This window comes from Electrona antarctica, assembly GCF_951216825.1.
Source record: "Electrona antarctica genome assembly, chromosome: 18".
In the NCBI taxonomy this organism is placed as follows: Eukaryota; Metazoa; Chordata; class Actinopteri; order Myctophiformes; family Myctophidae; genus Electrona; species Electrona antarctica.
The window spans coordinates 41306476-41520910 of record NC_136799.1 but is presented as its reverse complement, the minus strand read 5'-3'; the positions used below and the strand labels follow the sequence as shown (position 1 = coordinate 41520910).

The window sequence follows — 214435 nt, the reverse complement described above, 5'->3', positions numbered from 1 at the left end:
TTAAGGGTCCGCGTGATGGATGGATGTCGTTGAGGAGCCTGACAACTGATTAATGCCTTAATTATCTGCAGCGAGGACCTGACACTCCTCCAAGTGCTGACAGAGTGAGCTGTGTGTGGCCTGACGAGTACGGCGCGCTGTTCGGGTCTCGCCCACCGCTATCTGCTCCAGCAGGGTCACATTCGTTTTCCTCACTCCCTCCCTCCCCGAAGGGAAAAAAGCTTTTTTTTTTTGTCCCCGAGGAGAGGATGTGTGATGTGTGTGTGTGTGTGTGAGAGTCTGGTGAAACAGAAACGTGCTATAGGGGGCTCTGAGGGTGACTGAAAAGAAAAAAACGAAAGATTAAACGTGCATATACACTTTTTTTAAACACGAAGGAAGGACCTTTCACTCTACTGTACAATGGTCAAATCTTAACTCTACCACTTAAACCCTATATCGTCACTGTGGCGAGTGGATACCCCTTTAAGTACAAAACCGTTCCTGTTTTTATTTATTTATTTATTTATTATAACATTTGTGTGACACTGTTTTGTGATGAAGTAGGTCGTTCATTTACGAGAATTACATATAAAACAATGAAACTTGGAGAATGAACTACAAGGTTTCTGCCCGACAGCAATATTCTTTGACCGGGGTCCTCCAGTGAGTCGTCTATACTTTGGTCCCCTCTTTTTGAGGGCCTATATACAGGTTTAATGTTTGTTTTTAGTTCAATGTTTGTTTTAAAAAACGCCATTGACAATGAAGAGAGGTTTGGGAAAATGTACGTCATCTTGTCCCTGACACTGTTTGTTTTACATCATTACGTCACCTAATCATAGCAACATGAGTTAGACTTTAATATATTAGCGCCCCTCATGTCACACGGGTGTGATTTCTTTTTACCTCTACGCCAATTATCTTTGACGAATTACAAAAGGGACACTAGGGTTCATGTGGTTAATGTGTTAATTAAGCACTTAAGCCCTGTATGCTTCACCAAGTATAGACCTCGGTAGATTAAGTGTATAGAGGGTTTAAATGCTTAAGGAAACACGTTTAGCTATTACAGCGCTGCCTGCAGTGACCGTTGCGGTTTGTTAATAAAATGTGCTCCCTTGCTCCAATTAAATGTTGATTAACATTAAAGGACCACTTCACCCATTTCCAACCTATCTTCATATAATTGGTCCTCCTCCGTCCTCACTAATGCTCATTGGTGGCACCATTTTTGTCTACTGGGTCTGTGTCTGAGAGGAGGGCTGTGGAGTGTGGACAGTTCAGAAACTCATCATTGATGGGGGGGATCCAAGCTAATAGAATTACTTCAGGCTTTCTATTCCTGGAAAGTTAGCATGTTATAATGGATAATATAGAAATACATATATGTAAAACATTTGAAATCGGGGGGCGGGATTCTGAACTGTCGACAGCCCTCCTCTGAGACACTGACCGAGTAGACAAAAATGGCATGATATTACAATGAATCGAGACCAATTACATGGAGATATTTACAAAATGGGTCAAGTGGTCCATTAGCAAGTTTCTAAACAAAGACAACGCTACCTTAAGCTCACCACATGAACCCTATAGAGCGTCGCAGTCCCGCCCCTTACCATGGACCAGGAAATGATTCTCCGTTCATTTTCCTCATAGACATTTCAGAAAGTATTTATTTAAAGACGTTTACGCCGCGGACAAAGCCAACTCGAGTCGTGACAAATCATGACAACAAACACAATTTTTGGGGCCGAAAAAATAATTAGAAAGAAGAAAAAACGGCAGGTTACAACACTTTTTTTGTTGTTTTTCTTCTTTGTAATTATTTGTTTGGTCCAAAATATTGTTTGTGTTGTCATGAGTTGTCACGACTCGAGTTGGCTTTGTCCGCGGCGTAACCGTCTTTAAATAAAAAATTCTGTAATGTCTATGGGAAAAATGCATTGGGATTCATTTCCTGGTCCATGGTAGGGGGCGGGACTGCGACGCTCTATAGTGTCCCTATTCTGGCGTTATTTCCGGCAAAGAGGCTTGGTGGTGTACAGGGAAAACACTGGGGAATTGGGGAAGTATGTCACTTAAACCCCCTTGGGTTTTGGTGTAAATGCCTTGGGTTGAAGTGGTTAAGAGTGATGCTGTTCCATTGCCCATTTAACTAATTTAACACATTTCCTGTTCTCTACACACCTGTAGGTAATTTTAGAAAATGACCTTTTTTTTCCTCTCTTTCTAGGGTGCAATAGTTTTGTTGTGTTGTCGTGTCCAGGCGGTTTTGAGGCTGAGCATCTGCTTAATCCATTTTGGGCTTAGCTATTGAAAAATAGCAGATCTACAAGTTCATAGCGCGGCACCGAATGCCGCGCTATGCACTTGTAGGTCTGCTATTTTTGAAAAATCGTGAAAATGTGCCTCATATCTTTGAATATATATTATTACAGAGTGGACATTTTTACTCAAATCGTTGCTTCTGGTGAGGTTCCTGGAACAACATATTTTCAGATGGGGGGGCGGAGGCATATTACATATAATTTTTGGGGTCCTTGACATGAAATATTGAGCACCACTGATACAGAAACATAAGGTTTTTCAGAAAACTGTCAGGTCAAAATGCGTTAAAAGAAAACAGCTATAAAGCAACAGGCCTACTCAAGTGTTGTGGGTCGTTGTATCACTTACCGGAGCACTTCACATGTTTGTTCTTGGTCCTCACTAATAGCTAATGCAGGTAGACATGACATATGCCCCTAAAAATATTTTTTAAAATATATGCCACTATGGTGACTTGATTGGTTGACATCAAAAATTGCCTGTCAGGTCAAACACACAATGCAATACTTGTTTTCAACAGTGTTGCGCACAAATGTCGGTAGCATTACAAAGTTATATACAATAAAATAAAACCCTACAAATTCCATTTCCTCCCCTCTATATTTGTCTTATATGTAATGTAAAAAGATGTTTTTTGGGGTGGATTTTTGAGCTGGTCATTTTGAAAGTCAAGTATAGCTCGCAAGTGAACAAAGTGTGGGCACCCGTGGGCTATATCTACAGTAGTATTTTTACAAAAAAGTAAAAGAAAAGATTCTACCAGCAGATCTACAAGCTCATAGCTTGAAGATGTGGCGCAAATCTTCAGAGCGAAAGATTTTTACTCCAATCTTTGCTTCTGGGGGGGGGGGGGGGTCCCTGGCTGGAACAACATATTTTCAGATGGGGGTCCGCGCAGCCAAATACAGATAGGCCTTTATTCTGGGGCTCCTTGACATGAAAAAGGTTGAGCGCCACTGACATAGAACATAAGGTTTTTCAGAAAACTGGTCTAAATGGGTTAAGTTTGGCCATGGTGCCATGGTGTCACGTGTCGAGTTCTGCGTGCAACACCACTGGCACACAACCAAGTATAAATTGTCTCTGTCGGGTGGAAACTCCTGCCACTAATTTACGGGGGGGGAAAAATAAATGATTTGTGTATAACACTCCTCGTGTTCTCGTGTGTTCTCCAGGTGTGCGACTGGTGCAAGCACATTCGGCACACAAAGGAGTACTTGGACTTTGGCGCCGGGGAGCGCCGGCTGCAGTTCTGCAGCGCCAAATGCCTGAACCAATACAAGATGGACATCTTCTACAAGGAGACCCAGGCGGCCCTGCCGGGCGGGCTGGTGTGCAACCCGGGACACATGGGCGGTGTGCCCGGGGACGGGGGGCCGGCCGAGTGCGGTGGCGGTGGCGGAGGAGGAGGAGGGGTGCAACTCCTCACCCCGGAGTCCTGGGGGACGCCGATGATGGACCCCCGCCGCAAAGCCCCCTCGCCGGGGGGTCCCGCGGCCGCCACCACCTCGTCCGCCCCCTCGCCCTCGGACGCGGGCACCGTCTGCTCCCCGTCCTCCGCCGCCTCCTCGAAGATCCCCACGCCGCGGCCCCACGGGAGCCCCACCTCCCTCCCGCCCCCGCCGCCCTCCATGCTGCCCCACCAGCACCCCGGCCTGCACCCGGCGGGGGGGCCCATGGCCGGCAGCCCGCCCATGGTGATGACGCCGCGGGGGCCCATGCCCCTGCCGCTGTTCATGGAGCACCACCAGATGTACCAGCATATGCGCCCGCCGTACCTCCGCCACCCGCCCCACCACGCGGGCGGCGGCGGACCCAACAGCCCCCTGTCCAACCCCATGATCCCCGGGATCGGTCCGCCGCTGCCCCCGAGGAACCTGGGCCCCCCCTCCTCCAGCCCCATGCACAGCAGGGGGCCCATGATGTCTCCGCACGGCAACAACCCCAACCCCGGCGGGCTCCTGCCTCCGCACCCGGGTATGCCCCCCATGCCCGGCCTAATGCCCCCGTTCCCCCCCATCAACATGATGCCCAACGGACACCCCCACCCCCACCAGTTCCACATGCCGCCGCACATGATGAACTTCGGCATGCCGTCGCTCGCCCCGCTGGTGCCGCCTCCCACCCTCCTGGTGCCGTATCCCGTCATCGTGCCGCTGCCCATCCCCATCCCGATCCCCATCCCCATCCCCTTCCCCTACAGCCCCAAGACCTCCAGAGAGCGGCCGGACAGCAGCAGCCCCATTTCCAGCGCCCCCGAGCCCTCGGAACACTCACAGTCCCCCGGCTACTCAGACTCCGCCGACCGGAAGGTGGGACCAACCGGCTCCGGGGGGCCGGCCGCCGTCTCTCCCGGTTTCTCCGGGAGAGACGGCCAGCGGCGAACAGCGGTGGTGGTGGACCTGACGGTGAAGGCAGAGGACGGCGGCTTGGGGGGCCATCCGTGTCTGTCCGCCGGTCCTCCTCCCGATGGACCGACGGACGGGGTGATCGACCTCACCGTGGGCCAGCGCTCTTGCCAAGAGCTCATCCACAGGATGTTCCTCCCGGGGGTCCAGGTCAAGGAGGAGGATGAGGAGGAGGAGGAGGGGGCGGCGGAGGCGGAGGCACTGAATCGGGTTGCTTCCCTCCTGCTGCTGTCCTCTTGTGTTCCGGCGGCCGCGGCCAGGCTGTGGGGGGTGCGGGACGGCAGGGACGGGCGAGGAGGAGAAGGGGCCTTTTCGCGGAGCCTCTGCTCCTCCGCGGAGCCGGACAGGGGGGCCGCCCACACCGTCACGAACCCCGACACACCGGAGGCGTCCCGCTCCTCGCCCAACAGCAGCAACGACAGCTCGTCCTACAGCGTAGACCCTCCGGGGGGGGCGCGGACTGACCCATCATCCCCTGCACGGACACATCCCCCGCCCCAGTCCCTGCCCCAGTCCCTGCCCCAGCAGCACCCGCAATCCCTGCCAAAGCTCCCGACCGCCGCCGCCGCCCCGTGCAACGTCATAGTCAACGGCACGGGATGGCACGCACTCCCCGCCGCCGAGCCTCCTCCTCCTCCTCCTCCTCCTCCTACCACGGACCGAAGAGGAGACCGAGGAGGAGAGGAGGAGCACGTGGCTAACGGCGAGCTGGAGCGCGAGGCTCTGAAGGAGAACAGCTGCTCGGTGACAGAGTGGGACCCGGGGAAACGGCCCAGTGCGGGTGGGGAGGCGGCACTCGCAGGTGAGCGGCGGGCGGTGTACTCCAATGTATTTAGTTATCTTAAAAATAAAATCTGCTGTGAGTACAAATGTATTAGCACTTATATGCGGTACTTATTATGCAGAATGACGCATTTGCCTTTTCTTTTTTTCAAAATGTAAGAAATGTGTCCAAAATAGCGAATGTATTAAATGGCGTTTTCTTTTGTGATAATAATATAGCCTAAATCTACAAAGCAACTCGTAACTAAAGTTTTTTAAATAAATGCAGTGGAGCAAAAATAGATTTGCCTCTGGGATGTAGTGGAAAAAACAGAAATACTCGTACCTCAGAATTATACTTGAGCACAGTAGCCTACACGAGTAAATGTAGTGTAAATGTACTTTACACCACTGCACGCACAGGTGATGGTGATTACTATGACTATATCACTCTGTCGGGTGGAAACCTCATATGTCCAAAACTGTTACTTTTCAGGATTCAAAAGTAACAGATCTACAAGCTCAAAACGCGCCGCTTCGCGCCACGTTTCAAGCATGTAGATCTGCTACTTTTGATGCTTTTGTGTGACACTGTCGTAGGATCAAGCAGGGCCGTTAAAGGGATATTTAATTCACTTAAAAAAAAAAAAAAAAAATTAGAATCATAGAGTAAAAAATTTACTTTACAGTGCATGGTACGCAGTGCTGGAAGAAGTATTCACATTTTTTACTTAAGTAAAAGTATCAATACTGCCATGATGTACTCTGTTACAAGTAGAAGTCCCATATTCATACTTAAAAGTACAACAGGAATGACATAAAAATATACTTTAAGTATCAAAAGTAAAAGTACTCATTGTGCAGAATGTCCCATTTCAAGAGTTCAAAATGTATACATTTAGGGCTGAAGTGGTTATGTTTTGTAATTATAATCAAACTCTACCAAGTAACTAGTAACAAAAGTTTTCAAATAAATGTAGTGGAGTAAAAGTACATTTTCCTCAGATATGTACAGTAGTGGAGTAGAAGTAAAAGCACTGGAAATAGGAAATACTCAAGTACAAATACCTCAACATTGTACTTATTAAGTAGTAAGCAAATGTACTTAACTACTTTCCACCACTGCACATGGTGCGGCGCAGGTGCGGGCAAGGCGCTCCCCGACGATGGCGGCGGCGGCGGCGGCGGCCTGGAGGAGGAGGGCTACGTGCTGCCGCCGCTGCCCCCTGCTGGCGGCTGCGTGGTCATCCAGCCCGTGCCAAAGGCCGCCGGCGGCCAAGACGACAAGACGGCCATCCTGTCCTGCTCCATCAGCGCGCCGCTGTCGGCCACCGCCGGGAGGCGGAGCCCCGAGCTGGAGCCGCCGCTCAAGAGGAGGTGCCTGCGGATACGCAATCAGAACAAGTGAGGTGAGAGAGGTCAGAGGTCAGTGGCGTCAGAACAAGTGAGGTGAGAGAGGTCGGTCAGTGGCGTCAGAACAAGTGAGGTGAGAGAGGTCGGTCAGTGGCATCAGAACAAGTGAGGTGAGAGAGGTCGGTCAGTGGCATCAGTTCAGCATAACAACAATAGAACAATCAGAACAAGTGAGGTGAGAGAGGTCGGTCAGTGGCGTCAGAACAAGTGAGGTGAGAGAGGTCGGTCAGTGGCGTCAGAACAAGTGAGGTGAGAGAGGTCGGTCAGTGGCATCAGTTCAGCATAACAACAATAGAACAATCAGAACAAGTGAGGTGAGAGAGGTCGGTCAGTGGCATCAGTTCAGCATAAGAACAATAGAACAATCAGAACAAGTGAGGTGAGAGAGGTCGGTCAGTGGCATCAGTTCAGCATAAGAACAATCAGAACAAGTGAGGTGAGAGAGGTCGGTCAGTGGCATCAGAACAAGTGAGGTGAGAGAGGTCGGTCAGTGGCATCAGTTCAGCATGAGAACAATAGAACAATCAGAACAAGTGAGGTGAGAGAGGTCGGTCAGTGGCATCAGTTCAGCATAAGAACAATCAGAACAAGTGAGGTGAGAGAGGTCGGGCAGTGGCGTCAGTTCAGCATAAGAACAATCAGAACAAGTGAGGTGAGAGAGGTCGGGCAGTGGCGTCAGTTCAGCATAAGAACAATCAGAACAAGTGAGGTGAGAGAGGTCGGGCAGTGGCGTCAGTTCAGCATAAGAACAATCAGAACAAGTGAGGTGAGAGAGGTCGGGCAGTGGCGTCAGTTCAGCATAAGAACAATCAGAACAAGTGAGGTGAGAGAGGTCGGGCAGTGGCGTCAGTTCAGCATAAGAACAATCAGAACAAGTGAGGTGAGAGAGGTCGGTCAGTGGCATCAGTTCAGCATGAGAGAGGTCGGTCAGTGGCGTCAGTTCAGCATAAGAGAGGTCGGTCAGTGGCGTCAGTTCAGCATGAGAGAGGTCGGTCAGTGGCGTGCACAGACATTTAGAGGGGCAGGTGCTCAAGGTAAAAAAGGGCACCTTGTGCAGCGTGTGGAACCGGCCGGTTGCCTTAATCTATTTTGGGCGGGAACCCCTTTTGGTGTTAGCATTATGTTATGCTTTAGCTATTGAAAAATAGCAGATCTACAAGCTCATAGCGCGCCACCGAGTGGCGCGCTACGAGCTTGTAGGTCTGCTATTTTTCAATTTTTTTTTCAAAAGGGAACATTGCCAAAAGGGCAGGGGGTGCTCTAGCACCCCCTAGTGTCTATCTGTGCACACCACTGGAGGTCGGTCAGTGGCGTCAGTTCAGCATAAGCTAGCGGGTATGGCAAGTTCGCGCACGACACGTTTTCGGGTATGGCCCGGTTTATTTGCGTCTTTTTATGCCCTATTTTCCTCCATTTTTGCGGGTATGTGCGGGTATTTGCCGATTTTTTTTTAGGGCATATTTTTCTCCATTTCCGTTAACCCATTTTGGGCGGGAACCCCTTTTGGTGTTTTAAGCATTATGTTATACTTTAGCTGTTGAAAAATAGCAGATCTACAAGCTTTGTAGGTCGGCTATTTTTTTTAAATCGTGAAAATGTGGTGAAAATCTTTGAATATATATATACTATATATTTTTCTTTGCTTCTGGGGGGGGTCCCTGGAACAGCATATTTTCAGATGGGGGTCGGAAGCCAAATACAGATAATTCTGGGGGTCCTTGACATGACATAGTTTGAGAACCACTTATATAGAAACATAGGGTTTTTCAGAAAACTGTCGTACTGTTGTAGAATTGTCCTCAGGTCTAAATGGGTTAATATACCACCCGACGTAATATTAAGTCGGGTGGTATATCTTTGAAACTGACGGTAGTAGCATTGTTTACCTGTATGCTGCTGCTGCTGCTGCTGCTGCTGGTGTTATTATTATCCTGGGGCTCAATGATAATCACGTCGTCACTGTCTTCTGCTGCTGCTGCTGGGGCAGTCGCAGTCTTTTTCCCCAAAAAACGGATATAGTTGTAGGGCGGGTTGCTTCCTTTTCATTTTAGCCTACGGTACAAGCAGCACACAAGTGTAAACACAATATGTCTCTGTCTGCGCTCTCTCCGCCACACTGACAGAATCTTGAAATTGCGCCTTGCTAATTAATGTGTTGCACCTGCTGATGCTGAACCTCGCTCTTGGAATATGCATATCATTTTATGCTCAGTTGTGTGCGCGAGTCGCGTTTCCGAAAATACACAAGCTGGTAAATCGGTACATTACGACGACATCAAGGCCCGCCAAAATGAATTTCAGCCGACTAAATCAACTGTAGATTTAGTCAACTACAACTAGACTGAAACTAAAACATTTCAAATGACTAAAAGATGACTGAAACTAAATGGAATTTCCTTCAAAAGACTGTGCGTGTGTGCGTGCGTGCGTGCGTGCAGAAGGAGGGCTACATTATATGATAGAAGCAAGTGGAGAGGCTTTATTCATCAGGCTTGCCCTCAATCAAAATTAATGTATATGTTACTGAGTGAAGATGAGGAGTTTGGCAATGAGGAAGTGTGCATTCCAGAATATAGGGAACCTACAGTATGTGTTTAATGGAGAAGTGTCTATGAGTTCAAACTATTGAACCATGTCTACTATTACAATAGACCACATATGCACACGGCGGCCATCTAATTAATGGCCTGGTGGCAACTAGCTGCAATTTGCAATTGACAGCCCATACAGAAAGGTCCTATCTGATTGTATTAACACATTTTGGGTGGGAACCCCTTTTTGTGTTTTAAACATTATGCTATAATTTAGCTATTGAAAAATAGCAGATCTACAAGCTCATAGCGCGCCACCGAGTGGCGCGTTACGAGCTTGTAGGTCTGCTATTTTTGAAAAATTGAGCACCACTAATACAGAAACATGTCAGAAAACTGTCAGAATTTAGAAGTTTTTTTTTTATTTCGACGTCAGGCCTAAATGGGTTAAACAACTTCAAACTCGTCAAACACTTTGCAGATAGAAAGAGGATAATTCAAACTTTCCGTACAGTTGGCAATGTTGGTGAAAAAAAGTAGTTGTTTCTTGAACCCGGATGGATCCTTCAGGAGGTTCTCACCCCGTCTCATTCCTCTCCTCTCTGTTGTCTTGCAGATGGACGCTCTGAGGAACGCTGTGCCATCAAACAAAACGTCACCCCCGTGGGTGGCGCTCACCACCTTCGAGCTCAACCTCCCTCCCTCCCTCCCGCCAGCCCGCCCGCCCGCCACACCCCGTTGCCACACCCCGTTGCCACACGCTCCTCGCCACAGTCCAGTCCACCAGCACTCCGAAATCAGCCTATAAACATGACGCCCGCCGGGTGAGAGTCCAACCAAACTTGTTTGATGTGTAACATAGGAGAAACAAGAGAGGGAGGAGGGACTCCGTTGTCTGTTTGACAGACGTCCAAAACGTCCGCTCGTGATGTGAATTCCCATGCGCTCTCGACCACGGGGTTTGGGGGGGAAGAGGGGGGGTGGGGGGGCTGTCTGAGAAGCATCTTTGGACTAAAAAAAAGTACAATACAGGAGGATAGCAGGACTTTAAGCCTACCTTTCAAGTAATTTAAAGACTCCCAGCCCACACTGCCCCCTAGTGTCCTGTCCTGGACTTGTCCACCGCCCTCCCCTCCTCCAAGCAAAGCGAGTTGCTCTGTCATGTCTGTTCTTGTGTCCAGTACTCCACTGTGTCTCAACGTCCGGTCCGGGGGGGCCCGCCAGTGGTCCAAATGGACCCTTTTATGGGTCCGTAACTCTGAGAGTGTACGAATGGAACCCAATGGAGCCGTAAGGTTCCGTTGGGTTCCATTTGTACACTCTCAGGGTTCTATACAAACAAAAAAGATGTATCAAAGAGATGAAATCCATGAAACCCATCTTCACAGCAATTCAAGCCAGTGCCATTTTGTGTGTGTGTGTGTGAAGGGGGGGTGCAAAACAAGTTCTTTAGTACTTTTCGTTGTATGTTTTCTTATCGCGTATCAATTATAATATACATTCTTATTTGCACAACTTATAGCTACAGTGTAAACCAGAGCTCAAAAGCTTCAACTGTATCAATTGAAATATTACAGTAAGTCACAAAACAGCCATAAACCTGTCACAGGCTGTAAGGTAGGCACGGTAATTTTATTTATAAAGCGCCTTTCAAAACAGTTGTTACAAGGCGCTGTACAATAAAATAATAGGAATAAAACAATCTTGAACATCACAATCAGAGATAACCATGTACCACTGCTTGTCCATATAGAGCCAACCTCGTCTTGCCTAGTTGCCGGGCCATCGCAGAGCCACGTCTACGTTCAATGTAGACGCTAAAACCGCGTGGAAACACATTTTAAAAATAATTTGCATAATAGGACGACGATACGATTTGTTTTCAAAGCAGTAGGTGCAGGTTTATTATCAGCCATTAGGCTTGTCACTGTCACTGATGTTCTACCACAGTGTAGGTTCTCAAAAGGAATACGAGACTGCTCGCCCCTTTACCAACTCGCCCCGGGCGTACAGCCGGCGGAACAGCGCGGCCTGGTATTCCTAAAGTAATCTAAGTAAATGATGCTTAAACGGTTAAACCGAACCTTATTCCTAACCTCAACCTCAGTAAAACGATGCCTGAACCTAACCCTATTCCTAAACTTAACCCCAGTAAAACTATGCCTAAACCGAAACTTATTTCTAACCTTATTCTCAGTAAAAACAAAATAAAGAATACAAGAAACGCCGCACCGAGCTATCGGCGTGAGGTCGGCGGAAAACAGCTGGGGCGAGATGGAATTGGGGCGACCTGACCTGTTACCCTCAAAAGTGGGGTTCGTGGACCCTCAGGGTGCCTTGAGGGGGTTCCAAATGGATTTGTACAGGTCTGTAACTCTTGAGGGTTAAATCTCGCAACTTAAAAGGTTTGAGAACCGCCGTTCGAGCAACTACGTTTGAATGTACGTAGACCTCACCGGTTGTAGCGTGGGGGGTATTAGGTCTCAGATAGTCTGCCAATGCAAGACAGTCCTAACTTTGGGTAATAGTGATGGCACTGATGGATGGTATATGTCAAATAACCCATTTTGGGGCGGGAACCCCTTTTGGTGTTTCAAGCATTCTGCTATACTTTAGCTATTGAAAAATAGCAGATCTACAAGCTCATAGCGCGCCACCGAGTGGCGCGCTATGAACTTGTAGGTCTGCTATTTTTGAAAAATCGTAAAAATGCGGCACAAATCTTTGAATAGGTATATATTCTTTCAGAGCTAATTTTTTTTTTTCGACGTCAGGCCTAAACGGGATAAATAACGGTAGTGGGTCGCACACACCAAGACTGCAGTTCAAAACATTGATTTAATTTTGAACAGGGGACAAACGTTTTCGGCTATCCAGCCTTCATCATGCAGTTAACAGGTTATTTTTTTTCAAAATGACTCAGAGTGAGGAAGATTAAACCAAGAGCCGGGTGTCGCCAACCCAAGCTTCCCATTCTGGACACTGTAAAGCTACAGTCCGCAAGCTTTCTGTTCGTTGACTGACTCCCTCTCCCAGCAGGGAGAACACAGATCCATTGGAACTGTGTTCCAATGGATCCAATGTAGTTATTTAGTCACTTCATATTTTTTCATTTGGTTAAATACAGACGCACTCAACCACTTTAACCCATTTTGGGCGGGAACCCCATTTGGTGTTTTAAGCATTGTGTTATACTTTCGCTATTGAGAAATAGCAGATCTACAAGCTCGTAGCGTGGCACCGAGTGCCGCGCTACGAGCTTGCAGGTCTGCTATTTTTGAAAAATCGTATAAATGTGGCGCAAATCTTTGAATATATATTCTTTCAGAGTGAACAACATATTCTCAGATGAGGGTCGGGTCCACGGCCAAATACAGATCATTCTGGGGGTCCTTGACATGAAATGGTTTGAGAATCACTGATACAGGTTTTTCAGAAAACCGTCATGATTTACATTTTTCAGAATCGTTTTCAGGTCTAAACGGGTTAACAAAGTAGGGCATTCAATTACGAGAAAACATCATAAAAGCTTGATAGCAGATCTACAAGCTCGTAGCGCGCCACTCGGTGGCGCGCTATGAGCTTGTAGATCTGCTATCAACTATGGAGATGCGGGGTTTCTGCCTGACCGCGACAAAATAATAATGATACTGTATGTGCGTAGAGTCATGCGATGGTTACCATGGCGATCATGTTTGATTCGACGTGATCGCGAGTGTGTGTATGTGTGTGTGTGCGCGCGCGCTTGAACTGCAGACATGCTAGTGATGGAGAGACAGACCAGCCCCACCACTGAGAGAGAGACCCAAATATCCACCATTCATTTAACCCATTTTGACCTGAGATCAGATTCTAAAAATGTCTTCTACATCCTGACAGTTTTCTGAAAAAGCTATGTTTCTATGTCAGTCGTTCTTCGACTTTTCAAAAATAGCAGACCTACAAGCTCGTAGCGCGCCACTCGGTGGCGCGCTATGAGCTTGTAGATCTGCTATTTTTCAATAGCTAAAGCATAACATAATGCGAACACCAAAAGGGGTTCCCGCCCAAAATGGGCTAACCCAGTGGTCCTCGAAGTGGGGTCCGCTCCACCGGGGACCCCTAGGGGTCCTTGAGGGGGTCCCCAGCCAAATGAGTTACAACGTCAAGGTGGATTGAATCACTTTTAACACTAAACAGATCTTGCGTGAGGGTCCCTGGCACAAGTTATTTGCAGGATGGTGTGGGGTCTATCACATATTAATTTGAAGGGGTGGGTGGGTCCTTGACATGAAAAAGTTTGAGAGCCGTCCAGTGCTCTTACGTATGCATTTTTTGGAAGAGTTTTAGGTGGATGTTTAGCCATATTAGTGTCTCCTCTCCAGTTCCCTCTGATCTGGTTACAGAGGCCTGCGGGCTGAGATAGATGGCATAGAGTGCCCAAGTAAAAGTAGCCTACTGTATTAAAGGTTTTTTTCAAAATAGCTGAAAATAGCTGAACTGCAAGCTCACTATAAAATAGGGCTTTAATTTGTTAAGGGGTGTTTTGTAACAAGAATCAAAATCTTCTAACAAAAGTTACTAGATTTACATACTTTAAAAAACCGTTACCGTACAAGTACTTAAAACTCTGCACCAGTCGTTGAGAAATAACACTGTACCAAATGAAAGACAAAGTATTATTATCATGATGCCAAAGGCTTCTGGTGTGAGTTCAAGCCCAATCATCCCTTAAACGTGTCATGTAGTTTTCAAAAAGAAACTTGACCAAATTATATATTCTGTTGCCAAAAATAATAAGCTCTGATTTCATCCGGTAACGCGATTGGACACAGAGGAGAGCGCTGGAACGCAGATTTTTTTTTTTTATCCCCCCCTGACATTTCACTTGGTCATTGTTCATGTCGACACAGCGCTGCTGTACACATGTCCTCATCTGATGAAACGCAAACACTGAGTTTAAACAATAACACCAGACAAGTGAAGACGATACAGTGATACAGTTCCACATGCTTTGTCATCATGCTCCCACAATTGTTTTTGTTTTATTTAATTTTGTTACAACCACTGTGCATGCTTTGTCTTTTTTTTGTATTAAGTCCAAGTCAACCTCTCTCTCTCTCTCTCTCCCTCCACCCACCCCACCACACACACATGCGCGCCACACGCACCACCGACGAGCGTGACGCACACTTTCCAAATAATAGGTTTAACTTGGTGTGTGCCAGGCCAGGTGTAAGTAGAGAGCAGCTTGCACAGAGTGTTCAGTTACCTTCTCGGTATAGTGCAGGAGCAGACCCCGACGGGTCCATTCCTATACGGTCAGGGTTAAACTCACACCGAGTGTTTTCCTGTGGCGTCCTGAGATGAAAGAGTGTTGACTCAGAGAGTGAGCAGCGTGTCGTGCAACCCTATCTGTTGCCTGTTAGCCAGGCATTTAGACTTGAGCTCGTCCGGTGCCAAGGCCCGGCTTTAATGTCGTCTTTAATCATTGCCCTTCCACTGTGCGCTTCACTTTCCTCTTCTTCTTCTTTTTTTTTTTACCAATACGCCCTTTTTTCACTTTTAGAAATTCCGTTGCCCTCTTCAGTTTCTTGCCCGACTAGATACAGTTGGGTGCCACCGATGTTGTCCCTTATCATTTGACCCATTTAGGCCTGACCTCAAAACTTTTAAAAATCCTTCTAAATCCTGAAAAAATCCTTCTAAATTTTCACGATTTTTCAAAAATAGCAGACCTACAAGCTCGTAGCGCGCCACTCGGTGGCGCGCTATGAGCTTGTAGATCTGCTATTTTTCAATAGCTAAATTATAACATAATGTTTAAAACACCAAAAGGGGTTCCCGCCCAAAATGGGTTAACTGTCCTTTTGCGCAGATCACGCAAACCTCAGCAAAAAGAAAAGGACAATATCGATGGCCTCCAACTGTAGATATTTCTTCCCCCCTCCTTTTGGCTCAAGCATTAGCATGTGGATACAACAGGTCAATGAACTTTTTTTTAAAGGACAGTACAACACAATTGGGTCCATTGGACCCACACATTTTATTCTTTTCTTAAAAAAAGAAGAAGAAGAAGACAGAAACAAGTAAGATCACCAATGCACATATAGGAGGCTATACACAGGGACAGCTAGGACAGAAGAAAAATGTTTCTTGTAATGTTTATCTAAATTGAAACTCCCAAGAGTATACGAATGTAACCAAACGGGGCCCTTAAGATAGGACGTACCTGTGGATATCCTATACTGTAACTCAGAGCATGTACGGATGTAACCAAATGGACCCGTACCGTACGTGTCCATTTGGTTACATCCATATGCTCTCGGAGTTGAAATGAACCGTGCGGAGTCAGAACCCAGTTCCATGATCCTCTCTCTCTCTCTCCACACTTTCACTGGGCCTTATATCCCCTGTAACCCAATGCATTGACACCCAGGACCGATGGGAGTCTTGAAACTGGACACTACTAATTGTGTCTGTGTGCGTTTCTGTCGACAGATGTGTGAGTCATACAACACTCCCGCGACAACGAAACTGCTCTGTCCTTTGTCCGATAGTGGATAGGTCACAGTTTCCCTGTTTGTTTTGTGTCTGACCTGTTGTTGAAAGTTCCACCCAGTCCAGTTTTGTCAGAGTTTTGAGGGTTTTTTTCTTTGGGGGGGGGGGGGGGATAGGCGCACAGTACACATACTTGTGTACGATGCAGCTTACTCTTTGTTGGTAAATGGTATACATACATCCAGTGGTTCTCAAAGTGGGGGTCCGAGGATCCCTGGGGTCCTTGAGGGCGGGGGTCGCCAGAAAAATGACTTGACATAGCATCAGAATTCACTTTAGCCCCTATGTACAGCGACTATTGGAAAGATATCCACAACCCACAAGCTCCCGGCGTTGTGAGCTTGTGGATGTGCTATTTTCCCAAAAAAAAAACATCTTTGGGGAGAAGAATTTAATATTTCTAAAATAGTTTTACTACACCAATCCTGTATGGGGGGTCCCCGGCACAAAATATATTCAGATGGGAGTCCTTAAAGAAGGTGCCTGAAGAAGGTCAGTAGTAGCCTGGTTTCCAGCCCATAGACCCCATGCACCCACTCGACTGAGCGCACTGGTCTCAGAGTCTGACAATCAGGCTAGGTCAGTAGCCTAGACCGAAAGCTTGCAAAATAAATACTTTGATTGTGCACAGATCTATTCATTATCCCTTTGTGACACCTTTTCAGCGGATGAGCGGTGGTTCTTTTTTACTTTTTTGTCAGATGGGGGTGCTTGTCATGAAAACGTTTGAGAATCACTGGCGTGCTTGTATGATGCAGCTTATCTGTGTTGGACATGCAAATGTTCTGCGCACGGTAGTTTTTGGACCACAGACAGACTCATGCAAATCTCCAGCATTCCTGTTCGAGCTGTTAGGCCTTTTGGTCAACGGTTCGGAATTATGCAATGACTAACTATTTCAAACCCCCCCGATCGAGATGAGCGCTCCACAAGACGAAACGATGGCGTTAAATGACGTTGTGTTACTTTTGAAAAAAGGAAGAAGGAGAAAAAAAAAAGAATAACAACAGAGAAGTTGCCTTAACTCTTGCTTGTATAATCTCTACAGTTAAGACAATGATGCTTGCTTGTAAAGACTCTCTCCCCCACACTTTGTACAAAATGAAATATACAACACAAAAAAAACAACGACTTTGTTATCTTGCTAGTGTCAATGTATAGATGATGAGCTTTTTCTGTATCTTGTATGGACCGTCACAGTTTTTGCTAAGAAAAAAAAGAAAGAAAGAAGGAAATTCAGAAAACTCCCAGCTCCTTATTCCCTTAAACATCCAATCCGTTCTACGTTTTAACTTGTGGTGGACTGTCAACTTTTTTGTGTACATTTTATAGTATTATTTATTGTTGACAAGTTTTTTGCATTTGCAAATAATGAAAAAAAGAGAGCAAAAAAAAAAGAAGAAGATTGTTTGACCTGAACATTCAAGTGTAAATGCCTGGTGAAAAGTGAAAATGTTTTTTTTATAATTAAAAATGGAGAAATTATGATACGAGGAGATTATCCTTGTCTTTTTCTTATGACGTTGTAACATGTAGGCTACATGAAACGTGGCCAAAATTGCTTTGGCATTTATTTTTTTTGTGTTGTAACAGTATTTGTTTTATGCAGTGAATTGCTCATGAAGACAAATAAATATGAGGCGCACACTGCTCCGTTTCCCCTGGCTCATATCTGTGCAAATACACTGAACATAAACACACGTGGCCAAAATTGATACAATTACATCAATAATTGTAATTGTATCAAAAAAGTGAAAATAGTTACATGGGGTAGGTCGGGTAGGCCTATAGTATAGTATAGTATAGTATAGTATAGTATAGTATAGTATAGTATAGTTACACTTCATAACCCAATTTGTTAAATCATGAATGACATTCATGAAAAAACAACAAATCAAATGGCATTGTCATTTGCAAAGCATGTCAACTTTGTTGTGCTAATTACATTGCCTGTTCTAAAGTGTAACAGCCCACTATTCCTCAACAACAAAGGGATATTACTGTGATACTTAATGGACTTTATGAAGAAAATTAAGTAGGCTATTTTAATGTCATGGATGGAGAGGGGGAAATATTTTAAGCCTGTAGTCTCTCACGCCATCTTGTGGCTTCACAGCATATTACAGTTCTGAATATTGAAGGGAAGTACAGTAGCCTAGTACTGTAGGTAGGATATTTAATACATAGGAACACAGCATACTCCACCTAACTCCATTTTTTAGTTTATTTTGAAATTGTTTTTCATAAATCAATGCTGTTGAACACCCTTTATGTCGTGTGTGTTGGTTAAAAATATTGAACCAATGAAAAGTAGTGAAAAGCACTTCGACAAAAACCTCCTAACTTCACTTGGGCTGGATGTTTTTTAATTTCCTGAAAAATGAACATTTTGGAGTTATAGGTGGTTTCTTCCAGACAGCAAAGATATGTAGGCTAGATAATGAATAAAGAAATAAAGCAATGCGAATAAATCAATAAAGAGTGACATAACAAAAATGTGAACATTTGAAGTTAAACACCAACGTGTGTGTGTGTGTGTGTGTGTGTGTGTGTGTGTGTGTGTGTGTGTGTGTGTGTGTGTGTGTGTGTGTGTGTGTCAGTGTGTCAGTGTGCGTGTATGTGCGTGTGCATGTGCATGTCTAGTGAGTGTTTTCTTGAAAAAATGTTCAAGTGAAGGATATATTCTCATTTTATTGTATTTTTTTTCATGATTGGTGAGGCTTCGTCAGGGCTTCGTACACACATATCAGACGAACATTGCTCTGTGCTGTCCGTGTTTCATGGCCGCTCCAATGCTTTTCCAATGGAAGTCACGTGGTTTGACCAAACACTTGTGTTTGATTGCCCCCCCTCCCCCATCACACAGGCAGAGCACAGCACAGTTGTTCTTTATGTGTGTACATACGAAGCCTGAGGAAACGTGTGTCCTCTCTATTTGAGACATATCCTCACGCCAGCGTAGGCCTACTGTACACCAGCGTAGGCCTACTACAAAACAGTATAGGCCTATACACCGGTTCATAGGCGAGTATTTGTTATACTGTACATAGGGGCGGTTTGAAAAATAAAGAGCCCCCTTTGGAAAAGATTATGCCCCCCTGCTGATTTGTGCCTGGAGCCGGCACTGACTATAGTAAAACTAAAGTTTTCAAATAAATTGGATTAAAAGTACAATATTTGCATCCGAGATGTATAGTGGAGTAGAAGTGTACTTTGTGTTGTGGCAGCGGTGGCCGAACGGTTTGCGGAAGGTCGCCAGTTCGAATCCCCGGACCGGCACGTTAAAATTATCACCGCTGAAGTGCCCTTGAGCAAGGCATTGAACCCCTACCATGAAATGTTCTATGAGCAGGGTGTGGCTGTAAACAAGCATCTCGAGCTTAGTCCACTTCCCTGGGTAAACAAAGAACTTTGCTTTGCTTTACTTAAGTTAAGTACACTACTAAATGTACTGCACCGCCAACATGTTTGTATACTGTTTTGGTGAGTGTAAAACAACTGACTCCACACAGAAAGGCTCCAGTCAGGTTTGGATCCAGGACCTTCTTTGCAGTGAGCCCACAGTGCTAACCACTGACACACTGAACCGCCATGCCTACCCCTGGAAACAAAGAAGCTCTCAGTTCCAACATAATAGGCGAGCATTTGCTTTCCAAATGTCTGATATGGGATTGCATCTGCCATGCGCACAAGCACGTTACACGCAACGATCGAAGGCGGTGATTGTCAACGTGGGGCCCGGGGACCCCGCCGGGGTTCTTGGGGAGGGGGGAGGTTCCCCTGGGGGTCCGCAGCTAAAGGAAAAAATGAATTGAGTACAAAGGACCCCGCAATGGAAACAAGCCGTAGGCTTTCTTGGGTTTTAAATCCTCGTAGCAGACCTTGTATTGAACTGCACTTTCCGGTGCTTTTTTCTGCAAACTGTTAAGTTTTCAATCACTCAATGAAGTCGTACAGTACAGTACAGTACAGTACAGTACAGTACAGTACAGTACAGTACAGTACAGTACAGTACAGTACAGTACAGTACAGTACAGTGCAGTACAGTACAGAAACCCTTGTACAGGGTTTCTTTGACTATGCATGCACCTCCTGGTACCACAGCACCTCTAAGGCCCTTAAAACCAGGCTCCAGACTTCCCAAAACAAACTGGTCAGGCTCCTACTTGACCTAGCCCCCCGAACCCACCTCACCCCTGCCCACTTCGACAGGCTGGAATGGCTTAGGGTCGACGACAGAGTACAGCATCTTGCAATGGGTCTGGTCCACAAGATTCGATACACCACCAAGATACCCATGTACCTGTCTAGATACTTCCTTAATGTTAACGAAGTCCACACCCACAACACCAGAGGGAGTGCAACGAACCATGTACAACCCAGATTCGGCACAAACAAGGGACTAAATTCTTTTCGCTCCTATGCCACCAAAATGTGGAACGCCCTACCAACTGTCATTAAGACATGCGAATCCCTTGACTCCTTCAAAACCGCTCTCAAAGGGCACCTACGGATGGCTGCAATTCGAAACTGGCCCCCGTAAAATCTGAATCCCCCCCCACCGCCCCCCCCTTTTTCCCCTCACTGTATATGTTTCTTTTCCCTTTTTACCTCCTTTATGATGAATTCCTGTTCTGTCTATAGAAGTGTCTATTTGTACGTCTCTAAATGTTTTGATGATTTGAACATGGTGGACCCTATTGGAAACAAGTGTAATGCTTAATTGGGTCGTCCACTCACAGTTAACAGCCTTTGTATTGAGTTTGTGCTTGAAATGTACTGTAATTCTGTCTATTCAATCAATAGACAGTAGGCAAGGCAAGGCCATTTTATTTCTATAGTATAGCACATTTCAACACCAAAACACAATTATACATTAGGTTGCATAAAACAAAAGAAGTAAAAAGAACAGATGTGGCCTAATGCAGTGGTTCTCAAAGTGGGGTCCAGGGACCCCCAGGGGTCCTTGAGGGGTCCCCAGCGAAATGATACATAGTACCAAAGGGACCCTTATGGGTCTCTAACTCAGAGAGTCAATGGAACGAAATTGACACTAACAGGTCCATTTGGTTCCATTTGTACACTCTCAGAGTTGAATTAATATTGATTTTACAATATAAATTGGATTTCCAGAGATATAAATGCCATTTGAATGGAAACAAGACCGCAAGGTCTTTCTTCGGTGCTGTCCTTTCAGACTGGATGCTTGACTATACTGAGTGTACTCTGTGCTGTTTGCATTTTTATTGTCTAATAAAATAATAAATCTAATTAAAATGGTTGAGCATCACTGCTAGAGCTGTAAAAATACAAAATAAATAAAACGAACTTCTCTTAACGGGGTCCCTGTTCTATTTTGGCATCTATTTTTTCGAATGGGGGTCCTTGGGGGATGAAACTGTTTGAGAACCATGTTTGGACGTATTATGCTCACACGTCCAAAAATGTTACTTTTAGATGCATTTTGAAAAATAACAAAAGTCGTAGATCTACAAGCTCAAACCATGGCGTTTCGAGCTTGTTGATCGAGCTTGTAGATTTGCTACTTTTGCTCATTTGCTGCTTTTGTGTGACACTAGTAGTAGGACATTAATAGATTAATTTACAACAACAACAAAAAAGATTTGCATAGAAAACTTGAAATGGAACATTCTGCATAATGAGTACTTTTACTTCTTAAATAGCTGATCTACAAGCTCATAATGAGTCGCATCACGACGCATTGTGAGCTTGTAGATCGGCTATTTTCAAATGGCTGAAATGTATAGGGCTGAGGTGATTACTATATGTTTTATTATAATCATACAAAGTAACTAGTAACTAAAGTTTTCAAAATAATTGTATTGTAATAAAAGTCAATATTTGATTCATGAGATGTAGTGGAGTAGTAAAAGTAGCCTAATGAAACGCAACCTGACTGGAGTCTTTCTGTGTGGAGTTGTTTCTCCCAGTGGTGGGAAAAGTACTCCGTTTTTACTTAAATAAAAGTATCAATACTGCAATGTAGAAATACTCTGTTACAAGTAAATGCCCGGAATTGAAAATGTACTTGAATTCAAGTACAAAGTACAAAGGTATTGATTGGTATAAAAATGCACTTAAAGTGCCAAAAGTAGAAAGTATGCATTATACAGAATGTCCCATTTCACAACTATTCAAATGTATACAATGTATACAAATCCTTTGGACATAGCAGATTTACAAGCTCACAATGTGTCACATCGCTTGGCAGATTTGCTATTTTCAAATGGCCAAAATGTATATAGGGCTTAATGTTTTGTAATAAAAATAAAAATCTACAAAGTAAAGTAGTAACTGTAACTAAAGGTTTCAAATAATTGTACTGGAAATTAGAAATACTCCAGTAAAGTCAAAAATATATATAATAAATACAAAATAAAAAAAATACTTGATGTACTTAAAAAAGTACTAAAAGTGACTGAAAATTGGGGGGGGAAAAACCTCAGAATTGTACTTAAGTAGTACAGTACTTAGGTTCATACCACTGCTAAGGTCACCAGGAACATAGGGCTCGGTACCCAGGCTTATATTTTCATTCGCGCCAGGCAGGAACGGGGAACAGCTACGGTGCAAACGTATCATACATGAACGGGGCACAGCTACGGTGCAAACGTAGCATACAGGAACGGGGCACAGCTACGGTGCAAACGTATCATACAGTGTGAGACAAATTGCAGGCAAGACAACTCATCAAACAACTCTTGTTTTGGAGTAGAGTAGAAGCTTAAGGGCAAAGTGTCTGTAAGGTGGTGGAACTGCCAGAGCAGAAGAGACGCACGCACGCACGCACGCACGCACGCACGCACGCACGCACGCACGCACGCACGCACACACACACACACACACACAGAGAGAGAGAGAGACTACCATTTCTCTTCAGGTTGGGTGTGAATTCCACAGGGGGGGGGGGTCAACAGGATAAGACCTGCCCACCAAACTTATGTTGACTTGTCTGGGGAAAGGTTATCAGAGGTCAAAGTGAGAGGCCATGGGCTGTTGTTGGAGGGGTCAGTCCCCCCCCCCCCCCTCCCCCACATAGACTCTATGGGGTCAGGGCTGATAGGAGGCCTGGAGCACTGTTTCCCAAACAGTGGGCTTTTTTTTACAAAAAAGATTTAAAAACATTTTAAAAAAGTACGCACGCACGCACGCACGCACACACATACACACACCACCACCATCGTCATCGTCATCATCATCAATTAAAAGCAATTCCAACATCTTTCAAAAGTAGGCTATTTAATTAATACAAATCTAAATATTAAATTTCCATAAATAAATAAGGGAAAAAATGTTTAACACATTTCTTTTTTTAAAAGTCAACTGCGATTGAAAATGTAATTATACAGTATACTAACATACATAGCCACTGCCTAGAGCCCATACCCTTGAGCTAAAACGTTAGGGAATCACTGAGGGCTTTCTGAAATAAATAAATGTTAGCTCAATACGCCCTCTGTTGGAGGAACATGGAAAAATATAGCAGCATTGCTGAATGATACAATAATATTATACCAACTAATTAACAATATAAATTACTATTTATGTGCAAATGGATGGACGCAGTCACGTATACTTTGCAAACAATGTTTTTCTTATCAGTAGCTGTTACTCTTTGCAGCACTTTAGCACACACTTATTTAAAAATAAAAAATCCTCTGGGAATTACAGGCATATCCCAAAATAACGGATTTTCTGTTCATAAGATGAGAGAGAGAGAGAGAGAGAGAGAGAGTGAGAGAGCAGAAGGCGTATGGGAAGAAAAAAGAAGAAGCTTGAAGCTTCCCACTCCGTTCACTTCAGCATGTTGATGTCAGACAGGGGGAGGAGAGAGTCTTCAAGCTCACACACACACAGACAGGGGGCGTGTGCGTGTTTAGCAGTGTGTGCGTGCGTGTGTTGTTAGCTAGTGTGCGAGTGTATGTGAGGAATTCGGAGGAGGAGGTTGGTGGAGTTTGAGAGAGAGAGAGAGAGAGAGAGAGAAGCCCCGACTCCCTCTCCCCGAGTCCGACCAAACAATTAGGTTTGTTGATGAGCCTTCAGGAACAAGAGCAGAGCAGCAGACCAGGAGGAGAGTGCTGTTGTTGTTGGAGAAAATGCGAGAGAGGAACAACTCCAGGAAGAAGAAGACGATAATGTTTTCTCATTAAAAATGCAGCGCGGGAGCCACAGTGCGGCGATCATCAGCGGACATTGTAGTTCTTTCCGCGGATGATGATGATGACCTGTTGGATCATGCGTTAATATCAACAAGGACTCCTCCCCCCCAACCCCCCCAAAAAACCCAACAACTACTTATTATTATTCTGATCTGAATGTGGGGGATTCGATAGACGGATCCAGAAACGACGGCGAGGTTTAGTGCCTGGTGGAGGATCACAGATCGGGTCGAGTTCAGTCAAAGTATTCGGGTGAAGCCCGAGAGAGGAGGGGAGGAAGGGGGGGCGGTGAAAACGCCCTATGCTGCTGCTGCCTGTTGCCTGTTGCTGTGCGTGGATCCTCCACAATTCAAACTTTCTGCATAATCCTTCCCCTCTCAGTCGGAACAGCGGATCGGTCCCTCCTCAGCCTGCACAGTGGGAGCAGAGTGGCTCGATCGCCACTTTCGGATCTAATAAAACTCGGATCACAAGAAACACAACTTCCCATCTCTTATTATCTCTGGGCGCTGGTGTTTATTGTTTGTGGAGAAGAGAAGGAAGGAAGGGATATATTATTTTTCTTTTCTTGTTCATTGTTGCACACACTCACTGCACGCACACACACAACGAAAAAAGGGCGATCTGGGTGGGCTGTGACCGTGAGTCCAGTCCACACATTTTAAGCAGCAGTCTATAGCTCTGCTGCTGCTAGGCCCACGGCCATTAAGCCCAGGAACAAAGAAGAGAAGAGAAGGATCTTTTTTTTGGTCCTCCCTCCACATGTAACGTCAAAACGGTTTAACATTTTCGAACGTTTACTAACGGTCGGGGGGGTGGGGGCTTCTGATCCCCCACACTGGCTGCAGAGATGTCGGGCGCCGAGAGGAGGATGGAAACTCGGCTGAAGCAACTGGAGGACATGATCAGGGACCCCAAATGTGCCATCAACCTGGAAAGTTTGGTGGTAAGTTTGACTAAAAGTTTCAGATCTTTGAGGGCGATCTTCTTTAAAATAAAAAGTATAAAACTATTGTAATAACTTCTGTATTTGTTCAGATGGATGTGTGTGCACGCCGCTGACACTGACACATCCATTCTGAGCAGCAAAGAAGTTGGACATATTGAAACACAACAATGTTTATAATGGGCAACTGGCGTGTTATTGTCCCACAATGTAGGAGTCTGGAGGGTTTGTTATCATTTTTAGAGTAGGCGGACTTCCTTCCACTATGGTGCTGCTGCTAGAAGAATTATTGGCGATTTTACTGACACTTAAGTATCCAACATCCTATAACAATGTAGCTAGCTATTCTGGTTTACGATAAAGTATACGAGGCTTGACCCTTTTTTTGCGCAATATTAGCAATACTATTTGAGGAGATCAAAAGGTGAAGTGGGGCCAAAATAAACGCACATGGATGACAGACAGACATAGACAGAAAGGCAGGCCCTGGCTAATAATTAAGCCAAAAGAAGGGCAGACACAGACAATCTGTTGGTTGGTGGCATGTTGTTGTCTCTGCAGATTAGGATTAGTGGACAAATGTGCCTCCCCTTCGCCCCCCACCCCATGGTAACTTCAGGGTTCTACTGTAGGCCAGTTAGGCCCCCAGTGCACTAGACATGGATAGTAGGCTACTGGACAGTAAGCTACTATCTGTATTTACTGTAGCATTCTACGCCCACCAGACCCGTGATTCTCAAAAAGTGGATTGTATGGACTCTCAGGGGGGGGTGGCGGGGTTACAAATGGAACCAAATGAACCATTCAGGTCCATTTGGTTCCATTTGTTGTATACTGTCAGAGTTAAGGGGAGACCTTGAAGTGTAAAAGTTTTTTGCACTGACTAGACAAGCATAATTGCCTGCTGGACAGTAAACGGAGTAAAGGCTGCTATCACTGTGTCCCGTGGTTACTTCAGGGCTCTACTAGGGTAGAGCCGCTGTTGGACAAGGATGGTAGCCTAGTAGTAGTACTGTCACAGTTTTGACCAAGCATATTGGCAGAGCAAATTGCCAAATTCATATGCATGCACACTATCGGTTCTTTACCCCCTTCAATGATGGATGGTTGAGCAGCTACTGTAGTGTTGTTGTTTTCTTTATAATTTTTATCCCACGCATTTTGTAACCCATTTTTCACCCCTGTGTCAATTATCTAATGTGATCCTGGGCTCTACACACCCTCCGCCAACCTAGTCCCTAGTCCCTGTTGTTGTTTTGACCTGATCAAACGTTTTGCATTATGAAATGCCCTGGATTGAGATCAGTTCTCTATACTTGTATTAAACACATGAAAAGCTACCTCCAAAATATTTTTTTATTTTAATTACACATGCAACTTTTATAGGGAAACGGCCCCTAATCTGGAAACATTCATAGTGGGGCCACAACAGGAGTTTACAGGACTATACTTAGAGGTTGAATAAACAGAGGATTCTAGGCCATTTCACGAGAATCCTTGAGTCAAATAACTCAAAAGTGATTTACGACCCTCTTATAAGTCTGGCGACTTCCAAGAGAATGGTTTCGAATATGAGAAATCAAGATGAAGCATCTGCTTCGACACGACTAGCATATTTCAAACAAGTGTCATACTGCACATTCTGGATGTAAACCTAGGTCACACATTAGGAATGATGACAGTGGCTATAGTCGGGATGTTAACATGCATCTATTTGACTTGCCGTCCAACATTAGATTCCCCTGTGTGGTCAAAGTTAGTCAGTGAGTTCAGATGTTACATGGAATGCCCATTGCCAATGTTGACATTTCCTACTACCATAAGCAGCTTGCTTTTTGAGGCATCTAGGGATCATTAATGCTACGGTTTGGGGGGCATTTGGGGGGTTTGTACCAGATAAATTATGATGTATGTTGTGTATATACTATTACCCATTTGGATGGGAACCCCTTTTGGGGTTTTCAGTTTTTACCTTTCAAGACAGGAACCCATTTTTAGATTGTTTTTCAGAAAACTGAGGTCAGGTTTTAGAATCAGCTTCAGGTTTTAATGGAATAAAGAGACATTTGAGAAACTGCAGCACTGCCATGTTGTGCCAACTGAATATCCCCTGTGGGATCAATGAAGCAGTGGTTCTCAAAGTGGGGTCTGGGGACCACCAAGGATTCTGGAAAAGGGTCCACAAGCACAATTGCTTTATATGAAGGCATCAGAATCAGTTTAGCCACTTTGAAACCTCTATACATTGGCGATTTGAATATAGCCAATCTACAAGACACAAAACCTTGAAACATTTCCACGTCAATTAGTCAAACAGAATACATATTAATGTGGGGGGTCCTTGACATTGCAGTGAGAACCACTGCAATAAAGGTCTATCTCTCCATTGGAGAAAGGTAAAGTAAGGGTACCGTATAGAGTTGATGTTGTGCAGTGAATCTTAATGAATCAGTGCGTAGGATAAAGTTAGTCTGGTGAATTAGTAACATCTGTGCATTCCTCAACACCGCGGGTCAGCATGACCACGATATCAGGCATCCATTCCTTGTTAAACCACCGGTTCTCCAACGTATTCATGTCAAGGACTCTCAAATTAACATGCAATTTGGTCTGCAGACCCCCATCTGAAGATATTGTGTGCCAGGAACCCCCCCCCCCCCCCCCATACAAGATTTGTGTTGTTAAATGTTTCTAAAATATTCCAAAGTTTTTGTATATCTGCTATATTTCTGTCGGGTGAAACGTCATAATGTCCAAAACGGTTACTTTTCAGGGTTCGAATTTAAAAATGGCAGATCGGTGAGCTCAAAATATGTGTTTTTTGAGCTTGTGGATCTTGATACTTTTGATGCTTTTATGTTATGCCGTAGTATGATCAAGCATGGCATTATTTTTTGAAAAAACACAAAAAGTTAAAATATGGAGAGGTCTTTGCCCGACGACGGCAACTATAAACCGTCGCAGTCCCGCCCCCTTTCATGATTACGACAGGCCCGGAAAATAATTCCCCATGCATTTATCCCCATAGACGTTTCAAAAAGTATTTATTTAACGATCTGTAAGCCTCGGACAAAGCCAACTCGGATCGTGACAAATCATGACAATAAACACAATATTTTGGGCCGAACAAATGATTACAAAGAAGGGAAAACAACACAAAAATTGTTTTACCCTGTAACCCTAACCCTTTTTTTATTCTTTCTAATCATTTGTTCGGCCCAAAAAATTGTGTTTGTTATGATTTGTCACGGTCCGAGTTGGCTTTGTCCGAGCCTTACATATCTTTAAATAAATACGTTTTGGAACGTCTATGAAAAATGCATGGGGAATTATTTTCCGGGCCTGTCGTTGTCGCCATGAAAGGGGGCGGGACTGCAACACTATGCTGTATATTATTAAAGTGGTTAAACGACGACTTCACCACTTTTCAATCTATCTTCATATAATTGGTCCTCATTAATGTTCATGATAAAAAATAGCAAAAATCTGTCTGTGTCTGACTCTGATAGGACGGCTGTGTTCAGAAACCCGTCTTCCAGTGACATATCATCGTTAGGCAGATTTGTTTTTTAAAACAAAAAATTATAATTTGGAATTTTATTATCGCGAGAACGATGTCTTCCATTATAGCATGGTAACTTTTCAGGAATGGAAAGCCTGCAGTTTCTATTTTACTTGGATGGATTCCCCATCGACGATGTCACTGGTGGACAGGTTTCTGAACTGCCCACAGCCCTCCCATGAGACACAGACCGAGTAGGAAAAAAAATGGTGCTATTTTATCCTGAACATTAGTGAGGACCAATTATGTGAAGATAGGTTGAAAAGTGGTGAAGAGGTCCTTTAAGTCTTTGCCCAGGACCTGGACCGGGGGGGGGGGGGGGGGTTCCCGGACCCCCTTTAAGAACCACTGCTGCACATACTGTAAACACTCAGCGCCACCGTGTCTGTTTACTTCCTGCGTTGAGTCGCCGTCGTCGGCGAGATACAAGAGCGACGACTGCGCTTCTAGACAAAAGTTGAGTGGGAAGAGCACGCGTAGGAGGAAACGGCCTGCAGGTTTCCATTTTTAGCCCCCGTTAGTTGCTTGCTGCTGTCACCGGGATGGAGAGAAAGAGAAGGTGGGGATTTATGACGCCGAGGCTTCCATCTCTCTCTCTCTCTCTCTCTCTCTCTCTCTCTCTGGGCTCATCCTCACTTTATTAAACCCATTTTGACATGAGATCAGATTCTAAAAATGTATTCTACATCCTGACAGTTTTCTGAAAAAGCTATGTTTCTATGTCGTTCTTCGATTTTTCAAAAATAGCAGACCTACAAGCTCGTAGCGCGCCACTCGGTGGCGCGCTATGAGCTTGTAGATCTGCTATTTTTCAATAGCTAAAGCATAACATAATGCTAACACCAAAAGGGTTTCCCGCCCCCAGAATGGGTTAAAAGAATGACTCACGAGTCACGACACTCCTGCTATTTTGCCATAGCAACAGCAATAAAACGCCACTCTTTGAAATGGGTAAAGCTGCCCAGCCAGGACCGTTGAGTTGTAATAGTATAAGTAACGGTTAAATCGGTAATGTGTACAGTCAGGTTCAGGCCAGAGAGAGAGAGAGAGAGAGGGAAAGAGGCACAAATATCGGTAATGGTTTCCTTCTATTGTGAGGTTGCAATTAAGGGCTTGGCAGAGGTATACTGTGGCTGACTGACTGACCTACTGTAGCCCCAAGGCTTACAGAACGCTGACTGTGCAAATCTGACTGACTGCTGGTATGAGACTGCATTCTGCCGCATCACATACCTGTCCCCCGACTCCTGTCCTGTCCTGGACGGCATTATTTTAGTGCTGTGGCTATTCGGCTCCCCTTCTGTATCGATTGCTTTGTTCGATTAACCAAGTTAAGTTGTGTGTCGACGAATTAATTAAGCACTTAAAGCTTATATTTTTGTAGCACCAACGCAAGCTGTTGCAAGCTTGTGGATCAGCTTTTTTTTTTTAAAATTATTATTATAATTTTTCGAAACTTTTCACCTATGATGACATTCCCAAAATAGGGATCCATTATTATGAATCGATCATTTTATTAAATGATTGATTATCAATTATGTTTTTTATAGTAATTAATTAAATTGTTTGATTAATTGTTGCACCACTGTGTCAACAACCTACTGCCCAAGTTTATGGTTTGAAATATTTCAGTTGATGGCGTTGATTAAAAAAAAATCACACCCGTGTGAACTGAGTGGTGTAAAGTCTTATATAGCCTGATCAGCTGTGGTCTGACGTAATGTCTGACGTAATGAGATCACACCCGTGTGAACTGGGTGACTGTAGCAACCATGCTCATTTTTTACGCAGAGACAGACAGACAGACTAACAAAGCCAGTTGTAGGAGTGGTTTACACCACTCAAAAAATAAAATAAAACAAAAGGTATTCACACAATCTTTGACTATAATGTATGTGCCATGGTGCTGTCGCTGTGGTATGCTTACACTCCTACCAGCAGAATTAAAAATGCAGTGTGACCTGTCCCTTTTGATAAGACACTCAGGGCCAGACTCGCAGGCATAGCAATGTCACAGTCTAGACGTGGAAAAAAAATAAACTATTTAGTCAAGGCCTGAAGTTAAACCATGTTTTTTTTAAAACAACACCCAAATAGCCATGAAAAAGTCCTCAGCAAGTCCACAGTCAGTCAGCCAGCCAGCACCCACCTACACTACTGTAAAAAATAGTCTACTGCCTCAATAAGCAGTAGAATGCAAGCAAAGGCAGGAACCCTTTTTTCCCCTGTGCAAGCTCGAATGATTTCTTTTATTTGGCAGCCGAACACTGTTGCTGACCGACGTACCGGACTCACTTGGCAGCTTGGGAGAATAGTGAGGGATTGGCGAGGGCAAGCATAAAGAAAGGGCATATCTCCTGATAAAGAAATATGGACACTTGATTGCACGGTCACATAACATAAGTTGCCTTTCTGCCGTGCTCAAGGAAATGACCTCACTGAGTAAATAGTTGGCGTCTATATATGGGGCTCAAAGTCCCTTCCAATGGCTGCACTTTCCCCTTTCGCTTGTGGCCTTATCTCTGTCTCTTGTTAAGCTTGATTTATGGTCCCGTCGTACGCGCGTGTCGCGCGCACGAAAATGGCAGACCTACAAGTTCACAGAGTGTCGCGTCCGTGACACTCTGTGAGCTTGTAGCTCTGCCATTTCCAGACCACAGTGCACACATACAACGAGGAAGTATATGTCCGTTTTCATGCTTCAATCTCTTAACCGCTGGGTCTCCCTGCCCCCAAGTATTTCTCCTAATTGTACCGCCAATTTGGGTATCCTGACCTAAAGTGGAGTTTAGTCAGCATATTTTTGGGGTGGTTAACCGCTTAAAAAGCCTTTATACTTATAGCCTAGAGGGTCTGTATTGGCCCCCTCTTATCACCGGAAATAACCCATCTTCAAGCTCAAAATACGGCTCGTCATGAGCTTGTAGATTGGCTACTTTTGGCAAAATGTTTGGGTATAATATGACATGCCCAGAGAGAACAGGGGTGCAGGTCAGGTATACAGTACAGTCATAGATGGATGGATACCTGTCATAATTATTACAGTATATAATCGCCTGATCGCAATTATTTGAGATTTATTTGACAACATTATTTATTTTGAGATTCTTTTGCATAATTGTCATAATCATTTCCATTTAGAAAAACGTTCATATATTTTCCGACATTTTTGAAATTTGTGGAAACGGCAGATATACACAAGCTCAAAATGCACCTCACGATGTGATGCGTTTTCAGCTCGTAGATCTGTATTTCGGCTATTCGTGTACCCGAGGGTTCAGGCTGTTGCCTAAGAGTCACACCACAGATCTATTGCTATTGCTTATTGCTTATTGCCTAAGTCACACCACAGATCCGGCCAATATCCCCACATCTCTGTGTACGTCAGCCATTGTACCCGTACAATGCCCGTATATGGAGATCGCTGATGTCATCAGTGTATGCCCATATATGCCCCACGTATGGAGCTGACTGATTTGTTTACGCCTGATGCCATGACAACACGTTGAGGTTCAACAACACACACTCCATAGTGGGGTGTAGCTGCAGGGAACTCCTAATATGGTCATGGCTGAGTCATAGTGAAATGAGCGCGATAACGTGGTCCGCTAGCTCTTAGGCCAATTTAAAAGTTATAAAAGTATAAAAGTTATTAACCCATTTTGACTTGGGAACAATTTTACAAATGTCTTCTAAATCATGACAGTTTCCAGTTTCAGTGGTTCTCATTCTCATTTTCACGTCAAGGAACCCCAAAATTATATGTAATTGGCCGCCGACCCCTGTCTGAAAATATGTTGTTCCAGAGACCCCCCAAGAAGCAAAGATTTGAGTTAAAAACTTTGGCTCTGAAAGAATATATATTCAAAGATTTGCGCCACATTTTCACGATTTTTCAGAAATAGCAGACCTACAAGCTTGTAGATCTGCTATTTTTCAATAGCTAAAATATAAATATGGGGCGACTGTGGCTCAAGAGGTAGAGCAGGTCGTCCAATGATCCATGGGTCGGCGGTTCGAATCCCGGCTCCTCCTGGCTACATGTCGAAGTGTCCTTGGGCAAGACACTGAACCCCAAATTGCTCCCGATGTGCTGGTTGGTACCTTGCATGGCTTCCGCCGCAATCGGTGTATGAATGTTTGTGTGAAATTTGTGAATGGGTGAATGTAATGCACAGTCTATGTAAAGCTATATAAATGCACCATTTACCATAACATAATGCTTAAAACACCAAAAGGGGTTCCCGCCCAAAATGGGTAAAATGATGTAAGTTTAAGTTGTCAGATAAAGTTATTCATTTATGTAAGTTATTTGTCATTATCCGCCCTTTGCACCTTTTTGTTTACGAAGCCTGAAAGCCAAGCAAGAAATTTATTTTGGTTTGTTCCAGTGTTCAATGACAAAAACACAATTGTTTTTATTTGTGACAGTTAATCGTCATGTAAAATGTCGTAATAGCATAAGACAGGTCTAATGTTGTCATGGGGACATCACATGGTCAACAAAGACCTGTCTGGGCTCTTTCAAGCACAATCTTCTGGTCACAAGTGTGGTGGTGGTGGAGCCAATCAATCAATCAATCAATCAATCAATCGGAGACACGTCATGATAAAAGTGGCTTTTAATGGCCAGGGTGGGAGAGGCTGGAGATCCCTTCTCGGTGATCCCCACACACTGCACGGCGCTGCCATAGGCAGAGTTGCACCGATAGGGAATGAGAGATTAATAACTTGTGATACTCGTAACACAATCATTCAATGAATCAAGTATGACTGGGCGAGAGAGAGAGCGAGAGAGAGCCTACAATCTATTGTCTAATCTGTTTCCTCTTTCTTTGTTCGTTTTGCTTTGTCACTGCCTGGTACATGATGAGCTGCCTGAACGAACGCCCAGACAAGTTGTATGCTATCCTTCTCGAGTTGCCAGTTTAACCACTTATTCACTCGTTTAAACCCCCTCCCTGGGTTTTGTCTTTGCCCCCCCCCCCCCTACATCAAATATCTACAATATCCACAAAGCTCACAAGCCTCACAGTGTGCGCGTGCAGATTGTCTGCTATTCTTGCCGAATGTTTGCCTATTATTTTTGACATTCCCAAAATGGGGATGGTGGAGTTCAAGTGGTTGCACTTTGTACACAGTATTACACACAGGCATTTTGACAAACATAGCCTTTTCTATGCATTTGGGGCCGTTCGTCCACACGCGAATAATGAGTTGCTGGGCCTTCACGTCTTTTTTTGCATGTTACGTCGTCGTCAACTCGCCTTTGTTTACATATCAGTATTACATAATAGCGGACATGGATAAAATACTAGTGTTGTTTCTGAGTCTGACATTATACATGTAAATAATGTTTATTACTATTCAGCCAATATTGAGGTCCAGACGTCAACTGGTTTTATATTGGTAGTGGACTGTCACAACTTACGGCTACGTAAAGAAGGAGAGAGCTAACGTTACGTGCCTTGAGGCGAACAAACCCTGATGGAATGCATTGAAATCAAAGAGAGCCTATAGGTGTACATAAGCATATGAACTATATTTGAATGATAGGGTAATGATAGGTAGGGGGCAATAAAAGAAGACATAATAGTTAATTTGTTATCTGATCTCTTGTTGTTTTGGTGTGTGCACATTGTATGATTGTTATTGAGGTATCTAAAAGGCACAGAACGGGCGGCATGGGCTGCCTGTCATCGCGATACTGCAGTTGTTGACAGACTGACAGCCCCCTGTTTACGTAACAGGTACAACTTGTACTTCATTTTGAGTACTCGCCGATACAGATATGTACTGTTCAATTACAGGGCTTGAAATGTACTTGTTTGTAAAAAATCACACCCGTGTGAACTGAGTGGTGCAACTACACATTTATTTTTGAGATCACACACACGGGTACTAACAAAGCCAGAAAGAAAGAAAAGGCTTTATACCCTATTTATACCCAATTTGATTTCTAAATGTTTTGCTTTTATTTATATTTTTTTATAGAGGGACAGACAGTAAGCTGACAGGAAATGGGGGACAGAGGTGGGGGAGTGACATGCAGTAAAGGCCGTCGGGATCGGGAGTCGAACCGAATCGATTTTTCATAGCCTACTCACTTAGAAGTTTATGCATTTTGTGTTGTCATATATTTAGCAATAGGCTACACATTGATTGAACAGTAGAACAGTAGCCGCTTTGGTCGCACCACAGTGTCAATAGGCCTATCTCACAGCCCCCTTTCCACGCCCACTTCCGGTAGATAGTGGTGTCAGTTAACATTAGGCATTTACACTTTTTTTCTCTGGATAATCTAAGTACATTTCCTAATGTTAAAATGTCAAAGACCGATAATAATATGAAGAAAACACAATGGTATAACAACTCAAATAAGTAGAATAAACCTTACCTTTACAAAACGGTAGTTTGTGGCTTGTGAAAATACCTCTTTTAACATGGAAGCCTATGGACCGCAAACAAAATAACACCACTAGCTCCAAAAGGGGGCGGGGAAATGCTGTGAGATAGGCCTATTGAATGTTTTGGTATGGGGTCAGAGTATCGGGACCTATTCCGAGATACGTACGAGTACATGGGTAGGGTTTCGGGCCCGTTACGGTACAACTCTATGCTACAGTACACTCTTTGAGTGGTGCTAGCCACTCCAATAGACGGCCATGTGTGTCCCTGGCTGGCTGGGTCTGTCCATCCGTCCGAGTACAGAAATTGTGTCTGTTGACCACCAAGTGTCACTGTTGCGCAGCCACACACACACACACACACACACACAGGCCAGGGAGGAGGGCCCGTGCAGTACAGTACAGTACTACAGCACGAGTACCACTCAGTTCAGATGGGTCTGATTTTTTTTTAAGACTACATTTTTATCCCACGATTTTTTGTAACCAATTTTATTTCACCCTGTGTCAATTATCTAATGTAACCCTGGGCGCAACTCTCCTTCTGCAAACCTGGGGAGAGCCCCGAACTGAGCTCATGCTTCCTTCAATGCATGAGGGGTGAGCAGGCCGCTTCTTTTCACCTGACAGGGGGGGGGAGTTTCCCCGGTTGGACGTAGAGGGCAGAAGGAACACGTTATTCCAACCAGATCCTTTCCCCTGCATCAGGTGCTCCTGCTGGCCAGGGGGAGGCAGTTTAGAGTCCAGGATTACTGCATGTTTTTTGTGAGGGTACCTACTACATACCCTAGTGGACACGGGGAGAACATGCTGCAAACTCCACAAAGAAAGGCCCTTTTGCCAACCCCACCTAGCGTAAGAGCACTGATGACGCGGAGGAGAGAACACGCGTCCAACGCTACACTTTAAAGATCCACCCACTTAAAACAATTTGTTGTTTGGCAGTTTCAGCCTCTAAGTAGTCCTACTCAGCGATGGCCCTTAATTAAGCTCAAAATAAGTACATACCTTTTTATGAGTCCAATTCTACACATTTAAATGAATACTCGTGGTGCGTGGGCTTCCCTCGTGTTTTATTTTTCCACGATAACTTTCCCCCACGTCTCCTCTTTATTGGATTTTAAGCCCCCTTTTTGCTTTTTAGCGTCCTGCGTTTGCATATTGTATGATGCCTCAACTAGACCTAGAGATGTTCCAAAGCGAGTAGCCTACAGCGTCTCTCACACAATGCACTGCATGCCTTCCTACAGTATGTTGTCGCCCCAAGGCCTGACCCCGCACTGTAACTCTGCCCCTCCCCTCTAAACCCTAAACTCTAGTTGACCGGAGTCCCCCAGGGGGTCTACACCCCCCCCCCCCCCCTTACCAGTGGTGGAAAGTAACTAAGTACATTTTATTAACCCATTTAGGCCTGACCTCAACATTTAAAAAAGAATCTTCTAAATCCTCCAGTTTTCTGAAATAAATATTTTCACGATTTTTCAAAAATAGCAGACCTACAAGCTCGTAGCGCGCCACTCGGTGGCACGCTATGAGCTTGTAGATCAGCTATTTTTCAATAGCTAAATTACAACATAATGTAATTATGTAAAAACACCAAAAGGGGTTAAGTACTGTATTTAACTGTTTCCGCACCGGGCCCGAGAAACCGAGATTAATTTACCTGTGCAATCGATGCCATGCCCGGCATCCCGAGATTAGTTTTATTCCCCATAATCCAGGGAATTGTTTTTAAATAAGTACGGTCCGTTAGCGTGACGTTTTACCCAAAATACTTGCATGCACGCTCGTGTACGGTCTTTATGTGCATTATGGATCATAATATGCTCATGCTGAAAATAGCCGATCTGCTATGTTCAAAAACTTGAAACATTTTGCACAATGAGTACTTTTACTCTTTGGTACTTTAAAGTACATTTTGATACCAATACTTTTGTAATTTTACTCAAGTATATTTTGAATTCCAGTCTTTTATTTGTAACGGAGTACACTGCTATATTGCAGTATTGATACTTTTACTTAAGTAAAACATTTGAGTACTTTTTCCACCACTGCCTCCTAAGGCCTCACTCACACCTTTAAAACAGTGATGCATGCTTGTTGTATGAATGTTGTAAGTGTCATGGCCACCCCAATGCATTTCCAATGGAAGTCACATGGTTTGATACAACATTTTGGACTACAAGCTGTTGTATGGCTTTCGGCTGTGTTTCGACTGCCCCCCTCCCCCTCATACAACACAAATGTTGTGTCAAACAATGTGACTCCCATTGGAAATGCATTGAGAGCTTACAACAAGCATACATCTCATACAACAAGCATACATCAATCTGATGCGACCGTGTGAGTCGCCCCTAATACACCAAATCTCTTTGTCGTCGAAAACAATCCAATCTACAAGCAAGCTCACAACGCGTCGCAGCACGTTTTGTGAGCTTGCAGATTGGTTTATTTTGGGCCAGGGTGAATGTTGTTCCCCCAGAATAGGGACTCCACTGGGTTCATAAATAACAGTTCTTTCCCCGTCCCATCTCGGCTGCGTGCGTTGCATTCAGCCATCTATCATTTATTTCAGAGCCATGTTTTCTCTCTAGCCTTCAGTCGCTTCTGTTCCCTGTCTGTCCCTATATATGTCCCCTATTGCCTCTCTGCTCTCCACAGTGGAGGTGTTTTATCTCTCCTATGTCTCTCTCTCTCTGTCTTTCTTTCTTCCTCTCTGTCTTTCTGTCTCCCCAACTCTCTTTCTCTCTCTCTCTCCCCCTCCCCCTCTCTTTTTCTCTCTCTTCCTCCTCACTCTTTCTCTCTCTCTCTCTCTCTCTCTCTCTCTCTCTCTCTCTCTCTCTCAGACTGAGTCAGTGTGTCCGGTTAGCCTCGGTGTATTCCATGCTGTTCTGTTCGCAGGCAGCAGCAGCAGCGTGTTCTGTTCGCTGGGAGAAACACTGCCTTATAAGGCACTGGGGGCTGGTGGCCTGGGCCCTTCTTTTTTTTTTTTTTTTCAAAACAAGCTAGTCTCTCTGCTCCACACCTCCTGTGGTGAGACGAATAGATCTGTCCACAGCTTCTTGCACGCCACTGAAGAAGACTGACGGTCTTCTTCCGGATGTGTGACCAGTGACCACCAGCAAACCATCAGCAGTTCCTGGGTGGGTTATGTCCACTTTGACCGTGATAGGGCAGTCCGTGTCTCTGCATGGATTATGAAGTTGTCAGACTTCGGCACGGCTGATTTCAGTCAGTTGGATTCCATAGAAGCCGGCATGTCCCCTCTCTATGGCAGCCGGCTCCCAAAACGTCCCCCAAATGATTAGCTTAATGTGCAAGTGTTTACAGGCTATCTGCACATTACTAAAGATCTTTATTCAAGGCCATTTTTAAGACATGTTTTTAATACTTCTGGAATGAAACATTGGCCAAATTTGTGAAATATTACCCAAGAAATAGGCAGCAGTTTTGAAAATAGCCGATTTACATGCCGCCTTGCAACGTTGTGAGCAAAGGGCTATTTTTATAGCAATATTTATCTGTGGAACTGAGTCAATCTAAATGTGCTTGTCAGGGTGGGTGTTCCCCAGTTCACAATATGATTATTTGGGGGGGGGTTGAGAAGTAAGTAGCCTTGCCGAGCCATGAGGCCCATAGGGCAGGAGCCTATCTCCTGTTTCTGTAGCGTGAGGCAGCTTGATGTACAAGTACACCCCCTGGACATGACGCTAGTATGTCGCAGGGACTTACCCCCAATCCAACCCTTGATGCTGAGTGTCAAGCAGGGAGGCACTGGGTCCCATTTTTAGAGTCTTTGGTATGACCCGGCCGGGGATCGAACCCCAACCTCCCAGTCTCAGGGCGGACACTCTAACCACAAGGCCACTGAGCTGGTGGGCTTGGGGGGGTTGAGAACCACTGCATTATTGTGCACAGCAGCAACAGTTTGGTAATAATTGCATAGTTAATTTATTCCGCACACAAAGGGAGAAGGTTACCCCAGCCTGCTGCAGATCAAACATCTCATCGCCCACACAAAGTATATTACACCAACAACACGCACGGCGACCTAGGCAGGCAGCGTCTTCCTTCCTCACACTGACTGAATATGGGAACATCGAAGCGTCTATAAGCTGACCGGTATGCACACATCTTTATCAAAGTTATCATATGCTTTATTAAGATCGTAAATCACGTTTATTAACCACCCTTGATCATTTATCCAACTTCTTGCGTCATAGTGAGGAGACGAGGGCAAGGTGTAACAATAACAGCTGCCAAATTAGAGATTCACAATTTAAGGCATGTAGCAGACGTTTTTATATCCAGAGCGACTTACGATAAGCATGGTAATCGTGCACGTGGAATGCGGAGAGGCGGTGTAGTGTAGTAGTGCCTCGAGGAACTAGGAGGATGCCTAGGCAAATCAATAACCTAGCATCGCTCTAAACGGATTACTGTTGAAAGAACAATCGGTACATTGATACACTTTCAAATTAAATTAGATACCAGGTAAACAATGAACATAGCATATATATCTAAAATAGAATTCTGGATTACAATCTTAACCCATTTAGACCTGAGGCCGATTCTGAAAAAAAAAGGCTTCTAAATCCTGACAGTTTTCTGAAAAACCTATGTTTTTTTATGTCAATGGTTGTCAAACTATTTCATGTCAAGAACACCAAAAATGTATTTGGCCGCCGACCCCCATCTGAAAATATGTTGTTCCAGGGGACTGCCCAGAAGCAAACATTTGAATTCAAAACGTGTGCTCTGAAAGAAAAGACTGTCAAGGTTTCAGCCTCCACTGCAAGAAACTGTGGGGGGTTTTTATATGCAAATATCATGACCAATGGCATTGCAAGACTAAACAATGAACATCAATGATGATGTTTAGGTGAAAAAATAATAGAAAAAAAAAAAGAAGATAATTAAGTGATGTTACCGAGAAGCATTGTTGGGTCTTACCGGGTTAAATACAAAGGGAAGACATCATTGCACTTAACAACCACACCACGGGGTCTAATGAAGTACTGTCACTTTATAAACACATGCAAAATACAAAAATCACGGCACTCCATCTTTAACTGGTACTGGTAGCCATATCTTGGTCAAAAGCATCAATCAAGGGCAGGCGGGCGGGTCTAGTGGTGAACCAATAGGGAGCCGGCATCGGTTTCCCGCGCTGGTTTGAATCCGCCCCTCTCTAGTCAGTGGAAAGGGCTCGTCCTCTCATGTCGCGTTCCCACGGGCAAACACAAAGATAGTCTACCATTCATTGTCAATGGAAGCCAGTGACATGACGATGCAAAGATACAGTCTACCATTCATTGTCAATGGAAGCCAGTGACATGACGATGCAAAGATACAGTCTACCATTCATTGTCAATGGAAGCCAGCGATGCACGCAGCTGCTCCACACTTATGGTCGTTGTGTCTGCCCGTGTGAACGCAGCGTCAGGCTAGGGTTCACGTGTCGCGATGACACAATCGTGAAATGGAAATTAACCATTTCTGAGTGCTTTCGATGGGGCGTCGCAGTCCCGCCGTCTTTGATGAATTTCCAATACATTTTTCCCATAGACGTTTCATGTATTTAAAGAGCTGTAAGCCTCGGACAAAGCCAACTCGGATGGTGACAAATCATAACAATAAACAAAAAAAATTGGGCCTAACAAATAATGAAGAAAAAGAACAAAAAAAACTGTTGTACTCTGCCTTTTTTTGTTCTTTCTAATTAAGTTTGTTCGTCCCAAAAGGACTGTGTTTATTGTCATGAGTTGTCACCATCCGAGATGGCTTTGTCCGAGGCTTACAGGTCTTTAAATAAATTACTTTATGAAACTAAAAAATTCTCTTCCGGGCCGCTCAATTGGGGGCGGGACTGCGACGCTCTATCGGCACCCTTACCCCGAGGACTAGGAGTCGCATCTTTATTTATTTTCGGCTGCCAGCGAGTGCACGAGTTCAGGGCTTAGGGAGTGAGGGTGGAGGAGGTGGTGTACACCTTGGGAGGTGAGAGAGGACAACTCCCACACATAACACAGTGGTGGGAAAAGTACTCAGATGTTTTACTTAACACATTTAGACCCAGTGGCGTGCACAGACATTTAGAGGGGCAGGTGCTCAAGTGGAAAAAAGGGCACTTTGTGCACGTGCCTTAATAGTGTGAGATTTATAGATTGTGTGGCCTAAATAATATATTAGAAGCTTTTTATCAAGAACTGATCAATGTTACCATGGTCCACATACTGTACAGTGTAACTGTACAAAATAAAAAATAAATATTTTTTTTCTCGAAAGGGCACATTGCCAAACGGGCAGGGGGTGCTCTAGCACCCCCTAGTGTCTATCTGTGCACGCCACTGTTTAGACCTGATGACGATTCTACAAATACCTTCTAAATCTTGGCAGTTTTCACAAAACCCCATGTTTATATGTCAGTTGTTCCCAAGCATTTTCATGTCAAAGACCCCCAAAACTATATGTAATTGGCCGCCGACCCCCATCTCAAAATATGTTGTTCCAGGGACCCCCCAGAAGCAAAGATTTGAGTTGGCTCTGAAAGAATATATATAAAGATTTGCGCCACATTTTCATGATTTTTCAAAAATAAGCAGACCTACAAGCTCACTATGAGCTTGTAGATCTGCTATTTTTCAATAGCTAAAGTATAACATAATGCTTAAAACACCAAAAGGGGTTCTTCCCGCCCAGAATGTGTCAATAATGTAAAGTAGAAAAGTACTAGTTGTGCAGCATGTCCCATTTCAAATGTTATTCTAATAATTTGAGAAAAAGCTCACTACAAGCTACAAGCTTGTAGATCTGCCATTTTCAAATGGCCGAAATCTATATAGGGCTGATGTGGTTAATGTATGTCAACATTTGGATCCGAGATGTATAGTGGAGTAGAAGTAAAAGTATTTGGAAATTGGGAAATACTCAAAGTAAAGCACAGTATAGTTCTACTGTATGTATCTCTAATGTACTAGTTACTTATGAAGTAAGTACTTTCCACCACTGCTGCCCACACAACATGATGCTGCTGTGTATCCATCTGGTGTCGGCAGCATCATCGGTGCTCCATCTTCAACCCGATGGCTGAAACACAATCCACCCACCCACTCTCTCTCTCTCTCTCTCTCTCTCTCTCCCTTTTCTCTCCTGCTCATAACACACACACACACACACACACACACACACACACACACACACACACGCAGGCACGCACATGTAATGCAGTGCACCGAAGCCCGGCGGTTCATAGCTTCAATTATCCTTGTCAAACTGTTGCTTTTCATGATTCAAATTAGAAAGCATCGAACTTGGATGCTTTTTGTGTGACGCTGGCTGTAATTAGTGGTATCAAGTGGGGAGTTAATTTACGATAAAACTTCCAAAAACGTTATAATATGGATATGTGGGGGTTCTGCCCGCCGGCGACGATAGGCATGCACATATAATATACTGTAGGGCTGCATTGCTGCAACTGTAAAATGATCTTCTCTGCGATTCATTGTATTGATTACTTTTATTTTGGATGAATCTAATAATGTTAGTTTTAAACAAAAACAGTGCCCCACGCACGCACACGCAAGCATGCAGGCACGCACGCACGCACACCGCCGCTGCAGCTATCATTCAACACCGAACTCAGGTGCACGTGCGCTTTCATAGGATAAACGATTACATGGGCGGCAGTGGCCGGATGGGAACCGGAAGGTACCTACCCAGTTCGATCCCTGTGGGCTCCCCCAGAGTTAGTGTCAAAGTGTCCTTGAGCAAGACCATCGACCCCTAATTGCTCCCGATGTGCAGGTTGGTGCCTTGCGTGGTTTACTCCGCCATCGGTGTGTGTGTGTGAATGAATGTGTGTGTGAATGTAATGCAGCACGATCTATGTAAAGCGCTTTGGATAAAAGCGGGGGAAATAAACTATGTGTACTTCACAATGACAAGATAATAAGCCGGGTCAGGCATGGCACCGCACAAATATAAAGTGTCAGTTTGACTCTGGAGAGTGCAGACATTGACCCGTGAAGGCTACGCTGCCTCTCGGTTAAATGGATGCTCGACATTTTTACAGGGTTAGACCGCAGCAATTACCTCCACCACCGTGACAGTAGGAGGCATGCCACTGTGTTTTGTGCTTTTTTTCCCCCCCTTTTTTCTTCATTCTTCATTCTTCCTCTTTCACGTTGACGTTGATGTTGATGTTTTTATTGTTGCATAAAGCAGTGGTTCTCAAACTTTTTTTTTTTTGCGTCATGGACCAATTGTGTATTTGCTGCGGACTGCGGAGCCCCCGTCCGAAAAGGTTTTTGTCCCAGAAGAGAAGATTTAAGACATTCAAAAATGATTCAAAAGTTTGGATATTTTTTCAACACAAATTATACGTTTTTTCACAAATATAGCAGATGCACAAGCATCACTTTGTGCCGCGCGGTGAGCTCGCAGATCTGCTATTTTTGAACAGCCCAGTACGCATACAACATGGATAAAGTGGCTAAAATGATTGTGATGCTACATTATAACTCCTTTAGCTGTGGACCCCAGCCCCACCCCCAAGGACCCCTGGGGGTCCCCGGGACCCCACTTTGACAACCAATGGCATGAAGCAAATCCAAGCCCTGCTCTGGTCTCAACTCTCAACCTGCTATTTTATCCTGTCACATTCCTCAGTAAACCTACTAATAAAGCTCGTACATCGCTGGCCAACAGCACATGGTGGGACAACAATCTGTCAAATGAAAAAATAAGACAACGGCCTCCCTCGAGGGGTCTTTGGCCGTGCTATTTTGCGAGTCTCTCCGTATCTCTCTCTCTCTCTCTCTCTCTCTCTCTCTCTCTCTCTCTCTCTCTCTCTGTTTATCTCTCTCTCTGTGGCCTCAGTTCAATTCAAACGGCCTTCATTGGCATGGGAAACTATGTTTACGTCGCCAAAGTGTGAAATACAATCTTAAGAAAAGTATGTGCAGTTAAAGACACATAGGTATACATAGGCTGGTATAGAACAATGTGCAAACGAAAGCTCTGTGTCACAGCTTTACTTTGCAGTCAAATATCATCCCTGTCGTTCGGGGGAACTGGAAACGTCCCAAAACGGTTACTTTTCAGGATTATAGCAGATCTACAAGCTCCGCACCGCGTTTCAAACGTGCAGATCCTGCTACTTTTGATGCTTTGAAGCTGTAGTCAAGTGTGATCAAGTAGGGCATTCATTTACGAAACAAAAACACAAAGTTAGAATGTGTGGAGGAGATAGGAGGTTTCTAGAGCGACACACAGCAACGCTACACTAGGTAGGTAGAACACTCCTCGCTGCCTTCTCTCTCTCTCTCTCTCTCTCTCGACAAGGATTCTTGTCGACTTTTCGTGAAGAGTTATGGGCCTCGCTTGGCATGGTCCTCCAGCTCTTGCCCGGGCCCTGGCCCTCTCTCTCTCTCTCTCTCTCTCTCTCTCTCTCTCTCTCTCTCTCTCCTCCGTTTATCCCCCCACAAACTATTTTTAAACGTCTGGAATTTGATCAAAACATTAGCTTTTCTTTTGCTCGAGTCCTTTTAAAGCCCAGAGCGCTTGCTCTTGTTTTCTGTTCCACATGGCTAGAGATGAGAATGGTTCGGAAAGGAGTGGGAGGAGGCGGAGATTTTGGGAAACGGGGTATAAAAAAGAGATGATTGGGGGGGGGGGGGGGGGGGGGGGTCTCTGGTGTGTGTGTGTGTGTGTGTGGGGGGGGGGGGGGTTGCTTTGAATACCTTTGGTGATTCCTCACTGTTTGTTTCTGCCGAATATATCTGGTCCTCCCTCCCCCGCCCCGATCCACGGTCCACTGGTCCAAAAATAGCCGATCTGCAAGCCCAAAATGACAGGTAGTTTTCGGCGCCCCCCCGCCCCCTTCCCCCCCAAACGAAGTAGCCCTATAAATCAAGGCTTTTTTTCCTTTTCTTTTTCATTTTACATCATCACATTCCTGCCTGCTACGTCCACGTGGCTTCCTTTATTGGGTGGTAAAGAGCCGAAACAGGCCCCGAAAAGTCAAAGAGAATGGAGAGCGCAGGAATGCTAAAACACAGAGAGAGTCATAAATAGAATGGAACACAATAACACTGTAAAATACAAGCGGTTGCCAATGATCGGGGCTGCAGCTTTGCTTTAAAACAACTAAAAGCAACCCTCTGCATGCTTTCACCTCTTTGTATTTTCCCAGGGGTTGCCAGGCAACAAAGCATAGGCCCCAACAGTCTTGATTACAGTACAGCGTAGAGTGGACACGTACGATAACAGAGCTTAAGTGCCCGGTGGAGCAGATATGCAAGAAGTCAGGCTGATTGGGTGAAGTGGAGACGCAATACTTCCACCTGGCAAGTTGTTCGGGAAGAGATTGGGCCGTTCAAGGCAAGGGAAGTGGGTTTGTTTTAGCCCAGGTTGTAGCGGGGTTCTCGACCTTTTCACCTCGATCATTCCCAGTTTGATATGGTTGCTGTCGGGCATAAATACATATACATACATACATGCATGCATACATACATACATACATACATACATACACACACACACACACACACACACACACACACACACACACACACACACACACACACACACACACACACACACACACACACACACACACACACACACATACATACATACATACATACATACATACATACATACAGTTTTAGAGGACCCACTTTTAGGCCAGTGCAACAGAGCATGCTTTTGCCTCTTTTTTTTTTAAACCTTACCCATTTTAACCAAATACATACATACATACATACATACATGCATACATGCATGCATGCATTTTGGGGGTCCTTGACACGAAGAAATTTAAGAATCACTGCCTTTAAGCCTCAATAAAAATTCGGAGCCAAACAGAAAACATCTTCAGCTTAAGATGTAAAAAGAACAGAGTTGCAGCAGCAGACCTGTGTTGTTTTTCCGGGTTTGAGTTTGTTCCAGATAACGTGGGAGTCGGTGTTTAAAAGGCATTTTGGTTCTGGGTCTAGCTTACGTTAATTATTCCTTTTGCCGTTTTGAACATACTGACTCATGTCACATGTCATTATTGTTTTGAGCAAAAGACAAATTGGGTTATTATCACAACCCAGCATGAGCTAATGTGAGTTTGTGGGTGTGTTTTGTTTCTTTGTATTTATTTTGTGGGGGGAAGGGCACAGTAGGTTGTTTGGAACACGTTCAAATCCGTCCAGTGGAGAGTAACTGTGTTTCGGTGTGATTGTACTGTTACTCCCCAAGGCACGTGGGTTCTTTAGTATTTATCTGCTGTCGGGAAGAAATTAAAAATATGCATTTTTCAAGAAATGAAGAAAATATAATTTTTAAAACAAAGCAATACTGCCTCGTCAAAGTTGGCGTTGTGACTTTATATATTGTCAATGACTTGCATGAGAGCAGGGGAGAGGTGGTGGAGTAGTTTTAGCAGACCGTTTGATGGTCCAATGGAGTTAAGTCTCCCCCTTCTCCGCTCCCTCCATTGGCTCCCGGTCGCTGCCCGCACAGAATACAAAACTCTGATGCTGGTATTCAAAGCAATCAAAGGTTGGCTCCCCCATATCTTGCAAGTATGGTCGAACCCTACAAACCCTCCCGTGCACTCAGATCAGCCAACGCAGGGAAGCTGGAAGTACCTTCACTAAAAACTCCGGGACAACGCTCCACACGTCCCAAACTCTTCTCCCTTCTGGCTCCAAAACGTTGGAATGCACTTCCCATTACAATCAGAACTGCAGCCTCACTCCCAATCTTCCGACGTAGTCTGAAAACCCACCTTTTCAGACTCCACCATGGCCCGTAGCACTTGCCCTAGCCCCTTAGATAGCACTTTATGTAGACTTGGATAGTATTTTATACAGACTTATAGCATGTTACGTAGACGGCACTAGAATTGCATTTTATGTAGTCATTAGATATATTCCACTGTTACCTTCTTAGCTTACGCATGTTTCATGATAACTACTTTTTATGTATGTGATGTATTGCCATGCTTTTTGTTCCTGCTTAATGTAAATCGCTCTGGATTAAGAGCGTCGGCTAAATTGTAAGAGGTTTTGTCCGAAGCGCTTTTTAATACTTTGGTTCAATACTTTTTTGAACACCACACAGACGTTAAGGGTGTTCAATAGCACTGATTTATGAATACAACTAATAATAAAATAAAATATAGTTGGGTGGTTTGCTTCAGACAGCAACGATTTATAAATGGGTGTGTGTGTGTGTGTGTGTGTGTGTGTGTGTGTGTGTGTGTGTGTGTGTGTGTGTGTGTGTGTGTGTGTGTGTGTGTGTGTGTGTGTGTGTGTGTGTGTGTGTGTGTGTGTGTGTGTGTGTGTGTGTGTGTGTGTGTGTGTGTGTGTGTGTGTGTGTGTGTGTGTGTGTGTGTTCACTCCGACTGACTCACTGCTGATTTGGACATCACACATTTAGAACTGTTGCTGGCTGGTGGTTTAAAAGATTTGTTTTGACTCGCAACGAGTGTGTTCGCATGTGGCACGCTTTGCTGGCATACATACATACGTGTATATACTATACATTACAGTACACATGTGGGGAAACCAGTACAAGTGAGATAAACGGAGAGGGGAGCGCCCGTTGCCGGCCCCCCGGGCCGCCCTGCTGGTACGGGAAGGAGCGAAGCCGGGGCACCGCGCTCGTGTCACGTGGCTCCGGCTGCACAAGAAAAGCTTGTAATGGCGGTGAACGAGGCCGTGTTTTGCCCCTGTGGCCTCTGGGGGGATGTTTAGTCGATTATTCTACTGGTTGTCAAACTTCTCAGGCCGCGACCCCCCCCCCCATAATATTCATAATGTAAACTGGGGACCCCCCCCACCCCACCCTGACAAGCAGTTGAAATTGTAGGGAGCTCACAGTGCCTGTGAGCTTATTGTAGATCGGCTATTGAGGCCGATTAAAAAAACAGTTTTTATGAAAAAGGTTGAGCAGTGGTGCTCAACCTTTTTCACGTCAAGGACGTATTTGGCTGCGGACCCCCATCTGAAAATATGTAGTTCCAGGGACTCCCCCCAGATAAGAAGCAAAGATTTGAGCTAAAAACATTGGCTCTGAAAGAATATATAGGCTATTCAAAAATTTGCGCCACACTTTCACGATTTTTCAAAAATAGCAGATCTACAAGCTCATAGCACGGCACAGAGTGCCGCGCTATGAGCTTGTAGATCTGCTATTTTTCAATAGCTTAAAACACCAAAGGGGTTCCCGTCCTGAATGGGCTAGGTAATATTTGACTATAATATTTTTGATTGTATTATAGTTCGTTGATTTACTTTTGTCACAATTTTATTTTAGGCCTTAAAAGTTCTCTTTTTCTTCCAAAAAATAATAATTATATAAATTTGGGCACCCCCACTGGATTATTGGATTAACCTACATGGGCGTGATGAAGCCGTTTTACTCGTCCTAAGATGTTGGTTTTGATGTTGGTTTTTTCGATATTATTTTCTGGGTGAGTGTGCCGTGGCCCACCAGCCCTGCGATGAGGTGGAGTGTGAAGAGGTGGGCTTAGTTTCAGACTGTCTGTAGTGTGGCGACGCATGCATGCACATATTCTGTCTCGGGTCTCGCGCACACACACACACACACACACACACACACATGCACGCGTGCGGTGCAATAGTAGTGGAGAATGCTGCCTCAGAGGAAATGACTTGCACACAGGGACTCGCTTCATGACAGTGAAATGATCCTCCAGCCCTCGGGCTGGGTGGATCATTTCCTGTATTGCTGCTGAGCTCATGGGGAGATCCGTGTGTTGCGCGTGTCCGTCACGAGTGTGTGTGACTGTGTGTGTGTGTGTGTGTGTGTGTGTGTGGGCGTGCGTGTGCTTTTTCTTCCCTTAAATAGTAGTTTTGTGTGAGGTCAGTCCTTTAATGGGGAAAGCGAAGATGTCTGAGATGATGAAACTGCTTGCTGCAGGGAGAGAGAGAGAGAGAGAGAGAGAGAGAGAGAGAGCTGGTGGTTCTCAAACAAACAGTGGAACAGTGCTTCTCCAACTTTTGAGATGTGAAGGCCCCCGAAATTGATATGAATTCGGCCCGCGGACCCACATCTGAAAATATGTTTGTGCCTAAGGACCTCCCCAGAAGAGAAGATTTATGTTTTTTATAATAAATCAACATTTTAGATATTTTTTCCAGACATAAAATAAACAAATAAATGAATAGCAGATACATCTGCTATTTTTTTTAAAAAAACGACCGTGATGCTATATTTACTACTTTTGGCTGGGTACCCCCTGGAACAACTTGACATAGTAAGATAATCATGAGTTGAACGAAAGCGAGACGGAGAGAGAGAGAGAGAGAGAAATGAGAGAGAGAGAGGGCAGGAGGGGGGGATAAAAAAAAATGCAGGAAATGACAGACTCAAGACCATGCCAGCCTACCAACCAACCAACCAACCAACCAACCAACCGCCCGACCAGAATAGACAATAGATAGTCGGGGGGGGGGAAACGGAAGAAAAGCAAATGGGAGCAAGACGAGCGGATTAAAGGGTGTTAAAGAAACAAATTGACACAATTGGAGGCGGGCCGGGGCGAGGGGTTACTTGTTGTTGTAGTGTTTGGGTTGGCTGCTGTCTTTTAAACACACCGAGCGCTGCGGCTTGACCGATGAGGAATGCACATGTTGATATATTACTTCCTCGGAATGCACATGTTGATATATTACTTCCTCGTTTGGTCGGCATGTGCTGCTGCTGCTGCTGCTGCTGCTGCTGCTGCTGCTGCTGCTGCTGCTGCTGCTGCTGCTGCTGCTGCTGCTGCTGCTGCTGCTGCTGCTGCTGCTGCTGCTGCTGCTGCTGCTGCTGCTGCTGCTGCTGCTGCTGCTGCTGCTGCTGCTGCTGCTGCTGCTGCTGCTGCTGCTGCTGCTGCTGCTGCTGCTGCTGCTGCTGCTGCTGCTGCTGCTGCTGCTGCTGCTGCTGCTGCTGCTGCTGCTGCTGCTGCTGCTGCTGCTGCTGCTGCTGCTGCTGCTGCTGCTGCTGCTGCTGCTGCTGCTGCTGCTGCTGCTGCTGCTGCTGCTGCTGCTGCTGCTGCTGCTGCTGCTGCTGCTGCTGCTGCTGCTGCTGCTGCTGCTGCTGCTGCTGCTGCTGCTGCTGCTGCTGCTGCTGCTGCTGCTGCTGCTGCTGCTGCTGCTGCTGCTGCTGCTGCTGCTGCTGCTGCTGCTGCTGCTGCTGCTGCTGCTGCTGCTGCTGCTGCTGCTGCTGCTGCTGCTGCTGCTGCTGCTGCTGCTGCTGCTGCTGCTGCTGCTGCTGCTGCTGCTGCTGCTGCTGCTGCTGCTGCTGCTGCTGCTGCTGCTGCTGCTGCTGCTGCTGCTGCTGCTGCTGCTGCTGCTGCTGCTGCTGCTGCTGCTGCTGCTGCTGCTGCTGCTGCTGCTGCTGCTGTGCCACAACCCTCCTTCTGCGAGTCGCAGGTCCCACGTTAGCCTTTTTTTGAGGGGCTATATTCAGCTATAGTGCATGTAGATTCTTGTCCTAATTAACACAAACCTTAAATGCCATTGACTATCTTGTTTTTGTTTTTGCAACTGAATGGTTGGAAAATGGATATTAAGAGTTTACATAGTACATGCATAAACTTTCCCTTTAATGATTATATCTAGTTTCAGTATTTATGTATTTTCTCTATTATTAAGGTTATTGTAGCGGTCAATTTGTATTGGTGGTGGGGAGGGGGGGGCGGGGCAGGGGGGCGGGCGAGACATGGCCAAAGCATTTCCGGGGGGTCCCCCAGCCCATAACGTTGAGAACGCCTGGACTAGAGGACAATATGGCCACCGGCACCATGTCCCCCGTGTAGAATGAATACATTTGTCAAATCTCTCAAATAAAGTGAATGCCCGGGATCTGCTGATCTTTATTATGCTTGACAGCAACCCTGTACTGTGAGTGAAAAAGACCCGAGTTTGGGGTTCGTTCCCAGCCCGGGGCACTAAAGACTCCACCGTATCCTAACGCTACCTTTTGCAATTTCTACTTTCTAATACTTGTATTGAATCGGTCAGACAGCAACCAGACAGCAACCAGACAGCTCCATACACCGCTTAAAGGAGCATTCAGTGATTTGGGGGATTTGGAAAACCACCCAGTCCGCCCCGGTAACAAAATGTGCACATGCACGCTCAGTGGGGGGAAGTGCAACAGGCCAACAGCATGTGCACCAAGGCCCGCCCCCACTCGATCATGATTGGAGGAAGGCCCCACTCATCCTTATTGGATGAAGGTTTTGCCACCCGCCACCAAAACTGAAACTAGGGTTTTTTGACCCCAGGGGCTCACTGGGGACAGGGAGGAACTCCTTATATGGTCAGCACACTCTATAGTAGGGAGGATTATAAAAATAAAATAAAAAAATAAGTGATATTTGAATGAAGTGAAATCACTGAATATACCTTTAACGGTTTGGGTGTTTTTCCTCCGCCCTATACCTGATTATACCACAGCGTTAAACGCAAAAGCATCAAAAGTAGCAGACGTTTTGAGCTTGTAGATCTGCTACTTTTGACATACGAGGTTTTTTCCCCACCCGACAGACGATATTTCTTCCTCGCTGTGTGACTCGCATACAACATTAATGTCCTGCAATGTGAACTTTGCTCAAGTTGATATTGAAATAGTGGGGAGAAAGTTATAGTTTACTTTGCAATGAGGCTCACGATGACAATGCGACACTGTAAACACTCCGCTTCTGTGATTTACGATCCACAAGTATTTACAATCACACAAATGCTTGTTATACTGCATTACGTAACATTATATAATATCATCAGATCCACTATGGCATTTAACGCTGCGGTTGCCAAAGGGTTTTCCATGTGGACTCGCCTCTCCTTCTGTCAAATGCATGGATTCAAGTTCCCTGTCGCCTTGATGACCGGTTTGATTTTAGCCATTTGGAAGCATGTCTCACAAGGAAAATAGACAATCTTCAAGGCCACGGAGCTAGTAAGAAGTAGGTGGGGAGTGGCTTATTGTCTGTATCGACCAGTAACACGCAGGAGTCTGTCCCCGTTACAATGCGCTAGACCCCTGGGAGATGGATTGCTGAGGTGGAGCGCCACACCTACCATCAGCTCCCAGTACTTCCCGCACGACTTGCTGCACCAAGCCGTGGTACTCATTCACTGAGTTGGCGGTGCCCGGGATCGAACCCATGAACCTGTGGTCCAAAGGCGACTGAGCTACCCGTATTATTGTTTTTAAGATTAAAGACATGAAGTGGCTGGTGACGATTTTAACCCATTTAGACCTGAGGCCGATTCTAAAAAAACGGTTTCTAAAACAGTTTTCTGAAGTGGCAGCGGTGGCCGAACGGATAGCGGCGCGGTCTTGATACCGGAAGGTTCCCAGTTCGAATCAGCCGTCCGACACGTTAAAATTACCACCGCCGAAGTGCCCTTGAACAAGGCATTGAACCACTACGATGAAATGTGTTCTATGAGCAGGGCCTGGCTGGAAACAAGTTCTTGAGCTTAGCCCAGATACCCTGGGTAAATATAGATTTCATTTCATTTCATTTCATTTCATTTCAAATACCTATGTTTCTGTATCAGTGGTGCTCAATATTTCATGTCAAGGACCCCTAGAATTATATGTATTTGGCCGCCGACCCCCATCTGGAAATATGTTGTTCCAGGAACCCCCCCAGAAGCAAAGATTTGAGTTAAAAACGTTCACTGAAAGAATATATATTCAATGATTTGAGGCACATTTTCACGATTTTTCATAAATAGCAGATCTACAAGCTCATAGCGCGGCACCGAGTGCCGCGCTATGAGCTTGTAGATCTGCTATTTTTCAATAGCTAAAGTATAACATAATCCTTAAAACACCAAAAGTGGTCAATTTAAACTAAGAATAGAAACATAATTGTGCTTCTGGAAATATTGTGAATTCACGTAGGCCTATATTCTGGATATTTCACAAGAGGTTAAAGGTTAAAGCAATCAAAAATGTTTCAGTCGTGGGATTTAATTTGGCTTTATTCCATGCAAATAGCACGCTACCGAAGCTCTCTGTCTAGTCAGATATAACGTTATAACGTCGCTGTTGGGCGGAAACCTTGTATGTCCAAAACGGTTTCTTTTCAGAAAAGGTGCAAAAAAAAAAAAAACTTCAGATCAAGTTATTATTTAGTCACCAGCCTTTGTTACTACTTTACATTGGTTCAATTTTTATAAAACCCACAGACACACTTCACCATTTCACTAAAGATGTTTTTAAATATTAGCTCACAGCGTGCCGCCATCACATAATGAGACGCATTTGTGAGCTTGTGAGCAGATTGGCGATTTCTCCTACTTTGGTGTGACACTGTAGTATGACAAATTCGGGCATTATTTACAAAAGAAGCACACAATAGTTATAATAAATATAGACACACGATAAGCAGCTGTGCAATAAATTATCTGTGGCTTTAGTTTGACTGACACTTCCCTTTTTTAATAAATATAGTATTGTATTCACAGGGAAGAAAAAAACAACATACTACTACTACTACTACTAGGTGTAAACGGGAAGTAATGTTACAGGGATTCAAAATATAATGTTTTTCCAAAATAGTAAAAAAGGCAAAGTAGTTTAGTGAAAAGGGGTAAGGCAGTGACGAAAATAGAGCCATGAGGGTCCCACTGAACTTGAACTGCCTGGTATATGCCTGCTCAATGTATTTAATATGCTCTAATGATTAAATATAAATTGTTGTTGTCAGGCAGAAACCTCATATTTGAACCTTTTTTATGTTTTGTCACACAAAAGCATCCAAAGTAGCAGATCCACAAGCAACACGTTTTGAGCTTGTAACGTTCCATTGAAGACGTAATGGTGGTCGAAGTGGCTGAAGTGGAACGATCCAGGAAGGGAGTTTCAGTATATGAGCGTTCAGTAAAGTCCACCCGTTGACCCACCCCCCAGCTCCGGTCCCAACCAATAGCATTCATTTCAGGTTCCATTTCTGACCGCCACGTCGGCGGATATACTGTAGAATAATTAAAAAAATATAATAGACTTAATTTAAAGTCTGTAGAGTCTATGGGCAGTTCTTTCCCTTCCTAGCTGTGCCCTGGTGGGTATAGCTCCGTGCAGAGCGTCAGTATGCTTGCCACTAGTTTCGGGGTGGCTGACGCAGTGCCTCATCCTTCTCTCTGTGACCCGTGGGAGGCCTCCGTAGAGGTCTGGCACGTTTTTCTGATGTGGTCTGCCCATGTGACATCAAGTGCCATTCGTAGCATTCTTGTGTCGACGCCATCCAGGGCCTTTTTCTGCCCTACTGTGAGAGAGTCCATGTCTCTGGCCCCCGTACAGCAGAGTCAGTACTGTAGCCTCCTTGAGGCCATCTCCCATGTCAGATATTGTGTCAAGTTTGTATGCTATGTTGATGAATTGAACACATAGGCCCACAATGGAAACAAGTCCCCCCCCATGTCTTCTTTTTGTCATCCTTTTTGAGTGGTGTAAACCACTCCTACAACTGGCTTTGTTAGTCTGTCTGTCTGTCTGTGCAGAAAAAATGAGCATGGTTGCTACGGTCACCCAGTTCACCCGGGTGTGATTTCATTACGTCAGACATTACGTCAGACCACAGCTGATCAGGCTATATAAGACCTTACACCACTCAGTTCACACGGGTGTGATTTTTGACTTAATGTCTGACTGTAGTACCTGTGCTGTTTACATTTATATGACTAATACAATATTCAATCAACCAAAAAGATGTGTCCACACTCCCAAAAAACCACTCCTTGCACTTACTTTTGAAACATCACAAAAGTGTCAGTGTTTAGTTATTTATTTTTCATTGAGGTTTAAAAGAAAACAGCTTTGTCAGATTTGTCAGGAAAAACCTGTCCTGTGTGAAGATGAGTGATTATTGTTTGCCTCTCCTTTCAGGACTCCATAAATGCCTTGGTGTTGGATCTGGACTACCCTGCACTACGGAAAAACAAAAACATTGAAACCTTTCTAAACCGATGTAAGTAGTGTGCGTGCGTGCGTGCGTGCGTGCGTGCGTGCGTGCGTGCGTGCGTGCGTGCGTGCGTGTGTGTGTGTGTGTGCGTGCGTACGTGTGTGTCTCTGTCTGACCGGTCTAACCGTAGACCTGCAGATGTTCTTGTTTCCATTTCGTAAATCTAAACTCTATTTTAATTATATATAAGGTAAAGTTTACAGTGCTACTGTTACTGTTGGAAGTAGTCAGTAAAATCCCATCTCAACCAAATGGACCCTTATGGAAATGTATAGCCAAATGTTGCATTAACGCTGAGGATTGTACACAGCGTACACCAGCTTTTGATCTCGATCCTTTGTATCGTTTGCACCCAACAACAAGTTGGGTGACAACCTCTTAACTCCGTATTTTAACTTTTTCTGCTTTCTGCTACTTTTGACGCTTTTGAACTTGAGCCCTGAAAAGTAACAGTTTTGGACATAATGAGGTTTACACCCGACATAGACCAGCCATTTGATCCTAACACAATCCTTCGCAGCCCTCTAGGCGGGATCGTGAGGCTACGTATAGTGCCAGTGAAATGCGCGGAATAAGCAAAGAAGAAGAGCCACATCCGCCCGACCCGGAAGTGATTGCCCTCCATGTCTGTAGTGTAGCCTCGCTCCAAGGACTGTCTAAAGAGGACGAGATGCGACGACCGTACGGGCGACGCCATGTTGCTTATGGTGCTCCATGGAAGGAAAGAAACATGCGCAGTTGAGACCAAGGAAGCTGAAAGCGGAAGTGTTGGCCGCATATAGCCCATTGCGCATGTTTCTTTCCTTCCATGGAGCACCATGGAGCAACAAGGCATCGCCAGTACGGTCTTCGCGTCTCGTCCTCTTTAGACAGTCCTTGCCTCGCTCCAGGCTGTGTACTAAGGCCTCACTCACACCTACGACACACTTGTGTCCTGTGTCTTCTGTGTGTCATGGCCGCCTCAATGCATTTTCAATTCAGTATTTAAGTCCGACGTCATTTTGTAGTGCTACGTTACGTCCGGGTCCAAGTGGCACCAGCTCCCGTCCGCATCTCATTGTAAATAGAATATCTAAACGTGTGAATCTTTTTACAATGACGTTATTTTTCAGAAAGGAAGCCATTGAGGGTTAAAATGGGTCTTAATGCTTCCAACTCGAGTAGAATTATTAATGTTTTGTACAAGTGTCAAAAAAAAATTATGTGGAGACAATAAAGACTATTATTATCATTATTATTGAAGGTGGTAACAGTCCATTTGCTCAGTAAAATATTTCGGGGGCATATTTAGAATGTTTGCAGGTATGTTGAATCTAGTTTGCATTAATGAGGATTTAGTTGACACAATGAAATAAAATGGCGATAGTATTCAGTGTGGGGCAGGCATTGGGCCTGTCACAGCCAGATTTGGGAGAGCAGCAGCTTTGTTGTTGCGAGGAAAGTGGTAAAATTAGACTTTCGTGGTTGTTTTTCGTCTCAGATTTAGTCCAACGGAGCGTCACAGTATAACTCTATGGGGACACAAAAGCGACACAAAAGTAGGACCCGGAAGTATCTCAGGAGGGGGCGCTCACGTCACAGCTAAAATACTGAATGGGAGTCACATGGTTTGATGACACAACCTTGTTGCATGGTGGGGGGGAGGGCAGACACACAGAAGACACGGGACACAAGTGTGTCTTAATTGCGTGTGTCTTAGGTGTGAGTGAGGCCTAACGCCCGGACGATTAATATTCTTAGCGCGACTTCTTAGGCTATACATGGTACTTTAGCCCATTCCGAGCACAAAAACCACTATTAACCGCGTGCATGGGCGCGTGCACCGACGAGCCTATTTCTACCATGGGAGTGAAAAAGGGTAACAAATATCATGACCCCTCGGGGGGTCGCCAAATTATTTTAGGGGGTCCCCAAATTATTAAAAAAAAAAAAAAAAAAGAAGTTATTTTTTACATTTTTATTTTCACGATTTTTCAAAAATAGCAGACCTACAAGCTCATAGCGCGCCACTCGGTGGCGCGCTATGAGCTTGTAGATCTGCTATTTTTCAATAGCTAAATTATAACAATGCTTAAAGCTGGATTAATGCTCTTTAATCAAATCTCGTAATCTCGAGGTTGGCACAGATGGATTAAAAAATAGCATTCACAAGATATTCTCGAGGTTGGCAACTAAACCGATTTGGATTAATGGCTGACACCTCTCTCCTGCTGCAGATGAGAAGATCATGGCCCACATCAGAGACCTCCAGATGAAGTCGGAGGACTTTGAGAGAGTCAAGGTCATCGGCCGAGGGGCGTTCGGGGAGGTTCAGCTGGTGAGTACCGCCTCTGTCTGAAAGGTAACCTTCCATTTTAACCCATTTCGACCGAGACCGATGACAGTTTTCAGTGGTGCTCAACCTTTTGTCAAGGACCCCCAGAATTATCTCTATTGGGCCACAGACCCCCCATCTCAAAATATGTAGTTCCAGCCAGGGACCCCACATGAAGCAAAGATTTGAGTTAAAAACCTAAATCTAAGAATATATATTCTTAGATTTGCGTCACATTTTCACGATTTTTCAAAAATGGCAGATCTACAAGCTCGTAGCTCTGCTATTTTTCAATAGCTAAAGTATAACATCATGCTTAAAACACCAACAGGGGTTCCCGCCCAGAATGGGTTAAGGACCATGTGAGACACAGACAGACAGTTGAAATGGGTGTTACGACAACGGGTATTATTAGGTTCCCAAGTTGCATCGTTCCCATGGAGGCCGGTGGCCAACGGGCACGTACAGATCTAGTTGACTACAAATCACAGATGTACTTCATGCTGTGAAGTTTACAGTACTGCTTGATAAGTGTAGAGTTGGTTCCTTTTTTTTTTGTTCTTTTTTCAAATGTGCCTTTCCTACCTTCCACTGGTTTCCGTTCAGCCCAGTACAGCAGTGGTTCTCAAACTATCTCATGTAAGGACCCCCGCCTGAACACGTTACGAGCCAGGGACCCCCAGAAAAGAAGATTTATTTGAATTATTTTCTAAAATGATTCACTATTTTTTTTTTTTAAGACAAAAAATCAGATGTACAAGCTTGTAGATCTGTTGTTTTTGAATAGCCAACATAAAATGGTTGACATGATTACTACAGTTGGAGGCCATCGATATTGTCCTTTTCTTTTTGCTGAAGTTTGCGTGATCTGCGCAAAAGGACAGTTAACCCATTTTGGGCGGGAACCCCTTTTGGTGTTTTAAACATTATGTTATAATTTAGCTATTGAAAAATAGCAGATCTACAAGCTCATAGCGTGCCACCGAGTGGCGCGCTACGAGCTTGTAGGTCTGCTATTTTTGAAAAATCATGAAAATATTTATTTCAGAAAACTGGAGGATTTAGAAGGATTTTTAAAAGTTTTGAGGTCAGGCCTAAATGGGTCAAATGATAAGGGACAATATCGGTGGCACCCGACTGTAGCTTTACTGTGGACCCCCCTGGAACCACCCCAACTTGAGAACCATTGCAGCACAGTATGAAAATCACATGACGTCACGCTGCGGTGATAAGCGACTCAGCGCTCACGTTCCAGCGGTCACCTTATCGCCGGCTAACACTGGAGTATGAATAGGCCTTCTAATGGGTCCTTTTGCGCAACTAGTGACTAGAAGAGATCCTGCCCACTGTCTTCAACTAGTGCGTGACTAGAAGAAAACAGAGATCCTGCCCACTGTCTTCAACTAGTGCGTGACTAGAAGAAAACATAGAGATCCTGCCCACTGTCTTCACTCACAGCTAAAAAAAGTATTTTATTGCGAGTACATTTCGGTCCAACTGAACGCCATCAGGTATCTAATAGGGATATACCTGATGAAGGTCAGATGGGCCGAAACGTTGTAGCCTAATAAAATAGTTTTTTGTGAAGTGAAGATAATGTGCAGGACCGTTTCTTTTCTTCCAGACTTACAGGGGAAACATTGCCAATATTGAACCAAAATCCCATTGCTCCTGGTCTCTAAAACTACCTCCCCCTGGCCAGCCAGGGCGCCTGATGGAGGGGAAAGGAACTGGTCGGAATAACGTGTTCCTTCCACGCGCTATGTCCGACCAGGGAAATTCCCCCCTGTCAGGTGAAAAGAAACAGCTTGGAGTCCTCATGCATAGAAGGAGGCATGAGGTCAGTCCGCTGCCCCCACAGGTTGGCAGAGGAAGTGTAGCGCCCAGGATTACATTAGATAATTGGCACTGGGTGAAAAAACTGGGTTGCAAAATCGTGGGATAAAAATGATTGAAGTAAATCCCATTGCTCATTCCGTACACCCGATGATACCACTAAACGACAAGCTTTGTTCGCATTTCCTAGAGAAATGCACAAGACCTAAATGATCTCCTCACATCAGAACAAAAGGATTTAGCTTCAGAATCAGCAAAGTTTCCCTTTTAAACCTCTCATGCATTCTATTCATATGATATCTTTAAATCATCTTGAGCATATAGTGAACGTTAAGTAATTATCGCTGCATGTTAATGATGTTAAAAAGTGTGAATTGATTTACAAGGTCAAGCCGAAATTGTTTAACAATAGTTTTGTATATACCGTGTGAAACTGAAATGTTAATGACGTCTTTATGGTTGATATGAGTGATGGTCCTGAATGTTTGAATTAAAAAACTATGAAATTGGGTAATTATTCCTCAATCAAAATAACTGTGCTGTGCTTTTGGGAAAACAGCGAGTAAAGTGCATGATTTGTAGTCAATGAGTTACATGCATTGTCCTTAAAGCACCCGTCTGTAAATGGTGTGCAGCAGGGCTGCCCAAAAGGTAGATTGTGATCACAAAGGCTGTGAAGGTAGATCACATGACATGTCCCTAAAACATGTCCACACACACACACACACACACACACACACACACACACACACACACACACACACACACACACACACACACACACAATGGCAGATGAACTGGACTGAGCACTGATAATGGACATACATGCATGCACACACACACACACACACACAAACAATCACATTATGAGTGTTTCATGGTGTGGAGAGATACTTTGCTTTCTTTTAAATAGCTTTAAAATGTTAGAATTATTTTACTAGTACTTTGCTGGGTGTTTTATTGTATTTGTATATTTATTGTATTGTCCTGAATGTATGCGTTGACCTGAGCAAAACAATTTTCCCTTTGTAGATAATAAAGACATCTAATCTAATCTAATCTATGAGACACAGACCGAGTGGAGAAAAATAGCACCATGTATTTATTTAGTGAGGACCAAAGTATAAGAAGATAAATTGAAAATGGGTGAGGTGAGGTCGTCCTTTAAGTCAAAGAAAGTGTACACACACACGCTTGATTTCTACTCGAGTCAAATCGGGACTCCTGGTGGCCGTAATGCACGTTTTATTATATCATTTTATCTGACCAAATAAAGCGTACACGTACCTTTTTTCATAGCGTGTTGTGCTGCTCATTTGTGTCTCAGGTGAGGCATAAAGCCTCTCAGAAGGTCTACGCCATGAAGCTACTGAGCAAGTTCGAGATGATCAAGCGGTCGGACTCGGCCTTCTTCTGGGAGGAGAGAGACATCATGGCCTTCGCCAACAGTCCCTGGGTCGTACAAGTGAGACTCACTCATTCATATGCTTTATCACTGTGCGTGTGCGTGCGTGCGTGCGCGTGTGTGCGTGTAGCCTCTCAGACCCAAAACTTGATGTGGTACCATAGGAGAGATAACAGGCAAGCGTTGATCAAAATAACATTCTTCTACATTCTCTAATTGTGTAGATCTCTGGTCAATTAAGTCATGCAGATGTTTAGCAATAATTGAACTCCTTGAGAGCGTAAACTGAAACCAAATGGATCTGCAAGGGTCCATTTGGTTTCATTTTATGCTCTCAAGAGATAAATTATTAAGGGTACATGTCACGGGCTGTTCACATGGTCATGAACACAACGCAGTGTCATGCAGCGCGTTGGAAGCTTGTGAGATATTTGAAAATGTACGAACGATTATGACGATCATGCAAAATCATTGTGATTATCAATCTATCTATAAATGCACCAAGTCTCTGTACGTCTGTCTGTGTGTATTGTGTAATCCACGTAACTCCAGAGTCGTTCGCCCCACCAACTTCAAATTCGACACACGCGTTCCACCCCACCACAGTTGTCCAGAACCGCCCCAAAAAGGGCATCTGCCTGGGCTCTGGACTGGGCCTGTTCTGACATCATTCTAACGTCTGCATATACTCCATATTTGGTCATGCCTGACAAAGAACAATACATGGGAAATCAACAAATTGACATAACGACTAAATTGACCAAATTTCCAGATGGATCCCTTGCAGTTCTGTAAGTCTGAGAGTGGACACATTTGTACACTCTGAGTTATGGCAGGTCTTTTCAAATGTGAAACGTATAATGCTGTGTTCACACTGTCAGATACAAAGATGCAACACTGCACAGCATAATGTTGCGTTCACACTGGCAGATACGAAGATACAACGCTGCACAGCATAATGTTGCGTTCACACTGGCAGATACAAAGATACAACGCTGCACACCATAATGTTGCGTTCACACTGGCAGATACAAAGATACAACGCTGCACAGCATAATGTTGCGTTCACACTGGCAGATACAAAGATACAACGCTACACAGTATATTATTTGTAGCTTTGTATCTGTTGTCGCTTTTATAGCAGCTACACACATCACATGTAACTTTATCTTCACGCACGCACGCACGCACGCACGCACGCACGCACGCACGCACGCACGCACGCACGCACGCACACCCATGGACGGACTGCAAAACATACCCCATGTCTTCGGCCTGGTGGAGACAAAAAAAGTTAACTGAACTAAATAAAAACTACAAAAAAAGAAATAATCGATAAGTAACTGATACTGTCATTGTGTGTTTACAAAACTAACTGAAATTATTGACATAATGCCCTTAGTTTTTGTTTATTTATAAGGTTTTTGGGATGATATGAATTTATTGATTTCGCTGTACCATATGCATAAATAAATGCTGTCTTTTGTTACGTTTTCATTGCACAATGTTCAATCGTGCACCTGACAAATAACCCGAAGTAAAAAAAATAAAACACCAAAACGAATATTCGCAATTTCAAAAATAAAAACGATACTAGCAAATCCGCTTAAAAACCGAATTAAAACTAACCTAATTAGAATTAGAAGAATGATCCAAAAGGAACTAAAAACAAAACCAAAACTAGAAAAAGTGCCCTTCTGGGCACAGGTCTCCACCAGGAGGATAGGACTGTGTGAGATGTTTGGCAAAATGTTTAGGATTAATATAAACATGTTTTTGAGGCATTTTGTTCCAAAAATGTGTTTTGCAAAAATCAACCTGTTGGTGGCGCTATAACAGGCCAATGTGAAAAGGGTGGGATATATTCCTCAGCCTAGTAAGAAAATGTGTGAAAGATTTCACGTAAATTGCATGCTGCGTTCATGATTTGAGGCTTTTGTTCAAAACGGGGCAATCTTGCAAACTGTGAAAGCTAATTATAGCCAATTAGGATGGAATATGAAATATCGGACAGATCCGACTTGAGCACATGACCATAGAGATAGTGTGTAACGATTTGTGAGATTTGTGGACAGAATCTGGAGGAGTAATATCAAAAAATGTGTTTTACAAAAGTCGGCCTCCTGGTGGCGCTATAAAAGGCAGATGTGGAAAATGCAGGTCAACGGTTTGTCCTTGGCCTCTAGGGAGTGTGCATGCAACGTTTCACGCAGATCGGTGCAGTTTTAGGTAAAACATGTGAAAAGCTGCCTCATGGTGGCGCTATAACAGGCCGTTCTGGAAAATGTGGGGCAGAGGTTCATCGTTGGCATCCAGGGAGTGTGTGCGCAAAGTTTGGCATCGACCGGGTTAACGGTGCCGGAGATTAGCTGGTAACAGACGGACGGAAGGAAGGACGCACGCACACACGCACACACACACGGACGGAGTGCAAAACATACTCTCTCCCCATGCCTTCGGCCTGGTGGAGACAAAAATCCCAAACTATTCTAACCGTGTGTGTGTGTGTGTGTGTGTGTGTGTGTGTGTGTGTGTGTGTTTGTTTGTTTGTTTGTTTGTGCGTGTGTGTGCGTGCGTGTGCGTGCGTGCGGGTGCGTGTCCACAGCTGTGCTGTGCCTTCCAGGACGAGCACTACCTGTACATGGTGATGGAGTACATGCCGGGAGGGGACCTGGTCAACCTGACCAGCACGTACGACGTGCCGGAGAAGTGGGCGCGCTTCTACACGGCGGAGGTGGTGCTGGCCCTGGACGCCATCCACAGCATGGGCTTCATCCACCGCGACGTCAAGCCCGACAACATGCTGCTGGACCGCCACGGGCACCTCAAGCTGGCCGACTTCGGCACCTGCATGAAGATGGACACCGTGAGTTACTGGGCCTTTCATTCCTCTTTTTAGCCCAGGGGGTTCCCAAACTTTTTCATGTCAAGGACTCCCCAAATTGACACTAATTAGCCCAAGGACCCCACATTTGAAACTATATTCCAGGGACCCCCATGAGAGAAGATTTTTCACGGCTCTATATCGATCATATTCGGCTATTCGGTTTACGGCCAACTGTTTCCTATATTTGGTATTCTGTTTTCGCTGAAGAATTTCCCATTCGGTGCATCCCTAAGTTAACTCTTTAATTGCCGAGGTTAAGTTCAAGGTTAGGTCTGTCACGGCAAGCTTGTCAGACGCGAGGTCTTATTTCCGGGTCAGCCGCTATAGTTACTTCTGTTTCGTCAGAAGCGCTAATAATAATATAGTACCGCGAGGTCAGGGGATTTTTTTTATTGAGCTAAAACATTGAGGTTCTGTAATGAATCACCTCAATCTGAGCCTCAATTCCGAGAAAAACGCAGCTGAAGATCGTCGCTAAAGATAGAGTGGAGGGACTGAAAATATTCAATATTCAACGACGTCACACTGCGGAAGCAAAGCTTTGCCAGGGCGACGGAGATGCCAAGAACCGCTAAATATAAGACTGGCAATTCTGGATGCATTATATATATCCTAATTAGTCGTCAAATGTCGTCCTTAGCAGACTGTGACTTTCCAGGTCTTAACCCATTCAGGACGGGAACCCCTTTTGGTGTTTTAAGCATTATGTTATACTTTAGCCATTGACAAATAGCAGATCTACAAGCTCATAGCGCGGCACCGAGTGCCGTGCTACGAGCTTGTAGATCTGCTATTTTTGAAAAGTAGTGAAAATGGGAAGCAAATCCTTCAATATTTATTCTTTCCGAGCGAACCTTTTTAATGAGACAGTTGGAGCACAACTGAAATGGAAACGGAGGTTTTTCAGAAAAACTGTCTGAAGACGTTTTTTAGAATCTTGGTTCTCAGGTCTCGGTGGGTTAAACAACGTGAGGGTCTTGGGTGTTTTTTTGTCTTGCAGCAGACGGGCATGGTGCACTGTGACACGGCGGTGGGCACGCCCGACTACATCTCCCCCGAGGTGCTGAAGTCCCAGGGCGGAGACGGCTACTACGGCAGAGAGTGTGACTGGTGGTCCGTGGGGGTGTTCATCTTCGAGATGCTCGTCGGTCAGTCCACGGTGTCTTCTTCGTGAATAATCCTTTTGGCCTGTTTAGCCTGTCTGCACGCACGCACGCACGCACGCACGCACGCACGCACGCACGCACAGCTACAGTGCACGTGCAGATGATTGCACATAGGATCATTCACTAGGCCTTTCTAGGCATGAGCCACAAAGTGCTGCACAGGAATAATAACAAGAAAATGTCACAATAGAAAAAGATTATATATAAAATAAATAAACCCACAACACAGCCTCAGGCGCCTGCCACTTTAAGGACCACTTCAACGCTTTTCAACCTGTCTTCATAAAATTGGTCCTCACTAATAATCATGATAAAATAGCAAAAAAAAAGATCTACTCGGTCTGTGTCTCATAGGAGGGCTTCGGGCTGTTCAGAAACCCGTCCACCAGTGACATCACCGATGGAGAATACATCAATGGTTCCTCATGATAACTTCTCTCTCTCTCTGTCAGGTGACACGCCGTTCTACGCTGACTCTCTGGTGGGAACCTACAGTAAGATCATGGACCACAAGAACTCTCTCAACTTCCCCGATGATGTGGAGATCTCCAAGGACGCCAAGAACATCATCTGTGCCTTCCTGACCGACAGGTGAGAACATCATCTGTGCCTTCCTGACCGTCAGGTAAGAACATCATAATGTGCCTTCCTGACCGACAGGTAAGAACATCATAATGTGCCTTCCTGACCGACAGGTAAGAACATCATAATGTGCCTTCCTGACCGTCAGGTAAGAACATCACATGTGCCTTCCTGACCGTCAGGTAAGAACATCACATGTGCCTTCCTGACCGTCAGGTAAGAACATCACATGTGCCTTCCTGACCGTCAGGTAAGAACATCATCTGTGCCTTCCTGACCGACAGGTGAGAACATCATAATGTGCCTTCCTGACCGTCAGGTAAGAACATCACATGTGCCTTCCTGACCGTCAGGTAAGAACATCATCTGTGCCTTCCTGACCGTCAGGTAAGAACATCATAATGTGCCTTCCTGACCGTCAGGTAAGAACATCACATGTGCCTTCCTGACCGTCGGGTAAGAACATCACATGTGCCTTCCTGACCGTCAGGTAAGAACATCACATGTGCCTTCCTGACCATCAGGTAAGAACATCATCTGTGCCTTCCTGACCGACAGGTGAGAACATCATAATGTGCCTTCCTGACCGTCAGGTAAGAACATCACATGTGCCTTCCTGACCGACAGGTAAGAACATCATCTGTGCCTTCCTGACCGTCAGGTAAGAACATCATCTGTTCCTTCCTGACTGTCAGGTAAGAACATCATCTGTTCCTTCCTGACCGTCAGGTAAGAACATCATCTGTGCCTTCCTGACCGTCAGGTAAGAACATCATCTGTTCCTTCCTGACTGTCAGGTAAGAACATCACATGTGCCTTCCTGACCGTCGGGTAAGAACATCACATGTGCCTTCCTGACCGTCGGGTAAGAACATCACATGTGCCTTCCTGACCGTCATGTAAGTCAGTGGTTCTCAAACTGTGGTGCGTGCACCCCTTGTGGTGCGCAAGCACCTTCTAGGGGGTGCGCGACATGAGTCTAATGGTGGTGCTATGGTTTTATTTTAAATCTATTAACATATTATGCCAATATATGGCAAGTAATGCAGCATATAGCCTATGCTGCATATATTATGCCATATTCAGGTTAATATATGTGCATATATGTGGATAAAAAGGAAATATATGTCACTAGATAGCTTATGCAATTTATATTTCCATGTGGGGGGGGGTCAGCTAGGTCGGGAGGTAACAGGGGGTGCATGGCCAAAAAGGTTTGGGAACCGCTGAGGTAAGTCATGGCTTTAAAAATAAAAATAACGTTCTCTACGGTAAATGGAACTCACAACCACTGTTTCCCTAACAGTGGGTCGGGATCTATTTGTGGGTCACGGGTAAATTTTTCAGGGTCACGACTCAAGTAAAAATCCCATTTTCTTTTCCTATATTTAAAAAAAAATAGCATTTATATATATATATATATAGCATTTTATACATTTCCGTGCATTAAAAAAGTAGTGAAATTAGCCGATCTACATGTGCACTTTCTGATGAGATTCTGGGCAAACGTCTAATCTCTCTTTTGGGCTTTTGGCTCTAGAGCAGGGGTCTTTTTCATGTCGAGGACCCCTGAAGGGACCCATGAGAGGGGTCCCTTCAGGTCTCTTCTTCATCTCTCTCAGAGAGAGATGAAGCAGGGACCCCCCCCCCCCACTACATATATAGTGTATACAATTGTGTTGCAGATGAAACTTTTCCATTAGATGTCATAGATGGCTTCATAGGCACTGCATAGTGCATAATAATAAGTCTGTGTTGCTCAGCAGAAGAGACACTGGATAATCAGAGAGGTTTGATGCTTTTTGTTTTTGAGGGAGGTGCGGTTGGGCCGGAACGGCATGGAGGAAATCAAGCGGCACCCCTTCTTTAAGAACGACCAGTGGACCTTCAGCACCATCAGAGACAGTACGTATACGTACGCCGTATACAACAACAACCTCAGTTGTCTGTGGCAAAATGTCATCGAAATCCGGGGAGTTTTCTGAAAAACCTTTGTTTCTATATCAGTGGTTATAGAAAATGAATCAAATCCGCACATCCAGTCGAGTAAGAGTCTTTGTTTAATGATCATAGTGATCCGCAGCAGCAGTCATACCAGACAGACAAACGCGTTTCGGCGCGCAGGCCTTCGTCAGTGTCAAAATTGGCAGTAGCAACGGAAATGACATAGCTATATAGAATTTTTATGTTCAATTAAAAGGGACTGTACAGCCGTGTCTCATTATTGAAGACATACATAGTAGTGAACATACATATTATTATAAGAAATCAATGTCTCATTACAGAATCCACATTACAAAAAAAGTTATTCATAGAAAACACCAATTCCTTGAAGTGATCTATATCAGTGGTTCTCACACTTTTTCATGTCAAGGAATGATGTGTATTTGGCCGCAGATCCCCCATCTCAAAATACGTTGTTCCAGGGACCCCCCCCCCCCCCCCCCCCCCCAAGAAGCAAATACAAATGTTGTGAAAGAGTATAATATCTTTCACAACATTTTTAACCCTAATATCTATTATATTCAAAGATTTGCTCCCATTTGCATGGTTTTTCAAAAATAGCGAAGCTCGTATCGTGGCACTCGGTGCCGCACTATGAGCTTGTTCCGTTCTTTCTTTCTTTTTTCCCGCCTAATTTTGAACCAATGAAATGGTTCAGATCCCTAATAGTTGGTTCGGAACTGGAACCAAAAAAGGAACATTTTCTTTGCCCTGTAGAAGGAACCAAAATGTCTAATTTCCCTTTTGGGTCACGGGCTAGAAATGTTTGGAAGCCACTGCTGTGCACGCTTCTGTGTGACGGCGACGATGTGCACATTGTTCGAGTGAGGTCGTAGGAGAGTCCATAGTTAATGAGGGGAGGACTGAAGACTGGATGAACTGGTCGGGTTAGTAGAGAAGGAAATAATTTAGATGGACACGCAAGTTCACTGGGTTTTCAAACCCGTTGTGTCCAAGGCATACCAATAGGCAAGTCAAAATCTCAAGGCACACGCATGTAGCTCTGTGAAAATAGCGACCTCCTCATGCAATGCATCACATCGTGTTGTGAGCTTGTATTTTAGAAAATGTACGAAGAAAAAAAAAGTCGACCGGTAATTTAAAATGAAAGATTTTTTTGCCCAAAACAAGGATGACTTGCCCAACTGCTCCTAATAGTTCGGATGAGTTCAATACAGAGCACGAATTTCACGCAAATGTACCGTGGCAATAAAAATAAAAATAGACCATATCCATATCCACCACTGTCGGGGGGGGGGGGGGGGGGGGCGGAAACTACTTATCTCCTTATTTTAACTTTGTGTTTTTTCCTTAAAAAAAAATTGTAAACTTTATTTTTACATTTCTTCACATGACAATACACATGTATGCAAGAAAACACACAAACATATACAACCCTTTTTCACATTGCAATCTGCATTCTTAAAGGAGCATTCAGTGATTTGGATGATTTGGAAAACCACCCAGTCCGTCCCGGTAACAAAATGTGCACATGCACGCTCTACAGTGGGGGGAAGTGCAACAGGCCAACAGCATGTGCACCAAGGCCCGCCCCCAGTCGATCATGATTGGAGGAAGGCCCCTCTCATCCTGATTGGATGAAGGCTTTGCCACCCGCCACCAAAACTGAAACTAGGGTTTTTTGACCCCAGGGGCTCACTGGGGACAGGGAGGAACTCCTTATATGGTCAGCACACTCTATAGTAGGGAGGATTATCCAGAAAAAAATAAAAAATAAGTGATATTTGAATTAAGTAAAATCACTGAATATACCTTTAACGTCTCTCTCTTCTCCTTCTCTGCCAGCGGTTGCGCCAGTGGTCCCAGAGCTCAGCAGTGACATCGACACCAGTAACTTTGATGAAATTGAAGAGATAAAGGGCGACGTGGAGTCTTTCCCAACACCTAAGGCCTTTGTTGGAAATCAGCTGCCCTTTGTTGGATTCACCTATTTCAAGGAGGACCAGTAAGGCTTCTGTTTTGCTGTCAGTTGCTGTTGATACAGGAACACTGTTTTCTCGTACGTTTTTTTTGGCCTATGTTTTTATTCCGGATGTAAATATGCGCACACTAGTATAACATTAATGTGTCTATAAACATAGGTGCGTTTAAGAGGGCATTGTGTTTACGTTTGAGGTTGAGCGTTTGTAACAAGCGTTTGTAACAAGTCGCGAATAGTAATGAGAAACATTCAAAGAAGTAACAAAAGTAAACTAGCTAGCACACATTTTCGTACACGTTCATAGTTACAACTTTCTACGTTTCTTTCTCCAGACTGCTCGCCTCAAATAATCGGTCTGATGCACATGAAAATTCGGAAACCATGAAAGAGGTGAGTACCACTGCACCACGCAATGTTTGCCAGGTGTTGTTTGGACTGCATGCAAATGATGTCGACGTGGAATGCGAGCTTCACAGCATAACTAGAGAGACATGACCGAACATCAGCACTAATAACGTCCTCATGATTATTTCAACCCATTTAGGCCTGATTCCAGATTCTACAAATTCTTCAAATCATGACAGTTTTCTGAAAAAACGTATGATTTGCGTCACATTTTCACGATTTTTCAAAAATAGCAGACCTAAGTGGCACGCTATGAGCTTGTAGATCTGCTATTTTTCAATAGCTAAATTATAACATAATGTCTAAAACACAAAGGGGTTCCCGCCCAAAATGGGTTAAATACACTTGACTCAAAGTGAACGTGAATTGAACCATAAAGAAAGATTTCTAGATTCAACCGCATGAACTCTTTAGAGTTCCTCTTCTGGACATGGCTTGTTTTACGACGCGTTGTATGCTTGTAGATTGGCTATTTAAAGAGATTTGGTGTAGAGTTAGTAGACTATAGAGGGAAGAAAGGAGGGGGGCCCAAGTATAGACCCCTGGGGCACCACGGTATAATTATGCGTTAGCCTCCTGACAACCTTCTGTCATGTCGTATTACGTATTGATTATTCATGTTCAGTAAAAGTACAATATCGCGCAGGCGCTATGGAGATTGTAACTGCATAAATGTGTCATGTAAATACAATATTTCGGTGGAGACATTTTGTGTATCTGTATGCCTGCTGAAGGTCTATGACAGGGGTTCTCAACCCGTGGGTCGCGACCCCTTGGGGGGTCGCCAAATTATTTTTATTTATAATAATAATAATAATACATTTATATATTTTTTTTTTAATGCAACTGGAAAATGGAAATTAAGAGTTTACATATAGTACATGCATACACCTTCCCTAATGATTATATCTGGTTTCAGTATTTATTTATGGTGTATTGTCTCTATTATTAAGGTTATTGTAGCAGTCAATGTATATTGGGGGTCGGGAGTGGGCGGGGTGGGGCTCCCGAGACGTTGCCAAAGCATTTTCAGGGGTCCCCGGCCAAAAACGTTGAGAACCCCTGGTCTATGACTTACTTAAACTATGCTGTACATTGCATTACATTTTGGAGGTTTCCACTCTCACTCCGGCGCGTCGTGGAACAACTCTTCACAATTTGTATTTGTGAAAAGATAGATTGCAGGAAACGGCTAGTACACTATATCCTCAAATTAAGTCCAGATCTGTTTCTTAAACTTTGAATTTCCAGTCATTTTTATCTTGGTTATCTTGGCATACTTGATACGAGTCCAAAGTATCTCTGGACCAAAAAGTGCAATGATAGATTATCTTCATTCGTGTCATTCTTAATATGTGTTATCTATTGCCTTTTATCTGCATATGAAAGCTGTGAGACGGTGTGTGTGATAGCGGAGTGTTCTCATGGAACATTATGAAAGCTGGGAGACGGTGTGTTATAGCGGTTCTCATGGAACATTATGAAAGCTGGGAGACGGTGTGTTATAGCGGTTCTCATGGAACATTATGAAAGCTGGGAGACGGTGTGTGTGATAGCGGAGCGTTCTCATGGAACATTATGAAAGCTGTGAGACGGTGTGTGTGATAGCGGAGCGTTCTCATGGAACATTATGAAAGCTGGGAGACGGTGTGTGTGATAGCGGAGCGTTCTCATGGAACATTATGAAAGCTGGGAGACGGTGTGTTATAGCGGTTCTCATGGAACATTGGGTGTGACTCGGATTGAAGTAATCACGAACATATGTGGTGGTGTGCACTCTTCGTTGGTTTGATGCTACACGTGTGATCCTTGAAAAGTGTGATGTAAAATAATAAGGCCTTTTAAAATGGCGTGCAAAGTCTAAAATGTAGAAATGCCCCTGGTAAAATTAGATGTAGATGATTTGTTTTCCTTGCGTTGTATTTGTGCTTGTTTTGTTATCGATACATTGATATTAACCACTATTTACCCTATATTCGTAGTTCAAAACGTGAATGCCAGTAGGGTTATTATTGTGAAAAGCCAATGTACAAGCTCACAGTGCGTCCGGCTATTTCCCCCCGAATGTCCTCCCCCAGAATAGGAACGCTAGTATTATTCACGTTGTTCATTCTGACTGGCATGAAAGTCTTAAATCTAAGTCGCCTAACTCTGCAGAAACCCTGTGTCACTCTTCCCTCTCCCTCTGCAGACGGCAGCGCTGCAGAAGAAACTCCAGCATCTGGAGGAGCACCTAAACAACGAGATGCAGTCCAAAGACGAACTAGAGCACAAATACAGGTAAACGTTTGGAACCATTCAAAAAGGGCGGCTGTGGCTCAGGAGGTAGAGCAGGTCGTCCAATGATCCCTGGGTCGGCGGTTCGAATCCCGGCTCCTCCTGTCCACATGTCGAAGTGTCCTTGGGCAAGACACTGAACCCTACATTGCCTCCAATGAGTCGGTCGGTGTGAGCTGGCCACCATTGGTGTGTGAATGTGGGAAGTGAGGACGCTGGCGTCGACTGTTCGCCAATTCACAATGTATGATAATGAACCATTGTAAAGCGCTTTGAGCACTTGGAAAAGCGCTATTAAAATGCAATTCACTAAAAATGCAATTCATTACAAATATCAGTCCTATGCGGTGAGAAAACAAATGAATATTCAACACTTTCTCGCATGACGGTGTCTTGCAAAAGTAGCAAAAAAATAGCCATCTGTACAAGCTTTCAACGCATTGTGCTTGTAGATCTTCTCTTTTTTTGGGAAAATGTTCGAAAAGGACATGCCCAAAAAAGGGAGGCCAGGTTTAATGGGGTTAAGTGTTTCTGTGGGTATTATAAATATTGAACCGATAAAAAGTATTAACAAGTAACAATATCTTGCGACTAAATAACTACACTATATCAAGGTTCTTTTTTTTCTTCTTCCATATCCTGGAAAAGTACCGGTTTTGGACATGCTGGTTTTCCACCCGATATGTTTTAAGACTTGGATGATCCTTTCACGTTCGCTCGTCACCGCAAAGCCTGATTTATGCTCGGTTGTGTGTGCCAGTGTGCGCGACGAAAATAGCCGATCGACAAGCTCACGGCGCGTCGCAGCACGGCAAGTTGTGAGCTTGTACTTCGGCTTATTTCTGGAGACACTGAAGCGAGACACTGGCGCGTAACCGCTATGTATAAATCAGGCTTATTGGCTTAATACCGGAGCTGTTTTTATCATTCTGCCATGTTTTCTTTGTGCAGGACGGCCACCGGTCGTCTAGAGAAGATCTCCAAAGAGCTGGAAGAAGAGGTAAGCTATTTATTTTTTTAGACGTAGAGTAAAATGCAGAGGGATCTTCTCTGACACCTGTTGCTGTTAATGTTTTTATTCATGGTGTACTGTTGCTGCCCTGTTTGACAAATCCTATTTTAGGCATGAAGGCCTTGCTCACTGTGTGTAGGCAGATCGCTCTTCTTCTGTTGTCGTTTGTCTGATTATACAGACTCAAATTGCTCTTTTGTTTTTCCCCATTCATCACAATATATAATGGAGCATTATTCCCCGGGTGACTAGCAGCAATCTATCTGTTCTGTACATCTAGTCTTCCAAACATTATCTTCCAGTGGCAATTTAGGGATCCAATTCTTACAGAACTGATTACAGGCATTGTAAATGAGTTTTGAGTAGCTCATCAAAACTATTTAAGGCAGCCTAATTTATGTTTCAGCAAAAAAGTGATTATTATTATTATTATTATTATTATTATTCATTTAATTAATTAATAGTTTTTTCTTCTTTTAAGTGTTGACAATTTCTTTGCAGAAAATAAGAAATATTTGTTCTCTGACGGGGATAGTATAATGCATAGGGGCCGGGCATTCAAATACAGTACAGTAATGTACAGTACAGTTAAGAATACAGCGTAAAATATACTAGTTATGTTCTTCTTTATTCCCTGACATGTGACATTAAAACACGATACCACAGACAGTAAGACAAAGTATGAGGTAAAAAAAGTTTAAAAAAAAAATACAACTTAAAAGAACAGATTTTTCAAACTTTTCCCGGGTTGCCGTTTGGCAGGTGACCGGCAGAAAGAACCTGGAGTCTACTCTGATGCAGCTGGAGAGGGAGAAGGCCTTGCTGCAGCACAAGAGCCTGGAGAGCAACCGCAAGGCGGAGAGCGAGGCCGACCGCAAGCGCTGCCTGGAGAACGAAGGTACACGCACGGCGGAATATATTATATTATTACATAGATGGGGATCTAGCCAGCGTTGTTTTTGGCAGCACGTTTTGGTTTTAGTCATAGTCTCTTGAATAGTTTTCATTTAGTTTTAGTGACAAGACAGGGCCTTGATGCCGTCGTAATTATAGCCGATCTTCTAGCCCACGTCGCGTTGTGGGCTTGTAGATCGATTTTCAGCATTACTAATTGTAAAATGACTTATAGTGGATCTCTTATCCACTAGTCCAGGGGTTCTTAACCCGTGGGTCGCGACCCCTCAGGGGGTCGCCAAATTATATTATATTATTTTTTTTTGCAACTGAATATGCAAAAAAAAAACTCCCCGGGGACCCCCACATGGTAACTCTGTCATTTCTCGACCGTTTCGGACGTGGGGCGGCTTGCCGGAACCGGGCCGGCAGCCTGTCTGCGTTCCTGTAGGTCTGGAACTTCCGGGGACCCCACGGGGACCCCCACACGGAGTTGCACCACTCACTTCACACGGGTGTGATTTTAGGATTACACACGCTTCAATTTGCCTTCAAGTTCAATACATTTAACAGTGCAACATGCTCGCACGGTAATTCCACAGCCCTACTTTTCCTTTCGTTCTGGAAAACCTTTTTTTTTTTTTCAACCATAATTATGTAAATGATACGTTATGGTCTCTGATGCATACACTTGTTATGGTGGACCGCAAGAAATACACACTTGCGATATACATGATCAGACTTAGATAATAACTTTAAACAGATCATAAGTTTAAACTTGAAACCATGTCTGATGACACACACACACACACACACACACACACACACACACACACACACACACACACACACACACACACACCCCAATAGAAATAATCTCAATTCTGCGTGTGTCATAACGTTTCCAACATATCCATGTTGTTTGTGGACATGCTGCAGTTTGGAGGGTATCATCATGTCCTGTGTGGTCAAATGGGACTGAACTTTAGTTTCGGTTAATAATGCTATGTAATGTATTTCATTACTTTGAGAAGATTCAAATCCTTTGGGGGGGTTACTTGTCACTTTGGGAGAAGAACAGCCACGTTGTATCGATCGAACTGAGAGATAATCCAACCCCCGGACGTGGTTGAGGTTTTGGCTCGCGTGTGTGCTCAGACAACAGTGGACAGTCACAGTGTGTGGTTGAGGTTTTTTAGATCATACAGTTTGTGTTGCTCTCTGCTCTTAACCCATTTTGGGCGGGAACCCCTTTTGGTGTTAGCATTATGTTATGCTTTAGCTATTGAAAAATAGCAGATCTACAAGCTCATAGCGCGCCACCGAGTGGCGCGCTATGAACTTGTAGGTCTGCTATTTTTGAAAAATCAAAGAACGACTGACATAGAAACATAGCTTTTTCAGAAAACTGTCAGGATGTAGAAGACATTTTTAGAATCTGATCTCAGGTCAGAATGGGTTAACACTTAACAGTGAACTGTGGTTGAGGTTTAAAGCTCAGCGTTGCTCTCGGGCAGAAACCTCTTATCTCCATATTCTAACTTTTTGTGTTTTCTTTTCTCTCCGTAAATGAACGCCCTACTTCAGTGGGTTTCAACCCTTTTCATATCAGGGTCCATTATTTCCCAGACCCAAGACTAAAGAATATTTTGTTATCGTTGGATAAGACATTGTCCACAATAGAGAGTATGCGCATGCTTAAAGTGAATGGCACATCGAGTGGCAAATCGAGTGGCAAAGCAACAGGCAAAGTGAGTTTAACATTGTTTAATGTTGTTTAATGCAATCAGATAAGACTTTTCTGTGTGGATGTATGGGCTGTCAAGGCCAGAAAGTAGTTTTTTGCCACTCAGTACAGTAGGTGTTCCTGCATAACTTCATGGTTTGATGATGATGTCACACGCATACCCTCTATTGTGTAGTTGTGTAGATTAACAATAATTTAACTCTTGAGAGTGTGAAATGACACCAAATGGACCCAGCTCGCAAGAGTTAAAGATCTAATGAGGGTCCATTTGGTTACCAACTCTCCCATCATTTAGCTGGGGACCACCTGGAACCCCCTCAAGGCCCACTGGTGGTCCCCGGACCACTAGTTGAGAACCACTGTACTACAGCGTCACACAAAAGCTATATTTTTGGACGTGAATCGTGAAAAGCAACGGTTTTGGACTTATAAGGCTTCCACCCGATAGAGACGTCATCCAGTCATGTGTTGCTCGTTAACAGTGAACAGCCTGCGAGACCAGCTGGACGACATGAAACGAAGGAACCAGAACTCACACATCTCCAACGAGAAGAACATCCACCTTCAGAAACAGGTGAGCCACCTAACGCCTCCTAGAATATATATTTTTTATATATATATATATAATATATATTTTTTAAATAAATTGTAATAATATAATTGATCTTTTTGGAAAAACAATGACATTTTATTGAGTTAACCTGGCATCAATATTTTGTATAGATATATATATATATATATATATAAAAATAAAAAAAATGGCAGATCTGATGGGTCAAAAATGAAGAGGACCAAGTGCAGATCCCTGGGGGACTCCGGTCTAAGGTTTAAAGGGTAAGACCACTTTTTTAGAGGTTTGGGTTGTTTTCTTACCTTATTATGGGCAAACTAGTCCATTCCATGAGTTATTTCGCTCCGTTGTGTTGTTTATTAGAAATTTGAGAAATAAAAAAAGTCGCTCATTGACTTCCATTGTAACAGGGAAACAGCTTTCAACGTCAGTCTTTTAGCACATGAACCAACGCAACAAAAGCTGATTCTGACAGTTTATGACACCAGGAAAACTCATACGGTTTTATTTTCGTCTTTTAAGATAGATTTATAAAGTTACTATTTTAGTTGGAGATAGACTGAAGCAGTGCTACGGCGTTCTCGCGGGTCGTCTTGCGAGGTTTCGTTTGTAAACAGAAGTCTCCACGCTGTTTGAGATGCATCCAGCTGCAGCCTCGCATATGAGCAGTCCCAGACACAGACACTTTACACACTTCTTCTAAAGTGTCTCCCTCAAACACGTCCATTGTGTATGTTTTTAGTGACAAGCGGACGAGATCAAATCCATGTGTTTACATCCCCGTCATTTCCAATAAGGAAGTGGTGTACAGTTTTGGTCCAATCAGATCGTTTTTCACAGCAGTGATTCGGTCGGTGTAGGCATACCTACCGGATCTTCTTTCTACACAAATTAGTCAAAACAAGACAAAGTTGACATTTTTTATTAAAAATAAAACCGTATGAGTTTTCCTGGTGTCATAAACTGTCAGAATCAGCTTTTGTTGCGTTGGTTCATGTGCTAAAAGACTGACTTTGAGAGCTGTTTCCCTGTTACAATGGAAGTCAATGAGCGACTTTTTTTTATTTCTCAAATTTCTAATAAACAACACAACGGAGCGAAATAACTCATGGAATGGACTAGTTTGCCCATAATAAGGTAAGAAAACAACCCAAACCTCTAAAAAAGTGGTCTTACCCTTTAAGTGTTTCGCTTTCTAAAAAATAGAAGACAAGCTCACAACGAAGGATGTGTGTAGATTTGTGAACATTTTTGAGCGACATTGTAAAATATAAACCAAGCTCAAGGCTTGCGAAAAAAATGCAGTCAATAAAGTTATGCTTAAAACTTAAAATTACACTTTTTTTTTTTTACGGCTTGAATCCCCAGAATCCCTATTCTGGCGCAAACGTTCACCTATAATAATATGCTATTTTTGGCGAATCAATTTGTATAGTGAAATAAAAGCGTACTTCTCTTCTCCAACGCTCTTTAAACTAGAGGGTTTTAAATACTGCATTTGCAGCTCAACAAAAGCGAATTCATCCTCCGTCAAGACAGTCCTTGACGGAGCACAATTACACGAATACTTTTTAAGTATCCGTGACGCAATTATAGTGAGCGGTATTCAGTGTTGTTTTTGGCAGCAAATATCTATTTTAGTTTAGTCATAGTCTTTGGGATGAAACTTCATTTAGTTTTAGTCATATTTTAATCACTTGGAATGTTTTAGTGTTAGTCTAGTTTTAGTCAACTAAATCTACGGCCTTGATGTCGTTGTAATAATTTTCAGCATGCAACCAAGTGTAAAATGACTTATACTGGATCTCCTGTCCACTAGTCACTTCCTAACATTTTAGTCTAGTTTTTATTTGTTGACAGAATTGTCAATATATTTAGTCTTAGTTTTAGTCATCATAGCTTAGTTTGTATTTAGTTTCCATTTAGTTTTCGTCAGTGAAAAAAGCTAGTCGACGGACATTTTCCGTCTTAGTTTTAGTCGACGAAATCAACACTGGGCGGTATTGTCATTATTATTTTTTTTGTATCGCGACAAACGATAATCCCCGCGGCCGCTTTCAGCTGGAGGAGGCCAACATGCTGCTGCGGGCCGAGTCGGAGGCGGCGGCCCGCCTGCGCAAGGCGCAGACGGACGGCAGCAAGCAGCTGCAGCAGATGGAGGCCAACGGGCGCGAGCAGCAGGACAAGTGCTGCATGCTGGAGCGCTCCAAGCTGAGCCTGGAGAAGGAGTGCATCGGCCTGCAGGCCGCCCTGGAGGCCGAGCGGAGGGAGCGCAGCCAGGGCTCCGAGACCATCACCGACCTGATGGGTGAGAGAGCGAGAGGGACGGATGCATGGCTAATACGGCTGTCACGATTACGATTTTACTTAAAGCTGCTATAAGCAATACTATGTCAAAATTTGAATGACCTTTTCCTAGAAGCTTTTTCATTGGTCGATTTGCCTGTCTGGTTCCTGATTGGTTAGTCATTGCGACCGTTTTTTTCGACCAATGACAAAGCTTCTAGGAACATTATGGCCCCTAGATGTGTCACAGAGACACATCTAGCATTCTACCCATTGCTGGCTGTCTGAATTCCAAAAAAGAAAAGAAAAAAAAAACATTTTTGACATATTATTGCTTATAGCAGCTTCAATAGGCTCTATGCACAATATATATATACCATTTCGTAAATAATTCTTCCTTCACAGGTGTAACCGATGATACTAATTATTAATTCTATGTTCCATTTACCGGTAGTGTACAAGTGGTTCTCAAGCCCTGTCGAGCCATGAGGCACATATATATTAGGGTAGGAGCCTATCTACTGTTTCTGTAGCGTGAGGCAGCTTGATGTACAAGTACACCCCCTACACTGCCAGTGTCTCCAGTGAGCCAACGTGCACAATAGCCTCACCCTGACTTTGTTTGAGCAGAATGGAACAGAGCCTTCATTAGTAACACCTGTGAAGGAAGTAGCGAAGGGGCACAAGTTCTTTCTAAAACTGTGCATAGAGCCTGTTGTCGCTCAAATGATTGCGATTTAACGATTCAATTGTTTCTGTCGTTGAACACTGGGAACATTATGAATAGAAATTACATTTCTGTTTGGCTTTTGGGCTTTGTGAACTAAAGTCGCACAGGAAATATGACTATACAAAACTTGCTTGAGAGTTGAGTATCCAGAATCTCAACAAAAAGACATTGGCGTGTGAAAGAGACGAAGGAAAACGGTGAAATGAACTGGGTCATCAGAGCAGAGAATCTTTTTTGAGTGGCAGAGAATCCAAACTGAGGGGCAGAATGAGTGAGCGAGCATGCATGTATATTTTCCTGAGAGACGGACTGTAGGAGAAAACTTTCGCACACCTAGAAATCAGGCGTATGCACAGGTGCGTAGGCCAGTGGACATCAACGAAAGCAATAGAATACACTCGCACACTGTATTTGCTCGGTACATGAGTATTTTCTTATTTAACCCATTTTGGGCGGGAACCCCTTTTGGTGTTAGCATTATGTTATGCTTTAGCTATTGAAAAATAGCAGACCTACAAGCTCATAGCGTGCCACTCGGTGGTTTTTCGTTGAAAAACGAAAGAACGACGGACATAGAAACATAGCTTTTTCAGAAAACTGTCAGGATGTAGAAGACATTTTTAGAATCTGATCTCAGGTCAGAATGGGTTAATGAAGCAACGTTTCGGTCCCTCCGGACCTTCCTCAGGCATCCTTCCTTGAAGATCCTGAGGGACCGAAACGTTGCTTCATTAAATAAGAAAATACTCAGTGTGCGGGTGTATTCTATTGCTTTCACTGAGAGACGGACAGAAGGACCCAAGACACTCACGCTGCACGTGCATGATGTGAACACATTTTCCAGACTCACTCGGTGACCACTCTGCCTTTCTCTCTCTCTCTCTCTCTCTCTCTCAACGCTGACCTGGGCTTTGTACAGGACGCATTTCTGGCCTAGAGGACGAGGTGCGGCAGGCGAGACAGGCTCTGTCCAAAGCGGACACGGAGAAGAGACAGCTCCAAGAGAAACTCACGGATCTGGAGAAGGTACTCCCACGTTGACGTTTGTCACATTTCTCAATTAAAGATTAGTTTTTGGCTTTTTGCCTTTTATTGATAGTAATTAGTGAAGACGGACAGGAAAGTGGGAAGGATAGAAGGGGAGAGACATGCGGCAAAGGTCGTCATGAACGGGACTCGAACACATGACGCGCTGTCAGGCTAGAGCCTATATGTGGCATGCGCCTGGACCACTAGGCCAGCGGGCGCCCACATTTCTCAATTGTTTCTTACCTGTCAGTCAGTTCTTAAAGCTGCACCAAGTCAGTGCTTCCCATACACATTTTTATAGGTCCCTTTTTTTTGCTTCCTACATTTTGTTTTTGTATTATTATTATTTGAATGAATCAATTAAAACACAATTCAATATTATTTCCCCCCCCAGTAATTTCATAAAGAAATCAAAGACAAATCTTAAGAAATTCCATAAATTAGCATTCCATAAAATGCATGCAGGTTACTGTTATTGTTACACTAGTGACTCTACCCCGTCTTCCACCGTGCAGGAGAAGAGCAACAAGGAGATCGATCTCACCTACAAGCTGAAGGTCCTGCAGCAAGGCCTGGAGCAGGAGGAGGCGTCCCACAAGGCCACCAAAGCTCGCCTGGCCGACAAGAGCAAGATCACCACCATCGACGGAGCCAAGTCCGAATCCATGAAGGGTGAGAGCTGTGGCCTCCAAGGGCCGGGGGGTTGGAACCGTATCAATTATTGGCAGTGGTGGAAAGGAACTAAGTACTTTTATTTAAGTACAATTTTGAGGTATTTGTACTTTACTTGAGTATTTCCAATTTCCAGGACTTCTACTCAACTACATCTCGGAGCCAAAATTTGTACTTTTACTTCACTACAATTATTTGAAAACTTTAGTTTCTGCGTTTCAGCGATAAAATAGCAACAACTAAAATAACACAGAGGTGTTCCCGGGCTTGGACGGCAGAACAACGTGTAGGTGTTAACAGGTCTAAATGGGTTAAGACTCAAGAGTAAACAATGTTGTGGAATGGACGACTGCCCGCCATTCAATAATCAGTGGTGGAAAAAGTACTCGATTGTTTTACTTAAGTAAAAGTACCAATACTGCAATTTAGAACTACTCCGTTACAAGTAAAAGTACAAAATCGGCATCAAAATGTACTTAAAGTACTAAAAGTAAAAGTACTCATATTACAGATTGTCCCACTTCACAAGTTCAAAATGTGTACAAAGTCTATTGAAAATAGCAGATCTACAAGCTCACAATGCGTCGTGTTGCCAAAATGTATAGGGTTGAAGTGGTTAATGTATGTTTTCTAATCAAAACAACTTTTGTACTTTTTACTCGAGTACATTTTTGAATTCCGGACTGTTTACTCGTAACGAAGTATAGTTCTACATTGCAGTATTGATACTTTTTTATTAAAAGTAAAATCTTTATGAGTACTTTTTCCACCACTGTTTATGATGCATCAACATGAGGAAACATAAGCCTGAGGGAAAACATGGGCTGAGGGAACAGAGGGCTGAGGGAACTAGAGGGCTGAGGGAACTAGAGGGCTGAGGGAACTAGAGGGCTGAGGGAACTAGAGGGCTGAGGGAACTAGAGGGCTGAGGGGACTAGAGGGCTGAGGGAACTAGAGGGCTGAGGGAACCAGAGGGCTGAGGGAACCAGAGGGCTGAGGGAACCAGAGGGCTGAGGGAACCAGAGGGCTGAGGGAACTAGAGGGCTGAGGGAACATAGGGCTGAGGGAACTAGAGGGCTGAGGGAACTAGAGGGCTGAGAGAACTAGAGGGCTGAGGGAACATAGGGCTGAGGGAACATAGGGCTGAGGGAACAGAGGGCTGAGGGAACTAGAGGGTTGAGGGAACATAGGATCTATTTTGGGCTGAGGGAACATAGGGCTGAGGGAACATAAAGCTGAGGGAACATAGAGCGGAGGGAACATAAAAGTAAAAGTACTTCTTTCCCCAACACTGCCCTGCCTGCAGAGCTGGAGCAGAAGCTGGCGGAGGAGCGCGCCGCCAAGCTGCGCCTGGAGCACCGCATGCTGGAGCTGGAGAAGCACAGCAGCATGACGGACTGCGACTACAAGCAGGCGCTGCAGAAACTGGACGAGCTGCGCAGCACCAAGGACAGGCTCACAGAGGAGGTGCGTGTGCGTGTGCGTGTGCGTGTGCGTGTGTGTGTGTGTGTGCGTGTGTGTGTGTGTGTGTGTGTGTGTGTATATTGTGTAGTGCGATTCGGAAGTCTTTGCACCGCTCCCGGTGGTTCGGTCAAGAACGACAAAAATACTTGGGGTTATGGGTTAATTTCCCCCCTGCCAGACAGCTGTTCTTAATTGAGGAGGTCAGCTTGACCTCAGGTCAGTAATTGAGTCAGTGATTGGGCTGGAGCCGGTGCGCGTGCGTGTGCGTGCGACACTATGTAGTGTAGTGTAGACTGACAGTAAATTGGATTCGAACGTGTGACACGCTGTCAGGCTGGATTAGCAGCCTAGGCGTCTACGCCAGCCGTCCGGGCCTCTAGACCTGAAACTTCTGACTTTATGTTATCAACGTTATTGATATATATATATTTTTTAACGTTAATCTCTCAACTTGTCAATTCAGCTACATTATTTCAGACTTGTATCAGGGATATAATGAACCTCATGAAACAGTGTGGTAAGTGTGACATCTAGTGGCTGAATGTTGTCTATTGCAGTCAGGTTTCCAAACTTTTTAGAGACTATGGGCTCCATTTTCGTCACCGCTAAACCCCTTATCCCTAAACTTCTTTGCCTTTTTTTTTTTTTACTATTTAGAAAAACATTTTTGAATAGTTAAACTAGCCAATCTACATTGACATGCTGTGAGCTTGTAGACTGGCCATTTTAACTATTCAAAAATGTTTTGCAAAATAGTAAAAAAAAAAGGCGAAGAAGTTTAGGGCTAAGGGGTTTAGTGGTGACGAAAATGGAGCACTAAATGTTTGCCCAGGACCCAAACTACTAGTGATTAGTGAAACTGAAAATAGAACATCTACAAGCGCACAGCGCATCGCAAGCTTGTAGAGCAGCTATTTTCACTACTTCTTAATTATTATTAGTTTTTAGTTTTGGAATTTCTTAAAGGCCCAAACCGCACCAATTTCAAGTTCTTGGTTTCATGGTTTCATGCATCTACATGCAACTACTCGCAACCGTTTGGTTGCAACTTAAGTTGCATGGTGAATCATTGGTGCAGTGGGCCTTAGATTTATTTGTTTGTTTATAAAATGTTTACAATTACAACAATTACTTAAGACAAATCTTTAAAAAATATATATATATTTTTTTAAATGTAGGAATAGAAAATGGGATTTTTACTGAAGTCGTGACGCATAAAAAATTGGTCCATAAGCCACAAATCCCGAGCCACTTTTTGGGAAACAGTGGTCTATTGCAGGGGTTCTCAACCCGTGGGTCGCGACCCCTCGGGGGGTCGCCAAATTATTTTAGGGGGTCCCCAAATTATTTTCAAAAAAATATATATATATATATTTTCACGATTTTTCAAAAATAGCAGACCTACAAGCTCGTAGCGCGCCACTCGGTGGCGCGCTATGAGCTTGTAGATCTGCTATTTTTCAATAGCTAAATTATAACAATGCTTAAAACACCAAAAGGGGTTCCCGCCCAAAATGGGTTAAGGTTATTGTAGCAGTCAATTTATATTGGGGGGCGGGGCGGGGGTCCCGAGACATTGCCAAAGCATTTCCGGGGGTCCCCGGCCAAAAACGTTGAGAACCCCTGGTCTATTGGACCTTTAGTTTAGCCACGCAGGTTGGTAACGGGAGCAAGTTTGAACTTGCAACGGACAACGGACGGCTTTGGGTTTCATTAGCATTGCCCACTTGCTTCTCCCATCTATCCCATCCAATCTCTCTCTCTCTCTCCCCCCACTCCCTCCCTCCAGGTCAAAAACCTGACCCTGAAGATCGAGCAGGAGACTCAGAAGCGCAGCCTGACGCAGAACGACCTGAAGGCCCAGAACCAGCAGCTGAACTCGCTGCGTACGTCGGAGAAGCAGCTGAAGCAGGAGACCAACCACCTGCTGGACATCAAGCGCAGCCTGGAGAAACAGACGCAGGAGCTCCGCAAGTCAGTCCTCGTTCCGTTTGCCACCCGTTTCGATTTTGACAGCACATTTTTTTATTGTAGTTTTGGTCATAGTCTCTTGAATGGTTTTCATTTAGTTCTAGTCACATTTTAGTCACCTGGAATGTTTTAGTGGACTAAATATCATACGATTTTAGTCGACTAAATCTACAGTTGATTTAGTCGACTAAAACGTATTTTGGCAGGCCTTGGTGCCGATCGGTTATTTTCAGCATGCAACCATGTGTAAAATGACTTGTACTGGATCTCTTGTCCACTAGTCCCTTCCTAGCATCTTGTTCTAGTTTTTATTTGTTGACGAAATTGTCAATATGTTTAGTCTTAGTTTTAGTCATCATAGCTTAGTTTTCATTTAGTATCCGTTTAGTCAGTGAAAAAAGGTAGTCGACGAAAAAATTTTTGTCATAGTTTCAGTCGGCGAAATCAACACTTGTCACTTTGTCACCGCATGTGGGCCTGTCACAATTATTACATAACAATCGCCTAATCGCAATTATTTGATATAATCGCAATTATTCTTTTTGCATAATCGTCAATCGTTTCCATGTTGAAAGATGTCCATACATTTTCACAACATTATTTTCAAAATCACACTGTGTGTGTGTGTGTGTGTGTGTGTGTGTGTGTGTGTGTGTGTGTGTGTGTGTGTGTGTGTGTGTGTGTGTGTGTGTGTGTGTGTGTGTGTGTGTGTGTGTGTGTGTGTGTGTGTGTGTGTGTGTGTGTGTGTGTGTGTGTGTGTGTGTGTGTGTCTGTCTGCTCAACAGTGACATTAAAGGTGGCCTTACACTAGCCGATTTCTTTCAATCTGAAATCTAATAGCACCACACACTACAGGATAAACGGAGCGGGGCAGAGCAAATATCAAACATTCTTGATGTTGATCGGGCCGATCCCGATCGCGCTTTGAGTGGTCGGGCACCCCCGAGCGTCAAAAATGCCCGATTATCGGCTAGTGTAAGGCCACCTTTAGGTCACCCAGTGCCAGTATTGCAACTGTTTTTACTCTAAACGGACAAAATTGGGACATACATAGACACACACGGCCAGTTATTGGAGCGGTGCCCACCGCTCAAAAATAGCAGACCTACAAGCTTACAACAGGTCACTTCGTGACATGTTGTAAGCGTGTAGATCAGGGGTGCCCAAAAGGTAGATTGTGATCTACCAGTAGATCGCACAGGCTGTGCAGGTAGACCACATGACATGCCCCTAAAATATATAATTTAAATAATAATAATAATTTTTGGAATCTGCCACTTGAATTAAGGTGACTCACTTGATTGATTTACATCAAAAAGGGCAGCTCGAAACCACAATGCAATATTGTTTTTCCAACGACAGTATTACAAACTTGTACAAAACCAAATTCTACCAATTCCATTTCCACCTCTATTTCCCATTCCAAATGCATTTTTCTAATATGTAACTATATTTTCAGCAATGAGATAATATATATTTTTGGTGCGTACTACTGGGTAGATCTGGTTGAGCTGGTCATTTTGAAAGTAGCTCTCAAGTATAAAAAGTGTGGGCACCCCTGGTGTAGATTATACTATTTCCGCTTTTTGGGAATTGTTTGGATATAAAAAACATAGAAGATATTAAAAACAGCCCAGTGTTTAGAAATGGAGAAGAACACTGATAGAAAGGCTGTAGAAATGCTGTAGAAATGAACTAAATATGTATTTTCCCCCCTCCACAGGGAACGACTAGACTCAGATGGCCAAATGAAGGAACTTCAAGAGCAGCTGGAAGCCGAGCAGTATTTTTCTGTGAGTGTTATTCGCTGCTGTGTTATTGAAACCGCTGTGGTTAAAGAAATGACTCCGTACTTCAAGGCTCATTATGTGCAGACGTTTGTGGGTGTTTGTAGGCCTCAACCAGACAGTATTTATGCTGTCAGTCCACTCTGCATCCGTTTGATGGCGCGCCTCCTTGTTCGCGGAACTCGAGTCGAATTTAAAGTTCATCTTTTTTTCCAATGCGTTTTCTTTTTTTTTTTCCTCCCTCTCGCAACACAATGGATTGCTTAATCCATTGAGACCTGGAACGCATCCATGTCACGTTAGCGTTTAACCACATTAACCATTAACCCATTTTGGGCGGGAACACCTTTTGGTGTTTTAAACATTGTTATAATTTAGCTATTGAAAAATAGCAGATCTACAAGCTCATAGCGCGCCACCGAGTGGCGCGCTATGAACTTGTAGGTCTGCTATTTTTGAAAAATCGTTAAAATGTGCCTCAAATCTTTCCGAAAATTGTCATGATTTAGAAAACTTTTTTTTTTTAAATTTCGACGTCAGGCTTGAATGGGTTAATGGATTGCTGAGTCCATTAAGGATGGACCACTTATATATACATACACCACAATAAAGACATTAGTTATTAATGTAATACATAATGTTTAATCCAGTGGTCTTTATCTGTAATGTCTCATTTAACCCATTTTGACCTGAGATCAGATTCCAAAAATGTCTTCTACATCCTGACAGTTTTCTGAAAAAGCTATGTTTCTATGTCAGTCGTTCTTCGATTTTTCAAAAATAGCAGACCTACAAGCTCGTAGCGCGCCACTCGGTGGCGCGCTATGAGCTTGTAGATCTGCTATTTTCCAATAGCTAAAGCATAACATAATGCGAACACCAAAAGGGGTTCCCGCCTAAAATGGGTTAAACTTCTCGTCTCTGTCGGGTGGAAACCTCACATGTCCAAAGACGAGCTTGGGAATCTGCTACTTTTGATGCTTTTGTGTGACGCTGTAGTATGATCAATTACGTTTTAAGCATTTAAGTTACTGAACGCAAGACATCAGTGAAGTCTATTCATGCTAGATGTTGAAGTTACGATTTGCAGGTGCTTTGCAGACATTGTACAAAACTCAGGTGATAACAGTTGCCAGAAGCCTCTTATTCGTTCTAACCTTTTTGTATTTGTTTGGTAAATGAACACCCTACTTGATCATACTACAGCGTCACACAAAAGTAGCAGATTCACACATGCTGCATTTTGATAGATATCATAATTGAGAATGACCGAAGGGACATGATTCATAAATTACAATCAAAGAGGGAACAAGATATAAGACGTACCAAGCCATCAATCTGTTCATCCACTCTATACCAGCAGCAGCAGTACACCTTATTACACCTTATTACATTGAGGACTATTTGAGGATAAAAAGAAATTCGGTTGTCCTCTCATAGACTGCGTCTGGAAATGGGAAGATGGAGACGCATACCGCCTGAACAGCGTATTTGTCGATGTGAGACTGTTATACAAAACAAACGGCACAAGCGTATACTGTTGTCTCCCCTCACACAAGACATCGGAGTGAAATATGGACATGAGTTTATTGATTTGAGCTCACTCTTTGTGGGCACTAACGGAGGAACTTTGCCTATGCTACCGCAAGGTTGCCGGTTCGATCCCGGGCTCCCCCAGAGTTAGTGTCGAAGTGTCCTTGAGCCCTAATTGCTCCTGATGTGCTGGTTGGTGCCTTGCATGGTTTCCGCCGCCATCGGTGTATTCGACAGGCTCACACCCATTCACGTGTGTGAATGGGTGAATGTAATGCACAATCTATGTAAAGCGCCTTGGATAAAGGCGCTATATAAATGCACCATTTCCCATTTATTTACCATTTTTGGAGCAATAGAGAGCTTCTGTTGTATAAGTAAAGGGATTTTGTGTTGTATTTGATTTGTTGAAGTTTTTATTCATGGGCTTTCGATTATTGTTTGGACCCAATGTTTTAGACATTTGTGCCAAAGTAACTAACTAACTAACTACGTGTGTTTTGCAGACATTGTATAAGACTCAGGTGCGTGAGCTGAAGGAGGAGTGTGATGAGAGGAACAAGCTCTACAAAGACATGCAGCAGTCACTGCAGGATCTGCAGGAGGAGAGGTGGGTTTACTGAGCTCTCAGTCTGCCTCTTTACCCCCATTAAGACTTTAGGTCGGTTAAAAAACAATCTTCTAAATCCTTAGTTTTCTGAGAAAAAAAAAACTATGTTTCTAAGTGGTGTTCAAACTTTTTCATGTCAAGGAACCCAGGATGATAATTATGTACTTGGCGGCCGACCCTTACCTCAAACTATTTTCTTCCAGGGACCCCCAGAAGCAAACATTTGAGTTAAAAAAACGTTTGCTGAGAAAGAATAATATATTCAAAGATTTGCACACATTTTCAAGATTTTTCAAAAAATTGCAGATCTACAAACTTGTAGCGTGGCACTCTGTGCCATGCTATGAGCTTGTTGATCTGCTATTTTTCAACAAAATAATGGTTAAAAGCTAAGCAGATGCGTTCTCAGGTCTTAATGGTTTAAGAGCTGAGGCCGATTCTTCAAATGGCTTCCAAGGCATATGTTTCTATCAGTGATGCTCAAACCTTTTTCATGTCAAGGACCCCCACATTTATAGGTATTTGGCCGCCGACCCCCATCTAAATACTGTGATTTAGTTCCAGGGACCCTCCAGAAGCAAAGAGTAAAAATATTCGCTTTAAAACATGTATATATACAAAGATTTGCACACTTTTTCACGATAAAAAAATGAATAAATGTCAGATCTACAACCTCGTAGCTCAGAATGTGTGTTCCTCAGAGGGTGACCGATAGTGTGACTTCATCAGAGCACTCGTAAATCCAGAAAGCCGTTGGCGTGTAGTACAACTTCGCCTTTACGCGTAGACGTGGCTAAAGGAGGATGCAGCTGGCTGCCACACACACACACACACACACACACACACACACACACTTGAGACAAAAATGTTGTCCTGGGTTTCTAGGGACTCCCTGGCCACCCAGCTGGAGATGACGGTGACCAAGGCGGACTCGGAGCAGCTGGCGCGCTCCATCGCCGAGGAGCAGTACTCGGACCTGGAGAAGGAGAAGATCATGAAGGAGCTGGAGCTCAAGGAGATGATGGCTCGCCACCGCCAGGAGCTTTCCGAGAAGGACATCACCATCAGCTCGGTGAGAGAGAGACAGAGAGAGAGAGGGAGAGAGACAGATAGATGGATAGATACCTTTTATTGATCTTTCACCTCCATGTTCTCCCCAGAATAAGGATGCTTGGGGTTCAAGTGGTTAACAAAAGTGGCATTTTCAGAGTTTTAACCCATCCAGGACTGAGGCCGTTTCTAAATCCTATGTTTTCTGAAAAACTTCAAATTCTAAAATTACAAAACTGTTATGCTGCAACTGTACATAGCCACAAGAACCCCACAAGGGGTTCCCGTTCTGTAGGTTAATACTAAAAACACAAAAAAGGGATCCTGTCCTGCATATTTTGATTATCGCAATAATATAGTTAATCACTTTGGCCACAATTATCATGACATGGAATTTCCCCATCATCCCATCCCCTAATGTCACGTCTTTATTTTCAGCAGGAAAAAGTGCCCTAGTCAGGGATTTTTCTTCATAACGAACATGCGCACACAGTGTGAACACAGCTTGTGGTATATAGTGAAAGGCCTCTCTGTAATATATACAAATAAAATAAAAACAGACGGAGGAAAAAGGCATTTAAAAAGGCACACAGCCTTTCTAATAAAATCTCCACAGACATTCGTGACGCAATTTGGCTCTTTTTGAGTGGCTGTTCGACATTAAATGTTGCATGCCTGTTTTGTGTCTTGTTTGTAATAAATGCTCATGTCACAAGGTTGAATTGAATGAAACGGGTGGATTTGAGCAGCAGTTTCATGACTCCAGGCAGATAAAAAAAAACAGCGCAAGCTGTGGTTTGTGTGGTCGGCGTGTGTGCTGTAGTCATTTCCAGCGTAGATTTATTTTGGTCACAACAGGATGGAGCAAACGCACTGCTCTCACCCTTTTAAAGGTTTTTTTCTTTTCTTTTTAGGTTTTCTGAGCTCAATTGCACACAAAAAACGTGAACTTTTAATGTTCTGTGGTCTGGGGTTTTCTGGCTCTGATTTTCCTGTGGACTGTGATGTAACAGTCCACAGATCCCATATATGACATAACACTTTTCCAGTGGATGTCACTGTTGAGGGATTTTGACTGTTTTCATTGCAGCTCAAAAGCCTTCAAAACACACAGAGAAAACCCCCCAGACCACAGAAAATCCACTAAATGTTCAAAGTTCAGGTTGTGTGAGGTCATGAAACCTAAAGGAAAAAATTTATTATTATTTTATGAAATCAATTCCTGTGTTCTCTAACCGACACACCAGGTTAGGAATTCATGAATTCAAAGTTCAAACTGATACCCAGCGAACAAAATGAAAAATAAAAATCAGCAAATAATGAGACAATCAGAGACAGACGTGTAAAAAAGAAAAGCAGCTAGAAACTAAAATATGTAAAAATGAAATGCTAAGTAGACTTAAAACGATTACAAACCCACATGGAGCAATGGAGAGTGGTCATGGATTTTAACTGCAAACGATGACACTGAAACTCAACTTTAAAATGTGCTGAAGGGCACTCTAGGCACGACAGGAAAAATAAACATCAGGTTTGACGCAGTCCTTTTGTTTAGCGCTCATTGACAGGATTTTCCTTGTTTTCCTGCCACAGCTAGAGGAAGCTAATCGCACCCTGACCAGTGACGTGGCCAACCTGGCCAATGAGAAGGAAGAGCTCAACAACAAACTGAAGGAGACCCTGGAAGGTAACCCCTGCTACACCCTTCTACACTTCAAACTAGGCCTGTCGCAATTAGCACATAATCGTCTAAGCGCAGTTATTTTAGATAATCACTTTTTTTTTTAATATTCGCTAATTGTCACAATTAGGGTTGTCCCAATCCGATCACGTGATTGGAAATCATGGCCGATCACGTCATTTTCAAAGTGTTCGCAATCGGATCGGGAGCAAAAAAACGTGATCGAGACATCCCTAGTATCAATATTATATCCATGTCATGATATTAGACTGGATATTGTCTGTGATTTTGGATATTGTACTATAGTGATATTCTATAAGAATATAAATATCGGATCGGGGAAAAATCGGTATCGGCACATACGTAGTAAGATACTCAAATCAAATCAAATGATCGGAATCGGATCGGAAGCAAAGAAACGTGATCGGGAGTCGGGACATCCCTATAGAAATGTGTAAAGAACGTGAACTGTATACATTTCTTTTTCTCCACTGCTGTGTTCATACTGACTGCCTGCACTAAAACACAGAAAGATCACACACTAAACAAAGCATTTCCACCTTTAAGTATTAAATATGGCCTATTTTGGCAATAGTACATCTTGGATATAAATGTCTTGAGTATCGGTCGTTGTGAGTCATGTCATCTAAGTTATTTGCCATTTCAGATCATGTGCCATTTCTGTTTACAAAGCCCTGAAAGCCAAACAGAAATGTATTTTTTTTTATGTCCCACTGTTCAATGGGCCTTCAAAATAAGGGTCTCTACTAAAAAAACACCCAGCAGTGGTGGAAGAATTGATATGTGCTGGCTAGTCAATGTGTTAATAATTAATATACCCTTTTGTAACTCCAACTGGACCCGTAAACGTATTTGCACACAGCAAGAGTTAAATGAACATAAGTGAAAACAACACAAATGTATAATGTGTGTGTTTGTGCAGACGTGGAGCGGTCCCAGGACTGGGAGCAACAGATCAGCCTCATGAAGGCTACGTTTGAGAAGCAGCTGCAGTCGGAGAGGACACTGAAGACCCAGGTAGGAGTTCAACACAAGGACTTAACCCATTTAGGCCTGACCTCGAAATTAAAAAAAGAATCTTCTAAATCCTCCAGTTTTCTGAAATAAATATTTTCACGATTTTTCAAAAATAGCAGACCTACAAGCTCGTAGCGCGCCGCTATGAGCTTGTAGATAGCAGATCTACCAAAAATGTCTTCTAAATCATGACACTTTTCTGAACAACCTGTGTTGCTATATCAGTGGTGCTCGCACTATTTCACGTCAATATATTTGGTTGCAGACCCCCATCTCAAAATATGTTGTTCCAGAGCCACCCCCCCCCCGCCACCCCCCCCCCCCCCCCCCCCCCCAGAAACAATGATTTGAATTAAAATGTTCGCTGGGGAAGATTTGCACTCGATTTTTCAGAAATAGCAGATCTACAAACTCGTAGTGCGGAGCTCAGTGCCACACTATGAGCTTGTAGATCTGCTATTTTTCAACAGCTAAAGTTAAAAACAATGTTTAAAGAAAGTGGTTAAAAGACATGTCTCTACAAAAGTGTTTTTGGGGTGTTTTCGGCACCACCTGGTGGGCAAAGTAGCAGGTAGGCTGACACATGCACACTAGACATCCTCAATGTTCTATATTTAAATGTAAGTGAAAGTAATGTTCTTTGGTGACATAAAATGTTCTTTGTGGCATGCGCCTGGACCACTAGGCCAGCAGGCGCCCCAGCTCTTTAATATTTTAACCAATCTGTAGCGAGTACCCATTTATCAGCTTCCATTTTATAGTGATATAGTTCCAATTTTGTCTGCTCATTTCTTAGTGCCATCTCTTCCCATTTATCTCTTCCCGTTTATCTTGTATCCTGTGTTATGGCGGTCCTTGAAATTAAAAGTTTGAGAACCACCGCTATTGTAAAGGTTTGCGCATACAGTTGTTAGGTGATAATAACGTCCTACTCACTGCGGTTTTGGGGAAAAACTACGACATGACGTCACTGAGCCGTGGTGATAAGCGACTCACCGCTCTCACCCCAGCACATCTCTCTGTTTTTACTAACCACTGCGGTGGTTGCAAACCAGCTCAGTGGCCTTGTGGTTAGAGTGTCCGCCCTGAGGTCGGGAGGTCGGGGGTTTGAACCCCCGGCCGGGTCATACCAAAGACTGAAAAATGGCACCCAGTGCCTCCCTGCATTCAGCACCAAGGGTTGGTTTGGAGTAAGTCCCTGCGACATACAGGGCGTACTTGTACATAATGTCCAGGGGGTGTACTTACAGAAACAGGAGATAGGCTCCTGCCCTATTAGTCCAGTAATAATGTAATTTGACTAATTGCAACAACAACAAAAACTCGGCTGATTTTGTATCTTCAATATATCCTGAATTACAGAAAAAAAGTTGCCTGGAATTGTCTTGAGGGGAAAGTGTTGAAAATGGCCTGTACAGTATGGCCACCATTGACATCCAATTTAAGGCAAATATTTTCTAAGTTTCCTTTTGCTTTAAGTAGCATGTGACATGTCAAACTAGGGGGTTTTCATGATGCTGAATCCATTCCAAGCATTAGTTTAGCATAAAAAACACTGGGCTAAATGTGGCCATATCCACAAATGTGATGACGGCTATGGCCGCTTTGGGCCTCGTGGCTCTGCAAGGCTTACTTACAACACTGGTTAAGTTATCGCCTAAGAACTGGAGTATGCGTCCCGCTTTATCGTTTAGCAGACGTATAGTCCACATACCAGCTCTGACGGTGTGACAAACCGGTTTCTCCCCTCCCCCGCAGGCCGTCAACAAGCTGGCGGAGATCATGAACCGGAAGGAGGTGCGCGCCGGCGGCAGTCGGCGCGGCAACGACACGGACATGAAGCGCAAGGACAAGGAGAACCGCAAGCTGCAGCTGGAGCTGCGCTCGGAGAAGGAGAAGCTCAACAGCACCATCATCAAGTACCAGCGGGAGATGAACGACGCACAGGCGGTCAGTATCAGTGTTTGTTTTTGGCAGCAAAATTTGATTTTTAGTTTTAGTTATAGTCTTTTGAACAGTTTTCATTTAATTTTAGTCACCCGGAATGTTTTATTGTTAGTCTAGTTTTAGTCGACTAAATGTCATGCGAATTTAGTCGACTAAATGTCAGTCGACTAAATGTCATGCGAATTTAGTCGACTAAATGTCATGCAACTAAATCCACGGTTTATTTAGTCGACTAAAATGTATTTCGGTGGGCCTTGATGCCGTCATAATTGCTGATTTTACACTTGCGCTGCGACGCGTTGTGAGCTTGTAGATCGGCTATTTTCAGCATGCAACCAAGTGTAAAATGACTTCTAGTGGATCTCTTGTCCACTTGTCCCTACTCCCTAACATTTTAGTCTAGTTTTTATTTCTTGACGAAATTGTCGATATATTTAGTCTTAGTTTTAGTCGTCATAGCTTAGTTTTCATTTAGTTTCTATTTAGTTATCGTCAGTGACAAAAGGTAGTCGGCGAACATTTTTCGTCATAGTTTTAGTCGACGAAAACACCACTGGTCAGTATGAACACCACCATCACCACGTTTTTGATTATTCTCATATTGTTTTTCACCACCTGTGCGCAACCTAACACACACAAACACACACGCACATATTAACTGTATATATGATGATTTTGGGTGTGCCAGTACAGTGACAGTACAGTACAGTACAGTACAGTAGAGGGGACCGGCACACGGTAACTCTGTCATTTCTCAACCGCTTCGGACGCGGGGCGGCACGCCGGAACCGTCCCGCCCCCCTCTGCATTATAATGGTGTGTAAAACTAACTAACTAAACTAAGACTCCTGATGCCAACCCTTTCCCGTTTCACAGCAATTGGCAGAAGAGAGCCAGATGCGTATTGAGCTGCAGATGGCCCTGGACAGTAAGGACAGTGAGATAGAGCAGCTCCGACATCTGATGCAGACCCTCAGTGTCCAGTCCATGGACTCCACCAGCATCAGCAGTGGACCCGAGTTCGATTCGGAGGACGCATACACAGTCGGTCAGTGGCGTTATGAAGGATTTGTGTTTGCGCAACTTTTAACCATTAATTAAACCCCATATGGGTTGACCGTTGTTTTCTGTTATCGGGGGCGGAATGTTTTCGCTGAAAATGGCAGGCGTCGTTGAGAGTTTATCGATCTGCTATTTTTTTAAGCTTCAATGAGTTCAATCTATGATTTCTACAACTGGTTGGCTCGCTGTATGCAGAGCAACTCAAAGTCACTTTACAGAGCAGAAAAATAAAAACAATTTTATTCGAAAAATAAACTAGTTAAAAGGTTAAACTAGAAACCAAAGGTAGACAAACAGAAAGTGTGTGTGGGGGGAGGGGGGGGGGATTTAGGTAGGGAAAGCAAGTCTGAAAAGGTGGGTTTTGAGTGTGCTTTTGTGCGTTTCGAAGGTGGGGTGCAGCTCTGATGTGAGTTGGGAGTGAGTTCCACAGGGAAGGGGCGGCCACTGCAAAGTCCCCGCCTCCCCAAGTTCGCTTGTTGGACTTGTGGGGTTCCAGTTGGTTGGCAGTGCTTTTGGTTTGTTTTAATTCCATGATGGCACCACCACTTGTTCTAATCCATCTCCTTTCTCTTCCAGAAACGCGGCTAGAAGGGTGGCTCTCGCTTCCTGTTAGGAATAACACCAAGAAGTTTGGATGGGAGAGAAAGGTGCAGAAGTAGAAATGATTTGACATGCTTTTTGAGCTTTTGTGTAACCCAAGGATTCCCAATCGTTTCAGGCCGTGACCCCCCAAAATCATCATATTTGTTTAAACTGGGGTCCACACCCAGACAATCCCTTGGAATTGTAGGCATTCTTTTCCACAGATAAACATTGTGAAAATGGCAACTACAAGCTCACAATGCCGTGCACTGCGAGGCGTTGTGAGCTTGTAGATCAGCTGTTGTCACACTGTTTGCCCCTTTCATACGTAATATTTGACAATTTGGCCAATTTGGTTTTAAAAAGGTCCTAAACGTCATTATTAGATTGTACCTTTAGAAATGTGCACATGCCCTGTATAGTATACACTTATACTGTATGTTGGCTTGTTTACTGTTGACTGAGAAAACAATGTTGTAATTAACCTAATCATCTGGGTACCCCCACCCCCCAAAATTATTTGATGACCCCAGGGGGGACCCCAGTGCCCACCCCCCAGTTTGGGAACCATGGGTGTAACCCGTGTATGACTGTGGAAACAACATGATTCCCTAACCTCGTCGTCTTCTGTTTTGCCGTGGTAGTACGTGGTCGTGAGCAGCAAGAAGATCCTCTTCTATAACAACGAGCAAGACAAAGAGCAGTCCATTCCCTACATGGTGCTGGACATAGAGTAAGTGCATTCCTCTGCTGCCGTGGGCTGTAGAAAGAACATTGTCATTGCTGTCGGCTGGAAACCGTCAGCAACGAAACCCAATGTTAACTCAGTTGATGCATGTTGATCAGCGTTGTTTTCGTCGACTAAAACTAAGACGAAAAATGACTACCCTGTTTCACTGAAAAACAAAATAACGATTCTATGATGACTAAAACTATGACTAAATATATTGACAATTTCATCAACAAATTAAAAACTAGACTAAAATGTTAGGGAGGGACTAGTGGACAAGAGATCCAGTTTTATGCTAAGTTGCATCCAAAGTGTAAAATCTGCCATTACGATATCAAGGCCTGTCAAAACACATTTTAGTCGACTAAATCAACTGTAGATTTAAGTCGACTAAAATCTTATGACATTTAGTCGACTAAAATTGGACTAACACTAGAACATTTCAGGTGACTAAAATGTGACTAAAACTAAAATCTAAATTTGCTGTCAAAAACAACACAACTGCATGTTGATGATACGCATTTCTTTTAAATGTTTTTTTTTTAATGTTTTTTTTTTTGTGGCTTTCGCCTTTATTTATTTTTTTTTATGGAGGGACAGACAGTAGGCTGACAGGAAATGGGGAGAGAGATGGGGGGGGAAGACATGCAGTAAAGGCTGTCGGGATCGGGAGTCGAACCCGCGGCACACTGCCAGGCTGGATTACCAGCCAAGGTGCCTGGACCACTGAGTCATGGCCCAGGCCACGCATTTCTTACTAAGGAACGTTTCCTTCTTTTCCAGCAAACTCTTCCACGTGAGGCCTGTCACTCAAGGGGATGTGTACCGTGCCGACTCCAAAGAGATTCCCAGGATATTCCAGGTGAATTCTGAACACAACTTCTGTCATTAATCACGATGATGTTTGGAATCTGTTGAGTTTTGAATTAGCACATGGCACAATGCACCTTTTGCCTTTTATGCACCAGCAAAATCGTTTTAAAGTATAAGGTGCCTAGTATGTGCACCAGAACTGCAGAATAATGCATACCGGTAACCTGACAATCTTGATAACTATTGAGGGAAGGATTTTCACCAACTCAGGCTACTGAGTCTGAGTCACGGAAGGGTCCATTTGGGTTTCATTTTACACTCTTGAGAGTTCAATTATTGTTAAATATCTGGCATTACTTAATTTACAAGAAGTCTACACATTTTGATCAACATTTACCTGTTGTCTCTCCTATGGTGCCAACATCAATACAGCATGAAATTGTGGAAAAACTTTATCCAACGATAACAAAATATCCCTTAGTTTTGGGTTTTTGCGAGGCTAAATCTCATCAAATGGTGGTCCGTGGCTCAAATACCGAATAAATAATGGGCCTCGATATGAAAAGGGTTGAAAGCCACCGTTGTTTTTTTCTAAATGTCCCCATTCCAATTCCAACTAGATTCTTTATGCCAACGAGGGCGAGAGTAAGAAGGAGGCCGAGCTGCCCGAGCCACTGCCCATCGGGGAGAAGTCCGGCTACATCTGCCACAAGGGCCATGAATTCATCCCCACCCTCTACCATTTCCCCACCAACTGCGAGGCCTGCACCAAGCCACTGTGGAACATGTTCAAGCCTCCGCCCGCCCTGGAGTGCCGGCGCTGCCACATCAAGTGCCACAAAGACCACATGGACAAGAAGGAGGAGATTGTTGCGCCCTGTCGAGGTACGTCCGTCTTGGTGATTCCGGCTTGCCACTTTCGCCCACAGAGAATTTGTGTTAAAGAATTCTAAATTATTCAACTTCTTTCAAACACCAAAAATAGCAAAACAAGCTCACAGCATGTGCCGCGCTGCGAGCTTGTATATCTGCTTGTATCTTCAAGCAGTATGATTAAAAATAATAATCATAATAATAATAATAATACAAAAAAAAAACATTAAGCAGCTTTCTTCAAAAAAAGATTTAATTCTGTACCAACATACAAAAAAAAATCTATAATAAATTAAAACATGGATTTTTGTGAACCGATTCATAACCGTCCGTGTCCGCCGCATGGCGATTTAACCTAACGTAAATGGATTTAATCTTCCCACCCACCCGTCCGTCCGTGCAGTGTACTACGACGTGTCGACGGCGAAGAACCTGCTGCTGCTGGCCATCTCGCAGGAGGAGCAGCAGAAGTGGGTGGGTCGGCTGGTCAAGAAGATCCCCAAGAAGCCGCCGGCGTCAGAGAACTTCGCCCGCTCCTCGCCGCGCGCCTCCATGAAGGTCCAGCCCAGCCAGTCCATGAGGAGACCCAGTCGACAGCTGCCCCCCAGCAAGAGCAGGTACGCGTACGCTACAGCGCCCTGAGCAGACCGGGTGGGATCCACTCCTTTTGGGGGGGATTTTCTGATACGGTCGTAGAGTGGGGGGATATCGTCAGTGGTGGAAAGTAACTAAGTACTATAATTTTGCTTAAAGTACTGTCGAATTTTGAGGTATTTGTACTTTTCCTTCTGCTCCACTAGAGCCAAAATTTGTACTTTTACTCCACTACAATTTTTAGTTACTAGTTACTTTGGAGATTTTAATTTTGAATAGGAAACATGTACATTAACCACTTCAGCCCTATTATATATATATATTATATATATAAAATGGCAGATCTACAAGCTCACAATGCGTCACGATTTTCAAAAGATTTGTACACATTTGAAAACTTGAAATGGAACATTCTGCATAATGAGGACTTTTACTTTTCGTACTTTAGTAGTTCTACACTGAAGTATTGATACTTTTACTAAAGTAAAACAATTGAGTACTTTTTCCACTGCTGTCGGGCAGAAACCGCCTATCTCCGTATTTTAACTGTTTTTTTTTTTGTTTGTTTTTAAATAAATGAATCGCTACTCTACTCTACTGCAAACTTTTAGTTTCAGTTCCTAGAATTTAAGGCATTCCTTGAGAAGATTTACAAAGACTAAAACTAAGTTTCCCACTATGTACACATTACGGTAAAATAAAATGCATGCGAGCCATCATTAAAATAGCGTTGCGCCAGTAAAAAAATATTGTTGTTCCAGGGACCCCCCCCCCCCCCCCAGAAGAAAAGAGTTGAGTTAAAAACGTTTGCTCTGGAAGAATATATATTCAAAGATTTGCGCCACATTTTCACGATTTTTCAAAAATAGCAGACCTACAAGCTCGTAGCGCGGCGAGCTTGTAGATCTGCCATTTTATCAACAGCTAAAGTATAACATAATGCTTACGACACCAAAAGGGGTTCCCCGTCCAGAATGCGTTAAACGCATCAGTTCAAGTTAGGTTCAGATGAAAGTGTTTCATTGTCACTCTGCTTGGCCATCTAAGATAATCTCCCTTTCCAGATTACTGGACTTTGGTCTTCAGGACTGGCACTGGGCACTGGATGATATCGATGACGATTGTTCCTCTATTCATTTCTGACCAGCCGACTGGGTAAAACTGTGTGCGGTGTGTGCGGTGCAGTGCAGTGAATTTCATATTTGAACTGCAAGCTCTGGACATGTTGAGGGTTTTGATCACAACGCAGGAATACCAAGTGCACTGATTTTTAAGGGGCGACAGCCCCTTTTCTATAAACAGCGTTTGTCCCTGTGTGAAAATGACCTGTGTTGTAACAGACGCTCGACTTTTCTTTCACCCGCAGAAGACATTTTGTGGCCACGATCGTCGGTTCTTTGGTTGTGGGCCATAATTGAATAAAGCTTGTTTTGACCAGGGGCGCGATGAAGATAATTTCATTTACAGTCATCAATTATTTAGTATTTTGAATGCTTCAGCTGATGTTGCACTACTGATTTGGAAAACACAGGACATTACTGTACTATGTATTGTATTATTACTAACTTGTAGCTGCACTTTAACAATTATTAATGGATTTATTTTTATTTTTTTTTATTCTTAGATCAGTGGTTCTCAAACCCCTCCCCCATAACACTGAGTGTACAAATGTGTCTCTCCATTTGGAACCCCCTCAAGGAACACTGAGGTCCCTGGACCCCACTTTGAGAACCACTGTCTTAGATTATATATTTTTTAAATTACACACTGGTATCGGATCGGTACTCGGTATCGACCGATACGCAAGTTATGGGTATCGGAATCGTTATCGGGGAGGAAAACGACGTATCGGTACCGCTCTATTTCTAAGTAAAGTACAACCATTGTGACCTTTCCCCCTGACCTCAGCCCCCGCAGGTCAAGCGGTACCAAGACGAGGCGAGAGGAGCCCAACAATGGATACTGGCACAAATCGTGACAGTTGTCACAGTTTGGGTGCTTTATACTTTTGCACCAGGCGTTTTCTCGATTCACGACTGAATTCATGAATGTATGTAGTGTTTTAGTGGCTCTTTAATGGCTCTTTTTTTCCCCCAATAACCTGATGAACACAATCCTGATTGGGTGGTTTGTGAAGGTGCTGCGGGTGTAATGAGGAGTCTGTAATGCTACAGGTGGTGTAATGAGGAGTCTGTAATGCTACAGGTGGTGTAATGAGGAGTCTGTAATGCTACAGGTGGTGTAATGAGGAGTCTGTAATGCTACAGGTGGTGTAATGAGGAGTCTGTAATGCTACAGGCGGTGTAATGAGGAGTCTGTAATGCTACAGGCGGTGTAATGAGGAGTCTGTAAAGCTACAGGTGGTGTAATGAGGAGTCTGTAATGCTACAGGTGGTGTAATGAGGAGTCTGTAATGCTACAGGCGGTGTAATGAGGAGTCTGTAATTCTACAGGTGGTGTAATGAGGAGTCTGTAATGCTACAGGTGGTGTAATGAGGAGTCTGTAATGCTACAGGTGGTGTAATGAGGAGGCTAATGCTACAGGTGGTGTAATGAGGAGTCTGTAATGCTACAGGCGGTGTAATGAGGAGTCTGTAATGCTACAGGTGGTGTAATGAGGAGTCTGTAAAGCTACAGGTGGTGTAATGAGGAGTCTGTAACGCTACAGGTGGTGTAATGAGGAGTCTGTAACGCTACAGGTGGTGTAATGAGGAGTCTGTAACGCTACAGGTGGTGTAATGAGGAGTCTGTAATGCTACAGGTGGTGTAATGAGGAGTCTGTAACGCTACAGGTGGTGTAATGAGGAGTCTGTAACGCTACAGGTGGTGTAATGAGGAGTCTGTAACGCTACAGGTGGTGTAATGAGGAGTCTGTAACGCTACAGGTGGTGTAATGAGGAGTCTGTAATGCTACAGGTGGTGTAATGAGGAGTCTGTAATGCTACAGGTGGTGTAATGAGGAGTCTGTAATGCTACAGGTGGTGTAATGAGGAGTTTGTAATGCTACAGGTGGTGTAATGAGGAGGCTAATGCTACAGGTGGTGTAATGAGGAGTCTGTAATGCTACAGGTGGTGTAATGAGGAGTCTGTAATGCTACAGGTGGTGTAATGAGGAGTCTGTAATGCTACAGGTGGTGTAATGAGGAGTCTGTAATGCTACAGGTGGTGTAATGAGGAGTCTGTAATGCTACAGGTGGTGTAATGAGGAGTCTGTAATGCTACAGGGTGGCTAGTGGCTACATGTGGCGTGTTGCCCCAATGTTTCCCAAACATTGGGCCAGGACCCATGAGGAAATATTCTTACATAAAAAACTTATAAGGATTTTCAAAAATGTTTTAAATAATAATACAATTAAGAATTTTCATACCGTATATGAAAAAAATCTAAACAAAAATTCAAAACAATGTCATAAATTAATTCAGAAATCAAAGAATATGAATAAAATAATAACACATGGGAAAACTTGGGTCTTGAGCTAAGATGTTTGGGAACCACTCCTAATGCATGCGCTGGTTGATTTATTGATTTATCTTTTTATTAAAGAAAAGTTATTATTCTATTATTCTCACAGTGCCCATATACTCTGCACCCTCCCACCGCATTATATGAATGGGTGTTTAGAAGGGAAGCTGATTTGAGGATCATTGTCTTTATTTGCATCCAGACCAGAAAGATCGTAATAGAATAATACATGTAATTTATTTGTGTGTGCATTTCATGCCTGATGCATTGTGCATAGAAAGTTGATTTTAAGCAAAAAATAATTAACTAAAATATTTGTTTCTGTGCAATGAAATGAAGACAATTCCAATAACTTCTCAACAACTAGTAATTGCCAATGATGTGAACAAATCTTATCAAATTACTTCTGAACAATAATGTCAATCGGTTAGATCAGTGGCTCTCAAAAGTGGGTTCCGGGGACTTTCAGGGTTCCTTGACCCTTACAAGTCTGTAACACTGACCGTATACAAATGTAAGCAAATGGCATACGTTTTGTATACTGTCCGAGTTAAGGGCAGGGGAGAGATTTAAAGATTTGAGAAACACTGCGTTAGATTGTAATTTTCATTTGTGATTGGCGGAAACTAACCTTTGTCTGTATATGTTTCCCCCCCCCCCCTACAGTTAACCTTGCTTTGGGTGTGGCTCAACGTCAGGGTGGTGGGGAGGTGTTTCCTCCTCAGTCAGAGATGGACCATTCAATGCTCCACTTGCACATCATCAGCGCACCAACACTTCACTCCTCCTCCTCCTCAAAAATAAATAAACGGTTCTGTGATGAAGGCTCCCCTCCCCCCACCACACCACACCAACCCCAACCTACTGCTTAACTACTGGACTGGTGGAGTTAAAAGACTGTTGGCTTCGTAAGCCCAGCTGGCGAGGTCCTCTCTGGGGGTCCTTAACCCGAGAAATGTTGTCGGCGTGGGGAGCGACGGTTGGGCAAGCTTGTTCGTAACACGAGAGCACTGTTGCTGAAAAGGCCGTCTGTAACCTGACAAGGTGATGCACTTACCTCAACTTCTCCACCAAGACACTGTTCAGAGAAGGAACCAAAAGACATAACGTCGTAGGCTACTGCTTAACCTACCACCTACGGGACTCCTTGTGGCCAAAAAGAAAAGACTTTTAAAACTTTTACATGATTGTAACCAATCTGAAGGGTCTCATATGACAGGCTATACTTACGGAATAGCAAGTACTCCCAACTTGGGTGGGTACAGCTGAAGGTCAAGTGTAGCCCCTGATAACCTGCAATGTTTCACTTCCAAGCTGTTGCCTTTTTATGCCATGCTGATCATAGATACTTGCCTCACATAACACTACCTTTTTTTTTTGTGAGCGCGCACGTTGTTGAGCCACAGGAACTTGAATAAGGTACTAAAAAAGCTAAGCGAGCTGCGACTTCCAGAAACAAAATCTGCTAGGTCTCCTGAACATCTTTTAAATGCATTCCTCGAGTGCCTCTAATTCTTGATTTCTCTGACTCAACCTTGCACTGCCTCGTTGATTCGAAGTACGATGTAATATTACAGTAGCCCGCTACAGAAGGCTTACCCGACAATTCTTTAATTTGATAATAGAAGCCAGGGCCAGATGTATAACGCCCGGACAACCCTGTAACCTTTACCAAAATTGCAAGATCATTTTATGAGGGAAATGTTTACTGAATGCAAGGGGCGCACCATTTGGTTTTGTTTTTGCTCCTTCTGATCCAAGCCTGGCTCCTTCGTTGTTTGAATGTACATCTGGAGTTGTTTTTTTTTTACCAGAGATGACACACTAGCATTGTATGAAGTGAAATTGTTTTTCTTTGATCCAAATCTACTTGACTGGGGGCTCCGTAAGTTAACTTGCATGTGCTGTTTACCCCCCCACCCGCCCCCATTTGGGCCTCACAGACTTAAGTGCTGTCCACTACTATTCCTGTGGGATATGGGGGTCAAATTTGTATGGGTTAAAAAAAAAGAAGACAAAATGGGGCAAGAAGACTTATGCAATCATGGCCCATAAAAGTGAAGTATTGAACAGCACCATGCGATGGAGGCTTTTGATAGAATGTGTTTGTCGTTATATTTTTGTATTAAAACCGAACTCCTAGTTTGGGCACGTTGTGGTGTGTGTGTGTGCGTGTGTGTGTGTGTGTGTGTGTTTGTGGCTCACATAGCAGGTGGAGAGGAACACTTTGTGTGCCGAGTGTGACCTCTCCATTAACCAAGAAGCATGTTTTATACATATATAAATATACACAGTATATATTTTACATGACATACAGTGCACATTGTATTATTTATACTGCCTTGTCCACTTTGTATTTAAGGGCGCTACATCCAAGATTGCATGTTTGCTACCAAACAGCTCTATGATAACTTTCTTCAATAAAGACATGGATGTGCCTTTTGGTTTGCATTGCTTTGTGAAACCCAAAATTGTTTTCAGGAAATGGAAAACGGGGCCTGTGTTCCAATGGATACAGAGTATATTATAATTTAGTCACAAGCTTTTAAGACTTTTCATTGGTTCAATTGATCTATAAAACCCACAAGACAAAAAAAAAGAAAGACATAGCTGATCTACAAGCTATTTTTTTGCTACTTTTGTATTGCCAAGTAGGGATACAAGACTTCTGCCAGACCGCAACAATATACTTGACTTGGGTGGGGACTATTTTTGTTTCTCCTTATACACCAAATCTATAAAAAAAAAAGCTTGTCGATCTGCCATTTCTGCTGAATGTTTGGTGTGCTCATTTGGTTAAATGTAAATACATAATCTATTTTAAATGTCTTGGAATCTCTTGTGCCACAGAAAATTAAACCCCTGTAGTCTTAGAACTGGACTTCAGTTACAACTGTACTTTCACTACTTTTTTCCCGTCTAAACCAATCTCTTCACCAAAAATAGTGAGTACATCTGCTATTTTTGGCTAATGTTCCCCCCAGAATATGGACGTTGGGGTGCAAGTGGTGAGGAAACCTTGCACAAGTGACAATTTAATTTCATAAATGTGCATATGACCTGGTACATACAGTGTGACACCAGGAATAGAGTAAAGACTTGAACATTTGTTTATTTAAAATGGTCCAGAAAATTACATTTATAAAAACCTTTTTTTTAAATACAGTACTTGTCCTGAGGAGGTGCAGTATATGGAGTCAATCTTGGTAAATTAATACTATATCTGCAACGTGGCGCTCCATAATGTCACATTTATCGACGTTTACTACACATCACATGTAGTTCCTTGTTAGTCATTGCAATGCTGTAACAAGAGCGTATTAGCATATATAAGTGTATAATACTGAGGTAAACAATGTGAAGTCATTTGTAAGTATTACAAAACATTAACCGTACAAATATCAGTGTCTGCCTTGGCCAAATGAGTCCAGTAAAAAAAGTGGCTCCAGACCTTTCTCACATTGGACAAAAATTGGACCACATCCTCGTACACATCTTTCTCTCATCTGACGAATAGCAAAAATAGTCAATAGATCTACACGGTCACAACCAATTGCACTGCAATGATTTGTGAGCTTGTAAATCAGCCATTTCTGGTATTCCTGCTTTTTTTTTTTTTATGATGACATTCCCAAAATAGGGATTAGTATATAAGGTACATGAAAGCAAGTTATAACTTTATGCAACATGTTTAAAAATGTGAACTCCCAGAGCAGTGGTTCCCAAATTTTTAAGCCTGTGAGTGACCCAAAACAGAAATTAGACATTCTCTCAGGATCCAAACTAGTGAAAATAGCAGATCTACTTGTAGATCTGCTATTTTCAGTACTTCTTCAATATTTGTTCCAATTCATGGAATTTCTTAGATTTGTATTTGTTCACAAAGTTACTGGAAAAAAAAAACATTGAATTGATTTTGTTTTTAATCCATGAAAAGTTTATCTTTTTTGGGAATGTTTTTTGGAAATGTTTTGAAATAATAATTAAAAACCAAATGTAGGAAACAAAAAGTATGGGTACCCATAACAATGTGTGTGGGCTGGGAACCAGTGCTCCAAAGGGACATGGCGTCCTCCCGCAACCCCCCTCCCCACTGTAAAAACAACAACAAACAAAATAACCAGATGACAGTTCACAGTTGACTTGACTCTTTCTTGAGCCTGGTCGTGGTGCTGAGCTCAGTCTTCTTTCTTGGGACTGCTGCTCCTACGGTAGTGGAGCACGGTAAGCAGCACCCACAGGTTCAACAGAGTCATGGCTATAAACCGCACCAACACTGGGGCAAAAAGAGAGCATTAAATGTGGTTTAGTGAACTAAAAAAATCACACCCGTGTGAACTGAGTGGCGCAACGCCCCCCCCCCCCCCCCCCCCCCCTCTCTCTCTGTCTGTCTCTCATTAGCAGGCAGCAGTGCAGCTCTCTCTGTTTCTGGCACAACAGCGCCACTTTTGGTAGTCATTGGTACTCGTGCTCATAGTGACATAGTTAGGTGAACACATAGGTGAACACACGTACACGGACATTGCTGTTCGTTGGAGTGGTTGCACCACTCAAAAACACAGCAGATACAGAGAGATACAACTAGAGACCCCCAGAGCACGTGAGGCAAACCATCACACGTCCGTCTCCCAACTGTCCCTCCTGGTAAAGGACATTACGTTTAGCAGGGCTTTTGCAATTTTCTGTACCTTCAAATGACTATCAGTAAATCTTAAGAGACAAAAATGAAAAATAATGAATCCCTTGTCGCCGTTTTAGAAACTAACACAGTAAATATGAATTAAATTCTTGCACAGAAAAAAATACATACCCTGCATGTCTCCAGTTGTCATGATGGTGGTGTAAATGCGTGCTGAAACAAACAGAAATCTTACATTTAATAACAACACATGTACATTTTGTTTACAGGAGATTTCAGGCTGTGAACATAATTATGTGTGACCCAGTGGATTGAGGATTGATTGAACCTGTTCTGACACTATTTCACCTGGGTTTACAGCCTCTGCAAGAGACTGTCATAAAAAATAAAAATGTTTACATTGCCATCATAAAAGGAAAACTCTTCTGTTGTTCAACTTCATTACTCTCCATCTGTTGTCATGGAAGTCATGAATATTATTATAATGATAAAGGATGAGACGTATTTCATCCCACGGGGGAAATTCAGTTTTCAGCTTCACCCAGCTGAGTGCTTCTCAAGTGGGAGGGAGCAGTTCGGAGTGTCTTGCTCAGGGACACCTGGATACAATACAATGCCCGGCCGGGAATCGAACATGGGAGCTTCTGCTTCCCAATTAAGCAGGCTCTCTCCACCAATTTAACTAGGGCCCCCTAAAGTAAGGTCCTAAAGCTAGAATTATGGTTATTGTAGTATTGAAATGAATGAAAGTTCCTGCAGCAAGATTTAACGATACACAAAAGATGGACAAATTACAGCTGGTATTTTTTTGTAGGACCCATCATTTGCTGGCATGGTTCATTTGTCATTTGCAGTATAATGTCTAGACACTAGGTGGCGGCCATTCAATAGACATACACAGGTGCATTAATTAGTGTGGGCACAGAGAGAAGGGGAGCACACTGTTCTTTACCAGACAAACAGACAAAAGACAGACGGAGTGAAGAAATTGAAAAGACAAGAAAAACTGGGCAACAATAAACCAAGAGAGAGACTATACCGGTTCATAAATTAACGGGTACGTTCTTTTTGGCTGTATTAATGTACGCCGGTGCTTCAAAAGATAACTACAATTTGACTTTGTTTATATCCTCTCTACAGCAGTGGTTCTCAAACCTTTTAATTTCAATTACCCCTATAACTCAAGACTAAGAGTATACAAATGGAACCAAATGGACCATTTGTATACTCATACTCAGAGTATACATTTAGAAGCCATACTGCTCTAAACAGATTTGTTTTTGGGAGGAACTGAGAGGATATGGACTGTTTTGGTTTCTTTCGATGGGCCGTTTGGACTCTAGAGCAGTGGTTTTCATAGCCGCAATTTGCAACTCTAGATTTTTTTATAATGGGATGAATCTAGAGTTGCAATACCCTCCATTGTCTCCCTGCTTTTGCGATCTGCTTGTATTAAACAACGTTAAACTCGCCAACATTGCAGCTGTAGGGAAAGCTTGAATTATCCTCTTTCAATCTGCCGAGCTTTTGTTTCATAAAAATCCACCGTAGACATGTTATGAGCTACTTTCTGTCAATAAATTCTGTGCAGGTGAAGTGTTTGAGTTTGGAAGCACTCGTTTTTATTAACGGGTCGCGCTGTTGCCTCTTGCATTATGTGCAAATTCGAAACAGGTGGTACGCAGGGCCGTTCAGTGTGCTTCCAAACTCCAACACTTGGCAGATTGAAAGAGGATAATTCAAGCTTTCCCTACAGCTGCAATATTGGTGAGTTTAACGTCGTTTAATACAAGCAGATCGCAAAAGCAATTTGGATGAATGGGGAGTCAATGGAGGGTATTGCAACTCTAGAGTTGCAAATTGCGGCTAAGGTTGTCAACCCTTTTCATATCGAGGCCCATTATTTATTCAGCCACAGACCACCGTGGCTCAAATGCTCATCAAATTATCATTTGATGAGATTTATCATCTCAGACCAAAGAAAACAAAAGACAGAAAAGACAAAGAAAAATATGTTATGTTATTGTTGGATAGGATATTGTTCACAATTCCATGCTGTATTGATGTTGGTACCATAGATGACAGGCATTGATCAAAATAACAATTCTTCTACATTCTCTAATTGCGTAAATCAAGCAATGCAGATGTTTAACAATAGTTGAACTTGTGAGGGCGTAAGATAATTTGGTTTGGTTAAGATCTAAAAGGTTCCATTTGGTTACCAGTACCAACTCTTCCATCATTTAGCTTGGGACCACCTGGAACCCCCTCAAGGACCACTGGTGGTCTCTGGACCACTGGTTGAAGAACACTGCTCTAGGAGGCATTTTCGTGGAAACTTTTGTTTGAGTTGCACTGATGTGGAGGACTAGCTCCTTTCTACAGCCCCCTGTAATTTGGGACGTCGGTACCAACGTCCCAAATTACAGAAAAGGTAAACCAGGGGCCCGAAAGGGGCTAGTGGAGGACAAGGTGCTGGCGAAAAACGCACGGTACTTACTCACGCACGTGAAGGTAGCCATGCCCCAGGACAGGGCACTAACCTGGCCCGAGTCCTTGGACCTCCACAGGCACTGCAGCTGGGCAAACTTACTGGACGCGCTGATGAACGTGCACAGACTCTTTAGAGGAGAGGAGAGACGAGAGGAGATTAGATCAGCGAAGAGATGGCACTGGATGGCAGATTTGTCCTGCATGTCCCCCATTTGTCACGGGTGGGCGTGTGTGGGGGGGGGGGGGGGGGGGGGGGGGGGGGGGAGGGTGTGCATGTGTGCCGAATCAAAAAATCGACAGATTTAAATGACAAGAAGATGTTGCGGTTGAATTGATTCTGTTCTGAGTAATGGACGTGTGCGCATGTGTGTGTGTATGTGTATGTGTGCGTGATGCACGCACGCACGCACGCACGCACGCACGCACGCACGCACGCACGCACGCACGCACGCACGCACGCACGCACGCACGCACGCACGCACGCACACACACACACACACACACACACACACACACACACACACACACACACACACACACACACACACACACACACACACACACACACACACACACACACACACACACACACACACACACACACACACACACACACACACACACACACACACACACACACACACACACACACACACACACACAGCTGTTCCAATTCATGTAACCTTGGGCAGTGTTCGCATCATGCTACGTGAGCACACTGCAGGAAATTGTGGAATGGCAGTTTAATGAGACGCTTTGTCACATGGCATGTTTTCACACCATTGGGAAAATGTAGAAGCAATGAAACATCTGCCAGCGCTGAACTCCCTGAATTGTCTTGCTTTTGTTCTCGCCAGGAAGACGAATCTCCGGACTGATCTTCGAGTGAAATGGGACACGGTAAAAGTTGCTCTCAAGGGGCTTTCTCACATTCATTCGTGCTTGGAGCTCCTCCCCACTGTTGTTGGGCAGAAAACTCTTACCTCCATATTTCATCTTTTTGTGTTATTTTGTAAAGTAATACCCCACCCCAGAGTAGTGAAAATAGCTGATCTACAAGATCACAACGGGTCACAACGTACTGCGCTGTGAGCCTTTAGATCTGCTATTTTAAGTGAAAGTGGTTAAGTGTGCCTTATATAAATATGTAACTAATAAAGTATTAACGTAACAAGAGCTTGTGACTAAACAATAACTACACTGGATCCATTGGGAATACAGGTTATTTCTTTTCTCCCATTTCCGGAAAAGTAACGGTATTGGACATACTGAACTGCACCCAACAGCAGAGAAAGACGACCATAATAATGACAGTCCTGTTGGAAGACATCCAAAACGGAAATGTAGCTCCACCTTCTGCTCATTAACCAATAAATACCGTTGCCATTTAAAATGTCCGGATGTCATTGGCAGGTCGTTTTGCTGGGGTGATGAGGTCTGGATAACTTGCAGCTTAAGTCACAGTGCCTCATTAGCCTTCAGATTAATTGTCTTTTTGACATTCTTTGACTCAAATTGGTGCTTAAATCCAGCTCTCACTAGAGCCCGACTGACACGAAATGTTTGGGTCCGATAGATAGATGACGATCCTGTTTTCAGGGAGTTCTCCCCTTAACAGTGTACCAGTGGAACCAAATAGACCCTAACAGGTCAATTTGGTTCCATTTGTATATTGTCAGGGTTAGACTTAAAGGGATAGTTTAGATTTTTTAAACTTAAGCTGTATGAAATACTTGTTCTACTATTTGGTTGCAAGTTGAGTGGTTAAACGTCAGGGAACATCGGCTGCATAATTGCCCATACTGAAAAAAATCACACCCGTGTGAACTGAGTGGTGTAAGGTCTTATATAGCCTGATCAGCTGTGGTCTGACGTAATGTCTGACGTAATGAAATCACACCCGGGTGAACTGGGTGACCGTAGCAACCATGCTAATTTTTTTAGCACAGACAGACAGACACGTAAACTAACAAAGCCAGTCGTAGGAGTGGTTTACACCACTCAAAAAAACACAAGCACTATGCTGTATATAATGCGGTTGTCAGTATCATTGTCAGATGTCAGTATATCGTTGCCGTCAGGCAGAATCCTCTCGTGTCCATATTCACACTTTGTTTTTCCGTAAATGAACGCCCTACTTGATCACACTACTACAGTGTCACACAAAAGCATCACAAGGGTCTGCTACCGTAGCCATTTTTTGAGTGGTGCAAACCACTCCAACAACCAGCTTTGTCTGTATGTTTGTGTACCTGAGTACGTGTCCGTGCACAGGTACGCAAACCACTCCAACAACCAGCTTTGTCTGTATGTTTGTGTACGTGTCCGTGCACAGGTGAGCATGGTTGCTATGGTTAGTGTGTGACGTCACTGACATAGCTGATCAGACTATATAAGACCTTGCACCACACCAGTTCACACGGGTGTGATTTTGTTTATACTCATGACAAGTAACAGTTTTGGACATAGGAGGTTTCCACCCGACAGATACTATATATATAAACCAATATTATGGCTCAGGATCTAGCTCTTACCATGGCCAGGTCTATGATCCACTTCTGCACAGTGAGCAGTTGCCAGCCCCCAACGAACCTGGACATATCATGTTAAGAGATGCCACTACATGCTATGACAAGAGCAATTAACTAACTAATACACACAGCCCTAAAGCAGAGGTCTGCAACCTTTTTGAAACAAAGTGCCATGTCTCTATTTTCTAGATAGTCAGCGTGCCATTATTGTCACGTTAATTTGAATGACGCCACATAACATATTCCAACATATTTTGATCGTCCACGAATGTACGGTGATCTTTTTCCCTTCTTTTTAAATATTTTCTCTCACGTTGTTATAATGATCATTAGACTAACCCAATAACCCAACTATCTCCCAGACTCCCTCCCCAGTCAGAGTTCAGAGTTTTAATGAATGTTAATGTATAATTATGTGCAGGATGTAATTTACATACAAATGTGAGGGATTTATTTGACAACATTTTTTTTAATTGTTTACTAAAACTACTCTCTCTCACACTTGTGCCAGTGGGCCAGTGATCACCCTCCTTGGTGCCAAGGGTTGCCTACCCCTGCCCTAAAGATTAACCCTACATCATTGATTTCCATACAAATGAAAATCTACAAATTTGAAATTTGCATTGCGAAATTAAATTGTGCCATGGAAAGAACAAGGGAAGGAAGGATACACCAATGCGTAGATGAGGCTCTGCCGCAGGCTGCCGTTGTAGTGGAGAATCAATAACAGAAGAATGACATCTGGGAGAACAGAGACAAAACACAACACGTTGTGAACTAGAACAGGTGCACTGAGTATGGCGTAGAATGTAGAATAGATCTCCTCCAGGATGCATGCCCAAATAAGGGTTTGCAAACTTTTCAAGCAACGACCCCCCCCCCCCCCCCCCCCCCTGACAAGCACTTGGAAATTGGAATGGTAGGAGTTGAGGCATTACATTTAGTTTGACCTCCACAGGTAAATATTATGAAATAGCCAAACTACAAGTGTAACAGAATGTAGTGCACGTGCTCCTCCAGTAAGGGCGTTTCATATTGGTTAGTGTGTGGCACCTCATTGAGTAACACTGGTGTTCACGTTAGAGCAGTGCCAGTCTAAATGAGATATGCCCATGGTAAGATCAGAACACAATATTTTCAGTAAGAGTCTGTATGTTTACTGGGATACTGTGAATATTACTGGTTATTCTAAACCTGCTAAATGTACCTACATGAAGTGGTGATGTTTTGTACATGTTTTCAATGAGTTATCTTGTCATACCAAACAGTTTTGTTTTGTTTTTATATGCTTGGTCACGCTGCTAATTCTGTTATAGACGTGCTGAGGATTGGGTGTGTAAAACAGACAGAAGCTGACCAGATACATCTGTGTATTTTATCAGATTAAACTGACAACAAAGAGAGAAGTCGTCTGGAACTTCATTATTCCACAACACAACGCAGATCAAACGTTATACAAGCTCACAAGGCAGTGCAACACACTGTGAGCTTGTCGATCTGCTATTTTCTGTGAAAGCCTTCTCCACAATACGACTGCTGAGGTTTAAAGCTGCTATAAGCAATAATATGTCAAAATTTTAATGACTTTTCTTTTCCTTTTTTTTGTAGGTAGAACGCTCCCAAGAAAATGTAGTCTCTGTGACACATCTAGGGACCGCAATCAGCATTCAAAGATGTTCCTAGAAGCTTTGTCATTGGTCGAAAAAAACCTGGTCGCAATGACTAACCAATTAGGAAGCTTCTAGGAAAATATTTGAATGCAGATTGGGGCCCCTAGATGTGTCACAGAGACAAATTTTTTTAGGGAGCATTCTACCCATCACTGAAAAAAAAGGGAAAAAAAAGTCATTAGAATTTTGACATATTATTGCTTATAGCAGTTTTAATTGAGGTCCTTGGCCTGCTCTCGTTGTGCACAAGAAATGTGGTATAGTAAGATTAGCTGCGGAGAGTCTAACACAAATAACTGCCAATCAAAACAAAAGAGAAAGCCTGAGATTTCAAAAGAATGCAAACTCACCTTGAGCAATGAGGATGGGATACTCCAGGTATGTTGGAGGTGGGTAGTCATAGTACATCTGGTATGTAACGAAAACTACGTAGCTGAAATATAGACAGTGAGAGAGAGATGTTAGAGGAGAAAAGGTTTGTGTATTGATGACTTTTTTTTCCCCAACCCATTTTTCACCCGGTGCCAATTGGCTAAGCTTTTGCCTAACCATTTTGCTGCGCAATAGTTGTTGTGTCTCATTTGTTGTGTCTCATTTGGCTGCATAGTGCATACGTATAGTGTCAGTAACTGCAGTTGCTTGCTAATACACAACAATGTGAGTCATGACCCCCACCCCCACTCTGAGCTCTGACTCTGAGTCAGACTTTAGTCTTTCGTAGTCCAGTGCGCTCAAAGCATAATAAGAGGGCATCATCAGCCTAATTTTAGACATTTCTCATGGACAGCTCGCCTCAGAGACAGAGAAAATAGACTGCTGTGTGGACTTCCGAGACCTAGACAGACACCTGCTCAATTTCTTTCAGTTCATGCAAGGACCCCCAAATTGATATGTATTTGGCCGCAAGACCCCCATCTGAAAATGTTTTGTGCCAAGGACCCCAGAAGGTTCTGTAAAATACATTAAAAGAAAATATATTTTTTACATTTTTATAATTTTTTCTCAAAAAATACCAGTTGGTCTACTGGTTTCTATTATATAATTAAGATTGATATGCCCATTTAGAGAAAACATGGGGCTATAATTGGCCTGCAGTGTTAAAAATAATGTTTTGATAAGACAATTAATGGACTTCGAATGCTTGGATTTTGCGAGATTTTCCAGAACAGTTCATTCTTCGGCTTGTGTAGAATATTTAGATAATTTCCATTAATTATTAAAAAAAAACTCATGTAACAGTTACCTAACTCAGTTTCAGTTAGGTAAAACTGGTTTGTGGTTTCCCTGAAAAAACATGAAGCCCGCAGTTGCTTCCTGTCTGTAGGCTATCTGTAAGGGTATTGTTACAGTAGTTGTACTGTTACTAGTGTAACTGTTTAACAGTACGTGTTACACGAAAATAGGCCCCAGAAGTCTGTCATAGTGATCTTTTGTATTAAGCATCACACACCAAATGTCGGTCATCTAGTATTCTACTAATATCCTATGGAACACAATGACAGCAGGAGTCATGTTTGTTGAGTAAACTGTTATAGATGTTACCAACATCTCAAAGTGGGGTCCACTGCACTGGTGGAGAGAGGCTTCTATAAATGCACACGTACCCCGTCAGCTCCAGGAGCAGACTGTTGAGGCTGACCCCGGCGGTGGACTTGGCCCGCATCAGCACGAAGATCTGCGGGAACTTCAGCACCATGCACACGAACAGCGTGCTGAAGTTAGCGACGTGCAGCACCAAGTCTGAGTCCATATCTGTAATGTAGGCTGTGTATGCGTGCGTGGATGGCTGGATGGATTATGGGCTCGATCAAGAGACAACTTTGCGGTCAAAGTTGTGACAAGTTGCCAGCTGTCAGTTTGCCAGGCAGGCACCGATGCTGCTGCAGTGCCGAGTGCTCGAGAGCTCAGCCAATGAATTTGTCTCATGACTTCCGCACACATCCTCTCTCTACTCCGATTGGCTCCCTCTCCCTCTCTGTGCTCTTGTGCCACCTGTTGTTAGAATAAAGTACTTTGCAAGTTTTGCAAATTCCTATGTCCAGTCACAGTGGTTCTCACTTTTTCATGTCCAAGCATTCAAGCAAGGAGGACCCCCCCCCCCCCCCCCCCCCCAATGAATATGTAGCCCACAAGATTTGTGTTGTTAAAATGTTTCAAATATAGATATAGCAATAGCATATAGATATATATATATAGGGAATACTGTACACACTACAGATGGGCTATATCGATATTCATAGTAGATGTGAAAACCTCAGCTATTTTCAAATGGGTATAGGGTTAAAGTGGCTTTAATGATTTGATGATTAGTAAATAGCCTACTGTATAGGCTATTAACTTATTTTGCTATAGGGACGGCCTGGAACGGTGGAACCCCCCTCAAGGACCTCCGGACCCCACTTTGAGAACCACTGGTATCATGGTATGTCCATCTGCATTTCCCCTCACGAGTCACTCTCTGCTCTCTTAACCTAAATTAGTTCATCCTTCCAAGTGTAGCGCATGTAACAATAGTATTTTTATGAAGGATATTATCTGTTACTATACTAATCCAGGAGATGGCGCTTTTGTACATCTTATTAACTTCCTCCTGTGTGCAAATATTCATGACTCATCATTCACAGACAAAAGGTTTATATTTCCACTATATTTCCTGCACTTTGGCCAAGGGAAATCGGGGTATTAAGTCGGTCCCTAAGTTTGATCCATTCCCTTTTGGAATTTAAGTCTCTGATTCCGATGATATGATTCTTGTAGTTGTACATAAGAAGAGAAATTGCTGAAACTAGATAATTCTTAAAGGTAGGGCAAGTGATATATTTTGGTTTAAACAAAACCTTTTTTTAAAGTTAAAGCTCTATAGGCTATGCTGCTTATATTGGCTATATACTGTCCATGGTTACAGACCCAACCAACACAAATACACTTAGTGTAGTCATTACTCATTACTAGTCACTAGTCAGCTCAGGTGGAGGTTGGTTCCTCAATCCTCAACCATCCATCCATCAATCCATCTTCAACTCCTTATCCGGACCGTAGTCGGGACGCGGGGGCAACAGCTCCATGCACCAGAGAGCTCCAGACTTCCCTCTCCAGAGCAACATTAGTGACTTCCTCCTGGGGGATCCCAAGAAGTTCCAAGGCCAGTGAGTCGATGTGTTTCCTCCAACTGCACCTTGGTCTGCCCCGGGGGCTCCTCCCAGTGGGACATGCCTCGAGGACCTCCCTATAGGGAGACGCCCGAGAGGCATCCTAACCAGATGCCCGAACCACCTAAGCTGGCTCCTTTCCAGGCGAAAAAGCAGCGACTCTACTCCGAGTCTCTCTCGCGTAACTGAACTTCTCACCCTAAGGGCGATGCCAGCCACCCGTCGAAGAAAACTAATTGCGGCCGCTTGTATTCGCAACCTTATTCTTTCGGTCATGACCCACACTTCATGACCATAGGTGAGAGTAGGAACGAAGATTACTCGGTAGACTGAGAGCTTTGCCTTCTGGCTCAACTCAACAAAGTAGGCCAAAATACACCTTTTTCACAGTAGCCACATTGGCATGAAAACGTAGGGTAATGTTACATTCTTCACATGTAATGATGATACTAATTAAGGTTCTGTTACCAGCTGGCAGAGCCAACATGCACAATAGCAGCACCCTGACTCTGTTCGACCTGAATGGAACTCAATCTTAATTAACTCAACCCTTATCATTGGCAGTGCTGTACAAAGTACTGAACCCCAAGTACTTGAGTCTACAGATAGTGCTGGTCAAATATTACTCAAGTCAATACTTATATTATTAGGCCTACATATTCAAAAGAATAAATTACAAAGTACATTTTGAACATCAATGCATTCATGTACCGAAATGTAGACATTTTCCAAACAAATTCAAAGATTTCCACACATTTTCAGTGCTTTGTGAGCTTGTAGATCTGCTATTTTCACAATATTGTTAACAGGGCTTAAGTGGTTATTTGTAATGTACTTTTTTCTTTTCCTAGAAATGCAGTGGAGTCAAAAGTACATTTACCTTTGAATTGTTACCGTTGGCAATTTAAAAAATAGCAGACATACAAGCTCACAAGCTTGTACATGTATTTTTGAACATTTGTGTGAAATCTTGAAAGTGTTTAATTTAGATTCTTCTTCTTTTTCTACACAAATCATGTATTCTGGGGGTTCCTTGGGACAACTGTGACAATGATTTGAGACTGCCGGCTGCTGCGTAACAGGTGTGATGATCAGGATGTCACACTGCATATGTTTGTAAAATGAAAGGTTTTTAACTGTCCCTAGCAGCCTAACGGTAAGGCTGACAGAAATAGATGTGGATGTGTTGGATAAAGCTCAAATTGAACTGTACTCGGATATCTAGTTTGTCACTAGTGTCCAACCTTCCTAGTCTAGTATTAAAGAAAAACAGGGCCAAATAATAGCCAAAACTCAAATCGTCTAGGAGCATCAATTGGTGGGCGGGCTCTTTTTATTCCTATAGATAACGTTTATGGCCCAGCGTAGTATAGGTTTTGGATTCCCATGTCTGTTGGCTGTTTTTCAGCCTCTATTTCAACTTGGGGTCCCCTGGCACAACACATTTTCAGATGGGGGTGGTCCGCGGCCAAATTATATATCAATTTGGGGGTCCCTGCACGAAAATGTTTGAGAACTATACCGGGGTGCTCAGGTGAACGTAGCCTACTTCGTTACTGTCCACCACTGGTCATGACGCAATTTCCAGATAATTCGCACAAAGGTTGAAAACTTTATTGTGGAGTTCATGTCTTCAACAAAGAACACAAGCAACAACAAAGACAGAATTCCACATTTAATATTTAGGATAGGATGAAGACATATTTTGAGACAATATTCATTTCAGCACGTCATTACTACCTTATATTGTATTGGAATAGGGGGAAAACATATACGTTTCAGTGGTGAATTTACATCGCTGAGTTTGCAAGGTCAGTTTGTATTTATTTTATAGCATGTGGTAAATTGTTGTTTGCAACATATAGTAGTCTCACTACTCACTGGGACTGTATACAGTAATGTAATAGTTGTGACATGTTATATTTATATATTATTGCGAACGCAGTGATTGCGAACGCAGTGATTGCGAACGCAGTGAGCATTTACTATGAGACCCAGCAGATCATGACTGTCTGTGTGTGTCTGTCTGTGTGTCACGCTGTAACACCACCCGCCCGCCACCAGAGGGCGCAGCTGTATCACACACAAAAAAACACACACATGCACGCACACACGCACGCACGTGTATCGCACGCACGTGCATCGCGCGCACGCACGCACGCAAAAAAAGAACCTTAAAAAAAATTAAAAAATTAAAAAGAATAAAATAAATAAATTAAAAAAAATCAAATAAAAAAGAATTAAGAGGAAAAAAAGCTCTGTGTGTGTATGTGTGTCAGACTGCCACAACAGCATGCGTTCGCTTCCCGCGTTCACGCGTCTTACTTGTATATTGTGGTATATTAGTTATTGTATCTGTCACATCAAACTGAATGATTTTATACCTTATTTAAATAAGCTTGTAAAAATATATTTGTGACCAGCACAGCAGTCTAATTGTAGTATATCCATATAAGCTTTATCTTTGGTCAAATAAAAAATTTAAATCACACCCGTGTGAAGTGAGGGGCGCTCTTATCATCGTACATCATCATACATCATCTCATTCCGGCCAATCAGAATTTGCGTCCTCACCATCGTCTTCAATGTGTGTGTTACGCAATGGTTGTGTTTACACAAACACTCAAAATTGTCCATTCATTGTCAATGGCATGTAATGTTTGTGTTGGGACAATGTTTGTGTTAGCACACACTAAAAGCGGAGGAATGGCTAAAATAAACCCAGTAATACGTTCGTATTTGAGGTCTCTAGGAAATACACTTAAAAGGAAAGAAACAACCTTCAACTTCGAGAAATTGTTTTTCTCTTCAGTGGCGTGCACAGACATTTAGAGGGGCAGGTGCTCAAGTGAAAAAAGGGCACCTTGTGCAGCACGTGGAACCAGCCGGTTGCCTTAATAGTGTCAGATTTATAGATTTTGGGGCATAAATAATATATTAGAAGCTTTTACTCCCATGGTGCTCTAGCACCCCCTAGTGTCTATCTGTACACGCCACTTTCTCTTATGGTGTGCCATGGTCTGCAGTCTTTTTTTAAATAAATGTTTATCCCACGTTTTTGCAACCCATTCTTTTCACCCAGTGTCAATTATCTAATGTAATCCTGGGCGCTACACTTCCTCTGCCAACCTGGGGGGTCAGCGGACTGACCTCATGCTTCCTTCTATGCATGAGTCCAATCTGCTTCTTTTCACCTGACAGAGGGGAGTTTCCCCGGACGGACGTAGCGTGTGGAAGGAACACGTTATTCCGACCAGTTCCTTTCCCCTCCATCGGGCGCCCCGGCTGGCCAGGGGGAGGTAGTTTAGACTCAGAGACCAGGGTTAAGTTTGTGAGGGTACCTCACGGGGTTCTCAACCCGTGGGTCGCCACCCCTAGGGGGGGGGGTCGCCAAATTATTTTGGGGGGTCCCCAAATTAATAACAAAACAAAAAAAGAAAGTACATAGTACGTGGTGCATGCATAAACTTTCCTTAATGATTATACCTGGTTTCAGTATTCATTTATGATATATTTTCTCTATTATTAAGGTTATTTTTGCAGTCTGTTTGTATTGGTGATGGGGAGGGGGGCGGGGCGGGGGGCGCGAGACATGGCCAAAGCATTTCCGGGGGTCCCCAGCCAAAAAGGTTGAGAACCCCTGCCCTCTAGGGGACACAGGGAGAACATGCAAACTATGGTCTGCAGTCTCAACTCAGACAGTTTAAGTCCTTATTTTCTTTCCTCCTGCCATATAGTTTCTCAGGGGATAAATTGAATCTTGACCACCACGTCAAACTTCATGTCATATCCTGTGTGTCTAGGTGAGACATGACCTTTGACACGATCTAAATATCTCAGTCAATAGAAGAGCATGCAGGGAGACAAAATACAACCACCCCAGTTGTATAAGTTATATTGTATGGACAAACTCTACTATACAGATTGGACAACATTTTCAATGTATTCATTACAAAAATAATAGTGAGGCTTTAAGTTGGGCTAAACCTATGTTCCTACAATGCCCTGGCTGCATGCACCCTAGGGTGTGGGGCCTTGCATGCCGATATTTTGTAATTCCCAGAAAGTTGAATGTCACCCTTTTAACTAAATTCATATACTTGTAGTAAGTCACTCATGAATATTTTATGTTTCGTCGTTGCTTTCTGCCAGTGTAGCTTTATATTCAAGCTTTATATAACCAAATTTTCTGACAGAACAAACATGAAAGCCTCCCATGCAAAACAAAAGGTAAAAGATCCCCTTTTTATTCATCTTTATTTTAAAGGCTAATGCGCCTGTTTTGGAGGTCCAACCCTGCATGGCATACATCCATATTCATATATCGTATACTGTTGGGTGGAAACAAACCTCATATATTTCCAAAACTGTTCCAAAACCGACGCGCTTCCAAAAAACCACGTCGCTCCACGCTGCGTTTTGAGCTTGAGGATCTGCTACTTTTGATACTTTTGTGACGCTGTACTTGGACAAGCTCAAGACGTGTCGCACTGCCACTCGTTTTGAGCTTGTATATCGGCTATTTTTGCTACTTTTGTGTGACACAGAATGACAAAGTATAAGGGATTCATTACAAAAAAAAAGTTTAAATACAGAGATAAGAGGTTTCCCACCCCGATAGTAACTGCATGTGAAATGTGGCCCCCTGGAGTGAATGTGGAAATATAGTGGCCCTCTCCATCATCAAAGTTGCCCACCCCTTAGGTATAGGGCATCAATTTACGACAAAAAACACAAAAGGTTAGAATATGCCCGACGATATCCAGCTTGTGGCGAGTGTGTGTGAAGCAGTATGCTTCAGATGTGTTCGGCTTGGTGCTAGCAGGGAAACATCTCCCGGTCTGGCTTACACTTGTGATGATGCGTTCCGGTCCAAAGCAGCAGCCTGTCCATCCTCATCAGCTCCTGGCCCAGTGGACTGGCCACTCTGCTTCCAAACATGTGGTTGGTGGTGTTGGGGAGGCGCTCCGAGAACACTGTCACATGGCTGGGTAGTGGCTTCTCTGGCTTGAGCCGGCCCTGCATGGGATTGGGAGACAGCGGTGGGAAGTATTAAAGTAAGTGCATTTCTGTGTAGGCTATACTGAAGTAGAGTTTTGACCTATAGGCTACTTTTACTTTACTTGAGTATTTCCATTAAAAATATATTGTTATTGTTACAAAACATACATATATACTCTAGACCTATTTTATATATTTTTCTATTCCGAAATAGCCATGTAGATCTGCTATTTTCAATAAATGTTGACACACTTACTTTGTACATGCACTTACAGTACACTTTGAATACAGGACTTTTCTTTTTTCATATGTGTTATTGCCACTTTTAAGTGGCAATAAAAATCGGAATGCTTTTTCCACCACCGATTGGAAGTCAAATTAAATCATAATCATTTGATTCATTTTGCCAATTCTAAAGGGTTTGGCAAGAGACTTAACTATGTGATTAATTTCATTAAAGCTCAATTTACAAAGACTAATGGACAGGAGGATCACACTGCTATGTCTTAGTATAGCCAAGCTAAAAACCTGTTTCATGATGACATTTGATAAATTACTTATTTCACAGTGTAGTTTGCAATGCCAAATAGGCTACTATCAAACAGTATTTTACTGGCAACAGTTGGAAGCTGTTGGTGGCATTGATTAACCGAAGCGGGTTTGGAACACAATCCTGTGCATTAAGATCTTTCAGTATAGGCTATAGATATTCACATAATCATTGGCATTTTTGTGCATGATAGTTTTCCATCTTCGACTTACCATGTAATCATAATCCTTGAGAAAGCTCCAGTTCTTCTCCCTGTGGACCAGGACCATAATACATTGGTAAAATGTACAGGACTTAAACTCCATTCAATCAGGCATGCAGGCATCAAAGTATAGTATAGGCTACAGTCAGTGGTTCTCAAAGTTGGGGTCCAGGGAGTTCTAAATGGACCCTTACATGTCAGTGTACTGTACTCATTTGTACACTCAGTTATGGAGGACCATATAGGACCTTGAACAAAACTCCTATTCTAATTTTGGTAGCCTATAGCCTACTCAATTTTGGTACCCCCGAAGTAAAATACAGAACTTTTTCTGGTAACAGAGTAGGCTACTACTAGTAGAATGTTATTTACAGCTAGGTAGAATAGTGGGGCGAGATGGAAAAGGGGCGACCGTATTGTTACCACAGAGTAGCCAAGGCTATTCAATTGTATGGTATTGATGGGGGGGGGGGGGGGGGGTGTAAATAAATAAACTCTGAGTAGGCGGATAGCGGCGCGGTCTAGATACCGGAAGGTTCCCAGTTCGAATCAGCCGTCCGACACGTTAAAATTACCACCGCTGAAATGCCCTTGAACAAGGCATCAACCACTACGATGAAATGTGTTCTATGAGCAGGGCCTGGCTGGAAACAAGTTCTTGAGCTTAGCCCAGATACCCTGGGTAAATATAGATTTCATTTCATTTCATTTCATGCATGCATGCAGTGCCCACTTCCCGAGATAATAAAACTATAATATTTTATATAACGCAATAGGTATATAGACTAACCGATTCCACTCACCATTCTTTCACTCCATTCTTTTCGACGCTCACATGGTCTCTCCATACTTGGTCCTGTTTCACGGGGTCAGAGGTTCCCGCAGTCTGCCGTGTATCGGTGTCTCCTCTTGTGTTTCGGGGCTTGTTTAACGGCTTCTGCGCTGCAACCGAAGACTGTATAGGCCGAGTCACCACATCACCACCGGATCGTTCCGGTAATCGATAACCTGCCGAAGATACACGCATGCCTTCCATCGTGCAAATTTCAATATGAGAAGAGAACTCTCAACTATAAATATGAGAACTTTTTTAAAAAATCCCTCAAAAGCGTTTTACGCGCAGGCTGCCTGGATGCCGAAATCACTGCTGGCAAGTGACCCAGCGCAGTTCTTTTTGTTTGCGGCGTCTCCCCTGGAAACAGCAGTTTCACACACACTTCAATAGACTTTGTCTACGCGCGCGCACGCGCACATAAACACAAACACACACACACACACACACACGCGCGCACACACACACACACACACACACACACACACACACACACACACACTCCTCTGAGGCGCCTCTGTTTGTTTCTGTCCCTCCCTCCTCGGGGCAAACCATACACATACGTATTACGTAAGCTGCTTTAGTCACGTTCAAGTATAGGTGAACAATAGTTTGGAATCAAGACAGAAGCAACAATCTCAACCACTAAATGTAGCCTGGTGAGTGGTACGTGACGCGAGGTTATAGAATAAAAATAAATGAAAAAGTATTCTTACAGTTTAGCAACTTTTGACGGTTGACAATAATTTACAACCTGGATTTTGCTTTCAAAAGGATATCATTTTGAGAATGATGTTCTCAAAATATCGATAATGATTATAAATTCATAGTGATAGACAGACAGATCTACATACTTCCCACTAGTTTTGTCTACTGCTGAACTGTGTAACTGTGCTTTGCATGCAATCTACTGTTCTTTGATTATCCCCCTGTATTCTCTCTGAAATCTGGATGATATGAAACTGAATCTTTCCTTTTCTGCACACCCTATTGACTCCTATTCAAACTCCCAAGTATCCTACCTTGTCTGGACAGTTGGATGTCCTTCAAGGCACACATTGCTTCCCAGCATAATTGATGTGCCGTGCAGGACCTTAAAGGTCAGCCGGCCAGGGTCTATTAGTCATCCCTCGTACCAGATTAATAACCAAATGCGACAGAGCCTTTCAGTCTGTAGCTCCAAGACTCTGGAGAGTCTGGACCCTTCCACATGGTCATGAGAGCTGCAGCGTCCCACTTTTAAGAACTTAACAACACTTCTGTTTAAACAGGCCTTTGCACAGAATGTCGTGTAGATTTTTGTCTTCTTTGTGGTGTTTCTGAGTTCTGTTGTACAGTTTGTGTTTCTGCTGATTTTAATTGTATTCGAACTGCTGTGTTTTTTTTATTGAATGTAAACATGTTGTGAGTTCTCTCTGTGAGAAGTTCTATATAAATCAATTGTATACTTACTTACTTCAAGGACATTGGGCAATGTGGACCGGGCGACGATATAGGATATACAGCATGATGTGCAAGGGGAAAGATGAGAGCCTGTACCACCACCTTGACGCTGAAAGCCTGGATGCTGATAGCCATACCAGGGCTAGTGTTACATCAACATGTCTGACCAATTGAATATTTATTATGACACCATCAAATGCAGCATCTGATGGCCGTTGAAATTGTAAAACTGTGACTGCTGGAGTCACAGTCTTTAGCAGGTCACCAATTGTGCTATATAACAATCTGGGAAACGGGTTGTATACTCTAGACCGGATATAAACACTGAAGAGTAAATTCTTATAGCCTACCATGTGACGACGTCATCATCATGCAAAGATTAGTCTCTCGAAACAGACTGTTGAAGGGAAAAAAAGAGGGTGCTGTTTTTCCTTTATTTTTTGCTGATGGGTTCTCATCTCAGATTGTGCACAGATAAATACTATCATCATGAAAATAAAGGATAAGCAGATCATTGATAAAATATGATTTGACTTTATTGTCTCAGGGGGAGATTTGTTTTCATAACCCGTTCAACACAAACATAAACACAGTAGTAATCAATCAATCAATCAATCAATCAACGTTATTGTCACGAGTCACAAAATTACAGGTAAAAGTGAGGTGTGTCACGCTTACAATACAGGTAATTGAGGTAAAGATACATAGAATCTCCATATCTCCTGTCTCCTGACCTATAAAACTCACCATTGTCAGAGGCAATAAACAAAACAAATAAATAAATAGAATGTAACTTAATAAGATGGGAGGGAGCACAGCACAGCAGAAATCTCAAAGTTTTCGAACCAATGGGCTTTACACAGCAGAATTTTTCTGTTTCATATTTTTGACAGTGGTGGGCCGTCAGGGCCAGCAAGGCCTTCTCTGCTGGCCCACTTGCTTGATGCCACTTGCCTGATGCAGAAATTTATATTTTATAATAAGTTTTTCTTTTTAACAAATATTATATCTATAATATTATATATAATATTATATTTATTTCGCTGCCACTGCACTGTTTTTCACTCAGACAGGCTGGATGCTCTGCTTCCATTCTGTGCAGGTACAACAGCCCTTGGGTTTTTTTTAACCAATGAGATTATTTCCTTGTGTTGTCTCCGGGTAAAATTCTCTACCGGGAGGCCTGCAGAAACTCCAGTGAATCCCCTTGCTGTTGAAATGAATGGGATCAATATAGAGCTTGACAGGTTCCTTAGCCAATCAGATTTCGAGTTTGCCCTGCTGGGCGTTTTCTTTCATGTACCAGCGCCAGCTAGCTGGCCTTTGGTGACGTTAACGTCTTGCTTGGATCCCATCATTGGGGGGAAATATTGTCAAATGAGAAAAGAGAACTGGGTGTTTCAAACTTTCTGCGCGAGTTCCCATGTGTGGGTTGATTGAGGAGCTAAATAGATTTAACTCACAAACAAACGCGGAAAACGGCTGAAGGAGGAGAAGAAACAGATTTAGTGGTGGATTTACAGTCAAAGCATTTTTCGAGAAGGAAGGACTTCAAGAAAAGCTTGCAGGGTAGACCATTGGTATGATGCAGGCAGCCATGGTAAGGATCTTTATATAATATTTATATACATGCGATCGCGATGCGACGCAGCTTATTGATTGATCGTTTTATAGGCTATGGTTGTGGACTTCAGGACGTGTGGTTGTCCGTGCTGACAGTGTGTGTGGCCGAGTCTTATGTGGCTGTGCGCTGCGGAGCCACTTGTGTGTGTGTGTGTGTGTGTGTGTGTGTGTGTGTGTGTGTGTGCACGCGCGCACGCGCTGCGTGTGTTTAGTCCCCGCCGGTGCAGCATAGCTGGGATATTACAGAGCCTGATATGAGTGTGGTTCAGTTCCACCAATTTTTGCGTGGTGTAATGTTGTATAAGATCATATGACAGGGCGGGGGGAATAGCCGATCTACAAGCCCACAGCGCGTCGTGAGCTTGTAGATCGGCTAGTTTCGGGGGGGTGGGGTGGGGGGTGGGGGGGGGGGGGTTGAAGGCCTAGTTCATTTCGGCACGGACCGCCACTGATTTTTGAGTGGTGCCTCCGCTCCATTACACAGCTATGTGTGTATGCATACGTTCAATACATATGACGTGTAGCTGTAGCCTATGTATGTGTACATACGTGTCCCAGCACGGACACCCCCACACCCTAGTGGCCAGTAGAGTACAGTAGAGTTCACCACAGCACAGTGTAAAGTGGCACACAGTAGACCTACACTACACAGTACGAGCCCTAGGCACGTTCGTTCCGGGGATCCCCTCGAGGACCCCCACACGGTAACTCTGTCATTTCTCCACCGTTCTCCACCTTTTTCCAAAAAATCACAGTAGATTAGATTGCTCAGGTCAACGCATACATTCAGGACAAGACATAAATATACAAATACAATAAAACACCCAGCAAAGAACTATTAAAATAATTCTAAATGTTAAAAGCTATTTAAAAGAAAGCAAAGTCTCTCTCCACAGTCCACACCATGAAACACTATGTGTGTGCGTGTGCGCATGTGCAGAGCCGGATTTACCTTGCTGAGGGCCCCCGGGCTGGAGCAAATTTGAGGGCCCCCCTTGGGGCGCGCGGCGAAGCCGCGTGTCCCGCGATTTGGCCGAGCGGCGCAGCCGCGAGGCCGAAAAATTTTTGGGCTATTTTGTTTTCATTTTGGGGTACCCAGGCCCCTAAAAAGAGAGGCAGGCAGGCAGAAGCTCTCAATGGTTTAACCATAATACAACTAAATACAATAACAATACACACATTTCACTTGAATTGGATTTCACTTTACAATTTTATAATTCAAAAAAAAAAAAAAAAAAAAAATATTTTTTTTTTTTTTTTTTTTTTGGGCCCCCCTAGTCGGGGGCCCCCGGGCTTCAGCCCACCCTAGCCCAACGGTAAGTCCGGCTCTGCGCATGTGCATGCACGCATGTCCATTATCAGTTATTATCATTATCCAGTACAGTCAGAGCACAGTACACTACAATACAGTACAATAACTATATAACAATAAATGTATAGTTGCACTGCTCACTTCACAAAGGTGTGATTTATTTAGAGATATTTTGAAAATACTGACATTATACTATAAACTGACATTATGTAAGTAAGGGATATCTGCCTAGGTGGTCATTCTCGGGATATAATTCACCAGGGGGTTTAACCATCGACAATCAATCAAGCATTATGTATGCATTATTATATTTCTGTCTACATTTATTTTGGGTAACAGGACCCACGGCCCGCGAGGCTGCGACCCCAAACGGCGCCCCGACCCAGCGTTTGCCTGGCTGGTAAACACTGCTCCACGGTGACGCGAAGTTACCAATGCGCTGAAATGCGCATGCCCGCGGTACGGCTACACGTGGTCAGTGAGGAGTCACGCAGACGCACAGCACACACACCACAGCAGCAACCAGTGTAGTTTCTTCAGAAATGGCGGCCGACGGAGGCACTAGCTCTTCTGTGGGTGGGCTACCCTGCGTCTTCTCCCCCAAATCGCGGCAGTACCTGGCGCTGTGTGCCCAGGATGGCAGGCTGCGGGTGTGGAACACGGACAGTAAAACCCTCCACCAGGAATACGTGCCCTCGGCCCACCTGAGCGCCACTTGCACCTGCATAGCATGGGCCCCATGCGGGACGGTCAAGGTACGTGAGGCGGGGGGACTCCGCCGAGGCCCTGGGAGTCGGGGACACAGGGGCGCCGTCCATTATATTCCTTGGAACAACTCCGTTTAGAATCGTGTCAGCGCCACTCGGCTCGGGCGAAATGTGTCGCTAACGCGTGTGTTTGGTGTTCGTAGCGGTGCGTCCAGGTTTAGTAGTGATAATAGTGCTGTTTAGCCTGGTTAGCCACGTTAGCTGCCGAGCTAGCTTGAAACACACACAGCTGCTGCGCAACTATGGCACATGTCTGTCGCACATGGTTGCTGCCTGGAAGACGGTTTTACACTAAAACGTGGCTTGACGTGTGCGTGTGACCCGATGTAAAGGATCTATGAAATGCACAAATGCACGCCTAAGTAAAACATAACTTAGGCGTGTGGGTGGTGGTTATTTGAGAGTAGTAGCATTTTTCTAGGTTAAAATGTACATTATTTTCATTAGCCTTAGCTCAGTCTAGCTTGGTGGGCCACCATGACACTTGTTGCAGTCATTTTTCTGTGTACCAAGAGTCACTTAGAAGAACGATGGCAGTGGACTTTAGAAGGCAATGCGATTATAAAGTATTTGTGTTGAATCATTATTGTGTACATTGGTCGTATTTTAACATGAACTAATAGCAGGTCAAAGACACTGGCATTGCTCATTCTCACCAGTTAAAGTCTCTTTATACAACTTCAAATCTGTCAGTACTTCATTTGGGAAGATTCATTTGGATCTTTAATAATTAGGAAACGTACTCGCCGATTATCAGTGTGAATTGTTATATGTGATTTCAGGAGGGTCCTCAGAGGAAGAAGAGGAAATCAGAGCCAGGGAATTTGGAAGCCAAGGCAGACCTGCTGGCAATGGGCACCGCAACGGGCACGGTACTAATCTACAGCTCGGCGAAGGGGGCATTGCACTGTACCTTGGTAAGTTTAATATTTATCACTTCTGTTACTTGTTCATATTACTTGTTTGCACTTGCTAAAGTGAACTGACACACGAGACGTTAAAATGCACTTCAACTCATATAATTTGGTTTTTAATATTTTTAATACATAAATGGACATGCCAGTAGTAAGTGTAACATCATTTGACTTACTTTTCTTGGGGACACAAGTCTCTGAAAGCTTCCTGACCTGAAATATGATGTTTTGTATGAAGTCACTGGTGATGATCCTGACATGAAAAATGTAAAATCTAGATAGTAACTTAGTCTAAGAAATAAAAGGATATCAAAACATTTGGAGTTTGGACAGTCTGGAAGAGTAAAGCCAATTTGACACACATAGTCTCACTCCAGAATGTCATTTTGACTCTCTTTGGACTAGTTTGATTTCCCCAAATCAGGTTGGAAATGCCTTTTTGATTATTGGTAGGAAATTAAATGTCTGCTTCATTGGAAACCATAGGGTTCCACCTGGTTAAGCTGGTTGTGGCAAAGACAATATTTTAAATGCGTTTTTATTATAATTTGGCTATTTTGAAAACTTTTTGTGAACTTGATTGTCAGATATCTATCTGAAGAAAAGCAATCTGTGTGCATTTTCCTGAGTGGTCATGCAAGAAAAACATTGTACATCTGCCTTCTACTTAATTAATTTATGGAGATATGTCTTGCCTTATATCATGTTTGTCTAATAACCACAGACAATACAGTAGGGAGGCCTACTTTTTTGGTACTTTGTGGCAACCCGTAACTTGGCGGCTAGAGAGCCCGTTCGCCTGGCCAGCTCGGGTCAACATGTCCCTCTGAGACGCTTAACCCCCTGTAGCTCCCGCCTGAGTAGGGGTCGGCGATATGGAAACATAATATTGATCACCCAGTGCTTATCATGACCACCTGAGCAGCCATCAGCTGGGTGAAACTGAATTTCTCCCACTGGATTAACAAAGGTTTCCCCTTTTCATGTAGCATAGTGTTGCACTTGCTCTATTAGCGCTGCACTTTCACGTTCACCCAATGAGCCTAAATTGTTTAGGATGCCGGGTCATCTCTATTTCTGATCACAATGCCAGTTGAAAAATGTCCACCTGGCACCCTACAAAATGCCACTTTATTTGGTAAAACAAAACCAGTTTGTCTCCTGCCAAAGCAATGCAAGTCTACCATATCAACACACGGCAATGAAGATCTGGTTTTACACCAATAAAAAAAAAAGCTACATCGTCACTCGTCAGTGCTTTGTTAGTTTGTTTATAATTGTTTAAATTTGCATTCACGTCTGTAAAAATGATGGATGGTAAGGCTGACTCTTTTGACAGACTTTTGAACTGTCAGAGTTGATTCGGCAAGAAGCCATATTTTATCAAATTTAAAAAAAGTTGCCCAGTGGAATTGAATAATCAGTTGTTTGGCAGTAAACTAAACAAGCGTGCTAATTTGTGTGTTATTGAGTTGTTACTTAGTTTTACTGGATAATTGGGAGTTGCTGCAAACAGGCTTTTGCTCCTCTTGTTCTCACAGATTGCTGTAAGCATGTTGATGTATATATTTAATGGCCAACCCCAGTGTAGAAAATATGGATAAAGTGAAATGATTGTAACACTGTATTAAAACCCTTGGACTGCCACTCCCAATAGCAGCTTTTCAGTGACTTCTATTCATATTTTTTAAGGATTTCGGCCGGTTTTAGGTAGATTACATCGGCCGTTAGCCAAAAGTTGCTACATTTTGCTACATTAAACCCCCGATTATAGGGAATTAAACCAGCCCGTCAATTCCGTCAACGGTAGGTTTGGATTAATGAATTCAATCCGTCAATTCCGTCAACAGTAGGCTAAGGGTTTTAAGTTAACACATTTTGCTGGGGACCCACTTGAGAACCACTACACCACTAGTTGACATGGACCTTCTCCGAGACAACCATGACAACTACATAGCAGTAGTTTGGTCTGCACCTAGAGTGGGTAAATATTCACAGGTTAATTTCAAGTGGACTAAAGAGAGGGATTATTGTAATCTAGTTCTAATGTGACGTTACAATCATAACATGTGCTAGTGTGTTATTTCACATACTATGGCACTTTCCAGAGCAATTGCGTTTAACTTGACATCAAATCAGCTGAGAGGCCTGCAAATGGTGTGAAGCAAAAACAAATCCAGTTTAGAAGAGTGTCAGGCCGCAAGACTATACTCTAGTCAGTGTAAGGGGTTCAAAGATCCAATCTTAAGCCTTGCACTCTGGATGATTACTACTGTCTGAGTAGGACGGCGTGGCGGGACTCGGGAGGGCGATGGCGTAGGCGGTTACAAAGTAGACGGATGTTCACTGTTCAGGGAAAAACGGGACACGTTTGACACGACACGGCACGACGACAAGTCAAACATTCGGGACCATTCGTCCGTTGGCGTCGCATGTTTAACATGCTCCGTTGTGTACATCTGCATGTGATCCAAATACAATTCGGTAGAGTGTGATTATTTAAAAAAAGATTAATAATATGGAGATTAGAAGATTCTTCTCCTGACAGTGATGATGTGTATAATCTTCACTTTACCGTTGAACGGGCTGGTTTGTGAATATTTATTTGTAACATTGTTTTGTATAATTTCTCTGGCAGGAGGGAGGCCACAGTGGAGGGGTGAACTGTGTGGACTGGCATCCGGAGGACAACCTGTTGTACAGCGGCTCAGACGACGCACACATTGTGGAATGGGACCTGCAGACGGGCAAGACGCGCTTGTCAGTTTCTCATGGTTCTTTCCTCCTAACCCTCTGTGTTGCCTTACGCATGCGCTAAAATGTATCGTTTTAGAATTTATCTTGCAATCTGGAAAGTTCACCCTGTTCTGTTGTAGTATATATTTTTCTGACAGCTGTTTTGTTGTTCACACTATACTGTATGCCATAGTTGTAAATCGCAAATGATAACGCCTATCAAGGACAGTTTGTGGTCAAACAACTCATTTTGCACACAGGGAAATGCATGATTTACGCTCTGCTGAAGCCGTCTACACATTGTCGAGAGATTTGGTGGTGTCATGACATTAACCACTTGAACTCTAGCGTCCCTATTCTGGGGAGGGACGATCACTGAAAATGGCAGATCTACAAGCTCATTGTGAGCTTTATATGGTGTATTAAAACAAGTCCCAGGGTTGTACTGTTGCTGTGGTCAGCACACAGTGACTGGCATCATAATTCTTGGCCAGAATACGTTTCTGAAACGCCCCCAGTAAATAATATGCCAGTGTTGGAGGTTGAACTTAATGGCAGATACATTATCTTTTTTTTTGCTTTAAGCTATGTATGTACTCATGCAATGCATGTCCTGTGCAACAGTCATGAATCCAAACTTAGACAGCCAATTGCAATCTACCTGCATCCATCCCAGATTTAAAGCATGTGCTGCATGTGCGTGACTCGAGTCCTGAATTGTGAAATCGCAAAGTCACTGAAACAAAGCAATATGGTGGGCATATTGGAATGGGTTTTGACTAGCACTGGGCAATTAACTGAAAATGACCGACTTCATCTTGCTCATGTAGGTTAATCGAATAATCAATATATATTTGTATTTCTGAAATTAAGCTGTTATATTTCTAAACCGACACAAACCGACACAAAAAACCCTAATCTGTTTTATAATCGACTACAATTTTTAGCGATTAATCTGATTAACCTCTTACCCGATATTCTACATCGTTGTACAATAGTGGCTTGCAAAAATGTCTGCGCTTGAAGATCGTCTATTTTACGATTTTCTAAATGTTTAAATCATTGTGATATTGATTGTGACCAGAGGTCGCAGTTAACACATTCCGTACGTAGGACGTCTGGAAATGTCATAGGGAATCGAACCGTCGGGTACATACGACGTCTAGGTCCTAGCGCATCCTCAATGATACCAGGCGAGAGAAGAATATTCTGCATTTTTTCCTTTTTTTATTTTTCAGTTCGACTTTCGGCCACCGTCTCGGCTCATGTTAGCTTACCGTTGACTTAGCTGTGCGGCAGAAAGAATGCCTCGTCTCTCCTAAATAATCCAGGGCGCTCTTCGTGGTCTTGAGCTGACGGATATACTAGCGCTTCATTTCTGCTCCTCATCCGTCTCTCCCGCAAAATATGAACGCTTTTTGGATCATATATCGTATAAATTAAAACTATAGCAATGTAAGCTAGCAATGTAAACCAAACATATTTTCCGTATTGTTTCCGGGTCGTGGGTTTCAGAGTAAAAGCGGCCTTGTCTTTCCGGCACCCCAGAGCCCCAGATTTTGAAGGAATCCCGGCGCTGATTGTGTTGACTATGAAACGTTTTTGACACCTAACCCACAATCCCCGTCACTCTGTCACGTCACCTAACTCAAATCCCCGTCGCTCACCCCAGGCAAGCCCCCAGGTCATCGTGACATCAGCCATCTCAACAGGCCCGCAAATTAAAGCCCGGCCCTACCTGGGCCCTCATCCAACCCTGTACATTCAATACCCTGCCCCCGCTGCCACCCTTGGATCTATCTCTATATCTCTCTCTCTCTCTCTATATGACCTGTTATGGCATTACATATCTTGATCTGACTTCTATCACACCCTGTACACTCAAGATACGGCCAGTGCCATATATGCTTCTCGTCCCAGGCGTCTTACTGGTGATATTGATTGAGGTGGTATGGCCCAGACCTAGTTGTCACAGTGAGTTGTAAGTGCTATGGCCCAGCCCTGGTTGTGACTGTGTTGCTGTGTGTCTTACAGTAAGTGGAAGGCAGACCGTGCGTCAGTCACCAGTGTGTGTGTGAGTCCTGACGGCAAGCTGCTGCTCTCGGCAGGACTGACCATCAAGATGTGGGACTTGGAGACCAAGGAGGTGTTTAGGGTGAGTGTTCACGTCTAACTGTTGGCCAATTGGCATAAATGGCTGGATGGATATGGCTATATTAGGCTTTGCAGGCTAAAAGCGATATTATTAATACATGTATCGGATATTTTCTTGCTGTCATTTGGTGTCGATCTGTTCATTAGCTATATTACCCTGGCATAGTTACAAAAATAAATCCCTGGAGTACTTGTTGCACCTCTTACCAAGAATGTCCTCAGTCTTGTTGCGGTTGCTTTATGTGTAGCAAAACAAATCCACCATCTTGATCTATGATCGTATGCATGGTGTCTGTCGAGTGAAATGCCAGAAATGTAACCCTCTAAATTACATTGGCAGATTTATTTAGACTTTAATAATGGCCCCTTTTTGAGCTCATTTGAGATGATGCCAACAGCGAATGGTTTCTGTCGTTGCAGAAATTCACAGGTCACTCCACAGCCGTCACGACCCTATGCTTCGCCACCACGCGACCCCCGGACAGCAACGGCCTCTACTTCCTGTCCGGCGCCACACACGACCGGCTCCTCAGCGTATGGTGAGTGCACAGTCCGCCGGCAGTCGGCAGAGGCTCCTAAACGCAATAAACCCACCTGGGATGGGAGTGGTGGTGTTCCGCTTCTCTTCCCCAAACTGACGTCAGTGTCTTTCTTCTTTTCGGCAGGCAAGTGCGGGAAGACGGCAAGGACAAGAACTCGGTGGTGTCCTTCACGCTCACAGACGAGCCCCAACACATCGACCTATCTGCCAGTGACAGCAAGGGAAAGGTAGGGAAGGTCTTGATTTATACTTGGCACGATAACACACAATGTATCAGCGGTGATATATATTCGCTGCTTAGCGTAATGGACTCGGGGCGGAGTCTCACTGTGAAACGTTGTCGACGACAGATGCCTTCGCACACTTTCTCACAAAATGTTCAAAAATAGCAGATGGACAAGCTCGCAGCGTGTCACTTCTTACACCGAGCGCTTGTATATCTTCTCTTTTTGGAATAGCCAACGCAAAATTCTAAAATGACACGGATGCTTTCCTGGTTTTAATCAGTTTAATGTTGGGTGCTTTCTTTCCTTCCCCCAGGCGGTGAGGCTGGCGGTGGTGTGTAAGGACGGACAGTTGCATCTCTTTGAGCACTTTTTAAACGGGTAAGAAGAACCTTTTTGTACGGCCCAGGCTCAACGTTATTTGTTTTATTTCCATTCCGTTTGGACAAACAGATTAGATGTCTTGAGTCACTCCATGGATCTCTTTTCCTGTCCCCAGGCCATGTAAGAAGCCATTGTCACCCTCCTGTACGGTGCAGATGTCTGGTGTGGAGGACACCCCGCGTCCCATCCCCTTGCTCGCGGCAGGCCTCTGCGCTGACACGCGGACAGTGATGCTGGCCTACGGCAACCACCTACAGCCAGTCATGGAGAAAGTGGTGAGTGCTCTTCCTCTGCAGCCGCTGGGCACAGATGAACTTTGTTTTTATGTCCGTCCTTCTACAGCCGCTGTTTCCCAAACAGTGGCCCGGGACCCATTTGTGCTATTGTAACTAGTTTGGGACCCGGGGAAACGGCACATCTCAAGCTAAAAGGTTTTGGAACCAGTGGTCTACAGTACTTGACTTTACCGTGTTTTGACCTCATTCTCTACCTCCTTTCTCCCCGCTTGTAGGAGTTCGACACAGCCGAGAGACATGTCTGTTTGACGCGAGATGTCAAGACCACCCTTTCCCTCTCCATGGAAAGCACAGTCTCTAAGGTATCACCCCCAGCCCTTTTCAGAGGAAACACAGATCTTTGTATTCATTGCTTTTCAGTCTTGACCTTTAGCGTGTCACCCGTCTGCACAAGACGTGCCACACCAGTTATGTATGTGAACCAGGAAATTGTCACTTCTTTTCAGGTGAAAACGCCAATAGTCAATGCTAAGAGCAAAATATTGATCCCAGGGCTTCCCGGTCACCAAGCGCCCCTGAAGGCCTCACAGGGATCAGAGAAGAGGAAAAAAGGCGCAGACACAAAAGAGGTATGTCGTGCTATCTTGTCCTGAAGAAATGCCAAGTCAGTGTTTTCTGCCGACTGTGCTACTGAAATGCTTCTGTTGTCTTATTGTGGTTAATGGTATTGGAGTTGTTGCGAAGGCTTTCACTTAGAGTTCCATATATGGGATAACCCATAGTCCCATATATGGAGACAACAGCGATATCCAGCGCTGACATCAGATTAATGTAGAAACTCCAAAGATGGATATACACAGTGGTGACATCATCGTAACACTAGACTTGCACAGCATAAAAGGCGGCTCCCATGGCTTCTAAACCTGAGATTCCAGGCAACGCACGCGGTATCGCCAACAGGTCATCAACATATACGAATCAAGGTATCTGGCTTTACAACCCATATACCTTGAATGGCTTGTATTACCTTGGGTACGAGTCTTCTAGATGAGACAGAATAAATGGCTAAGCAACTCGTAGAGCATTGAAGTAGAGGTTTCCACATCCCGGTTAAGTTTGCATCGAACACCACTGTAGCGGGTCCTAAAGAAATAATCTGCACTGGTTCGAGCTATTTTACAGGAGTCTTCCAGCTAAGTTAATGAAGAAATATAGAACCGTACAACCACAATATCGTCACCTAGAGTACCGCTGTTCACATGAAAAGATCTGTTCAAGTGTTGCACTGCATCAAACATTGATCTGATATAATGACACGGTTGTTGGCTTCTCTCACCTGATGGCTCCACTTCTCTCTCTCTGTGCTCCCACCTTCTGCCCACTATAGATGTCGATAGAGGAGCGGCTGGGGGAAATCGATCTGTCTACTGTCTCCGGTGAAAAGGCAGGAGGACCCAAGGGCCCACCCTCTTTACAGACGGACAACTTTGCAGTGCTGCTGGTGCAGGGCTTGGAGAGCAATGATAGCAACATCCTAAATGTAAGTACACTTGCCAGAGAAGCTTGCGAACTCTGAAACAATGTTATTAATTCATTATTAATTGTCAATTACTGTCTATCTTCCATCTCTTGGTAAGTAAAACGTTGGGCTTTTGCTTATGCATTCTGACCAGAAGCTGAAGGGACTAATGGTAATTGTAGCTAATGTCTTTGGGATTTGACCCCAACCCTGCAAAGTTGGTGTCCAAGCCAAAATCCAGCCAGAGTGATGAGGCTTTTTATGGGCCCAGTCCCATCTATGGCGCCACACTCCCGGCAGTTTCTGATGATGAATATCTAAGAACCGTAATTTCAAATGCCACCCTTGGCCACATTGCCCAAGCTATTAAAGGAATATTTCCTGGCCTGACCTGTTGCGTCTTGAGCCGTTGGGGTGCCTACATGAATGCCAACCTAACCAGTCATGTGACATTTTCACTCAACATGCTGAATCATTTTCCCTTTTTGTCTTTTTCCCTTGCAGAAAGTTTTCCAGACCCGAAAGGAAATGATAATAAGGAAGACGGTAGCACGGTTACCTCTCCCAGCTGTCTTGCCATTAGTGGAAGTGGTAAGTGCAGGGCAGAGCTTATGAAACACTTGTTGTACTTGTACTTACACCTATAGTAAAAAGAAAGGGCATCCGGTGTGGTGTACAGGTGAAGTTTCTTAGCCAACATTTTGGAGAAAAGGGGTTTTAATCCTTTGGTGAATCCGGCTTGGCCGGCCGCTCCAACAAACGCAGCTGGCTGCGATGACTGCTGGAGAGAGGACCTCCATCGTGGTGCTAACGACTCATACCGGTGGGTCAGGGCGCGAGCAAGGATGCTAAATTGAGAGGAATGGCGTGTTCCTCTGCACGCGTTAAAGTCCTCCTGATGATACTCCTTCATTTGTCAGGTGACAAAACTAAAAGTGAAAAGAAGCGCAGTGGCACATGTACTGGTTGAGGTGTTAGGGAGGTCGTAGGCAAGTGTGTCTCTGATACAAGTAGAAGAAGCAGTGACAAGGGACTACTGTACGAGGGGGAAATTGGCCAAACAACTTAAATTGGGAGGAAAAGGGTAATAGAAAATAGAATTGCAAAAAGGAAAAGAAAGGAAGGCTGAGACTTTTCTTCCAAGGCTAAATCATTCCAAGGAACTTCGACCTAACCTTGGAAGAAAAACCTGTTTTGTTTGGTTCTTTGCAAGATTAAGCTATCTTATATTCTTCTTTCCAGATCACCAAGAGACTGCAGGGACATCCATTTCAGTAAGTGAAATTTACTTGAGCTGCCCGCACAAAAATGAACAACAATCCTGTAATCCTGTGGTCTGCTGTTCGCAGAATTTGTCTTGAAAGATTATAAGGCCTTTAGACTAACTGTCTTGGTTTGAATGTAATTTGCACGACACACTAAAGACAGCATTTTCTGAAGATCCCTGGTGCTTGACAATGCAAATAACAGCTGTGCTATCATCTCCATAGGGCGATACTGATGGTCCGGTGGCTCAAGGCTGTACTCACGCACCACACCTCGTACCTGTCCTCGGTGAGTCCCAGCATTCATTCCACGACTAGAATACCAGAAACCTTATCTCCATATTTTAACGTTTTGGGGTTTTTTCATTCATAAATGAACACCCTGGTTTATCATGCTACAGCGTCACACAGAAGCATCAAAAGTTGCCGATCCACAAGCTCGAAACGCGGTGTGAAAATTCAATGAGTTGAACATTGCAGATTGGCTATTTTGTGAAACTCTTAGAGTGTCTCCTATAATGACAGGCCCAAAGAGCAACAGAGTTAAATGTGGTTAAGACCTATAATGACAGGCCCAAAGAGCAACAGAGTTAAATGTGGTTAAGACAACAACGGATGGTACAATGAACGAACAGACAGACAGACAGACAGACAGACAGACAAGACGGCCGTGGTGAGACCATGTGCCTCAGATGTTCATGTTTTTGTTTGGCCATGCCATAGTCATGATTCATAATGTTGGTCTGTCCAAATAGCTGTACAGCCTGGTTGGAAGTGGCTTTTTGTATTTTATCCATTTCTCCATTAGAAAATGTAGACTTAGACTTGCACATGTTGTCGTCATTGGAATCGCTGAAAACAAATCTGGACTCTGCTTATTGCTGTGATTTCATGTTGTGTGCTTTGACAGTGACTGATCTGTGTGTGAGTGTACTTGGATTTACTTGTGAGGGCCAAATGTCCCCACTCCCCATATATAATAGAATTTGAGAAATGGACATTGTGGGGACCATTTGCCTGGTCCTCACAAGATAAATGGTGGTTTATCGTGAAAGAAATGTGCATATATTTTCAGAGTAAGGCTTAACAATTTGATTCAGGTTGTGGTTAGGATTATATGTTTAGGGATTGGGATTATGCCTGATTTCCGTATAATTATTCGGGAACCAGTGTTGTGCTTTAGGGTTTGGGTTGAAAAATCTATGAAATTACCATTCTGAAATGTTGATGTCCTCACAAGAAGAGTAATACAAACTTGTGTGTGTGGGTCCAACAGCTTCCTGACCTGGTCACCCAACTTGGAGTGTTGTATCACATGATAGAGACCAGAGTGAGGTTAGCCCACAAGCTAACGAAGCTGCATGGAAAACTCTTTCTGCTAATATCACAGGTACGTCTCTCCAGTGGTGGAAAACAGTACGGTAGTATGTTTCACTCAAGTAAAAGTACCAATACTGCAATGTAGAAATACTAGTCCGGAATTCAAAATGTACTTGAGTAAAAGTACAAATGTGCTTAAAAAGTACCAAAAGTAGAAAGTACTCATTATGCAGAATGACCAATTTCATGTTTTCAAAGCTTGGCTATTTTCAAATGACTGAAATGTGTATAGAGCTAATATATTAGTGGTAATATATGTGGTTAATGTATGTTTTGTAATGATAATCAAAATCTACAAAGTAACTAGTAATAAAGTTGTCAAATAATATTTGCCTCTGAAATGTTGTAAAAGTACAGAACATTTGACAAACTCGAGTACAAATACCTCAAAATGTACAGTACTTAAGTAAATGTACTTAGTTAATTTCCACCACTGCGTCTCGCCATACACGCACACCACGACGAAAGGCATTCCATTGTCGGCCCTTTCAATTTATATCCCCGTAAATTCAGTTGTTACAACCGCCTACGGACACAATGCAGAATATTGATTTAACGTGCTTCTCAAAGTGGGGTTCCCCAGCATAATGAGCAACAGTTTAAACAACTGAACCACGCTTCATTCTAAGGCTATTTTTCACCACTGGCCAATCGTTTTGGGGGTCCTTTACATGCAAACATTTCAAACTATGGATTATGTGCATCTTTTCTGAATCTTGTCTTCACTGCTTCATTGATGCATTGTTCCCCCTGTCTTCCACCAGGTGGCGACAAATGACAGCAGCAACACAGCCACAGGCGTGGACCACACGGCTAGGCTGGTTTATGAGGATGGTAAGAGAAACCTGCACACTGCTCCCCTCCGTCTCACTCTTTTCTGCCCCTAGCCCACTTTGTGCTAGTCTCATTTTCCCCAAATGTGTTTGCATCCTATAGACTTGCTGAATTGGATGAGAGAAGTAGATGTATTGTTTTGTGAGATTAGTTTTAAGATGTCATTTAACCCCTGGGCTTAAGTAATGCACTCGGGAGAATTTCTCACGACCGGTTTGTGCTTAGCCGTGCCAGTGTTGCACGCAAACAATTTATCTACAATTCAGGCATTTAGTCCAGAGTGATTTACAGTAAGCCAGAACAAGATCTGCTGTATATACCGCGTGCCGTATCCTGTTCTGAGCTTGTAGATCTGCCCTTTTATCGGCAAGCGACACGGCATGCGACCAAGTATAAATCGCTATATCAGTATTACGGTATTATCACTATTAGTGTTACGTCTTCAGTTTTCTTCAAAATGGCTTCTTGTGCTGAAACAAGTGAGCCGTCATTGACATTGTGTGGTGGTTGAAAGCCATGCGCTGCTGCCAGTTGAATTAACTGCAATCAATAATTGCCTAATTGGGCCTATAAAGGGATGACTGGCCTTGGACGCCGAGCTCGGGGCATTTCAGATGATTGGTCACCAACAGTGGAGCCAGGGGCCTCGGTCACACTGGCGCGCATGACATCACTACCTACGTACGCAGCCTATCCCCGTGGCGGTGTTTGTTATATATTCTTCTTTTTGGCAATCCATTTGAATTCACCGGTTCTCAACGTTGGGTCCAGGGACCACCAGGGGTCCAAATGGACCTTTTTTATGGGTCTGTAACTCTTGGCAGTGGTTCCCGTTTGTGCCCTCCGAGTTGACTGAACACTGAGGATTGTGCAGTGTCTCTGTCCATTGTGCTCCCAGAGAGGGTCTGTCTGTGGCCTTAACCCATTTTGACCTGAGATCAGATTCTAAAAAAATGTCTTCTACATCCTGACAGATTTCTGAAAAAGCTATGTTTCTATGACGGTCGTTCTTCGATTTTTCAAAAATAGCAGACCTACAAGCTCGTGGCGCGCTATGAGCTTGTAGATCTGCTATTTTTCAATAGCTAAAGCATAACATAATGCCAACACCAAAAGGGGTTCCCGCCCAAAATGGGTTAATTCATATCAAAGTGCATGCGTCTGTGTGTGGAGGCGTGAGAACCACTCACTTAATTGACTGTCATTCATTACCTTCTTTCAAATGAGCTGTTGACACTGTGGAGTGTCTTCTCTCATCAAAACGTCTGAACGAATACGCTAACGGATTTATGTAGCCAATGTTTTTTTTTTTTGGCATTCCACGCAGTCACTCTCGACCGATGCACTTGCATGCAAACAAGATTCCTGTTGCTTGGCAACTGGACAGACAGGCAGCGTTCAGGATTCCTCCCCCCCCCCCCCCATAAGAGCAGAAACAACAAGACCCCGCTCTGTTCGGCCTCATTTCTCATTACCGTATAACTGTATAAGAACACTTTATTGAACCACCTAGAAAATTGGCTTCCATGATCTAATTAAGGTGAGCCGTGTGCGTTTCAATGCCCCTGCTAGCGGTCCGGGGGCACAGGGGGTTCATGGAAACGAGTTCATCAGTGGGAAGCTGCTTGAGCTTTGGGAGGCGTTTTCTGCCTGCTCTGCTTGCATGCAGAAGCAGCCGTACCTTAAAGACGGGGGTGAAATGGTTAATTTTGGCATTATTTTGAAGTTTCAGCTTGAAACGCTGGCTCTGAAGTTTCTGAACCAATCAGAGCGATGGGATGCAGGACATGGAGTGTTTGTTTACAAGTCAGATTAGTCGGCCAGCTGTACCAGTTTACTACTATGTGGGTTATTTCTACCCTATAATGTTTTCAGATACATATTTTAGCGTGATGATCAAGTTTAAACCGAGTAATACACTGTCTGGGCGTCATCTTGAATGGGATTTAAAAACTGAGTAGTTTGTAATCAAATCCAGCTGTGTTTGGAGGACGTTGCAGCAATGGGAATCAAACTGGTGAGCTTCATTTGTATTGATGTGGGCCACCCAGCACCTTTTTGTTTTCAGGAAGTAATTAAAATTCGATTTTATGGACTTTTTATATAAAAATGCACAAATGAAATCATTCCCTTTTTTTTGCATCCATTGTTTGATATGCCCATATGACCACAGATGTGGTCAAAGTGTGAAAAACGTATTTTTCATTTCAGTAGGTCTTTAAGGTTAGACTTGTATTGATGCCTGTGGGGGAAGTTGGAGCTTTCTTTTTTTACCCAGTCCTAACTAGGGGTGCAAGCTAATTGAAAATGTAAAACAAATTAAACAATTTAATAAGCTGTGTGACTGGCACCGGAGCGTGGGTCCAACAACTTTGACAGATATGTCTGTGAAAGCTTATGGTTCCTCAGTGAGTGAAGCAAGAGTGAGAAACCGGTCTTCTTGGTGTGTCGTCTTCCTGGGACGGCCACTTAACTTCGCAGTCTGTCTTCTACTTCACCAGTCGGGCGGCAGTGGCTCAGGGGTAGAGTGGCCGCTAGAGCAGCCGGAAGGGAATCGCAAGGTTCCTAGTTCGATCCCGGGCTCCCCCAGAGTTGGTGTCGAAGTGTCCTTGTCCTTGAGTAAGACTCTGAACCCCCCCCTAATTGCTCCTGTGTGCAGGCTGGTGCCTTGTATGGTTTCATCAGTGTATGTGCATTATATTCACACACATCTATGTAAAGCGCTATATAAATGCACCATTTACCAGTCTCACAGAACTTAATCTTAAATTAACGGAACTCTAGCTTCCACCTGCCTTATCCTGAAAGAACGACCGTGGCATCTCTCCATGGGGGCAATGTTGCTGCTCAGAGCATACACAAACTCAACACAGTTGCAGGACCTATGTTCAGGTGCCAGTCAGACCTGTGACTGGTGCACCTCTGCCAGCAGGAAATAATGGATAGTTGCAGCCCTAATCTTAACAGTTTGCATCAGTGGGCACTGGGCAGTCACTAAGCAGTACCTGGGGACCACCTTCTTTAGTAGAGCAAAATCATGACTCTCCACAGGGAGAGCTCAGTTTTGGGTTTAAACCCAGGCCCTTGTTGGGTAAATACTAGTGCATTTGCGCTTTTTTAAAGATTTTTTGCTTGTTTGCCTTTATTGATGGTATCAAGTGAAGACTGACAGGAAAGAGGGAGAGAGACAAGGGGAGAGACATGCAGCAAAGGCCGTCATGAACGGGACTCGAACACGCTGTCAGGCCAAGGCCTATATGTGGCATGCGCCTGGACCACTTGGCCAGCGCCGCCCCTGTATAGCGCTTTTATCCAAAGCGCTTTACATAGTGCATTACATTCACCCATTCATACTCACCGATGGCGGAGGAAACCATGCAAGGCACCAACCTGCACATCGGGAGCAGTTAAGGGTTCAGAGTCTTGCTCAAGGACACTTCTACACGAAGCCTGGGATCGGTTCAAGGTTCCCATCCCGCGACTCTACTGGCCACTCTGACTCTGGCGGCAGTGGCCGCCCAAGGGGTGGCTTGGGCTAACCTATACAGGGCTCATTTTCACGTCTAATTCTCCTGAACGCTACCATCTCAACTCTGCTTGGTAGACCCCCAGCCCATACAGATGCTGGTTGGTTTGGTCACATGTTCATGCTGTTTGACGTGTAGCCCTGCATGTAGTAGCATTCTGCATAAGGAGGCTGTTGTTTTTCAATTACATATTTCATGCATGAAATTTCATGCATTTCAAACATGGACTTCACAGAAAATATTAACATAATGAAATAACTAATTGAAAAATGCATGAGTTCTCATGCATTAGGACAATCGGTCAAAAGAACGAGGGATTTTATTTTTTTCTCGTTTCATTTTTCAATGACTAATGTGGTTAACGTTGAGTTTAAAGTTGCTTATAAAGGAGGGAGGGCGTGTCTGTAAAGTAAAAATAAGTTATTCATGTAATGGACACACTGTCATAAATCAAGCAGATGCATGTGTGAAATACCAAAGGTGTTTACTGTCCAATTTGTTGTGTGGGGGAAAACATGGGATGTAACATGGATGATGAGGAATACTTCATCCATAGCTGAAGGTGCTGGTGATCAGTTCTGGTCCGACGCTATCTGCAGGAGACAGGGTGTGTCCTGGTGGGGTCGCATTCCCCTCCACAAATCATATTGACATCATTATCTGTCCAGACACAGGAGTCTGTATTGCGTTGTCATAACCCAAACGGCACCGCCTAGTATAGAAATGCAAATCACTGTCTGTCGCTCCCTGTGGGGAATTCAAAGATAAATGAGCCCTACTCGACACAAGCTTCTTAACCTTTTTTGTATGCTTTGGTCCTTCTGTGCATGCATGCCATGTTGAGCTTGAGAACAAGGCCTCGGTTTCCCGGACCTCTTGATGGATTCCTTTCCTCTTCGCCCTTTTTAACAGAGTCATCTGACGAAGATGAGGCCTCCGGTGATGAAGGCCTCCGGGATGAAGACTCTGACGTAAGTCACAGATAGGCCTGTCACAATCATTACATAATCCGCTAATCACAATTATTTGCGATAATGGCAATTATTTTAGATAATTGTCATTGTTTCCATGTTGGAATATTTTAATACATTTTCAAAAAAGCAGAAATGGCAGATCTACAAGCTTGCAACATGTCACATTGTAAGCTTGTAGATCAGCTATTTCCTCTTATTTTATTTCTATTTTTTTAATGAAATGATTAAATGTCTGTATATTCATTGTAGTTATTTGTCAATCTGCCCTGTGCAATTTTTGATTTCGAAGCCTAAAAGTCAAACGGATATTAAATGTATTATTCATATGTTCCAGTGTTCAACGACAAAACACAATGAAATCTGTGATCGCAAATTATTTGTGACAATCTTAAACTTAAATTATATACGGGACAGCCCTAGTCACAGATGGACAAAGTCTTACGTCATTGGACCGCCAACTGCATGGCTATATTTGAAGGACGGCACTAGGCCTGACTGATGTGTTGTCTTTTTCTTTTCTTTTCTCCGCAGAACTGGGAGGAAGACGAGGTAACGGAGGAGACGATGGAAGAAGGCAAGGACGGGCAGGCAGGCGAGGAGGAGGAGGATGAGGAGGATCACGACGAAGCGGAATCCAAAGCCAACGGGGAAGAAGAGGACATGGAACACAAGAATGAGAGTGAAGAGGAATGAGCGAGAGAAACCACAAATCACACCCAATCAGTTGAAAGGAAAACAGTTATATATGGTCTTCATTTTATTTTGTTGAGGTTTTGATTTTATTATCGGAAAACAAAAAGCGGAAAGGGGCGGGCGGGTGGGTGGGGTGGGTTTTGGGGTAAAGAACAAAATGGTTTTAGGAAATCAAAAAGCAAGGGACGGATGACGTTGGGGGGGTGTGTGGGCAGACAGTGTGGCCCCCATGCCACAGCACGGTTAAACCACTTGGACACAGAGACTCCTTTAACCAAACAAGTGGTGATCACTGCGTTCATTCAGAGAGATGGGGCAAAAAAAACCTGGTCTCGCTTAATTCCACGTACGTTTCTCATCCCTGCGTTCTGCTTAGTTTGCGTCCCATTTCTAAATCTTCCGGCCTTCCAATGTGAACTCCCCACACACCCACCCCCCCCCCCCCCACCGGATTTGAATAAAAATGACAGCGGTGATCGCTCCCTCGAACTTGGCCACATTCCAGCTCGCATACATTGCAGTTGTGTCCGAAATTCACAAAGCCGAGACTGAACATTTTTTAATGAAAGTCCACTGTATATTACAGTGTAGTATATTTTCTGTTAAATAGTACATGACGCAGCACTCGGGACAGTGTTTCATGACCCAGATTGACCTCTTATGTAAACGGCGGGGAAATGTGCCGAGAGAGTTGTGGGGGAGTTAAAACATTCCGGAAGGTCTAGAATTGGAATGCTTAACCTCGGCTTTGTTGCTTTTTCTTTTCTTTTTTTTTATTGTACAGAGAACTGCTTGTCCCGGAGACCAGACATTGGTCATACATAATGCCCTCGCAACAATGTAAATCTGTATGTACAGTGCAGTGTTTGTATGATCTCTTCCCTGAACAGCTACCCCCTGAAATCCTTGGGATTAAATGAACACCTGTAAAGTCAACTCGTGAGAGCGCTTTTTTAAAATGGACTCATTTTTGGTTCGAATACAGATCGAGTGGGCACCTCAATGTTAAATTGGATGTTTCCGTTTACAAAATGTAAGAAAAATACAGACTAAATGTATGCTTTGGAAAATAATGGAAATTATGTAAAGTATACACGATTTGAACACGAACGGTATACAGTTGTGTATATCAATCCTAAATTTACCCTTCATCTTTATGCTCAAATGACTGGCTATCCACACGTTTGTAGCATGAAATATTAGGTGTTAACTAAAATGTCATTAAGAAAGATTATAAATATTTGGCCCCCATTTATAACATTTTTGTTATGTAAAATAAAATGCAAATTAAAATAAATAAATAAAATGTATAAAAAACCAGAAGGTGCCCAGAGGTCTCAGGAGCCAACTGTACCGCTACCATGTGGTTCCACCCCTTTTGTTTTACATGTGTCCGTTATTTTGTGCCTTTGGTTTTTGGGCATGCCACCATGTCCGTTGAACGCAGAATCCATGCCCACGGAGGCAAATTGAGAAAATGTAAACTTGATGCTCAATTGGGTAAATAAATGGGTTTTCAAAATGGCTTACTGTGTCTGATGGAGGGAAGAAGGGTTAAAAGAGCTAAATGATGACACGATGAAGCAGCTTCAGTAATGGCCTGTTCACAGGTGCAGGATAGGCCTACAACTTTAATTTTTGTTTTGTCACCTTAACCAGTTAATGTTGCTTGACCGGCCAGGGTTTCATTTGGTTAAGCATTGTTGGCAGTCGAATAATGGAACGGAAGTTCATGACCGATTTATTTTTTTCATTGTCTGTTCACTTGGCTAACTTGCTGGAAAAGTGAATGTAAACTTAAATGAGTTTCCTTTTGCCAACTGAAGCATAGCCGACTGCCACAAATGGACTGATAGTAAGGTTTTCCTCAAGGCCGGTAAATGTCAATATAGTTTAGACTTCCCTCATTCCATTGCCTCTTACAAGGGCATTGACGAGGCTTGGGGTGAGTGCTCACATTTGAACCAATAATGTCTAAAGTGCCATCTGGACAGTTTCCAAACGACTTCCTAAGGCCAGGGTGCTTTGAGAGTCTTGACAACTATGTTTGATGAGATCTTTCACCGTTGGATCAAATCCGTTTCCTCGATTCCTGTCATTTCTGTAGCCACTTGTAAATGTAATTTTAAGCAAAGTAATGCCTCCCTGAAGGACATGAGGTTTTCAGCTTGTTTGACCTTATATTCTAATGGATTGTTTTCTTGTCCTCTGCTTACGCGGTGCACTTGAATTTACATGACCGTTTATTACCTTCGATGCACACCAGAATTTTCCAGGTCGACAATCGACATGTGAAGTTTCATTTTATATCATTGCCTCGGATAAAGCAATTGCACTAAGCAACGGCATCGATTTTGAGACTGGTTGCAACAACTTAGTCCATCTTATTTTCTTCCATGGTTCTCGACATAGTTATTGTCGTAGGGGGAAAACCACTGCTCTCAGTGAAAATGAGAGCAGTGGTTCTCATTTTCACTCATGAATACACATACTGTACCAAGCTGCTTTAATACATCTTCGGCAGTTCTCGCTTTGTCTCACAATCTGAAATTAAACAATTTATTGTAATATCAATGTAATCTGGGACACTACCAAAGTGGTTTATTTTCTTGGGCAAGATAGGCAACAATGGACAACGTGAGACAAGTCAAACAACTTCTGTAGTATTTGTATTTTTGGATACTTCAACTTTCACCCCACTCCATTTCAAACGCAAATGTTGCACTTTTCACTCCACTCCAGGAAGGGGAAAAAGTAAGCTACATACAGTATTTTCATATAAAATTAACAGATCTACAAGCTCACAATTGATTGGGGTCCAACCGGTAACTGCCGACTCGTTTGAAAACCTTGCAACCCTTTTTGTTCAAATTTCACGCCACCTTTCAGATTTGACAGCACATATGAAAATGATAAGGTTGTACACTTAATAGCGAGACCAGCAAGCTCACATGAGGTGCTGTGTATGCAAAAAAAGCCTCTTATCTTGCAAATGAAAACCAAAGATGGATGAAGGACATAATGGGTTGAATGTATATCATTGCTGTAGGGTGGAAACTCAAACGGTTCCTTTTTGATTATTTAAAAAGGAAAAAAAAGTGGAAATGTCACACGACGACACATTGAGAGCTTGTAGACCTGCTATTTTCACTACTTTTGAACGTCAACTCTTGTTTGATGAAGTAGGGCATTAATAAATAAAAATGTTAAAATATATATATAGATAACTGCCTGACAGCAACAGTGTTTAAGTAATGGATAATATTGCAGTAATATAATGTAAAAATGCTTCATCATATTGCACACTAGTCATCCATGAAAATATAAATATATTTTAAATGTATTTATTGATTTTTATACATTTAACACACAGGGCTTCAACGATTTCCAAACCAAGGACCCCTTAGCTGAGAGATGGATGAAGCAGGGACCCCCACTACATATTGTATAGCGTTGTGTTGCAGATTTTTCATAGATTTCATAGACGGATTAGTGATTCGACTCATATAGACTTGTTGTTTGACAGCCATGTCATCAGTGTTGGATTCAGGTTAATTCAGAAATGGACAAGAGGTGCAGCACGTACATCCAAATATTTATATATTCATATATAATATTTATATCCAAACGAGTGCAGGATCCGAAAAGGAAAGGAAAAGAGGAGATCCGCACACCGTTTTAAAAACTCGAATAATTTAGAATAATTTATTAATAATAACAGAGTGGACAAAGAGACAACGTTTCGGCCTAACCGGCCTTCGTCAGGTATTACCTGGTAGGTACCGTCGGGTATTACCAGGACGAAGGCTGGTTAGTCTGCTTTTTTCCCCTCCACACCAAACCTCTTTGCTGAAAATAGCCGATTTAGAAGCTCACAACACCTCACGCTGTGAGGCATTGTGAGCTTGTAGATCTGCTATTTCCATGCTGCAGCTGCTATGTTCCACTCAGAGAAGGGATGCTATGGGTTCAAGTGGTGCATATAAATAAAGACAATCTGTGGGGCCACCTGTAGTAGCTCTGCGGACCCCCTAGGGGTCCCGGACCCCCTGTCATTGATTGATTGCTAACTTTATTAGCAGTTTGCAACAAAGAAAATCACACCTGTATGAAGTGAGGGGCGCTCTTATCGTACAGCATCATGAAGTAAAATAGACACTATGTCTATTTGCTCAGACACTGACGTAAAATTCTCTAGCGCCCCTCAAAAATTATAATAAAAAATAAATCACAGGAAAGTACAGTTCAATATAAGGTCAGCTAAGAGGATTTTAAACCCAAGAAAGCCTATAATGGCTTGTTTCCATTGGAGTCCTTCATACATATTCATCTAGACACAATTTAACCTACCTCCAGACTGAACATGCTGAAGTTAAAAACTAAAAGGGCAAAGATTTTCAATGAAAAGAAGGACAAAAATTAAATAAACTTAAAGGACCACTTCACCACTTTTCAACATCTTTTCATATAATTGGTCCCAACTAATGTTCATGATAAAATACCACAATCTTTTCCTACTCAGTCTGTGTCTCATAGGAGGGCTGTGGGCAGTTCAGAAACCCGTCCACCGGTGACATCATCGATGGTGAATCCAAGCTAATAGAAACGGCAGGCTTTCTTTTCCTGAAAAGTTGCAATGCAAAAGTTGAAGCCATCGTTCTCACGATAATACAAATCTAAATATATTTTAAAACAAATCTTGTTTAAAAAAATATATGCCTAATGATGATGTCACTGGTGGACGGGTGTCCGAACTGCCCAAAGCCCTCCTATGAGACACAGACTGAGTAGAGTAAAATGGTGGTGTTTTATCATGAACATTAGTGAGGACGAATTATATGAAGAGATGTTGAAAAGTGGTGAAGTGGTAGCCTGGTATCCAGCCTGCTTCGCTACGTTCGGCGGATTTTTTTTTCTCTCTTCGCTTATCAGTCTGGAAAGCCTCCTATCTCCAAGGGAGGCGGGACATGCCAAAAGCTTCGAAACCTAACGTGGCTTCTGATTGGTCTGTGGTGCGGGGCGGGACAAAGCACCAGTGAGACGTCATAGCAAAGCGCAGCTACTGCATGCAAAAGCATGGAGGGTGGCGCTGGCTGATGACGTAGGTTGCCTAACGCTACTCTCATTCGTTGGAACAACATCCAATCAGCAACGACGTTGACTACGTAACATATGTAGTTCTAGTGTAGTTCTGCAAAACCTCCCAATGGGAGGCTTTCCAGACTGATAAGCGAAGAGAGAAAAAAAAATCCGCCGAACGTAGCGAAGCAGGCTGGATACCAGGCTAGTGAAGTGGTCCTTTAAGAATACAATCATGAACATAGAACAGCTTGGCACACATTTCTCACAACAATATATTGGTTATTTTCACCTTAACACTTCCAATGACACTTCAATGCAACCTAACACATTCCAGAGTTTGTAAAATTGAGCTTTCTTAATATGTGAGTTTCTCAAGAACCAAGCTTGATGTCAAGTTTTTCATTAACTATTTGCCAAGGGAGAGGCCTTGGCCTCTAACACTCTTCCAACAGAGGGCTGTCGAGCCTGGCTTGGAGTAGACATAGGTCAACCATTTCTCTCTCTCTATTAGATAGAGAACAATTGTCTGGATAAACGAGCAACCGCCCTCACCCCTGCCCTCAAGCCTTCGACAGCAGCAGGCCATCCATTAGGAATTATGGACAGTGCCACAAAATTGTCCAAATGTGGCTCCTCATCCACCCCCACTCTAGCACCACCATCATCCCACCCACTCACCCTTACCTATAATACCAACTAGGGCAATTTCAAATGAGCCCTTGGCCATTAGCCTGGGAGTCTCTAAAATGATGTAATTTCCAAATGCAGTGTTATTGACCCAGGCCATGTTTTTTTCTTTTTTTCATAAGGGGGAAATGTCTTTCAAAGTTTTCAGGCGATGACAGTTATATTCCTCCTTTTACCTTCAAACAAGACAAGGAGAGACCTAAAAGTTTTGCTTTGTTAGTACACTTTATTTATTTAAATTTAATTTTTTTAATTTTACACTTGAGGTTTGAGTGTCCACTCTGAAAAGTCTGCATTCAGTCCCCGGACCAAAGACTATAAAAATGGTACCCAATGCCTCCCTGCTTGACCCTCAGCATCAAGGGTTGAATTGGGGGCAGGTCTCCAGCACAACTATAGCGTCATGTCCAGGGGATGTACTTACTTGTATATCAAGCTGCTTCACACACACTATAGGAAACAGGTGGTCAGCTTCTGACCTATGGGCCACATAGCTCTGGAACCATTGGTATCCCATGGCTAGTTACACTTTTCTGGGGCCAGACATAAAAGCAATTGCCTCTACTCTGCTCCTTTCATTTTCTTGTTCTCTCACTATACCCTGGCTTCTCCTTCTTTGAGCCCCTGAGTATGGGTGAGGCATTTTGACTTAGCTGTATAGGCTGCAGTTTTGCTTTACATTGGCTACACGTACGGCATGTGGTTTTCTGCACAACCAGCTGGCATAGTGTTTCGACTGCACCATTTTCACACATCAGGCATGAGCACTGAGCAGGGTGTGTGGGGTATAGCAGATCAGTCGAAATATGTTTTAATGATAACAATACATGTATTTATCATTGAAATATCCATTGTATTGTTGGTGATACAAGTACAAGATTCCATTTTCCGTGTCAGCCATGGGGCCGGGTTCATCTGTACCCTTTCATCCCCCCCTTTGTGTTGGGTGAGAGCCCTTCAGGGTGTGGCTGTGTCTTGTTTGCTGTTGGTTTATTAAGTATAGGTATTTGCTATGGGAAAGTTGGGGGGGGGGGGGGGGGGATTTGTGTTATGTTGCATTGCTTTATGTTATATAATTGATGATGTGTGTGTTATTTCACCACAAGCAAGATGGATAATTACCTCCCCCCAGTGCTCATGAGTGAGTAGGTTTGGTGCATTGAGGGCCAGTATTATGAATAAAAGAGGATTCTTATAAAACGTTGTTGTCATGACTACTCCTTTGGTTCAGAAACCCACCGTTCATTACAATATGAAACCTCATTTATCCACTAAGATGTCCTCTCGTAAGTCTTCCTCTCTCCTATAGCCACTTTCAGTTGTTTTCACGGTTTTCCACCATTATATAATTTAGCAACCCTGCCCTCTATTAAAACAATGCTTGTATAAATAATCAAAATCTTTAAAGCAACTTGTAAATAAAGGTGTCAGATAATCGTAGCGGAGGAGAAAAGTACATTTACCTCTGAGATGTAGTATTGTTGAAAATGGGAATACTTGGGTGCTTGCTGGCCTAGTGGTCCACGTGCATGCCACAACTAGGCTCTGGCCGAGTTGTGTTCGAGTCCCGTTCATGACGACCTTTGCTGCATGTCTCTCCCCTTCTCTCTCTCCCTCTTTCCTGTCTATCTCCACTTGTAAATTATCAATAAAGGCAAAAAGCCCAAAACAAATCAAGAAAAAAGAAAAAGAAAATACTCAAGTAAATTATTAAAATATACCTCAGTTGTAGTTAAAGGGACGACTGCCATACCCCCAACCATGCATACCATGTACTCGGTGGTGGAAAGTAACTAAATACATTGACTGTAGGCTACTGTAGTTAAGGGACGACTTCACCCATTTTCAACCTATCTTCATATAATTAGTCCTAACCAATGCTCATTATAATATGGTACCATTATTTTTGCCTACCCCAGAGGGCTCAGAGGAAGGCTGTGGGGTGAATTATCCCTTTAATCAACTTTAATCAACTCATATAATTGGTCCTCAGCTCCTCACTATAATGCTCATGATAAAATGGTCGGTCAAATCTTTTCTATACTCTGCTGTGTTTCAAGGGAGGGCTGTAGACAGTCCAGAAACCAGTTTTTGTTTTGTTTTAACAAGATCTCAATGTTGTTTTTTATGTTTTTATGTGAAAAAATTTAAAAACTCACCCCATGGAGATTGAATTCATGGATAAGCCAATAATTTGATGACCAGCTCCCATATGCTCCCTATACTCCCTATGGAGACACAAAGGAGACTCTTTGTGTCTCTCTTTGTGTCTCTCTAGGGAACCACTGTTGTTCATCAAATGATTGGCTTACGAATGTGACAATGGGGTGAGAGTAATCAATAGAAAGAGGAAAAAAAAGGTCATTTTGGGGGTGAACTTGAGTCACTGTACTACAGTACAGTACAGTACAGTACAGTACAGTACAGTACATGGTATGCATGATTGGGGGCACGGGAAGTAATTTCTTGTCCACTGGGTGGAAATGTATTATCATCTTCATTCTGTCATTTATTTGTGTAAATGTATTTCACAAGGTGACCCACCAGTCTAGACATGGAGAGTGAGGGTCGCACACAATCATCTCACACTGAATGTGGCTTTGGCGGAGTACCTCAAAATGTTCCTTTAAGTTCCCACCTGGGCATTTGTCCTGTTTCCTCTGTGCAAACCACGGGAGACGAGGCGGTCAGGGCATATAGGCTTCAACTTACAATGAAGAAATGTCAGTCCCTCCCAGAGTCCAGGAAGAAGAAACAAATAACCTCCCAAATGTCTTGACAAGCAGTGTTGGTTGCAGCAAATAAAACATTATATATTCTTTATGTTCTCCAGAGAGAACTCTGGCGGAATTGAGAACAGCCTATACCTGTTCTGAGAAATGTAGCTTGTGTATCACTTGAAAATGTACAATGTCATGATTACACAACTAACATAAACACACAGAAATAACATAAACTTTGAATAGTTCATATAGTCATACAATAGTAGTACATACACACAATAGTCATACACACAGACTATTTCACATAGACAATTCACATATGTAATGGGGGTAATAACGTTTTTTTCTTTTCTTTAGTTTGACTCACTAGACCTGTACGTGCCCGTCGCAGTCGGCCACCGGCCTACTTGGGAACGATGCAATTGTTGCTGTGTTGTCAAACGGAAGACGTGTGTTGCTGTGTCGGTTATGTAACGATGGCTTGTTGTCAGCCTGGATGCATTTGACACAGCACATAGCTGGAGATCTCTGTGGCTGTGTGCCTGTGTGTGAAGAGTGCAACCTGGCTGTGAGAAGTGGGCAAACTGACTGTAAAAAGTGTACTCGGCAATCAATTCGGCCCACTGGCAGAGCCTGATTGGTTGAGCCTCAATTGGCTGAGGCAGAGGCTGGAAATTGCACAGGTGAAAGGAGTTGGCCTCATTAGGCCCACTGGCAGAGCCTGGCCCAGGTGAAAGGAGTTGGCCTCATTAGGCCCACTGGCAGAGCCTGACCAGAGCCTTTTGTGGTGGTTCTGGAGAACCGTGGGGCCGACCGGCTCGATACCGGGCACTGCACTCCCTGTAGGGGTTGTGGAACGCGTGTGTCGAGTTACGTGCATTACACACATGCACGCAGACAGAGACGTGGTGCATTTACAGTAGGATGTCTCTCTTATACATTACCCACTTTTCCTGTCTTTTTTTTTTTTTTAAGAGACCTTCCTTTATTTTCAATCTGTATGTTTCCATGTCTTGAATATTGACAATGGCATATGCAATTGTTTATAGTCTGGTACATCAGTCAATTCCTAAAACATCCTCAACAGGTAGCCTACAGTATATCGGTAGGTAGGACTTATTGTATTGACTTGTGAACAAACTGCGTTACAACTATAGCAAAGCCAATCCTTTATTTAGCATTTTCAATGCATGGTCTTTAGCAGTTGTGCCCGTGTGACTGCGGATGCCACCCTGTTAGAGGCTGTGGAGGGTCTGTTCCCAGTGGCATATCGCCCACTCACAGGACTTCGCCTACTCACAGCATTCTTCACTCATTCAGAGGATTCTGTACGCCTGCAGCTGGATGATACTGTTTGTTCCCTCTGCTGCCATTGTTTGTTTGTCTTTTTCATGAACATTTGCAGTTGACTGTGAGCCTTGTGTTTTGTTGTTGTCACTGTTTGTTTATTTTATGCCTATTAACTATACTGTAGTTTTAGGTAGATTTTATATAGCTTTCAATGTTTTTTACAGTTGTGTTGTTGCTGTTGTGTCTCTTCCTGTATAGGGGTGAAATTTGTTTCCCCTCTGGAGGGTGTCAATCAATCAATCAATCAATCAATCAATCAATCAATCAATCAATCATTCCATCCATCCATCCATCCATCCATCCATCCATCCATCCAATCTACTAAACTTTCTTACCCAGACATTCCTACGGTCAAATCCAAAAACCTTTTCTCTCAAGAGGTTTTAAAAAGGAGTCTTGACACGAAGTAGAATGGACAGAGTACAATAAAATGTTCTAGGTTCTAGAACATTTGGCTTTGTCTCCGTCAGTCTCCTAGCATTCCAAATGGACCATGACTCTAGGTGAGACGCTAAAATTACATAGTTTCACCGTCATTGCTCACCCTCTCTATCTGACTCACTCTCTCTCTCCACTGTTGTCTGGCGTTCTCCCACACAGAATAATAGGCTACATGCCCCTCAGGTCACGAGAGGTTTACATGCCCAAAATAGGGATGGTTTGAACGTTATGGGAGAAAATAAAATAAAATCACACCCGTGTGAAGTGAGGGTCGCTCTTATCATCACACATCATCATACATCACATTCAGCCAATCAAATCATCACATTTGTGGTACACACAGACACACAAAGCTGGGCATAGGAGGCCCTCAAAAATAAATAAGGAAAAGAATGGGAACCACACACTATAGCTCCCTTTAAGTAACACATTGATTGTGTGTGTGTGTGTGTGTGTGTGTGTGTGTGTGTGTGTGTGTGTGTGTGTGTGTGTGTGTGTGTGTGTGTGTGTGTGTGTGTGTGTGTGTGTGTGTGTGTGTGTGTGTGTGTGTGTGTGTCCGTCCATCCGTCCGGCGTCCGGAACTAATCCGTTGGAGTGATCAGCACAAAAGTTCATTATACACACGGCCTGTAGACCAAACCTACCTCCACTATGTTTACAGTAACAGTAACTGTGTAGTCGGTCAAATACAGCAGACAGGACATTCCCATGTGGACCCCAAGATCCATGATTGTATCTTACATTACAATTTGTGAATGTGACATCCGGATTTGATTGGCCAAGCTTTGCGTGACGTAATGCTCCGATCAGCATATCTAGATTTTCAGGCTGCAATGCGGACCGAAAATCTAGATGTGAAGCGGAGTCTGCATGCGAAGCGGAATCCCGATTAGAACCGGAAACTAGATACTTGAAATCCCAGGCATAAAGTGCAATCCAGATCTTCTCGGTTTGAAGCCGAATCCAGATATGATGCGGAAACTAAATGTGAGGGGACGGATTCCGGGCGTGAAGCGACGCGGTCTAGGTGTGAAGCGCACTCCAGATGTGAAGATGCAGGTGAGACGGCGGAATCTAGAGGCGAAGAGGCAGAATCTAGGTGTGAGGCGACGGAATCTAAATGTGAATCGGTTGGTGAATCAGCAGAATCTAGATATGAAGCGGACTCTAGATGCGAAGTTGCAGAATCTAGCTGTGAAACGGCGGAACCTTGTGCGGAATATAGGTTTGAGGCAGAAGCTAGATGTGAAGCAGAATCTGGATGTGAATCGGCAGAACCTGGGTGTGAAACAGACTCTAGGTGTGAATCGGCAGAATCTAGGTGTGAATCGGCAGAATCTAGGTGTGAACCGGCAGAATCTAGGTGTGAACCGGCAGAATCTAGGTGTGAATGGGCATAATCTGAGTCATGGTGTAAAGCAGAATCTGGGTGTGAACCGGCGGAATCTAGGTGTGAACCAGAATAGAACGGTCTCTACAGGACCCTACGGGCAACGTGGATTGAGCTATGGTGAGCTTTCAACAAAGGCCTGGAAACGATGAGAACGAGTTCGTGAACGAGTAGGAACAGAAAAAAAACGACGAAATGCGACGTTACACAGCCAACGTGGAAGCTCAGTTCCTACACAACAATGCGCAAGGGCTGTGGCAAGGACTTACGACAATGACAGATTACAAGGGGAAGCGGTAGTCGATCGAGAGCCTTGACACAACACCGGCGAACAAACGGAATACTCGTTACAACAGACTTGAGGGTAACAATGCTAATGCTAGCCTGGTGACTGGCATGAGTATAGGTTGGAGCATTCCAACCTTGTGGCAGAGAACATGCATTTCCATAGTCCCCACATGCTTCTAGAGGTCTGCCATTGTTCCGGTATCCAAGAATGCCTCGCCAGCTGGCCTTGAACGATTACAGCCCGCTAGCGCTGAGCTCAGTGTGCTTTGAGAGGCTATAGTGGCACATCTGCTCCTCTCTCCCCAGCAACTTATACCCACTTTGCCTATACCGCCATCTTGCAGCCTATCCCACACTTCTCCCACCTTGACAAACAACAAAGAGGGGAAATACTGATTCCAGCTCTGCCTTTAACATCATGGTCCCCACTAGGCTGGCCAGAATGATGGCAGAGGCCCCCCCAGTGCTGTGTATGAGCCTCCTGTTGTACTCCCTGTACACCCATGACAATGTGGCCAAGAACAGCCCAAACACCATTGTTAAGTTTGATGACGGAATTAGGAAGGTTCCAGAATCACTGTATTAAATCACTGCCACTGTACAAGGTTATTATATTTGTATTTATTTATTTTCTTTATTTTTCAATCTTTTTTAAATTATTATTTCGTTTTGACTTTTAGTTTTCAATTTCAATTTAGTTTGTTTAGTTTTGCTACCTTAGTTCTTTTTTTTCCTTATTCTTTCGTTTGTTTTAGTTTCAGGGCCAGGGCAAGATTCAACAAGGTCAGATCTACAAGCTCACAACGCACCGGGATGTGACGCTTTGTGAGCTTGTATATCTGCTATTTTTGCTACCTTTTCCATGATTTTAGTTAGTTTTAGTTGTCTTTTTGTTTTCAGTTAACTAGAATGTTTTCCAATATAGTTTTAATTATTTCTTAGTTTTAGTTAACTATAATAAACCTGCACTGTACTGTAGCCAAGCCTTTTTCTTTCTTATTTTTTTTCTTGCAGCCCTCCAGCATGGTCAATATGCAAACATGATAGTCATAGTGAAGAGTGAAGATTGAAGAAGCATTTGAGAGAATACACCATTAATTAGTGTCTAATTGAAAGATAAGCTTTAATTCAGTTTGTAGAGTATTATGGTGTGTGTGTGTGTGTGTGTGTGTGTGTGTGTGTGTGTGTGTGTGTGTGTGTGTGTGTGTGTGTGTGTGTGTGCATGTGTGCGGGCCTGTGCATGTGTGCGGGCCTGTGCGTGCGTGCTTGTATGTGTATGCGTGCAGTTAATTAAGAACTAACAGATTTTTTATGCTATGCACATTCAGTGTTATTGTGCTGATAAAAAGCTACCAAATATACCAAATATCATTCTGCACACTTAGTTCTTTCCTGTCCTCCTTTTTATCCGTTTATTGTTGTCTTATGTACAGTAGATGCAAATACAGTACTGTACATTGCACAGTACACTATTAGCATGCTTGCCTATACCCAACAAAAACATCTTTGAGTAAAGTTCACTGTCCCCCACTTAAATATAAACCTATATGGTCGCTCAATGTTGGGTATATTACTTTATATTTGGAATATATTTCTTATTACTTATTACCTTAACTTTAAAGTAATATGTTGTATTACATATTACTGTCTGAGGAAGAGTAATATATTACTATTACTATTACATATTACTTTAATAAAAATGCTCAAATTGAACAATTCAATATTTAGTATAATTATAAATTATATATTGCGTAGACCAGTGGTGTATCTACAATAAGCCAAACGGCCGCCTAGCCAAATCCATTTGAAAACACGACTGAGAGAAAAGAGAGGAAACACCAGACCTGAGAACTATTAGTGGGCAGTGGATTGGCCGCTGCGCGTATAGAGCCTCAATCACCCATTGTAATGTGAATGCATGCCTTTCAGCCTCTGTAGCGTACTCATCTGGCAGGCGGGACGACACATCTTGCCTGCCCAAAATGTAATTTTGTAATCGCTAGTGGCGTAGACCTACCCCATCCTACTCAGCTATGGACAGTTAACACAGGAGCTAAATGTATTCCTTGAATTCATGGAAGCCAATAAATAATTTGATGACAAATTATAGAAAATGAGTAATTCTAATTAACTTCTGCAGTTGACACATAATGTCACAAGACAGAGCCACGGGCAACGAGACAGACATCTCTCTCTCTCTCTCTCTCTCTCTCTCTCTCTCATGAACAGAGAAGTGTTCAGCTGTTGAAGAGATTAATCTCTTTTAGAGGGGAGACCTGAGCTACAACAAGGTAGCTATAGGGCGTTGCGGTCCCGCCCCCTTCCCATAGACATTTCAAAAAGTATTTATTGAAATCGTGACAAATCATGACAACAAACACATTTTTTGGGGCCTTTTGTTGTTGTTGTCACGATCCGAGTTGGCTTTGTTCTTTAAATAAATACTTTTTGAAATGTCTATGGGAAAAATGCATGAGGAATTATTTCCTGGGCCTGTCGTTGTCATGAAAGGGGGCAGGACATTTGGCGGATATCTTGAAATATTGGATTTAAAAAAATAAAATCTAAATAACTCTGAGCTGGGCTGTGAGCTGGAAACGTGGGCTTGGATGGTATTCCGCCAAGGAGTGGTTTTGGTGCAAATTGCAAACAAATGCTTGCAATGGATTCAGAATCATGGAAAAAAACGTAGTTTGAGCCCTCACATAAATAATGAATTGCATTTTTATAGCGCTTTTCCAAGTTCTCAAAGCACTTTACAATGGTTCATTCATTCATACATTGGGAGGTGAAGCGGCGAACAGTCGACACCAGCGTCCTCACTTCCCACATTCACACACCAATGGTGGCAAGCTCACACCAACCAACTCATTGGAGGCAATGTCGACATGTGGACAGGAGGAGCCGGGATTCGAACCGCCGACCCAGGGATCATTGGACAGCCTGCTCTACCTCCTGAGCCACAGCCACCCCAAAAATAAAGACAAATTGAAATGTGGATTTCCCCTCCCCCCGATCCGCATGAGGTTAAAGGAATTTTCAGTTAATATGAGTGCCTTCTGCACGTTTTTCTGGGTGATTTGACTGGTGATGAATGGCTGCACTGATTGACTAGCAGCTGGTGTGAGTGTTGACTGAGTGGTGGCTCATGAGTGTGAGTGGTTACCTACTACAGATGTACTCAGCTGGTGATTGGCTCTAGATAAGGTGTTTTGATATGAAAACCCAGGGTTTATTTAACTGCATATAACATAACTATATGTTTCACATTTTTAACAAACCAAGCCTTCTTCAATATGTACAATGTATAATTAATCATACATGTAACATGGGGCATACATACTATGCATTGGAAGAAACGGTTCTCCCCACAAAAGACCACCGCGATGATGCATCGCTCCAATGAACAGCAGCGCTACTAAAAACATGGCCCTTACTGCCCTCCCAATACAGTAGGGGCCATGTTTTTTCGATGAACTTTTTGATTTTTGATTTATTTTTATTAACATTTTATTTATTTTCATTTAACCCCAAAATGCTAAAAGATAAATGAAAACAGTTAAAATAGGTGTTGTATCTAGGTATATCAAATATCTAAATACTGAATCTAGTATCTTAAAAACTGTTGCTCACAAAAGCTTGAGTTCAGAATTTTGGACTTAAAGCTGTAGGAAATGCTTGCCATTAATATAGTGGTTGCAAAGGTATTCAAATTCTTTCTATGCCTTCTAGGTGGTAGCATAAGCACAGCTAAGCCTTGCCACCATTCACTCCCCATTGTAACGATCCGCCATTTCATTTCCAGGTTATCAGTGAGGAGGGGGCTTTTATGAGCAGTGATCAGCACCATTAGCGCATACCCCTTAGCTCTTGTCAGAAACTGTTACATGTCCGGACTTTGGACTATATGGACTATAGTCCATGCACTATATGGACTATAGTCTGGACTATAGTCTGGACTATATGGACTATAGTCTGGACTATAGTCTGGACTATAGTCTGGACTATATGGACTATAGTCTGGACTATAGTCTGGACTATAGTCTGGACTATAGTCCATATAGTCCATGGACTATATGGACTATATGGATTTATAGCCTATGGACTATAGTCCATGGACTATATGGACTATAGTCCATGGACTATATGGACTATAGTCCATGGACTATATGGACTATAGTCCATGGAATATAGTCCATGGACTATAGTCCATATAGTCCATGGACTATATGGACTATAGTCCATGGAATATAGTCCATGGACTATAGTCCATATAGTCCATGGACTATATGGACTATAGCCTATGGACTGGACTATAGTCCATGGAGTATATGGACTATAGTCCATGGAATATAGTCCATGGACTATAGTCCATATAGTCTATGGACTATAGTCCATGGACTATAGTCCATGGACTATAGTCCATATAGTCCATATAGTCCATGGACTATATGGACTATAGTCCATGGACTATAGTCCATATAGTCCATATAGTCCATGGACTATAGTCCATATAGTCCATGGACTATAGTCCATGGACTATAGTCCATATAGTCCATGGACTATAGTCCATGGACTATATGGACTATATGGACTATAGTCCATGGACTATAGTCCATATAGTCCATGGACTATATGGACTATATGGACTATAGTCCATATAGTCCATGGACTATATGGACACTACTCTAACCAGTAGCCCCCCCCACTCCAACACACTACTCTAACCAGTGTCCTCCCAGTGCCTGTAGCCTACAAGCACTGTAGGCACCTGCTGTGTGAGTCTAGATGGAAATCAGGTAAAAACATTCATGTTGTATCTTCTTTGTTGTGTTTGTATTGAGATTGAAAAGGTTTTCCCCAGGAGCCCCCAGAAGCACACATTTGAGTTAAAAAGGTTCACTTTATGAACACATGTTGAGCCAAAAGTGTTTTTTTCTGTGCAGGACTGGCATTGTCTACAACAGAGACCTGACCGCATTCTGCCCCTAGTGACTTAATTTGGGGAGGGGCTAAAAAGGAGGAAGGAAGAGAGTCTGAGTCTGAGAGTAAGAGAAACAAGTGAAAACAGAGATTTTTATAAATTAAATAACCTGGTAAATGTTGTCACCAAATGAAAAGCCAGGGATTAATATCAGTGTGGATATTTCAGCATGTTTGTGTGGAGCAGGATTTCTACCATAACTAGCTGACATTGATAACAACAAGATGGACTGTGGCTGGTCAACTAACACACTAGCCTGGAGGAGAAGAGAGTGTGAGGAAGGACCAACCAGTCCGAAACGTCGCTATAGCATGCATCAAATGAACTACTCGAGAGACCACCGCAGAACTACCGGACAGACCACCGCAGAACTACCGGACAGGCCACGCTGTCCTCAGTCCTGTTTTGAGAACCGAAGGGAAGTGGTTCAAGAACACAGTAAAGAACATTTTCTTTCAATGGTCTTTTACGCTCCACTTAAATCCCAAAATGTCAAGTATAACATTCCCAGCGTGGCAGCGTGGCGCAGCCTAAAAGTCAGAGGTTTGCAAACTAAAGCCAAGGTTGTATGTTCAAAACTCAATATAAACACTAAAACAAAACAAAATGCCTCAAAAGTGTCTCCACTCACTGCCAATCAAACAAATGAAAAATAAACAACCTTAAACATCACATGCCTCAGTGTCAAACAACAATTAGTAATAATAAAATAAAGCACTTCTGTCAAGTGTCTTTTGTTGCTCACCTAAATTCCAAAAGGTCAAGTAATACATTCCCGCAAAAATCTTTCATGTCTCTGTAGCACAGAGGATATGACCATGCCTTGCAAACTGAAGGTCAGTGGTCCGAGTCCAGTGAAACATATTTTCTGTCAACTCTTTCGCTGCTCACCTAAATTCCAAAAGGTCAAGTATAACATTCCCGCAATATCTTTCATGTGCCAGCGTGGTGCAGTCTAATAGTCAGTGGTTCACAAACTAAAGGTTGTAGGTTCAAAACTCACAAAACTCAATATAAAAACTAAAAGATCCTCCAAACAACCAAAATGCCTCAGAAGTTGCATCAAGAGACAACGGCCAATCAAGTTAATGAAGTGAAAAAAACAAAACAATTTCTAATAAAAAACAATTTAATTTAACATGCAAATTCCAGCCCACCTCCAGGGGGAGCTCCCCCTGGCCTGGTCTCCCTGTCACGTGTAAGTAGCTCCACTTAAATCCCAAAAGGTCAAGTATAACATTCCCGGTATCATTTGCTGTGCCAGCGTGGTGCAGCCTAAAAGTCAGAGGTTTGCAAACTAAAGCCAAGGTTGTAGGTTCAAAACTCAATATAAACACTAAAACAAAACAAAATGCCTCAAAAGTGACTCCACTCACTGCCAATCAAACAAATGAAAAATAAACAACCTTAAACATCACATGCCTCAGTGTCAAACAACAATTAGTAATAATAAAATAAAGCACTTCTGTCAAGTGTATTTTGTTGCCCACCTAAATTCCAAAAGGTCAAGTATTACATTCCCGCAACATCTTTCATGTCTAGGTAGCACAGACGATATGACCATGCCTTGCAAACTGAAGGTCAGTGGTTCGAGACCAGTGAAACAAATTTTCTGTCAACTGTCTTTCGCTGCTCACCTAAATTCCAAAAGGTCAAGTATTACATTCCCGCATAATCTGTCATGTCTAGGTAGCACAGAGGATATGACCATGCCTTGCAAACTGAAGGTCAGTGGTTCGAATCCAGTGAAACATATTTTCTGTCAAGTCTTTCGCTGCTCACCTAAATTCCAAAAGGTCAAGTATAACATTCCCGCAATATCTTTCATGTGCCAGCGTGGTGCAGTCTAATAGTCAGTGGTTCACAAACTAAAGGTTGCAGGTTCAAAACTCACAAAACTCAATATAAAAACTAAAACATCCTCCAAACAACCAACATGCCTCAGAAGTTGCATCAAGACACAACTGCCAATCAAGTTAATGAAGTGAAAAAAACAATTTCTAATAAAAAACAATTTAATTTAACATGCAAATTCCAGCCCACCTCCAGGGGGAGCAGCAATATGCAAATTCCAGCCCCCCTCCAGGGGGAGCTCCTCCCCATGGAGGCGGGCTTCTAAAAAAATCCTCCTCCTGGAGGTGTACCCTCCATGCTCCTCCCTCTTCAACCGGAGCTAAAGGAGAGCGGAGGAGGGAGGCGGGCTGCCTCTGCACTCTACACCTTAAAAAGCCCGAAAAGGAAGGTTTACCCTGAGCAAGATTCAAACCCACCACCTTCAGCTTGTGAGACCTATGCTTTTCTCTTGCACCACTGGGCTTTTCACACTAATAAGATTTTGTAGGTTGTATTTAAGGTTGAAGGGAGAGGTGACATGTCAAAAGATGAAAATCCATAGAAAACACCTACCCCTGACAGAATGACTAAAAATCTAAGAATCTGCTAGATACACCCTCTGATGATCAGGGTTCAACTGAGATTTAGATTATTGCTTAAAACCATACAGTATGTTAGAACATTGTTAGAGACTTGCACATGGATTTACACTTTCATTGAAACAAAATAGAGAAGTTTCATTTCAGCCTAAATACTGTCATTAAAATTCATACCCTTTGTATCATATTAGTTTCCGATGATCAAAAGTTAATTACATTTTGTTCTCACTTAAGACTTTTACTTTAAAGTGAGAACAACAAATGTACTGTAGTCTGTTTATCAAAAACAAAAGTGCTTTGTGATTAGTATAATTTTTTTTACACTTACATTTTGTTAAGTACATTTGCTGTTCTCACTTTACTGTTACAATAAAATGGTAATTAAAGTGTTTTCAACTAGTTTCTTAAACAGTGCTGTTATGACCACAGCTCATCTTAGCTCAATTCATTTAGAAAAAACAACACTTTATACACTCATGCATGCAGCATTTCAATCAAATCAAGTATAGGATGAGCTCCATACTTGTGATATGCATTCTGTTTTGAGCTATTCTAGTGACTCAAAGATACATTATTTAATTTAATCAAACAAATTCCATTTCATGTATTTATTACAACAAACACCAATCAATTAAATACAAAAAAAAAAACAATTTGGGCTAAGAACTAAGTACTGTGGAATTGTATGTGTGACCATGTCTTAAATTCAACTTGATGGTATGCCATCTTGGGAAACCATTAAAAGTGCTAAGGTAACCACACTGCTTATGCATTCCACAATGGAGAGAGTAGACAAGCCTATAAGCAGAGGCTTGTTAGAAGAACCACAATATGAAGGTCAAAGGCAACATTTCTGCACATTGGTCATCGACACTGACGCGTAGAGAGGGGACGCCTGAGAAACATACATTAGGACCACAAAGTCCAAAAAATTAATCGATGGCCTAAACTCAAAAAGTGCTAAGGCAATTACAAGTCAGTGCAAACAATCAGTGACTACTTACACCTGAGTAATTGGGGTGTGGCCTGGTCTCCCTGTCAGGTGTAAGTAGCCTAATCAAACAAGTCCCATTTGCAGCAGAAATACAATTCAATTATGGCAAATATTTACATACTGTGACATGCTCCGAGAGAGAGAGAGAGAGAGAGCCGAACAAAAAACTCTTTACCAGATTTTAGTGTGGTAACTGTGCTTGTCTGTCTGTGGGGGGAGGTTTCACATCGGAAAATTAATCTAACAGCACGTGAGCGTTGGTCACGGACAGAAACGGCCCGGGCCCGGGCTGCTTTGGCGGGCTGGGCCCGTGGGTCGGGACCTGGTCCGGTCCCAATGGGCTTGCAGGGCTCTAGTTAAGATACAGGCTTTGTAAGAAGAACACTGTTGGTACAAAACCAGCAAGGTACTTTTTTTTCCAAACTTTTATCTGGCTCTGTTACCTTTATTTAATCTTTCACTAAACAGCACGCAAGAGAAGAGGTGATGTATGGACTGTGGTGGTGCAGTCGTGAAGATACAGGCCCAAGGTTCCTGGTTCAAATCAAATGCAGCAAGGTCTATTTTCCAAGTTTGTACCTGCATTTCCACAAGCAGAACCTTTTGCTGTTTCTTGTTTTATGTTTTTTGCATCTTTCCAAATTTGTACCCTTGTACCTGTCTAACGTTTCAATGAAGAGGTCGCAAGAGAACAAAGAATGCTTGAACCAAGATGGTGTAGTGGTTAAGATACAGGCCTTCCAAACAGAAGGTTCTGGGTTCAAATCCAGCAAGAAATCTTCTCTAACCTTTACCTGGCTCATTTAACATTATCTAATGTTTCTGTAACTGTACAGGTTCAAGTAAGTCCACGCATCATACAGATGTCTGATATTGGTTTTATTTTCCATGCGACTTTCAACTCCTCCAGTGACCAAGACACCGTGAAAACTATAATGAAGAAACAATAACATTCTGTTCAGTTTCGAGTCCATACATGTGCATTCAAATGATCAAACGAATTCCACAGTTATACATTACAGCAACATTAAACATCCACAACAACACAACACAACAAAATCACAAAGAATATGTACCGTGTGCGCCTTTGAACCATGTGCAGATTAATTAATATCGTCTCTCTCTCTGACGTTCCCAAAACAATGCAACTTCTTTCCAGGAACTCAGTTCAACCTCTGACCCTTACTGATAGGTGACGTCACATGAGTGACGTGACACTCTAATCACGTGATCCCCTTTTGCATAGGGTGCATTTTTACCTTGCGTAATAACCTTTTAACATATTTATTGTCGTTTTAATTCTATTTATTCATAATGAAATCAACCTTTTTGTCCAAGTATGATCATAAATGTTGAACAACCAAAACCATATTTAATATGATTTAAGTTTATACCTGAACCCACTGTCTCTCGTTCTGGGACAGTTACACTCCCACCAATTACTGCAATTTAGGGTTTACATATTTGTAATAAATTCAGTAATTTCCTGAACCGACCTCTTAACTCTTAGGTCAAGACTTTTAACCCTCATAGGTAAAAATGAAATACTTTTCCCTTTTCTTCCCTCCACATAGGTAAGTATTTGCAGGTACACTAGTTCAAATATTAAACCACATTTTTGGCTCCTCTCTAAGATGGAGAATGTGTCACTGTTCACATTCCAATTTACTCCCACCACTGGCTTGGTTAGGAGCTTGTCATGATACACCTCTGAAACTCCACTGGCTTGCTTACTGTCAGGACTTGACTCCAACACTTCACTGTTGTTGGATATGAACTTGAGAACATGTAATCACTTTCTATCAGGTGTCTCCTTCATGTCTTTATCTGCATGTATCGGCACTTCATGTTTATTGTCCACTTTACGCTCCGGTACCGTTTTGTACGTATACTGGCTCTCTTCCTTCGAGACTTCCATCTCCTCTTCCAGACTGAGGGAACCTTTCATGAAGGGGTGTCGGATGGTATTTCTTACATATGTTGCAAGTGGCCTTTTGCTTGCAGTCTTTCGATACATGTCCTCTTCGAAGACATCCAAAACATAGGTTATTTTCGAATATGAACTTTTTCTTATCTTCAACAGACTTGTCACAGAACGTCTTGCATTTGTAGATGAAGTGGCTCTCTCCACAGCATACACATTTGACTGTGTTTGAGGATGCTGAGGGAGATTTTACTTCCTCATCTTCAGAAGTGTCCTCCGAACTACTCCCTCCTGCACTGTGTGTCTTTGCCACCGTTTTTGGCTCATCTCTGGTACTTAAGTTTGTGACCAACACATTTGCCTTTGGGTGCCTCTCTTCCATATGTTTCAGCGCATGTAAGGAGCTCACTGGATTGCATGCAATATATGCTTCTTGTGCAATAAACTCTGCAAATTCTTTGAAACTAGGGTAATCCTCATTTTCTTTCAGGCATCTTGAGACTATGCGATTCCACCGAGAGGTCACCCAGTCAGGGAGTTTGTGGAGCATCTCTTGATTCTTTTCCCAGTCGTTCAACGATTGAAGCCCCTTCACATGTGGTATGGCATTGCTGCAAGCTTTAAGAAAATCACCAAACTGTCTTAGTTTAATTGACTCTCGTGAACCAATCCTTGGCCAGTTCTTCAGTTTATCTCTAAAGTCACGCTGGATTATAAAGGGGTGGCCATAGCGTTCATTCAGTGCCTCCCATGACTGATCGTAGGCTTCTTCATCCTTCCTGAAGAAGCTTCCCTCCAACACAGAACGTGCCTCTCCACCGACATATTTTTGCAAATAAAAGAGCCTGTCTGCTGTGTTTGAGCAGCGGCGTTCAATTAATGCCTTGAAGCTCACGCTCCACTCTAAGAAGTTCAGTGGGTCACCTGTGAAGATAGAGGGCTCAGGTGCAGGCAGTCTGGTAAGCACCATTGTGTCATGAAGGGCTTGAACTAATGACACTTCGTTGTTGGTATTATTTGACTGTACATAGTCCTTACATGTTCTTTCATTTTTTATTTCTTTCTTGCTTGCACTTTGTATGTCTGTCTTGTTTTCGCTTTTTATTTCTGTTCTTTCATTTTTTAGTACTGGCTGAAGAATGACCATTTTGCTACGAACTGATCTCTCCTCACTGCTCTCGCTTGAGTCTGCTTCCGAGTATGCCTTAAGCTTGGCAGTTAGTACTTGAATATCCCTCTGATTTTCTAGCTTTTTGAGCTCTGTTGCCATAGCTTGTTGCTGTGCTGCCATCTCTGCTTCCATAGCTTGTTGCTGTGCTGCCATAGCTCGCTGCTGTGCTGCCATAGCTTGTTTTTGTGCAGCAATAACATCCTCCATCTGCATTTCTGCTTGTTTTGCAGCCAATTCTGCTGCACAATCTGCAATTTTTGCTGAAACACTTGGGTGTTCTGATCCATATTTTGAGTGTTGCCTCCCAACAGTAGATTTAGTTGATGTAGTCTCTATTAAGGACTGGGCATATTCTTTGTCAAACACTGCATTGAGTCTTTTCATTTCTGCCTCCGCATTAAATTCCAATCCAACTTCTTTCTGACGTAATTTCAATAGCTCCATCAGGTCTCCTGTTAGGTACACGCAGCCGTCTATTTTTCTCCTAATCTCAGTAGAAGGTGCTGACTGTGCTCGTATATTGTTATACGCATCTTCCAATTGTTTTCCTGACGCTTCAACACAGTCAATCAATTCAGTCAAGTCACTATCAGAGCACTCAAATTTCAGACCTGCACGTGCAGTTCTCACATTTCCTTTCCAACGTTCATACATAAAGTCGAATTTATCCTCCATTTTGGAAATCTCTTGTTGTTTCAGCTCCTGCATTTTTGGAGTTAAAGTTTTCACTCTAGTTGATTTCCGTGTTTCGGCTTGTTTTGATGTAAGGGTCTCTTCTGAGACTTGGAGTATTTGTAGTTTAGCATGAATTTCACCTATTAGTGTTTCCAGGCTTTCCCTTTCTTTGTCATCACATTCTGTTTCAAGTTGTTCTTTTAGTTTGCCATATTCTTTCTGAAGAGACTCAATTTCTTTCTCATCTTCTTGAGGTTTTCCACCAGGGGCAGGCATAATTATGTTGTATAACCTGCTGGATATACCATCAACTTATAGTAAGGGTACACAGAAACTCTCAAGTGCAACCGTTTACAACAACCTTCAATTAGCAATGCTAATGAACTGTCAACTCAAAACAGATACAAAAATAGATACATCAATACAGCACACATAACTTGCTATTCTTTTTTCTTTCTTTTGTCTTCATGTATACATTTATTTTATGACCCTTTTGTTTGTTTGTTATGTTGCACTGTAAAAACCTTGACGTCTGGGATGATGACGCAATCTTGCCTCCCTCCGCTTGTATAATGTAGCGATGATGCGCACACAAGTCTCTTGTAGAACTGTAGTGTACACTGATCAACGCTACCCTCTCTTGGTGACACCGCGCCACTGCAGCTTCAGTTCTTCAAAGCGTACTGTCTTTTCTTTCTTCGGACGTTCTCTCTGCGTCCGCGAGACAGCGACACGTTGGTAATGTTCCACTTCTGTCAGTCTCTTTTACCACAATGTTGGCGTGCCGTGTTACATTCTCTCCATCCCTCTGGGAACACGCTGGCATGCCGTTTTCTCTGGTGAACCACGCTGGGCGTTACGTTTTCACTGTAACTGTACAGGTTCAAGTAAGTCCACGCATCATACAGATGTCTGATATTGGTTTTATTTTCCATGCGACTTTCAACTCCTCCAGTGACCAAGACACCGTGAAAACTATAATGAAGAAACAATAACATTCTGTTCAGTTTCGAGTCCATACATGTGCATTCAAATGATCAAACGAATTCCACAGTTATACATTACAGCAACATTAAACATCCACAACAACACAACACAACAAAATCACAAAGAATATGTACCGTGTGCGCCTTTGAACCATGTGCAGATTAATTAATATCGTCTCTCTCTCTGACGTTCCCAAAACAATGCAACTTCTTTCCAGGAACTCAGTTCAACCTCTGACCCTTACTGATAGGTGACGTCACATGAGTGACGTGACACTCTAATCACGTGATCCCCTTTTGCATAGGGTGCATTTTTACCTTGCGTAATAACCTTTTAACATATTTATTGTCGTTTTAATTCTATTTATTCATAATGAAATCAACCTTTTTGTCCAAGTATGATCATAAATGTTGAACAACCAAAACCATATTTAATATGATTTAAGTTTATACCTGAACCCACTGTCTCTCGTTCTGGGACAGTTACAGTTTCACTGATCACGAAGGAGTACACGTGACCCATGATGGTGCAGTGGTGAAAATACAAGGCTTGCAACCAGAAGGTTCCTTGTTTTTTTATTTTTTACTTTTGTACCGGTCTCTAACATTTCAATGAAGAGTGCGCAGGAGAACCTAGAGTGTATGAACCATGGTGGTGTAGTGGTTAAGATATAGGACTTGGAAACAGAATGGTCTGGGTTCAAGTCCAGCAAGGGCATTGTTTCAAATGTTACCTAACTCTTGCATCTTTATCCAATATTTCACTGTAGAGCATGCAATAGCATGAATTCTGTATGATAAGTGGTGGTGCAGTGGTGAAGATACAGGTCTTGCAACCAGAAGGTTCCTGGTTCAAATATAAGGATGTCTTTCTACTTTTACCTGACTCTTGCACCTTTATCTGATCTTTCACTGAATTGTACACAAAAGAAGAGTTCAGATGTGAACTATGGTGGTGCACTGGTTAAGATACTGGCCCTGCAACAGAAGGTTCTGGGTTCAAGTTCAGCAACTGTTATCTTTACCTTGGTACCTGTCTCTAACGTTTCAATGAAGAGCGTGCAAGAGGACAAACATTTATAAACCATGGTGGTGTAGTGGTTAAGATTCAGGCCTTTCAAACAGAATGTTCCTGGTTCAAGCCCAGCATGGGCATTTGTCCAACTGTGTATCTTGTCTTGCATCTTTATCCAATCTTTCACTGTAGAGCGTGCACTACCATCAATTCTGCATGAGCCATGGTGGTGCAATGGTTAAGATTCAGGCCTTGCAAACAGAAGGTTCCTGGTTCAAGCCCAGCATGGGCATATTTCCAACTGTTTATCTTGTCTTGCATCTTTATCCAATCTTTCACTATAGAGCGTGCACTAGCATAATTACTGCATGAGCCATGGTGGTGCAATGGTTAAGATACAGGCCTTGCAAACGCAAGGTTCTGAGTTCAAGTCCAGCACAGGCATTTTTCTCTTTGCATCTTTATCCAATCTTTCACTGTAGAGCGTGCACTACCATCAATTCTGCATGAGCCATGGTGGTGCAATGGTTAAGATTCAGGCCTTGCAAATAGAAGGTTCCTGGTTCAAGCCCAGCATGGGCATTTTTCCAACTGTTTATCTTGTCTTGCATCTTTATCCAATCTTTCACTGTAGAGCGTGCACTACCATCAATTCTGCATGACCCATGGTGGTGCAATGGTTAAGATTCAGGCCTTGCAAACAGAAGGTTCCTGGTTCAAGCCCAGCATGGGCATTATTCCAACTGTTTATCTTGTCTTGCATCTTTATCCAATCTTTCACTGTAGAGCGTGCACTAGCATAAATACTGCATGAGCCATGGTGGTGCAATGGTTAAGATTCAGGCCTTGCAAACGCAAGGTTCTGAGTTCAAGTCCAGCACGGGCATTTTTCTCTTTGCATCTTTATCCAATCTTTCACTGTAGAGTGTGCAATTGCATCAAGTCTGCATGAGCCATGGTGGTGCACTGGTTAAGACACTGGCCCTTCAACCAGAAGGTTCCTGGTTCAAATACAGTGATGACATTTTTCCAAGTTTGTACTGTTGTACCTGTACCTCTACCCTTACATTGTGCAAAAGAACAGGTTAAGTATGAACCACTGTGGTACAGTGGTTAAGGTAAGCAGCTCGTTACGCAAAGACTGTGAGTTCAAACCTCACAGATGGAGAGAGAGATCCCGAAAGACGATAAAAGGCAACATACCGAAAGATGCTAACAGAGACCCGGAAGTTGATAAAAGGCAAAATTCCGAAAGATGGTAACAGAGACCCGAAAGTTGATAAAAGGCAACATTCCGAAAGATGGTAACAGAGACCCGGAAGTAGATAAAAGGCAACATTCCGAAAGATGGTAACGGAGAACCGAAAGTAGATAAAAGGCAACATTCCAAAAGATGGTAACGGAGACTGCTCGGAACAGAGGCAGTGGCAGAAATGAGAGAGTTCGAGGAAGTTGGAAGGGACAGCCTGGAGCGATGAGGAGGCAGAGTGTCCGAGATGAAAGGAGGCACAGAGTTGAATAAGAAAAGCGGTAAAAGCATTTTAAATATTTTTTTTAATTAAAATGTAAGCCCCTCCCTCTAAAACCTGAGGAATGCGGGCTAAAAACACCCTTATGAACAAAAAAACTAAAATTGCTATAGCCAGGATTCAAACCCCCAACCATCTGCACATGAGTCCTGTGCTTTACCTTCATGCCACCAGGACTTTCACATTAAGTATACATTTTCGGTCATATTTGAGGTTGAAGGAAAAGCTCAAGTCAAAAGATGCAAATATTCAATATTTCCATATTATAGCATATTTGTGTGGTGTTAAATGTTATGTTTCTCATAATATTTAAGTAATTACATTATTCGTTTTAGATGATCTAATACATTAGCTGTTTATTTGTATTTATTTCCTTTTACATTTTGTTAAGTACATTTGCTGTTCTCACTTTACTGTTACAATAAAATGGTCATTAAAGTGTTTTCAACTAGTTTCTCAAACAGTGCTGTTATGACCACAGCTCATCTTAGAGTAGCTCAATTCATTTAGAAAAAACACTTTATACACTCATGGCATGCAGCATGTCAATCAAATCAAGTATAGGCTGAGCTCCATACTTGTGATATGCATTCTGTTTTGAGCTATTCTAGTGACTCAAGGATACATTATTTAATTTAATCAAACAAATTCCATTTCATGTATTTATTACAACAAACACCAATCAATTAAATACAAAAACAAACAACAATTTGGGCTAAGAACTAAGTACTGTGGAATTGTATGTGTGACCATGTCTTAAATTCAACTTGATGGTATGCCATCTTGGGAAACCATTAAAAGTGCTAAGGTAACCACACTGCTTATGCATTCCACAATGGAGAGAGTAGACAAGCCTATACGCAGAGGCTTGTTAGAAGAACCACAATATGAAGATCAAAGGCAACATTTCTGCACATTGGTCATCGACACTGACGCGTAGAGAGGGGACGCCTGAGAAACATACATTAGGACCACAAAGTCCAAACAATTAATCGATGGCCTAAACTCAAAAAGTGCTAAGGCAATTACAAGCAGTTTCCTACTTTGCTCAGTCAGTGCAAACAATCAGTGACTACTTACACCTGAGTAATTGGGGTGTGGCCTGGTCTCCCTGTCAGGTGTAAGTAGCCTAATCAAACAAGTCCCATTTGCAGCAGAAATACAATTCAATTATGGCAAATATTTACATACTGACATGTGACATGCTCCAAGAGAGAGAGAGAGAGAGAGAGAGAGCCGAACAAAAAACTCTTTACCAGATTTTAGTCTGGTAACCTTGCTTGTCTGTCTGTGGGGGGAGGTTTCACATCGGAAAATTAATCTAACAGCACGTGAACGTTGGTCACGGACAGAAACGGCCCGGGCCCGGGCTGCTTTGGCGGGCCGGGCCCGCGGGTCGGGACCTGGTCGGGTCCCAATGGGCTTGCAGGGCTCTAGTTAAGATACAGGCCTTGTAAGAAGAACACTGTTGGTACAAAACCAGCAAGGTACTTTTTTTCTCCAAACTTTTATCTGGCTCTGTTACCTTTATTTAATCTTTCACTAAACAGCACACAAGAGAAGAGGTGATGTATGGACTGTGGTGGTGCAGTCGTGAAGATACAGGCCTGCTTCAAATCAAATCCAGCAAGGTCTATTTTCCAAGTTTGTACCTGCATTTCCACAAGCAGAACCTTTTGTTGTTTCTTGTTTTATGTTTTTTGCAACTTTCCAAATTTGTACCCTTGTACCTGTCTCTAACGTTTCAATGAAGAGGTCGCAAGAGAACAAAGAATGCTTGAACCAAGATGGTGTAGTGGTTAAGATACAGGCCTTCCAAACAGAAGGTTCTGGGTTCAAATCCAGCAAGAAATCTTCTCTAACCTTTACCTGGCTCATTTAACATTATCTAATGTTTCACTGATCACAAAGGAGTACACGTGACCCATGATGGTGCAGTGGTGAAAATACAAGGCTTGCAACCAGAAGGTTCCTTGTTTTTTTTTTTTTTACTTTTGTACCGGTCTCTAACATTTCAATGAAGAGTGCGCAGGAGAACCTAGAGTGTATGAACCGTGGTGGTGTAGTGGTTAAGATATAGGACTTGGAAACAGAATGGTCTGGGTTCAAGTCCAGCAAGGGCATTGTTTCAAATGTTACCTCACTCTTGCATCTTTATCCAATATTTCACTGTAGAGCATGCAATAGCATGAATTCTGTATGAGAAGTGGTGGTGCAGTGGTGAAGATACAGGGCTTGCAACCAGAAGGTTCCTGGTTCAAATATAAGGATGTCTTTCTACTTGTACCTGACTCTTGCACCTTTATCTGATCTTTCACTGAATTGTACACAAAAGAAGAGTTCAGATATGAACTATGGTGGTGCACTGGTTAAGATACTGGCCCTGCAACAGAAGGTTCTGGGTTCAAGTTCAGCAACTGTTATCTTTACCTTGGTACCTGTCTCTAACGTTTCAATGAAGAGCGTGCAAGAGGACAAACATTTATGAACCATGGTGGTGTAGTGGTTAAGATTCAGGCCTTTCAAACAGAAGGTTCCTGGTTCAAGCCCAGCATGGGCATTTTTCCAACTGTTTATCTTGTCTTGCATCTTTATCCAATCTTTCACTGTAGAGCGTGCACTACCATCAATTCTGCATGAGTCATGGTGGTGCAATGGTTAAGATTCAGGCCTTGCAAACAGAAGGTTCCTGGTTCAAACCCCAGCATGGGCATTTTTCCAACTGTTTATCTTGTCTTGCATCTTTATCCAATCTTTCACTGTAGAGCGTGCACTACCATCAATTCTGCATGAGCCATGGTGGTGCAATGGTTAAGATTCAGGCCTTGCAAACAGAAGGTTCCTGGTTCAAGCCCAGCATGGGCATTTTTCCAACTGTTTATCTTGTCTTGCATCTTTATCCAATCTTTCACTGTAGACCGTGCACTACCATCAATTCTGCATCAGCCATGGTGGTGCAATGGTTAAGATTCAGGCCTTGCAAACAGAAGGTTCCTGGTTCAAGCCCAGCATGGGCATTTTTCCAACTGTTTATCTTGTCTTGCATCTTTATCCAATCTTTCACTGTAGAGCGTGCACTACCATCAATTCTGCATGAGCCATGGTGGTGCAATGGTTAAGATTCAGGCCTTGCAAACAGAAGGTTCCTGGTTCAAGCCCAGCATGGGCATTTTTCCAACTGTTTATCTTGTCTTGCATCTTTATCCAATCTTTCACTGTAGAGCGTGCACTACCATCAATTCTGCATGAGCCATGGTAGTGCAATGGTTAAGATTCAGGCCTTGCAAACAGAAGGTTCCTGGTTCAAGCCCAGCATGGGCATTTTTCCAACTGTTTATCTTGTCTTGCATCTTTATCCAATCTTTCACTGTAGACCGTGCACTACCATCAATTCTGTATCAGCCATGGTGGTGCAATGGTTAAGATTCAGGCCTTGCAAACAGAAGGTTCCTGGTTCAAGCCCAGCATGGGCATTTTTCCAACTGTTTATCTTGTCTTGCATCTTTATCCAATCTTTCACTGTAGACCGTGCACTACCATCATTTCTGCATCAGCCATGGTGGTCCAATGGTTAAGATTCAGGCCTTGCAAACAGAAGGTTCCTGGTTCAAGCCCAGCATGGGCATTTTTCCAACTGTTTATCTTGTCTTGCATCTTTATCCAATCTTTCACTGTAGAGCGTGCACTACCATCAATTCTGCATGAGCCATGGTGGTGCAATGGTTAAGATTCAGGCCTTGCAAACAGAAGGTTCCTGGTTCAAGCCCAGCATGGGCATATTTCCAACTGTTTATCTTGTCTTGCATCTTTATCCAATCTTTCACTGTAGAGCGTGCACTAGCATAATTACTGCATGAGCCATGGTGGTGCAATGGTTAAGATTCAGGCCTTGCAAACGCAAGGTTCTGAGTTCAAGTCCAGCACGGGCATTATTCTCTTTGCATCTTTATCCAATCTTTCACTGTAGAGTGTGCAATTGCATCAAGTCTGCATGAGCCATGGTGGTGCACTGGTTAAGACACTGGCCCTTCAACCAGAAGGTTCCTGGTTCAAATACAGTGATGACATTTTTCCAAGTTTGTACTCTTGTACCTGTACCTCTACCCTTACAGTGTGCAAAAGAACAGGTTAAGTATGAACCACTGTGGTACAGTGGTTAAGGTAAGCAGCTCGTTACGCAAAGACTGTGAGTTCAAACCTCACAGATGGAGAGAGAGATCCCGAAAGACGATAAAAGGCAACATTCCGAAAGATGGTAACAGAGACCCGAAAGTTGATAAAAGGCAACATTCCGAAAGATGGTAACAGAGACCCGAAAGTTGATAAAAGGCAAGATTCCAAAAGATGGTAACAGAGACCCAAAAGTTGATAAAAGGCAACATTCCGAAAGATGGTAACAGAGACCCGGAAGTAGATAAAAGGCAACATTCCGAAAGATGGTAACGGAGACCCGGAAGTAGATAAAAGGCAACATTCCGAAAGATGGTAACGGAGACCCGAAAGTTGATAAAAGGCAACATTCCGAAAGATGGTAACGGAGACTGCTCGGAACAGAGGCAGTGGCAGAAATGAGAGAGTTGGAGGAAGTTGGAAGGGACAGCCTGGAGCAATGAGGAGGCAGAGTGTCCGAGATGAAAGGAGGCACAGAGTTGAATAAGAAAAGCGGTAAAAGCATTTTAAATATTTTTTTTAAATATAATTTAAGCCCCTCCCTCTAAAACCTGAGGAATGCGGGCTAAATGCGGCCTTATGAACAAAAAAACTAAAATTGCTATAGCCAGGATTCAAACCCCCAACTTTCTGCACATGAGTCCTGTGCTTTACCTTCATGCCACCAGGACTTTCACAATAAATACAAATTTTCGGTCATATTTGAGGATGAAGGAAAAGCTCAAGTCAAAAGATGCAAATATTCAATATTTCCATATTATAGCATATTTGTGAGGTGTTAAATGTGATGTTTCTCATAATATTTAAGTAATTACATTATTAGTTTTAGACGATCTAACACATTAGCTGTTTATTTGTATTTATTTCCTTTTACATTTAAGTCTTTACATTACAATAATTAGTGGCAATGAATAAGCTGAGCCACATAGTTATCAACTGCATTCTGTTTTTTAACAGATTTTAGACAGCACTCTGCCTGTTTGATCTGAAATGTACATTGAATTGATTCCAACCACTTCCTTTTCATGTAATAGGACACTTTATGGGCTATATCTTGCCCATACCCCTTATCTCTAAACATATTTTACAGTTTTTACAAAACAACTTTTAAAATAGTCAACTAGCCGATCTAAGAGAACACAACGTGTCGATGTCGATCGGCTACTGTATAGTTAAATTATTTTAAAAGGTTTTTCAAAATAGTAAAACAAAAAGGAAAATACGTTTAGGGATAAGGGGTAAGGCGTGGCACAAGATAGGGCCCCTAGTATCCCATGAAAACATCCTGTAATATAATACTGTAAGAAAACACTTATGTTGTCAAAAACCATGAAAAGATGGGTTTTGATTTCAAAACATCTTTATTGACACAAATGCATAATGATTTCCATTGTGCGTGCGTGCGTGCGTGCGTGCGTGCGTCTGTCTGTTGGGAGGAGAGCAGATATAATTATTACAGTAAAACTAAATAAAAAATATGTGTATTAATACAATTAACCACACAACTAAAATAACAATTGCGTGTATAGCCGTTTTGTGGTTAAATTATTACCCTCAGGCAGGGTGTGGTGTTTTGGGTGGTGTTAGGGTTACATTCTTACGCTCTGGTAACACTATAGAAGGTGGATCCTCTGCATCAGGATCCTGATCCACTCCCTCATCAATGGATCCACTGAGGTCAAACACAAAGGTCATGGGTCACAAAGCGAAGCACACAGTTATATTTATAATCCATTCATTTCAACAGTAGAATAATGATCACATCTTATAGCTATAGACAGAGCAGCCAGAGCGGTCACACTGGGGCCTGGGGGGTGGTGGGCAACATTATTATTATAGTTCAGCGCCCACCTGTTGGTATGTTGGGTTAAGAACGGCCGTTTGTGAGTGATTCAGATTGCACCTCTAAAGTATGCCTGTGTTCAAAGAAGTTAACAACTCACATTCAATTAGAATCAGTGTCCTGCTGCCATTTGCTGTACAGTATGTTACAGTACAAGTGAGAAAAACGCGGGAGGAGCGCCTGGTTTCGGGCCGTTGGCCAGGGGGGGATGGTGCCAGTGTGCCGAAGGCTGGGACAAGTGTGGCCCCGGTTGAAAAAATAAAAAATCACCTAGTATTGTCTCACTTAACTAGGATCACAGGTAAACCAATAACAACATCGGCCTAACATTATAATGGTGTGTAAAACAGAAAATCTGCCACGGACAAGACCAAGTCTTGCCATGGACACATTTGTCTGTGTACGGACATATTAATGACCTCTGGAAACATTTCGAAAATACACATATTTAATAAATCCAACACAACTTTCAAACAAGTCTGTGGAGCCATCTATGAAATCTATGCAGAAGTTTGATCTGCGACACAATTTGTATCAGTACATTGAAATGCCAGGTAACCAATGAACAATGAATGTTCAAGTAGCAAGATATCTAAATTAGATTTTTAACATAATCCATTCATTATGTGGCTAGCCCCCCCAATGCATGTCTTAGTCATATCACATGTGGCAGCCACGTCTATGGACCTTTTAATGTTTGTTTAGAGCACTAACACGTAAATCATTTGCCAGCCAAGTCTATGAACTTTAATGTTTCCAAACGTACAATACATTGTTTGCCAACAGTGAGATCCACGACTTACAAGGAAAGAAGAGAAGCTCAGTCTTGGTCTGGGTATAGCTTGAGGTGGTGAGAAGACAAGCCATCGTGCAGGAATGCGCTGTTCAACCTGAGTGGCAGAGTAGTGGAGAGAGAAAAACTGTTGAGTTTTTAACAATCAACCAATAGGAAGGGGCATAAGGATGATAAGGATCAGATCTTAGATCAGTCTGTTTGTGTTTGTGTGTGTGTGTGTGTGTGTGTGTGTGTGTGTGTGTGTGTGTGTGTGTGTGTGTGTGTGGGGGGGGGGGGGGGGGGGGATCAGAGTGGTACTGTACTGTACTGTACTGTACTGTACTGTACTGTACTGTACTGTACTGTACTGTACTGTACTGTACTGTACTGTACTGTACTGTACTGTACTGTACTGTACTGTACTGTGTTCTCCACCAAGCGACACTTGGTGGAGAACAAACGCTATAACGCTATTTTCATGCTCGGACAGACCCAGGGACCCAGGGACAGACCCAGGGGCACACATAGCTGTCTATAGGAGTGGTTGCACCACTCAAAAATCACATGGAGACACTGTAGTGCATCAGTAAATTAGAATCACATAGAGACAGTGTATTGTCTCAGTTAACTAGGTACGATCACAGGTAAACCAATAACATAACATCGGTCTAAAGTTCTCTAAACCATGGGTCTTCAACAGGGGGGTCCAGGACCCAAAGTTACTGTGGTATATTACACACCACTTAAACTAACAAACCAGAGCAATGGAGGACCACATAGGGACAGTGTAGTGCCTCAGTAAACTATAGGATCACATAGAGACAGTAAACTATAGGACCACATACGGTAGAGACAGTAAACTATAGGACCACATAGAGACAGTAAACTATAGGACCACATAGAGACAGTAAACTATAGGACCACATAGAGACAGTAAACTATAGGACCACATAGAGACAGTAAACTATAGGACCACATAGAGAGAGTAAACTATAGGACCACATAGAGACAGTGTAGTGCCTCCAGCCCGATCTCACCCAAACACGTTCAAATAACACACATTGGCAATTCCGTACACACACGACTAGTAAACCCCAAAATCCTTATTACACTACTACTGTTTTGACCGCGACGGAGGCGTGGCTTTCACTAGTAGTGTTAGTGTATGTACGGAATTGCCAATCTGTGTTATTTCACTGTGTTTGGGTGAGACCGAGTTGAGTGCCTCAGTAAACTAGGATCACATAAAAACAGTGTAGTGTCTCAGTTAACTAGGATCACAGGTAAACCAGGAACAGGGTAGTGTCTTAGTTAACTAGGATCACAGGTAAACCAGGAACAGGGTAGTGTCTCAGTTAACTAGGATCACAGGTAAACCAGGAACAGGGTAGTGTCTTAGTTAACTAGGATCACAGGTAAACCAGGAACAGGGTAGTGTCTCAGTTAACTAGGATCACAGGTGAACCAGGTAGTGTTGTAGTCGAGTACATATATATTTAAAAATCACACCCGTGTGAACAGAGTGGTGTAAGGTCTTATATAGCCTGATCAGCTCTGATCTGACGTAATGAAATCACACCCGGATGTGATTTCACAACTGGCTTTTTTTGTGCAGAAAAAATGAGCATGGTTGCTACGGTCATCCAGTTCACCCGGGTGTGATTTAATTACGTCAGAAATTATTTTGAACATAGCAACCATGCTCATTTTTTCCTGCACACAAAAGCCAGTTGTAGGAGTGGTTTACACCACTCAAAAATAGATGCCTCATCAGGGACGGCTCCAGGGGGGGGCAAGGAGGGGCTTTAGCCCCCTCTGGTGGAGGCTTAGCCCCCCCTCCAAACAAGCCCAATTGACTGACTTCTATGTAAACCAAGATTCATTAGCCCCCCCTCTAAATAGCCAGCTCCTCCATAGCACCCCCAGTCACAATTTCCTGGAGCCGTCGCTGTGCCTCATTGGCTGCTGCAGTTCGTTGGAGCCATGTGTGTTGACGGGAGGGCGGAAGAATGTACACTGGTACGCCGGAAGAGTGGACGGCACACTACGTCATGCTGCCGCTCAAGTGACTACTGGCCAATCACAGCGCATCTTTTCCAGGACTTATCAGACCCGAACATGCGCTCTGTGATGCACACTCATGCTTCCGCGGGGCTTCGCAAGGAATCTCGGGAATTTCTTGCCCTCCCTTGAGCACATACGCTCCAGAGCCTTTATATGTCTATGGTCGAGTCCACCTAAAGCGAGTCCAAGACAAGACCAAGACCTAGGGGGGCCGAGTCCCAGTCAAGACCTAGTCTGGGAGGGGTCGAGTCCGAGTCGAGAGTCAAGACCAAGACAGCCGCGAGGCGAGACCGAGTCAAGACCAAGACAAATGAAGGGCGAGACCAAGATGAGACCGAGTCAATGAAAATGTGATCTCGAGACCGGTCTCGAGACGAGACAATGTATCAAGTACTACAACACAACAACCAGGAACATAACATCAGTCTAAACCATGGGTCTTCAACAGGGGTCCGGGGGTCCAGGACCTACAAGCTCACAAACGATTTGGTGTAGATTAGAGCATGGGTCGGGCACCCTTTTTGACATGAAGTTCCATGCTTTAAGTTTCTTGATAGTCAGTGTACCAAAATACAATTACTTCCAACAGATTTTGAATCCCATATTCATGACAACCTTGTTTTCTTCTTCTTTTTAAATATTTTCTTACATTAGGCCTGTACTGATGATTAGACTTAGAGTAATAAGACTCCTTCCCAAGTCAGAGTTCAAAGTTTGAATAAATGTAGAATTATGTGCAGGATGTAATTTTCACACTGATGTGAGGAGACTTAATTTGATTTCAAAAGATTTTTTTCCAGGGTGCCAGTGATCACCCTCCCCTGTACCAATGTTGGCATCCATGCCTAAGCTTGCCTACCCCTGGATTAGAGGGAGAAAAAGAACAGAACCAACCAAGTACAGAGCCAAAGTTCATAAGGTTTTCTAAGTATTGAAGGTTTAAGTTGTAACTGATTGATTGATGAATTTTCTTTATTTAAAGGACAACTTTAGTTTTTTTCAACCAAGGTTCATGTTTTAGGTTGTTATTAGAGAAATTAAAAGATGAGTGTTCATTTTCATTTTGCTGCTTTCTTTTGTTTTAGGGATTTTAGCTGTTTTCGACAGGGGGACGGGGGCATTCGAGCATGGGGCTAAATATGTTTTTTTTTTACAAAATATTATGGCGATTTATTTTTGAGTGGTGTAAACCACTCCTACAACTGGCTTTGTTAGTCTGTGCAGAAAAAATGAGCATGGTTGCTATGTTCACCCTGTTCACCCGGGTGTGATTTAATTACGTCAGACATGATTTCATTACGTCAGACAGGCTATATAAGACCTTACACCACTCAGTTCACACGGGTGTGATTTTTTATTTGATGAGTTATGATGACGTACAGTACATTGTTTGCCAACAGTGAGATCCTGTGTGGGCTAGGACTTACCAGGGAAGGAGAGCAGCTCAGTCTGGTCTGGGTTCAGCTTGAGGTGGTGAGAAGACAAGACTGCTTCCACTGCGAGATGTCAGCCAGACATGCAGCAATGCGCTGTTCAACCTGAGTGGCAGAGAGGAGTGGAGAGAGTTGGTTGTTGGTTACAGAGCAGGGCAAATATGAAGTGTTGCCCCAAAGTCGTGTGGTAAATGGTAAATGGTGCATTTATATAGCGCCTTTATCCAAGGCGCTTTACATAGATTGTGCATTAATTCACCCATTCACACACACATTCATACACCGATGGCGGAAGAAACCATGCAAGGCACTAGCCAGCACATCGGGAGCAATTTGGGGTTCAGTGTCTTGCTCAAGGACACTTCGACAGTAACTCTGGGGGAGCCCGGGTTCGAACAGGCAACCTTGCGGTTACGATCCAGCCACTAGCTCTACCCCTGAGCCACCACCGCCTGTGGTGTATATATTCCTTATGCCCAGGCTGGTGGTGTGTTTGAGGGGGCTCCCGACGGCCGGGCGTCGCTTCCTCCTCCCGTCAGTGACTGGGGGAGGCCACGTGAAGGTCACTTTACCTAAAATGTCCATGTCATTACAATTCTCAGATAGCATCCATACTCACTCAGAAACTTGTTGGAATGTCTCTCACACTCTCTTCTCCTCCAGGCTAGTGTGTTAGTTGACCATGCAGCCACAGTCCATCTTGTTGTTGTTAATGTCAGCTAATTATGGTAGAAATACTAAGTGAAATCCTGCTCCAAATACACAAACATGCTGAAATATCCACACTGATATTAATCCCTGGCTCTTCATTTGGTGACAACATTTACCAGGTTTATAAACATCTCTGTTTTCACTTGTTTCTCTTACTCTCAGACTCTCTTCCTTCCTCCTTTTTAGCCCCTCCCCAAATTAAGTCACTAGGGGGCAGAATGCTGTCAGGTCTCTGTTGTAGACAATGCCAGTCCTGCACAGAAAAACAACAACTTTTGGCTCAACATATGTTCATAAAGTGAAAAATATGTGCTTCTGGGGGCTCCCGGGGAAAACCTTTTCAATCTCAACACAAACACAACAAAGAAGATACAACATTAATGTTTTTACCTGATTTCCATCTAGACTCACACAGCAGGTGCCTACAGTGCCGTTTGTGTCCGAGCATAGGCATGGTAACGCCCCGCCTGCCTGTGATTGGCCTACCGACACTGCCCGTCTTGACTGTCCTCCGAGCTCCGTCCGAGGCGTATATGCTGGATGCCTGGAATCCTGAATAGTCTGATGTGAGGTTACTCCGTGGTGGGAAATAATACAAGTAGTATGGTATGATACAAGACACTGGTTAGAGTAATGTGTTGGAGTGGGGGGGGGGGGGGGGGGGGGGGGGGGGCACTGGTTAGAGTAGTGTGTTGGAGTGGGGGGGCACTGGTTAGAGTAATGTGTTGGAGTGGGGGGGGGGCACTGGTTAGAGTAGTGTGTTGGAGTGGAGGGGCACTGGTTAGATTAGTGTGTTGGAGTGAGGGGGCACTGGTTAGATTAGTGTGTTGGAGTGAGGGGGCACTGGTTAGAGTAGTGTGTTGGAGTGGGGGGGGGGCACTGGTTAGAGTAGTGTGTTGGAGTGGGGGGGCACTGGTTAGATTAGTGTGTTGGAGTGAGGGGGCACTGGTTAGATTAGTGTGTTGGAGTGGGGGGGCACTGGTTAGATTAGTGTGTTGGAGTGGAGGGGCACTGGTTAGATTAGTGTGTTGGAGTGAGGGGGCACTGGTTAGATTAGTGTGTTGGAGTGAGGGGGGGGGCACTGGTTAGAGTAGTGTGTTGGAGTGATGGGGAACTGGTTAGATTAGTGTGTTGGAGTGAGGGGGGGCACTGGTTAGAGTAGTGTGTTGGAGTGAGGGGGCACTGGTTAGATTAGTGTGTTGGAGTGAGGGGGCACTGGTTAGAGTAGTGTGTTGGAGTGGGGGGGGGGGGGGCACTGGTTAGAGTAGTGTGTTGGAGTGAGGGGGCACTGGTTAGATTAGTGTGTTGGAGTGAGGGGGCACTGGTTAGAGTAGTGTGTTGGAGTGGGGGGGGGGGGGGGCACTGGTTAGAGTAGTGTGTTGGAGTGGGGGGGCACTGGTTAGAGTAGTGTGTTGGAGTGAGGGGGCACTGGTTAGAGTAGTGTGTTGGAGTGGGGGGGGGGGGGGGCACTGGTTAGAGTAGTGTGTTGGAGTGGGGGGGCACTGGTTAGATTAGTGTGTTGGAGTGAGGGGGCACTGGTTAGAGTAGTGTGTTGGAGTGGGGGGGGGGGCACTGGTTAGAGTAGTGTGTTGGAGTGGAGGGGCACTGGTTAGATTAGTGTGTTGGAGTGAGGGGGCACTGGTTAGAGTAGTGTGTTGGAGTGGGGGGGGGGCACTGGTTAGAGTAGTGTGTTGGAGTGGGGGGGCACTGGTTAGATTAGTGTGTTGGAGTGAGGGGGCACTGGTTAGATTAGTGTGTTGGAGTGGGGGGGCACTGGTTAGATTAGTGTGTTGGAGTGGGGGGGCACTGGTTAGATTAGTGTGTTGGAGTGAGGGGGCACTGGTTAGATTAGTGTGTTGGAGTGAGGGGGGGCACTGGTTAGAGTAGTGTGTTGGAGTGAGGGGGCACTGGTTAGAGTAGTGTGTTGGAGTGGGGGGGCACTGGTTAGATTAGTGTGTTGGAGTGAGGGGGCACTGGTTAGATTAGTGTGTTGGAGTGGGGGGGCACTGGTTAGATTAGTGTGTTGGAGTGGGGGGGCACTGGTTAGATTAGTGTGTTGGAGTGAGGGGGCACTGGTTAGATTAGTGTGTTGGAGTGAGGGGGGGCACTGGTTAGAGTAGTGTGTTGGAGTGAGGGGGCACTGGTTAGATTAGTGTGTTGGAGTGAGGGGGCACTGGTTAGAGTAGTGTGTTGGAGTGGGGGGGGGGGCACTGGTTAGATTAGTGTGTTGGAGTGAGGGGGCACTGGTTAGATTAGTGTGTTGGAGTGGGGGGGCACTGGTTAGATTAGTGTGTTGGAGTGAGGGGGCACTGGTTAGAGTAGTGTGTTGGAGTGGGGGGGGGGCACTGGTTAGAGTAGTGTGTTGGAGTGGGGGGGCACTGGTTAGATTAGTGTGTTGGAGTGAGGGGGCACTGGTTAGATTAGTGTGTTGGAGTGGGGGGGCACTGGTTAGATTAGTGTGTTGGAGTGGGGGGGCACTGGTTAGATTAGTGTGTTGGAGTGAGGGGGCACTGGTTAGAGTAGTGTGTTGGAGTGGGGGGGGGGGCACTGGTTAGAGTAGTGTGTTGGAGTGGAGGGGCACTGGTTAGATTAGTGTGTTGGAGTGAGGGGGCACTGGTTAGAGTAGTGTGTTGGAGTGGGGGGGGGGCACTGGTTAGAGTAGTGTGTTGGAGTGGGGGGGCACTGGTTAGATTAGTGTGTTGGAGTGAGGGGGCACTGGTTAGATTAGTGTGTTGGAGTGGGGGGGCACTGGTTAGATTAGTGTGTTGGAGTGAGGGGGCACTGGTTAGAGTAGTGTGTTGGAGTGGGGGGGCACTGGTTAGAGTAGTGTGTTGGAGTGGGGGGGCACTGGTTAGAGTAGTGTGTTGGAGTGGGGGGGCACTGGTTAGAGTAGTGTGTTGGAGTGGGGTTGGGGGGGGGGCACTGGTTAGAGTAGTGTGTTGGAGTGGGGGGGCACTGGTTAGAGTAGTGTGTTGGAGTGAGGGGGCACTGGTTAGAGTAGTGTGTTGGAGTGGGGGGGCACTGGTTAGAGTAGTGTGTTGGAGTGGGGGGGCACTGGTTAGAGTAGTGTGTTGGAGTGGGGGGGCACTGGTTAGAGTAGTGTGTTGGAGTGGAGGGGCACTGGTTAGATTAGTGTGTTGGAGTGAGGGGGCACTGGTTAGAGTAGTGTGTTGGAGTGGGGGGGGGGGCACTGGTTAGAGTAGTGTGTTGGAGTGGGGGGGCACTGGTTAGATTAGTGTGTTGGAGTGAGGGGGCACTGGTTAGATTAGTGTGTTGGAGTGGGGGGGCACTGGTTAGATTAGTGTGTTGGAGTGAGGGGGCACTGGTTAGAGTAGTGTGTTGGAGTGGGGGGGCACTGGTTAGAGTAGTGTGTTGGAGTGGGGGGGGGCACTGGTTAGAGTAGTGTGTTGGAGTGGGGGGGCACTGGTTAGAGTAGTGTGTTGGAGTGAGGGGGCACTGGTTAGAGTAGTGTGTTGGAGTGGGGTTGGGGGGGGCACTGGTTAGAGTAGTGTGTTGGAGTGGGGGGGCACTGGTTAGAGTAGTGTGTTGGAGTGGGGGGGGCACTGGTTAGAGTAGTGTGTTGGAGTGGGGGGGCACTGGTTAGAGTAGTGTGTTGGAGTGGGGTTGGGGGGGGGGCACTGGTTAGAGTAGTGTGTTGGAGTGAGGGGGCACTGGTTAGAGTAGTGTGTTGGTGTGGGGGGGCACTGGTTAGAGTAATGTGTTGGAGTGGGGGGGCACTGGTTAGAGTAGTGTGTTGGAGTGGGGGGGCACTGGTTAGAGTAGTGTGTTGGAGTGAGGGGGCACTGGTTAGAGTAGTGTGTTGGAGTGGGGGGGCACTGGTTAGAGTAGTGTGTTGGAGTGGGGGGGCACTGGTTAGAGTAGTGTGTTGGAGTGGGGTTGGGGGGGGCACTGGTTAGAGTAGTGTGTTGGAGTGGGGGGGCACTGGTTAGAGTAGTGTGTTGGAGTGGGGGGGGCACTGGTTAGAGTAGTGTGTTGGAGTGGGGGGGCACTGGTTAGAGTAGTGTGTTGGAGTGGGGTTGGGGGGGGGGCACTGGTTAGAGTAGTGTGTTGGAGTGAGGGGGCACTGGTTAGAGTAGTGTGTTGGTGTGGGGGGGCACTGGTTAGAGTAATGTGTTGGAGTGGGGGGGCACTGGTTAGAGTAGTGTGTTGGAGTGGGGGGGCACTGGTTAGAGTAGTGTGTTGGAGTGAGGGGGCACTGGTTAGAGTAGTGTGTTGGAGTGGGGGGGCACTGGTTAGAGTAGTGTGTTGGAGTGGGGGGGCACTGGTTAGAGTAGTGTGTTGGAGTGAGGGGGCACTGGTTAGAGTAGTGTGTTGGAGTGGGGGGGCACTGGTTAGAGTAGTGTGTTTGAGTGAGGGGGCACTGGTTAGAGTAGTGTGTTGGAGTGGGGGGGCACTGGTTAGAGTAGTGTGTTGGAGTGGTGGGGCACTGGTTAGAGTAGTGTGTTGGAGTGAGGGGGCACTGGTTAGAGTAGTGTGTTGGAGTGGGGGGGCACTGGTTAGAGTGGTGTGTTGGAGTGGGGGGGCACTGGTTAGAGTAGTGTGTTGGAGTGGGGGGGCACTGGTTAGAGTAGTGTGTTGGAGTGGGGGGGCACTGGTTAGAGTAGTGTGTTGGAGTGGGGGGGCACTGCAGGTTAGAGTAATGTGTTGGAGTGGGGGGGGGGGGCACTGGTTAGAGTAGTGTGTTGGAGTGGGGGGGGGGGGGCACTGGTTAGAGTAATATGTTGGAGTGGGGGGGGGGGGGGGTGGGGGCACTGGTTAGAGTAGTGTGTTGGAGTGGGGGGGCACTGGTTAGAGTAGTGTGTTGGAGTGGGGGGGCACTGGTTAGAGTAGTGTGTTGGAGTGGGGGGACACTGGGGGGGGCACTGGTTGGAGTAGTGTTAGAGTGGGGGGGACACTGGGGGGGGGGCACTGGTTAGAGTAGTGTGTTGGAGTGGGGGGGGGGCACTGGTTAGAGTAATATGTTGGAGTGGGGGGGGGGGGGGGGCACTGGTTAGAGTAGTGTGTTGGAGTGGGGGGGCACTGGTTAGAGTACTGTGTTGGAGTGGGGGGACACAGGGGGGGGGGGGCACTGGTTGGAGTAGTGTTAGAGTGGGGGGGACACTGGGGGGGCACTGGTTAGAGTAGTGTGGGTTAGAGTGGGGGACACTGGGGGGGGGGCACTGGCTAGAGTAGTGCGTTAGAGTGTATGGACTATAGTCCATGGATAATATGGACTATAGTCCATGGACTATATGGACTATATGGACTAGGACTATAGTCCATGGACTATTCAATTCAATTAAATTAGCCTTTATTGTCTCCGAGGAGAAATTTGTCTTGGGCACCAAGAGACAGCGTTCTACATTACATACATACACACACAGTTCATAGTACAAAAAATACAGTTCATAGTACAAATAAAAATCACACCCGTGTGAACTGAGTGGTGTAAGGTCTGTCTGACGTAATGAAATCATGTCTGACGTAATGAAATCACACCCGGATGTGATTTCACAACTGGCTTTTTTTGTGCAGAAAAAATGAGCATGGTTGCTATGTTCACCCTGTTCACCCGGGTGTGATTTAATTACGTCAGAAATTATTTTGAACATAGCAACCATGCTCATTTTTTTCTGCACACAAAAGCCAGTTGTAGGAGTGGTTTACACCACTCAAAAAATAATTATCCTACCCACACTGTGCAAATATATCAAGGTTCAAGTATTGCAGTATTGCACTCTCCCATCCCACTATATGGACTATAGTCCATATAGTCCATGGACTCTTTGCACATGACTGCAACAGGAAGCAGCCCCGCGCTCTGTTTTCTAATCGAGTGTGTGTGCACCGTCGCGTGGGATTACGGTGGAATTAACTATCTGCTCCGGATGAAAATTGAGGTAAATCAATTTTCCATTTTCTTTTAGGACTTCACTTCTATCTGGTGTCAAGCTAATGACAGCACGAGCCACTGGGACAGGAGTCATTCATCAAAGGCGTTTAAAACCTAAACGTGGAACCGCTCCCCTCTACCCGCTCATTAGCTCAAACCAAATTACTTCTGAGGAGAGGTGCTTTACAGATATAATGCTCTGCTTGTAAAAGGAATGAATGAGCCGCGGAAAGGATTATTATTATTTTTTTTCATACCTGGCTCAAAGCATACAAAATGAACAAAAACATCTTTGTCGTCACCCACAAGATGTTAGGACTGAGACATCTATAGAGACAATGAACTCGGTAAAAACAAACACACAACCAGCCTGCATGGGCCTTGGAGTGCAAACCCTGCCCGCACCTGCATCTCTTGTTCTGAGTCTTGTTCTGAGAGGCTGACATCATTTTGACGATTACCGATTATTCCCATCAAATTCCAGTGCCCAATCCGCTCTCGAGTTCTTTCCTAATGAATTTGAACACTTATTTTAGGTTCACAAAAAAGTACAAACACAATTAACATAAACAACCTTATAGGCTGTGTTGCGTTTCATGTGCAGTATATGTGTTGATTGCTGTAGGGTGTAGGCGATTGTTTGGTGAGATTTCTCCAGTTACCATTATGTTTTACCAGTGATAGAAGTTTAGAACTAGAGAAACTAGAGAAACGGTTGAATGGCACTTACACCCGCCATCTAATGAGAGCGTAAAATCTGTCTTGGAAGAGCCACCCATCGACTATCTAATATACGGCAAACGTCCCCGTGTTTCTTCACTAGTCCGATCCAGAAGAACACAGTTTGCCGGCCACTGCTACAGAGTTGACAATGAGGTTATATCTTCCCTTCTTCTCTGGAGTCCTGCCTCAAAGCAGACCAGAGGTAGAAAACTGTCGTTCCCTGATGTCATCGCTAGGGACACAGGCATCAGTAAGCAGGAACTGGGGATGGCAATGAAGGACCGGGAAGTCTGGCGTGTTATTGTGAAATCCACGATCTCGACCGCAGTCGAAAAATGATGATGATGAGAACATGACCTTATGACATGGTCTGAGAAGGTGTACTGACCTTAGAGTACATATTAATACCAGAGACATCACCGGATTTCTCCTCTCATCCACTTGCATTGAGTTGCTCACCCAGCGCATGAGGTGTTCTTCCCATAGTAGAGTAATAAAAGGATAGAGACTGAACCGGAGCGATATCCCCGTCCCCCCGCTATTCATTTCAATTTACAATTTACAATTTAGGCATTTAGCAGACGCTCTTAATCCAGAGCGACTTACAATAGGCAAGAACAAAAAGCATGGGAATACATCACATATGTAACAAAATGCATTTATCGCGAAACATGCGTAAGCTAAGACCGTGACTAGAACATATCTATATAATGACACTATACATATAAACTATAACTAGAACATATCTATATAATGACACTATACATATAAACTACACATATGTGCTATACTATGCTGTACATATATACTATGAAGTGCTATGACTACATACAATGCACTTATTGTGCTGTCTACATGACATGCTATAAGTCTGTTTCAAATGCTATATAAGTCTAAGAAGTGCTGTCTAAGGGGGTAGGGTAAGTGCTATGGGCCATGATGGAGTCTGAAAAGGTGGGTTTTCAGACTACGGCGGAAGATCGGGAGTGATGCTGCAGTTCTGATTGCAACGGGAAGTGCATTCCACAGTTTTGGGGCCAGAAGGGAGAAGAGTTTGGTGGAAGTTGGTGGAAGTTTGGTGGAAGTTGCTCAGTGGCGTTTTGAAGAACGCTCTACTTCCGCATTTGACCACCAAATTTTGGTGGTCAAATGCGGAAGTGCAACTGAGCGCTCAATGTTAAAGCCCAGCTGCACGGGGTTTCCTCGTCATGAATGCACGGGTCCGCCTGCAGTTCACGCTCTAACCACTAGAGAGCCTCTACGCTAGAGAGCCTCCCTGGGGGCTTGGTTCTTCCGGGTTGGAAACCGTGCATTCTGGGATTGCTTATGTGCCAGATGTGAATGCGCTGGGCCGTTGACTATCCTTGCGCTCATTCACGTATGAAAGTGTTCACGTGTCATCGGCCAATAGAGGGTATGCGCGTGACATCATACCCGGATGTTATGCGGGAACGCCTACTGAGTGGCAAAAAACTACTTTCTGGCCTTGACAGCCCATACATCCAAACAGAAAAGTCCTATTTGATTGCATTAAATGACTTTAAACAACATTAAATTCACTGTGTGATGGAGTTGTGTATATTTGTTAATTTGGCTCTGTAAAATGTTGCCATAGAAGTTGACCTTCTCAAATGGTTTCCAAAGCATCTGTAAACTGACTGAGGCATTTGTTTATGTAGGAATGTATACATTACAAGATGCAACGCCTCCTCCAAATGTGGCGACTGCCAGTGATCGCAGAGACACGGCAGTACCTCGCAGACCCTTGATCATCACCGATCTATGCATCATATGAACGTTACCCAGACCAGTGGTTTGCAAACATTTTCCCTGCCGGGGACCCCCAAATTGATACGGATTATAGCTGCGGACCCCCCATTTGAAAGGATTTCAACATTTGTTGACATTATTTTGAAAGTAACGGATCTATGTTGAACAAGCTGTAATATCAACAAATAAAATGGGGCTTAAGGAGTGTAGTTCACCTAAAATTATTATTATTTTCTATCAATTACACAGCCCATTAAGCCTTGAATTCATTTTCTTTGTTTTGGTCGAATTGCTGAGTCAATAATTTGATGAACAGCAGTAGGAGACTAGAGTCTTCTACTGACCAGGCAGCCGCCCGGTAATCAAATTATTGGCTTCGGAATCTCCATGAATTCCAGGCTTCATGGGCTGTGTAATAAGGGCCTTTCTCGGCCCCGGCTCATTCCCATTGTTTACATTGTGTTTAGGATCCAAGATGGCCGCAGCACCAGGAGGGGGTGGGGCGGAGGGTAGCGGTGCGGGGTCGATATATGCCCTTACTGGGCTGCGTTCACACATTCGAGACACCTGTCTTGTGTTTGACACCTGCGTCGTGTGTCTGAACACAGCTTTGATGGATGTGTTCTGCCCCCCTCCCCTCCATCAAACTAAAATGTTTGGTCAAACCATTGGGCTTCCATTGGAAATGCATTGGAGCTGCCATTAAACACAGAAGACACAAGACAGGTAGGTGTCTTGAATGTGTGAACGCAACCCAGTAAGGGCATACATGTCGACCCCACCCCGCCCCCCTCTGCCCCATCCCCTCCTGGTGCTGCGGCCATGTTGGTTCCTAAACTCAATGTAAACAATGGGAGCGGGGCAGAAAGGCCCTTAGAAAACAAGTCATTTTATTTTGGGTGAACTACTCCTTTTAAACATAGTGTGGCTAAAATAGGACTTGGCTGTTTCTCATTTTGCCTGGAACCCCCCCCAAGGACCCCTGGGGTGAGAACCGGTCAGGCTGCCAAATATAAACACGACTACATTCGTATCCAAGCAGTGACACAGCATTATGAGAGGTCGGTTGTTAATGTCTGAGGGGGACTTGGCAGCATAAATCGGGGAACGATCATGTGGCTGTTAAGTTTATTGTGCTTATTATTTGTGTGTGTGTGTGTGTGTGCGTGTGTGTGTGTGTGTGCGTGTGTGCGTTTACTATACTTGTGAGGACCAAATGTTCCTCCAAGTATAGTAGAATTATGAGAACCTGACAAGACAAAAAAAAATAGAGAAGTTTACAATTACAAAAAGAGTCAGGTTAGTGTTGCAACGTCTGTTTTAGATGTTAGGTTTACTGTATGTGTTAGGGTTAGAGTTTTCCCTATTTAATGCTTTGTTGTGCGGCGATGACATGAAAAATAGCCGTACGTGCGTGCGTGCGTGCGTTGTATAATGTGTGTGTATGTGTGCACCTGATCTCCCGGTTTCCCTTTCATGTGGAATCGGCATGTTGTTCGGGGTGTGATGCATCACACAAGTGTTGCTATAAAATGTTGTTGTCATGACTACCCATGACTTAAACATTCATTATCAAACTGTAGTCAAGGTTCAATGGTTCAAGGTTGTACTTTGTTACATCTTGTGTACAGGTGTTTGGCTTCCTTACAGACAATGCAGCAGCATAGATAGCATAACATTCAAACAACAATAAAACACAGCAAGCACAGCAAACAAAGGGACAGAATAAAGAGTGCAAGAAAGAGCAATCAAAAGAGTATAAAAAATAGTAACATAAGTACATGACACTACTGTACATGTGCATGTTTTCCCTGTAGTAGCAAAGTTAGGTCAACTTTTTGTGAACAGCTTCACAGTAGGTTACAGTATGTTCCAGAAGGTCTTCAGATTATGAACTAAGTTGACCCAAACTCAAGTCCACTTAATGCAGCTTTTCACAAGGAAGATATATTTCATAGGGTGGGTGTAAAAAAAAAAAAAGCTCTTTGACGAAACAACAAGAGAACGGTTTCATTTAAAACTCCGCCGGGGTGAGGAGGAGGAGGATGAGGAGGCCCGGGAGCGGACGGCCGGGGTGTGGGAGGTAAATCAGATATTCATGAAGGCTTTGTTGCCATAGCTCAATGGCTGCAGGGCACAACCTGCACTGCTGAGGTTGCACACCACGCTTGACAAGTGTCTTGCAGAGTGGCTGTAATAAAGCGGGAGCCGTCTCTTTAGACTAGAGCAGCGGGCCGGTCCCCAAACCTTTTTGGCCGTGCACCTCCTGTTATCTCCTTACCTATAGCTGACGCACCCCCCACGCTAAGTCTCGTTGTATTTGGCCGAAAATTATACATTTTTGAATCTGACTATGGCAAATAATCACAGAACGTCACTGCACTGAGACATGCAGCTGCTGTATAGAGGGTATGCGCGTGACATCATCATCAAACCAGGAAGTTATGCAGGAACGCCTACTGAGCAAAAAACTACTTCCTGGCCTCGACAGCCCATACAACAGAAAAAAAATCTGACTGCTTTAACAACATTAAACAATGTTAAACTCACTTTGGATGTTGCTTTGCCACTCGATTTGCCACTCGATGTGCCATTCACTTTAAGCATGCGCATACCCTCTATACTGCCACAGCTGCTCTATACATCTCCCTACAACAGTGGTTTACCGGATTTTGCCGCTTGTGCTAAATAATGCCATAAAACCGCCATTAACCTTTCATGTCACGCACCCCCTAGAGGCCGTTCGCGCACCACAAGGGGTGCACGCACCACAGTTTGGGAACCCCTGGACTAGAGGCACCCCAGAGGAACAAAAAGTTTCAGGGGATGATATAGGGAATATGTTCAATCGCGGACCGGCTGTGTGTATGTGTGTGTGTGTGTGTGTCTCTTTCTACTTGTATTACTATAGCCTACTTGTGAGGGTCAAATGTCGATCCCCCACAAGTGTACTTAGTTGCCCTAGCCTCGATGACCTTGCAGGCACGTGCAAAGGCTAAAATATCTTATTGTCTCCGCCAGGCCGAAGGCATGGGGAGAGAGTATGTTTTGCACTCCGTCCGTGTGTGTGTGGGTCTGTCCGTCCGTGTGTTTGTGTGTGTGTGTGTGTCCGTCCGTCGGTCTGTGTACAGCTAATCTCCGGCACGGTTAACCCGGTCAATGCCAAATCTTGCGCACACACTCCCTGGATGCCAACGATGAACCTCTGCCCCAAATTTTCCAGAACGGCCTGTTATAGTGCCACCAGGAGGCCAACTTTTGAAAAACACATTTGTTGATATTAAAACAAATTCCAAATTCTGTCCACAAATCGTTACACAGTATCTCTATAGTCATGTGTTCAAGCCGGATCTGTCCGATATTTCATATTCCATTCTAATTGGCTAACATTGACTTTCAAAGTTTGCAGGATTGGCCCGTTTTGAACAAAAAGCCTCAAATCATGAACACAGCGTGCAATTTTTCTACTAGGCTGAGGAATATATCCCACCCTTTTCACATTGGCCTGTTATAGCGCCACCAATAGGTGGATTTTTGCAAAACATAATTTTGGAACAAAATGCCTAAAACATCCAATTGTCATCCAAGGCGTAAGAAGAAATGTCACCATAGCATTCCATAGTGTTTACTTATAGTGTTGTTGTATAGCTATTCTACTGTTAGACGGATGTTAGGTTCTTACTTTTTCTTATGACCCTAGTTGACTATTTCTATGTATTTGATGTATGACTTTATGTTGTTATTGCTTAATGTACGTCGCTCTGGATTAAGAGCGTCTGCTAAATGCCTAGATTGTAGTCGAATTTGAGTAATAGACATTGTGAGGACAGTTTCCCTGGTCCTCACAAGATAAATGTTTTTTTTACAGTAAAGATCAAATAGAAGGTAAAGACATCTGCACACTGGCTTAAAGCTCTGCAAAAACACACACGCACGCACACACACATATTTATGGCACTGTTCTAAATACAGGTACTAGATGTGCACACATTCTCCTCTTTCAATTGTTTTTTGCTAAAGAAAATATTGTTAGGCAGACATTCAATTAGGAAAAGATTCAGGTCATGGTTATGTGAAAGTTATCGTGAAACACCAGGTCATGGTCCATTGACAATGAAGACCAAGTGCGTCTATGGTCGAGCTTCATTTATAGTGAAGATAAGAATATAGCCTAACATCTCTTCTGCAAGAATTGAGAAAAGAATGCACTGTTTTGTCCATGATGAATCACCCATATGGGTGTGGTTACAATGTTAACACAACCACACCATTGGCTCTCTTGACTACAGTTTTAGCGTAGACCACTCGCTCATTCCTATTCTGTCACCTGCCCAGTGGTTGCTCACTCCTGAACGCGCATTAACGCGCCAGTGTGCTAAAACTGAGCCAGTGTTCCGCCAGAGTGGAAAAATCACTTCTAAGCCCTCATAAAGTCGGGTTTGTTTTATTGCCACATGGCCATACTGGCGAAAATAGTTTCATTACAGATGAAAAATGGCTCTGACATTTAAATCGCATAAACTTCAGCGCAAGAGTGAACAAATAAATGTGTTTGTTTCTAGAAATGGGAAAAGTATAATGTCATGACTGGGGGATGTGCTGCATACCTAAGTCTTTGTCTCCCTAGAAATTTTCACAAGAATCAATTTGCAGAAAACTGTATAAAAAAACAGGAGTTTATATAAACAGTATAAAATATTGGCAAGCGCCTAATGGTGCCAGTAGTTCATGAGTCATGCACAGCAGACTAAAAACTCGCAATCCAATCCTGTCTCTTGAGCTCCTCTGTTGCAGATAAATGTCATCGCCTACATTTATTCAGCTCAATCACTGACCCATTTAAAACAACACTTTTGTATGTTGAAATGTTGTTTCATGATCCCTTAGTTAGGAGGTTGGGCAGTGGAAGGGTTCCACTGCTGGAACTCAGGTTTACAATGTTTTTTGACCATTTACGGTATTATTATTGTGTGTGTGTATTTTGCTTTTTCTGCCCACTCTTTCTTCCTTTTCTCCTGAAATGTACACTCTGAAGTGATATTGCCCTGTTGCCCCTGTTAAGTGTTGACTTGATGCCATATGTAGTCCATCTGAAGAAAGCGAGGATTGTACAGAGACATTGGAGATGGAGTCACTTGGAGGGGGCATGAGGGGGGAGGGAGGGAAGAGGGGTGGGGGAAAAAATCCTGGGAATTGCACTTGTGTCCTATGTATAAATATAAATGCTGTCTATACTGTACTGCTTTTTCCAAATAAAATAAATATTATAAAAAAAAAATGAAATGTTGTTTCATGGTAACAATCATTAATGGACCTTAAGAGCATATATGGCCTTGTGAACCATAGAGATTGTCTATGTTCCTTTTACTTTTTTTGGAATATTTGACATTCTTTTACAGTGTACTTGCTTTTTTTATTTTTTATTAAATTTTTGTCCCACGAATTTGCAACCCATTTTTTCACCCAGTGTAAATTATCTAATGTAATCCTGGGCGCTACACTTCCTCTGCCAACCTGGGGGGGGGGGCAGCGGACTGACCTCATGCTTCCTTCTATGCATGAGGAGTCCAAGCTGCTTCTTTTCACCTGACAGGGGAGTTTCACTGGCCGGTACAGTGTACTTTTGATTACTTTTGATGCAGTTATTGTTTTTTATTTTTTTAGAGTTATTAAAAAGTCTTAAATGGATAGTTCAGCTACAAAATAACTTTTTTTTTTATATTGTTTACTCTCCCCATAGAGACTTGAATTCATGGATATTTTTTTTGCACATTTATCGCATTCCTAAGCCAATAATTTGAGTCCTCTGTGTCTCCATAAGGAACAAAGGAGGCCATTTGTGATTTGTGTCTCCATTGCCACCACTATAACCACTGCTGGTCATGTTTTCTAGCCACGGTTAGATGTTGATCACTAAGCAGAACTTAACCCATTTAGGCCTGACGTCGAAATTTAAAAAAATGTCTTCTAAATTCTGACAGTTTTCTAAATACCTATATGTTGTTGTATCAGTAGTGCTCAATATAATTTCATGTCAAGGACCCCAAAAATGATATGTAATTGGCCACCGACCCCCATCTGAAAATATTTTGTTCCAGGAACCCCTCAGAAGCAAAGATTTGAGTTAAAAACGTATATGTACCAACACGGAATGTGATGATTTGATTGGCTGAGCACGGAATGTGATGATGTATGATGATAAGAGCGCCCCTCTCTTCACACAAGTGTGATTTTTTTTAAACTACAATATAATTGCAAACTCTGCGTGGTGCCTTAAATCTGGGGGCATCAGATCTCATACTTTTATCAGTGGAAAGTTGTAAGATGATGGCGATCAGAAGGCTCCACGAGGAATTTGCAAGTCCGGAATTAAAAGTTTCTGGAAGATTGAGGTTGATGAATCAAACATATTCAAACGGCAAGGGCTCATTGTTCCAGATAAAAGACCTTATGACAAAGGCGCCTTCAGCATTGAAATGATCATCCCCAAGGAGTACCCTTTCAAGCCTCCTAAGGTCACGTTCAAGACAAAGAGCTATACCACCCCAACATTGATGAGAAAGGACAGGTTTGACTGCCTGTGATCAGCGCAGAGAAGTGGAAGCCAGAGACCAGAGCTGATCAAGTCATTCAGTCCCTCATCGGCCTGCATGTAAACAACCCTGATAGCCAGACCACCCTCTTGAGGGCAGAACTGGCAGACGAATTCACAAAGGACCATAAGAAATATGTTAAGAATACGGAGGAGTTTACGAAGAAACACGGCCTAAAGCAGCCAACATGAAGATCACATAATATAGCCTATACCCCTTGAGTACTGTCTCACCCGCTCACTCTTTGTTATGTTGTGGCATTGTAGGGGCTGTTGGAGTCTTTGGCTAATGAGGGGCGCTCTCATGTCCCAGCCCTCCTCATTCCGGCCAATCACTTTTCTATCCTCACTTTAAGCCCTCAGCCAATCAAATCATCGCTATTTGGGTACACACAATCACACAAATCATCGCTAGAGGTCAAAGGTCAAAACGCGAAAGGTCAAATCGCTAGAGGTCAAAGGTCAAAACGCGACGATGCGCGTCTTTCATCGCTAGAAAGGTCAAAACGCGACGATGCGCATCAAAGGTCAAAACGCGAAAGGTCAAATCATCGCTAGAGGTCAAAGGTCAAAACGCGAAAGGTCAAATCGCTAGAGGTCATAGGTCAAAACGCGATGATGCGCGTTTTTCATCGCTAGAAAGGTCAAAACGCGAAAGGTCAGATCGCCAGAGGTCAAAGGTCAAAATGTGAAAGGTCAAATTGCTAGAGGTCAAAGGTCAAAACGCGACGATGCGCGTTTTTCATCGCTAGAAAGGTCAAAACGCGACGATGCGCGTCAAAGGTCAAAACGCGAAAGGTCAAATCATCGCTAGAGGTCAAAGGTCAAAACGCGAAAGGTCAAATCGCTAGAGGTCAAAGGTCAAAACGCGACGATGCACGTTTTTTATCGCTAGAAAGGTCAAAACGCGACGATGCGCTTTTTTCATCGCTAGAAAGGTCAAAACGCGGCGATGCGCTTTTTTCATCGCTAGAAAGGTCAAAACGCGACGATGCACTTTTTTCATCGCTAGAAAGGTCAAAACGCGACGATGCGCGTCAAAGGTCAAAACGCGAAAGGTCAAATCATCGCTAGAGGTCAAAGGTCAAAATGCGAAAGGTCAAATCGCTAGAGGTCAAAGGTCAAAACGCGACGATGCGCGTTTTTCATCGCTAGAAAGGTCAAAACGCGACGATGCGCGTCAAAGGTCAAAACGCGAAAGGTCAAATCATCGCTAGAGGTCAAAGGTCAAAATGCGAAAGGTCAAATCGCTAGAGGTCAAAGGTCAAAACGCGACGATGCGCGTTTTTCATCGCTAGAAAGGTCAAAACGCGACGATGCGCGTCAAAGGTCAAAACGCGAAAGGTCAAATCATCACTAGAGGTCAAAGGTCAAAACGTGAAAGGTCAAATCGCTAGAGGTCAAAGGTCAAAACGTGACGATGCGCGTTGTTCATCGCTAGAAAGTTCAAAACGCGAGGATGCGCTTTTTTCATCGCTAGAAAGGTCAAAACGCAACGATGCGCTTTTTTCATCGCTAGAAAGGTCAAAACGCGACGATGCGCGTTTTTCATCGCTAGAAAGGTCAAAACGCGACGATGCGCGTCAAAGGTCAAAACGCGAAAGGTCAAATCATCGCTAGAGGTCAAAGGTCAAAACGCAAAAGGTCAAATCGCTAGAGGTCAAAGGTCAAAACGCGAGGATGCGCTTTTTTCATCGCTAGAAAGGTCAAAAAGCGACGATGCGCTTTTTTCATCGCTAGAAAGGTCAAAAAGCGACGATGCGCTTTTTTCATCGCTAGAAAGGTCAAAACGCGACGATGCGCTTTTTTCATCGCTAGAAAGTTCAAAACGCGACGATGCGCGTCAAAGGTCAAAACGCGAAAGGTCAAATCATCGCAAGAGGTCAAAGGTCAAAACGCGAAAGGTCAAATCGCTAGAGGTCAAAGGTCAAAACGCGACGATGCGCGTTTTTCATCGCTAGAAAGGTCAAAACGTGACGATGCGCGTCAAAGGTCAAAACGCGAAAGGTCAAATCATCGCTAGAGGTCAAAGGTCAAAACGTGAAAGGTCAGATCGCTAGAGGTCAAAGGTCAAAACGCGACGATGTGCGTTGTTCATCGCTAGAAAGGTCAAAACGCGACGATGCGCGTCAAAGGTCAAAACGCGAAAGGTCAAATCATCGCTAGAGGTCAAGTCAAAACGCGAAAGGTCAAATCGCTAGAGGTCAAAGGTCAAAACGCGACGATGCACGTTTTTCATCGCTAGAAAGGTCAAAACGCGACGATGCACTTTTTTCATCGCTAGAAAGGTCAAAACGCGACAATGCGCTTTTTTCATCGCTAGAAAGGTCAAAACACGACGATGCGCGTCAAAGGTCAAAACGCGAAAGGTCAAATCATCGCTAGAGGTCAAAGGTCAAAACGCGAAAGGTCAAATCGCTTTTTTCATCGCTAGAAATGTCAAAACGCGACGATGCGCGTTTTCATCGCTAGAAAGGTCAAAACGTGACGATGCACGTTTTTCATCGCTAGAAAGGTCAAAACGCAACGATGCACGTTTTTCATCGCTAGAAAGGCCAAAACGCGACGATGCGTGTTTTTCATCGCTAGAAAGGTCAAAACGCGACGAAAGGCCAAAAATGTGGTGTATATTTTCTAATGGGGGTCTGCAGTGTCAATTTGGGGGTCCTTGACATGAAAAAGTTTGGGAACCACTGCCCTAAAACATCCAAACCATCCCCAGTTATAATGCTGATATTGAGGAGCCTATTTGAATACTTCACTTTATGATCATCATAGCTATATTTTTATTTAAGCTCAGAGTACAATTGAGGGGCAGGCCTAATTTTAATAGCCGAAATACAAAACACAAAAATAATTAACAATATACATTAAAATGCAGCAATATCAAATATATGCATTTGTTACGGTCCGTAAGAACTTGGCTCGAACACCAGGACCATACCATAATAACTCAACACAAGGCAGTTCAACATTTTACAAAGGGTTTATTTAAAACTGAAATAAGGCATAGAAATCATGTACTGAACACCAAACAGGCAACGAATAAGTTAAGGGACGAATGAATGAACGAAGTAAAAAAAGAACGCTGAATAACCAAATGAATAAAGTAGTGAATGAATGAACTTCTAAATTAGTGGATTAATGAATGCCGAAATCAATCATAAATGTAAACTAAAAACCTAACAAACAAACCAAAGGATGGGCTGGTCACAACTAATAAGGTGGGGAGCCTGGGCAGCTACGCACTATGTGCGTGTCGAAGTGCACAGACTCCTCATAAACTATCAAACAAAACAAACTAAACTAACCAAACTCAAAACGCCAAAAGAGTACTTACGACCAGCCCACCTGTAACTGAAATAAAGAAGAACAAATTCAACAGGGAGGGAACACAACTGTTCTGATGGGTGTTTGGGGAGTGACTGAGCTGCTGGCCACATGCTCCTATTTATAGCCTCCTCCCAATCATGCAACAAGACACAGCTGCCACAGGGTGTGGCACCCAGAGCCCTCAGGTGATTGACAGGTGTCCCTTACACCAGCAGGGGCCAGCGATGTCACAGGTACTATGACAGAGCAAAGACAGAGTACATTAATGAACAAATAGATGACAGACAGATAACCCATTATAGACAAGTGATGATGTGTGTAAAGTGTGCAAGCATATGACACCATGCTTTGTGTGCCATGTGTGTTCATATGCAAGCACATACCAGGTTATAGCCAAAGTAATGTATGTATGTATGTATGTATGTGTGTGTGTGTGTGTGTGTGTGTGTGTGTGTGTGTGCGTGCGTGCGTGCGTGCGTGCGTGCGTGCGTGCGTGCGTGCGTGCGTGCGTGCGTGCGTGCGTGCGTGTATGTATGTATGTATGTATGTATGTGTACAAGAGTGTGCAAACAAATAGCACCGTGCTTTGTGTGCCATGTGTGTCTATTTGTAAGCACCTAACAGCATTGGAAAACAAAGTATGCAAAACTAAAAACTATAATAGATAGATGAGAATTAATTAAAACAGCTACATTGTTGAACAAAAGTGCTAGAAATAATTTCCCTGAATAGGGACACTTGGTCACTTGGTCTGGCACTACACTGACAGGGTGTGATGCTGCAAAACTGTTGACAAGAAGCTCTTGGGCAGATTGGGCCCGTCGTGTTATCTGCTGGACCGCCATAGTTGTTGCAAAAAGGATGGATTGCATATTCTTGCCGTGGAAGTGAGCTGTGAAATAATGAAAGGGATGTTTTATCCTAATAAAAACGTCAAACAACTGCACAGAAGAGGCCTCGGGATATGTCTTGAAAGACATATCCACAGATCTTTCTGATTAACCCGTTTTGGGCGGGAACCCCTTTTAGTGTTAGCATTATGTTATGCTTTAGCTATTGAAAAATAGCAGATCTACAAGCTCAAAGCGCGCCACTCGTGAGCATGTAGATCTGCTATTTTTGAAAAATCGTAAAAATGCGGCACAAATCTTTGAATATATATTCTTTCAGAGCGAACGTTTTTTTTTATTTCGACGTCAGGCCTAAAAAAGCAAACAACAGGAAACAGCTGCTGCGTGGTGCCATTATGTATACTGCTATTTTTGAAAAATCGAAGAACGACTGACATAGAAACATAGCTTTTTCAGAAAACTGTCAGGAGAAGACATTTTTAGAATGTGATCTCAGGTCCAAATGGGTTAAGACGCGGCTGTGCCTGAGATATTTTCACAGAATAAAAGAGCATAGACAGAGTTTTCGGGGCGAGCTAGGCCATTACTGTGAACCGATCCGTCTCTGTTCTTCTCTCCCGCCGTCAGTCTTTCCATTGTTCCTGGTGTTGGGTTTTGGGCCATTGTTTGTGTTGCGCACTGCAAGATGAAAACTTTTTTTTGTGGAACTTTAACAACTTATTTTCTGTCTTCCGATATAATAAATCCCCCCCCCCTCATAGCAGATCCACAATCTTCCGCCGTAGTCTGCAAACCCACCTCTTCAGACTCCACCATGGCCCGTAGCACTAGCCCCTTCTTAGATAGCACTTTATGTAGACTTAGATAGTATTTTAAATATAGCACTTTATGTAGACTTAGATAGTATTTTAAATATAGCACTTTATGTAGACTTAGATAGTATTTTAAAGACTTATAGCATGTTACGTAGACAGCACTAGAATCGCATGTTATGTAGTCATAGCACTTTATAGTAGGCTACACATGTATAATATATAATATAGTATGTATAGTTTACATAGATACTCCACTGTTACGTTCTTAGCTTACGCATGTTTCATGATAAACTACTTTTTATGTGATGTATGCCATGCTTTTTGTTATTGCTTAATGTAAATCGCTTTGGATTATGAGCGTCTGCTAAATGCCTAAAAAAAAGAAATAATAAAAAAAAAGAAAAAAGGACGCCACATCATTGTGATTGGCAGGAATGTGATGATGTATGATGATAAGAGTGCCCCTCACTTCACATGAGAAGTGTTCATTCCACCACTGGCTGACGATAAAAGACAGTGGCGTGCACAGACATTTAGAGGGGCAGGTGCTCAAGTGAAAAAAGGGCACCTTGTGCACAGCACGTGGAACCGGCCGGTTGCCTTAACAGTGTGAGATTTATAGATTTTGGGGCCTAAATAATATATTATAGAAGCTTTTTATCAAGAATTGATCAATGTCACAATGGTCCACAAAGTGTACACTTTTTTTTTAAAGGGCACATTTGTCCAGAGGGAAAAGGGCAGGGGTGCTCTAGCACCCCTAGTGTCTATCTGTGCACACCACTGATAAAAGGACCCCCCCCCCCCCCATGGTCACCGCTGACCGTGAGTCCTAACGGTGTTAGTTGTCTGAGCAAACAGCATCAACAGCGAACATGTTATTGCATCTTGGTTCGAGACGGCAGTGTTTCCTCCCTCCAAGCTATGAGAGGGGTGCACGCAGGCCAAACATGAATAACACTTCAAACTGAGCCAGCGATGTGTGCCTTTTGCCCGTTTGTTCAACGCCCCCTTAAAAACCGAAGAAATTATACCACAGTAGTATAGCGGGGCGCAGAGTTTTTTGGGGGTTTTTTGCAAACCAAACTCCTCCGGGAAGATCTTTAAACTGGTTAATCCGGTCAGAGGCAATTTGAGATAAACACATTATATTTTTTATTTCATTTCAATATGAGAAGGAGAGACGCCACGCTGTCTTTGCATCAATTCAATTTGACTTCATTAATCCCCACGGAGGCAATTGATTTAAGGACAAGGACATGAGTGCTATACACAGAGTGTGTGTGTGTGTGTGTGTGTGTGTGTGTGTGTGTGTGTGTGTGTGTGTGTGTGTGTGTGTGTGTGTGTGTGTGTGTGTGTGTGTGTGTGTGTGCGAGAGAGAGAGAGACATAGACACAGAGAGTGCAGAGGTAGCGGGACATGGGAAAGTGTACAAGTCTTTATAGGAGCTAGTGACTATCTCACTCTGTCACCAGAGGCAGGATTATATTGTTCTCCTTTTTGTGTTATGTCCTTATCAATCAGTGGACATGACCTCCGGCGAAGCAGAGGTTTTCTACTTATCTGTCGCGGTGCACCTGAGTGGGTGATGATGCAGCAGAGACTGTAAGCCTACAGTATGAGCAAGCTTCTGTCCCCCTCGCCACGGTAAAGGCTCATTCATAGTCTGGCTTTTCGGTGGTGAGGTGACCACCGCTCCGGTGGTGAGGTGACCACCGGAGCTGAAATAACGTGGAGCGGTGGTGAGTAAAAACAGAGAGAAGGGCTGGGGCGGTGGCGGTGGTTTGCTCTTCATCGCGGCTAATGACGTCATGTTGTAGTTCGGTGGTCACCTCACCACCGAAAATCCAAACTATGAATGAGCCTTTACATGTCATTGGTCCGACCAAGCTTCTGTCCCCCTCACCACGGTAACATGGCATTGGTCCGACCTCCCGTTAGTCAGACCATTACTAACACTATCCCAAACCCTAACCTAACCCTAACCTCACAGGAAAAGCCACGGGTGATTTTTAACCTGCAGCACGGATTAGTTTTAACCCGCTCTGTATGTCGGGAGCCACGGGTGATTTTAACGGGATGTCTGTCCCCCCTCACACACAACGTCTGCTCTGGTCTGTCGTGACAAAAGCTCTGATCAAACCATGTGACTCCCATTGGAAATGCATTGTGAGCTTGCATCAGTCAATAAGTCTCATGCATCAGCTATACATCAATCTGTTGTGCACGTGTGAGTCAGGCCTAAAGCCCAAACTACACCGTTAGGGACTCCTTGGGACAAAACCGTTTTAAGGTCAACCACACCAATGCAACTCAATGAGTGGTTGACCTTAAAAACCGTCTCGTCCCGACCCGACCCTTTGGTGCGGTTTGGGATTTAAACGAGAACCCTTTTGGTGTTTTAAGCATTATGTTATACTTAAGCTATTGAAAAATAGCAGATCTACAAGCTCATAGCGCGGCACCGGCTACGAGCTTGTAGATTTGCTATTTTTGAAAAATCGTGAAAATGTGGTACAAATCTTTGAATATAGGCTATATTCTTTCAGAGCAAACGTTTTTAACTCAAATCTTTGCTTCTGGAGGGTCGCTGGAACAACATATTTTGAGATGGGGGTCAGCGGCCAATTACATATCATTCTGGGGGAACCACTGACATAGAAACATTGTTTTTTCAGAGAACTGTCTGATTTAATAGAATACTTTTTTGTTTTAGAATCGGCCTCAGGTCTAGATGGGTTAAGGTCAAATCCTGTGTCGGTATGCAACATTATTCGTATCATGGTGGGGGAGTATTTTCTTATTTGATTTCAGTAGATACCAGCAAGAATATTTGGGAAATATGTGCAAGAAAGCCGTTACCATGAAAACCTAGGGTTTTCACTTTCCACTTTTACAGTTATAGTCACAGATAGGCTTTGAAACTGTGACACTTTGACGAGCCTATTAACTAAACTCTCCTTTTTATTTTATCTGCTCAACATATTTCCTTTTTATTTTAGAAAGATACCCTTCATTCTCTTTAAAAGCCTTTATGCTGCACAGCTTTCCCCCTGTCCTCTGTATGGGCTCTAACATATCACGTTTCAAAGTACATAGGATTATTATAATTAACAAGACGTATAGTGGACTGGTGTAATGTATCATGTTGTGCGAGGTTAATTAATGACCAAAGAGCTGATAACTTTATTATTCAGAGCTAATCAAATCCGAGTTGTTAATGTAACTCTGGAGTGTTCATTTATGTTACGTTAGTCGCCCACCATCCACCTACAGTACATTTTAATTTAGAAGTGCAGTAACTATGGGAGATATGGGTTGACATTTACACTACCTGTCACTATTATTTTTTTCATTTTATATAACTTAATTACTCATTATCTGTCAATGATATTCTGAAGTTATGTCACATACAAAATGCCTAATAAAAACAGTATTGAAAAAAAAGAAAAAAGTGTTTCAACTGGTCACACGGCACTTCGTCTTTAAAGACATGGTGAAATGGCTGGGTACTGTACATATCTCCTAACCTTTCACCGTTGTATTCACTTCTATTCTGTAGGCCAATGGGCTGTGACCTGCTTGTCTTTTCTCTGAAGTCCTGAATCCCCCGGGCCAGATGCTTTAAATTTAAAATAACATCCACCAACTTCATGCCATTTTTGATGTCACTGTGGGATATTTATGAATTGAATGCATCTTTCAGCAGGCCGCCGGCTATTCATGATTTCTTTCCATCTGAGCAATTTGCCCGAGTCATGTCTACCTGCGCTGTGTCCGCCCACCGCCATGAATATTTACCACAGTGTCGGGAGCTTTTGGGACATTAATGTCGGGGCTGGAATAGTTGAGTGGAAATAGTCTGCAAACCCCTGCACCGAGGAGGTTTTTTGAATAAAATGTGAACCTTTGCACTTCACGGGTGTCACATTCTAGACAAGACCGTGTCAAACCTGGTTGGAAGTTGGAACCTGTGTGGGAAATGTGTGAAATTGTGCCCTGTCTGTTGGAGGGATAGTCGGTAGCAGTGTCTGCAATGTGAATCCCTGAATATGAAATGTCCATCTGCTCCCGCCAGTGGTGTAAAGTAACTTAAGTAAATTACTAAAGTAGGCTACATATACTCAAGTACTGTACTTTTAAGTACAATTTTGAGGTATTTGTTATACGTGAGTATTTCCAATTTCCAATACTTTTACATCTACTCCATCTCAGAGCCAAACATTTTACTTTACTCCACTACATGTGTCTCCTTGCGACGCATTGTGAGCTTGTAGATCGGCTATTTTCTTTAAAATATTTTTTATCCCACGATTTTGTAACCCATTTTTCACCCCTGTGTCAATTATCTAATGTGATCCTGGGCTCTACACACCCTCCGCCAACCTAGTCCCCATATATGGGGGACATGGGGAGAGCAACGGACTTGAACTTCCTTCATGCCTGAGTGTCCAAGTTGCTCCTTTACACCTGACAGTTTCCCTGGTTGGACGTAGCGCGTGGAAGGAATACGTTATTCCAACCTGTTCCTTTCCCCTCCATCAGGCACCCCAGCTGGCCAGGGGGAGGCAGTTTAGAGACCAGGATTACTGCATGTTTTTTGTGAGGGTACCTACCCTAGGGGACACGGGGAGAACATGTAAACTCCACACAGAAAGGCCCTTTCGTCGGCTATATTCAATCGGCTATTTTCAAGAGATTTTGTACACATTTTGAACTAGTGTGAAATGGGACATTGTGCAATATATGAGTGCTTTTAGTTTTAGTACTTATAAATACATTTTGATGTCGATACTTTAACCTGAGTACATTTTTTTATACGGTACTTCTACTTGTAACGGAGTACATGTACATTGCAGTATTGATACTTTTTCTTAAGTAAAACATTTGAGTACTTTTTCCACCACTGGCTCCCACAGTATACTAACCCCTAAGGCCTCACTCACACCTTCGCAACAGACTGATGTATGCTTGTTGTATACAAAGGGTGTGATCCATCTTGCCCCAATGCATTTCCAATGGGAGTCACGTGGTTTGACACAACATTTGTGTTGTATGAGGGGGAGGGGGGCAGTCGAAACACAGCCGAAAGCCATACAACAGCTTGTAGTCCAAAATGTGGACTACAAACCATGTGACTTCCATTGGAATTGCATTGGGGCGGCCATGACACTCACAACATTCATACAACAAGCATGCATCAATGTTGTATGCTAGATCGAAAGGTGTGAGTGAGGCCAAACAGTGCCCCTCTTGAGCAAGGCACTGACTGACCCCCCAAACTGCTCCAGTGGAGCTGCTCAGTGGCCAACAGTATATAAGCGGTGGTGGAAAAAGATACTCAATTGTTTTACTTAAAGTGAAAGTATCAATATGGCAATGTAGAACTATATTCCGTTACAAGTAGAAATCCGGAATGCAAAATGTAATTGAGTGAAAGTACAAAAGTATTGGCATCATTAAAGTACCAAAAGTAGAAAGTACGCATTATGCAGAATGTCCCATTTCAAGTTTTCAAATGCGTCGCATGAGACGCATTGTGAGCTTGTGGGTAATGTATGTTTTCTAATCCAAATTTAAGTAACTAGTAACTAAAGTTTTCAAATAAATGTAGTGGAGTAAAAGTCTGCATCCCTCTATGACTCAGCATCATCCCTGGGTAAATAAATGATTAAAATAGAAAAATGTGTTGTTAAAGTGTACTATAATAGCATATCACATGACATGCTTAAGTTATCTAAAATACATTTTAGTTTTTAAAGGTGATATTTAGTTGGAAGAGATACTTTCCAGTCATACCTCAAGGAATCTGACAAAAGGAAAGGTGGAATACATTGGTGTCAATGGAGCATGGAGTGGACATGAAGCATATGAACAAACAATATTTCTGAATCATAATCGCTTCTGGAAGACATATAAAACACGTACTGTACGGTTCTGAACGTGCCAAGTATCGAGACTATTTCCTGTCTGGCAACCAAATCCCGCGATACCTCCGAGACAGAAACGATACCCGTCGCTGTGTAGATGCCTCAATAAAATGATGTACTGCATGTGCACATCGATAAAAGCAAGTGATTAGAAAACAACCTGTGATATTTCCTCTGTTATATTCCTGAACCGATTAATTCTTTAACTACAATTGATTAATTTCCCTCTCTTCCCTAGCTTCTTTTATATGGTCATCTCTTACCTACAAGTTGGGAATGCACCCAGGGTGCCGGCCCAGTTCCGGCGAGCCGCAGCGTCCGAAATGGTAGAGAAATGACAGAGTTACCATGTGGGGGTCCCTCTACTGTACCCTCTACTGTACTGTACTGTACTGTACTGTACTGTACTATCACTGTAATGTACTGGCACCCCCGAAAGCATCATATATACAGGTAATACGTGCGTGTGTGTTTGTGTGTGCGTTAGGTTGCGTACAGGTGATGAAAAACCACCATGCTGTTTTCGTGCTCATACCCAGACACCCATGGCCACCCAGCCACCCACCCACACACATAGCTCTGTAAGGGAGTGGTTGCACCACTCAAGATATAGGGCATAATGTTTGTTCATGAGCTGGTCCAACCGGCTCCATCCACTGCCATGCATTTCATCGAACTTCCGGTGCGAGGTTTGCCACCGATGCGCGGCGCGTCATGGCGCATCCCCGGCGTCCAGTCACGGGATCATGTCCCTTCCTTTCGTCAGATACCCCTTGTCATGCCTTGGGAAGTACTTTGAACTATACTGTAGGTTAATTGTAGCTATTTGTAATTATCGGTTGACTCCACCTGTTTCTTTCTTTTGTGTTGATCTGTTTGTCTGAAGACTCAGTGGTTTGTCACAGTGACTGCTATTTGGCATTGTTTCAACTGTGCACTCTCCCTCGAGCTGTGTTCTCACCGACTCCGCTCTAATAGTGTACGAGCACATGATTGGATTGTAATGAAGTAAATGCCACACAGTAATATAACAGATGGCCATTTATGAATTATTTAGTGTAATCAAGTTAAAGCAGTTGTACTGGAATATTGAAGCCAATCACAATATAAGTTATCTCAGAGGGTACTCTTTACGGGGAGGCATTTGTAACTATTAACCAACTGTTCCCATTAAATTAATGCAGGTGGACTGGGCACCTAAACATTGTGGGGGCTCCCCCCCTAATTCTTTTTTTAATGTTTTTTTTTGTGGCTTTCGCCTTTATTTTATATTTTTTTCATGGAGGGACAGACAGTAGGCTGACAGGAAATGGGGAGAGAGATGGGGGGAAGACATGCAGTGAGGGCCGTCGGGATTGGGAGTCGAACCCACGGCACACTGCCAGACTGGATTACCAGCCAAGGTGCCTGGACCACTGAGCCATGGCCCAGGCCCGTAATTCTTTAATATACTCTTAAATGCTCCTGTAGCCGAATCCCACTGATTACTATAGTCCAGGATTAATTACCTGGTTACCACGTGGTGGTCGTAAGTCCATTATACACACATGTGGTACACATGTACGCTTAATGCTTATGTTTATTAAGCGAACCCCATTAGAGACACTTGAAAGAGCTATTAGTCTCCTGGGGTCCTCTCTGTGCTAACTACACCATACAACATTTCCGATCCGATATTTATATATTTTTTATTACATGGCTTGGTTGAATGCTTGATTCTGATTTGTCAATCGCTTAATTCAGCGGTGAGTTATCTCATCATAATGACCGCTCCGTTGTATAACAGACCTCTGCCTAATCAAACCCTCTGAGCACCAGCTGCGCCCCGCTTGATTTACTGCTGTTTCCAACATGACAGCCATGTATACACACACACACACACACACACACACACACACACACACACACACACACACACACACACACGTGACACCCAATGTCATTTACAGCTAAACATGGCTCTCAAAAAAGTTTTTGAAAACATTTGAGCGAGAAATAGACGAAGCAGGACCCGAAAATGGATTCTATTTGATCAACTCACTTCCTTGTTTTCCGACATTGCTGCAGCTGCAGACGCAGCCAGCGCGAACTTATGGAATACTTTTTTTGTTGTGTTTTGGGTCACTGTATTAATTTATGTAATAGGTAGCCATGTAATAAGCGGGATAATATCTGGCTAGGTGGTCATTGTCGGGAGATAATTCACCGACAGGGAGTTTAACATGTTACATAGAACATGTTACTATCGTACAATATCCAAAATCACAGACAATATCCAGTCTAATATCATGATATGCATATAATATTGATATGGGATGTCGACTCCCGATCATGTTATTTCACTCCCGATCCGATTCCGATCACTTAACGTGATCGGCCCGATTATAATTCCGATCATGTGATCGGATCGGGATAACCCTAATTACCTCCACCACACTGTCTGAGTTCGTCACACGTTTAGTTGGTTTTTTTCCTCCCCTCGATGGCCTTCCTTTGCTTTTAGTATTCTAGGCTGTGAATTTCATCTTCTGTGTTGTGTTTCAGTATAGTGCATTCAGTGCATTGACTCAGGGAGTCTTAATATCATTGCACTTACAATGACCTATGTTTTACACTGTGCTTTTGCAGTACATTATTTTTTACTTGTTATGTAATCTGTCAGTATGTTCAGTGGAATACTTAAAGTTGTAAATAATCTTTCTCTGATTTGAAATGTCCAGAATGATGTGTGATCATGTGACTCAGGGAGAGTGTTAGAGAGGCAGGGGCTGAAATCCTGTAAGAGGGCACGTTTGGACACAAATAGCAGATCTACAAGCTCACAACGCGTCGCGCTGAGACGCGTTGAGAGCTTGTAGATCAGCTATTTTCGGGGCGCAACCCAGCACTCTTTATCTACTGGAGATGCGGTGTAACGAGACACTCAGAGTTAAATTCACATTGATTTTACAATATAAATTGGGGGTCCCAGAGATAGGAATGCCATTAAATGGGGGTCCGTAGACTAATGCATGTCAAACTGGGGGTCCATGAAAAAAAACAAAAAAAACATCCCCAAGCAAGCGTGCAACACTTACACACAGACAGAATAAACAGACAGACGTGCTTGCGGCTTCTTATCGAGCAACCTGGATTGGCACGGTGCAGGTCCCAAGGCCCTGAGTCTCTGAGTGATGAATGCTTGTTGTTCCCTCTAATAAACAGAGTGTTTCATCAACTCAACTACTGGCAGCCCTGTATCCACTCCACAACGACAACAAGTAGCTCCAGTAGACCAGTAGTCATTATTACAATTTTGAGGTACTTTTAATTTGGTGGAGTTTTACCTCTGCTCCACTACATCTCAGAGGCAAACGTTGGAAACAAGTTACTTTTTGTAGATCTGGATTATTGCGACGGTGGGTCGCAGCTTACTATGAAAACTTGCAAAACATGTCAGTCAGTCCGTCTGTCACGCCTCGTGACATGCTCCATATATGGCCAATACAAAATTCATTCCATATGTTGATCTTACCTCATCAAACTCTGTACACTCAAGACACGCTCCATATATGGCCAGTACAGAATTCATTCCATATGTTGATCTGACCCCCCCCATGCGAAAGCGCCAGCGCTTGCCCAGCAGTCTGCTGTCACCTAGGCGGATGCGTGCACTCCCCTTAGGGCGAGGTCGCTTCTCGCCCTCAGGGCGTCTTACTGGTTAATTTACTTATTACCAAATGTACATTAACCACTTCACCCCTAAACTGTATATACTTTGGCGATTTTGAAAATAGCTGATCCTAATGCTCACAACGTTGTGAGCCTGTCTCTGTCTTCAAGGGATTTTTATACATTTTAATATGCATTTGAAAACGTGGTACGTTCTGCGTAGTCATTACTTTTACCGTTGGTATTTAAGTATATTTTTGTTGATGATGCCCATACTTTTGTGCTTTTACTCAAGTATTCAAGTAAAACTTTGAATAGGTACTATGTGTATTTTGTCTTGTAGAAAAGAGACCCCTTTGGTTGTACGGCTGTACAGCCAGGCAATAAGATACTTATAACTTATAAGATAAGTTGTGCCGTTTGTGAAACAAGCTTGTAAATATCTGGAAACCACTTACTGGTAAATAAGCTAAGTGTGCTGTCTGTGTGTGGAACAAGCTTCAAAAATGTTCATTCTTGCCTTGATCTCCTATCTCTCCCCTCCCTCTCTTCTTCCGTTTCTTTGTTTCGTCGAAACAAAATAGCACGTTAGGAACTATGCACAAAAACGAATT

At 43.5% G+C, this 214435-nt stretch overlaps 5 protein-coding genes and 3 long non-coding RNA genes across 9 annotated transcripts in view; 4 read left to right on the top strand and 4 right to left on the bottom strand.

Moving 5' to 3' along the window:
• The window catches only part of sobpa (sine oculis binding protein homolog a), a gene marked incomplete at its 3' end in the record, with an annotated part of 50989 nt that extends 44101 nt beyond the window's left edge, over positions 1-6888 (top strand). Inside the window, exons 6-7 of the mRNA XM_079527543.1 lie at positions 3486-5520; positions 6623-6888. Of these exons, the coding sequence (XP_079383669.1) occupies positions 3486-5520; positions 6623-6888 (2301 nt within the window). The remainder of the gene's footprint in view (positions 1-3485; positions 5521-6622) is intronic.
• A 9463-nt stretch (positions 6889-16351) lies between these two features.
• On the top strand, positions 16352-17614 carry LOC306942136. Its single transcript, XR_013792244.1, has 2 exons — positions 16352-16456; positions 16544-17614. It is a non-coding gene; the product is annotated as an uncharacterized lncRNA (long non-coding RNA).
• Positions 17615-23802: 6188 nt separating this feature from the next.
• rock2a (rho-associated, coiled-coil containing protein kinase 2a) lies at positions 23803-104441 on the top strand. 2 transcript variants are annotated; one of them, XM_079527897.1, is made up of 33 exons: positions 23803-25090; positions 54971-55052; positions 57263-57363; positions 60524-60661; positions 63207-63467; positions 64489-64636; positions 65107-65245; positions 67050-67141; positions 69047-69206; positions 69515-69572; positions 71779-71867; positions 72816-72864; positions 73639-73774; positions 76000-76091; positions 78150-78396; positions 80024-80130; positions 80649-80805; positions 82112-82272; positions 84059-84243; positions 85964-86033; positions 88067-88170; positions 89056-89242; positions 90814-90907; positions 91845-91939; positions 93698-93889; positions 94763-94934; positions 95525-95595; positions 96175-96263; positions 97044-97122; positions 97694-97958; positions 98350-98563; positions 100449-100590; positions 102670-104441. In XM_079527897.1, exons 1-32 carry the CDS (start codon positions 24995-24997, stop codon positions 100516-100518), a joined length of 4200 nt encoding a protein of 1399 aa, XP_079384023.1. In that variant the 5' UTR covers positions 23803-24994; the 3' UTR covers positions 100519-100590; positions 102670-104441. The 2 variants fall into 2 exon arrangements, with proteins under 2 accessions (XP_079384023.1, XP_079384024.1); XM_079527898.1 differs by lacking the exon at positions 100449-100590 and having other exon boundaries at positions 23804-25090.
• Positions 104442-105090: 649 nt separating this feature from the next.
• slc66a3 (solute carrier family 66 member 3) lies at positions 105091-115249 on the bottom strand. The gene is made up of 7 exons (XM_079528074.1): positions 114941-115249; positions 113687-113769; positions 112338-112407; positions 111670-111727; positions 109143-109263; positions 106814-106855; positions 105091-106279 (listed from the first exon to the last, which is right to left on the bottom strand). The coding sequence occupies exons 1-7, from the start codon at positions 115084-115086 to the stop codon at positions 106182-106184; spliced, it is 618 nt and encodes a 205-aa protein (XP_079384200.1). The 5' UTR covers positions 115087-115249; the 3' UTR covers positions 105091-106181.
• A 6054-nt stretch (positions 115250-121303) lies between these two features.
• cimip5 (ciliary microtubule inner protein 5) lies at positions 121304-123274 on the bottom strand (the record flags this gene model as incomplete). The annotated part of the gene is made up of 3 exons (XM_079527542.1): positions 121304-121504; positions 122249-122288; positions 123042-123274. 3 exons carry the CDS (start codon positions 123272-123274, stop codon positions 121304-121306), a joined length of 474 nt encoding a protein of 157 aa, XP_079383668.1.
• Positions 123275-127892: 4618 nt separating this feature from the next.
• wdr43 (WD repeat domain 43) lies at positions 127893-146532 on the top strand. The gene is made up of 18 exons (XM_079529095.1): positions 127893-128203; positions 128998-129132; positions 131768-131889; positions 133900-134020; positions 134440-134558; positions 134685-134787; positions 135101-135165; positions 135284-135443; positions 135680-135766; positions 135911-136033; positions 136792-136944; positions 137428-137514; positions 138166-138197; positions 138414-138477; positions 139465-139578; positions 140333-140402; positions 144842-144900; positions 145435-146532. The coding sequence occupies exons 1-18, from the start codon at positions 127991-127993 to the stop codon at positions 145594-145596; spliced, it is 1989 nt and encodes a 662-aa protein (XP_079385221.1). The 5' UTR covers positions 127893-127990; the 3' UTR covers positions 145597-146532.
• LOC306942914 lies at positions 145963-148778 on the bottom strand. Its single transcript, XR_013792349.1, has 2 exons — positions 147860-148778; positions 145963-147820 (listed from the first exon to the last, which is right to left on the bottom strand). It is a non-coding gene; the product is annotated as an uncharacterized lncRNA (long non-coding RNA).
• Positions 148779-179014: 30236 nt separating this feature from the next.
• Positions 179015-184448, bottom strand: LOC306941749. Its single transcript, XR_013792210.1, has 4 exons — positions 184172-184448; positions 183547-183657; positions 180084-180170; positions 179015-179109 (listed from the first exon to the last, which is right to left on the bottom strand). It is a non-coding gene; the product is annotated as an uncharacterized lncRNA (long non-coding RNA).
• Between the last annotated feature and the right edge of the window lie 29987 nt (positions 184449-214435).

Excerpts from the sequence above, each read along its gene's own strand:
- rock2a (XM_079527897.1), top strand. The coding sequence starts at position 24,995 with ATGTCGGGCGCCGAGAGGAGGATGGAAACTCGGCTGAAGCAACTGGAG. Across the intron at positions 65,246-67,049 it reads TGTGCCTTCCTGACCGACAG|GGAGGTGCGGTTGGGCCGGA; the intron begins GTGAGAACATCA and ends TTTGTTTTTGAG. Across the intron at positions 69,207-69,514 it reads ACCTATTTCAAGGAGGACCA|ACTGCTCGCCTCAAATAATC; the intron begins GTAAGGCTTCTG and ends TTCTTTCTCCAG.
- wdr43 (XM_079529095.1), top strand. The coding sequence starts at position 127,991 with ATGGCGGCCGACGGAGGCACTAGCTCTTCTGTGGGTGGGCTACCCTGC. Across the intron at positions 134,021-134,439 it reads AGACCAAGGAGGTGTTTAGG|AAATTCACAGGTCACTCCAC; the intron begins GTGAGTGTTCAC and ends CTGTCGTTGCAG. Across the intron at positions 138,478-139,464 it reads ACACCTCGTACCTGTCCTCG|CTTCCTGACCTGGTCACCCA; the intron begins GTGAGTCCCAGC and ends TGGGTCCAACAG.
- slc66a3 (XM_079528074.1), bottom strand. The coding sequence starts at position 115,086 with ATGGACTCAGACTTGGTGCTGCACGTCGCTAACTTCAGCACGCTGTTC. Across the intron at positions 109,264-111,669 it reads GGATCATAGACCTGGCCATG|AGTCTGTGCACGTTCATCAG; the intron begins GTAAGAGCTAGA and ends TCTCCTCTAAAG. Across the intron at positions 106,856-109,142 it reads GGCTACCTTCACGTGCGTGA|CACGCATTTACACCACCATC; the intron begins GTAAGTACCGTG and ends TGTTTGTTTCAG.